At 46.6% G+C, this 272072-nt stretch overlaps 9 protein-coding genes across 17 annotated transcripts; 4 read left to right on the top strand and 5 right to left on the bottom strand.

Annotated features, from left to right (window-relative positions):
- Positions 1-13131: 13131 nt before the first annotated feature.
- ITCH (itchy E3 ubiquitin protein ligase) lies at positions 13132-68411 on the top strand. 4 transcript variants are annotated; one of them, XM_032704967.1, is made up of 25 exons: positions 13132-13214; positions 35862-35952; positions 38195-38333; positions 40307-40431; positions 41499-41636; positions 43743-43785; positions 45923-46092; positions 47241-47475; positions 48705-48800; positions 50076-50250; positions 51177-51243; positions 52713-52797; positions 54259-54387; positions 55072-55144; positions 56062-56133; positions 56742-56830; positions 57465-57624; positions 57897-58030; positions 60608-60748; positions 62488-62608; positions 63537-63641; positions 63854-63950; positions 64291-64363; positions 64999-65137; positions 65985-68411. In XM_032704967.1, the coding sequence occupies exons 2-24, from the start codon at positions 35883-35885 to the stop codon at positions 65096-65098; spliced, it is 2637 nt and encodes an 878-aa protein (XP_032560858.1). In that variant the 5' UTR covers positions 13132-13214; positions 35862-35882; the 3' UTR covers positions 65099-65137; positions 65985-68411. The 4 variants fall into 4 exon arrangements, with proteins under 4 accessions (XP_032560858.1, XP_032560857.1, XP_032560855.1 ...); XM_032704966.1 differs by having other exon boundaries at positions 65443-68411; XM_032704965.1 differs by adding an exon at positions 22807-22897 and having other exon boundaries at positions 13148-13214; positions 64999-68411.
- A 2035-nt stretch (positions 68412-70446) lies between these two features.
- Positions 70447-75995, top strand: DYNLRB1 (dynein light chain roadblock-type 1). 2 transcript variants are annotated; one of them, XM_032704790.1, is made up of 4 exons: positions 70447-70512; positions 72994-73069; positions 74342-74509; positions 75491-75995. In XM_032704790.1, exons 1-4 carry the CDS (start codon positions 70510-70512, stop codon positions 75532-75534), a joined length of 291 nt encoding a protein of 96 aa, XP_032560681.1. In that variant the 5' UTR covers positions 70447-70509; the 3' UTR covers positions 75535-75995. The 2 variants fall into 2 exon arrangements, with proteins under 2 accessions (XP_032560681.1, XP_032560682.1); XM_032704791.1 differs by lacking the exon at positions 70447-70512 and adding an exon at positions 71538-71558.
- A 5188-nt stretch (positions 75996-81183) lies between these two features.
- MAP1LC3A (microtubule associated protein 1 light chain 3 alpha) lies at positions 81184-99175 on the top strand. The gene is made up of 4 exons (XM_032704789.1): positions 81184-81285; positions 91476-91531; positions 97528-97634; positions 98177-99175. Exons 1-4 carry the CDS (start codon positions 81246-81248, stop codon positions 98337-98339), a joined length of 366 nt encoding a protein of 121 aa, XP_032560680.1. The 5' UTR covers positions 81184-81245; the 3' UTR covers positions 98340-99175.
- Positions 99176-116133: 16958 nt separating this feature from the next.
- On the bottom strand, positions 116134-118893 carry LOC116795351. The gene is made up of 3 exons (XM_032705012.1): positions 118678-118893; positions 117697-117858; positions 116134-117310 (listed from the first exon to the last, which is right to left on the bottom strand). The coding sequence occupies exons 1-3, from the start codon at positions 118771-118773 to the stop codon at positions 116231-116233; spliced, it is 1338 nt and encodes a 445-aa protein (XP_032560903.1). The 5' UTR covers positions 118774-118893; the 3' UTR covers positions 116134-116230.
- Positions 118894-121466: 2573 nt separating this feature from the next.
- Positions 121467-124659, bottom strand: LOC116795343. Of its 3 annotated transcripts, XM_032704993.1 has the most exons (4): positions 124105-124657; positions 123674-123835; positions 123214-123303; positions 121467-122885 (listed from the first exon to the last, which is right to left on the bottom strand). In XM_032704993.1, exons 1-4 carry the CDS (start codon positions 124198-124200, stop codon positions 121554-121556), a joined length of 1680 nt encoding a protein of 559 aa, XP_032560884.1. In that variant the 5' UTR covers positions 124201-124657; the 3' UTR covers positions 121467-121553. The 3 variants fall into 3 exon arrangements, with proteins under 3 accessions (XP_032560884.1, XP_032560885.1, XP_032560886.1); XM_032704994.1 differs by lacking the exon at positions 123214-123303 and having other exon boundaries at positions 124105-124659; XM_032704995.1 differs by having other exon boundaries at positions 123730-124212.
- A 1585-nt stretch (positions 124660-126244) lies between these two features.
- Positions 126245-173737, top strand: MMP24 (matrix metallopeptidase 24). Of its 2 annotated transcripts, none has more exons than XM_032704991.1 (9): positions 126245-126893; positions 130105-130253; positions 136288-136404; positions 138398-138702; positions 153797-153958; positions 165832-166046; positions 167583-167721; positions 168646-168912; positions 171177-173737. In XM_032704991.1, the coding sequence occupies exons 1-9, from the start codon at positions 126837-126839 to the stop codon at positions 171512-171514; spliced, it is 1749 nt and encodes a 582-aa protein (XP_032560882.1). In that variant the 5' UTR covers positions 126245-126836; the 3' UTR covers positions 171515-173737. The 2 variants fall into 2 exon arrangements, with proteins under 2 accessions (XP_032560882.1, XP_032560881.1); XM_032704990.1 differs by lacking the exon at positions 126245-126893 and adding an exon at positions 127794-127883.
- A 1173-nt stretch (positions 173738-174910) lies between these two features.
- Positions 174911-181174, bottom strand: EIF6 (eukaryotic translation initiation factor 6). The gene is made up of 6 exons (XM_032705018.1): positions 180831-181174; positions 180666-180751; positions 180021-180196; positions 178643-178819; positions 177902-178083; positions 174911-176802 (listed from the first exon to the last, which is right to left on the bottom strand). The coding sequence occupies exons 1-6, from the start codon at positions 180935-180937 to the stop codon at positions 176793-176795; spliced, it is 738 nt and encodes a 245-aa protein (XP_032560909.1). The 5' UTR covers positions 180938-181174; the 3' UTR covers positions 174911-176792.
- Positions 181175-181953: 779 nt separating this feature from the next.
- On the bottom strand, positions 181954-207421 carry FAM83C (family with sequence similarity 83 member C). The gene is made up of 4 exons (XM_032704992.1): positions 206739-207421; positions 199669-199836; positions 195092-195216; positions 181954-183284 (listed from the first exon to the last, which is right to left on the bottom strand). Exons 1-4 carry the CDS (start codon positions 207291-207293, stop codon positions 182357-182359), a joined length of 1776 nt encoding a protein of 591 aa, XP_032560883.1. The 5' UTR covers positions 207294-207421; the 3' UTR covers positions 181954-182356.
- A 7808-nt stretch (positions 207422-215229) lies between these two features.
- On the bottom strand, positions 215230-264240 carry LOC116795353 (ubiquinol-cytochrome-c reductase complex assembly factor 1). Of its 2 annotated transcripts, none has more exons than XM_032705016.1 (10): positions 264177-264240; positions 260376-260480; positions 258661-258765; positions 253739-253846; positions 250791-250863; positions 245774-245831; positions 239357-239465; positions 221181-221258; positions 219679-219792; positions 215230-216404 (listed from the first exon to the last, which is right to left on the bottom strand). In XM_032705016.1, the coding sequence occupies exons 1-10, from the start codon at positions 264198-264200 to the stop codon at positions 216270-216272; spliced, it is 909 nt and encodes a 302-aa protein (XP_032560907.1). In that variant the 5' UTR covers positions 264201-264240; the 3' UTR covers positions 215230-216269. The 2 variants fall into 2 exon arrangements, with proteins under 2 accessions (XP_032560907.1, XP_032560908.1); XM_032705017.1 differs by having other exon boundaries at positions 250791-250860; positions 264177-264231.
- Between the last annotated feature and the right edge of the window lie 7832 nt (positions 264241-272072).

Below are 272072 nucleotides of genomic sequence, written 5' to 3'. Positions count from 1 at the left end.
GATAATTTGTAGGGTCTGTCCCAATCCAAACCATTCAAGGATTCCATCATTCCATGATCCCCATCCCCACTGCAGAGTGGCCCCACAACTCCTGTGACATCCCAGCTGCCAGAGCTGTGCCCATGTTCCATGTGGAACTGCCAGGGCCCGGCGACGAGCACAACGCAGCCATTCCCCTGCTGCCAGTGAGCCCGGAGCAGCTCCCAGCGAACCCTTATCAGGGGATCCCTGAGAGACTTGTCAGTCCTGGACTCAACCTACTGTCTGGAGTTCTGCAGCCATCCCAGCAGGATGGGCAACCTCCTCCCAGTTAAGGCACGGTGGCAATCCATGCAGGTGGGAAACCCCTGACTTCCAAGGAAGGCTGGAGCTCAGTGGGGCTGGTGTGGGACAGGGACCCCTCTCTGAGGTTGTGCTCCCTTACACAGAGTGCTGGAGATACCGAGGAAGAGATGGATGTGGATGTTGTGGTGGACACAGAGGAGATGATGGAGGTGGACATCCAAGAGTGGGAAGAAGAGATGGAAGTTGATGTGGTGGAGGAGATCGAGGACATGGATGTCGACCAGCAAGATGAGGAGGAGGACATGGTGCTGGGATGAGGACAGTCCCCCAGCAGCACGACAGGCACGTCCTGGCCATGCCCTGCCCCAGGGTCACCTGCTGTGTGTGCCAGGCTGGGGGCACAGGGAACGCCCAGCAGGGCCCAACTGCACTGACCGTGCCCTTGCTTTTCTTGCAGGACTGACGGACACGCCGGCCATGGAATCGGCCACTTGTACATATGTTTTTCCCTTTTTTCTGTAAATATGTTTTACATTGTTCACTTTTTAAGAAGTTTGTAGTTTGGATAGAGAAAGTAGTTTAAGAAGATAGATTTTTAATAAAAAGATAGTTTTTTCATAAGACAATAGCTTAGAAGATAAGTTTACTTTTAAAAAACATAGATTTTTATTTAAGAAGATAGTTTTTGATGAAGATGATAGTTTTTTAAGAAGATAAGATTTCTTTTTAAGAAGATAGTTTTTTATTAAGAAGATATTTTTATTTAGAAGATAGCTGTTTTTATTAAGAAGATATTTTTATTAAGAAGATAGTTGTTTTATTAAGAAGATAGTAGTTTTTATTAAGAAGATGGTTGTTGATATTAAGACTGTTGTCATCAAGAAGACTGTTGCTTCTCTAAAGAAGAATGCTGGATTTTTAAAAAAATTCGGAAAAAGTCAATAAATTCTGTAGATGTGTCTTATATGTTTTTGTTTTATTGTCCGTCTGTAAATACATTTCAAAGATTATTGTTGTTCCACGGGCCCTTAGAATGTGCCCTCTCAGCCCAGACCCCCCCGTGTCCTGGGCTCATCCCCAGCCCTGGGGGCAGCAGGGCAGGGGGGGTTCTGCCGCTCTGCTGCGCTCTCAGGAGACCCCACCTGCAGTGCGGCCTCCAGCTCTGGGGTCCCCCACACAACAAGGCCAGGGAACTGCTGCAGCAAGGCCACAGGAGGCCACCAAGGGGCTCAGGGCACTCGAGCCCCTCCCCTCTGCAGACAGGCTGCCAAAGTTGGGGCTCTTCAGCCTGGAGAAGAGAAGGTTGTGTGGAGACCTGGGAGAAACCTTCCCGTGTGGGAAGGGGCCTCCAAGGAAGCCGGAGGGTGACTCTTGGTCAACAACTGTAGTGACAGGAGAAGGGGGAATGGGCACAAACTGACAGAGAGGAGGGTCAGATTTGATGTTAGGAAAATATTGTTTCCTGTGAGGGTGGTGAGGCCCTGGCAGGGGCTGTGCAGAGAGGCTGTGGATGCCCCATCCCTGGGAACATTCAAGGACCACTTGGACAGGATGCTGAGCAATCTGATCAGGTTGAAACAAGATAATTTGTAGGGTCTGTCCCAATCCAAACCATTCAAGGATTCCATCATTCCATGATCCCCATCCCCACTGCAGAGTGGCCCCACAACTCCTGTGACATCCCAGCTGCCAGAGCTGTGCCCGTGTTCCATGTGGAACTGCCAGGGCCCGGCGACAAGCACAACGCAGCCATTCCCCTGCTGCCAGCGAGCCCGGAGCAGCTCCCAGCGCACCCTCGTCAGGTGATCCCTAAAAGACTTCTCAGTCCTGGACTCAACCTGTTGTCTGGAGCTTCAACAGCCATCCCAGCAGGATGTGCAGCCTCCTCCCAGTGAAGGTACAGTGCCAATCCATGGAGGTGGGCACCCCCCAGCTGCCCAGGTTGTCTGGAGCTCAGTGGGGCTGGTGTGGGACAGGGACCCCTCTCTGAGGTTGTGCTCCCCTACACAGACTGCTGGAGATACTGAGCAAGAGATGGAAGTTGACATGGAGATGGATATTGAGGAGAGTATGGAGGTGGATGTGGAAGATGATGATGAGATGGAGGTGGATATGAAGGAAGATGAAGTAGAAGACATGGAAGTGGATGAAGAGGACAATGTGGAGGACATGGTGCTGGGATGAGGACAGTCCCCCAGCAGCAGGACAGCATGCCAGCCATGGAATTGGCCACTTGTACATATGTTTTACACATTGATTTCTATTGTTCTGTAGATACATTTTATATTTTTGATTTTATAAGGAACTAGTTGTTTTTACACAGAAGATTTTTTTTTTCATTAGGAAGATAGTTTTTTTATTAAGAGGATAATTTTTGTATTAAGAAGATTTTTTTATTAAGATGATAATATTTTATTAAGAAAATAGTTTTTCTATTAAGAAGATGTTTGTTTTAGGAAGATAGTTGTTTTATTTAGAAGATAGTTTTTTTTTAAAGAAGATTGCTGTTTTTATAAAGAAGATAGTTTAATTAAGAAGATAGTTGTTTTATTTAAGAAGATTGTTGTTTTTATTAAGAAAATTGTTGTTTATATAAAGATTTTATACTGTAAATCCATTCTGTATCGATGTTTAATGTGCTGCTGTTGTGTTGTCCTTGTGTAACTGCGTTGTCTGGGGGTGCTGGCACGGCCCCCCCGGGCTGGGGGTACCCGTGCCCAGAGGGGTCCCCCTTGGGAAGGTGGTGGCCCTGGGCACTGCTGGTGTTGCTGGGCTGGGGCAGAGCGGTGTCCCCAAGAGCAAAGCTGTCCCCAGCACACAGGGGGGTCTGACAGGAGCGGCCCCTGCAGCGCTGCCCCAGAGCAGGCAGGAAAGCTCCTGCTGCCCTTCCTGCTGCAGCCAAAGGGACTGGTGGGGCGAGAGCCGGGATCGGGCCGCAGGGAGGCCAAATGCCAAGGGATGCCCCGAAGGCCATGGCAGCCTTGGGAATGGCTGGAGGCAGGATGTGGGGAGAAGGTTTTGGAGCTGGAGGGGCTGATGTTTAAGGCTTTGAAGCTCCAAGCACTCTGGGTTTTGTTTCCCATCCCCATGGCATTGCCCTGGGCTGTTGAAGAGCCCAAAGGCCAGTGAGGGATCCTTGCCCTGCCCAGATTCCTGCTGCTGGCAGCGGGCACGGGCCCATGTCCCCCACTCAAGGGGACACGTGGAGTGGGCAGTGCAGGCTGTGTTGGGGAGGGAGTGGGGGAGCTTTGGTGTGAGGGTGCTGGTTCTGGGGTGCCATGGGCCCCATGGGAGCAGGCTCCTGGAGGGGGTGCAGGGTGTGGGAGCCGTGGGTGCTGCAGAGAGTGCCGGGGGATGCGATGCTGGGAGGGGCAGGGCTGGGGGATGCAGGGCTGTGGGAGCAGGGAATGGGCAAGGGGGAGTCCCCGGGTGATCCTGCCTTCTTTTTCCTGCAGACAGGGGCCAAGTTTAACTCTCCCCTGCCAGAGCTGCCTTTTGCTTCCCCTGCAGCTCAGGAGGGAGCACCAAAGATTGCCTGGGTTGGATCCAGCTTTTCTCATCTGGGGATGTTCATTCTGCCACAGTGACTTGGTTTAAGGAACTCCCTCACATTGGGCTTCTGACAGAAACCCCAGGAGGAAAACTAAGCCAGCAGACTGCCAGCCTTCACAGGGTGTCACTGCCAGCCCAGGGCACTGGCACAACACCCACCTGTGCCCTTCCAGTCTGCAGGGTCCCCGCTCATCCAGCTGGGCTGCAGCCCCTTCCCCAGGGGTGGCACGTGTGCCTGCTGTCCTGGCACACACAGGGAAGGTGACAGAGCAATTGCTCCTGTCCTCCGGGCAGTCCCAGCTTGCCAGGGGCTGCAGGTGGTGCCCAGCCCCAGCTCCAGCCCATGTGGGACAGGACAGCAGAGCTGAGGTACAGGGGGGGGCAGGGCAGGCCTGGGGGCTGCAGGTGACTGAAGAACTGTAACAGAAGAATAAGAATGCTTGACCTCTTCTCTTGCACACATCTGGATTCCTGAGTAACTCCTGTGTTATGTGTCAATCCCTTTTCTAAGGACTTTCAGGGGGAGAGGGAGTGTCAAGTAACGAGGACAAAAGGGATCTATAGCAACTCTACTGCTTTAAAGCTTTCCCCAAGGTACCTGTAAGCAGCTCTGAGGGTGGCACTGTGCAGTTCCAGAGTTTTGAAGTTTGTTGTAGAGCCCACAGCATGGCATAAGTTCTTTCTCCTGCTCCTGCTCGACAGCACAGTCTCCTCTTATCTCCTTTGTGGTTCACTGTTAGTTTGGCAGCTTCAGTCCAAGCCTGGAAGGATTTGCAACAGAGAAAGAGGTGTTTGCAGGTGACTTCTGTGCAGGCGAGAAAAACAGACCAATATTCTTGGGCAGTGCAAGGCAGTCTGTGTTTTACAGATGCTGCTGGAGCTCTGTGCCCTCCTGGCTGCACGGGGCCCTGGGAGGTGTGAGTAGTGGGGGATGTGCTCTGCAGGGTGAGCAGGGGATCCAGGGCCCTGCCAGCCCCACAGGTCACACTGGATGCATTCCAGGCAGGAGGCAAACATCTACAGCAAAGGCCCTTTTTGCCAGGAGAGCTGAGGGGTGGTGCTACTCTCCTTTGGCATTCACCTGTTCTTCCTCTTCCCTTCACCATCACTCACCATGTTCAATGAGGACACATCAGCTCCACCTGCTGTGAAGGTGCTCCAGCCTTGACCAGTTGTCTCTGAGGCCGTGAGCAGTGCTGAAAGAGAAGCCACACAAGCAGCATGATTTGCCCTGAGCCTCTGATTTCAGGGATTGACACCTCACAGCACACAGTGTTATACTCCATTTTCATGGGAGTATTCTGTGCTCTGATGACTCCTATACACCCTGGTCCTTTCGTTGCTGCTGCCACTGGTGGATTTGGGACACCAGATGGCGCGAGACAGGAACAAAAGGGAGGGAACGGGATGGAGCGAAGAAGGAGGAACGGGAAAAAGGAGAGTACAAAACCTGACGGAGTCCATGAAACAGTTACAGGATTTTATTCACGTTATACACCCTGTGACTGTTTCATTTACTGTAGGAGTTCAAACAGGGAAGTTCTGGGTTGTAAATTTATGTATCTCACTGGCACTGAAAAGCTGAAACTCAGGGGAAAGAAACCCACTGTTTTAAAAATAAGAATATGACATTTCTTCAGAACTGTATTTCAAAAAAGACTGGGCTTTCTGGCATGGCTGTGAAGTGCTGCAGATGTCAAGACCAGGAGAAAACATCAGCCTAAGCCTCTGTGTAACACAGGTGAGATATTCACACAGGTGCATCACCGACCTTAGAAAATGCAGCACTATGCCCAATACTCTGACAAAGTACCCCGTGCACATCTTAAAGTGGTACTCACAGAGAAAGAAATCATTCATTGTTGTATTCTGTACCTCAGGTAGCCCTTGCCTGTAAACTGCAATGATTTCATTTTCCCACAAACTTACATATTGCACATATAAATTCAGTTCTGCCCGTGAAGCACAGTGATATTGTGGTGGTGGCCTTCAGGAGACCCTGGTTAGGAAACCAATGTTGTTTTACCCTGCTTGGTTAGGAGTGAAGGAGAATCCCCATGGTGAAGGATGCAGATGAAAGAGGAGGTGTGTGATGCCGTGCCAGCCAGCACAAGCCATTCAGTGCAGAGGGACACATACAGCATTTGATGATCCAGTTAGATCATACCGGGGGAAATGTCACAAGGTGCCTAATGAAGACACTGGTGGTGCATCACTGGTGTCTTCTAAGTGAAGTGTTTTGCTCTGTAGCCTCACCTTGTGAGGGCCCCAGCCAGCAGACAAAGGTTGCAGGATCCCTTTTCCATGCTCATGGAACTCAGCCTAGCATGGGTCCTGTGTGGGATAGAGCCCCTGTTGTTCGTGCCTTGAGTTGGCTTGAATTGAGTGCTGTTACAGGCAGCAAACATACACTCAGAGGACTCAGAAACATGGTCCAGCTCATGCCACAAGTGAACTCCCTGCCTTCAGCGTCGACTCTGAGCCATGCACAGTTTCGTGGTGGCAGTGCTGGGTAAATGGTTTGGCTCAATGGTCTTAGAGGGCTTTTCCAGCCTTAATGATTGCATGTATTGTTTCATGTTTGCACAAAGTCCTTCCCAACGTGATTTCCCACTATCTCCTTGCGCAGAATGACACCACTGGGGATCCAGTTCAGTGTCTCAGTCCACAGCAACATTTATATTGCTGTAGGAAGCATTTGCATTCTGATGATTAGACCATTTGCCCCAGTGATATTAAATCTGACACATTCCAGATTTATGCAGGTGACTTTCTCCTCCCCTGCCCTCCAAAAAGTCTCCTGCACTCTGCCAGGTCCTGATGCTGGTGATGCCATCCCTTCCCACAGCGAACTGCCCGACAGAGGGCAGAGGAAGCCTTCCTTTGGCTTCCCTGGGAATGAGGATGAGCAACATTCAAATAAGAGGTTGGTATGATCCAGCTGGTGCCTTTTGGGAGGAGGACAGTTAGTCCAAGGGTTAAAAGGAGATTGTTGCAAGCACACTAGAAATTATTTACTTGTGATCATGCACTGTGCACACCCAGTGCAGGCAGGAACTGAAGCAAGAGCCAGAAGATAACAAATGAACTACTGTGAAGGGAAAATAGGACTAATTTTATTACCTCTTGCCTCTTATTTCCCTTGTACCCTCAACAGGAGGAGTAACACCAGGTTTTGTTCCTTGTAGGAACCCTGGGGCCAGCCTGTTACACAAGAGGCTCGTTCAGTCTGTGAGAGCCCAAGGCTTGGAGTTGGTGGTAAGTGAAGTGGATCATCTTCTCCTCCCTCTCCAGTTGCAGCAAACATGTGCATAACATGAGCTGAGGACCAAGCCCTGGGCCTCACAGAGCGAGTTTAACCAAGTAAATTCTCCCTTAATCCGTTCTGGGAAATCATGAGCACTGCACCTGGTATGTTAATGGCATGTGATGGGACTGGTACAGCCACCTTCCAGCACCTTGCTCTTACTCACCCTAAGGTTGCAATTCAGTGCACACAGAGCATAAGAAAGGCTGGATAAAAGAAATCAAATGAATGAGCAAGATCACTACTCAGCTGGGGATGTTCAAAGCCTGGACTGTTAGTCCAAGACCAGAGGCTTTGTTCAGAGTTCACAAGTGCAAAGCTACAGCTCCAAGGGACCAGCTTAGTGAAACCTGACCTCTCACTCGACAGGACTGATAGCTTGGGTGGAGTTTTCTTTGCAGTGGAGGACATCGAGGTATCCTAGTACAAGGTGCTACATAAGGTAAAGAAGGTACAGACCCCTGAAGCTGATAATGGCTTTTAAAGAATTATTAATGGAAACCAGCTTTATTTGGCTTTGGATCAAGCTCAGGCACTTAAATCATTCCTCCTCCTTTTGTATTAGTTTTGACACCACGTGGCTTTTTATCAGCACATGTTCTGCTCTGAAACACCAGCTGATTTATACCAGAGCAATTTGCAAGGAGGCAAACCACTCAGGAGGTGAGTCAGCCTCTGGATGGAGGTAGTTCACAACTGTTTAAACGAGGGAGGTGATCAGGATGGGACGAGAACAAAGCTGGGTCTAAACAAGAGCTGTCTCTGCTAACCTCTCCATGTCAAAACCTCTTCTTCAACAGCCTGGCAAAAGCAGGCATCCAACTGACACTGAGCATGTGTTCCCATCCTTTGTGAGTCCTTGGTGCACCATCCAGAGGGTAAAGCTGTAACTGGGATCTAAGTGGTGCCCGTGGCACCCTGCACATCTGCCTCACCAAGGTCTCTGTGGAGGCAAGAGCTGGACAGAGCCATCAGTTAAGAACTACACGGTTGTTTCACCTCTCCCAGCACCAGCACGTCGTGTCTTCTGCTGAAAACTCCCCAGCACATTTCTGGTATCATGTTTTTCACTCCCAGCGAAAAATAATCTTCAGCCTTTTGCGTGGGGAAGAGAGGAACAATTTTCTCAGTAGCTTCTCCTTCCTTTAAAATATCTACATATCTTGGTTGTGTCATTTCCGTTCCCAAGACACCTAATCACTCCCTCCCACTTCTCTGATTATGCACTGCAGAGCAATTGAGTAATCAAATACTTAATTAAATAGCCACACGTCTTTGTTATACCCTTTAATTAGATTACTTGGAAATAATAATAGCTTCTCACCAACCTGAAGGGTTCGTTAATTCCTTCTGCAGATAACAGGAAGTAATTTATCTTTTCCTACTGATATTTTTCTAAATCCCAAGTCAAATGAATCAATTCTGATTTAAAGTCAATTAGGAAGAGATGCACTCTGACACTACACTGTTATCTTCATGAGTGGAGTAATGAATTCAGACTCTAATAACAAGGCAGCGTGACAAAATTTCTCCTTTCAGAGATGACAATTTCAGGACAAGAAGTCTGATTATAAAATATAAAGCACTTCCTGCAATAATTACTCAGATAACAAAACACTCCAGAAGACTTCTTTATAAGAATAAGACTATATAGTATTTATAAAATGCTTTGACATCCAGTAGAGAGAAGTGATGTGAAACCAAAATACTCCTGCGTTTCTAAATCACCAACTTTACACAGCCTTAAGTCAGACAGAAGCATTAAGCCACTGTTAAAGACTGAAAATCGCTCAGGAGCTAATGGGTGCTGATGACACCTGATGACTGTTGCACAGTCATTGTGTGATCCTTGCTCGGGGCTGTGTCTGTCCCAAAGCAGGTAAACAAACATCCACACTCCCAAAATTGCCTCCGTGGAGGGATGGTCACTGTGGTCTCCTCAGTACCAGGACCAGCTTTATGTTGTCAAGTTATACAGTGACAGGGACTGAGGTCCAACGTGAAGGTGGAGAAACCTCTCAGGAAACCAAGCAAAGACAAATACAAGTGGTGAAATTCCAAACAGACACATGCGGAAAAAAATCAATATATGGGACATCAAACACTTGACCAGGGCATGAAGAGGCTGTGGGATCTCCATCCTTGAAGGTATTTGTCTCTCAGCTGTGCAACCTTATCTAAGCTGGTTCTGGTCGAAGACAGAGAGGCCTCCCCGGGTTCCTTCCTACCTGAATTGTTTTGTATTTGTGTGATGCTGACAGGATTTTTATGTGCTTCACTAAAATAAATAAAATAGAAAACATCAAACACTTTTCAAGGAGAAAGAAATGCAGTTCTGTTTCCAATTCTAACAGCAACTTGCTGGGCAACCTTTAGGAAATCATTTAATGTTGGAAAGAAGAGCTTTGTCATGTGTGAGGTCAGTGGGGTTGGCTGAGAGTGGAAAAAGGGAGAGAATTGTGAGAAACAGAGCCTTGGAGTAACAGAATTTTTCAAATTAGAATTTATTATATAGTAGAAGCAAGCAGTGCTGGGTGGCAGTGGGGTCTTGCTCCTAGACTTGCCACTCTGATGCAGTTTGTGTGCCTGATATTTATTTCAAACATCCCATACATATTCATTACATCACATACATACACATTTGACATCACTATTCCAGGTATCCAACATATGTTTATTTTTACAGCTAGGACTAATTTGTTATCTCTATGACAAGTTATAAATTCATGTGTTCTTTGACAAAAGGTGCCAGCAGGCTGCTGACCCGACCTGGTTTGGACATAATTCCTGGCTAGGAGGGCAGGGGAGGTGATGGTCTGTTCTATGTCTTTATGGGGGTGCAATTAAGTTTTACAATCCGTTTGTTTTTCTTCTTTCCTGAGGTTACATTAACCCATTTGTTTCCCATTTGTTTCCTTTGCTGACAGGAATTAGGGCTTGTGTTTATTACAGAATGAAGGCAGGGCCTAATTCAGGAGAGAGGATCCCATACTCTGGGAATAGCAGAATAATAAGTGTGTTCAGTGCTTCTCTTGTCTCAGCCCTCTAGGTGAGGGAGCCCAGAGCTTTGAGGTATCAGAGAGCAATCTCCATTTGCAGACTTCTGCTCAAAAAATCTATCAGAATCACAACATTTTAATGATCTTGCAGGAGGTTTTTTATTACCATAGGAAAGATTCAAACATGGAAGCGATTTATACAACTCTGCCACACAAATCCTTATCCTCAGTGGTTTCCCAGTCAGGTCCCAACAGCACTCACTGATGTGCCAGTTCTGGCTGCAACAACTGGATAAGATTTCATTAGGGATTTGAATATTATTGTTATTTACCACAGTCCAAGTGAGAAAAAATGCTACACATATTTTGCCACGAGAAACAATCCCTGTCCCACTGAGCAGTCTGGATTGGACTGAGAAAGGCGGGTAAAATACTATGAAAATTATAACATATTATCTTTAAAAAATTAACTCCCAGAAGCACAGATTCATCCTATCAAACCTGGCAAATCTGAAAGCCTATAAAGCATTCACAGTTTTCCTAAATAGTCTTTGTACAAGATTATCCTAAACAATTGTGGCAAACTGCACCAATTTCTTGGGGTTCTTACTAATCAAAAGAAAGTTATGACAGGGGATAGCAAGAAAATTCCATCCTGCCTGGGCACCTTGCAGTTATAAAAAGTACAGGGGAAAAAGAAAATAATCAAGCATTCTCCTCCTTTCCCCAAAGTAAAATTTTGGACACATAGCTCTTCTGCCACTCAACTATATTCATCTTTGTTTGCAGTGTATTCTATGTTAATTATTTATTTGTTGTTCCAGTTCACTGACAGGCCATGATTTTTCCAGGAAAAATGATCTCTGAAACAGTGTGAATGTGAGGATTGTTCCACGTTCCTTTCCTCCTGGCAAACACAAACTCATCAGTAGTCTGTGCACCTGGAATACATTCTTTTTCTCATGAATTTTGGAGAGCAGATGGCGCCAGTGGTACTTGACTGGAGGCATCAGAAGCTGAAAAACAAAGAGATTAGGGCTGCTGGGGTTGAACAGCAACCACTTTTCTGAAGTGCTGGTTGGGAAGAGGAGGGGGAAAATGATTACAGAGAGGCCAACTGATGTGTCCTTGAAAAGAGACACTGAGTGTTATTCACCTCTGCTGGGAGACAACAAATCCAGCAGAAAGGAAGCCCAGCTGTGCATATGTGGAACTCCAGCTGCAGTCAGAGCCTCATTGTCCAGGACAGGAATTAGTATCACAACACTGCACGAGAGACAACTGTTTATTTAGGTGATGCATGAGACAGAAATCTCTGTTAATTTTTATCATCATTAATTTGAATAGACCATTAACTATTGGAACTGTATGTGGTCAAATATTTCTAAAGGAACTGTATGTGATCAAATATTTCTAAAGGAACATAAAGACTTAAAGGTAAATAGAAAAGCCCTAGAGAAAAAAAAAAAAAAAAGAAGAAGAAAAAACCACCTCAAGAACTTATTTCAGCTCTTCAAGTTGTTTGTTCTCATATAGGGCTGTAACCTTGGCTCCAAACTTGCTTCCCAGGGACTTGCACCTCTCTGACAAAGCCACACACCTGACTTTTCCATACTCCCAGGCTCTGGCTGAGCAGCACCTGTTGTTCTGTACTGAAATTCAAGTGATTTCTGTGCTTGAAGTGATGTGCACATGTGCCTTGGTCAGTTGTAACCACGAATGGTTGATTGGCATCAAGACATGTTGGTCTGTTGGGGGAAACAATTGGAGCTGTTTTCTTGAATCAGCAGAAACACTTAATTGTAGCCGTGAGATCTTATTGGAGTTTATGTGTGGAAGGCATGATGGATTTTCACATCCCTACCAGTTGTAAGAAAATGCTAAACTTTGCTCTTGCAAATTACGTAATTTTTCCTGAAGAATTATCAAGGATATTCTCCCACTCTCCGAAAGTTAAGGAGCCTTTTATCTGTTTTCAGCACATAGAAACTGGACTCTCTCATTCCTCACTGTCAAAAGAGGAGATGTATTTTAATTTCTATGCATTCACTTATGCAAAAATGCATTTGGATCAAGAAAAAATACGATGAAAACAAGAAAGGTGTTACATAAAAGCTTAATAGTATCAATAGCTGAAGTATCTGAAGTGGATACGTTAAGAAGCAAAACCTTCACTGTGTGTCCCAAAGCCCTCACTGCCACAGGGGATGCTCCAGCTGCTTGGCAGTCAGAAACTCCTGTTACCCAGGACATCCCTTTGTGCTCTGGGACAATTCCAGTCATTACTGTCACTGCAGTACCTGGTGCCAGGGATGGCCATGGGTTCCTCAAGGTGTTCCTGTGCCAGCCCAGCCCACAGGGGTGCTTTGATGAGCAATGATTTTTACTGTTGTGTGTGTGTGTGCATATACATATATATGTATATGTACATATACTCAGTGTGTGCATACAGAGTCACAAATCACACAGTGGTTTGGGCTGGAAGGGACCTTAAAGCTCATCCAGTTCCATTGTCCCAGGTTGCTCCAAGCCCCTTCCAACCTGGCCTTGGACACTTCCAGGGATGGGGCAGCCACAGCTCCTCTGGGCAACCTGTGCCAGGGCCTCACCATCCTCACAACCAAGAATTCCTTCCCAAAATCCCATCTAACCCTGCCCTCTGGCACTGGGAAGCCATTCCCCCTTGTCCTGTCCCTCCAACTCTTGTCCCTCTCCAGCTCTCTTGGAGCGCCTTCAGGGACTGGAAGGGGCCCTAAGGTCTCCCCGGAGCTTTCTCTTGTCCAGACTGGCCTCCCCACCTCTCCCCGCCCGCCTCCACAGGCCATGGATGCCGAGGACACGCTGGATACCACTGGATACCAGGGGATATCCCGGCCCCTCCCGGTCCGCACCGAGCATGCGCAGTGCCTGTCGCGGGGCACGCCGGGAGCTGTAGTCCCTGCGGGCCGGCGGGGGGGGGCGGAACTCCGCGCCTGCGCAGGTGGCGGCCGACTTTGCCAAGTGCCTGTGGGAGGCCGGGCGGGCCGCGCTGCCATCTTGGAGCGAGGGACGGCGGAGCCGCGGCCGCGCCGGTGAGCGGAGCGGGCCGGGGGGCACGGGGGGCCGGGAGGGGGGTACACGGACCGCTGCGGGCGGCGAGGGGACACACGGGGAGCGCGGGGACGCTGCAGGTGGGCCCGGGCGCGGAGGGGCCGCTCGCCCCGGGAGGGGCTCGCTGAGGGCGGTCCCGCCGCCCGGGGCAGCAGCGGGGGCAGCAGCGGGCCCTCCCCGCGGGTCCCGGGACCCCCGCACTGCCCGGCCCCGCCGCCTCCTCCCCGCTCGGTGCCGGTGGCACCTCCGGTCCCGTCCCCGGCGGTGCCGCGTCCCTGCCCGGCCGGACCCGCCGGCCTGTCCCGCCCGTGTCGCCGGGAGCTGCCCCTGAACCTTCGGCCTGCCGGGGACTCGCTGCCCACAGGGCCGTGCCCTCCGCAGCCCTGCCGGCACAGCCGCCTTCCCCCGCCTGGGTGTCCCCCCTGTCCCGGGGCTCCCTCCCGGGGTACGGGGGCTCGGTGCCTTTGTGCCGGCCGGGCACAGCCGTGCCGTGCAGGAATGTTTCCCGGCGGTAAAGCCCGGCTGCAGCCAGAGGTTTGTCCCGAGCCGTGTTCCCTCTGGTAAACACGGCAGAATGGCAGCGCTGGTGCCACCGCTCTGTTTTGGAAACAGGGACAAGTTGTGGCTGTTAACCCTCCCGCTCCCGACCAGGCTGTCTGTGACCTTGTGTGCCGGTAGCGTACAGATAAAGCAGACGATGATGTTTGAGGATACGTTCGTCCAATTTGCTCAGATATCCAAGAATTTAGCTTGTTTTAATAGCTGTCATTTGTGGTGTTAAACAGGCAGAGGAACTCCCGATCTGTGTGTGGTGCAGAGAGAGGCAGGTGTAGCATTTGGGGGGGGTGTTGTGTGCCATCCTTTACCCTTGATGCTTCAGGAGACATCCCCTGCACAACTTATCTCTTTGGCTTAGAGTTGAACAGCTCAGAAACCAGGACGTTTTAGGCTATCTTTTCCCAGTATATTACTGCTTATTTTAGTAAGTTTGTCATTGTTAGTTCTCTGCTACCCTGCCACTCAGTCTTTTCAAAGAGAAAAGGAGAGAGGTCTGGGCTGCTGTTTGTAAAAAGACACTCCGTGTGGAGAGACTGTACATCCAGCTATTGCTTGTATTTACCTGAGAAAAGGTGCAGGCATTTAAGAGCAAAACATGACCTGCAAGCTGTGTTTGCTTCTGAGGATTTTAATGCTTAAAAAAATCTTGTTTGAAAAAAAATAAATTCTTTTCTATCTTCTTGAAGCGGAGGCCCAAAACAGTTCTAATTTAAATACAGTTAGATTGCTATTCACTACAGCTGTTTAAATCTGAGCTGGCTCTAGTGTGCATTCTGAGTTATGATTTAGGGGACATTTAATCATTACACTGAATGCTTTCATCTCCAAGTGATCATTGGAATAATATGTAGCATTCTGATCCAAATTGGGTTTTCTTGTCCTTAAAACAAGAGCTGATACAGTACATGTGAAAGATGATGTTGCAGTGGAAAATAACTGAGACTTCTGAGAGCTAACTTTGAAAGCTTCTTACAGATTAAAGTTATTTTGAGGCTTAAGAGAGATTGAGAGAAGGTTATTTATATGAATTTATTAGTTAAGGAGCATCACCTCTTTTTCTTCGCTCAATTTACTCTCCCTTCCTGAAGTTCTGTTTCTTCTATGGTGGAACAGACCTGAAGCATGAAGTTTCTTTGTTTCTACATTTCAAATGGTTTGGAGAAGTTAACTACAGAATAAATAAGCTCATATGAAGACAGGTAGTAAAGTAGCATGATTCTCTTGTAGAGTTTGAATTAATCGTTGTTTCTAGGAGAGCGTGCCTTAGACTGCTTGAAAAATGGGTTTCATTTTCTCCTATTTTACAGTATATGCAATAGATATTGTTTTTCAACAGCATTATTAGTCAGTGATAGCCTCAGCATCTTTTTTGAGTTTAAGCTGTTTAAACAAATTGGTAAATGTATTCAACCATACTGAAGTACTTTTCATGTAGCAAAACCAATTTGATTTCTGCTTAAAAGCAAGGAAAGGAATCTGCAGGGTTAGAGAGAAGAAACAATGAAACCATGCACATGGTAATGGTGAGGCTTCTGGGAGTGCTGTTACTGGTGGAGTTTATTTGCAAGCCCTTCTGCTTGGGTGTCCAGTTATGCTCGTGTCATGTTCCAGTTTTTATCACTGTGCTGTACTTAGGTGTAACTGTGGGAACTGCTTTGTGCCCTCACACCCGAGGAAGGTGACCCCGTGTGCAGAACCCAGAGCAGGGCTGGCCTCAGTTCCTCACTGTAACTGCACTTTGCCCAGCTGCAGGAGCCCTTTGAAGGGTGTGCTCGCCTCAGAAGAGGAAGCAGACAAGCCATCATTATGGTTTAACTTGGGAGGATTCTGTTTTTCTAGTTATTTGCTTTTTACTGTCTCGTAAATTGAGTATTTTTAAAGGTTTTAGGTAGTCCTTTTTGGGTTTGGTTGGACTGTTACCTGAGCTAATTCTCTGTGCACGTTTTGGAGAGGGAAAGGCAGTTGTTGTTCTTGGTCCCTCTCCTCTGAGGAATAAAGCAAGAGAGATTTGGGCATTTTCTGTAAGTGACTGTGTTCGGGTTTTACTGTAGTGCAGAGTTGCCGGAGCTGAAGGACTGATCTTTTTCTTCATAAGTATTGCAAATTACACTTAATAGAAATTAAAGTATTGCAACAAAGTGGGAAAAAGCAGTTTAAGGAAGCCAAGGCCCTGTTTCATATGAGCAGCTCTCGAGTTATGCCTGGAATTTCTCCTTTTACTCTACCAAAGCATAGCAGGTTTGTTCCCCGCTCTGAGGAAACACGAGACCAGATCTTGTTGCACCGGTAATTCAAATAATTTTTTCATACTTGGCAGTATGTTGCTGTTCTTTTTTTTTTTTTTTTAAAGTTTCATTACAGTCCTTCCATTTAGGAACTGATAATTCCTGCCTTCCACCCACCTGCCTGAGCTGTTCTCAACTCTGCTGCTGGGAGAGGCACAGAACTACTGCCATGTTTGCATCTGCATCATTGATTCTGAACTTGGAGCTCACACTCAAATGCTGAGCAAGAAAAGGCCCATTCTCTTCTGGGGGATTGTTAAAGTTTTATTGGGTGGAACCTTGTTTCTAATCCAAAAGTGAAAGTTGAGTGACTTTCCTTTACTGAAACGTGCAGATCTCAGGTTCTGGGTTTGGTAGGTGGTGATGAGGGAGCTGGAGTTTCAAGAGGAATGTGTCAATATGAGCCTCTATAAAGTCTTCTGTTCTTTATAGATCTAACTTCTTGTCAAGAGTACCCTTCAGACATACTAAGTGTTAGCTGGATACCTGGTAATCTTTTTGAAGTTTATTACTAAGGAAAAGGAAGATCAGGTAAAGTTTAAAGTGGTCTTGAAATAGAAAAAGACATGCCTGTAATCTGGTTCTGATTTACTCATTAATTTGTCAAGTGGATAGCCATTTGCAGGGAAATATCCATCAAGAATGTAATTTTTGTGACTGGGAACATGTTCATTTACTGAAAAACAAAACAGGCTCTTTGATTCTCTGAGTTTCATGTGATTGGGGTGGAACTTTTGCCCGGGCAAGTCATTGATAACTTACTGCCCTAGTTAGCTTTGCTTGTCCTGTACGATGGGAAAAGCAAAGGAAGGCTTGTTGCTGAGCAAGCTGAAAAGATGGACTGAGACACAGAAGAGTGGATTTGTGTTAATTTTTAACATGCTTTTGGTCAGTATCCATCCTTCGTGCCTGTTCCAGTCCCCAGTGCTAGCTGTCTTTTAATTATGTATTAATAATCATTGCTCTTGCTTAACTCTTAGAATGCTCAAATATCCAAATTGTTATTTCTTTCCTGCTGGTTTCATAAATACTTGAATGGATTAAGACTTGTTGCTCTGAATACTCCATTTGTTCTTTTCTGACACCTTGATTTTTTTGCTCTTCCAGTGCTGCTGCTTTTTTGATGGAGTGAGTTTTTTCTGTATAAGGATTCCTCATCTTTAAAGTTTATTTGCTTTGGCTTGTCAGAGCCTGAATTAACTGATTATTGGATCATTTGGATTAATTTTTCTTGGTAGGACTTGCCTCTATAAGTGTGTATACCTTGCGTGTTTATGTGTGTGTTTATCTCCTACTGCTGGAAGTATGTAACTTCAGGGACTAGATAACAGATGTGCTGGTCAATATATCAACATGTTCACAAGGTGATAATGTGTTTGGCCTAATCTTTAACCAGGCTTGCTATCCTCTGGTAAGTGTTGCATATTTTCACCAGTTTTTACCTGAACAGCCTTTCCTCTCTATTCGAGACCTCCTGGGCAACCCTGCATGTGAAGGTTTATAAACTGAGAGAAAAGAAAATACCTGAGCTTAGAAAATGAAAAAGTATCAGAGTGACACTGACTTGCTTTTTGTATCAGGATCCCAGAATGGTTTGGGTTGGAAAGGACATTAAAGATACCAGTTCAAAGATCACAAAGCTGCTTTAGTTCTTAAATGTCTGTGATTGACCCCGTGCGTGTGTTGTCATCAATAATGAAGTCTTGAAAGCAGCTTCTTATTCCAGCTGTTTGAAGGGGAATAATGTGTATGATGCTTACAGGAAAGAGGAGGGAAGTGCTGAAGGTTTAGAAAAGCACTCTGACCACCTCACTCTATGTTGAAAAAGTTTCCAAACTAAACCCATCTATCCAGACTAAATAGCTGTCACCTGCCTTTTCAGGTGAATACTGGCCATGTGTAACATTTCTAGTTCCATTCAAGTGTTCATCAGCTAAGGACACAGAGGAAAAGTTAGAATCCAGGGGCAGTACTTCTGCAGGTAATTGGCATGTTCCCTTTTGTGCACGTCACATTGAGTTTGTCACTAAGATAACAGAATCCTTTTTGCCTTTTGCAAGCATGGCATTTGCTGTATATTAAAATGACCAATTTCTAGAGCAATGCTGCATTTATTAAACATTTGCCTGAACCAGATCTAGTTCAGGTCAATGAATAAGCTGTGGCAAGGCAGCAGTGTTCTCACTGTTCTTCTGTGCACCCATTGGATCGGGGTATTTAACCCCTGTTCTGAAATCTCGTTTGGCCAGGTGGATTTGCTCTGTGTGGGGACCTGTTGACATTGCTGGTGGTTTATTTATTTTATGTTCTCCATGGTTTAAAGGTTTTAAACATAGCCCTGTGAGGTGTGGCGTATCATGAGTTTGTTCCTTTCCTTTCCACTCTCAGAATTACAAGACTTATGGTAGTAAGTACTCTTAGTGAGGTTTGAGTTATTAAAGCAAAAAATAACATTTAAGCAAAGTCTTGCTTTCATCTGGGATGTGAACAAAATAATACTGTCCTGAGGGGGATATTAGAGGTGAAAATGCTGTCAGACTAATGCCTGTTCACTTTGAAGCTGGGAAGCTGCCCAGTGAACTCTACCTTTGAGTGGAGGAAACACCAGCAAAATGGAATTCCCAGTTAAGGGTGGGTGATATGGGAGGTGAGAGGAGGGACTTCAAAGACATTAATGATAGGGATGGGATCTATTCTGAGAGAAAGCCTATGTCACAGCTGGGATTCCTTTGCTTTCTGCAATTTCACTTCCTGTTTTTTAAAATAGTAAACTTTCTACTTTGTATTTTGCATTTCTGCCTTCATGACTTCTAATCAAGCACAGTAAGGTTCTAATGTATCACAAACTAGATAAAGTGTCGGAGCAAAATTTAGAAGAACAATTGTCAGAACTCCTCACCTGGTTTAGACTCAAGGATATTTTGCTGTTTAAGAAGGTCACTGCACAGCATTATAACCCTGTGGACCTGTACCTTTACTCCAGTGTGTGTGGGTTCCTTTCTGGTTTGCCTGGTGGTGCCTGCACAGGGAAGCTGTGCCAGGGGGCTGTACCGTGTTCACACTGAATTACTCCCCCTGCATAGTGTGCTTTGCCAGGACATGCAAAATATGCCTATTTTATGTAAAAAAAAAAAAATTGTTTTGCAGTTCTCAAGGCTTTTTTCCTGAAGATTTACTGGGTTTAGGCAGGTCAGTGACTGTCAGTTCAGCACTGGAACTGGCACAAAGACAGGGAAGGACTGTGAGACCGTGTGAAGGGCAAGGTGGGCTGTCCCTGTGGCACTGTGGAGCTGCTGGAGGGGAACTCCCGGGCTGCACTGCTGACACTTGTGCAGTTGCCTCTGGCTCACTTTTTTGGTTTAGTTTTAGTTTAGGAGCCAGTTCTAAACTTCTTCACAGTCCTGTGGTCTTCCAGTTGGCAGTATGGAGAGCCCCTTGGAACTGAAGGGTGTAATTCATGTTTGTTGTTAGCAGATGGTCCTGTTCTTTTTTTTTTAATGTGCAACTGTCAGTTCTTCATACAGAAGGTCTAGGATGTAAAGACTGTCATTCAAGGATTTCATTTATTACTATAATTGGAAACCTTGGGTAACCCAGAATTTCCCAAGTCTACTTTACCTGCTGATAAAGGGCAAAGAAATTTTAGGGCAGCCCCACAAAAACCAAGATTAGGAGAAATGTTGAGAATATTGAAATAGTGGTACAGTTCTAAGCCACCTTTTCCCTGTTGTTTCTCTTTTATTTTTCAGAGAGGCATGAGCTGGAACATAGCAGGCAGGCAGATTGTGCAGGGTTGGGATGGTTGTGTTGTCCACTCCTGACCATCTGGTCACTTGCAAAAGATTCTTGGGGAGCAAGTAATGGACTTCCATTGCAATGAGAAAACATGAAGATGATTCCTCTGGAACTCAAGATTTTGCTTGCAGCAGTTTGCAGTTTTGGAAAAGACAGTGACCTGTAGCAGAGTTTCAGATACCTCAGGGTTGACTTAAATAGCCTCAATACTTTTTTCCCCCCAGAAATTTTAATTTCCATTACATCTTTTGGATTTGTGTATTCTGCTGTAGTAATAAATAATTTAGGTTGGAAAGATGCAACCTTTATTTTTGGCTAACATTGGTTTTCACACATAGGAATATTACTTTTATTTTATTGCAAATACTAGATTTCCAGTTCTACTTTATTTGATTGTGATGCTTAAGAATATTCCAAGAAGCAGCTTATTTTTCTCATGGGGCAATATATGTGTAGTTATACCTTGGTACCAAGTTTTCTGTGAGAATTTCAGTGCTTGCTCTTACAGCTGTGTCAGAGTTAATCAGCAGAAACTGCCTCACACCATCGACTTTGCTAAAGCACAAACAAGCAGCAGGTGACCAAGAGCTTTCTTTTTCCAGAGATTTCAGATCATCAGCAGTTACAGCTGTCCCTGGTAGCAGGGAATGATTCATCACTTCTGTGATGAACCCCCCAGGTTGGATTGCAGAGCTGTGCACTTCGTTTTGATTTCATTTATTGCTCAGGTACCTACAGTGACAATCTGTTCAGCAAGTTTTTGTGGGCAGTGTGTTTCTCCTGAAAGCTCCATGGGCATTTTTATCTGTGCTCTTGGGAGCAGTGGGGGTGTGTTTGAGGCTCTCTTCATTGCTACACCCACAGAGGGAGGTACCTTGTGCTCCTCGAACCTTCCTCAGTGCTCCTGGACACTTAAAACCAGGTGCACTGTGTTCTGGACAGTCCTGCACAGCACATCCTGAAGGAGCATGTTTAGGTTCATGCAGACACCAGAATTATGCTTGTGGAAATTGTGTCTGCTGCATTTGAGGCTTCCAGGTGATGGGAGTAGGGTTTCCAGTCTTTTAGTAGGCAACAGATCTTACCAAAGGCTGCTTGTAAAAACCTTATTTAAAACACCTGTAAGGGCAGGTGAAGTTGAAATGACCCCAGGTAATGCTGCAATTTAATGGTGAAGCTTCCTGGGTTTTTTCATTCCCCAGAGTTAAAGCCTTTCTACAGGTTTGTTTAAGTGTGTGTGCAAACCATTGATAATGAAATGTAGCTCTGAGAACGGAATGGGGAAATATGTGGAAGCAGGCACTGAGCTGTAAACAAGGAGGAAAACTGTAAACAAGGATGAAATCCTGTGTGGATGCTGTCTTCTGTTAATAACTGAATGTGTAACTGCTGTTGAAGAGACTTGTTCCAAAGCTGCAAGGTGGGTGGTGAAACAGAAGGTGGTGGCCTTGTATTTTGTTTTACTGAGCGATTTTGTAGCAGAGAAATTGTTTCTTATTGACACTTTGAAAATAACGCCTTTGAAATGCCTTTAAAAATAGCTGTAATACAAAACCCATTGGTTTCCTTCTGATTCCAAGTCACAAAATAACCAGCCAAATTAAAGCTCAAGTGGTTCTCCAACGTATCTACTGATGTCACTCTTTTATCTCTCTTCCCGTGAGCATCAAATTAAATTCTGCAGTTTCTGAAATTTGCTCACGAAGGTTAATGATTTCCGCCTTTTAATTGGGAAATATCATAAAGCATAATCTGAACTGTGGTGCTGTGTGGGTATGTCTGCACTAGTGAGAAGGGGAGGGAAATGTGGGAACTGGAAACGAGGGAAAGTTAGTGGATATGTGAAAATCATAAGGTTGATGTGGTAACATTGATGGGAAATGATCCACTTGGAATGCAGCTGTCTTATGCCTCCAAAATTAAGTTACCTGTATGTACATCCCTGGGATTTTTGGCAGCATTGTTTTTGTTTGGTTTTAGTATCAGAAGTGAAACTCCACTGCCATTCTTTCCCACTGAAGTTTGGATTCATTTATATGGACACCTAGGAGAAACTTTTAGAAACTGTTAGAGAATCAACATCCTTTAAGTGACACTCCAGCCTAAATTTGTCACACATGGGATATTTTTAATGTAAAATAGAGTAATTAGTTTGATTGAAAGTACTGCAGAGATTGGGACAGGAGCTTTAAAGAATCATGGGAGAGATGCAGAGCAACATATGGATAAATGTTGTAACAGATTTGCTTGGGTGAGTTTTTACCAAATGAGTTAAAATGAAGGAAATATGTAAAAGTATCAACAGGTTAAGATGTCTTTTCAAATAAACAGACTATTAACCATGATATTCAATGACTTCCCCATCTCTGATGTTGTGTAAATAATGACAGGATACCACAGGTTCCAAGACAGTGATATGTAAATGTTTTATGAGGTTTCTTATCAGGGCAAAAGAAAATGAAAATCAGCCAAGAAAGCAGTGTGCATGTGAAGTGTCCAGTAGCATCTTTCTGTTGGGACCTGGCCTTGATTTCTGCATGTTCTTCAGTCTCATGTTACCTGTTTGTCAGTAATTGGAGCAGGTAACACTCGAGTCTGTAAACTCCTGGACACGGTGTCGAAGATTTACTCAAACTGTGTTGCTTTGTTCTTTCTAATAGAGAGCAGCAATGAGGGAAATGGAAGTAGTTTTTAAAACTGGGAAAAAATACCTAGTGTAGGCTTGTGCATTGAATTTTAGTGTAGGACTTGGGAAAAGCTGTAGAAATTAGAGGGACACTGAAGGTGAAGATTGCTGAACCTGAAGAAGGTGTAGTGCTGACTTATGCAGTCTGTACTATTCAAACTAGTAAAACATAAACTGTATCAATAACTGGGCACTGAAGGAGAACCTCAGTTTGAAAAAAAAGAATAACCTCTCTAACTCTCTTGATAGGTGTCTCTTTAGAGGAGGAGGAATCTGCAGCGAGGCAGACATAAAGAGAACAAGCAGGAAGAACAGGACAGGAACAACTGGAATTATTGAGGTAGTTTTAGGGGACTCAAAGAAGCACAGAATACTTGAGGTTAGAGGAGACTTCTGGACATGGTCTGGTCCAAACCCATGTGCTTAAAGCAAGGCCAGTCAGAGTGGTCAGTAACGTGTCTGAGGATGGCAACTTAACCTCTCTTGGCAATTTCCCCACTGTTCAGTCACCTCAGTAAAATAAATAACTCCATCCCCTGTTTTTACATTGAATTTCCTGTGTTTTAATTTGTGCCCACTGCCTGTTGTCCCATCCCTGAGCACTGCTGGGGACAGCCAGCTTTCTAACCCTTCAGGTATTTATACACGCTGATAAGATCCTCCTGAGCATTTCTCTTTTCCAGGTTTCCAATCCTGGCTCTCTCAGCCTGTGCCCACATGTCGTGTTGCAATCCCTTTATCATCTCTGTGTCCCCTGGCTGGTGTCACCCCAGTACATCTGTCCACTCTTGATGTGGGGAGCCCAGAATTAGAGCTGAAAGGCAGGATGACCTTTCCTATCCTGCCAGCGATGCTTTTCCTCATGCAGCCCCGGCTGCTGGTGACCCCTTTTTTTGCTGTGAGGAAGCATTGCTGGTTGGTGTTCAACAGCACCAGTGTTTTCTGCAGAGTTGTTTTTCTGTCCAGCTGCCCCCAGCCTTTACTGGTGTGTGGGTTTATTCCTCCCCAGGTGCAGAACTTCATGGAATTTTTGTTCCATCAGCATATTTGCTGAGAGTGAGCTTGGTCCCATTGTCCAGGTCATAAATGGAGAAGTTAAACTGCAATACCAGGAGTGTGGAAAGTCATTTACAGGAGTTGAGGGACCTTTTTGCTTTATTGTGGCACAGTGTGGGCTTCACTGAGCTCAAACGTGACTTCAGAGATTCATTAGAAAGATTACTTTTGATGAATGATTTTCTCCAGAGCATAGAATGAAAAGCAAGTTTGTTTTCAGTTGTTCAGCACCTCTGTGGATGCTGAATACTGCTGGAAATTTATCCTCCTTGTTAAAAGAAATATTTATGCTTACATACAGTACTCAGTTACTGCATTTCCTCCCACGTGAAACAGGTAGTTCTGTGGTCCAGCTCACACTTAGGCCTCAGAAACACAGTCCATTACCCTGGCTGATGACACAAATACTTTGTGCTTTGACAGACTTTTTTTTTTTGCCTACAGCACTCATCATTCAAGTTAAATATATGCTTTAAATGCAATCTTGATCTATTTGACTAAAAAGACTGTGATTTTTCCCTTAGTTTTAACTGCTGTGGTCATGTCTTTCTAGTAGTTTTGTACAAACAATTTTCTAGCCTCAATTTTGTGCAGAAGAAGGGACAAAGCAGATCTGTCCCAGTGATGGAGAGTGGGAAATTTTGGGGTTTCCTTTTTACAATTTTAGAAAGGAAAATATGCTGAGAAAGAATCTCCTCTGGAACTGTGAAATGAAGTGAAATGTGGAAGTCTTGAAATGAAGTGACTGAGTCACGTGGTCACATGTGAAAACACTCCTGTCCACGCTGGGGGAACGAAAGGAAGAGAGCAGGAATGCTCAAGAGAGAGCTCGAATCAGTGGATGGAACTGGGACCTGTGGAGGTTTCCCCAGGGCCAGAGTGCAGAGGGGACTAGGGCAAGGGAAACAGGGAATGCATCTTCATTAGTGTTTTAATTGTCGTCACTCATACAAGGAGTGCGAATCCACCGACTGTTCTCACAGACTGCACTTGGGTTTGACCTGTGAAATGAGCTTGGATCAAGGAAGCTGAGCTGCTTTTGGATGAAACTAAACTGGAAGCTGTGGTCCTGCTGGTGTGGGACTGAGGACTCGGGGTAGAGCTGTTCCAAACCAGAGCTCCAGAAATGTATTCCCTGTGGGTATTGGGTCTGCCTGGCCCCACTCCTGGTGCTTCCCTGCTCATGGATGTGGGCACAGCTCCAGCAAATCCAACTGGGGAGGTACAGGGAGAGTTCAGAGACCCTCACCACTGGGAAAAGGCTGTTACCACTGTAAGAGAAGCTGTAACAAAAAACAGGTCGGCTGCAGTGTTTCTGAAAGGTGTGGGCAAGGAGTTTTTAGGATGATTACAATACAAGAGGTGAAAATGGGTCTGTAAGAAAACAGGGATCTGTTTTGGCAAGTAATTCCCTCAGTAAGCTTAGGAGCTGTAAGACAGTGCAATGAGCTGATACAAGCTGAAGGGTAATAGTCTTATTTTGAAATGCAACTTTTGAAAGGAATTATTTTAATTTTCTGTGAATGTGTACAATATGCACAATTGTTGAAAATGAAGAAGCACTGAAGGTCTTCAAGAAGAAATGAAACAAAACAGAAAGAAACCCAAATTGATAAAAAGGGAAGCATTTATATAGATTGTTATTAATAAAAGGCACAGAGGGATATACATCTTAAGGTGTTAAAGGAATAGCTGTTGCATTTACTAAATCCAGAATTATTTTTGGAAAACAACTGGAGAATGCTTCCAAAGGAGTTGGCTTGGGAACTCTTCTCAGTCTTTCAACTGAAATGAATGAACAAACGTGTAGTGGAAAAATTACTGCACTTCTGTGAATTAAATCATGTAACACAATAGATCTTGTTTGGTTTGTTTGTTTTAACTTTTAGATTTGTGCTGTGGTTTTAGCAAAGTAGTTTGATATATGGTTTTGTGAAGTAAACAATCTCTTATCAAATGGAAGCTGCTGGTGATTGAACTTGATTGGAAGGCGTCCCTTAGGTTGGAAAAAGTTGTCTTTGGAGTTCACCTCTTTGCTCACTCTTTTTCCACGTTATTGCAAATACCAAGAGGAATGACATTTCTAAGGAATGCATCTTTAGGTAACTCTGTATTTTAGCTTTCCTATTCAATATGTTTTGTTTCTTTTGCTGGGTTTCAGCAGCAGTGTGGCCCGGAGGTGTGTACAGGCAGACATGCTAAGGATGGAAGGCACTGTGCACCTTTTTGCCCTAGGAGAATAGGATATGTGTTTGTGCAAAGCCTCAGAGCCACTCCCTTTGTTGGCATTGTATCTGGAAACATGAACATCTAGTAAGATGCCTTTATTATAACTTGTACTTTGCTCCCAGTTGAGTGTACTGAAAGTTAGAGACACTGACATTGATGTTAGCCCTGTTTTGGGGGGGTGTTGGACAGGATGACCTCCAGAGGCCCTTTCCAACCCAAATGTGTGATTCTATTAAAAAAAAGGGGGGGGAGAGGAAATTGGAAACCAATTCCTAGAAGTGTGTTCTTGTTTTAAGATACCCTTGTCTCCTCCTGTGCTCTTTCAGTAACACATTTTCATTTACATTATTTTCAGATCGTTTTTAGGCAGTGTTTTGCTTAAATGCACAGCATAAGGAGAACAGAAATACATGGGAAGGGTCTGAGAGATGAAAGGATAAATGCTGCCTGGCAGTTGTTTAGACTGTGCAGAAATGCCTGAGAGTTAAACCAAACACACTTTTCTCATCCTGGGTGAATTTTCTCACAAGGCTTTGTACCACCACTTCAAAGTCAGTGCCTGCTCAGTGTATTTTGTCTCCTTAATTTCCTGGGCATTTCATAACAGGCAAAATTTTGGGGTTTTTTTTGGTGTATTTTTATCTTTTCAAGTTTTCATCATGTGTTTTATGTGAAATAACTTTTGATCCTTGAATATCTTTGTTTTAAATATGGAAATGTTAATTTCCTGACTATTTCTCCTAACTCGTTGCATTGCAAGAAAATTGTTAAAACTGCAAAAAGAGAAGTAAAAGGAGGGTAATATAAATTATCTCTTCCCAGCAATGATGAGTTAATAGATTACAAGTACAAAAATTGCTTAAGGGGGGGAAATAACTTAAACTTTTGACGTGATATTTTTGATCTGGGTGATCACATTAAGATTATATTGTTGCCCTAATTAAAAATTAATTGAATAACATGAATAAGTAGCTTTATAGCTTGTGGATTTATGTGACTGTCTCCCTCACTACTGTGTCACACAACTGAAGCAGTGATAAGCAGAGGCCTCCAGAAAAATTCCTTCCTTCCCTTTCCCATAGCAACAGGCAGGAAGGGACTTTGGGTAAAGTTCTCAAGATTCCTTTGCATGCTGTCATGGTAAGGTCTAAAATAACCTGTTGCCAACACCACCATGAATATTTGACTGAGGTGCTCAAGGCTGGGATTTGTGCTTTGTAGGAGCATTAAATGCTTCTGGATACCTGCTCAGCTCCCTGTCAGCTCACAGTTTAACAGTGACTGCTCACAACTGTCTGGCCACACTGTCTGCTTTTCCCTGGAGAAAACTATCTTCCAAGGTTTCCCCTTAAAAAAATATTGTTTATACTTTCTAGGTGCTTTCTTTATAGAAACCTGGAAATAAAACAATTGGGGTTTTTTAAAAGTGAAATGTAACAGGGTTTGTTGCTTGTCAGGGCTCTCTCACTACAGGCCTGCCCATTGCATTGCTTCAAGCTGTCTTTTTTCCTCTCTGAGGAAGGATGTCCCTGAAGTTATAGCACAGATTATTTTTTTTAACCTGTATTTCCAGAAGGTCCATCTGGGACATGGGTCACAGTGCAAGGAAGTGGGAGAATTAGGAGGGAAAGCTGACATTAATTTCTACAGGTCACAAGAGTTCTAGTTGCTAGAACTTGATGCCTTTTTTTGTTAGAGGTCTGTAATAACAGTCTAATGACAGGAATGTGTAAGGTCAGAGGAACTTTGGTGTTTGGAGATGCTAAAAGGGTATTTCCCCATGGTGTTCACACCTTAGGGGAACAGGAAAAGGCAACCAACAGTGAGTTAGAACTCTTGACCTGCAAGGTCAGCTCCCAGAAGAGGGGGACTAGAAAAGAGTTCTGTCCATCATGAACTAGATAAAAGAGCACAGACCTGTGGAACTGAGCTTTTACCTTGTGAGTGTGTTGCCAGCCCGGGATGACACCTGGAAACTTTCAGCCATATCTGGTTTCTTGAATGAAAAGCAAAGTCTTACCTTGCTACCTGCAAAGCAACTGCTTCCCTTCTGGTCCACATATTGTAACTTTGTTCTGGTCGTGAACTCCCACTGGAAATTTTCCTGAAATCTCATCACAAAAGATGAAACATAGTTCTGAGTCAGTGCAGGATTGTGTTGAAGCTGTATGATTGCAAAAGATTTTTTTAAAGGAATTTTAAAGGCCAAAATGAATTTCTAAAAGCAGTGGTTTGTAAAATGCAGGAGTTAATCCAGTTAATGTCCAGTTAATACCAGTAAATCCAGCAATTTAAAGATCTCTTTAAGGTTGTGGTAGTTAAATTATTCCAATTTCACTGTCTTCTCCTTTGTCTTCTCAACATTGATTTAATTCTCTGTCCTGGGGGTTACCAGGCATGTTGAGTTTAATTGATCTTGTTTTCCAATGGTGGTATTTAAGAACCAGCCATTTCAAGGATTGCTCTGTTTCAAAGATTACAGCAGTGAACCAGTTTTAGCTTAGTGGTTTGCATATATGAATTGTTGTCCTCTTTGAAATGGATTGTACCATGAGAAGGAAATGGCTGAAACAAAAATAGACCATCTCTTTGTTTTCACAAATGGTTTTAATTATCCTGTGCAGCTCTCTGCAGTGGCTGCTCTTGCCAGGCTTTTTGGAATCAAGGCATATGATGTTCGTGTACACTGTTGTCTTTTTTCCCCTCTTAAAAGATAGTAGAAGTTAACATCCTCTTAGTTAGAGAGGAAATTCATTGGAAAGGCACCTAAGTTGGTGGCAATGCCTGTTTGGTCCCTTTTGTCCTGCCTGCCACAGTTTTAGCTGAAGAACAGCCTCTGGTTGGGAATTACTGATGTACTACTGAAAGAGGGAAAACCTGTCAAATTACGTGGTTTTTTTCTTTGAATTTTGCGTGTTGCAGTTCTGTTTCTTTACATGTCTTTTCCCCAATCCTTTTATTCAGTGTCAAATGCTACCTGTGTGTACCAAAAAGTCAGATGAACTCTTTCTGCTGAGGTGCAGGTTTTACAAGGAGGCTTCTCGCTACAGAGAAATGCTAATGACTGAATTCTCTATAATTTTGATATAAGTCTTCAGATTGAGAGGCCTGAAGACAGTTTAATTTGGATTGCAGGCAGTGTTGGAAGCATTTTGCTCTCCTCTGAAGCTGATGGACCAGTTTTTCTAACCAAGGAATGCTGGTGATCCCAGGTATTGAGGGAAGAGTTACAGTGTGAATATCACTCACTGTCTGGCCACAACATTTCCAGCCTTACTCTGCCTTTCCTTGGGCAATGTCTTTGTTTTGACAGGCAGGTTAAATGTTTTTCAGCATTGCCAGCTTAGAAACTTTGGATTCTAAGTGTTCAGTTTGGATTCTAATGTTCAATTATCTTTTGAAGTGGTAGATATTTAGGAAAAACAAGGAATCAGCACTCAGGATTACTGTTGCATAAATAATTGTTTCTAAAAAAGGTGTCTGAGGCTGTCAGTGTTTAGTTCCTTAGTCTTTGCTGCTGTAATTTAAAATCTGTTGGTGACACAGTCCTTTTTTGATGCTTTTGTAGGGTATCCATGTGCTGTCACACATTACCATTCATGTAGCACTGAGGTCACAGGGAACTGGTAAAAACAAAACCCAGTGTGAGACTTTACAGGAAGGGACTCTTCAGATCTCACATTGATTGTACTCACTCACTGACTCACTCTCATTCTCCACACATTTCATTTACTCCTCTCTCACACCCGTGTGCTCTCAGGCACCAGGACATTTCCATGTGTTCAGCTGGGACAGCCAGTGCCACTTGTGTGCTCCATGGAGGATGGAACTAATGGGATCTGTCACTGTTTATCTTGCTCTGGCTTCCTGTTGGTGACAACAAACTCCTTCATAGACAGATATTTTATATCCTTTGGGAGTCAAGAGCTGTTTTTTGCTAGTCCTTTGCTCTAGGATCTGGCTTAGTTCAGCCCCCATAAATCTTCAGTGAAGGCTAATGCTGGTTGTGTTTTCCTTATTTGGAATATCCGTATCTCTAAAGCTACAGTATGTTTTCCTGTTGGGCTGACAGGAAAAGGAATGACATATGTGATGTGACATAACCCTGTTGGCAGTTTGCTCTTTGAAGCACAGGCTGTTTTGCTGGCCAGGCATCTGCTGGAGTCTTATCAGAGCAAAGGCATCCTGGCCTTGACACAAGCACTCCTCAGTTTTATTCCTGCAAGGAGTGTCTTTTGTTATCAGTCGAAGCCATTTTAACCTTTGTTTTGCTGATTTTAGACCCGCATTTCCATTTCTTTGTTCATCTCAATGGAACATCCCCATTACATTCTCTACAAGGTGTGTTTGCTCATAGCAGAAAAAGATTCAATAAATTCAGTTCTAGAGAACAGATTCAGATAATTTCACTTGTAGAATTAGACCTGTTGATTTAGAGGCACTGTGACTTCTGACTCTGATACATCACTGTGCTTTGAAAGGGTGCAGAAATGATCCTCTGTAAAGAGATGTAAAAAAATAAGTGATTCCTGCGTTGAGCCAGAAGTACAGTGGATTGTATACACGGTATACATGGATCAGATATGGAAAAAAATCAAAGGACACAATTTGAAGACACATAATGGATGAAGTTTCTACTGCAGTGTCAAGAACTTCTCATTAGCAAGTCCAGTGTAGAAACGGGACAAGAGTTGGGCACCTCCTTTCCTTTGTTTTGTGGTTTATATATCTTGCTTTTCCCTCCTTGGAGCCTCTGAAAGTCATGTCACTTGGTTTGCTTCCCAAACTGATTAAATTGTATTCCCCACAAATACATTTTTAGCCAGTGTATTGAACTGGCTCCAGTGTTCTCTCTGGGCTGGGATCTCCCTGGCTGTTCCCAGTGCAGCTGTACCTGGATAACCTGAGTGTGGGGCTGCAGGGAGCTGTGCTTGTGCTGCCTCTGCCAGGGGAGACAGGACCACACGGCTCAAACTCCAGGGTCTGTGTCCAGCACAGATTTCACATTTGTTCAAAAATGGGCATTTTCAGTGTCAGCAGTTGTGATACAGCACAGGCTGCTTGGATTTTCCAGCCTCCCCAGTAAATGGGGGTAGTGCTGCTCTCACAGCAACACCAAAGGAGCCAGGCTGCCCTTTGTGTTAAACCCTCTCCGTTCCATCCCTTATATAAATATCCCTTGATGCAAACCTCAGGATTGCCTCCCTTTCCAACCTGTACTCAACACTCATAATCTGGGTCTATTCTTTTCTCCCTGGTTGATTACTCAGCACTCTCTGCCTTCCTGTCTGTCTTTTGATTTGTTTGGGCAAACCTGACCATGGCCTAAAAACTTATTTTAAGGAGAAAAAAAGTGTAAACCACTAAAACCAGCTTTGTCAAACCATGTTTTACTTTAAAGATGAAAGTTGAACAGTTAAAGTAACTGCAAATTTGCTAAGCAAGTAAGTTGCCAAACTTGCTGTCTCTGCCTGGGCTCTGTGAATTACAGCTAACATTAAAGAGAAAAACCCTTTTCCACAATATGCATGTCTTCAGTTAAAAAGAGGCTTCAGTGTTTTGGGGGAAGGAGACAAAGCATTTTTCTAATTTCTCACGCATAAAGTGCACGTATTTATCACATACCTGTTGGTGTTATGTGCAGTTTTGTAAACAAAACTTTGTATATTTTATGCTCTTTCCAGAAGTCTCTACTCCTATTACGTAGAGAGGTTTTCAAAACCATTGATAAAACTACCAGGTGTGTGAAAGAAATTTTTTCATTATGCAATTTTTTGTCTCTGTTATTGAAGCAGCAAATGCACTTTGAATTAGAACACCTGTAAAGAGCAGTTGAGCCTGTTCTTAAAAGTAATTACTAAACATAAGGCTCACAGCAGCCAACAATGTGCAATTATTTCAGTATTTTTTGAATTATAAAGAGCATGTGCCAACATATTTTCAAAGCTGAGGGTGCAATACACAGTCACAGGGTTTCATTCTCACCTACATGTCTTCGATTCTTTTAAAAAAATATGAAACAAAAATCCTGTGACACTAAGTCAGTTCTTTACCAGATGAATTCCATCACTGAATATTCTTTACCAGATGAATTCCATCACTGAATAAAGTCAGATAAATTGGTGTGACACTGAAGATCTCTCAAGCCTTTGATAGCATTTTTCTTCTGTTTATACTCCCTGATTTTTGGGGGTAAGAAGCTCCTTCCAAGCTTCTGGGATTAAAATGCCCCAGCAGCTGGAGCAGGTTGGCCCAGCAGCATCTCCCCTGCCGAGGGGAGGCTGCTGGGAACGCTCCAGGTGGGATCAGACAATGCCAAAAGGATGCTTGGGCTGCGTTCCCTACTGTGAGGCAGATTTATTTAAAGCAACGTTTGTTCCAACCTGCCTGAGTACCAGCAATGGCAGAGGCAATTATGAAGCTGAGCATAATTTATCTAACAATTTACATGTTAGAGTAGGATGTTATAAAGCTAAACCTCCTGGGGAGTAGGTATGGAGCCACATTGAGTGGTTTATTTTTAACAACAAGATATTCCTTCTGAACTGTGTCTCCTTATATGCCATATATTTGTCTGGTTCATTTCTGAGAAAATTATACTTGTGTGATCGTGCTCTGAATATCCATTGCACTGCCCTGCTCTGTCACAACTGTAAAACCTTTCAGCTTTAATGTTCCTAAATTTCAGATTCTGGTGGGTTTCTTGGAAGTGGGTAGCAGCATCTGGGAGAAAAATGACAGTAGGAGTTTACTATAATTTAAAACAAAACCAGAACAACAGAAGAACCCCAAAGCAAGCCCAAACCACACCAAATCCCTAAATATCCATGAAGATGTGTGTAATTTTCTACTGCAGAAAAAAAACTTAAATGTGCATTCTCAGTTGTTTGAAATTATAGTTTCAACCTGTGAAAGTACTTGTTGCATTACACTGAATTTATAAAGACATTTGCTTTTCACAGAATCCTAAATATTGTTTGTATTGTAATAAAACTAAATGGAAATACTTTAATAATGATTGAGGAGTATATGTTTTCTTATTTTGTGCTTAAGTTTACAAGTAGCCCTAGGCTGGTTTTGGGTTGAAATCATCTGCAGCGTTACCATTAAAAATAAACTGTTAATACAGTAGTTTCTTGCACACAAATCTGTTTGGTGTATTTGTTATATAAACAAAGAGAAGTAAAATGCTAAACTTTAAGTTTAATTAAATACAGCAATCAGCTGCATGTGTGTGACTGGTGAGGTTATTGCCTTTTGCACTCTTTGTACTTCTTTCGAAGTCTAGTTCATTAATCACCATGGATTCTTATTTGGCTTAATCAATTGTAGCTTTGGTTCCTAAGAAAATGAGGTGTATGTAATTCCACCTGCCAGTCCTGCTCTCTTCTTCCTCTTTTCCTGTGTGTCCCACTGCAGACTTCCTTAATTATGGATCCATTCCAGCTAGAAGTTGGTGGAGGTGTCAACATTGATTGGATTTCTGTGAGTTGTGAAAACTCTGGGTAGAGTATGTCCAGGCATGGGAGGGAAGGGGCTGGAATTAGTGCCCAGCTGAGAGAAAAACTGCAGTGGGTGTTCAGTGATTATTCCTGGCTGGAAGCCTGGCATGGAACCAGCTATTCCACTTGTGGAGCCTTTTCAGCTGGCACTTGAGGGGAGTAGAAGAGGCATTGGAGTCAAGGTATTGGAAAATATGGAAAGAGAAACAGGGCTGTTGAAGTGCAGGGTACTTTGTAAATTGCTGCTTGCTGCTTCTTCCTCTGGAACTCTCCTTTTTCCTGGCTGATTAATGGATCTTGCTTTAACTGGATTTTTAGCAAGCGTGCCAAAAAACTAAGGCTCTTCAGTTTTATTGTTCAAAAATAATTAGAAACTTTCTGGCAACTGAGAGAACTTAAACAATGTGTGGTGTAGTTTCATGGGTTTAGAAATACTGGGAGGCAGTAGATTCCTGGGATTTTCCTTAAGCCAGTCATTGGTGAAGGCTGTGTCTCCTGACACACACTTGTACATCCACATGTGTTAACTTAGGAGGTAGCTGCAGGACACTCATTTCAGATGGGATTAAGCTGCTGGATTTTTTTGCACATTCTCAATGAAAATGCTCAAGTGTTCCTAGAATCATTTTAATAAGTGTATTTGCAGGTTAGAAATGAAAGTTACCCTTCCCATGTGCTTCTGAATGACTGTTGTGAGGTGTAAATGCTTATTGTATGAGTTCAGTGATCACAGGTGTGTTCTGGACAGTGTTATTGCTCCAGGTGGGAAATAGCAGCTCTTCTGAACATCTGAACTCCTCCAGACTATTTCAGTGTTGGTCTAGATGTGATCTGATTGTTCTCCTGAAATGTAAAGGATACCCAGGGTGTTTGATAGAACTAGTCACAGGATCAGAGTTAAGAATTGTCTCCTAAACCTTTTAAATTTAGGCTACTTTTTAAATACTTCTATTAAGAGCCTTTTCACTCTAGCACAATTTAGATTTGTGTAATTCACATCTGAAATTTAGTAATTGAACTATTAACACCAAATGCTACTCAAGTGAGTGGTTAGCACTGGTTCTGGTGGTGTCACATTCTGCACTGGGGAACACCGGCATCAGCAAGTTGTAGGATGCAAGAGCTTCCCATTTCCCCACTTCAAATACCCATGGAATTACCAATTTCACAGCAACTGTCACAGTATACAGACTTCTGCTTCAAATTGCAGCCTCTAAAAAGAAAGTTGCCATATTCAGATCTGGTCTCCTGGTACAAATTCTTGTTTGCTTGGCCCAGAGAGGCTGGGCGTGCCCGAGGTGAGACAAACTGCTTGTGGTGTTTGTTATCAGCTGCTCAGGTCACACACACACACACACAGAGCCTTCTGACTCCAGGCAGAGAGAGCAGCAGCTGAAGCCAACACGTTCCTGTCCTTGTTGGGGTCATGCTGTGTGCAGGGAATGCCCTGAGAGCCAGCACGTGCTGCACAGAGGGGCAGGGATGCTTTGTGGTGGGTTATGAGCACTGTGGAAGTGTCCCAAAGGAGGGAACACGACAGGACAGAGATGGAGTTGTATCCAGCAGGCAAGGTGGAGTCTTCAATACTCCATTTGTTATCCATTGGTTTATGTGCTGTAGAGTCTTACATCTACTTCAGTTGGGAGGGGATGTTAAGCTGAAAATGTGTCATAAAAATGAATTGGAGACAGGAATATCTGGATATTCCAAAGGGATGCCTGGTCTTAGTATAACAGCACACCACTTCATTTCTGTTGGTTGATATGGAAGCTCTGTAATGTATATTGTCCACTTTCTCCCCCTGCCCCCAAAAGCAAATACTGAGTTGAGTTCAAAGGGTAGGAGGGACATGTGCTGCCTGGGTGGGAGGATCAGGCCAGCCCAGGTGGGAGGGTTGGGGTGTGTTAGCTGGAGGAACTGAAGGTTGTCTTGCCCTCTTTCTAAAGTGATGTATTTCCTTCTCTAGTTGACTGCTTTGTAGAGTTACAGCCCATCTGTAGACTTGATCTGACCAGGGGAAAACAAAAAACATACAAAAGCAGGTAGCTCTAAATTTGAAATTCACTTTTTAATTTAATAATTTATTTTCAGTCTTTTTGCTGTACTTGTGGATTGTGGGTTGGTTTGTTTGTTTTGTTGTTTTGGTTTTTTTTAAAAACCAAGTAATACTTGTCATGGGAAGATAAACTTACCCAGGAGTTACGACATCAAAACAGACAGGTGTTCCAGACATGAGAGGTACAGCAAACTTAGCAATTAGAACATCACTGACTCAGTTAATTGGCAAATTGAAGTGACAGAATCAAAAGACCTCTTTTGCCTTGGACCTGAGCAGTTACAGGTTGTGTAAGAGATTGAGCCCTTTGCAAAGCATATTCTGTACTTTGGGGGAGTGGAAAGGAGCTGGACAGACAAGTGTGGAGGTCTTGTTTGCAGAGTAATGTATCTACAGGTGAAAAACCAGATTAACCTTTGATTTTCTGAGGTTTGAAATGTTTATGTTCTCTCTCCATCCAGATTCAAGATCCAGCCCATATTATGGCTGGCAGTGGGTCCAGATCAGGACCAGCCAGTGGGTTGTCCATGAAATCACAGCTCCAGATCACTGGTAAGCCTTTTGAAATTACACATCTTTTCTGGTTAGAAATGTGGAAGTGTTTTTCCCACAATTAACCAGAGGTTATGATGATGTATTTTGGGAAGTTTTGAGTTGTACAAAGCCCAAGAGAAGTCACACAATGCAATTGATGGTGTTATGCCATCATTACTTGGTAGAAATAGAGCTCTTTTATTTAGGATTTTATCTTAAATGCATTTTGAAATGATACATTTTTGTGTAAAAGAGAAAAAGGAAGGAATAATTCTTTTTTAATGCTGTTTAGTAAATGGTTCAGAGCACTCCTCTTGGAAATGGAATAATGCATTATGATACTGCTTACACTTACTGAAACCTGGCAGAATATCAAATCTAACACTTTCTCCTGACACTCTTCTCACATCTCTAGCTAAGTGAACCTGCACTGCTGTTCATTAAATTTGACTTATTGCTTCTCCCTTGTTACATGTTTTTATGGCCACCATTGCCAAGGAGCTTTAGTAAAGGTGTTGGTGAGAGTATCACTGTAATTGAGCCCCTGTGGATTGTTTGGGAATGGATTTACATGACATGCTTTGCTTTTTGTAGTGCCTCACCAACAGAGCAGCTGTTGAAATGGAAGTAGCAAGGTTCCTCACTTTTGCTCTCTGGCAGATTTAGCTGGAGCATTAAAGCTGAATGGGAGATCTGGGGGATGTGCAGGTCTGTGTTGAGAAGCATCAAGAGTAAACTTGGCACCCTCAGCGTGGAAGACCTGTGGAAATCAGAGAAATCCTGTCCCTGCAGGTTGATGTTGGAGAGAAATTGCAGAAGGTTTGGAAGGAGGTCCATCCTCCACATAGGGGGGGAGAGCAGAGCCAAGGATTGAAGTGGTGGTTGATGCCTCAGGCTTTCTCCAGTACAGGCCTGGGACTCCAGTAAAGACAGGGAAGTTGAATAATGCCTCAGTGTTTAGAATTGAGACTACTGAGATATTTGAGCAGTTCTGAATTTCTGTAGAAGTTCAGCCACAGTCTGCAGCCAACTACTGCCTGTGCAAGCAGGTGTTCCCTGCCCTCTGCCCTGCCCTCAGCTCCCCCTCCTGCTGTCCCCCTTTTTGAATGAACTTTCAGAGTGTCTGGGGAAGAACAAACCTTCAAAGTAGGGACAAATCTGCTGATTTCTGCTGCCTCAAGGAAGGTCTTGAGATAATTAGTGGTGTTGAGGCAGAGGTGCTGGAAATGGGAGGGGAAGGGATGGGGAGCTGTTTGTGAAAATGAAGGAGTTAATGTCTGTGAGGTGTGTGTAATACACAAAGAGTTTCCCTTGGGAGCAGCTCGGAGCAGTTTACACTAAGCTACTTCTGTAAATCTCTAAAGGAGCATAGACTATAAAGGGAATCTGGGCAGATTAGCCAGATGGGCTGAATTAGTCATCCTTGTTAAGGAGGTAGTGAGTGACAAACACATAGGAGAGCCAGTTGTTCTTTGTTAGAACAGTGAATTCACTGGCTGATGGAAATGATAGTATCTTAAATGCTCTTTTGTGAGTTTAGTGTTGCCCAGGAACCCAAGAACACTCCTGGGAGTCAGATGTCAGGTGTAGACCCATGTCTTAAACAGAGGCAACATAACCACTGTGTTTGAAAAGACAGGAGCATTGCACTCAATGTTTAATGCTTAGAAAAACATTTGAACCCCCAAACCCACCAAACAAAAAACCAAAACCACCCACCACCCCCCCAAATTAAAGCTCTGGGGCTGCAAGGCCTGTCCAGGTTTGTTGTTTCTGTAACAGGAGGTAGTTACTGAAATTTGCCTTCAGCTTTTCTGTAAGTTTGGTTTAATGCAGAAAACTTCACACAAAACTCTTTTTCTTAATGATTTTCTTTTCACCAGAAGTAGTGGCAGTTTTCCACCTTCATAAGAGGCAGATCATGTTTTGAGCTTTTTAGCAAGCAAGTGTAATAAACTCTAGGAATTCTCTTGGCTGGTGATAGACAGGAGAAGATTGTAGAGGATATTTTCTGCTTGCAACACCTGAGCACTTTTGTGGATCTTGTACTGATTATTATTAATTAGCATCTGATGTTACATATTTTAGACATTTGTGTCAGCTTTAGCATTGTCTAAAATGATCTGAAATGCAGGAACGTTTTTATCCATCTAATGTGGTTTTTTCCTTGAATGTTACTGTCAGGCATCAATGACCTGACACTTGAATACTGAAGCACACCATTGAAAAATAAATTATTGGTTTTTCTCTTTCTTAACAGTGATTTCAGCAAAACTAAAAGAAAAGAATAAATGGTTTGGACCTAGCCCTTATGTGGAAGTCTCAGTAGATGGACAGTCAAAGAAGACAGAAAAGTGCAACAATACAAACAGTCCAAAGTGGAAACAGCATCTTACAGTGTAGGTTTGGTATAATTTTCCAATTTGTTTGAGCTAAATTAATGCACCTGACAGTTGACTTGAAGGTTGTATTTTTATTTTAATCAAGGCATGGAATGTTACATGCCATGGAGATATTTTGGAGCAAATATAATAGAGTCTGGAATGGATATTTACAAACTATTGCATTGTGCTCAGTGTTCATGAGGGAATAAATTCTGTATTAATGTATGTGGCATATCAAAGGAGCTCTAATTCTGTCAGTAGTAAGGGCAGTAAGGTAATTTAATATTTCAACTGACTTTCCCGTGCACATTTTTGTTGTCATACTTAAGGTTACAGTTTTTCAGAAATGCTGTGGCTAAAAAGTGTAGCTGTTCTTTGTGTACCATCTTGTGTGTACCAGGCCATAGCACAGGTAGTTGGCTCTGTCTCGTGCACCTCTAAACTCCAGCACAAATACAAAATTCCCAGTTAATTTGTGCTTCCAGAGTACAAAACCAACATTAGATTCAATGTTGGTTTGAATCCTCAACGCGACTGTTGAGGTTTGCTTGGCTCAGTATTTGTGTTGTAGATGATAGGAACTGTAAAGCATGGGAAGAAAAGATACACGAGTTCTACAAAATTTAATTTGATCTTTAGAATGTCACATGGAACTCTGGGATAAAGGTCAGTCTTGTGCTTGCACATTGGAGAGGGACTTTTCACAAGGGCAGGTAGTGACAGGGCAAGGGGGAATGACCTTGAGCTGAAAGAGGGAAGGTTTAGATGGGATATTGGGAAGGAATCCTTCCCTGGGAGGGTGGGGAGGCCCTGGCACAGTTGCCCAGAGGAGCTGTGGCTGCCCCATCCCTGGGAGTGTCCAAGGCCAGGTTGGACAGGGCTTGGAGCAACCTGGGCTGGTGGAAGGTGTCCCTGCCCATGGCAGGGGTGGAACTGGATGGGCTTTAAGGTCCCTCCAACCCAAACCATTCTGTGATTCTGTGACTTGCTTATGCTTAAATTCTAGATTATTCTTCTTGAAGCACTTGGACATTGCTACCTGATTATTGAAAACCTTTTTTCTGCCTATTTATTCTAATTCAGATTACTCTAAAGTTTTAGTCACTACTATTGCATTGAAAACAAATGTATTAAGAAAAGCTTGTACTTTTACATGCATGTCAGTGTAGCTGAGCAGAACTTTCTTATAGCTTTTAAAGCTTTTTTTCTTTCCTTTCTAATGGAAATGTTTGTGGCTTTGCTGTGCAAGTCCATACAGTAATACATGAGTCTGTTTTGCTCTCATTGAGCAGGAGCTGAGCAGAGACACCCCAGGCATATCAAGTTCATTGAAGATTACACTAATGCTGCTTGGAGCTTAGTGAAGGAAGTTGTGTTTAGGAAATACTTTGACACAGCTGCTTACTTTCAGATTCGGGATAAAAAGGAAAAGTGTAATGGCTTCTTCAAATGGGGATGGACCGTGGGTTCCTCTTCTGGGAGGCAGTTTGTTGGGTGGATCTTCTGAAGGGATGGTCTGACTGGGAAAGTCTGGGCTTATCAACCATATACAGATGAAATTACCCAATGAGAAAATAAACCTGTATCTGGAATACCCGTTTCTCACAATTAAAATAATTGAAAAGTACATCAATGTTAGAATGTTCCTTATAGAAAAAGAATATAGTACTAAAAATTGCTTTGAAGTTGCTGTTATGGAATTTACTATGTATTACTAGAGAGTTGCTGGAAGGTTTTCTGTAGATATTTCCCCCAAAATAGTAGTAATATAAAATGTACTCAGTCTATGAACAGCCTTGCAACAGTCTTGATTTACGTGACATATACACGACTGCACATGAGAATGTGATAAATAGAAATGGTTTGATGTTACCCCCGTTTTTGCTTTGTTTTCCAAATAACTTTAAATGACAGCCGAAGTAAATGGCTCAGTTCACCCACTTCCCCTCCAACAAATGCCCTTACAGTGCTCAACTTTTTCTTTTCAGAATTGTCACTCCTGTAAGTAAATTAAACTTTCGAGTCTGGAGCCATCAAACATTAAAATCTGATGTCCTTCTGGGAAGTGCTGCTCTGGATATTCATGAGACACTGAAATCCAACAGTATGAAACGTAAGTACTGGATTAACAATACCCTGTCATGCTGCAGAATTTGTGAGGAATTGTCTGTAAATGAACAGGAATGCTGTGTGCAGCCCTGTAGATGGCCCTTAAGGATCCCTTTGGGTGCTATAAGTTGATTTCATGAGCTTCCTCCTACTTTTTCAGTCATTTTTTTTGGTTAGATGCAGTCTGGCGTGGTGTCACTGAAAACAGGATGTTTTTCACTTTGCTGGTGTGTGCAAGAGTGAGTGAAAGGCTAATTAAAGACAAGTCTTTCCTTTTCTGTAGCTTGAAAACGAGACCTCTGATATGTTCCTGGTACTAGACAGGAAATGTGTAAAGGTATTTTTGTTCTAAATAATGCCATGGGGATATACTGTATTATTTCATACATCTTAGAACTTTGGGCAGTACGTGCATCCTGGGAAGCTTGAAGGAGAAATACAGGATTCTACACACCCTGGCTGCTCTCCTGGCATCTCCTGTCCTGCTGGACCTGGGTGAAAATCTCCTTGGATGTCTGACACCAGGCACCTGCTGGAGTTCACTGGGGTTTGTTTTAAACCCTTTCAGCAGGAATGTTTATTTACAGTTCTGTTTCACTGAAAAACAGTTGTTTACCCTGAATATACCATTGATCTGAAGATATGACGGAAAATCTTCACATTCTAAATGTGAATGTCATTAGATAAAGATGAAGCATTTAAGTCAGAAGATAGAATTGATATCTGTTCTGTATCAAGAATAAAGTGAATTACACTTCCTAACTCTGTATTGAGGATGGGTGCATTAATTGCTGCAGAAATGTGAGGCTCAATCTCTTCTTTAATGACAGTCCTTTCTTTAGGCAGCAACAAGCTTATGGTCCAGTTTTCCCCTTTTTATGGAAATAATGACTTTCTACTGACACATGAAGATGATCAGTTTTACCACACAAAAAAGAATGGAGAGGCAGACCTGTAGCTGTGGGGGTTGTTTTGGGTTATTTTGCCCCTTGACCACTGTGGTCTGTGGATAAAAAGCCCTTTTTCATGCTGTAGTAAGATGAAGTGCCCCTGTTCTCTGCTGTGTTCCAGTTGAGCAGGTGGTGGTGACGTTGCATCTCGTTGGTGACAGAGAACCAGCGGAGGTGGTGGGGGATCTGTCGGTCTGTCTCGATGGGATGCAGGTGGATCCCGAGCTCCTCACCAATGGGGAAGCCTCAACTTCCAGAAGTAAGTACCTTTCAATTCAAACATGCCCCTACACATCTGCTGTCCAAAGCTTTTTGTTGGGAAGCTTTAACCCAGTGTTGTAATAATAATGACAGCAGCAGCTGCTGTAACTTCCTGTTTGTAGAGCCCAGAAATCTCACACGTTTTATTTGAGGTGGAGTCGTAGTTCACAGGGAAGAACTTCAGCCTTACTGTAACAAAAACAAGATCAACATCTTTATTTTGTGGACTTTGCAGACTTTTATCTAGCAATCCCAAACTTTAATGAAAGTCCCTAGCTTCCCTGGATTTTAATAACATCATAAACAGAAAAACATTAAGTAAGTCGGTTTGATCTCGCCATCATAGTAATAAGTATTCTGCTCACTAGGAGACATGGGCTTATATTAATTTTTTCTTAAAATAGCCCATTTAAATAAAGGTATTCATAGATTTAGTTCCCTGTGGAGAGCTGCAGAGAGGGATCCACTTCCTGTTTAGTTGGTGTCTTCACTTTTTTTAACTGAAAAACTTGAATACATGTGAAATGTCTAATTACACGAAAATAAAAAGGTAAAGAATTTTAGTTCCACTGGTGCAGGACAGGGAGTGGAGCATTTCTGAGATAATTGTACATTGTGAGGTAGAACTAGACAAGAGGTTATTTCTCCAGAAGGCAACATGGGAGACTGACTGCTGGAGCAACCAACTGGACACTTAATTGGCAAGTTTTAGGCTTCTGGGTTGTAGGGGGGTTTTTTTTCAAGTACTAGAGAAAGTTACTGTGAGATTTCATCTAAGTATCATAGGAAACTTGAATTAACACACTAGCTTTGTAATCATTATTTCTTAAAGCTTTTAGTCCATTTTCTTTGCATCTCGTTAAAAGGATCAACCACACGATCTGATTGTGTGGGATTTTTCTGTAAATAAAAACCGAGTGCTGAGGTTGTGTGGGGCTGGTAGAGCAGGGCTGAGGTGCAGTGACAGAAATACCCAGTGGAAGTAACAAATTGGCCTCTTATGCAAGACTTGATTTTCATCTGTACTTTCTTCCATTTCACAAAGTTTACCTACTGAGAAAAAGGTGGGAAGAGTCCTGCAGGTAGTGGAATTGAGTCCTCTGTGCAGGTTTGGGCTCAACAGACCAAGGCAGAAGCTCAGCAGAAGGTTCCCAGATGATCAGGGGACTGGAGCCCACGAGGAGAAGGTTCCATGTTGGAGCAGTCTAACACGTTGTACAGGCTGAAGGGGCGTCAGGCAAATACCTTGGTTTTGGAGTTGCTTGTGATTTAAGGTTTCTCTTTCTGGGATTAAATCCCTTCCATGCACAGGCCACTGACAGCACGTTATCCTAAGCCTTTCCATGCCTACATCCTTGTCTTTGGCCTAGATCTGCCCGTAGTTCCCATCAGAGCTGAGAACTGATTTCTTTGTTAATGACGTGTTTAATTCTATGGAAATAAACTATTGGTGCCATCTACATGAATGAGCAGTTCTGTGCTGCATATTCAAGGTTTGCAAATGCTGGCACAAAAGGCAAATATTTCCAAGCTGGCTGAATAAGCAGTTGCAAAGCATTTGCAAATCTAGGCTGAGCTGCTGTAATTCTTGTGGAGTGCAGCCATATTTTGTACCTGCTTCAATGCCTTTATGTTAAATAATTCACTGAGAAGGGGAAGGGTTTGGGCTAGAGAGCCCCAGAAAGCAAAGCCCTCAGCCAACCAGAGAGAAGATTTTTGAGAAGTTTTTGTCCTTTCTGCTTTGTCATCACTGAAAGGGGGAGAATATGAAAAGCCAGCTCCACTTAAAGAATGAGCATTGTTTTATACTGCTGCAAAGACAGCGTTAATTAACTGTGTGTGTGCTGGGGAATGTTCATACAGTCCAGTGACATCCTGTATATCCTCCATAAGATGGAAGTGTTACCCACAGGGGCATTGGTTTAAAAAATGGTACTCACAGCAACATGCAAAACATACTGGCTTGAAACACAGTGGATAAGCAGCACATAGTGTCTGACCTCCACACTGGAAAGAAGTGTGAGCATTAAAGGTGCTGCTTTCCTTGGAAATCATTCCAAGTGTTGCTTATACTTCTGTTGTCTTTCTCTTCCCGGTATTTAAGGTCCTACACAGAGTGAAGGCTCCAGAGTAAGGACTGATACACGGTAAGACTTTAGTCCTCTTTTTCTATTCAGCCTTTTAGTGTTCACAGTTTTGAAAGAGGAACTGTGTGTTTTATAAAGGAGACAGTGAAAAATTTCTGAATATGCCCTGCAGCAGTATCTGCTAAGATCTGAGCGTGTCCTGAACAAAAATACTATATTGTTGTTTATTCACATATATTAAAGTGTTTGCCATGTGAACCCCATCATCTGGCCTCAGTTTGCCTTCGTACTTGACTGATTTTTGGTTTTTTTCCCTTTATGTTCATCTTTCTCTCAAAAAAGATAAAAAGTTTTATATATATATATATACATAAAAATATATATTGTATATATATAATATATATATATATTTTATATATATATTATATATTAAAAAAAAGCCAAACCCAAACAAATAAAACCCACTGGTAAGTTGGTGGCACTGGTTATTTTTACACAGGTTTGCTTTATAGCATGGAGGTATCAGAATTATATTTAGCTTTGTTAAGAAGATCCCAAAAGCTGTCTGGCACTTACAGTGTTTTAAGGTCGATAGCGGATTATGAGCCCTGCTACTTGGTGGGATAAGTGTGTGACCAATACCATGTTACTTGAATTAGTTCCCAATACTACAAGTATTTTAAGGATCTGTACAGGACACACAACATTACTGGATGACACCTGGAGTAGCCAAGTTAAATTTCAGTGTTTTTTTTAGTAGACTGTACCCTTGGCTATGTTGTCTGAAGTCTTCCCATGAAAGTTTATTTTTGTTCTGTTTGCTTTTCATGCTCCAAAGAATGTTTCTGTGCTTGGGTTTTCAGAATACTTGAGTGTGTAATAGGATAATAATAATAATAGTGATGTGGTTTTAGTACCAGCTGGGGGGTTGGTCATTAAAGGTCCCTTGTGAGGATCATGGAAATGATCGGGAGAGGGACTTTCTACAGGGGAATATAGTGAAAAAAAAGGGGGAAGGGCTGAAACCTGGTGAAAACCTGGGCTAAAGCCCTTACAGACTGGAGACCACTAATGATTTGTACCCACTTTCATAGTCATTTACTTGGGGGTTGGTGTGGTAGGAATTATGTGCACCACAGCTGGTACAGAGCAAAAGTATGTTTGACAATGATCCTGAGATCAAATGTACATGGTTCTACTTGGTCCTGTTAGACTTGTAATTACTTAGTCTTACCTACTGGTTTTTATTTTGTGTACATTTGAAGGAATGTCATTTTAGAAGTACTGGGCTGAAACTGTAACCTCTGGTTTTATTACTGATGGCTTATGTGCTTGACCTGTAAATCCAGTACAATTTTAGTTGATTTTGCTCAGCATATTCTGAAAATAAAACGCTTTAGAATAGATATGTAGATACCTGTAACTCTGCTTAAAGAGCTACAAATATATCAGAATAATGCTCTGCTAGGTATAACTGAACAGCACAGAATGTATTGCTGTGTAGTTTCTTAATTCCTGTAAAGTTGAGCAGCTTATATTTGTAGCTGTTGGTCAAACATTAATGCTTAGTCCTAAATTCTCCAGCCTGTTCAAGAATTGAGTTCAGGGGTAAAATTGGTATATGTGTAAGTAAGTTTTCTAAAAATTTGAAACACTCTCTCTCTGTGTTCTGGGTGTCTGCCAGCCCTGTGGAGTGCAGGCACACAGGCTGTTCTCAGGTCTGAGCCAGCCTCTCATCTCATTAGAGACAAGTGGACTTTATGGGCAGAAATAGCTGGGCAGCAAAAGCCAAAGCCTGGACCCAAAGGCAGGTGTATTGAGGTTTTGGTGACAGATGTTCTATACCTCTGTTTCACAACCTTTCCATTAGTTGAGGTTTCACGTGCCTCAGGAGATCAGATGTTTTTACAGATGCAGAGGTCTTCAAAATTATTGTGGATGTAAGAACCTCCCTTAGTTGTGACTGTTGCATTCTAGTGTCTTGCACACGTCTTTCCAAGCCCCCTGGAAGTGTCCAAGGCCAGGCTGGATGAGGCTTGGAGCAACCTGGTCAAGTGGAAGGTGTCCCTGCCCATGGCAGGGGGTGGGACTGGATGGGCTTTAAGGTCCCTTCCACCCCAAACCGGTCTATGATTTATAAAGCTTGATGTCATCCGTGCACTGTTAGAACACTTCTTTGTGTCTTTTCTTGCAAAAGGACTAACTCAAATGGCCTTGAAAGCTCTGAAGAAGCTGCTTCCAGTGAAAACACGACTGTTAACGGCAGTGACTCTCCGTTACTCACAAATGGAAGCTGCAAACCTGCCAGACCTCCCAGGCCCGCCAGACCCCCGCCCCCCACCCCCCGCAGACCCCCGTCGGTGGCCGGTACGTACCTGGGGCTGCACCCCTGGGCTGAGCACAGCTCCTTGTGCTCCTCGTGTTTAACTGCATTTGGATGGGAAATTCTTTGGCAGGTAACTTCTGAAGGAGTATTTTTTAGCTTGCGTATATGGTACATGTTTAGTTGTTGTTACCAATAGTAAAAATTTCTTGCTTCCGCATCTGCTCAGTGGTGGTTGCAGTGATCTCCACACAGGGTGGAGCTGGGGCCAGGAGAACACAGGGGAATTCTACTACTGCACCAAAGCACCCACTGAGGCTGAGAGGGAATGTACTGCAGGACTCACAGAACTGTCTCAAGTTGTTAATATTGTGTTTTGAAATAGTAGTTATTTGTTTCTACGATTCTAGTTAAATTCTGTGAATTAGCAGCACTTAAAATATTCATTACTCTTCCACACTGAAATGGGTAGATTTTTTTCTTTAAACTGATTATTTAAAAACTACAAAACTGGAAGATCAGTAGTTCTGAAAAGTTAGTTGTTGTTTTTGGGGTAACTCCTTTACCCCTATACACTGCAATCTGTTTCAGTAGTCTAATTATTACAGTTGATATATGCTGGGTGTGGATAGGATCTGAAATACAGTAAATACCTTCTAAAGATTATCCAGTGTAGTTAGTTAATAAGACCTGACTTGTATTAAACTTCTAACCTCACCCACCAAATGGCATACAGATAAAACTGAAAACATTTAAAGAATGTATGTGTTTTCCTCCCATTGCAATAGTTTCTTTCGTGTAGTATGAAATCTCTTCCTGAAAATTTTATGCTTATCATCCCTTAAATTACTATTTCAAATAATAAGTTCCTTGCATTAACTCATCAATGCAAGGAAGTGCATTTTTGTTTATCATCATTTAATGTTTACAGAATGCAAACAACAAGGTAAATATGATTTATTCTACCAGAAATATGAAAATTGTGCCATTCGTGGCAGTTCTTGCCATTTTTACAGTGAGACAGAACTGCTCTTTAGATTTTGAGTGAGCTCCAAGCAGTGGCTTTGTGTGCACTTTGAAACAGCAGTTCTTGCAGGTGTGCTTTTGTGATGTACAACTTCTGCAGTAGATTGGTGATAAATGTCAGTCAGAAGGTTTTTCCTTTCTTTCTCTGGTGTCTCTGACATCCCAGCGAGTGCAAATGGCCCTTCATCCACATCCACGGAGAGCGATGGGGCCAGTGCAGGATCAGTGGCAGGAACAGCCTCCAACACTCCTTCAGAGCAGAGCCCCGAGGGGGCAACAGCTGCCACCACAGCTCCTGCCACTCCTGCCCTCACCACTCCTCCGGTGTCCAGACAAGTCCAGCCAGTAAATCCTCCACCTCAGGCACTTTCCACAGTCAGCCAAGGTCCTCTTCCACCTGGGTATGGCTTTCATGACTTTTTTCTCTGTGTGTGTGTGTGTGAGTGCTGACATTTCTGGTTTTGCTATATTTTACTTACAGTAGGTGTAACAAAACATTGATAACATCTGCCTTTTGCTGCATGACAAAATCTCCCCTGAAAATCATTCGGTGGTTTTCATAACTGTTTTGTCTGGTTGGTCTTCAAGCATTCAAGAAAATAATTACTCTGTCAGATATTTTTGATACTTATCATATGTTCCCATGTCAGTGAAACACAGGTTTTAAATGGTGTGATACCTTGTTGTCTTCAAATTAGAATGAAGTCAGGCAGGAAAATATTGGTACAGATAAGTAGAAAAAAAGCTGCTGTTCCAGTACTACTCTGTAATGTCTCCTGAAGATTTGGATTTCATACTGCAGCTCCTCATGGTTATGTTTCAGGCACATGGGGAATTGACCAGATGGTTGGTTCGTTACCTCAAATCTCTCATTTAGATTATAAATTTAAAAAAAAAAAAAAAGTAAAAGTTTCTGGAGTCTGAGTGATGGAAAGCAAAAGCTTCCTGATGTGAATTGGTGAAATACCTGCCTTAATTTAGAGACAGCTGAACCAAAAGGTAGAAGAAGTCTAAATTACCTCACAGAAAAACTGAAATATAAAAGCAGTCTTGAAAACGTCGGTTGTTGCTTTATCATTTTGATTTCAACAGAAATGGCAAATGAGCATGTTCTTTTTTTCCCTGTGATGTTACATGTGATACAAATACAGGGGTAAGTCATTATCCCAAATGCTGCATAGGCAGAAAATGTGAGCAGTGCCCTTATAGTGAACTCTGCATATATGTGATCACTGCAAAATGTGCATATTTTTTAGGATTTATTGAATTAATGCTACTCTAAAAGGGGATTATGATCTAAAAGTGGTTCTGTTCAACAGGTTATTAATATACTTGATACTGAATACAAAACTTTGCTAAAATTATGCACATAGACGTAAATTTTAGCTTCAGTTTCCCAAAAAGTCATGTAGAATGTTTGGGGTTTTTTTTATTTTAGTTGCCACAGAATCACTGTTAATATGAACACTGTACCACTTCTGGTGCACCTCGTGAGCCAGGTGTTAGTTACAAGCATCTTATTTAGAGAGAAGCATTTTATGAAAACAGATGTTTCTCATCTCTGTGCTGTAGAGGAATGGTTGGAGCAGTTTGACCTGGAGGCATATTAAAATATTTGATCTGTTTTCAGTTGGGAGCAAAGAGTAGACCAGCACGGTCGAGTCTACTATGTAGATCATGTGGAAAAAAGAACAACGTGGGATCGGCCAGAGCCTCTTCCTCCAAGGTGAGCCAGGATCAGCCATATGATCATCTGGAATATCTCTGGGCTTTTCAGGAACAAATTGCCTGACAGTTTACTAAAGCTAGAAAGCGTGTTGGTAAATAGAAATGTGAACTCAGTTCAAATGATGGCTCCAGGTTGTCTCTGAGGAGTACATGCTGTGGAGAAGGGTTGAATGTCTGAATTCCTGTCAAAGATTAAGCAAGTGCATCTCTCCTGACTGAAAAGTGGATTTCAGTTAAAGACAGTAGACACCCCCAAGTGTAAAAGAGAACCAAACCCACAGAAAAGTATTTTGGGATTGAGGTAACTATCAGCTTGAGCAGGAATGCTCTTGGTTGCCTCTTACCCTGAGGTTACTGTTCACAGGCCTTTGATCTTGTCTCAGGGTTCCCAGCTGCTCATTTACTATGCACATAAAAACCAGCTTTGGTTATTAGGCCTTTCCAGTTCCTGGCAGCAGAACAGCCCACTGACTGTTTTAGTTCACAGTTGTTCTATGTTTCTTAAAAAATATAAGAAAAACACAAGAACTATTCTGTTGTACTTCATTCATCCTCAGGTGGTTCACACACTAGACAGACAGTATTACAAAGTAAAAATGTGGAATGGGAAAGAGCTTGTTATTAAAGAACAAAAACTGGCAGACAGTCTCACAAAGGGAGCCCACCTGTCATATTTCAAGATATTTTGAACTCTTTGAGAGGATCAACTACTGTATTACCTAAACTTACTCACAATGTTATGTTTTCTTTCAAGTTTTGTAAATAGTACCGATTTCACATGAACTGAAAATTAGAAAGAAACTCAACACTAAATCAAACCAATACACCAAACCCAATGCCAAAACCTTCCTTTTCTGCCAAATCAGAGTGTGAGGGAGTCTTGCACTGAACAGCCCAAACTGCCAGGGGTTTTGCTGTGTCTTTAGGAGAAACCATAGACTTGTGTTATGGGCTGGGTGGGATAACTGACTGCAGTGATACCAACACAGTATGGCTGGGGTTTGGGCAGCTCTTAAAAGCTATTTCCAGCAACCCTAAAAGTAGAGAAAACGGAATGAGTCTGACTTTTTATAGTAAGCAACAAATAAAAGCGACTCTGCTAAAACAACTTCAGCTCTTAGGTCATTTTAGCGGAGGGTACAAGGGGGCAAAGCTGCTGCTGAGCCCGTGCTTTTTATTCCCTCCCCACCCTGCCTGTTGCCCTCCGAGTGCCCCTGAGCCCTTAAACTGCTGCCATTCACAACTGGGGCTTGTGATTTGTTTTTTGCCCAAGCTGGGAGCGCCGGGTTGACAACATGGGCAGGATTTATTACGTCGACCACTTCACCAGGACGACGACGTGGCAGCGGCCGACGCTGGAGTCCGTCCGCAATTACGAGCAGTGGCAGCTGCAGCGCAGCCAACTCCAGGGAGCCATGCAGCAGTTCAACCAGAGGTTCATCTATGGGGTAAGGACTACAGGCACCACCAGCAAGGTTAAGGTGGTTTTGGGGTTTGGGCGTGTTTGTGGGTGACCTTCCCCCACAAAGACACCAGACTTTGCTATGGTTTGTTCTCTATCCCAGTGCGGTGTCTGTGTGTGTGCTGTGGGGGAGGGCTCACTGTAACCCTGGTTCATGTCCGTGTGGTGACATGAACTAAGTGACATTACACATGCAGTGGAGTGGGGTTTAGCTGTCAGCTGAATACAGGTGGTGTTCTGTGATAAAAATGTGTGTGTGGTATTGATAAAGCCTTTGGTTCAAATCAAACTGCAGCTGAGTAGGAAGCTGGTTTATTTGTATGGTATCTTGTATTGCCTTGGGCAAACACCTGAGAGGTGAACAAGCTCACAGGCCATACATTTCTGCTCTGGGTAAAATGAGCCATGCACAATGAATGTTGTTAGGAAAGCAGGGAAATTGAAAACAATCTTTCCAGAATTTTAAATCCATTATTTACCTCTGATGAATAGCAGACATTAGATCACTGCAACTCATGCTGCCCATTTATCAAGAGTGGTGAAGGTTGTGAATTTGTTGTAAGTGTGAGAATAAAGTGGAGCCCCTAAATGGTGGTAGGGAGATCTGTACTGACTGCAGGAGTGAAGTGATTTGCTTTCTGATTGTTTTGGGTGCTACTGTACTAATTTCCTCCTGCGTAGGCAGGGCCACCAATCAAAGAATAATTATTTCTTGGCACTGTAGTCAATTAAGCATGCCAAGGGTCGGTAAAATAGATCTTCTCTGGGGAGAAAAAGACATTATTGGCATCTTTGCTTATGTGTAACGTTAACAAAAATGCATTTAATTCAATAGTTCAGGATGGCTATGGCAGAACATCTGGAAAGCAAATGACTAGTCATTAATGCCTCATTTGTTTGTGTGACTTGCAGAACCAGGACTTTTCATCCACACAGAACAAAGAGTTTGATCCTCTTGGCCCTCTGCCACATGGATGGGGTAAGACTGACTTGAAAGTGTTTTGTAATGCAATGTAATTAAACATTAAAGCATACTTCTGCCAAATTATTTGTCAGCTGTTCTAGGCTAGTTTTTAAAAATTAAAATCTGGATTAAAAATATTTTAAAATTAGATTTAGTCAAATGTGCTGTTAAAACAGAGTCCTGACAAGGATATGCCATTTCAAAGTAGATTAGAAACTATAAAGTATTTTAGTTTACTCCCTGTAATGAGCATAATAGTTTCTTTCACACTGTCACCCTTTTATGCCTTTTTTGGGCAGGATCCCCCCCACTATCCTGTTCCTGCTAAAAAAGGCTCCAAATCCTCTCTAAATCAAACTGCCAAATTCCCTCTCCAAGCCAATTCTTGGAGAGTTTTGTTGGTCTGAAAATGTTTTTTATAATGACAACTAACAACTTCTTGACTTGCCTCTCTCCCTGGAATGAATTTGTTCTTGTACTTTACAGGGTTGAGAATTTACAATTAATATAAATTTGGGTGGGGTATAGTCCAAAAATGAAAATGTAAAACTAATTTCTGGTGTGACTGTCAAGTAGATGTAAGAATTCAAGTTTTATGATACACAAGGAAAGCTCTCAATTGTGGAATTTTAAAGCAAGTAATTACTTGGCAGAGTTGGAACTGCGTTTTTGGCTCATCTGCTTTTCAGACAGAACTATCTGGATTTTTAGTCCTGGTATTGATGCAATTTCATGCCATAAAACTGTTGTTCCCCACACTTATGCTGAGGTACATTACATATAATAGCATTTCAAAGGAAGGTCTTTGGGCTGACATTGTCCAGGCAATGGCAAAACTGAGTTTCCACATCCTGTGAAATTCTGTTATAGCATAATTCCATGGACAAGTATCTACTTCCAGACTTCTCTTGGAAATTGAAGCTTTTGACCTGTGGTAGTCAGATTTTTCTCATTTTTATAATTTGTTTCTCGTGCAACACTAAATAAAAATGGCACAAACTGCAGAATGGTACAGAAGAGCAAACTGGAGCATTTCTCCTAAGCTTTGATGAACTATGGGCATACTTGAATCTATATGAGAGAAAATATAAATGGGGTTTCTTGGAAACTGCATTGACCATTTTTCATTCCCTGCTCTAATTTGGACACGAGGCCCTTGTACTGTCTCAGTACTCGTGTCTGCATCTGTTCCCTGTTCTGTTTGCTGTCTGTGTTGCTTGTCAGGAACATCACAATATTCGATGCAGCTGGAATTTCCTGTGGACAAAACAGCTCACACTTGTCCTTTTTTCCAGTTAACTTTTCCTGCAACTGAAAAATACATAACATAATAAGGAATAAGGTCAATGACAGTGAAAAGAGATTGGATCAGAGGAGGTGCAGAGAAACCTATGGCAGGGCCTGGTGATTGTTATTATTTGTTTGATGTAGTCTCAGCAATACATGAAGTGGTACTGACATTTTTTTCCTCTACATCTTTTCAGAGAAGAGAACTGACAGCAATGGCCGAGTGTATTTTGTCAATCACAACACACGGATCACTCAGTGGGAAGATCCCAGGAGTCAGGGGTAAGAAATCAGTTGGATCTTCGTATAAGTCTGGAATGAAAATGGGAGCTGGGAAATGCTGCCCACAGGTGAGGCATGGACTGTGCCACACAAATGTCAGACAGCTCATGAGGAAGGTGAAAGGTCTTAACCAAAATGGAAACTGTCACAGTATTACTTAGTAATACTACAATTACCAGGGAAGTCTTGGTCAACAGCAGTAAGCTCATTCCCCAGAAGGACCTTTTGCTCTTTCTATAAGTAATCCCATATGTCTCAGCATTTTTGTTGTTGGAGGAGGGAGAGATTTCTGTTGTATGGTGATGGGATAGTGCAGAGAGTCCTGAGTAAGACTTTGCTTGTTTCCTAGACAGTTATAGAATCATAGAACCAACTGGGGGTGGAAGGGACCTTAAAGCTCATCTCATTCCACCCCCTGTCATGGGCAGGGACACCTTCCCCTAGACCAGGTTGCTCCAAGCCCCATCTAAGCTGGGTAAGAGACAGAATGAAGACAAACCTAAGAAACTGCAGCACTCCTTGTCACACCTTTTTAAAAAAGGAGGGGGAAAAAAAAAAGACACAGAGAAAAAGCACTGGAATTCTGTTTATTTTGGGCTCTGCCATTCAGAGTCTTTGAGGTAAGGAATGGAGGCAGGAAGCTGAGGGTGAACTGTTCAATCCTAACTCCTGAAAAAATTCCATTTGGTGAAGCAACTCCATCTGTCCTTCAAGGAAAAGAAGAGGAAGGGGAATAGCTTAGTATGTGTGAGGGATAATAGCTGTATCCAGGGATAACTTTTCCTGCCCAGTTACCTCTGCAGCAGCTGACTCTGGAGAACACTGTTGCTCTTAAAGCAACCCAACAACCCAATGTTTAGGATGCACAGTCAGGACCATGGACCTACACGGTTCCCTGCTTGTGGAGGGAAGTCACTGTGGAGCACTTTGCAGGGACCCTACTCAGATCTTCCAAATACATTAAGATCTACTTTTGCTTATACCAAAATTGAGTTGGAAGTTGTCAAAAAATTATGCATAATCAGTATTTACATTTTCTTTTAATTTTGTCATTCTGAAACACATTTTTGGCTGCTGTCATTATACACAAGGTACCAAAAGCTGCTTATTAGAACAGTGTCACTTTTGGAGTAAAAACGTAATAGTTAGAAGATAAAATTCTGTTGTTTGTGTGTTTGTGGAGGAAACAATGACACCTGGCTTACATTTTCCCCTTAAGTTTCTTTTTGCCTTTATTTCAACAACCAAATGAGCTAATGTTTACTTCAGCAGTCACTTTGGTCTAATTGAGAGCTGACTGCAAATTGAAGAGGGTAAAAAAAGGCAGCATAAATATTGAATGGGAAGTTTCTCAGTCTGTAGGTTTTCTAGACCTGCCAGAATTTTTACTGTCTCAGGTATTGTTCAACTGACTTAATGTTTTAAGTTGATGTCATACCATGTTTTTTCTTGTGTCCATAGTCAGTTAAATGAGAAACCCTTACCAGAGGGCTGGGAAATGCGATTTACTGTGGATGGAATTCCCTATTTTGTGGATCACAACCGAAGAACCACCACGTACATAGATCCCCGCACGGGCAAGTCTGCTCTGTGAGTGTTTGTAACTTTATACCAACTTTTCAAAAGTGAAGTTTGGCACACGTCATTTTTGAAAGGTTTATTTTTTCCTCTTACTACGTTTCTAGGCAGAAAGTTTTACATGTAGCAATGCTTCTTAATTATCTGGGCTTTTCCATGCACTGATGATAACTCCCTGGAGAAGGCAGAATTCTCAATGCTTAGAATCCTTCTTGACAAGTAGTGTGTGAGATCTGAGGGTAATGCAGGAGCTGCATCTCTCCTGTTGATGACCAAATCCTTTCCTTACACCTACTAGTCTTTCTCTTTAAAAACACACTCCACCCTTTCTTTCTTTGATTTTTTTTTTTTTTTTTTTTTTTTTAGGAGTAAAGTTAAAACTGATATTTAACTCCCAACTTAAATTAACTGAATGTCATCACATCCTTATTGTTACAGACTTTTTTACGGGTAAAATTTAGATATTGTTTAAAACATACAGTGTGTGCATTTCACAACTGACAAAGGAAGATTTATTTTTTTTTTTTTTAATTTAAAACCAAGAAAATTACACCCCAAAATCAAAAATTGTGACTAAGAATGTCCCAGCTAGATAGCCAACTAGGGCATACAGCTGTATAATTAATACATTTGCAGGCTTTTACTTTGCTTACAAAAACACTTCTGAAATGCTTTTCCCCCCTCCTTTGGTTCCAGAGACAACGGGCCCCAGATAGCCTATGTGCGTGACTTCAAGGCCAAGGTCCATTATTTCAGGTTCTGGTGTCAGGTATGGATCCATTTTTGGGGATTTCTTGCATTTTTGGGTTTTGCTTACATGCTTTAAATGCTTCAATGCCTTGCAAATACACATAATCAAACTCCTTTAAGCTTAAGGATGAGTTAAATTAGGAGGGAGTAAATACAGGACTTGTGTAAACTCGTGGAAGCTTTAAAGCGAGGTAAGCTATGGCTTTAAAATGTTTTAGAATAAAGGAAAAGCTCAATTTCACTACTTCTTTTGAAGTGGTGGGTTTCTGAATAGTGTTTTCTTTCTGTTGTAAATACAGGAATATATGGAGGCACAGTAATTTATGGTTAATACAAGATCTTCTTTCTGTAGAAATACTTCTAGTAGAAAATGCAGGGCATTTGACACACAACAGACATGTCTAAGCATTGAAGAATATACTGTGGGGCATGTTAGTGTGCTCCAACATAATTCCAAATTCCAGTGTGTCAATCCTGGTTTAAATATTCCAGTCAGTTGAAATATTCCAGCTTTCAAGAGTTGGTGAATTATCCTTTGAAAATAGTGGAGAGACCAGCCTAATTTCTCACTTTGGATTCTGTGCACTATAACCTAAACTTTCTAATTTTGTGTTAATAGAATTCCAGAATGGTTTGGGTTGAAAGGGACCTTAAAACACACCTCACTGAACCCCCTGCCATGGGCAGGGACACCTTCCACCAGCCCATGGTTGCTCCAAGACCCATCCAACCTGGCCTTGGACACTTCCAGGGATGGGACACTACAGCTTCTCTGGGCAACCTGTGTGGTAGCAATTTGTTCTTGGAGTAAATTACAGTTCAGATATCTTGATTACTGGGTTTATTTTATGTGGATTGATGAAATTCAACTGTCCAAACTCAGTATTAGAAACTTTAAGTTACTGTACATTTCACCTCTAAAAAATTTTCTTTCAGCAACTGGCAATGCCACAGCACATAAAGATCACAGTGAGCAGGAAAACATTATTTGAGGACTCCTTTCAGCAGGTATTGTGTTAAAACATGGTATAGTGGGCATGAAAAATGGAGTTATTTAAATTTGTCACATATTCTTGATCTTTAATGTCTTGCTAATGTTATTTTAAATGAGACTAACTGAAAAATACTAATTTAATAGTTAGACTTATTTAAAAGACCATGCTAAATCATGAAGTTCTGGCACTAGATTGATTCACCTAACAGAGAAGGTGTTTTGTTTTTTTAAGTTTTTCTTCAGAATGCTTTCAAACAGAGTTAATTTTGAGGGGAGCACTGGGGGCAGAGCTGCTCCCCATTCTCAGGAAGGTTTCATGTTGTGCTCATGTTTGGCACACTTTTCCTCACAATATGTTACATTAGCATGGGCTATGTGCCAAAGTACATTAAGTGAATCTTAGTCTGGGTGTTATGGGTCTTGAAGTGAGTAATGAAATAGTTAAAGCAAAAATTGTTAATTCTATGTAGATTATTAGTAGCAAAATTCTTGTTAATGTCTCTAGACCTAAGGCCCAGTTAAAATTTTTCCAAATTATTAAATTGTTAGCCAATAGTAATAATTCTAGCCAGCACTTGTAGTTGTTTTCTTAAAAAGAACTGATTGTTTTTCTTTTACTAAGATAATGAGCTTCAGCCCTCAGGATCTCCGGAGACGTTTGTGGGTTATTTTCCCTGGTGAAGAAGGTTTAGATTATGGAGGTGTTGCAAGGTAACTACACTGAAATGGCAAATAACAGCTTGTTCTGCAAGTGGGGGTGTGAAGGCATCCCCAAAGTAGATACTTCAAACTGCAGTGCTTTCACAACAGTACTGAAGTTTACTCCTTATCTTTCCTCGGAACATCTGAGGAAGGCGGTTCTGGACGATGTGTTTGCATGTCTGTATTAAATGATTTTCAGTTTGCATTAGGAATGACTTTAATCATCTCAGTGATTAAAGAGATGCAGTTCACTGAACTACAATGAGCCTTTGGCATAACTGTTAATCTCAAAGTAGAGTCGATTGAAAAAGTGAACAGAAACCTACGTTTGAGTCCAGAGTCTTCAGTGGAACGGAACCGAGAAGTTCATATGTTAATGAACATTTCCCAAAACCTGAATGTTTAGATCAGTAATGTGCTCATTTAGACAAGGATGTGTTTTATCCAAACCACTGCCAGTTGTGTATCATTGTAGCTTTGCATTTTAATTTGTAGTTTGCTGTAGTTTCCCTGGGTGTCAGTGGGCTGGCTGCTCCCTGGGGAAGGACTGTGCCAACAGGTCCTGAGTCAACACCAGTTACCTACAGTAATTTCTGCTGTATCATTATGTTGAAATGTGTTTTTATTGTTTGTGTGATTTCAGGGAATGGTTCTTTCTATTGTCACACGAGGTTTTGAACCCCATGTATTGCCTGTTTGAATATGCAGGGAAGGATAATTACTGCTTACAGATAAACCCAGCCTCCTACATCAACCCAGACCACCTCAAGTACTTCCGATTCATCGGCAGGTTCATTGCCATGGTAAGTTCTGAAGCAGAAAGGGACTCTCTCCTGTAGTATTCCTATAAACAAATATAAACAAATAAATGGACAATTAAACAGTTCATTTTTGAGCTGAAATTCTTATCAGGTGCTTGTATGTAACTAAGCTAATTCAGCATATTAGCAGTCGTGATATCCATGTGGGTTTAATTCTTTGGCTGTCAGATTTCATGGGTACAGAGTACAGAATGTTGTCATATTAGGTATTCAGCCATCCTTTGCATTATTTTGTCTGGTTTTGTGTTTTGCAGGCTTTGTTCCACGGGAAGTTCATTGACACTGGTTTCTCTCTGCCGTTCTATAAACGGATCCTAAACAAGGCAGTAGGACTCAAGGATTTAGAATCTGTTGACCCAGAGTTTTACAACTCTCTCATCTGGGTAAAGTGAGTTTGACTTGATTTTGTTCTTGAAATAGCACTACAATGTTTTTGATTTTCACTTATATCAAGAAGTAGATGTAAATTTATTACTAAAAACCCCACTGAGAAGTATAATCTCTCATTGCAGAGCAGAATGGAATTTCTACTGGAACTTTAGATACACAAAGAATAATTTGTTAATGCAAAAGCCTTTCTGATTCATTGACTACTCTGTGCAGCATCTTGGGGTCCATTTTTGCTGGTTTTTAGTAATTCTAGTTGGACATAGAGATGTGGAGTCATGAACTTTATTGTTACAAATAAAGTGGCTTCAGTAAATTTCTGTGAGACTTTTCAGATAACTGATTAAAAGAAATCAGCAAAAATCCATTTAATGTTTCTCTAGTACCTGATTTAGTTAGAAAACAAAAAGTTTAGTGCTACAGTAACATGAAGTTAACAAATGTAGTTTATTATTTACTACCATGTAATTCTTTTGACTTTAAGGTTAGTACTGAAGATTTAATGCTTTAAGGAAGTTAATGCTCATGTATTTTTCTTGCTCTCCTGGGTTTTGCTCCATGTTTAGTGATTCCATAGCATTCCTACATGCAGCCTTTCATGTCTTCATGGTCAGCCACCTGTCTGTCCATACTCTTTTGGAGTCCTCCTTCTCTGCTCCTTTGCAGATTCCTCTCCAGAGAGCAGCAAGTAAAAAGGATGTGGAATTTCTAGGCCATTATTATTTTGAAATTATATATTATAAATATTTTAAGAAATAATTTTTAAAACCCCTTAGATCCAAAGCATTGTAATTCTGTACTGATTTTGTAATAGGAGGATGCCAGGATGACAGTCCATGGCTGATGTTCACCATTTGTTTCTGTAACAGAAGTGTTTTTCCTTTCCCAGCAGTTAAAAAATAAATTAGAAGGGAAAAAGACAAATTCAGTTAATTTTTCTTTTTTTGCTTCTGATCCAGTAAAAGCAATTTAGCAGAAAAAATGGTCTTTCTTGTGACTAGAGACATAAAACATTTTACTTAAGAATCATACAAAGCCAGAGTAGTGTTAAACACGCTTTGAGAAATTCATAAAAGGTGAGGATAGATTGGTTTTTGAAATGCAGAACTAAATATAAAACCCAGGATTTTCATCTCCTGTAGTACTGAATCTTGGAAGCATTACCTTGACTAATGAGAAGGGGAGAAAGCAGCTGTATGATCTGTTTAAGAATTGAGATAGGGATTTTGATTTGATTTTCAGAGCAGTATGTTCTGTACTCCGTGTATGTGCTGTTCAGGTGCCTTCACTTTAATTCAAAGCAATTTCTGTAGTGATAAAAATCTTCTAGACTAGAGTCCAGGAAGGGCTTTGCCCTTTCAAAAAAAAACACTTAAGGATGTGAAAATTGGAGGAAAGCCTTCAGAGCTCTGAGAGGGGACACACTGAGCCCTCAGTACAGACCCAGCTGCAGTGCAGCTGACCCTGCTGCTCTGAGGAAGGGGCTGCACATTTATAGGGGAAAAGAATCACGTCTGTCAGGGCAGACATCATTTTTTTCCTCACCAGAAAGCAAACTTTATAACTCTGGAGGAAGCTTTCAGTAGCTTTGAATTCCTTGACACAGTTTGGAAGACTCACAGAATCACTGAGTTTGGTAGGGGACCTTTAGAAGTCATCTGTCAAACCTCTGTGCACAAAGTGAGCTACAGCAGGTTTCTCTTCTTTTCAAAGGAAGGGGTGATTTTGTCATCATCCATCTGTCTGAAGCCTTCCCTCCTCTCCCCAGGTTTCCTGCAGTGTTTTGGAAAGATGAAGTTCAGACACTCAGTTGCATCATGGGGCTCAATAAACCACAGCCATGTTTTCAAGACTGACATTTCTGTGTTACAGTTCAGGACAAATATCTTGAATTTGCACTTTATTTCAGAGAAAAATGGTCATCAAAACCTCTGCATATGCAGGCAGTTCTTCACGGAAACACGTATCAGCATAGAAATTAGTGTTGTACCTGTTACCCTTCTGGCTATTGATGCCTATGAAGAGGAGAGAGTTAGTTTTGGCTTCAGATTGTTCCTGTGTTGAAATTTCTTAGAGAATTCCTCTTTAACACTGTTTGTACTTAATTAACGTAAGAGTTTGGGACACTGTAGTATATGCTTACAAAACAGTGCCATAAAAAGGCTGGAGTTAAGAGATTATTCACTGACCATGAAAAGTGGTTTCTTACCTGCTGTTAGCTGTCAGTGACAGCTATCTTTGAACACAGTCCTTGCATTAGCTGAGAGAAGGGGCAGTCATGCCATGGAATCTGCAAAAATGGCATTGCTTGGAAAGCTTCTATTCCATAGACATTCCTCAGATCAGGAGGTAGCTGGTCAACCTTGTGGTTGCGAAATTTGAGAGTTGTGCTGATCAGAAGTTTCCAATCAGGAGTACAATTCATGTGTGCACATTGGTAAAATGAGTCAGGACTTCTTGCAAAGCCATAATTATCATGAGCTCCAAACCTTTTATCTTTAGGTTCTTCATGCTCATCTCCTTTATTGCATACAAGGTCTCAACACAGTTATTTAAAATTATACTTTTTTCCTTACAGAGAGAATGACATTGAAGAGTGTGGCTTGGAAATGTTTTTCTCTGTTGATAAAGAAATATTAGGTGAAATCAAAAGCCATGATTTGAAGCCAAATGGTAGCAACATTCTGGTCACAGAAGAAAACAAAGAAGACTACATCAGGTAAGAATAAGTGAACACTTTAAAACACTCTTTCTGTCATTTTCTTTCTTAAGTTTCAAAAGACCATCTGTGTCATTTGAAGCATTACTGAAATTCTGTCTCTGAGTAATTGCTGATGTTGGCAAAAAGTGACACTCGTTTGGATCTCATGTTTGAAAGAGAAATATTGATAGAAGTAAGTTTCTAAAATCATCTTTTCCCAAACATCGTGGTTAGAAGAAAGTCCACTTTTTCTAGAGATATTTAAGTTTAGCAGAACACTGTCACAACAAATATGAATGTCAGGTATTTCCTGAAAGCTCTGCACGTGTTAATTACTGTAATTATATTGCTTCACAGCCTGCTGATACTCTACCCAGCCAGTGGTTTGGTTTGGGGTTTTTTAAAGAACATTTCTGGATGCTTTTGTGATGATTCATATTTTTAAAAAATAGTTGCAATTCCATGTAGTTTTATCTGAACTGATCTTACAGTCTAATTGTAACAGGACAGTGTTATGAATGATCTCATAAATTGTATTCTCATAAATGAAGGATTATATTTGCAGTACCAGAATGTTTTAAAGCAATAGATTAGGAGAGAAGGAGCCTAAGAGCAATTAAGGAATACAACTGTGAACAGTGACCTGCTTTGTCCCCAGACATCCCCTCCTTCCTCAGTGTGCAGCAGTAGAGCAGCCCTGATTTAAGGTGTGAACTTCAACACACAGGCTTGGAGGATGTGCCTGCAAAAAAAAATCACACATTGCAGGCACAGACTAAACTGAGTCACAGGAGGGTTTTCCTGTTTGTTATGATGTGTTCTGTGAAGGCTTTTTCCACAGGGAGGGAGGAGGGAGTGGATTCTGTTTTCACCACATGAGGAATCTGTGTCACTTCAGGGATTCACAGGAAAGGTGGTGTTTGCAGAGGAGACACTGGCATTTGGCAGGAGGGAGGATCTGCAGAAAACCATTCCCTTCTAGTTTGTAGGAACTACAAAGTTTGTAGAAACTCCCTTCTAGTTTGTAGGGAGTGCTCAGATTCCAGTTTCTCTCACTTTCTTTTGTCTTGCTCTTTATCTGCTTTAAATCCCCCAAGTTTCTAGGACTGAAATAAGAAATAGCCACCTCTCCTTTAGGCTCCAGTGCTCCTGACAGGTTAGACTTGGGTTTAGTATAATATCTGCTTCTCCTTGGGTTCAGGTTCTTTGAGTCTCCTGTCTGCTTTTCACCCTTTTATTAATGGAGAGTGGAGTTTCTGCCACAGAGCAAAGTTTTATCCTTAACAGAAACAAATGCAGAACTTCCAAATGGACATAGTCATTCTGGTAAACCAGCAGTCCTGCTTTGCTCTTTCCAGTACAGCTTGACTTGGTTTTTACCTTGTCATGGATCATGACTGAGATTTCTGGGGAGAATATCTGACAAAATCAGCTCTGCATTTTGAACTGTCTTCAAATACCTCAGGGCTGCTGTGCTCTCACGAATGTAATCAGTGAAGAGATGCTGCCTCCTCTTTGAGTGTAAAATACTTCTGTAGCAGAATAGTTGGACACTTCAGGTTTAACTGAAAGAGCAAATGAAATCCTCTGCACAGAGTAAAGGTTACTGATGAAATCATACAATGCTCTATCCCCAGAACTTTCCAGATTTTCCGTATTTTTTTAACTTAGCTTACATTTCATCTCAAAACAGGCAAAGATGAGGACTTGGGTTAGCACTGGCCATTTAAATTACCCTTCTGTGTCTTCTTTTCCAGGCTAGTAGCAGAGTGGAGACTTTCCCGAGGTGTTGAGGAGCAGACACAGGCTTTCTTTGAAGGCTTCAATGAAATTCTGCCACAACAGTATTTGCAGTACTTTGATGCAAAGGAACTGGAGGTAAAGGATTGTTTGGCTATTGCTGGATCCAGCTCATTACACATGAAATGCTTAAACTGCAGTCAGTACATGTGAAGAGCAGAGCTCACTAAAGCTGACACCTCTGTTTTATGGAGGAAACTTTATGGAGTAGTATTAGATTGGTGTGTTTTCCTGAACTTGCCTCTTAGCAACCTACTTAAATGTTTCTAAAGGCCAAGATTCTGTCAGTAGAAATTTCTTACTGAGTTGCTTTTGTAATCCTGAGCAATTTGATTTGGCTGTGTTCAAAGAATGAGTAACCTGACAGAAGGGGAGATAAAGCCAGATATGCAATGAACGCTTGCATATAGATTGGACCTGGCTCTGGATGGGTTTGATCTCTCAAAATCACAATTTCTGAAGCATTTAAAAGACAAAAACATCAAAACAAAACATCCTGTCCCTAGTGGAGAATTTTATGGCTGGTTGTTCTGGCTCGAATGTCCGTGTAGAATCACAGAATGGTTTGGGTTGGAAGGGACCTTAAAGCCCATCCAGTCCCACCCCCTGCCATGGGCAGGGACACCTTCCACTAGCCCAGGTTGCTCCAAGCCCCATCCAACCTGGCCTTGGACACTTCCAGGGATGGGGCAGCCACAGCTTCTCTGGGCAACCTGTGCCAGGGCCTCCCCACCCTCCCAGGGAAGGATTTCTTCCTGAAGCTGCAATCAGTTACTTACGACAGAGATGCTTTTTATTTTGTAGCCTCTCCAAATAAACTTCATGAACAGTCAATTTTTTTGTGTAGAAGTTTCAGGTAAAGTTTAAAATTAAAAACAAGTGTACTGTTATTGCAGGTGCTGCTCAGGGTGGGTCTAGCTCGTGTGCTGCTTTGCTATGTGGGACATCACAAAAGGAAAGTGATAACTTGTACTCATGCATTTATTTCCTTTTTTTCCCCCCAAAGGTGCTTCTCTGTGGAATGCAAGAAATAGATTTGAATGACTGGCAGAGACACACCATCTACAGGCACTACACCAGGACCAGCAGGCAGATCGTGTGGTTCTGGCAGGTTTGCAGACTTTGGTTTCTTGTCAGACCAGCAGAAGTTACAGAGCACAGCTACAGCTCAGGGCACAGAACCCTGAACACATCTGGAGAGTGCAAATATAAACTGTTACTGCTGATCCAGCCGTGGCACTTGTTCCTCTGGGGGTGATTATGATGTGAATATCTGAGTGTCAAACCTATCCCTAACTGTTTGTTTCAATTACTGTTTTTCAGTTTGTGAAAGAAATAGATAATGAGAAAAGAATGAGACTCTTGCAGTTTGTGACTGGAACATGCAGATTGCCAGTGGGAGGATTTGCTGACCTCATGGGTATGTATTAATAACCCCTCTAATGCAGTAGATACTTTTAAAAAGAACCAAATTATATATTTGTGGACATTTTAAGTGAATGCTGTTTTGTAAGCCGTGCACATACTTGAGCTATAATGGCAAAAGAGATGAATTAAGCTTCAAAATCACTTCAGTTCATGCATTTTACCACATGCATAATTTTAATCCAGGCAGAGCTGTATAATGAGACATTTTTCTGTGCAAGTAAGGGCGATCTTTTCTTTGTTTAAGCCTTGCCTATTCCAGGTGTATTATATAGTATCATATAGTAATACAAAGGTAGCCAGACCTATGCCTTTTCTATTGGAATTTGTTACAGGGAGCAATGGACCCCAAAAATTTTGTATTGAAAAAGTTGGAAAGGAAAACTGGTTACCTAGAAGTCATACCTGGTGAGTACATAAAAACCCAGAATATCACTATTGCTCTGGTTTTTATTGACCACAACCTACTTGGAGATTTTAGTAAATGGGTAATATACTGAAATGGCTGGGACTCTGTAAAAGCAAACACAACTTACACCAATAAACTGTGCTGTTGAATAATAGCTGATCTTCTGGAAAACTCTTATAGCATAGAGTAGATTCCATTGCAAATTCCATGGATTTGTGTGTTACTGAACACTTAGAGTAATTAACAGTACTGTCTAAAGAGGTTGGGATTATCCTTTGTTGTTACTGCACTCCACATCTTGTTAGTGAAGGAGCCACATTCACACAGTCTTCCCTAGGGAAAAGGTCACTTCTACTCATTTCCTCAGGTTTTACTAGTTAGTAAAACCACACAAATTTAAAATTTCAAATCTGAATGATGACTGTAGTTAACCAGGTAGGAAAGGTTAGTGAAAACTATCACTGTTCAAGCACTCTGCTCTCAGAAATACATAAATTTATGTCAGTAGTCAGCTTTTCACAGGGTATAAATCCCAGTATCCATCTGCACAGCAAAAATTAACCTGTTTTCATAACGGATTTTTTGTGCCTGTTGAATTCTTTGTCAGTACGTAAGTTTTTTTCTTTATTTTCAGTTTCAATCGCTTAGACCTTCCACCATATAAGAATTATGAGCAGCTGAAGGAAAAGCTGTTGTTTGCAATTGAAGAAACAGAAGGATTTGGGCAAGAGTAGCAAAAATTTGCACCTTGAAGAATGAGAACTCCACACGATGTATGTTCTTCACTTCTTCTGCTTGTTGCACACTTCATTGTAAAGTAGACTTGACTTGGATTTATTTAACAATACTAATGTGTAAATAAATGGATGTTATCCTGAGGTTATCCACATTAACTCTGGATTTCTACTGAGCACCTTCAGAAATCAAATGAGCAATCAGATAATGGCTACAAGTGACTAATGACTGAAGTAGAGGTTTAATACAGCTTTGGGCTCTGCTTTGTTTTACCATTCATTAATTAGAATGTGTCCTTAATGACTGACAGATTTTTAACAATAGTTTTGTCTTTCCTTTTTAGTAGCATTTTTTGCTACTGGTGCACTGGGAAGTTCCTTGGTAGCTGCAATGCTGCAGCAGCATCCTGAGCCCTCTCCACAGCAGTGTCAGAGCCAGCCAGCCTGGATCCACCTCTGTGCTGTGAGCAGCTCCCGTTCCTTAAGCTCCTTTTTCTAACTCAAGTGTGGCCAGACTGTTTTTCCCCACCTGGAGTCTGCTCACGTGCCAGCTGGACTCAAGCTGCTGTTAAGGGGATGTCAAACTGTGGCACAAATCCAGGGCATAGCTTGGCTTTGGTTTATCCCAACCCTGCTCCTGTCAGCAAAACAGACACCTGCCCAGAGTTGCTGGAACTGCTCTGTGCCCTCCGAAGGATTCTGATCTCTTGCTGTGTAACACATTTTAACTCTGAAATCAATATTAACACTGTGGTACTTCACTTGTTTTGCAAAAGACAAGCCCATCTGGGATTGCACTGATTGCCTTGAGGTCCCTGTTTGCAGGCTGATGTTTGTCAGCAGTGTTAATGGACATTGTCCTCGGTGTTTTTCCTACATGTTGCAGTCAGTTTGCTCCGAAGAGTTCCGTGGGTTCTCAGGAAGAGGTACAAAACAACTGGATTCAGAAAAGGATCCCACTCATCATCTCTGCGGATGAACTGATGTGTGAGACTGGCTGAGGCCAAGAGGATTAGGAAGTTCAGACATGCATTACAGGTTTCTGAAATGCTGGAGCATCAGTAAATAGCTCGATAAAGTTTGAAACTAAGGTTTTTGGGAAGGTGTCTAAGCTAATTCACCCTCAACTTCTTACAGCTAGTAACTTTTGTAGTGAGTTCCTGTTGGATTAACAGCATCCTTTTAGAATCTCTTAATATTCAGTTCTTTTCTGGTTTAAAGAACATGATGCATTTTACTGCTCCTTTAGACTGAATGCACTTTTTGGGTCTGGTCTGGTCAGCCCTTTCCCTGCCCAAAGGCAGACACCAGTGAGATGAGCTGTAGCCACAGTGAGATGTGACACTTGAAATAACATGTAGCACATATTAAAGCACGCCTGCAGTTCAGAGCAGTGTGGCAGGAGCTGCTTTGAAGACTGTTCTAGATAACAGAGCTGAAACAGGACAGTGGGAAAGTGTAAAACTGAACTTTCAGTCTGGAAAAGAATATTTCTTTCCTGCTGTCCCATCCGTCTAAACTGCAAGAGGGAAAAACTGCTTGGGGTCTGAGAAGAACCAAGGCACTACAGGTTTTAACTGACTTGAGGAGCGTGTCAGGGGTAATGGTAAATGCTCTGGGAAGGCAGGAGGGTGGGGTTGGAGCGAATTGCTCTTGTCAGGGATATTCAGAGAAAGGCCCAGGGAGGGTTGCTGGTGATACAGAAATGCCCCTCATTTAAAGTTTCATGATGGTGAGAACTCACCTTCATGGTCTGACTGGGAGGAAAATTGCCAACTTCAACATTTGGTTGTATTACATTATACAGCTCATGAGGAGAAAAAAAGCCTTATATATATTTTCTGTTTATATTAATTCTTATGATGAAATGTAGTTATCTAACATATTTACAAGAGAGAGTAAACTAAGCAAGATAATGCAAGATTAAGCTATGAAAAATAGTCTATGTTCTGCATATTGCTTTACGATTCATGTAGGGAACTTAGAACTATTGTTCATGTATAAATATCACCCAAAAGGCTGTCAGCCCTATATTTTTAAAATAAAGAATAGTTATAATTGAAATAGCCTTAGCCCTAGTTCTATAGGGTTTGGCTGTTGAATATTTTTATGGTTGAAATGTTTAGTTCAGGAAAAACATACCTGCTTGTATATATTTTTGATGTCCAGGATTCCACTTATTCCATTGTTTCTTTTAATTTAAATGGCATGTTTATATGTCTTTTCTGCTGTACCAGGATGGGGAGGAAGGGGGCTGGATATCCCAAGCACCAGATATGATTTAAAAATATTGCAAAGAAAGAATTCATTGAGAGGGGAAAAATAAAACATGAATAAAACATTAGATTTGGCCAAAATATAGAAAGCTTAAAGCAACTTCACAGTGTTAAATTGGCAATATTTCTGAAGGCACAAGTTCAGATTCCTCAGGCATTTGACTTGTGAATACTAACAAATCTGTAAATTCTTATAGCATGTTGTGTTGAAAAAAAAGGAATTGATATGAGCCAGTGGTGCACTTTTCAGTTCTTTCTGGGGATCTGGTGAAGCGATACAGGGATGAGCCCAGAGCAGCCAGTGTCCCAGATAACACGTTAGTGTGGATTGGATTTACAAGTGAGATTTTCAGCAGAGATTAATGAATTTGTACCCACTACTTCAACTGATTTAACAACCTGAGCTGCATAAAGTCATAGTATGTTACATTACAAATGTATGTTTATATGCAATTGTCAACTGATCCTAATTATCAAGTACTAAAAGAACTTTTATTTAGAATTTTCCCTCATGAGAGTGATGTGAGAAAATGAAATGCTGAGAATTAACAAAGCCTTATTGTTTTGGGTAGCTCAGGAACTGTTCATATACTAATGACATGCACAGTAAATACATCATGTCTTCATCTGACCTAGTATGGAAGTTTGGGGTTTTTTAATCCAGTTGCGTGTGTTTAAAAATAAAAAGCTTTTTTTAATTATTCTGAGAAAAATAAAACAAAAAAATGCTTGTTTAATTTTTGTTTTGTTTTGCATTTTATTACATGCTGCACTGGATTTGTATTTTCAACTCTGTTATATTGGTATCTCCAGCCCCCTTTTTGTGGTGTCTTTTAATTTTCTCCAAGATTCACTGTTTGTGTATATGTGCTCTAGTGAACTCGTGAAGAAACTGGGATCAGCAGCACTGGATTGTAAAATAGTGTACTGAAATTCATTGTCAATATTTCCTTGCATTGTAATTTCAAATACTCAGGTAACTGTAACAGTATCTCCATAAGTCAAATACTTTTATAAAACTACTTAAAGAACTGGTAGTTCTGGTCATTTTTCCTGGTGTGTGATGGAACATCCATATGCAGATGAATTGTCTGGGGTCGGGCTGCCTGGGTTTGTCCTTCTAGCAGACTTCTTTGGGAATGTTTCTTTCCTGAGACCTCTTCCACTGTTGTTAATTGCACTGGAAATTTATTAGGAGCTTTTGGACACAGTTCCTGGATTTTTAGTGCTTGTGGATGCTGCCCTGCGGAGCCAGTGAGGGACATGGGCTGGAGGAAGGTTCTGCACAAGCCACAGTTGTAACATTTCCTTGTGGCACTCTTGTAGGGATAACAAAAATGAGGAATGACACACTGCAAGTGGTCAGGATTGACAGCGTGCCAAAGGAGGGGGGGAAAGCTTCAGTGAGCCCAACTAGGTCTGTGTGTCCCTGATCCTCCCTGAAGGGAGAAGTGGCCTTCACGTTCTCCCTGTCATCAGGAGCCTCTCCTGCTGGCCATGACCTTTCCCAGATAACTGAAATGGGCTTTGCAGTGACATTCCAGCTCCTCTGTGCTCACAGGGACATCCCGTCAGGAACCTGGTTATGTCCAGTTTGGTCAAATGGTCCCTAAACAGGTCATCCTGCCTGATATTCCTTGCTGCAGGCCTTCCCCCAGGGTTCTCCCTTGGCTGACTTTCCCAGGTGTTCCCACAGGCTGGGTTAACACAGTTTTGGTAGTGGCAGCAAATCCCAAGGATGACTTTCTGTGCCAGGTAAATACAACAGCAATTGCCTTTTTCTGCAGCAGGGATGGATGTTGGAGTTGCTTCCTCCAAGCCTGGGATGGGAACCACTTAACAGCATCCTATAGTGTAAGTTGAGGAAACTGGATGATCATCAGGGTCCCCTTCCAACTCAAACCATTCTGGGATTCTATGATAAGGGAGATGGGGAGTTCCCCCCCTTCCCTGGCTGCATCCCCTCAGCTGCTGCCAGAGCCCCCTGGGACAGGGGCAGGGTGGGGAGGGCCAGTCCAAGGCATGGTACACCCCAAATCTCTGGGATCTGCACCCCAAAACCCTGGGACGTCCCTGCCACGGCCCTGGGGATCTGTGTCCTGAGGGCAACCGCACCTCCTGCCCCTGCCAGGGAGAAAGGATGAGTGCTCTGCTCCCCCGGGAAGGATCGGGGATGGCCCACTCGGGCCACAGTCTGGTGGCAAAACAAAATAATGCCCTAAAGAACTGCATCCCACGTAACCCCAGCTGGGCTCTACACACACAGCAGCAGCACTGGGCACTTTTCCTCGGGCTCTGCTTGAAGGGAGTCGTAGAATGGTTTGGGTTGGAAGGGACCTTAAACACCATCTCATTCCACCCCCTGCCCTGGGCAGGGACACCTTCCACCAGCCCAGGTTGCTCCAAGCCCCATCCAACCTGGCCTTGGGCACTTCCAGGGATGGGGCAGCCACAGCTTCTCTGGGCAACCTGTGCCAGGGCCTCCCCACCCTCCCAGGGAAGGATTCCTTCCTAACATCTGATCTAACCCTACTCTCTGCCGGTGTAAAGCCATTCCGCCTTGTCCAGTCACTCCGGGCTCTTGTAAACAGTCTCTCCCCATCTTTGTTCCCTTCACGTACAGGAAGGCTGGAGGTTATTTGCGGGATCAAGGACCCGCTGAGCCGCCGGGAGTGGCAGCCCCGGGGGCTTTGGGTGTATTTGCGGACGTTTGTGGTGTTTTGTGGGGGCTTTGGGTGTATTTGCGGCCATTTGCGGTGTTTTGTGGGGGCTTTGGGTGTATTTGCGGACGTTTGTGGTGTTTTGTGGGGGATTTGGGTGTATTTGCGGCCGTTTGCGGTGTTTTGTGGGGATTTGGGTGTGTTTTGTGGTGTTTTGTGGGGCTTTGGCTGTGTTTGCGGCCGTGTGCGGTGTTTTGTGGGGATTTGGCTGTGTTTGCGGCCGTGTGCGGTGTTTTGTGGGGCTTTGGCTGTGTTTGCGGCCGTGTGCGGTGTTTTGTGGGGCTTTGACTGTGTTTGCGGCCGTGTGCGGTGCTCCGTGGCTGTCACAGGATGTTTCCCCGGCGCGGTCCCGCCCCGCGCTCGAAGCGCTTCCGGGGCAGCGGCGGGGCCGAGTCGGGGCGGCGGCGGCTCGACAATGGTGGGTGAGGCCGGGCCGGGGCCGTGCGGGGCCCCAGAGCCGCCCTCGGGGGTCCCTGAGCACCCTCGGGGCTCCCGCGGCCGGCGCGGGGCGGGCGGTGCCGGTGCCCCCTCGGCACGGGCGGGTCCGGGCACGGCGGGACCCCCCTGCGGGCGGCGGGAGCTCTGAGGGGGCTCCGAGCCCCCGGCCCGGTTCGGGGCCGCGTTTGTGCGGGGGGTGCCCCAGCCCGGGGTCTGTCCCGTCCCGGGAGCTCAGGGGGTGCCCCCGCCTTCCCTGTCCCCGAGTCACTGCGGGAAAGGCGGATCCTTCCCCGAGCCTGGAGCTGGTCCCGGTGTGGGCAGGCGGGGGGACCCCACAGCAAATCCTGCCTGTCCTGCGGCTGCCAGGGCACAACCCTAAGGCTGGGGGCAGTCAGGAAAAAGGGACTGTTTGGGGCTGTTTAATGTCCCGTGAGACCCGGGACGTATTGTGATTTTATTGGAATATTCCACAAAACCCGGGATGAATTGATTCTATTGTGATCGTATTGGAATTTTCTGTGAAACCCGGGATATATTCCTTCTACTGTGATTGCATTGGAAGGTTTATCCCTGCCCCAGCTGTGGTGTTGTTCAGGGCGTATTCATGAAAATCGGGAATCAAAATACGTGTCAAAAATTTGTAAAGAAATAAGTGGTAGAGAATTGAAATTATCTGATGAGATGTGGTTTTTAGGTGAACCCAGGAGTTCAGGCTTTCCAGATGAGAACAGGAAGATAAAGGCTGCTGTTTGGACGTGTAGCAAAGGGTATTTGACAGCAAATTGGCAATAGGGGAGTGTTTATCCTCCTTTTCCAGAGTGCATCTCTCCTTCCTCATGTCTCTTCTAGTCATCCAGCACTTTGTTAAGATAGTTTTTATTTGTTTGACGAGTTAAATACATAATTTTTTTTTCTCAGCAATAATTTTGCTGCTCTGGTGAGCTGTACTGGCTGGTGAAGGTGTTGGACAAGCCCCAGGGTGGGAATAGGAGAAGCAGGACCTTCCCACGTCAGCAGCAGTGAACTGTAAGCCCATCCCTCACCTGGGAGTTAGATCAGTTCTTGGTGGTAGAGGAAATTAAAAGCTAGTATCCTTCTGTATGGCTGCTGCTTTGCATCCAAATGTTTTTAAAGGTCCTGTGAAGGAAAGTATTTAATGAATCAGGACTTAAATACTGATAGTAAGAAGTCAAGAGATTACTTCTTAATTTCTTAAGAGATTTGCCACCATATTTCTCTCAGCATTTGTGCACCCCATAGCTTGTTCTTCATTTCACTCCCCTTGCCTTCCATTTGAAAATAATCCAGCATTCAGAAATAATCCAGAGTTTTGTTTTTTCTGTGCTGTATCAGACAGAAAAACCTCTGCTCCACAAAGACCAGCCCAGGGGGTCCCATCCCTGGTCAGGCACAGGTCGTGTTCCCAACAGCCTCCGAGGAAAGTGGGTTAACAGTGCTGGGGCTGAGCTCGTGGTGTGTTGTATTGTGAGGACAAGGGCTCTTCCAGGGAACAGGGCTTGGAGAACATGGCTGGGCTTGTTTGCTGAGGGAGGAAGTGCAGAGGGTTGTTCCCAGTGCCCAGGGAACGCAGCCTTGGCCAAATGCCGCACGTAGGTCTCACCTGTCCTGGTTCAGGGGATTCCTGTCTCCCTTCCTTGACCATTTCTGTGGGACTCTGCCTTGCAGGATCTGAAAGATACTGCCTGTCTCTTGGAATATTGGAATAGAAAATGCCATGTATTTCCTCAGCTGTGGTGCTGAGGGTTTCCCACCCTGTTACAGAACCCAGAGTTACATTTTGATCTGTGTATTGTAGCAGTGGAAGTTGTGCAGAAGGTACTGAAACCTCCTCTGACTTTGATGGTCTTTGCAGAGAAGGCAAAGGGACTATAAGGGCCTGTGGCCTTGGCCTTGTTTGCATTTTCCCTTTTTTAAGCTGTAAATTATTGGTAATGTTATAATCTTGCAGCCATCCCAGCATGAATCAGAATTATAAGCAAATAGTGTTTATTAATTGCTTTCCCCTCACTTCTCTTATGAGTAATTCATTTGATAAAAGGGAAGGTGATCTTGCACCCAGAATGTGTCTTTTTCCTGCTTTTTTCATAAATTCCATGTCTATTTTCAAACACTACTTTTGTCTCACACGCAGATTGTAGTGGCCTGACTGCAACTTCCAGCTGCAAGAATTCACTGGGAGGGCTGGGGAGGAGGAGGGAGGGAAAGATGAGAGGGGAGTTCCACGTTTCCACAAGGTGATAATCACAAATGAGCGATGAGCAAAGACAGATGGAAAACAACAGCAAAGGTCCTGCAGAAAAGGTGGTACCAAAGCACAGCCACTTTGCTGTTGTGTGTGTGTTTGAATCACCCCTGTGCAGCTTTGTTCTCAGACAGAGCCCTGGTGGGAGGCAAACAGCAGCTGTAACCCCCTGTTGACCTGTGCTTTCTCTGTTTGCAGGCTGAGGTGGAGGAAACACTGAAGCGAATCCAGAGCCAAAAAGGAGTGCAGGGAATCATCGTGGTTAATTCCGAAGGTGCTGTGTCAGCCTCGCTTCTCTGAGCTGGGACTTATTCTAACCCTGTGCTTTGGGGCTGCTCACTGTACCACTTAGCTTAGAGTCTGCCTTTAGCAGGGGTTTCTCTGGAGCCAAAGCACAGAGACAGTTGTCAGGCTACAAGGGAAAACTGGGTTCCAATTTCTGCAAGCTCTCAGTAGCACTGAGACTCTCATGAGATGTGGAATCTTGCTGCTGTGCATGTCCAGAGTGCTGCTGGCCTGGCAGACTCAAGTTCCTCAGCACTGTTTGGTGCTCGTGGCCTTGCAGGACTCATCAGGAAATTGTCTCTTTTTGGAGTCATTGAAGGGTCCAACAGAGCAGCTGCTTCAGAGCACTCTGAATACACTGTGAGCAGCCCTTAAAATTGTGTGATTATCAATTAAAATTGAATATGTCCTAGAAGTGATCCTTAGAAAAGATGACAGTGGGTGTATATGAATATACTGAGGATCAGATCACTGGGTACATGAGCTTGTGTTCCTGCTCGCTGCTTTTCCTTGGTGGTGAGTAATGGGCTGTGCTCTCCAGGCTGAAGCTGCAGCTGTTGGAACCTGCAGCAGTGGTTCTGCCCTGCCAGGATTTAGCCCTTGGCTGCTGCATTGTTCTGACACCTGAGCTGGGTTTGACTGGCTTTTTGTGGGAAAACACAGCTAAAGGCTGGCTGAAGTGTAGGGAAGGGAAAACTCTGGCCAAGCAGTGTGTCTGCCCTCCTGGCTGGTGACCACTGAGGCAGGGACCTCACAGGACTGCATCACCTGCTGTGGCTGAACGGTGGAGCCTCAGCCTTGAACTGTGGGCTGCAGCAGCTGATGTCCTGTATAATCCCAGGCCCAGCGTGGCCTACGTGAGTCTCATTTAACTGTGGTGGTCTGGAGCCTTTCGGAAAGAAAAAGGTGTCCCCAGGCAGGAGAACCAAACCGAAACATTGGTATTTCCTCTCTTCTCTGCAGGTGTTTATTCTTGTTGTTATTTATTTCTAACTCATAAATAAATAAATAGAAATGCAAAAGTAGAGCACTGATGCTACTGCAGGTAAACACTGTAGTTCTCACCTACACTCGTGGTCCCAGATCTCAGGTTTTCCACATCTTATTGCTGTTCATGTTCTCCTTTTGCCTTTAAAAAGAACACTCCTGACCCCCGGTGCACAGCAGCATCTCCTGAGGTGGAACAGCCACCCCAGCTGGACCTGGTGGTGCCCGAGGTTCTGGAGTGTTGTCCCTGAGCCCTGCTGTGCCTTTCCTGCAGGTATTCCTATCAAAAGCACCATGGACAACTCCACAACCATCCAGTATGCCGGGCTCATGCACAGCTTCATCATGAAGGCGCGGAGCACCGTGCGGGACATCGACCCCCAGAACGACCTCACCTTCCTGCGCATCCGCTCCAAGAAAAACGAAATCATGGTTGCTCCAGGTAAAAGGGAGCGGGAATCGGGGCATCCAGCAGGATTGTTTTCTCACTGCCAGCCTGGGAGAAGCGTTTTGCCTGCTGCTGTGCTCACATTGGATAATCCCAGGGAGCTGTTCTGCTCTCTGCAGAGTTGAAAGCTTTTGTCACGGACCGAAGTTTGCTTTGTTGTGTTTGAGTGTGGGAAATCACTTCCCTCATTTCTCACTGATCAAAGGAGAAAGCATGAAACAGTGTTTGAGAGCACGTTGCAGCCTCTCGTGCTTTGTGTTTTTCAGTATAAAACCCCAGGATTTGGAAAGGAATATGTTTTGAGAGCAGTTTCCATTCAGAACTGTGGACTGAGTGAAAAAACAAAACAGTCCTGATTTTCCAGTTCTGAGGAAAGTATTAGAGCTACATTGTAGCTGTAATGATGAGTCCTGGAATACAGCAACAGCAGCCTGCTTTTCAGGAAACATTCTCAGTATTCCATCAAATTCAGTGAGTGCAGTTCCCTGGTGTGACAGGAATTCAGCTTCTCCCTGTGTACTCCATGTGGATGGTGCTGATGGAGAGGCCAAGGAGGGAATGGCACAGGTCAGGGCACATCTTAATGCAGGCTCTGGTTTATGCTGGGGCAGCCTCTGATTTCCATGGGAAGGATGGAAAGATTGCTCCAGGAAAAACACGACTGCAGCCCACAGTAAGAGGAGGGAAACCACTGCCTTGCACTGCTGGCTTTGATTCCATCATTGCATGTGCCCTGGCACAAACAGGTTTAACTTCAGCTGCCTTGGGAACATGAAGTTTCTAAAACTTTTTATCAGTAAAACCCATAAAATAAGTGATCTGACACACAGAGCCTGTTTTGCTTGTTGAGAATCAATATTGGGGCTCTGGAGTTCACACAGTGTATAAGGGAGATGTGAAAAATGTTGGAATTTACTGTTTCTGTGAACAAATATCAGCAATGAAAGAATAATTTTCTTTTTTTTCTCTCTCCAGATAAAGACTATTTCCTGATTGTCATCCAGAATCCAACTGAATGATTGCACTGACTTGGTCTTTTTTTTTTTCCACTTTGCCCAACTGTTTTTTTTTAATTTAATGGTAAAGAATAGAGCATTAGTGTTAACTGTGCTGTGCCACTCCAGTAAGGTTTGGAAAAACAAAAGCAGGTGGTTTGCTGTCTACAAACAGCAAAAATGGCACTTTTTTTTGGTATCACAAGTTGTTTCGAGGGAGAGCTGGTGAGTTAGAATTGGGCAGTAAAAAATGCAACAGATCCTTTTAATAGCTAAAAAGGTAATATAATAAAATTCTAATAATAACCTAAAAAAGGCTATTCTTTGTATGCCTCCATGCCTCTGTCACCACTGAGCTCTGCTTTGACACTACTAGTTTTGAGTGGCTGTAAATATGACTCTGCCTGTCCTCTAGTTCTGTCTTACTCTGTTGGTTTTACTTCCAAAAGGTCTGACCATATCATATTAAAATATGTCACTGGTGACTGGTTTTGTCTTATGTGTTTTTCTTCTGGAGATTTTAAGTATTCTGATGATTGACTGAGTTTTTATTCAAAAAGTAGAACCTTCCTAGGACTGTTTTTACCTGTCTGTTGCTTTCTCTGAACAAGGATTTGCTCTAAGGGCACATGCAGTGCAGTCACAATTGCCTCGTGTTGGAGCATTTTCCCAGCTCTTTCTTTCAGTTCCAGACAGAATTTTCTTGGCCAAGTAAGGCCATCGAGGCTGCCCCTGGAGCTCCCAGACTGCCACTTCAGTAGCCAGTTTGACCTGGTATCTTCCTTTAGTATTTTTTGTTTGATGGCCATTAAGGACAAAAAAAAGGCATGTGGTCCCTCCAAGTTACTAAAGGGGCTGTTTTGATTGAGTTTTTCTTTAAAAAACAAAAAAGAAGCAGGGTTGGGGGTGCTGCAGGCAGTGCAGCTTTGGAGAGTTCAGTAAAAATGTTGGTGTTGACTTGGGCACCTGTGGCTTTCAGAGCTCAGTGGTGGGTGGGTGTGGGCACTCAAACAGCCCAGGTAACCTCCGTGTTCAGCTTTTCTTCTGTGCATTTTAACACCTGGACATTAATTTACAGACTGTCTCTGTCTTTTAGGTGGTGTTCATGACCCTGAAGGCCAGAAATGCTTTTTGAGATTTGTAGTCAGCCGTGCAGCATCTGGGTCAGGGTGATTTACAGCATTTGGGGTATCTCGGCTGCCATCATGACTCAGTGTTGGCTGCTCCTGTTCATGAACTGCTTCTCCCACCTCCTTGGGTCTGGTTTAAACCATTCCACCAAAGCAGGAAATAGGGTCTGGAATCCTGTTTGGCCTTTGGAGCAGTTCCTGGTACACAGCATGTTGTACAATGCCTGTGATCTGCAATAGTTGAATGCTGTCTCCCAAGAAATGACCTCCAGCAAGCTGAAGTCTGGATAATAACAGAGTAGTGAGGCAAGGCAGGAGAAAAATGTGACTTTAGTGATCTCTCTCTGTTGTTGTTCATAGTCCAGAGAAATGTTTCCTTGGAGGTGGTGAGCTGCTTATGGATTTTGGCTTTCCTGAGTAGGTGGTGGTGTTGCTCCCCTGAACAGTGAACCATCTGTAGTGCCTTGCATTCTTTTGGACACTTCCTTAAGGACAACTGTCCTGCCAGTGCCTTTGTGTCATAGGAGCTTGGGAGAGAGAGTGTTGAGGTGGGTTTTGTTTAAAACAAGCTGTAACAAATAACCTATTGCAAAACAAAGATCAGGGCCTTTTTCTGGGTTGAAATCATAAAATTGCAGTGAAATGACTGAGCTCCTGCTGTGTGCTGGTTGGTTTGGGTTGTTGGGGTTTCTTTCCCAAGGGCTGACGTGAAATATACTCAGGAATTTGAATAAAAGGGTCTTAAGAAGCTGGGTTTGGAGTTTGAAGGAGCTTGTCAAATCTATCTGGGCAGGGTCTTGCTAGTGCCAGCTTTACACTTTGCATCCAAATTAATTCTGATTTATTTCTAAAAAAGGAGAAGGGGTGGAGGAAGCTGAAGAACGACAACTTCTATTTAGTTACTTGCTATGGAGAAGAAGTGTCTTGGATCAGGAGCATCAGAGGGTCACAGAGCTCTGACCTGCAGCAATTTTCCTGTATGTAAGTTTAGGGGAGGATTTCACTTTCTTTAAGTTACCTTAAATAGGGCCAAAAAAGAGATGGATGGAGTTGAGCTTCTTGTCCTGTGCTTGCTGAGTCTGGACCTGGTCATTGGTATGGTAAAATCATTGTCAAATCCTAACCACTAGACCACCAGAGGGCCCCCGCCGCGGCCCGGGTTCGATTCCCGGTCAGAGAAAAAGTCCCCCGGGCAGATGGAGCTCATCAGCCCTGTAAGGCCATCCATCTAAGAGAAGGTCACTCTAAACAAACCTACGTCCTGAGGACCTCGCTGCCACCGTCCAAGCTTGCTCGGCCCCGGCAGATGAACCTCAGGATTAAAGGGTGGGCTCAGCTCAGCGCACACTGTGTCTCACCTAAAAAATCCACTGCACAGGCTCGAAGGGCAAAGACCCTTCCCAAATCTTCGTTCGCGAAGACTGGCCATACATCATTGTCAAATGGAGGAAGAGTAGAAAAATGAGCATGATGGTTCCAGTCCTCTTTCCTGGGCAGAAAGCACATGGATCACAGGAGGGCCTGAATAGCCTGTGCCCCTGTGCCTGGGAGCTGCTCTGTGGAGGAGCTGGGGACTGACCTGGTTTGCTCTCTTGGAGAGGTCAGTTTTGGTGCATCCCTCACTGAAGGCAGAGGAAGCATCTGATGCTGGGATGTGGAAAACAAACCCTGACACATTACCAAGGTAGTGAAAGGGAGTTTGGGGAATGGCTCTGGGCTGTGAACAGCAGCCCTGAGGCCCAAGGACGTGCTCTCCTGTGCTGACCCTGCTCCGAGAGAAGGCTCTGGCAGAGGAATGGAGGTGACTCTGCAAAAGCTTGGCTTGTAGACACTCATCTTCTGAGGAGCTTGTGTTGGCTCCAGTGCCCTCCCAAGCAACTCTTCATCTGCCCAAGGTGGCTGATGACAGTGCTCCTCCTCACTCAGGAGCTGTGGCTGCCCCAGCCCTGGGAGTGTCCAAGGCCACATTGGACGGGCTTGGAGCAACCTGGGCTAGTGGAAGGTGTCTCTGCTCATGGCAGGGGGTGCAGTGAGATGAGCTTTAAGATCCCTCCCAACCCAAACCATTCTGTGGTTTATGTTTGATCTCAACACTTACATGTAACTACATCTCTAGGGCATGAAGGCAGAGCTCCTCTCACCACTGGGCTGTGCTCCTGTGGGCAGAGCTGCAGCAGCTCCTCAGAGCCCTGTCAGGGCTGTGCAGGGGCCAGAGCTCAGGCACTGCCCTGCCAGCACAGGCTTGAGCATCAACACAATTCTGTTGAAGAAAACACACTCTACCAGCATTAAGGATTTCTCTGGGGACATTTCCCTCGCTGGTGTGGCTCCACAAGCACCCAGGAGTGCTCGTGGTCAGCACAGGTTACCCTGTTGGAACGCTTGCAGGTGGGAAGCTCCTTGCTGGTTCCCGGTCGTGTCAAGACAGCTCACTGGTGCCTTTACCTTTGAGTGCTCCAGGGGGGTTGGGGTCTGAAATGCACCTCCTTAAGTAAGGAGTTTTGCCAATGGCATCAGTAAGACCAGGCAGGAGGGGCACTAATGTGTGCAGGGTTGATCAGGACGCTGAGGGCTGAAGGAAGGGGTGTATAAATCATGTTGTGCTGTATTAGAAGTAAAACTTCCTTGATCAGTGTCCCTTTTCTGTAAGTACCTTAACATGCTAAGAAGCTCCAGAGCTTCAATGAAATGGGGTCTTTTCTCCTTCTCCAAGTGTATGAATAATCTTCTGTGGAATTATGGCCCCAGTCCTGCAACAAGGTCTGCATGGACAAAACCATCACTACATTGGAAAGAGTTCCACATTTCTCTCATCGAAAAGGGGTTCACACTTTATAGCAATAAATAGTAAACTCCTTTGCCTGAGGACACAGTGTGTAAGGTTCACCTCTCCATGTCTGATTCATCATTCCTGCTTTCCCTTAGGTATTCTCTGATTAACAGGACCTATATCAGAGATTAATGTCTCTCCCTGTATCTTAATTATGAAAATGAGTCTGAAGAGACTACACTTCCTTACCAGTATGGGCTTATTTAACTACTGCTTGGTCAAGGAAAATCCATGGCATTGGCCATGAAAGTGTTTCCTTTCTTGGGTAAACTTGACAAGGAGAAAAGAATTTGTTCAATTCTCATTAAACATATTTTTCTTTTAATTGGTGACACAAGAATCAGAGCAGTTCTTTACCAGGTGCATCATTCATGTCCTTTTTTTACCAAGGCTGTACTTAATCCTTTAACATTTTGCATTCACTCGTGTTTGGTGCCAGTTCACTGTAGCAATGAGACCTTGCTCCAACATGATACAGCTCCTGTTGCAGTGTACAGCAAGAAGGGATGTTAAACCTGGTTCTTGGTGAAGCACTGAAGCTGTGTTTGCAGTTGTTTTTGATTCATTTACCACCTCCAGAAATAGCTGCCCTATTTGTAGTTGTGCTGCGGGCTTTGAAATATTCAGCACAGCCATGGCTCTGGATGCAGCAGGGAAAACAAGGGGCTCATTAGCTGGCAGATGATCGGGGGAGACATGGGAATTGCAAATGTCTGAGAGTCTGTGTGAGGGTGGTTCGTGTCCAGATTTGCTGTCTGGAATCTCCCAGGCACAGCCCCGGTCGGAGCTGTCTCAGCTGCATCCCTGCACAGTCCTTCCCCTCCACCCACCTCACTCCAGCAGCGTTTCCTCCCAGAGCCGGCAGTGACACCTGGAAGGTGTTTGATCCAAGATGTCCAGAAGAAGCCCCTGCAGGCCAGAGTCATGGACACCTGTGTCCTGTGAGCACCTCTGGAGATCCCAGCCCAGGAGTCCTCCTGCTGCCTTCTCCGGTGTGCTGCTCTGGTGGGACCGGGAACAGGGCTGGTGTTTGGGGTCACCTGTGATGGACCATTGTGTCCCCTCAGGGGATGGTGATGCTCTGCCATGGGGTTCCTGCTGACTGGGCACGGCTGGCCCTGTGTCACCAGCAGCCCTGTCTCGTGTTGGGGGCTCATAAAAAAGAGGGAGAATGACTTATTACACGGGCAGAGAGTGATGACAGGACAAGGGGGGACCGATTTGGACTAAAAGATGAGAGTTTTAGATTAGATATTGGGAATAAATCCTTCCCAGTGAGGGTGGTGAGGCCCTGGCACAGGTTGCCCAGAGAAGCTGTGGCTGCCCCTGGATCCCTGGGAGTGTCCAAGGCCAGGATGGAGGGGGCTTGGAGCAACATGGTCCAGTTGAAGACGTTCCAGGGATGAGCTTTAAAGCCCCTTCCAACCCAACCGAACCCGCGATTCCATGATTTTCACAGCATTCCCAGGTGACTGTCACCCCTTCCAACCCAACCCAACCCAACCCGCGATTCCATGCTTTCCATGGCACCCCAGGTCAGTGTCGCCCCTTCCAACCCAAGCCAGCCCCGCGATCCCACGGCATTCCCACAGCATTCCCACGGCATTCCCACATCATTCCCACAGCATTCCCCCCCCCGGGTCCCTGAAGGGGCAGCCCCGCGGGGCGGGAGGTGGGCGGGGCCGCGGGCGGATGAGGCCCCGCCCCCCGGGCGTGCGGCGGTGACGTCAGCGGCGCAGCGCAGGCAGCGGAGCGGCGGTGCCGGTGCCGCCGCGATGCCCTCGGACCGGCCCTTCAAACAGCGCCGCGCCTTCGGTGAGGGGGCCGCGCCCGAGGGGAGGGGGGAGGGATGGCGGATGGATGGAAGGATGGACGGTCGGACGGATGGACGGACGGGGGGATCAGCGGGTCTGCCCCGCGCCCCCCGCGCTGCCCCCCGGCCGCGGGCGGTGCCCGGAGGGGCGGCGGGGCCGCAGCAGCCGCCGCTCGGTGATGTCACTTCATCCCCGCTCCGGGGGGGCCGCGCCCGCCCGGCAGAGCCCGGCGGTGTCGGGGGTCCCCCCGCCGCCCCCGTGTCCCCTCCTGTCCCGGGAGGTCACCGCGAGCGGCCGCGGAGCCCGCAGGGCGGGATCCCCCCGGTGGCGGTCGGGAGGGGGTGTCGGGGTGTCGCTCCCGGTGGTTTGGGAGGGGGGTGTCGGGGTGTCGCTCCCGGTGGTTTGGGAGGGAGGTGTCGGGGTGTCGCTCCCGGTGGTTTGGGAGGGGGGTGTCGGGGTGTCGCTCCCGGTGGTTTGGGAGGGGGGTGTCGGGGTGTCGCTCCCGGTGGTTTGGGAGGGGGGTGTCGGGGTGTCGCTCCCGGTGGTTTGGGAGGGAGGTGTCGGGGTGTCGCTCCCGGTGGTTTGGGAGGGGGGTGTCGGGGTGTCGCTCCCGGTGGTTTGGGAGGGGGGTGTCGGGGTGTCGCTCCCGGTGGTTTGGGAGGGAGGTGTCGGGGTGTCGCTCCCGGTGGTTTGGGAGGGGGGTGTCGGGGTGTCGCTCTCGGCTGTCAGAGCAACAGCGACCCCCCCCAAAATCGCCGTCCCCGCTCCCCGTCCCGCCCCGGGTGGGGTGGGTGGTGGTTCCCGAGCGCCGCACACCCTCTCCGGCGGCCCTTGGGACCCGGAGGGGTCAGTGATCGCCCCGCACCCAGCCCTTTGTCAGAGGGGCGCGGTGGGCTCAGGAGGTGGGGAGGTGACCGTGGAAAGTCCCAAATTTTATCGCCAGACCGCACAGTGGGGTCAGACGGAACATCAGCCGCTGTTGCTGTTGCCCTTTGCCAGCTGGCGCGGGGAGGGCTCCGTGTTCCTGGCAGGTCACAGCCCTGGGGGGCATCAGTTGAGCTTTGCTGTCTGTGTAACCCCGAAATCGGTGTTTTCGTGCCGAACAAAGCCTCGTGTTGTGCCAGTTACTGTCCAAACGCAGGTGAGGGCGTGTTCCCTACGTGAGTTTTAAAATTGGAGCTTTTTTCCTGCTGAAAACTGCTGATCCAGACCCTCGCTGCTCTCTTGGAAACTGTAAATATTTGGTATTTTCTTGGCACAACCGTTCTGGCCTTGAATGCTTACCCAGCCCTCCCCTGCCAAGGGAACACGCACAAACAAGAACCAGCCAAAGCCTGGGTGCCCCGGGGTGCTCACTGGGACCCTGCTGTGTTCTCCTAAACCACCTATTAAAAGCAGTGAAATCCTAAATCAGCCCCTTCGTAACTACCTGCTGCTAGACTGGTGAGAATCAGCTTATTATGGTCAGGAGGAGTCTGGTTTGCCTTTGTGGATCACTCAGACTCTGTGAGCCAGAAAGAAAACAAAATCCAAGGCTCAGAGTAGTTGAAAGAAAGCAGGATTAAAATAGCCCCGGAGGGACGGAGGGGGGTGAGGGAGTTTGGTGCCTGCAACTGCAAGTGCTCCTTGTTTCTCTGTACTTTCCTCTGCCCTTTTGCTCTCTCAGCTGACTGGGCTGCAGAGCTGAGCCAGGAGGAGGAGGAGGAGGAGGAGGCCTGGCAGCCCCCGCAGTTGCTTTGGGTCAGGCTGTAATTGCTCTGTTGGAGAAAGTAAATACGGCTTGTTTTTGTCTTTGAATCATTACACAACAGGAGCAGGAAGCGATTGTTTACAATGCAGTTGGAGGGGCTGGTGGAAAACATCACCAGCGACTCTGTGCCCTCGGAATGGCTTAATTTTTAAGGCTTCGAAACTTTACAGAAGTGGAACAGTTCCAGAAAGCCAGCAAAAAGGCAGAGTCAGGAATATGGCTGTTTACAAAAGGCACCCAGGCTCCGGTTTCATGGCAAGTGGCTGCCTTAGCTCTTGGTCTGCCACCCCTCACTGAAGAATCTGCTTTCTTCAATGCTGGTTTTCCCCATTCTTGTATTTTTGCGATTTATTTTTCTGTTAATTTCTCCTGCTTGTTCATCTGCTTTGCCCTTGAGTCTCTCCTGAGAGAAATTTCCTGTTTTCTATTCATCATCGTTATGGACTGGAAAGGGGGACTGGCTGGGGTTTGATCCAAGGAGTGTGGAGGGCATGGAGCACTGACCCCTCCTGTGAGCTGAGGTGCTGCCAGTGGTGGGGGGAGAGCTCTGAGAGCTGGTCCTTGTAAGGTCTGCAGCACAGTGTCCTTGGGGGTAAAATCTGACAGTACCCTCTGCATCCATGTGCTGCAGATGCTGAGGCATATTCAGATCCTCTGGAGGAGTCCAAAACAATTCCCAGAACAGAGCCGTGGCCTGTGTCAGAGGAACAGGGTGTCCTGGCAGCAGCAAGAGCGTGCGGCTGCCTGACACCGCTGCACTTCCTGAAGAGAGTCCTTGGGAGCGTTGTCCCACTGCTCCTGCAGTGGGGGTTTGGACCAGGCTGCCAGCTGTGTGTTCAGTGCACACATGACCAGCGTGGTCACGGCCATGGGCCTGGATGCAGGACTGTCAGGAGAACCAGGAGCAGCTCGGCCCCGTGCCCCAGTGTCCCGCTGGCACAGAGGCAGGAGCACACGGACACGTGGGGGGGTCAGCTGGAGCCCCTGGCCTGTGACAAACGCAGGGGTTTGACCTCAGCCTCTCTGCACTGCATATTCCTCATCCCAGGTCCCATCCTCTGGGAGATCTGCCTTTAGTTCTGGGAAACCACTCCTCTTCAGAGGAAAGGCAACCGTGGGTGTGGAGCTGAATTCCCCGTGGCTCTGGGGAACAGTGAAATGTTGAAGTCCCTGGGGATTCACCCCGTGTGAGCCAGCCGTGCCTGTTCCCGTGTAGGGACCAGCAGTGGATGAATTGTCTGCCTCTCACACCATCCACAACAGTTCATCTTGGTGTTGGCTTGGAAAAGCATGTGGAACTTGTGAGGTTGCTCAGTGAGCCCTCCCTGATCCTGAGCTGGCCCTCAGAGTGTCCATGCGCTGGCAGTTGTGCTTTGAGAGCTGGGATTCCTTGAGAGGAGGCTGCTGGTGGGAATAGCTGCTCAGCTGCCTGTGCCTTGGATTAATTACCGAGGACATTCTGTGACATGACTGGATGTGGGGTTAATTATCAGCGCTGAAGAAAATACTGCTGCAAGAGGAACTGAACAAGCTTCCAGAACAAATGCCAGCCAGACATGTAGGCCACAAATTTTGATTTTTTTATTTATTATTATTATTCTTTTACGTAACACAAGGTCCTGACTGGCAGCCAGGAACAATAAAACCTGTGTGTGTTTTGTTCGTTACTCAATACTTTCTTCACTACAAAAACTTCAGCTCTCCCCCTGAGCCAGCAGGGTGGAGACTGGTGAATCCAGGAGCTGTCAGGCTGGGAGGCTCTGCCATCGAGGAGCCATGAGCCATGGATAAGTCATGTCCCTTGGCTTTGGTGTTCCTTCTGTGGTCAGCCCCAGTGGGCATCACGGTCAGGAGAGTCACTTGGGAGGTCTCTCGGTGTGTCACCCTGCTCCTGTGGCATTCTGAGGTCAGCCTGCAGCTCTAAACACCTCCAGCTCTGTGGTCATGCAGTTGTTTGCTGCCTTTTGTACTCAGAAGGTGGTTTGGAAATAGGCTGTGAGAGGAAATGAAGGGATAAATTCCAGACTCTCGTGTCCGGCGCAGCTGCCCAGAGAGGCCCCGGAGCCCGTGCGTGTCCAGGCTTGTTTGTGCACAAATAGCAGCGACCCGGGCAGGGCAAAGACCCTTGGTGCTTGGACGTGCGTGGTGGGCTGCACCAAAATACAGCCCTGGCAGGAGTGCCTGGCCTTTGTCTGAGCAATTTGAAGCATCTTGAGTAGTTCTGAGAAATCCGAGTGCATTCCTGCTGTCTTGGAGGCTTATGGTTGTGAAGGTTGTGCAGGTGGAAGGTCACACTGGAGCTGGAGAGAACTCTTGCAGAGCAGCCTCCTGAGGGCTTGTGCAGAAGGAACTTGCTGCTCTTTTTCCAAGAACAGTGAAACTGTAATTAAATGTTGAGCAAAAAGCCAGTTGCTTCTCTGGAACTCTGATGTAAATACTCTGTTTGGCATCCTGAGGTGGCACAGAAGGTGTTTGCCCCCCATGCTCAGGGGATGCAGTGAGTTTTAAGCTTTTGGGATGATGGAGGTCCACTGCTCATCCTGCACATGGAATCCCAGAATGGTTTGGGCTGGAAGGGACCTTAAAGCTCATCTCATTCCACCCCCTGCCATGGGCAGGGACACCTTCCACTAGCCCAGGTTGCTCCAAGCCCCATCCAGCCTGGCCTTGGACACTTCCAGGGATGGGGCAGCCACAGCTTCTCTGGGCAACCTGTGCCAGGGCCTCCCCACCCTCCCAGGGAAGAATTTCTTCCTAATATCCCATCCAACCCTGCCCTCTGGCAGTTTAATGCCATTCCCTCTTGTCTTGTCAGTGCAGTGGTGCTGTGCAACCAGAGGACAAGTGTCTTGACAGGAATTTGGAGTTCACAGTTGTTGTGTGGCTCTGCTTGGTCATGAAATGAGTCCTTATCGTGGATTTGCCAGATGCAAATTCCTGGGGCCAGGCTCGAAATCATATCCATTACATTTTGAAACTGCTAAAAAATATGAAGGTGTTTCTTCTTTGTATTTTAAAATCCATTTTCAAGCTCTACTGTGGAGTCAGGAATATTGGGAACTTATGAAAATGAAGAAAGCTGCTGAGATCCTTCTGCAGTCACAGGGCCCCAGGAGCCTGGTGTTCAGAAATCCTCCCAGACACGGCATGTCTGGCAGTGCAGCTGGAGAGATGGGATGGATAGTCATGGAGACAGAGCGTCCACTTCCATGCTGGCAATACCTTCTGGGGGCAGTGGAGCATCAGGCTCCACCTGTGCCGTGATGAGACACGTTTGCTGTCCATTCAAAGCCTTTAGATTCAGTGCAGTGTGGGTTTGGTCCCGAGTCATTCATCCTGGCCGGAGCCCCCAGCTTTGCAGACAGGAAAATTAAATAAACTCAACAATCAGAATCACTGTCAGGTCTCTGCAGTGCTGCTGTTCCACATAGCCTAGGACAGACACCCTTTTTTGGTGGGGAGGACAGATGTCCAGGACATGGTCAGCCTTGCACGTTCTGCCCTCCCTTCCCGGATGTGGGAATCTCCTCTTGCTCCTCCTGCAGCACCACTGGCTTGAGGAGGAGCACTGGGCTGGGTCAGGTCAGGTGCTGGGTGAGCCATGACACAGGCACGGGGGTGTTTCCTGGTGGTTAGAGGTGTCTGGCCTTAGGGTGATGTGATACTACAGAAACAGTGACTGATGTTCATCTGGAATGACCTGCATGACTGGCCTGTGTCTTCAGTGCTTGCCAGCTCATCCCACACATATCCTGATTTCAAACCATCCAATTCCACCTCTCCTTGCAGAAAATCTCTTGGGGAAAGATCTGTGTTCTAGCAGCCCTCTGCCCTGGGACTGACCACAGCAGCTTTTTGAAGAAACGTGTTCATTTTTGGCTCTGCTTCAAACATGATGCAGATCCACCCCCAGGCAGAGTGTTTGTGTGGATGGCAGAGAGAAGGCCACAGCCTGCTGCAGGTACCAAGGGTATCTGCACGCTCCCTCCATGCCACTAGCACCTGCACCTGGAGCCCTGGGACACAGGGAGAGGCTCATGGCTGCATTTCTGGTCTCTGCTTTGCTCTCCACACACAGCCCTTGCTCAGCTCAGGAGCTGTTGACCTGGTAGCACGTTGACGACGTTTCCAGGTGGTGTCTTTTCTTAATGGTGTTTTCCTAACAGCATTCCTGCTGCTCCTGCAGTCCCTCTGCTGCCCTGGGGCAGCACCAGTGCCTGTCCAGTGTTGGTCTGGTGTCTCCTGAAGAACGGTGCCCCTTACTCAAGGGCGCTGCTGGAGAGCTCGCCGCGTGTTTTCCTTCTGTCCCACCATCTGGATCTTCTGCCTGCTGAGGCTCTTTTGCATCCAGGACTGTCCTTTCATCCCGTGTCTGCACAGTGCCCAGCACAGCGGGGACCTGGCTCCCGTGGCCAGGGTTCCTGGGCACTGCTGATAAAAAAGGTTAATGTTTGCAAAGTGAGGCTTGAAATTTTCCACTGTTCTCCTCAGCTGCTGTAATGATCTCATCCTGCATTGCCATGGGATACGCACGCGGCGTGCCTGCATCTTTGGGAGAACAGCTTGGGAAGGACCTCAGTCAAGAAAACAGCCAAGATTCTGGTGTTTTGGGCAATTTACAGGCTTTGCTGTTGGTACTTAACAGTTGAAACAGCAGTTGGAGGAGAAATAGGCAATTTCCTGGTGTATGCAATGCTACAAAAATACTCCCGTCTTTCCATAGGCTGTAGCAGAGATGTTTCCCTGGGAATAACCAATGAAAGTGTGTGGGTTTATCTTGCTGCCATCCTGAGCTCTGACATCCCAGCACTGGGGAGAAGTCTGGCTTCCCTCGTGGCAGATGTGCAGTGCCCACCCCTGGAGCAGGGATGGGGCTCTTCCCTCTGCGTGCAGGTCATGGCTCTGTGCTCAGCTCCTTGGAACAGCAGCTGCCTGGAGCCCCTGCAGTGGAGCCCCTGAGCTGCTGCACTCAGGTGTGATGCTCTCCTTCCCCTCAGGGAGGAGGGACCACGGGAGAAGAATGTGGGTAGGGACAGGGTTGTGTGAACAGTTCTGATTAGCTTTGCACATCAGCTGAGGATTGACTGCACCAGGTGCTGCAGAAAAGGGGAAAGTCTCAACCTTGTGTTGAGAAAGTCACAGCTTTGGTTTGGGGGAGCTGCAGGAGGAGAACAAGGCTTGTAAAATCAGGCCTGTTGTGTGTGAAATATGAGTGTGCAAACACTGTGAGTGCCAGGGTGGGGGACCTGTCCACAGCGCCGTGCAAGAAGGAGCTCAGGGGCTGGGCTGGCACCTCCAGACGTGTCTCCCTCAAGTGCCCTTTAAGTGTTTTCCCTTTATTCCTCTGACTTAGATTTACTGTAAATACACTAAAATAAGGGTGGTATTTATAGCTGTTCCTGCTGTGTGATGTTGATGCTTTGATGAGTCACAGGATCAACCTCTCGCTCCCAGCCCAGGCTGAGGAGGGTGTGGGGGACCATCACCTATTTCTTGCTGGAGATCTCTTCTGCCTGAATTCTTGTGCACACAGAAATTACCCTCGTGCAGGGTTTGATGCAGCTTCTGCTGACTCCCAAGCCTGTTTCCTTGGCTATCCAAGGCAAGGATGGGACTGAATGTGCTCCTTAGCAGAGCTCCAGGTGTCCCAGAAACTTCAGCTGGTGTGTTCAGGCACCTGAACACCTTGGCTGGGGTTGCTCCCAACTGCCTTCCTGAATGAAGTTTCTGAAATGGGCATTTCCAGGGCAGAGGAAGTGCAGTGCTTGAGGTGCTTGTAGTTGCAATCACATGGACCTGCTGGAGGGATCCAGCAGCCCCTGGAGTAAAGCTGCACCTGCTGTCATTGCACTGTTGGTAACCTGCAGATCAGTCCCCTGGGCTCAGGAAGGCTCCAAATGCCCTGGGCCCTGCTGGCCAAAGGGACCAGGTCCTCGGCACATGGCAGGTTTTAAAGGGTGCCAGAGGGAGCTGCCACTGTGGTCCAGCAGACCTGAGGGTAGCTGAGAGCTCTGTCAGTGGTGGCTCATGCCCTTGATTCCTGCTGAGTGTGGAGTCAGCGAGATCTGGAAGGAGCATCCTGCAGCAGCAGCCTCTGCCCAAGGCACCTGGTCTGCTCTCCTCGGGGGACAAAGGGCTGTGGTCCCTGGGGTGGGATCCTGAGGCACTGATGTGCAGCTGGATTGAGGATGGACCATTTTACTCTCTGTGTGGCATCTTTATCAGTGTGATGGGCAGGGGGCACCTCTGTCTCCTCTGTGGAAGTGAAGGTGGTGATGCCTTGTGCCGTCTCCTTGTGCTGGAGTTGGTGGTGCTTCCAGAGAGCAGGAAGGGCTGTCTGGTGTGTGGCTGCCCTTTGGCAGGTGCAGCCTGAGCTAGCTGGATGCTCTGAGATTATCTACATTTACTAGCCATGATAACAAACTCCTTCTCAGACCGTTCTCACAATTATCTGCATCACTGGAGCTTCTTGTGCAAACAGTTCTGTGACCCTACAGGCCAATGCACTTTAGGGATTTCATGCACATGGCCATCTGACAGGATGCAGAGAGAAGCAGGATAGGGTGGATACTAAAGCTGGGAAAACTGGCCAGCCAGGAGGACACAGCTGTGCAGGCTCTGTTAACACCCAGAAGTCTGAGCTGGCTGCAGTCGAAGTGCCTGGAGTTCCTATGCCGGTAGGTTTTGTCTAGTCATGCTCTGGATCTCCAGCCTTTGGGATGCTCCATCCTGCTGCAGCCTGTCCACAGTGGACATGTGGGAGGGGGCACTGCAGAGGGGGGCAGGTGCTTCTGCTCCATCTGGGTGCTGGGTTGGGTGCTGGGTGCTGCTGTCCTTCAGCATTCCCAAAGAGGTGTCCCTGTACCAGCGTGACATGTGGTGCTGATGTCTGTGACTCCCTGCTGACTGGGACCTCGGGGGAAAACTGTCTATGTCACAAGGATAACTCTGGATCCCTGGTACATTGGATTGGGTGAAAAGGAACCATGAGGAGCTGCATCTTCAGTCATAAACTCCAGAACAAATATGCCTGAATATTTCATGAAATCCAAATAATCTTGCTCTCTGTGTTGCTTGACTTGGAGTCCTGCAGAATAAAAGATCTAGCCATTCCTAGCAGAGGGATATTTTCTCCACAGAGGAGGCAGAAATGGTGCTCAAAAGCATTTGTGGTTTGGTGATTTTGTGGCCTCGTGGCCTCTAAAGAAACTCCACTCTCTTCCTAAAGTTGTTTCTAGCCAAATTCAATGTATAAACAATAAGGATTTATTGAGTGCTCAGAGGGGAAATGTGGGGAGAAAACACTCAAACACATGTGCTTATCCTGCCCTCCATGATCCTGGTGTGTAAGCTGGGAAGAGGAATTGGGCTGGAGCTGGTGTGTGTGACAGGGTGATCCGATGGTGGATCCTCTGATACCCAGATCTCACTTTTCCAGTCAGTGCTTGGTCACTGACCTTCACTCCTGGCTCACCCACCGTGATCCACAAAACTGCTTCCCCTGGGTACTTCAGGTGGGCTGCTACAGGCTGTGAAGCACTTCCCAGAGGAGGTAATGCCAGGAGGAGTGTAGGTGTGTGGTGTCCCAGGAGGAGCACACACAGAGCTATACCTGGCTCTGGCACTGCTTCTTTGTGCTGCTTTGGGTTGTGGAAAGCAGAGAACCCTCTGCTAAAGCAGTGAGGGGTATGAGAATTCTCCTGTAAGCTGGAAGAGTGTGCAAGCTTTGTGTGCTGCCTGTTGTGCGTGTCAGTAAACATGAACTCTGGGAGCAAATGGGTTAGAAAGTGTGAGAACAACTGCAGGAAGTCTTTTAGTACGTGGGTCATCTCCTTGCTTAAGGTTTTCTTCCTGTATCCAGGTCTAGAAATACCTTCTGTCAGACCAACAGCTGTTGTAGCTGCTCTGTAGATCTGTGCTAGTGAAGGAGTTCTTGGCAAGGTGTATCTCTTGTGGAACCAGGCTCTGTGCCAGACAGTGCTTGGAAGTGCACAACAGGCAGAAGGAAATGGCTAAACCCCAGCCCCAGTTGGAGAATCATCTCCTTGGGGAGAGCATCCAGGAGACACAAAGAGCCTGGACTTGCCAAGCTCAGACCCTTGCTCAAGCTCGAGCCCAGCTGCTGGTGGATTTAGGTTAGTTTTGTTATCCTTATGGTCTCCTTTCATTTTGCTGGTTTCCAGGTGTGCTACCCAGGTTTACCAGGCAGGGTGGTGTGTCCCATCCTGGGGGGGTTGGTTGGGGCAGTAGGAAGCAGTAAAGGGTTGGTCACTGGAGCTGACATCAGGCTGACCATGCCCAGAAAAGGCCTGGTGAGCAGACCTTGCATTCCTTGGGCAGTGTCCCTGTGTGTCAGTGTGTGGTTTGCAGGGTGGGTGCCTCAGCTCTGCCTGAGCTCCCACACAGGTGTCTCTAACCCCGTTTCTCTGCTCTCCCTCCAGCGGATCGTTGTAAAGAAGTTCAGCAGATCCGAGAGCAGCATCCAAACAAAATCCCGGTAAGTGATTGTTCTCACTGGGCTGTGTTAGACTTTGTTCTCAGGACTCCTCTGTGCTGCTGAGTGGCCTCCATGGGGCTCACAAAACTTTGCTCCCTGGAATCAACAGAGGGTGGTCTCCATGAGCCTCCAGTGCCTTGTGTGTGCCAGCTGCTCCATAGCAGACACGTTCTGTGCAGTGCAAAGTGCAGGCTGCCCCTAAAGCCTCTCCACTGCCCTAGAGGCAGGGGACTGATTTGCTCTCAAATCTATTTCCAAGCTAGTGCAGCAGGAGAAAACTCTGAAATGTCCTTTTTTTGGGTTGTAGTAGCTACTTGACTTCTGGATGACCTGATAAAGATTTCTCTCTGCCCAGAGAAAGGTGTGTAAGATGATCTTTGCTGTATTGAAAACACAGAGGCTCTGTCAGGATCATTCATACCCCTTCTCTGCTTTCCCAGCACCTGTTGTTGACATGCCCAGGTGAGACCCCATGACCTTCCTGCCCATGTCACACCTAATGCACCATGTTGCTCTCTGGCTGTGAGTGTGCTTTTGAGATTCTACCTGAGTATTTACTTCTCTTCCTGAGAAGGTGGAAAACTTAGAGGAATGCCCCATTCCTTGGGAGTTTTCAAGGCCAGGCTGGATGGGGCTTGGAGCAACCTGACCTAGGGTGTCCCTGCCCCAAGAGGGGGGGCTGGAACTAGATAGTCTTTAAGGTCCCTTCCAACACAAACGATTCCATGATTCCATGAAATTATGTACTTGGGGCTTGCTGAAGTTACTATTTGCGATACCATAGCATGTATGACCAAAAAATCAGGATGCATTCCTAGTTCAGCTCCCTCCCAAGTGTTGGATGAACATCAACCTTACCTTAAAATTGCAGACTGTCAGTATTTGGCCTTCAAGGCTGAATGTCTCAAACTGCTCCTGACTCATCCTAGTCCACTCCTGCCTCACTCTCACTTTGATTTTAGCACAGTGTCTTTCAGCCAAAAGAATTCTTTCTTTTCCTTCTCCCCCACCATCACTCTGGTGTCCATCTGTTGCCAGCTCAGCAGGGCAGGGCCTGCCCGTGGCAGCACACTGAATACCAATACACCAGCTCATCAACACATTGATTGACCTCTGCTTTTAACACACTTTCAATGCTACTAGACTGGCTCTGTGTATCTCCAGGGCTGTGCCAGAGCTAAATGCAGTGCCTTCAGGCTCTGGCAGTAAGGCCAGGCTAGAAATAAGTTGTTCAAAAAATGCAGTCACTTGCATATATCAAGTGACTGCACACCAATGTGTGTTGCCTGAGGAATGGACCGAAGGAGCCAGAGCTTCCACAGGCACAGTTTGGTGGCTTTATTGGGACGTGGTGAAAGAGCTCCCATGGCTGGAGTGTTCTTTGTGCTGGGGTCAGCACCACGTGCCCCAGGAGGAGGTTTCTGTGTCGTCAGGACCCAGCACTGGTGTTTGTGAGGGGAGCTCTGTGTGGGGAGGTTTGACCGTGGCAGAGACCTGAGCTCTCCACTCTGCCCCTTGTTCAGTGCCCTGAGTGCCAGCACTGGGAGAGGACGAGGGGCTCGGCTCATCCCTCAGCTGCTCTGCTCTCCTGGGCTGAGGGACACGGCAGGAGAGCACAAGACACGTTTAGCCGGAGCACTAAAAAGAATCAGGGGGTGAGAAGGCTGTTGAAGGCCTTGGGAGGTCCAGCCGTGTTCGTGTCACTGGTGTCTCTAAAGGCCTGGTCACAGTTAGACCCCAACAGCAGTTTGGTGCTGTCTCTCCTGTTTCCCGAGGCAGAATTCCTGCAGGTGACTGTGCACAGGTGACTGTGCACAGGTGTCAGTGCTGGGCAGTGATCAGAGCCTTGTGTGGGATGGAGCGTGGTGTGGGCACTGCTGTAGGTCTGAGCAGCACAGGGCAGGCAAACTGGCTGTGGGAAGGTCATGGTCGTCTCTGAAAGGCAGGAGCTGTGTTTGCCAAGTGACTGGCTTCCCTGGAGAGGCCCTTGGAATTAGCAGGGGGGTTTGAGCCCACAGCCTGGGGGAGTTGGGGAGATAGATGATGGGCCAGGTCACACACAGCCTTAGTGCTGGCAGAAATCACAGCAAGGCACCTGCTGCCCTCCTGCATCTCCAGTTTCCACTCAGGGCCCTTGGGTGAGTCCCTTTTTCTTTGACAGGGGGCCAGGAGGATTTGCAGAGTGTATGGCCTGGCTGTGTGCCCAAGGAAGGGCATGTCTCTCCTGTTTCCATGAGTGTACTTCCAGAGGAGACTGAGGAAGGGGCTGTGCCACATGTACATGGAGGTCTGTGTGGGGAGAGGGCTGTGGTGTGTCTGTCTGAGCCCACCAGAGACAACCTGGACCCTACCTGAGGCGTGGAGTTGTCTGCTTGTGTTTGAAGAGAAATCACATGCCAGGACACCTCACTGGCACAGGTGATTTGGAGACAGGCAGGAGCCGGGGGCTCCCCAGTGGTTCCCTGTCCACCTCGTGTCAGGGGCTCCTTTGTTGTCCCTACATTTCCCAGAGCTGGCTGCGCTTCCATGGTGCAAAGTCCTGACCACAGGCACACGCAGCTCTTGCTGAGAAGGTGAGATGGTTGTGTTGGCTTGAGGTGCTGCTCGAGCCCAGCTCTGCTGGGAAGGAATCTCCGGCTGCCCCTCACAGGGTGGTTCCTGCTCGAGCAGTCAGAGCAGGCAGAGAACTTCCAAGCTTCTCGCTGGGACCCCCATCCACAGCCTCAGCAGATGTTTTGGAAACCATCTGCTGCCCTGTTAGAGGGCATGGGGCCTGTGCCCAGCCATTGCCCCTGCCTGCTGTCAGCCCCAGGGTTCTTTCTGGAGCCCACTGAACCCTCAGAGAGTCTGAAATCCCTGGGGAACAGCTTGTGCTGGGCAGTAACTGGAGCAAACCATTTCCCAAAGCCCTGCAATGGTTAATTCAGCCAGGCTGGTTGGTCATGGGCTGTACAGCTGCAGAGGGGACAGGGCCATCCCTCGTGCTGGTAGGGAGGGCTGAGGGGGCGTTTGGGCTCTGTTGGGTTCATCTGAGCACCCACAGAGGAGCACAGAAAGGCAGTGGCAGGTGGGGGATCCCAGATATTGCCCTGTCCTGGCACAGTGGTGGTTGGAAACCTGAATTACAGACTCAGAGCAAGGGACAACTTTCTCTGGGTTCCTGGAGGGCTGTTCTGGGGAGCTGCAGACTCAGCATCCAAATTCCTGATGGGTCAACACCAGAGCACTTCTTGGACTGAGGGGGGTTACTGTGTCTGTTCTCACTAGAGGACCTGCACCCTGTGCACCCTGCTCCCACAGCTGGAGTGGCACAGGGTGAGGCTGGTGCTGCCTGTGCTCGGGGGAGTGCTCTGTGTGTCTGTGTCAGCCTCTCCCTGGCCACGGATATCAGGGAGTGTGTTCATACACACATTTGTGCCTGTGCCTGCTGGGAACACATTCTCAGCCTCGCTGCTGGTTGGACTTTGCCTCTGTCAGGCTGCCACATCTGGCCCCATTCCCTACCAAAATCCCTTTCCACCTCTCCAGACCAGCCCCAGAACAAGGATTGAGTCTATAAATGCTGCCCAAGTCCCTCCTGTGGTGGGACCAGGACCCAGGCTCTGCCCTAAGCTTTTCCACTTCCCACCTGTGCCCACTTGTGTGATTTCTGCAGAGAGATCTGTGATGGGTTCCCTGTGGAAGAGCAGGTGTCCCATGCTGAGGAAACCCCTATCCTGGAAGAGGATCTGGGATGGGAGGTGGCTGTGCACACACGCCCTGTGGCCAGAGGGATGTAACATTAGCATCTGATCATGTTTTTCCCTCCAGAGCAAGACAAGAACGTTTTGTCCGTTGGCCACCTGTTCCCATAGCTGGGTTACCCAAATAGCTCATGTTCTGGGAACAGAAACTCTTGGAGCTGTTCTCCATGAGAGGCTCTATGTGTGCTCAGGGCACGAGGCAGCTGCTGCTCTAACAGCCAGGACATCCTTCCCAGCCCATTTTTGGATTAGTCAAGAGGCTTTTTTTGGGGGGATGGAACTGGCTGGTAATGAGACATCTGCTCCTGCTCATATGAGAATTGAGGCATCACACAGGTGTATAGGGCCCCCTCTGCAGGTAGAGGTGGATGCACAGACAGCTGCTCTATAGCTGTTCTTTTGTGCAAACTGAAAGACTGAAGATCCCAGAGCTGCCTCTGTGTTTCTCAGTGGCCACAGCAGCATCCCTGTCTGTGGCTGGTGTGAGTGTCCAGCCCCTCGAGACTACTCCTCTTCCCACAGCCAGAGCACTCCCCTGTCCATGTAAGGCTCAAGTTCTTTAGTCACGGCCCTGTCCTGCAAGGGGCCAAAGGAGGTGTCCCTGCTGTTCCCTGGGGACCTTCACGTGCTGCTTTTCTGGTCCTCGGCTCCCTGGGTTCCCCTGGGCTGAGCTTCCTCAGGGTGGGCTCTGCAGAGGGTTTTTGGTGCAGAGCTCTCAGCAAGGCCCTGGCACCCCTCCCTCACCCAGGCACTGCCTGCAGAGGGGCTTGGCCCATCCCGGTGGGCCCTGAGATCAGCCCTGAGGGGCTCCTCAGACATTCCCAGCTCACTGGTGACCCCGCAGCGTCCCAGCTGGAGTGTCAGCTCTGGCTTTGGGATAGGCTGGCAGGAGTTCCATTGCTGCTGCTGCTGCCAGAGGGTGGGGTGGCAACAAAGGCTCAAGGAAAAGGGAAGTCGGTGTTCCCAGAGGTTCCCTGGTCCTTCTGGCTCCGCAGAGCCATCTCCTGGGGATCCTCCTCTCTGCATGCTGCTCCATCCCTCTGCTGCCCACAGCCATTGGCAGTTTGAAGTACAAATTTCACTTGCAGTTTTGGAAAAGACCTGGGAAAATAAATTATGGGAATTCCTTGCCTTATAGAGAAAAATAATGTTCAGTCTCAAGTGGGAGAGGGTGGTGGGCTGATGAGTATCCAAGTGTCTCTCTGTGCAGAAAATAGCTGTGTACTTGAGAGATGTGAAAATCAGAGCATTTCTGCAGCAGGAATGGATTAAGCCGTGTAAGTTCTTTATTTTTTTTAATTTTACCTACTAAGTTAATTTACCTGTTTTAACTGCCTTCCACCTTATTCTCAGACTACAAATGGTACATTTCCAGGCTGGTTTAGAACAGCAGTTGTAGCTGTTAAGCAGCAAAAGGCTTAACAGAAGAAAATCATTATTTATAATAGCAGGAAAATGGAAGAGCAATCACCGTTCAGCCGTTTCAGAATGTAAGGTGGTAAGAGCTTTCCTGGGCAAGAGCTCTGGCAGGGGAAGACAGGCTGGGCTGTCCCTGGGGTGATTCTGTGCAGGAGTGCCTGGGAAGCTCCTGCACAGTTGGGGTGGCACATGGGAGGAGTGGCCCTCTTTCTGATCCTTCTTGGAGTCAGTGTGTCTGAGTGTTAACATAAGGAGTGGGACTGATGAAATCCAAACTCCCCCTTGCTGAAGGAATGCCCTGGGTGGCTTCAATGGGATTTCTAAAAACTGCTTGTTTAGGAATATCTGCAGCTGCTCCTGAGCAGGCAGAGTGATGCTGAATGGCAGCAGGAAGGAAAGGGGAAGAAAACTGTGCACCATGAGCTCAGTTCTGCAGCTCAAGCCAGCAAAACCTGTGGGTTTGGTCAGTCTGAAAGGGGTGTTAAAATATGTCACTCCTTTTCTAGATCTCCTGTGTGCCAGGACAGGTACTGACATCAATCCAGTGGTGCCCACTGTTCCTCAGCCAAGCAGAGCAGTGGGTGCTTCAGTTCATTATTTAGGATGCTCTGCACTGCCTGGCTGGGCACAGGTGACTGACAAAGAGCCATCTGCAGCCAACCTCGTGGTCACTGCTCATGTCCTTTTCTTGGTTTGTTTCCTGTGAGGGTGAAGCAAAGTGGGGCTTTAGCTCAGCTTTTCCACTCATGCTGGTTGGATTTGTGTTTGGCCTCGAGGCCAGTGGGTGGGGGGCACTGTAAACATGACTAATTCTACCCCTGCCTTTCTCCCCAGGTCATCATTGAACGTTACAAAGGGGAGAAACAGCTGCCAGTGCTGGACAAGACCAAGTTCCTTGTCCCAGACCATGTCAACATGAGTGAATTGGTCAAAATAATCCGGTGAGTGGGGTGGCCTCAGCTGGTGTGTTGTGAACCTCTCCTCACCCACAGGTCACCCAGCACAGGGTGCTGGGGTGAGGGTGGGGCAGAGGCAGCTGCTGAGGACAGGGATGGGGATTTGGCAGCCACAGCATCCTTGTGTGTGGTACAGACTGTTGGGGGACTGAGGGGGGCAGGTTCTTAGCACCTGCTGGAGGTCTGTGACCACTCCCTCATAGGGACACTCAAGAGCTGATGAGGGGGGCTTTAGCCCCTCCTTTTATCTTTCAGCTCAGGGGGAAGAGGCCCCTCTGTTTTGCCCTTGCCAGCAGCACTTGCAGAAGGGGGCTTTGTGAGTTCCTGAGTCAGGAGGCCTTGGAGCCCCGAGCTGCTTAGATGGAGTCACAGATACCATGTCCTGAGTGGTGAGAGGAGGTCCTGAGGAGGTCCTGGCTGTGCAGGCCTGGCCCCAAGTGAACAGCGTTGCTGGGGAGGTGGAACTGGCTGTCAGGGCACCTGCCCTGGGTGGGCTGACCCTGCCCCTCCTGCCCTATCCCCCACAGGCGCCGCTTGCAGCTGAATCCCACCCAGGCGTTCTTCCTGCTGGTGAACCAGCACAGCATGGTCAGCGTGTCCACCCCCATCTCGGAGATCTATGAGCAGGAGAAGGACGAGGATGGCTTCCTCTACATGGTCTACGCTTCCCAGGAGACCTTTGGCTTCTGAGGGCTGCTGAGGGGTGGCATGTGGAGGCAGATGAACTGTGGCGCAGAGGCCCCCGGCCTGGGAAGACAACGCAGCCAGAGGCTCACCAGAGGGGGGCTGTGCTGACCCCCTTCCTCCCCCTCCCTCCCCTCCCCATCGCCCTGTCACCAAAGAGGCTCGTGGCGCGTGTTGGACTCGCACAACCCTCCCCTTCCCCTCCGTGTAGGTCAGTCCCGCTCCCTCCACACCCGCCTGCGCAGACCCCACGTGGGGCCTCGGCTTCCCGTGTCCCCCCCGTGTCCCCCTGTGTCCCCCCCGTGTCCCCCTGTCCCCCACACTGCTCTCACTGTGCTGTGTGTGCGTGTGGCGCGTTGGGAGCTGCTGCCAGAGCGGGTGTGGGCACTGCCACCCTCACCCAGCACAGGGAGAGCCTCCCCCCCAGACACCGACAGCGGGCAGGAGGGCTGCACAAGCAGCAGGCAGATGTTACCATTGCTCCCGAGTTTTAATTGGTTTTAATTACACCCATATCAGATTCTTGGTGCTACTGAGTAGATTGTAGGCGTCTCTGTAGGACTGTGTTTTATTTTATTGGTTTGTTTGGTTGGTTGGATGGTTGTTTTTTGTTTGGTTTTTTTTTTAGGAATAGATTGGAATGGGGAAAGGGGGGGAATCTTTCCTGTATTTCTGTAGGTAAATAAATCAGGCTTCATTGCACTTTAAAGCATAGTAGATGTCAGAGTGGAATTTACTTATAATTTATACAGGTTTGCCATCTATAGTGCTACTCCTTCGTTGACAGTTGTACTTGGATTGTCTTGTTTCTTTTTTTTTTCTAATAAAATTGATTTCCCTTCTCTCTGTCTCCCCATTGCATGCAATTTTTCAGTCTCCATGTGGCAAGGAGTTCACTCAAGGAATGTACTGATTTATATTTGCTATGTTCCTGTCCCTGTTTCTCATGTATTAGACCAAAAAAATGTATATGATAAAATCCCCCCAGTTTAATCTATACAAAGGTATATATATATAAATATATATATAAAATAAACATAAATTCAAGTGGTGTCTTGTAGGAATGTTCTGTTCCCATCTCATTTGTCCGTGTTCATGTTCCTGATATAAATGTGATGTGTGTTCCTCACATTCCCTGGTGTGTGTTTGTGCCTGCCCAGGCTTGGGAGCTGGTTAGTCCAAGCTGTGGAAAAGCAGCTGGTTGGAATTGAGGGACTGAGGCAAAGGGGGAAGGTTGGCTTAGAGACCAGAGCACTGGGCAGTGATACAGGAAACATGGTTGGCCTTGCCCTGCCTGTGCTGAGTCTCTTGTACTTTGACCAAGGTTCTTCATCTGGGGAACAAAAAATTTGCAAAGCCTCTGCGTTTAAGGGAACCTTTGAGCAGTGCAGGTAATCATGGATCATCCTGAGCACTCCATCAGACCTGTTCTCCAGCCAGAGGTGGGGGCTGGTGGTCATTTGGCAGGTCAGTGTTTGGCTGATCACCCTCCCTGTAAAAAATTGCTTCCTAATATCCAACCTAAACCTCCCCTGGCAGAGGCTGTGCCCTCTTGTCCCACTGCTGGTTCCTGGCAGAAGAGCCCGACCCCCACCTGGCTCCCCCCTCCTGTCAGGGAGTTGCAGAGAGTCAGGAGGTCTCCCCTGAGCCTCCTCCTCTCCAGGCTGAGCCCCCCCAGCTCCCTCAGCCTCTCCTCACAGCACTTGTGCTCCACTCCCTTCCCCACCCTCGCTGCTCTTCTCTGCACCTGCTCCAGCCCCTCCATGTCCTTCCTGAGCTGAGGGCCCAGAACTGGACACAGCACTCCAGGGGTGGCCTCCCCAGCACTGAGTCCAGGGGCAGAATCCCTGCCCTGCTCCTGCTGCCACACTGTTCCTGAGCCAGGCCAGGATCCATTTGCCCTCTTGGCCACCTGGGCACACTGGTCCTGGCAGCTGGAGCAGCTGTGAGGGTTGCCCCTTGTTAAGCACCAGCCTCGTGGTATTTAAACTCCAATCCCTGTGGAAAGGTCCTCTCCCATTCTCCTCCAGGTGGGATGGGCTATTGCAGGTGAGCCAGAGCCCAGGTGAGGCCTCCCCCTGTGGGAGGTGCTAAAGGAGTAGCAGATGTGCTTCAACAGCTCCATGTCTTTCTTGTGCTGGGGATTCCAGAGCTGGAGGCAGCTCTGCAGAGGAGGTCTCACCTGAGTGGGACAGAGGGGTAGAATCCCCCCCTCACCTGCTGCCCACGCTGGGGGATCAGCCCAGCACACAAACGGGTTCTGGGTGCCAACACACGCACGGCTGGGACATGTCCAGCCTCTCACACACCAGCAACCCCAAGACCTTCTCAGCTGGGCTGCACTTTTTGCTTCCCATGTGATATTGTCTTCAAGGTTCAACCACTTCCAGGATCTCTCCTATTACTCTTTTTCAGGCTGTTCTTTGCTGCTCTTTCCTCCACTCTGCCCTTAGTTCCCAGTGAGTTGTAAATAAAGGTGAATAACAACTGGAGTCTGTCCCCAGGGACACCCTACAGCCCTGCTCATTCCTACCCAGTTGTGTCACTGGGGTCTGCATGGGCCTGGCCTCTAATACCTGCAGGTTCTCAAAGGTCTCTGAAGGGAAATGCTGCTGTCTTGCCCCCTCCTCCCCGTGTGTGAGATGAAAGTGGGCCCTTGCCTTGTCCCCCCTCTCTGCTGCCTTTTCACCTACAACCTTCAGGAAGTGCTGCAAGAAACTGCTTGGGCACAAGGGCCTGCCTGGGCTTTTCGTGGGCTGATGCCTCTGGGCATCACTTTGGGCATTGCCTGACCAGTGGATGATGTTACCTGTGCCAGACCGGCTGAAAGGATGGACCAGCCAGCCAGGCTGACCCAGAGCTGAGCCATGCAGGTTGTGTGGCACAGCTGACGACTGAGGCCAAATGGTGGAACCATCAGGGTAGGAGGAAGCTGAGGTTTCTATGGGGGCAGTGGAACACAAATGAGCCTGGGACAAGGGTAGGTAGGGCAGAGTGCCAACAAGCAAAGATAGAAATGCATTAGGTCATTTCTCTCCTGATAGAGGAGGGGGAGAAGGCCTGGAGATGAACATGACAGCTTCAGAGGGCACTTTCAGTCCCCTTTGGTGCCATCTGCTCAGCACAGAGCTGTATGTGTGTCCTGATCCTCATCTGTTCATCTTCAGGCCACACAGTGATGCTGTGGATCAGCCTTGGGTGAATCTGCACTGGGGCTGTGGTGATGCTGTGAGGTAACTCTGACAGACTCCAGTGTTACCTTTATTTACAACTCACCAGGAACTAAGGGCAGAGTGGAGGAAAGAACAGCAAAAAACGGCCTGAAGAGGAGTAAGAGGAGAGATCCTGGAAGTGGTTGAACCTTGAAGACAATATCACATGGGAAGCAAAAAGTGCAGCCCTGTGAAGGACATGGAGGTGCTGGTGGGTGAGAGGCTGGACATGGCCCACCATGTGTGCTGGCACCCAGAAACCCTCTGTGTGCTGGGCTCGGGAGTAACTCTGAGAGGCTGAAAGTCTCTGCATGTCACACTGCACCCATCAGTGACCAGAGCCATGAGGGTGTCACGTGTCACCTGGTGACTGTGACCGATGCTGCCCTGCTGTTGTCCCCTCTTGACAACCGCCCCGCAGGCCCCACCCTGTGCTGCTGCCAGGGCCACCTGAGCCCCTTGGACTCCAGGCTAAGCAAACCAAGCTCCCCCAGCTCCGTCTTACAAGCTGTGTGCACCACCCTGGGGGTCCCCAGGACTCGCTTCAGCACAGAGAAGGAGCCGAGCGGGAACCAACGCTGCCCTCCAGCCACTGGCCACTCTGTGTGGTCACTGCCACCACCCTCACTGCCGGGGTACGTGGCTCCTGTGACCCCGAGGGAGGTGTCTGGGATGGCTGTGACTGTTAGTAGGAAGTTCCAGGATGAGGAACCACCAAAGACTGAGACTGTGGCACAGCAGGGAAGGAAATTCCTGTTGGAGAGCGGGGTGCTCCCACTGCTCCCCTTTGGGTGAGCCCCGGCATGAGCCGCTCAAACCAACTCACATGCACAAGTCTGGGCCTCCACCAGTGTGGTTTAACCCCAGCTGGCAACTAAATACCACACAGCTGCTTGTTCATCCCCCACCCCTTCCTCCCCTCTCCCCTGGTGGGCAGGAGATTTGGAAAATGTAAGTAAACCTCACAGGTTGAGAAAAGAACAGTTTAATAAGTAAAACACAATAAAATATGAAGACATCTCTCAAGTCCTTGAACCTCCAGGTGGGGGAGAGAAGAGCATGTTCGAGATCATCTGATGGAACTGATGGGGCACAAGTCTGTGGGGCCTGATGAGATGCCTGCCAGGATCCTGAAGGAATGGGCTGATGGGGTTGCCAAGCCCCTCTCTACCCCACTTGAAAACTCAAGCAAAGTCCCCGGGGACTGGAACTGAGGAAATACTGCTCCTCTTTTTAAAGAGGGGAGAAAGGAAAACTGGGGGACTACAGACTGGAGAGCCTCACCCTCTGTGCCTGGGAAGATCATGGAGCAGATCCTCATGGAAGCAATGTTAAGGCAGAAGCCAGACAAGGAGGTGACCTGAGACAGCCAGCATAGCCCCACCACAATATTGTGCCTGACAACTGGTGACAGAGCAACTGCAACAGTCAACAAGGGGAGACCGACCCATGTCACCTGCCTGGACTGTTGCAAGGACACAGACCCACACAGCGTCATCTCCAAACCAGGGGAGTTGGGGAAGGAGCTGTAGGAACAGATAGAGGCTGGGGAAGGGGCTATAGGAACCCATAAAATCTGAGGAAGGGGCTGTTGGAACTGTAGAGCCTGTGGAAACTGGAGAAGGGGCTACAGGAACAAATCAGGGGTGGAGGGGAGAGAGGCTATAGGAACCCATAAAGTCCAGGGAAGGGCTATAGAAACTGTGAGAAATAAAAACCCAGTCGGGCAATTTCCAATCAGAATTTATTATATGATAAAAGCAAATTCAGCGCCGGGTGATCAGGGAAGGGGTTCAACAACTCCCAACGCCTGTCACACCCAAAGAAGACAGTTGTTCTACATTTATTTCCAGCTACTACATGAATATTCATTATACATAAGTATAAACATTACACATTGTTAGGTACATGAGTATAAACATTATTTCTTAACAAGAATGTTATCTATAAGCATAATATATTGTTAAATCAGACATTCAGCAGATGTTTGCTTGTTATCTATAAATTTTAAGAAAGGTGCTATTATCTAGCTAACTAAACAAAATTCTCTCACTATAAATCCTACACAAGGTAAAAGGGAGGTAACTTGTTTTATCTCTTTATAGGGGCCCAATTAAGTTTTACGATTTGTTTTTCTTTTCTCTCTCCAGGTCATATTGACCTTACACTGTTTTCTCTTAATTAGCCCGAATCATTTTCTCAGTTTATCACAGAAACCACATGGGCTGGGAGAAGGGTTATAGAAATCCATAGAGACTGGGAGAGCAGGGGGAGGGGGCTACAGGAACACAGGGGGCTGGGGAAGGGACTACAGGGAACCATAGGGGCTGGGGGAGGGGAAGAAGGGCCTACAGGAATCCATAAGGGCTGGGGGAGAGGCTATAGGACATGTGGGGTGGGGAGGAGCTATAGGAACCCATAGGGGCTGTGGGAGATGGGGAGGGGCTATAGGAACCCAGAGAATCACAGAATGGTTTGAGTTTGAAAGGACCTTAATGATCATCTCCCTGCAACCCCCCGTATGATGGCAGCCACCACAAAAACTATCACTATATGATGGTAGCCACCACAAAAACTATCACTATATGATGGCAGCCTGTCAGGACCTGTTTCCAGCAACGCTGCCATGGCAACCAGCAGTGAGGCCTGTTTCTAGGGGCAACCTTTACACCTTTACACTTAAAGCCCACTGGGGCCCTGGTCCCACACAGGTGGCCTCCCACAGGCCTCTGAGGACCCTGGGCAGATGTCAGCACGTACCGACCCCAGAGGTCCACCTGGGGTCTACCTGGCTGCCAAAACACACCGGTTCTAAAGCTGCTGTTTCGGGGCTTTGTAATCTGCTCTCTCGTTTTGCTGTTCCAGATTATACACAAAGCAATAACAGATCACACATCACCAGTGTCCTGGTACAGGATTGGACCAGGAAGGAGGGTATTGAGTGGGTTTTCCACACACCCTACTATCCCCAGGGAAATGGGATGGTGGAGCATGTGAATGGTCTGTTAAAACATTCTCTGAAAGCACACAAATCTGGAAGGGATGAAAGGTTACCCTCTGAATCAGCTAAACAACAATAGGGGCCGATGGGCAGGCCTGTATTGAGGGCTTTCTTGAGCTCCATGTCTCTCAAATCAGGTCCAAATAATAAAATTGATGACTTTTAGGACAATCTGAAGATGGGCCAGCCAGTCATGGTCAGTAATACATAGGACAAGGATGTGAGTGTTTCAAATCCCCTCTGGTAACAGTAGAGAACACATCCAGCTTTCCAACCCCTCCAAACTCACAAAACTATGGATTTGTGACTTTACTAACATAGCAGGATGTGATTTTAACTATTGCCTAGGAGAAACTGTGTTACAGAACATACACAGCAACTTTATGTTACACAAGTTTGTCTCCAACACCGATTGAAAGGGACATTATCCTGGTCAGAAACCTGCTGGAACATCCTGACCTGCACAAACTGCTACAACAGCTGAAGAAGAAAAGTCAGAAGACATTGATCAGTGTCCATCACAATATGGAAAAGACACATCATGTTGTACCAGTCCTTTAGGACACGTGCCCAGAATAAAAACAAGTACAACAGACATTCAAACACCACAAAAAAATCTTTTATTGCAGTGAGAATAAAAAAAAACTAACAAAGAGAATCAAAAGCTAAAAAGAATATAAAATAACTACTTTATCGGTTGGCATTAAAACAATACTATGAACAGCATTTAATACAGTAGTAACTAGGAAAAAAAAGAGAGTTAAAGGGATACCAAAAAAAGGATATTAAAATAATACTACAGAACAGCTTTTAATACAATATTAATTGGTAAAAAGGAACTAAAGGGATACCAAAAAAGGATCTTAATGCAATATTACCGGTGTACAAATAGGAATGTTTGTCTCTTCCTGTATCTTCCCTACTTGTATGGCTCAAATGTGCCACTGCATGGACCCAAAAGACCAAAGGGTGTTGTCAATCCATAAGTCCATTCCTCTAATAACATCAATCCCTATTATATATTCTAATATTTTTGCTACCATTACTCTGTAAGGTTTTGGTGGATGGTCTGCTATTCGTAGTGTTATTTCCAGCATACACCCCTGAACTACCTGTTCCCCAAGGCCCCATACAGGTGCTGGGTCCCCCTTATGTTTGTCAGGATTGCCATGAGTAATAGTGACCTCTGTCTCAGTATCAACCAATGCTTGTTGATCAACAGTTTGCTTGTTCTTTGTGGACCAATGTATTGTACAAGTGGTAAAAGGTCGTTGATCCTCATGAACACGGCAAACAGCGGGGACTGCACTGGGGCTTGGCCACACCCCTATTCAAGTTTATGATGCTCCTCGTATGGAGGAGTGTTGGCCTTTGCTGGCTCAAACCCTGAAAATACTGGATCTGTGTTACAGAACCGATCGACTGTGTCCTGCATCTCAACCCGGGGATACGTCTGTTCTTGTTTTGTAGCTCTTCTAATTTGGTGCTGTCTGGCTAACCTCCATAAGGCTTCTGTTGGCTGCCCATCAATATCTCTTTTGGGAACTCCTTTTTTAAGTACATCTTGAAATAACTTAGTTCCTTCCCCTTTTCCTCCTTCCCCTCCTCTCCGGTTTTCACTATTATCTCCTTTATTTCCACAGTCAGCTGTTTTGTCTGTGTGTGGGAGATCTGGAAGGTCGCCGAGTTGCTGCAACCTCTCTACAATCCCTTCTATGGGTACCCCCGGGTTAGACAATAACAGTGGAATGATGTATGGTTTCCAGGGTAAAGGACACCTTCTAACAATTTGTTTCTCATTACTGGAATTAAAGGCTGTCGTATGTAAAGTTCGGGGCTCTGCAATTCAGTAGCTGTTTTCATCACTTCCCCTTTCAATATCCTGATTGCTTGATGAAGAGTTACCCAGGATGAACTTCCATCCTGCCATGATCCATCATTGGTAAAACAGTCACTAAAACATTCAGCAATAACTGAAACTAAGGTTTTACTAACTCTCTGTTAGCTGTGACATCATAGGGAAGCATGTGATGTCACAGGGATGATATAATATCACAGGAGAGATGTGATGTCATATGGTGGTGGTGACGTCACAGGAAGGATGTGACATCACGTGGACGATATGATATCACAAGGGAGATGTGATGCAACATAATGGATGTGATGTCACAGGGGAGATGTGATGTCATAGTGGAGATGTGATGTCACAGGAAGGATGTGACATCACAGGGATGATATGATATCACAGGAGAGATGTGATGTTATAAGATGGTTGTGACGTCACAGGGGACCTGTGATGTCATATGATGGATATGACATCATAGGGAAGATTGCGACGTCACAGGAAGTATGTGATGTCACAGGAGAGCATGTGATGTCACGGGGATGATATAATATCACAGTAGAGATGTGATGTCACAGGAAGGATGTGATGTCACAGGGAGGATGTGATATCACAGGAGATATGTGATGTTTTATGACGGTTGTGACGTCACGGGGTACCTGTGAGGTCATATGATGGATGTGACGTCATACGGAAGATGTGACGACACAGGAAGAATGTCAGAGGGGAGCATGTGATGTCACAGGGATGATATGATATCACACGAGAGATGTGATGTCATATGATGGATGAGAGGTCACAAGGGAGCTGTGATGTCACAGGGGAGGATGTGATGTCATAGGGAGGATGTCATCTCACAGGGCAGGTGTGATGTCACAGGGGAGCTCTGATGTCACGGTGACAAAGCGATGTCACAGGAAGGACGTGATGTCACAGGGACGATATGATATCTAAGGATATATGTGATGTTATATGATGGTTGTGACATCACAGGGGAGCTCTGATGTCATAAGATGGGTGTGACATCACAGGAAGGATGTGCCAATTTGTATTAATTGTGTTATTCCACAGACTGTTGGAGGGAGTCCTTTTGTTGATGCCGGCGTAACTGGTGGAAATATCCACTGAGGGGTTTCCCTTTTGCTGTGATGTGTCAGTCCCCGAAAAAGGGCACTGGAATTGCCCCACCTGGTGGATCTGTTTGGTGGAGGGTTCCTGGGCGGAAAATGGGACAGACTAGATCGGACTGACAGGGGTTTGTTTTTCACAGGAGAAATATGATGTCATAGGGGAGCTGTGATGTCACAGGGGAGCTGTCATGTCATGGGGAGGGTGTGATGTCACAGGCACAATGTGACATCACAAGGATGATATGATATCAAAGGAGAGATGTGATGTCACAACAAGGATCACACCGGGCAGGTATGATGTCACGGGGAGGATGTGATGTCATAGGGATGATATCACAGGAGAGGTGTGATGTCATATGATAACTGTCATATGATGGATGTGCCATCATAGGGGAGATGTGACGACACAGGAAGGATGTGATATCAGAAGGGAGATGGGCTGTCATATGATGGATGTGACGTCACAGGAAGGATGTGACACCACAGGAAGGATGTGATGTCACAGGGGAGATGTGATGCCATGGGGGACATGTGATGTCACCGGGATGATGTGATGTCACAGGGGAGCACATGATGTCACAGGCATTATATGATATCACAAGGGAGGTGTGATGTCATATGACAGCTCCCCTGTGACATCACATCCTCCTCGTGACATCACACCTGCCCTGTGAGATCAAATCATTCCTGTGACATCACATCTCCCCTATGACATCACGGCTCCCCTGTGACATCACATCTCCCCTGTGACATCATATCCTTTCCTTGACATCACAGTTACCCTATGACATCAGAGCCCCCCGCTGACATCACATCCTTCCTATGACATCACAGCTCCCCTATGATGCCACATCCATCATATGACATCACATCTCCCTTGTGATATCACATTTTCCCCTGTGACATCACATCCTCCCTGAGACATCACATCGTCCCTGTGACATCACAGCTCTCTGTGACTTCACATCTCTCCTATGACATCACATCCTCTCCATGACATCACATCTCCCATATGATGTCACATCCAGCATATGACATCACAGCTCCCATATGACATCACATCCTCCTTGTGACGTCGCAGCCTTCCTGTGACATCACATCCATCATATGACATCACATCTCTCCTTTGATATCATATCATCCTTGTGACATCACATTGTTCCCATCCTCCCTGTGACATCACAGTTCCCCTGTGACATCATATGCTTCCTGTGACATCACATCTCCCCTATGATGTCACATGCATCTTATGACATCACACCTCCCCTGTGATATCACATAATCCCTGTGACATCATGTCCTCCTCCTGACATCACATCGTCCCTGTGACATCACAGCTCCCCTGTGACATCACATCCTCCCTGTGACATCACAGCTCCCCTGTGACATCACATCCTTCCTGTGACATCACATCTCTCCTGTGAAAAACAAACCCCTGTCAGTCCGATCTAGTCTGTCCCATTTTCCGCCCAGGAACCCTCCACCAAACAGATCCACCAGGTGGGGCAATTCCAGTGCCCTTTTTCAGGGACTGACACATCACAGCAAAAGGGAAACCCCTCAGTGGATATTTCCACCAGTTACTCCGGCATCAACAAAAGGACTCCCTCCAACAGTCTGTGGAATAGCACAATTAATACAAATTGGCACAGGTTAAAGGTTCGTGGTGGTCAGGGACAGGGCCTGGCTGCAAAAACACACTTCAATGTCAAAATTGTTGTTAAAGCAAAGCACAAACTCTAAACCAAATCAATCCACAAATACATTAGGAAGCAAAACCCAGCTCTAGTCCTTCCAAGCAGTGACTAACACGCAGAGCTGACACTTCCCACCCAGCACAGGTGACCCTGAGGGGGAGGAAGGCAGGTTCAACCCCTCCGTTAATCCCAGCAGTTTCAATGGAATTCTCCCTCCAATTCTTTCCCCATTTCCAACTATCTTTTATGCTATTTCAGAGTTTGAGGAATTCTAATGAGAAGTGCTACAATTGTTTCTGGGTGCCTGGGGAGCTTTGTGGGGCATCCTGACCTTATCCCAGTCAGGAAGCGGCAGCTGGAGTCTCTTTGCTGTCCAGGAAGCAGCAGCTGGTTTTCCTCTCTAATTCTTATTCTACGTTACCTTTTATCCTTATCTCTCTCTCCACACTCTGGGAGCATTTCTCTGGCTTGTCCAGGTCCCTCTGGATGCCATCCCATCCCTCAGGTGTGTCACCTGCCCCGCTCAGCTCAGTGTCACGGGCTCAGGGTGCCCTCCATCCATTGGCCTCCATCATTAAGGAAGATGTCGGATACTGGGGCCAGGAGTGAGGAATTGGAGGGTGTGGAGTCCAGCTGGGGATTCCTTGCTGGGGATAAGGGCACGGACAGCGGGATTGGGGAGGGGGCAGCAGTCCTCAGCCTCTGGAGGTGGCTCCTGCTGAGTGGGAAGGACAGGAATGGCTTTGAGAAAGATCTTGCAAATTCCCAGTGGAGGAGGTGCCCAGGATGTGAGGGAATTCCCCTTGGGGTGGAGGCAATCACAATCCCCCTGAGCAGCTTCACCTCCCCTGGGCCCCTCCTCAGTCAATGTTCCTCAATTATCCAACAAACGAGGCACGAAGCAGAAACGGGCAAAAGGAAAATCTTCCGACTCCTGGGGAAAATCCAAGGCAAATAGTCAAGTCATTGACCTGAGATGTTTTCCCAGCTGCCCCACAATGATCTCTTGTGTCTGGTCAGGGGCCCGTAAGGATGGAAGGTGTCCTGGAAATGTGGCCAAAGGTGAGTGGAGAATTGAGGCTGTGTCAGGTGCCGGGAGCCCCCGCTCAGTGCCTGTCCTTGATCTCTGCCCACGGGGGTCCCAGCACAGAGGGGCCTCTGAGGCGGGTGGGGAGGGAGGTAGAGTGGGGCAGGAAGGTGCCATCCTGCTGAGGGCCAGTGCTGGGCCCAGGGCAGGGCAGGGCCATCCCTGGGGACAGGGGCAGTGGGGCAGCTTTGTTTTAAATGCCAAAGAGCATTTTGTATGTATACATCATTAGTTAACCCTAAAAAACTTTGTGGCATCAACATCATCTACTATCTCTAAGTCAGTCCCTTGCTCCATTAATTGAACCATCCACATCTGTGCTCGCTCCACAGGTTGCTGAGAATATTTAGATAAAAGATTTTTAATGTATTCTGGGGAGAAATCAACAATCTCATCCTGTCTTACTTGGTTACCCTGATTATCCACCACAGCCTTCCATCGTACAACAGGGGCTGCCCTTGCTTCATGTGTCAACTCATCTGTTGTTGATGGCTTCCCTGAATTTTCTATAGAATCATCCTCATCAGAATCATCACTACTACTCCATACGTTACCATCCCACTTCTCTGGGTCCCAATCAGGGGCAGTGACTACAGCTCACACCCGTGGCCCCCGATCACCTCGGTCTATTTTCCTTTACCTGCACCGAATAGTTCTCTCAGCATATTTCTCAGCTAAAGTAACACATTTATCTTCTACCCTGTTCTTTTCAGTTTGAAGGTCAAGCAAAGCCTGGCATTGTACCAACTGAGTGGCTCTTACAGCATTCAGCTGCTCCTGCAGTTTGTTGTTCTTTTCTAATTCCTTTTGCAATTTTTCCAAGTTAACTTACATGCAGCGAGCAGCACACCCCCTGTATGTCTGGCATGTTCCAGACAAATGCTTGATTTAGTAGTAGGGGTTTGTGTAAACTGCTTCCAGTATTGCAATACCTCCATCAGGGCCTGCTGTCCCCAGCATTCAGGGGAAATCTTTGTACATGTGTCCCATTTATTCCATAAGGTATTCCATGGCTCCTGCCCCCATTCTACTAATTCTCGGGGAGGAGCAGTGGTTTTCTTGGGTGCATTTCCACCTGTGGCCGACCCTCCTAACCACTTCTTCATCTTAATCTACTAAATGTTCTCACTAACAAATACAATAACAACAACAGGTTCTCAGTTTCAAACTAAACACAACATCTATACACAAATCCACAAATACGATTTCAAGCTAAATACAAGACACTCCAATCCACAAACTGTGGCCCTTACACCACAAAGAAATCTAACCACATATACACATCAAATCTGAAGTCTGTGTTTGTACCAACCACAGAATACACACTCTATAATAGCTCCGAATGGATCCTCAAAAAGACATATCTATGAATAAAACAACAATAAAACCTAACCCACTGAGTATCTTCTAGGCTTTGATCAGCTCCACATCAAATACAATAGAAATTTAGAGTCCAGTCTAGCCTTACCTCCTGGATGCCTCTAGGTCCCAAGATATATTTATTGCAGTTATTACAAAGAAGTCGTACATATAATGAACAGTTGCAAAAGGGACAAATCTTAATTCTAGTGTGGTATATTCATAATTAATTGCTCAGAACTACCTCCCATATACGAAAAACAAACAAAGCATATAAAACACAGGCACTGTCACCCATATAGTAACTTTATCAACAAAAACCGGTTCAAAATAGGCAAAAAACAAACAAAACATATAAAACACAGACATCAGCACCCCCGGCACCCACACACCCCGAGGGTTAATTGAACTCTATGTTTCACCACCCACACAGGGACGGGGCTCCACAGGCTGTGCTCTCCACCTGAGAATCTCCCTTCTCACACATCTCACACGGGGATGTGGCTCTACAAGCTGTGCACTTCACCTGAAGATCCCCCCACCACTCATGCAGGGACACAGCTTCGTTGGCTGAGCACTCCACCAACGAATTTCCCTACACAACACTGTTTATTCCACCATGCATCCTGCTGACTACGCCAATTTATGTACTAGTCCGTTAGGATACATGCCTGGAATAAAAACAAGTACAACAGACATTCAAACACCACAAAAAATCTTTTATTGCAGTGAGAATAAAAAAAAACTAGCAAAGAGAATCAAAAGCTAAAAAGAATACAAAATAACTACTTTATCGGTTGGCATTAAAACAATACTATGAACAGCATTTAATACAGTAGTAACTAGGAAAAAAAAGAGAGTTAAAGGGATACCAAAAAAAGGATATTAAAACAATACTACAGAACAGCTTTTAATACAATATTAATTAGTAAAAAGGAACTAAAGGGATACCAAAAAAGGATCTTAACGCAATATTACAGACAACTTCTAACAAAATATTAGTTAGTAAAAAGGGGAATTAAAGGGAAATAGTATGGACAACTTTTATTACAGTATTAACTAACAAAGGGGAATTAAAGGGACACTAAAAAGATATAAAACATTTGCTTTCTTGGTTGCTTCCTGTCAATAAACTGTGCTTACCCACACAGATGGGCCAGGGCTGCCAGGATCTGCAGCAGCTGGTCGCTGCCCGTGCTTAGCGGGCGTCCCTGCGGAGCAACACAGTCTCCATGGCAGGATGAGGATCGCTCACCCCAGCAGTCCTGACACCCCATTTTATCAGCTCTACATTACACCACGTAGGGCCAGGACGCAGTATAAGGTGATGCCTGAGTGGCAGCCAAACCCCACCTGTTCATCACCTGAGAGCAACAGTCTGTGCATGCCCTGCTGTAGGGCAAGGGGCGAGCGACCCCTGCCCACATCATCTTCCTCTCACCATCATCTTTCTCACCCCTATGTATGACCTCTACCATTGTGTTTCCATTTCCATCTTGCAGTATGGAGCCAAGCCAAGGAGGAACTCAGCTCTGATAATGGGGGACATCAAGTTGACTTGCTAAAGACACAATGGACCTTACAGTTAACTTGTGCAATGAAGTTACATTGTACAATACTCTGGCTGGTTTCACATTCTAATATAATTTCTTTCTCACCCGTCTATGCTCCACTGATCATCTAATTCAAAAGTACCCCCCTTACACATGTCCCAGAATGAGTGAGGAGAGATGGAGAACATCACTGGTGAGTAAAGTTTCTAGAGTGGTCCCCAACTGCCACAGGCTTTTTCAACCTAATGCTACATCCTGTTGTTGGGATATTGATCCCAACTGGGATTTGGTTTGTGTTAGTAACTGCAGTGTGTGTAAGAGTGCAGTACCTAACCCAGCAATTGAGAAAACTGACTTGTCCAGAAATACAAAGGTTGAAGTGAAAGATACGTGTTCGTTTTGCCAGAACCAGATGCTATGTTTTATTTAGTAGATATTGCTAAGTTTTAACATCTTAATATAAGAACTAACACCTTTTAAGTCATGTGAGTTAAGGTAAATAACAAAACATTGGAGACCAATGTTTCTCAACATATTTGCCAAAATACTATACATATACACTGTGGACACCTCTGATAAGATAACTCTGATATAATTTATTTAATAAGAAGTGTGCAATACTGGTAATTGTGTAGTAAGTAATTCCAGTTAAAGCTTTTTGTCCTTTTGACCTTTTGTCCTTTTCCCTGTAAATGTGTTGAGCAAAGGGGAAGCAGTAGCAGTCCTTGCACGAGCAAAAGGTGCCAACCTCCAACTGACACAGGTGGTCTGTGCACTACAGAACCTCTGACTGCCACCCCACTTGGATTGCATTGATCCAAGAGGGACAACACTTAAACAGGGAAGCAGCCTTGGAAAATAGAGTAGCTGGACATTGCTTGTTACTCCAGGCGTGAAGATTTGGAAGGACTTTGTTGTTCCAGTCTCACAGATAACAATAAACCAATAGAAGCCAAATTTTAAAACTTTAAAGCTTTAGTACAAACCACAAGACAGGACCCGAACGGGATAAACAGGTGGAATGGCTGGTCAAATATATTTCCTTCTGTTACCTCAATATTGAAACAATTTATCAGTTTGGTATTAAAGAGATTCAGAGTTTTACTTGTTGTAGAGATCACGATCTGCTGTTTTACTTAAGTATGGCCAACAGGTCTTGCTCAAATTCATGGATACAAATATGATTCTGCTCCAATTTAAAGTGTGCAGCGAATGTTTTATACGAAATAGCTCCAATATAAAGGTGGCTTTGAAGACATGAGCAAGAGAACGTGACCAACAGCAACCTGCCCATACGACTGAGGCTGTTCTTAGAACAAAACACATCAAACTCCCTGAAAGAAGTAGGGTTGCAACAAAACTGTACAAACTCAGTGAATGAGTATTTACTGTGCCTGACTCCACTTGCTTGGTGACATCTTCCCTGTAATGCCTTCAGGGCAGGACTGGGGTCACACACCAGGGCTGGGATGAGGGGCTGGGCATGGCCAAGCTCCTGCTCCCACAGAATCACAGAACGGGTCACGTTGGAAGGGACCACAGTGGGGCATCTGGTCCCACCTCCCTGAGCCAGCAGGGTTGTCCCAGAGCACGTGGCCAGTCCAGACAGTTCTGGAATATCTCCAGTGAGAAGACTCCACACCCTCTCTGGTCTCTGTCCCAGTGCTCGGTCACTGCACAGCAAAGTTCTTCTTCGTGTTCAGGTGGAACTTCCTGGGCATCAGTTTCTGCCCCGTTGCCTCATGTCCTAGTGGTTGGCATCACTGAGAAAAGCCTGGCTCCATCTTCTTGGCACCCCCCTTTAGATATTTATCCACATTGATTCAGTAAAAGTGAGACCAGAGTGTCTCGACGCTGCAGCCAGAGACAGGGCGAGGCAGCCCCGGCCGGGAGCGGCTCCGTGCGAGCCCCTGCCCAGTGCCCGCGGGGAGAGCAGCGCCCGAAGAGCCGCCCCGGCCCCTCCGCTGCCTTCCCGAACCCTCCGCCGCTCCTTAGCTCATCACACAGGGAAAGGACACGCCCTCGACGGGGTCCTGCTCTGCCATGCCGGCTTCCAGCCAGTTTAATCCCCCTTGCTCACAGACCACACCGCTGAGCAGTTGCAATATTCTGCCCCAAATGGACTGTGGGTTTGCCGTTCCAATCCCGGGCAGGGCATGAAAAAAAGAGAAAAACCCAGAACAGAATCCAGAGTGATCTTGCAGGGCCAGAGCAGCAGAGGGAGGATGTTCTGCCTCCTGCTATTTTCCAGTGCTGACCTGACTGAGAAGGGGGTCTGAGAGGCCAAGCTGCCCAGGAGCAGAGCTGGCTGCTTGCAGGGAGCATTTCCCTCCCTAGTGCTGGCTGTCTGGGCAGGGAACAGGAGGGAACTCTTCTGGTTTGGCCAGGCAGGAGGGAAGGACTCTTGAAGCCTGGGAGAGAGGGGGGCTGCTGTGCAGGGGTGGGGGTGAGTCCTGCTGATCCTGAAGGGCTGAAAATACCTGACTCTGGGCCTCCCCCGTTTCCCTGCCTCCCTCCTCTGGACAAGCAAGAGCCAAAGGACACCTGGCAGAGCAGTCCCCACGTGGAGACACCACTGTCCATGCCCTGCCCAGCGACAGCAGGTATTTGAGCAGAGCTTCTGAGGGAGCTCACTCTGAGAAAGGACCCTGGAAAAAGGATCACAGGGTAAAGACCAGCACTGTCCTTCACACAAGGTGAAAGGCAGGCTGCCTCAAACAGGACCCATCCCTCCACTCGCCTGACAGCAAAGCTTGTTATATGAGACAAAAATGCTGGTCATTCCTCACCTCCCTCCCTCAGATGCCCTGTTAACTTGTGTCTCAGTGAGACTGAGGCTGCAGAAGGCGATGGGACAGGTTTCAGCATGGAAAACCCCCATACACAGTTTGGCCTGGCTGGAAGGAAGCACAAGCAAGCCCTTGGCAGTAAACTCTTTATTGACAAAACAAGGGCATGGGTCTGTGAGTGCTGTCCGGGGGCTCTTCACCTCTCCTGCCACACACCTCGCTCTCCTCAGACGGGCTGTGGGCGCACAGCTCTGTGCCGTGCTCCGGCCTGGGCAGGGGGCTTCGGCCCCGCCGGAGGGACGGGCTGGTGGGGACACTCTGGGTCCCCAGAGGGGAGGGTGTCCTCAGCAGCATCACTCTCATTTCCACCTTGGGGTGTGGGTGGGTTTGCAGCAGGCCCTTGGAAGTTTCCTTTGGGGTTTGGTGCAGTCTCAAGTTGACCAAGTCGCTCCAATAAAGACTGAACAATCCGCTTTGCCATGGTCTTTATATCCAAAGTGCTGGCTAAGGCTGTTGGATTAATTTCTCTCTCCAAGTTCTCCTCCACTGTTGCAAGAATGTCAGCCTCCAAGGTTTTGTCATAGCCAGTTCCTTCTGCACGCTGCTGTGGTTCTAAGGCAGGCAACTTTGCTCCTGTGCTTGCTTCCAGCCTCTGCTGTTCAGATGCTCTGGGGACTCCTGACTGCAGCTTTTTCTTGGACACCTTTTTGCTGTGAAGCCCCAGGATTTCAGTGTACTCAGAGGTAGAGCGTTTTTCTAACCAAAGAGCTAGGTAGGATTTCAAGAAGAAGCGAGCACTATTAACAGCTTCTTGGGTGAGTTTGTCAAGCCAAGTGTGTAAACGTGCTCTGTCTGAAGCTTCCTTGGATTTGTCTGCTCGGGTGGTTCCTCTATCAACAGGTCTGGCTGCTGCCTCTGCCTTAGCAGTTCTGGATTCCAGATGGTCCCCCAAGTCCTCCAACACCATCGCTACAAGCTCTTGGGCCACCACTTCTATTTTCTGCTGGCGTCTTAGAGGTTTCTCAAAAGGCCCGGGTTTCCTGCAGATGTGAGAAGACTGCCCTCTGATCCCTCGGGCAGCCCTCCTTAAAAAGGTGACATGCTGATCCTGAGGAACCCTCAGATTCCCAAACACTTTGTGTGCAACCGTATTGACCAGACATTGGAGCTTCTGGGCTTCTGCTGCAGTTAGTTGTTCCTCTGCCCATGAAAACACATCTGGCCGTCCCAATATCTCCTCTGCCTGTAGCTTGAGCCTGGTCAGATAGTCCCTGTACTGATTGAACTCCTTCACAGTGCAAACCACCTATGGAGGGACGAGGGCAGAACCCCCCAGGCACTGTCAAACCATGCAGAACTGCCCTCCCCAGTGGGAGGGGAGCTGCTCCTCTGCTCACCATTGCCCCCACTGCCCCTGGTGTCAGAGCCCCTGATTCCCCCCGGCCAGGGCTGAGCGATGCTCCTCGCCCCGGCTCCAGGCCTCGCCCCGGCTGCCTCCTCGGCACACGGGCAGCACGGGGCTGCCTGAGAGGAGCAGGGCTGGGACTTCCCAGGGGGATGTTGGCACCATTTCTGCTCCCAGGGAAACCAGCCCACAGCCCTGCCCTCTGCCCACAGCAGGCGGCTGCAGCAAGTGCTCTGGGAACCCGCTTGGAGAGGGCTGTTCTTGATCAGCCCGACACCCAAACCTACGTTATTGTCACGGGTGACAAAGCCCTGTCTCCTCAGCAACTTCAGGACATCCTTGCGATGGTGGTAGTCCCGCAGGTGGGGGTCATGCAGGCAGTTGTACTCTATGCTGAGGTGGTGGCTGTAGGGATCATCCAGGGAGTAATAAAGACATGGACCTTGAAGCTGTAAGAGAGAATTTCCAGAGTATGAAGGAGTCAGGAGAGAGCAGGAAAGAGGTGCCACACGGTACTTGTGAAAAGGTAAAGGTACTTTGAAGACCAACACTTTTCTCCATTCTTCTGAAGGCACAGAGACCCACAGAGCCAAACTGTGGGGCCAGGCTGGGCTGTGATGGGCTGGGGGAAAGAAGACAAACCCCACCAGCAAACTGGCATCTTGCACCACCAGGAAGAAATGCAGACCCATCCACAAATGAACCTTCCAAGTGAAAAGGTCAAGTCCAGCATTCAAATGCAGCCAATGGAGAATGCAGGAAAGAGCCTCCTTGGCTTAGGCAGGCCCAAGGGCTGTGCCGACTGACGCTGCCACTGGGAAGTCTCTGTCCTGGGAATGAGCAGCACAGGCTGCAGGAAGAGGAGGAGGACAGTGTGTGCATTCCCCAAGAAGGGAAGGCAAAGCTGCTCCAAAGACACCAACAAGGCAAGCAGGAGAAGGCTGGAGTCCCCTCAGAGGTGCCCCAGAGCCCGGCTCGACATTGCTGGGTGAGCGGGAGGGCGCATTGCCCCAGCACCCCAACACAAAGTCACCTGCTGCAGGTGTGGGCCCTACCACACACGTGCACCGAGCCAGAAACCAGTGCAGAGAACTGATAAGTCCTTTTTCTCTGCGTTCCAGGGAGCTTGAGCTTCCCTCCACTGCCCAGCCCTGTCCGACTGAAGGGCTGCAGCTCCTGCTGCAGAGTAGGTGGCCACAGGAACTCCTCTACCTGATGGGGACCCCACCAAAGAGGAGAGCTGATCTACTCCTTTCTACTTGCTTTACCTTTTCCCCCAGCTTTCCCCTGCAGAAGACAGGCTTGGATCTGGGTTTCACATGGATCCTGAACCCGACTGGGAAGTCCAGCAGGTCAAAATCCATCACCTCAGTAGCTCAGCCTCACAGGTGCAGTGCTCTGGGGCCGAGGTGGGAACACACGGACACCCAGGTGTCACCCAGGTGTCAGCTCCTGCACAGCAGTGCTCTACAGCCCCTTCCAAGAGCACAGCAGTGCTCTACAGCCCCTTCCAAGAGCTCTCCTGGTGCTGTGAGCCTGAGCAGTGCTCCACAGCCCCTTCCAAGAGCTCTCCTGGTGCTGCAATCCCGCACTGTCTCCTCGAGCTCCAGAGGCATAATAGCTGGTGTGTCCCAGTGAGTGGCTGAATACACCCATGGGACATTGTGACATCATGGTGATGCCACATCACTGCATTGTCACACCATTGCGTTGACATCCTGTCATTCACTGTCTGACCTTTGCAATGCCAGACCAGAAATCCCCTCTCCAGGATCAAAGGAGCTGATTTCAGTCCTTTTAGGTCTGGGAGACCCCTGACTGCCCTCTTGTGTCTCTGCAGTAACTACACTCGCAGCTTTCTTGGGTGACCCCCTTCTTACCAGCTCTCTTCCCTCTCAATTCACGTACCCAGGCTTCCAGCTTAGAGGTGGGTTCACCATCCCACTCCTTCATGTCTTCCTCCAGTCAAGCAGAAAGAACCAGAGTTCACCACGTGGCCTGAGCTTGGGATTTCCTTTCCCTCTGGCTGGGGCAGGAGGGGACAGATCTCTTGGGCTGCCCCTTAGGGCTGAGGTGGGGATGTGGAAGTGTGTGTAGGGACAAGGAAGTGCCCAGAGTTTCTTCTACATTTCAGAGTCAGGAGGACATCACCTCTACAGGTGGTGGATCCATTTTCAGGTAATACAATGCTTCCAGGCTGTCGGAATATGATGCAGGGTCACTTTGAACCACCTTCCTCCACATGGCCATCGTGCAAGGAACTTTAGGGCTGGATCTTTAGGGCTGTTATCCCTTCATAGATTACTATAAATGATTTCCAGCACTGCTAATTCTCTCAAGTACTGGATACCTTCATCTGCAGTGCTCCACTTTCCCAAGGAGTTCATAAGATCTTCCTTGAATGGATGCCTTGCCCTCACGCTTGAGAGAAGCCATCTCCAGAGCCTGCAAATTGCTCTGTCTTTTCCAATTCCTCTTTCAATTTCCCAGTCTCTAGCAAGGGATCCCAGCTGTTGGGCTTCATGACCTTCCTGACTATCAGCCCCATTATCCCAGCATCGAAGCAGCCAGGTAGGAATCCACTCACTGGGCTGGCAGCTGGAATCTTTCCGCAAGTCCCAATGTTCTGATGAGGTCAGGGACTGGGTAACTTCAGTTTCCTGCTGGATTGGTCTCACGCCTTTTGATTTCTTTGTTGGACTGGCCCCCTCCCCTCTTGATTCTCCCTTTTCTTCCCATACTAATTGATTTCATGGACCTGCAGCTTGCCTTATCCATTTCTTCCTGTTCACTGACTGTAGTTGTTGTGGTTTGAGTACCTGTCTCAGCCATAGTGTCCTCCAGGGCAGTTTGGGTCCTTGCCTTCACTACAGTCCTCTGAGAGTACTGAACTGTGGCTTGATGGGCACAGGCCAGGCCCCAGTACAGGGCAAGAAGCTGCTGGTTTTCACTGGGATAGGCAAGGCACCTTCCATCAGGTGACATGCCAGTCTGCCAGGGTCAAATACCTGTTCAGGTATGAAGTCCCAGGTAATGGGAGGAGTCAAATGCCCTGGGAACCTGCCCAAATCCTTCCACACGTCCTGCCACCTCAGGGCACATCCCAATATATCATCAGCTAAAGTTTGTTCTCTCCTACACCAGGACACACCAGATTCCACGAACTCCACAGTGTGCTGACAGTATTAGTAACAACAACAGTATCAGACAGCTCCCATAAGGATTAGCAAGGACCATGGGAGACTTCATTATAAAGCCATTCATATCAATGCCAGGGAGGGGGGAAAGGAGTATTCCTCCATTGTCCCCAGAAGATGCTCTCCCAGCATGACAAGGCAGTCAGTGTGAGGGCAAAGGATGGAGCCCTTGTTTATTATGGTATGTTCCCAAAACTCAGCAAAATAAAGTGATGAGCAAACAGCCAGCAAACTCCGTGTCCCATCCAAGAGCTTTGCTATTCCATAGCTACTGTCTCGCCTTTGTTTTGCCTCATGTTGGGCACCAAAAAGGACTGTGGTGGGTTGACCTTGGCCGGACACCAGGTGCCCACCCAGACAGTCTATCACTGCCCTTCCCAGAAGGACAGGGGAGAGAGAATAAGATGGAAAACAACCCGTAGGTTAAGTCACTTTACTAAAGCAAAAGCAAAAGTTTGTGTGCACAAGCGAAGCAGAAAATAACAAAGTTTATTCTCTACCTCCCATCAGTGAGTGATGTCCGGCCACTTCCCAGAAAGCAGGGTTTCAGTACATGGAGCGGTTGCTCAGCAGGCAAACATTGTAAACAATGACCTCCCCTTCCTCCTCCTTTCCTCAGCTTTTATATCTGAGCTGACGCCACATGGTCTGGAATATCCCCTTGGTCAGTTTGGGTCAGCTGGCCTGGCTGTGTCCCCTCCCAGAAGGAATGTTGCAGTGCTGGTTCTGTGCCAGCCCTGCTCAGCAGTGGCCAAAATACCGGTGTGTTATCAACACCTTTCTAGCTACCAGTGAAAAGCACAGCTCTGTGAGGGCTGCTATGGGGAAATGGTCCAGCTCAGCCAGATCCAATACAGGAATAAACTCTTTATTGACAAAACAAGGGTGTGGGTCTGTGTTTGCTGTCCGGGGGCTCTTCACCTCTCCTGCCACACACCTCGCTCTCCTCAGACGGGCTTTGGGCGCACAGCTCTGTGCCGTGCTCCAGCCCGGGCAGGGGGCTTCGGCCCCGCCGGAGGGACGGGCTGGTGGGAAATCCGTCGGCCCACAGAGGGGAGGGTGTCCTCAGCAGCACCGCTCTCCTTTCCACCTTGGGATGCCGTGGTCCCTTTGGAATCCTCTTCGGGGGTCGGTGCAGGCCCACATTGACAAATCCGCTGTATTGCAGACTGAATGATCTGTTTTGCCATGGTCCTTATATCCAAAGTGTTGCCTGAAGTTGTTGCATCCTCTTCATTCTCCAAGCTCTCCTTCACCGTTGCAAGAACCTCAGGCTCCAAGGTTTTGGCATAGCCAGTCCTTTCTGCACGGCGCTTTGGTTGTAAGGGGGGCAACTTTGTTCCCTTGCTTGCTTCCAGCCTCTGCCGTTCAGATGCTCTGGGGAATCCTCGTCTTGCTTCCATGCCCTGCTTTGAGGAAAGTGTCTGGGATGGCTCCGGCTGAATGTTGGAGGCCTGTCCTTTGGGAAGCTCCAGGATTTCAGTGTGTTCACCGCCAGAGTCTCGTCCAAACTGAGAAGCTACCATGGATTTCAAGAGGTTGCGAACATTTTTAACAACAAGTCCGGTGAGTTTGTCAAGGCAAGCCTCTAAACATGCTCTGTGTGAAGTGGCTGTTTCAGCTTCCTCGGATTTGTCTGCTTGGGTGGCTCCTCCATCAACAGGCTGCTCCTCCAGACTGGCTGCTGCTCCTTGGTCAGAAGCTTGGGATTCCAGATGGTCCCCCAACATCTCCAACACAGTCGCTACAAGCTCTTGGGCCACCGTTTCCATTTCCTGACAGTGATCTTGAGGTGTCTCCAAAGGCTGTGCTCTCATGCCGGAAGATGTTCCTCTGATCCCCTGGGCAGCGTTCTTTAAAAAGTCGACACGCTTATCCTGAGGAACCTTCAGCTTCCCAAAAACTCTGAGCACAACAGTCTCAACCAGTTCTTTGAGCTTCTGAGCTTCTGCTGCAGTTAGTTGTTCAGACACAGCTTTGACCTGTCCGTCAGCAGCAATGTCTGGCTTCCCCTGGGAGTCAGCACCAGTGCTGACACTCCCACGCAGCGGGGTGTCTTCCTGGCCCAGATCAGCTGTGGAGTAGGTTTGGTCCTCGTCCAAAGCTGCTTTCACTGTTTTGGATTGTTGCAATTTCCCTGTGGTTTCTCTTCTCTTGGGTGGAGGTGGGCAATAAGGTTTGTGAGTCTGCATCCACCGCTTTCCCGGGCGGGAAGCGTTGGTGGCTCCCGGCAGCTGGGTGCCGTGCTTTAATTTGGCCGGGGGTGGCTGAATACATTCCTGAAAGGTGACACCAGGTTGTGGCCGCTGTTGCCTGGACAAGTGCTGAGGCTTCCCACAGGTCCAGGACAGCACTCTGCTTCAGCCAGGCAACAAGGGCAGGAGAGAAGGGCTTCCCTCAGGACTCCATGTGCTTGCACATGGCCCTCGTGCCCGTGCCCACCCCAGCACCCCACGCTGCCTCAGCCCTGAGCCGCAGAGTCCATTCCTCGCCACAAGCCCAGCCCTCAGCACAGCTCTCACCTCTTGTGCACTGAGCACCTCCCCTGCAAGGAAAGCCCCAGCCCTCAGCACCACCCTGTGCCCATGAACACACTGCTTTGCCCACCTCTTTCCGCATCGACATCTGCTCTGAATACAGCTTGTGCCTGGTCAGATAGTCCCTGTACTGATTGAACTCCTTCAGAGTGCAAACCACCTATGGAGGGACGAGGGCAGAACCCCCCAGGCACTGTCAAACCATGCAGAACTGCCCTCCCCAGTGGGAGGGGAGCTGCTCCTCTGCTCACCATTGCCCCCACTGCCCCTGGTGTCAGAGCCCCTGATTCCCCCCGGCCAGGGCTGAGCGATGCTCCTCGCCCCGGCTCCAGGCCTCGCCCCGGCTGCCTCCTCGGCACACGGGCAGCACGGGGCTGCCTGAGAGGAGCAGGGCTGGGACTTCCCAGGGGGATGTTGGCACCATTTCTGCTCCCAGGGAAACCAGCCCACAGCCCTGCCCTCTGCCCACAGCAGGCGGCTGCAGCAAGTGCTCTGGGAACCCGTTTGATCACCCTGGTGTCCAAATCTACCTTATTATCACTGGTGACAAAGCCCCGTCTCCTCAGCAACTTCAGAACATCCTTACGTTTATGGTAGTCCCGCAGGTGGGGGTCATGCAGGCAGTTGTACTCTATAGTGAGGTGGTGGCTGTAGGGGTCGTCCAGGGTGAAATAAGGAAATGGCTGGTGAAGCTGTAAGAGAGATTTTCCAGAGTACAAAGGAGGCAGAAGAGAGCAGCAAAGAGATGCCACTTGGTACTTGTGAAAAGGTGCCAGAAACCAGTGCAGAGAACTGACAAGTCCTTTTTCTCTGCATTCCAGGGAGCTTGGAGCTTCCCTCCACTGCCCAGCCCTGTCCGACTGAAGGGCTGCAGCTCCTGCTGCAGAGCAGATGGTCACAAGAACTTGATGGGGACTCCACCAAAGTGGAGAGCTGATCTACCTCTTTCTACTTGCTTTACCTTTTCCCCCACCTTTCCCCTGCAGAAGACAGGCTTGGTTCTGGGCTTCACAGGGATCTTGACCCCAATTGGGAGGTTCAGCAGGTCAGAATCCATTTCAGTGGTATCCCCTTTTCACAGGGGATATTCTGAGGCTGAGCTGGGAACACACAGACACCCAGGCAGACCTGCCAGAGGGACGGGCTGTTGGGAAAACCGTGAGTCCCCAGAGGGGAGGGCCCCCACAGCAACACAGCTCTTCTTTCCACCTCAGGATGTGGGTGGATTTGCGACAGGCCTTTTGAAATCCTGTTCGAGGATGGTGCTGCCCTCCCTGCTATGTCCCCTTATTACACCCTTTTTCCCACTATATCCCAATACACTCAGCAGTGCCTCTGCCTTTCAGCAGGACACCAGCAATGAAATGGTGCTCCACGGGTCCTTCCAAGAGCTCTTGTGGTGCTGTGATCCTGCACTAACTCCTTGTGCTCCAGAGGCACAATAGCTGGTGTCCCAGTGAGTGGCTTAATTGGCCCACGGGACATTGTGAGATCATAGTTATGTCACATCACTGCATTGTCACACCACTGTGATGACATCCTGTCACACAGAAAGTGTCCACCAAACCCATGGGTGGGGACCCCCTGGAGGCCCCTGTGGGCCTTCCATTATGTGTGACCCAGCTGAGAGAGCTCATGTCCCCAGGCCCCTTCCCCTGCTCTGTTCTGTCAGTCTGGGAGGCAAAGCAGGTGTCCTCGCCAAAGGAAGAAATGCGAGGAACTGCCACGCCAAAGATGCCTGATTTGGGCTTCACTTTGCCTTTTCTCCCTTTTTAGACCTTCTTCCCTGTCACGGTCAAGCAGCTGCAACTCAGGCAATTGCTTCATGGCTGGGCTTCGCGAGCGAAGATTTGGGAAGGCTCTATCCACATTTGCTACAGGCACGCTGGTGACTTATGAGGCCAATACGAGACAGACATATCCGATTGCAAAAGGCACAGCAGAAAGACTCCTTAGATGGTATATTCTGCAAAACACGGTTCTTTCTGCGTTGCCTTTTCTCCTCGAGAGTGATCCTGCACTAGAGAGGAGACAGCAGCGTTATAGATGGTGTGTCTCCAGGCCTCCCGATTGGAGGCCAGAGTAGACCAGTTATGGTGATCAATATGGCCAAGGCTGAGATGTTGTTTCAGGGAGTCCTTGTATCTCCTCTTTGGGGCTCCTCTCTTGCGGCAGCCGGTGGCAAGTTCACCGTAAAGCAAGATCTTAGGGAGGGGGTGGTTGGTCCTTCATCCTGGAGACGTGCCCTGCCCAGCACAGCTGTGTTCTCATCAACATGGCCTCTATACTTGTGACTGCTGCTTGCTCTAGAACAGAGGTATTGGTCACATAATCTGACCAGTGGATGTTTAGGATTGTACGGAGGCAGCGTTGATGGAAGCATTCTATGAGTCGCAGGTGGTGGCGGTAGATGACCCATGATTCGGAACCATACAAGAGAGCAGACAGCACAATGGCTCTGTAAACACTGATCTTTGTACTTTTCTTCAAGTGTTTATTACACCATACTCTTTTGTGGAGTTTTCCAAAAGCACTGTATGCCTTTGCTAACCTGTTGTCTATCTCTGTCAATCTTACCGTCCGAGGAGATGAAGCTACCAAGGTAATTAAACTGCTGGACTGATTTGAGCTCTGCTTGGCCAATGGTGATGTGGGGATGATGAGGGACTTCCTGAGGTGCAGGTTGATGGAGAACCTCTGTCTTCTTTAAGCTGACTTCCAGCCCAAAGAGCTCAGCAGCATCTGCAAAGCAGGATGTTAGACGCTGCAGAGCTGCTTCTGTGTGGGCAACAAGGGCGGCGTCATCAGGCAATTGCACCAAACTGGATATTTGGCCCATCCCTGTCAACATCTAATTCCTGATTCACATCTTGAGAAACAGAAGAGAAACACAGGCCAAAGGAAATCCCTGCCTTCCCCTTTACTCAGGCTCCCCCTCAGCCCAGACACCTCTCTGCCGCCTTCCCAGTCTCCCCTGCCATTGTTTCTGCTGCTCTCACTTCCTACCCCTTTTTGGCTGGATTTGGTGAGGTCTCTGGTGCTCGTTTCTCCAGCCCCTCTGGTTCATCAGGGCAGCTTTCCCCCTGCAGAGCTCCTGCTCGTCAAACAAAGGCAAGAGACAGGCACAGCAATCTGTTTGGCTGTGCAAGGATCACCACAGGTGTCTTGGGAAACAGCGAGAGGCACAGCCCAGGGATGGTGTTCCTCTCCTTCCAAAGCAGTTTCTGGCACATGCTCCAGCTGCAGCTCTTCTCCTGTTCAGCAAGTGGAGGAGCAGCACCAGCTGCGCCCCAAATTCCCTCTCCTGTGCTGAGCGCTCAGCCACAAGGGCACGTGTTCACACACATCTGCACCCTGGGGCAGTGCTAAGGGAGCTCCATCAGCTCAAGTATGCGCTCCCAGGAGGGCAAGTGTGTGCAGTTGCAGCTGGAAAGCACAGATGTTGAGGAATACATTTGGTGAAGGAGCTCGGGGTACAGCTGCAGTGGGAGCTGCAGGTTGAGCCTTGGGTGGCAGGACCTCGAGGCACGGGGAGGGGATCGGACACTCAGAGACGGGGCAGGAACTGGGGACTCGGGAGGGAGAGCTAAGACTCTGTGTGCTTAGACTGCGAAAGTACAAAAGCCCCGGGGGTTCAAGGTCCGTGCTCAGAGACACCAGCTCAAGCTGTTTCTGTTCCTGCGCTGTGAATAAATGGCTTTGTGGAACGAGAATCTGAGTCTCTGCTATGGGAAACCTGGGGTTGAACTGGTATGGAAACGTGGTCTGACTGTGTGAGTTGGGGGGCGTGGGGAGTCAAGCAGGGACCCTTGGGCTCGCTGAAGCCTCTGTGACAAGGCTTTGGTTCCAGCAGTGACAGTCTCCGGTGGTGGAAGTGTGACTGCCAGAGGGCCTCCTGCATGCAGGGAAGTTTCCTTACCAAGAGGGATGGCTGGGAGCTGGAGCAGCCCCCAGGCCGTGCATTCCCTCCCTGCGTGCTGACCGTGTGGGCAGGGAACAGGAGGGAACTCTGGTTTGGCCAGGCAGGAGGGAAGGACTCCTGAAGCCTCGGAAAGAGGGGGGCTGGCTGTGCAAGGGTGGGGGTGAGTCCTGCCGATCCTGAAGGGCTGGAAATGTCCTGGGAAACAGGTCTGGAGAGAGAGAGTGGGGGAGACCGAGGCTTAGCTTGATCTGCCGCCCACTGCCTCTGATCCACAGCAGCTCAGACGGAAAGGCCTTCCCGAGGTTGGAGCCAATAAATTCCTGCACATGTCCCTCATTCCCCGTGTCGCAGGGCTCAGTGCCCCTCCAGCCGCCCTGCTGCAGGCGCTCAGCAGCCGGCATTCCTTCCTCTCCGCTCACGAAGATCAAACACCAAAGAACAGCTTTCCTTAAGAAAATTTTTATGTCTTCCCCGTTTTCCCACACGCCAGCCGGGCACGGCGACCCGCGGGGATACTCCGGTCCGGGGAAGAAATCAGCACTTCCCACCGCCCGCCTTCCCTTTCCCCTTCCCCTTCCCCTTCCGGGCAGCCGCGCAGCCGCAGCCGCGGCGCCGGGGGCCGGAGCGCTGCCGAGCCCGGCCGAGCGCCGCCGGTGCCGCCCCGGGTTCCAGCCCCGCCGGGGTCGCCCCGGGCCCCGCCGGGGTGGCTGTGGGGCCGCCGCGGGGCCATGGCGCGCTGGGCGCGGCGGGCGCTGGGCTCACTGCTCCCGCTGCTGTGCGCGCTGCTCCGCGCCGCCGCCGACACCAGCACCGGCCGGGTACGTGCGGGAGCGGGGCCGGGCCGGGCCGGGCGGGGGGTGCCCCGGGGGTGCGCAGGGAAGCCGGGCGGGCAGCGGCTCCGTGCCCGGGCGCTGGTGCCCGCCGGGAGCCTTCCAGCATCTCCCGCCGGGCCGGGCTGCGCTCGGGGGTGCGGGCGCTGCTCCTCCGGCCGCGCTCGGCGGGTCGGGGAGCGGCCGGACAAGCAGCCGTGCCCTCCTGGGTGAGCCTGAGCCTCGCTGTCCGCCGGGAGCTTCCCGCGGTGTCTGAGCCGGTGTCTGGGGTGGGTGCCCCGTTCCCGCTGCCGCCTCCGAGTGCGGCGGGCAGGACGGGGGATGTCAGAGGGGAGCCCCCGCGGAGCTGTTCTGGTCGCTGGGCTCTGCCCTCGCTGCCCAAGGGCCGCTAATTTTGGTCAGACTGAAGTGTTGCGGCGTGTTGTGTTTGTCAGAGGCCGAGGCAGAGGTAGCAAATGTCCGGTCTAGGAGCAGTTTTGCCCCTTGGCTTTGTCTTGAGCCCTTGGCAGTGTCCGTGTTGAATAGCACTGTGTGTCCATTTGCTCGGTGAACTTTGCCATGCCCAGCCCAGGGGCTGTGGCCCCGCTTCCCTTCCCCACCTGGAGCACTGCACCCAGCTCTGGGGCCCCAGCACGAGAAAGGTGGGCACCTGCTGGAGCGAGTCCAGAGGAGGCCACGGAGACGCTCCAAGGGCTGGAACTCCTCTGCTCTGGAGACAGACTGGGAGAGCTGGAGGTGGTCACTTGGAGAAGAGAAGGCTCCAGGAGAGCTGGAAGGTTTTCCCTGTGAGGATGGTGAGGCTCTGGGACAGGTTGCCCAGAGAAGCTGTGGCTGCCAGGTTGGATGGGGCTTCCACTAGCCTGGGCTAGTGGAAGGTGTCCCTGCCTATGGCCGGGGGTGGCACTGGATGGGCTTTAAGGTCCCTGCCAACCCATTCTGTGATTTTCTCCTGTTTTGGAAGCAAGGCCGTTTTGTTCTCCCACTTGTGCTCTTCCTGACCTGAGCCCCCTTCCCACTGCTGTGTAACACTGAGGGAAGACAAGGCCCTCCTGTCACCCCTGCTCTGAGTGATCAGGCTGCCAGTGGGAGAGCAGTGCATGCAGGTGATTCATCAGCACTCGTGAGGTGAGGACTGTCCTGTGGGTCAGATGGATTGTCCTCGTGGCTGGAAAAAAGCTTAGGGGATGTATGTTGGTCTCATAATAATCCCGGTCCAAGTACTGAATTGAAGGGCTGGAAGACAAAAGCACTGGGGGGGGTGCTTTTGTTATGGTGAAAAGTTTCTGAGAACAAGTTTTTGTTTGAGTTTGACTGGCATTTGCAAGTAATGGCGAACTAATATTCTGTTTTCTGTTACTATCCAAGTGAGGGAGCGGAAGAAAGGGGAGGGAAGAAAAATCCTGAAGCATGTTTTTGAAAATGCTGTGCTTAGCATTTTGACAAGTTTGACACAGGGTTTTATCTAAGGCTGCATTTTAGTGGGGAGGCAGGGAAAAGGGACAAAACTCCTTGAGGAGAGGTGGCTGTTTTCCAATTCTGACAATTTGCTGGTATCACCTGTTGGTAGAGGAAACATCCATCAAACCAGAGTCTCTGCAAACTTTGTGAGTGTCATTTTTTTGTTGCTGAGTTTTCTCTGTGTGGGTTTTTTTTTTTTTTTGCTGTTGTTTTATTTTGGTTTTGGAGTTTGTTGTTGTTTGTTGGCTTTTTTTAAGAATAATTCCTGTTCTCATTGCAAGTTGAACTTTTGTTTCCAGGGATTGCCCAGGCTGTTAAACTATTTTCTTGGAATGATGGTCCACAGATAGGAGGGGTCGTGGGCAGTGGGTTCTTGGGATCTTGCTTCTGTGGGGACTGAGAAATCTCATGCTGGCAAGGGGTCGGGCTGCACAGGAAGTCCCTGGAACCAGAACAGAACTTCTTGGGCATTTCTGGTGCTCCAAAGTCTTAAGTCTGCCCCAGTTACTCAGTAGGGATGATGACCATTTTTGACTGGCAGGTCTGCCTTGCCCTACCAGGACAGGTGATATTAAATTGGGTCTTCAGCCCTTCATAGGGATCAGATGATATCACCAAACCTAACCAAAAAAAGAGAGATAGCTAAATTTTTTGGGCTAGTTTGTCACTTTTTTTCTTTTGAGGAAATGTTCTGAACTGTTAAGTTGAAAACTTACTGTGGCATCTTACCATCTGTTTCTTTCTTTTTCAGGGTTGGTTAAAAACGTATGGTTACTTACTTCCATCTGACAGCCAAATGTCTGCCTTGCAGTCGGGAAAAGCTGTGCAGTCTGCAGTTGCCACTATGCAACAGTTTTATGGGATCCCAGTGACAGGAGTTTTGGACGAGACAACTATTGAGTAAGATTAACACAGGCTACTTTTGTCTTTCCCTTTCTTAATGCGTTGTCATATTACCTGCGTGATTATTCCAGGAGCGAGAAGTCCTCCAAAGGGATAGATTTGACTGACTGAGCCAGAGAAGTCTTGACTGTGAAAAGGTGTCTCTAACAAAAACACGTGGGCAATTCCACTTTTTGCCAACAGTACTGTTTGTGAATGTGAGGAGAAGCTCTAATTAATTAATGTTGTTCTTTGAACACAGATCCGCTGGTGCGCAAGCAAAGCATGAATCCTGTGAGCTTCTCAAAGTGGAGAACATCAAGGCTTTCATTTATTTCCATCTCTGTCTGGATTTAGGTTAAAATTCTGGCTCCAGAAATGGCTTCTAATGTGTTTCTTAATTAATTGGATTTGTGTATGTCCACAGATGCTGTTTATGGAGATCCATAGTCTGAGTTGAAGTGAGTTGTTGTAGTCTGATGATGATGGTCAGAGCTACTTAGCTGTCCACAGTTGCCATTTGTTGGACTTTCGATGTTCCCTGCTGTATGTTGACCATGTGGTGGTGGTTTGATAGCTCAGAAGTGTGAGTGTAAATCACCCAGGCTGCAGGGACTGTGTTCTTTAGTCTGCTCTTCAGTCTGTGCTGCAAAGGGTGGTGTGGAAGTGGCTCATTGTCTGATTGCCTTGTCTGTAGTGCCTGGATCTGTCTGCTGTTGGTCTGGATTAGGGCAGCATCTGTTGACTAAAGCAGATTGCAGAGAAGGTCTTACTGATGCTTTCTGGGGAAAAAAGCATCCAATGCTGAGCGAAAGGAGAAAGCCCAAATAATGGAACTTGCTTAGGCCCTGCTACTGTCCCCTTGACCTTATTGCATTAGCAGACCCTTTTAGAGCAGGCTCTACCTGGTTCGTCATCTCTCCTATTAGGGCACTGTGCTGGCAAAAGGGAGGTGGTGGCACAAAAGAAGGGGTCACAAAGTAACCAACTGGTGTGAAGTACAAAGGGGTTTGGTTGTATGCCTTCCAAGCTGCAAGAAGAGGGAGAAACAGAAGAAATTAGTGGATTGGGCAGGAGAGGATCATCCTGGGCTGGGAGTGCCTCTCCAGTGAACATAATGTTCTCTCTTTTAGCTCACAGGAAAAGCCCCTTGTTCTCCATTGAGGGATAGAGAAAATCCTGTTTGCTTTTCAAATGAGCTGGAAATTAAATGCTTTTTGAAGGTGGGGATTTTCCATCTGAGATCTCTTTGCCATTAATAAGTTTGTAGGCGAATGCTGAAGCCATTGAGCAAGGCTGTGTGTGTGCCTTGTGTGTGTAGAGGTTTGCAGCTGGGATGCTCATGAGTTGGAAGGGGATGGGAGAAGAAGGGGCTATAACATTGGGGGTTCTAGTTTGGAAAGGTAGGGAGCTGCTTCTGCTTCCTTATGGGTGATGAGGAAGGGAGCAAATTGCACGAGAGTCCCTGCTTTAGTTAATGAAAGTTTTTCTGGAGGAAAGGAAGGTGTTGCCCACATTTTAGAGTGGGCAGGGGTTGAGTGGTGCATGAACACCCAAAGGCTGATGGGTGAAAAACCCAGATGGTTCTCTCTTCTGAAACTTGAGTCTCCAAAGGCTTGAGACCTCAGCTGCAGCCAAACCCTGGTGTGCTTTGCAGGCGTGTTGGGTTGCTCTGCCTCCATCTGCCCTGAGTCAGTAGGTCCATCTGTTGCATGGCAGGTGGAGCAGCAGTACCTGCCTAGAAACTGCATGAACAGAAAAAGAGGTCCTGATTGCTGTTAGCAGTGAGCCTGTATTTTGAACTGGGGGGCATCTGGCTGGGCTGTGTTGGACTGTCACTTCGTCAGACCTGGTTGTGGAAGCTGGGCAGAAGGAAAAGAGCTGACAAGGCAGGCTGCCCCCAGGGCTCGGAATTACTCAGGCGTTTGCTAAGCTGTTATTTCAGTCTGTGTTATGAGTTTTAAGATGGCAGCTGTGAATTTTTCTGTCACTTCCATCGGTGTCATAAGTTCTGTCCCTTTAAAGTGACTTTAAGAATCAGAGTGCAGAGTTATTATTTTCTGTGGTTTCTTTGTTAGGCAACAAATTCTGCATATTCTGTTTACACTTACTATAGAAACCTAAAGTTTTTCATCTCCACATGTCCCCAAATCCTGAGCTTGTTTTTTCCTCCAAGATTGGTACCCAAGTGTGTGAAAACCACCTTGCAGGTGCTGCCAGTGGGAGATGGGAAGGAATACCACCATTGGTGATGCTTTTTGGTACCCAAAAGGAAGTCAGGGTCCATTCAGCAGAGGATCTGTCTTGAGGTAGCATGTTGATGATATGTAGCTTCCTGTAAGGAAAGGAGAGAATACATAAACCAGCCTCCTCAGACCCTCAGCAAACATTGTGTCTGCCTGCAGCTGGTGAGGTGAACTGTAGTTTTGCAGAGCAGCTGGGCAAGGATAAAGTGCTGGGAACATGTGGAGAGAAGGCACATAGTGCCAAACAAAAGTGGTGTCTACTGTGTTTGTCATGATCAATCCCATGGCTCTGAAGGGAACCAAGGAATAGTGTTACATGTGCTGGGAGTGTCTTGTGCTTTGTCCTGAGCCTGTTGTGTAGGTCCCTCACCTCGAGGTGCACCACAGCTGTTTAAGGATGGCACTTCCACCAGCTCAAGAGCAGGTGATTGAGAGTGACAGCTTCCTCTGTTTAGGAGAGTCTTGTGGAGGGCTTGGAGCCTGAACTGGGGCAAGCAGCTGTATCAGGACAAGAACTGGATGTCAGTGCTTTTGGAAATTGCCTGTTTACTGATGCCAAGCAGCTGGAGGAATGCAGTAGTCTATGCCTAAACAAATGCCAAGTATGAATTTTGATAATCCAGTGTTACTGGTGTTCCCATTTCAAAAAACAAGGAGGGGGAAGCAGCCATAAGTATCTGAATCTTGCTTCAAGTAATTGCCTTTTGTTGTTGTTTGCAATGTGATGATTTCCCCTGGAACACAGAAAGGGTTTTCCAAACTGCTCAGTAGAGAATGACTGTCATAAAGCTCAGCTACAGATGATCAACAGCAGCAAGCTTCAGTTTTGTGATTATTTTGCCATAGGCCTGCCCTGCTGAGAAGAGCAGAGATGACTGCATTTGTACCCTGGCCCATGTGATTAGACCAGGGCCCATATGTTTGGGAAGTAAGCTGAGTCAGGGAACTGATCCAGATAAACATTCTCAGCTTGACGTTAGCTCAGGCAGTTGACAGCTTGGGTACTGCTGAGCTCTGACCAGGTTACCTGGGCTTTGTTACTTGGTTTCATCAAGGCTGTATCTGAGCTCTGGAACAAACTGTGGTAGAATATGGGGGTTCAGAGAGGCCTAAGTAAAACGGGGTTGAAAGAGGAGTTAGGCAGCCGTGGGCATCATGAGCAGCTCTGCTTTGGAAGCTTTGGCTCAAGAGGCCTTTAAAGCCCTGGGTGATGTTGTTGCAGCTTCCTCTGGAACAGCCCCGTGCCCTGTGTCTGTACCTGGAGCTGGCACAGGGGCAGGGAATTTGCTGTTATGGAAAGAATTAACTTTCTTTCAGGTGTTGGGAAGGGGCAGCCGATGATGCTCCAGGAAACAGATGCTGAGGTGTGAGGTACTGCTGGTGTGTCAGCGTAGCCAGCACTGCCCTTGTGATTTCTCTACACATCCATGTTGGTTTGGTAGCTCTCCTCTGTTAATTTTTTGTCTTCTAGATGATACCAGTGAAGATGAAACAGAAGGTAATTTTCTGACTGTAGTCAGGGCCTGCTGATGCCTGATGTTCAGAGTACTGGAGTTCTCATGAAGCTCAAGAGGTGAAAACTGAGTTCACACTATGGCTTGTGTAAGGTTATGCTAAAAACATGGTGCCATATCGTATGACTGGAGTTTTAAAAAAACCCAACAAAATTCAGGAAATATCTAGGAGAATACAGGTGACAGGTAAGCCTGAGATCTCTCCAGCAAAGTGCTTGAAGCAATGCAAAACAACACAAATAAAGGGCACTTGGAAAAATACAGCATGTTGAGGTTGAATTGATATGGCTTTTCTAAAAGCAGATCTTAGATGTAGTGCTTTTCTTTGAAGGTGGCAGCAGTTGTGTGGGCAAGACAGATCTGATTTCTACAGGTTGCTGGGATTTCTGAAAGACGTACAGTGCTGATAAATGTAAGGTGATGTAAGTGGGGAAGATCTGTGCCAGCTTTATATGCACAGCTTGGGTTCTTGTCAGGTACAGTGCAATATGTATAACAACTCTCATTTGCTCTGTTTTTGGTGGGGAGAAGATGACAGATGACTGCACTGAAATTTATAAGCCCCCAGAGTTGTTACATATAGGAAGTGGAATCAGGAAAGGGCAGCTGTGTGGCTGCCTGGGCTGGGCTCTGTGTGTGTGTGTGGTGTGGAAGAATGTTCTGGTGGGGCTGTACGAGTGTCTGTCTGCTTGGTTTTAATTTAAAGAGTGTCCTGGAAAGAAGTCTTGTAAACCTTCTGCTGGTGATAGGAGATGCTCCCTTCCTGAAGGTGTGGGGCTAATGTTTTTTGATGCATAAGCTGTTCTTTGTTTGGGCACAAGCATGTGGGCACACATGGACTACTTGTCGTGTGCTGGCTGTAGTTGATGGAGGAGTGTGTGCATTTGGGGGCCAAAAGTTGTCCCCCAGGTGGCCGGGGGTGTGGGGGAAGCCTTACTGAGGAGGAGGGAGAGAATGTGGTGTCTTGTTTGAGAAATGGGCCAGAGTTGGCTATGATGTTCTCATGGGTGACGAGGCAGTGGCACATCCTGTACTGTGTTCTTAAGGGCTTTGTGTCACAGGGGACACTTGTCTTTGCCATCAAAGTGGATCAAATGCCTGAAGATTTCCAGTGGCTGAGGGCAGTGCCAGTCTGCCTGGGAGGCTGTGGCCATGTTATTCCTGGACTCTGCTCTGCTGTCCTGGGCTGTACTGTGAAATCCTGAAGCAGGTGCCTGGGGACCTTTGGAGACCAGTACCTGTAGGTCCTCTCTTTCTGTCCTTGTCTCCTTTTTCCCCAGCAGCCACATGCAGTGATGGGCAGATCTGTTCCTCTGTGAGCCACTTCTGACTTCTCTGGAGCGTGCCCACAACAGCAAGTGGGTCACTGTTTTGAGGAACAGTCTGTTTCTCCTTGTCTGAGAATCATTTATGTTGGAAGGAACTTCTTGAGACCATCTACTCCAAGCCCTTGCTCAAACAGGGACAGCTAGAACAGGTTGCCCAGGACCATGTCCAGTTGGGTTTTGAATATCTCCAAGGATGGAGACTCTGCCACTTCTCTGGGCAACCTGTGCCCATGTTTGACCACCCTCAAGCTGGTGCAAGAAATAAGCAAAAGATCTGTCAAGGCTGGACATAAAGGAATTAGAGAAGGAGACTGGGCTTCTCTATCACAGTGCCTGGATCCCTGTGCAAGGGACAACATCCTCTGCTCTTCTAGCTCACCTGACCATAGAGGCAAGAGTTTCCTACATCATGAGTGACATCAGGGGTCAGGGGTTATGGGAAGGACCTCATGGAATTTGGTGTGTGTGACCCAGACACTGCAGTGATCTGTTCTGGTCGTTAGAGCCTCAGTCACTGTCTGTGAGGGTAGTGTTTGCACTTGCTCAGTTTTATCTAGTGAGTTAGGAACTGGATTTATTTTCCCTTGCGTGGGAGCACTTCAACAAATGGAGAGTGGATCAAGTAGGTGGTGGGTGAGTTTGATTCCAGTGCACACACACCTGTGATTTTGGCTCTTGTGGCATTATCATCATTAAGCTCTTGTCAAGCACAGACGTTACATGATCTGGTATTTGTGATTCCAAAAGGAAAAATGAAGTCTTTTTGGTTTGCTGAGATGTGGTTTGCCAGCAGAGATGGGGTGCACAGCTCTGTGCAAAGAGGGTAAACCCGAGAGAGGGAGGACTGAGCCCTTCTTGGGGTCTGCATTGGCCAACCCTCAGAGGTCTTCCAGTCACCCCCTGAGTTCTTCAGAATCTGTTTTCTGGATTCTTTGCTAGCTTGCCATTTTCCCTTCCCTTCCAGGTGGATGAAGAAGCCTCGATGTGGAGTTCCAGACCATCCCCAGCTACGCCACAGCCGGAGGAAAAAGCGCTATGCACTCACCGGCCAGAAGTGGAGACAGAAGCACATAACCTACAGGTACAGCCCCCTCCCTGCCCCTTTTCTGATGGGGAACAAATGGTCTGTACTTGTTTGGGATGCAAATTTTGTAAGTACTTTTAAATTAAAACAGGATCCTGCCTGTGATGCCTGGTTAAGGCTTTCATTCTCAGAACATGGTGCAGGGGAATACTGTCAGGGCACTGGAGTAACTGAAGAGTCTCTTATCAATTAGAAAATAACTAATCAGTCAAGGCACTTAAATCCCAGCCACCAATTGTGTAATTTTGGCAGGAAAATCTTAGTCAGCCCCTTTCTGTTCCATTTGAAATCTAAGGCTCTAGCCTTTAGATAATGTGTGATCTCTAACAAACCATTAAAGCAGAAAGAACATCGTCTGAAGTCGAGGTGCTTCCTTCTTCTACTGATTTGAAACTTTTTACTGAATATGTATTTTTGCAGAGGTTTTACTTCTGCTGCTGAAATAGAGCTCTTGCTTTTGTCCAGGCTTAGGCCTGCCTAGGAGATACACTGGGGTGAGCTTTTGAAAGACAGTTGCTGAATGATGCAAATGGAAGTTTCTGACAATAAGAATGTCACTTAAAATTAAAATTAACCCCCTCCGTTCTAGTTGAAATTACAACCTTTTAAATTTTTTGGATGGGGAAAGGAGTTTGCAAAGGAGTGAAAATTAGGAACGTAGTCATTAAGGAGAAGATGTGATGATCCTTGTGGGTCCCTTCCAACTCAGAATATTCTGTGATATAGGTGAGCAAGACTAAGACAGAAAGAAAGTCTGTGATGGAGAGATAGAAATGTGAGTGACCAGCATGGGGAAGGTGCCAGAATGTGTAGGAAGAGATATGATGGTGTAAAGGGAAGGAATCAGGGACTGGTGCTCTCTGTTGCTTCTGCCAAGAATTCTGAGAAAGGAGGAGGAGGAGGATTCTCCAAGTAAGAGTGAAGAACTGCAGAGACCAGGAGGAGGGACTTGTTCCACCAATAATTATTCCTTTAACTCAAACTGTAAGGGGGCACCCTCTGTTTGTGAAGGTGTGAGAATCAGATCCTGCTTCTAACCTTTTCTGGACCTTAGGGGAAACTGGTATAGAATCATATAAATAAAACATGCCTTAAACATATGCATAACCACGGGAAGCGGATTGGCAGATGCCTCCACTGCTGCCTCCGTCAAGTGGTTGTTTAGCTTTCCAGTTTCAGTATTTGTAGTGTGCTTTTAAGTGAGGGGTGTCTTGATTCACCACCAAATGTGTTACAGTGTCTTTCATCTGTCAATCATTGTATTAAATTGAGCCAGCTCCATCAAAGACTGAAAATTGTTTTCATGACACAGATATTTCATATTCCCCAAGCCAAATTTAATAGATCATTAGTCTATTACACACACACACACACACACAAACCCCCCCATGAACAGCGTTTTTTAAACTAAAGTTTATAATTATGGGAAATTTACGTGCACTTAAATGCCCCTTACCCTCCCCAGACTCTGTATCATCACCTGTCATGGACTGAGCTGCACAAAACTGGCAGGTCCATCACTCCTGTGAGCTCTAAAATATTTTGAGTAGTCCTGAGAATGAAGCAGCTCATGTAAGCATAATTTACTGAAAGGTTTGTTTCTCAAAAAGAATTTTAGTGGTCAGTTTTTTTCAGGTACTGGATTCCTTTTTTTATGCACGATAACTTCAGACAAAATCTGAAGTAATTTACATTTTTAAACTAGGTTACTCAGCTGCCTACACCCAGATTGGAAAGGTTGTCAGGTTTTTAGGAAGTAATACAAAATCAACCAAGGCATTAGGAAGATTTTTATTAATAAATGTAGACCTCAGATCAGGGCCATAGTTTTGTTGGTAACTTTCTTTGTAACAGCAAAACTTTGCGTGCACAAAGTACTGTCTGGAAAAAATAAAGACCCTTTGGAAAGGGAAACTCCATGGCTGTATATTGGTAATAAGTCTCTGATGTATTCTGCAAATGTAAATGTCCCTTCTTTCTCATTTTACAGCGTACACAACTACACCCCCAAGGTTGGTGAGATTGATACAAGGAGAGCCATCCGTCAGGCCTTTGATGTTTGGCAGAGAGTGACACCGCTTACCTTTGAAGAGGTTCCTTACCATGAAATTAAAAATGACAGAAAGGAGGCAGATATTATGATATTTTTTGCTTCTGGTTTCCATGGAGACAGTTCTCCATTTGATGGAGAAGGTGGATTCCTGGCTCACGCTTACTTTCCCGGACCAGGGATTGGAGGAGACACTCACTTCGACTCAGATGAGCCATGGACCCTGGGAAATTCTAATCACGATGGTAAGAGTGCAGGTCATCTTTCACAGCAAGGATAAGTTGGATGCAGACACACTGACAAGCTTTCAACTAGAAAGTATTTGCTTAGTGGAACTTTTGCCTCCTATGCAATGGTTCAGATGTTTTCTATAACGTTTTCTATCTTAAATGGGAAAATAATGTTATTGGTTTGTATTAGTTTGGCTGTGCGTGGGTCTGAATTTGAGGAGTGTGTCTGCTTTTACATCTCTCAAGATTTTTGGGCCTTAGTTGCTGCAAAAGCAGCTCTGGGAGGGAGAAGGTGAACGGAAGAGTGTTGAAATGGTATCTCATGGAATACCTACCAAGGGCAATCAGAGTTATTCGTAATGGTGAATAGAAAATTGGGAGTGAAGACATTCGAATGTCGAGTTGTTTTGATCCATACTTGTTTTCTCCGTCTGGGATTCCTTCTCCTGTCAGAGGTTGGGGCTGGCTGATTAGTTAAGGAAGACTGATGATTGGGACAGCAGTTTTTATCTCATTAAGCATGAAGAGTTCCTGCTTCTTTCTAACATTATCTTACTCTCTAATGGCAATGAGCACTTTCTGTTCTATTTTCAAACCTTTGATTGAGGATAGTGATGACTTGTAGGAAGTTTTAAGTTCAAAACCAGAATTTCACAGTGGCCTCATAAAATTTCTCTCCAATTTCCACAGTCACAGTGATTTGGAGAGAACAACGTGTCTTTCAGCCTGTAGGGATTCAAAGTCATGTTTAAGGATATGATAAGGACTGGAAGTTTACTTGGACTGTAAATATGACTTTATTTTTAAACTGTATAAAAACATAGTAGTGTTATTGTGCCCATGATGTCTAAGGACATGTGCAGAGGTGATGTCTTGCATTAGGCCAAACAGTGTAGTTTGAAAAGAAGAAAAGCTTTCAGGCACACAGGCACCTTCAGGCCTGCCCTAAAAGTGGCAGCTTGCTTTAAGAGTGGATTGCATATTGAGAAAATCCCTGAGATCATCTTTGACAGGAAGTGGAGCTGTCAGGTTCAGTGTGGGAATGCTAATTGGTAGGAAAGCAGAAATTAGAGAGAAGTAATGTCTCCTGGCATGTTTAAATGACTGGATGAGATGTAGGCTGAGAAAGAGAGAGTTATAACCTGTGGGATGGGGAGGGGGGAGAGTGTGGAGAGCGTGGGAGGTTATAGTGTGACAGAGAAGCAGTCTTGCTGTCCTGAAACATTAGGAATTTTTATTCCTAGGTTTGGGGCTGGAGGGAAGTTCATAGGTTTCCCTCCAGGATCAGGAGTGGCAGAGACCTTGTGAGAGCTGCTTTTGCAGCAACAAGGTGTGTTTGTGCTGTGTCAGTGGTCTGTGCCAGTTCAGTCTGTGTTTAGTAGTTATTTGAGGTCAGCTGTGGGGTGTGGGGTGAGACCCTTGTGCTGGATATGACTTCCCAGGTAAGCCCAAGTGTGAGACCTGGCAGTGCTGGTGTCTGGGAGAGAAGGTCCTTACAGGAGGGTGGAAGGGAAGGTTTTGACAAGTTGTAGTTGTTTTTTCTATTCTCATTTGCTGCACAAAAGGCTTCCATCTGGGATAAACTTAGCAAGGTTGAGAGGCAGCTTAAAGACTGGGAGGGATGGTCCTGGGGAAGTTTTTAATGACTGGGTAGGATGTGCTAACATCACTAGATTACATAATCACTTTTTTGAGGATTTCTTTGAGTATAGTTTTTAGGATGGCATTTGAGAGCAATGCATACAATGAGTAGAGAGTCTGTCTTTTTATGAAAACTGTTTCTTTTACTATTCTTATCCATGTGGCTCTTTCAAAAACATGATTTATTTCTCTGATGTGCTGAGTGACTGTCATGAGTGGTGTCCTCAAAATGCATGAATTGGTATTTGAGGGGGCTGGTGTGCACTCCTGAGTGTGAGATTTCCGTTCCAGAGGATGTCACTTGTGTATTTGTTTTCTGATAACTGTGCTGTATAGACTGCAGGGACTCTTAGAAAGTCACCAGCAAGGCTTTTGAGAATGGTGGGGTCATATTTGTCCCCTCCACCTGGGGGACGTGCTGATTGTAGAAGGGGAATTTGGTGTGTTGAGGATGACAGGGGCAAGGCTGTAGTTGGAGCATTATAGATGTGTTGTGTGAGGAATTGGTGAGGAAATTGCCTGCATTCTTAGCCTTTGTGTGCAAATGTGAAGCTGTCCTGCCTCCTCACTGGGTGACCCAGGCCTCTCTAGGGAGGAGTTTCCTTCTGTTACACTATTCCTTGTCACTGGAAGTGTAGGTAGCTTCAATTTCCCACCTCTGATGTTTTTATTTGAAATGCTGTTAGGAGGGCTTAAAAAGTTTCTTCTTGGTCAGAGGTTTCCTGCTCAGTTCACTGCTTTTATTCATTGAAAATAAGGTATTAGTGGGGACAATATTGTCTGTTTAATAGAAAGTATTTCTTCAAACACGGTCTTACTTGTCCTTATGATATGTATTTTGGGGCAGTGGGGTTGATCTGTCTGGAACTGAAGAAGTCTCTTGGTGAAATAATGAAAAACCCCTACCAGTAGGTCACTAGTAGATCTCATTTATTCACATGCTAAAGAGGAACTGTTTTGGCCATTCAGTATCTGTTCAACAGTTATGGAAATCTTAAAATAAGATTGAAGTAACAATAGTATCTTTACACCAACCCACAAAATATCACGTTTAAAAGATTCCATTCCTGACAGGAATTAGCTGAAAGGGTAATTTGAGCAACCTGCCTTGTAGGTCTCTTGGCCTCACAATTGTGAGGGTAAATCTCCTGTTTGCAGAGCAGGATGCTGAAACTGGTGCTGTAGGTCCTTCACAATATTTAGCTGATCTCTTTATCCATATAGTTTTGTTACAAACCACTTCAAACAGAAGCTTTGCTTTTGTTGGTCTGCATTTGTTACACCATGTTGTGGCACCTGCAGAGTTTGTCCATCCATGTTTGGATGAAGCTGTCTCTCCACAGAAGAGCTGCTTTGGAGTCTTCACTGACAGTGAAAATTATATAGATAAAAGTGAAACATTTCAGATGAAATTTCATCCAGTCAGGAAAAATAAGAATGATTTGAACAGATCTTTCTGTGCAAGCAAAGCAGAGGATTTGTATGTGGAGAATGTGGTGTATCCTGTTGATGAAAGCTTCTGTCTTGTAAACATGCCTCTTGGTAATCCACTGGGGTTCACTGGCAATTTTGTCAACCCACTTAGTGGATTATTGTTGGGATTTATATACATATTATCATTTTGCATGGTCATTATTATACTGATTTTGCCCTTGTGGACAGCATGACCATTACCATGTCCCTTAGAATTATTATTATAATTATACTAGCTCTGATGCTGTGGCTTGTCTTTTGCCTCCTCTGGCATTCTCATAAGCAAGCTGTGGAAGATTAATTTAGATAATCTTATGATGAGGATGGGCAAAACCAGGTGGGAAGTTGAACTCCTGGAGCAGCCCTTATTAACTGGGCTCATGGGATACAGAATTCATTTGTTTTCAGATGATAATGTCAGTGGGAGCAGCTAGAACCAGGAAGCAGGAAACTGGAATTTGAAGGGATAAAGGCAAATCAGAGAAGTGATATGGCAAACAAGATGCAACTGAAAAAGAGGAGAAGGGTGGTTTTACATTTAGAGATAAATCATCTACACAACCACACAGTGGATCACACAGGGGATCTCTCTCCCTTGGCACCTCGGTGTCTCATCTAACCTGGCTAAAGCATAGAGGTGATGCATGAAATTCATTAACTGGCCAAATCAAGTATTTCCTAGCCTTTATATGAAAATAATAATTAGATATGTATGTGTCTCAAGCTGAAACAAGCTGAAAAGAAATCCAGAATGACAGAAAGTTTAACTATCCACGTTATACATGACAGCTCTTACACACCTCTGACAACTCGAACATTAGTTTAATCCAGGTTAATTACAGGAAGTAAATTTTAATCTCCAGTTTAATATTATAAATAGTATAGTAATAATCCCAGGCAAATCTTCTTCATGGTATTTTAAAAGTAAGAAACCATTGCTGTTACACGTGTAGTCAACACCATGCCACTAAATCTGTGGTGTTTGCAACCCCCTATGGGTATATTAAAGAAATTTTTTAATATCAAAGCAAGGTAAGAACTGAGATATGAGGATGACCAGATTTTATTTCTTTCAGCATGCCCAGAGTCCCTAATACCCTTTCTATCATCTGCTTGTGTAGCATTGTAGGTGGGAGTGTGCCCAAGGGCAGCTTCTTCTTGGAATAACCCCAGCTGACAAGTTATTTCTGTAGCAATTGTAGTGTAACTCAGCTTCGCATCGTGGGATCATTTTGCAGATCACAGGGCTCATCTTTCAGTACCTCTCTTCCACTGCACAGCTTCACACCTGTACCAGGTTCTCTCTGTGAGTGTAGGATGACCACTGCGACGGTTTTCTAGATGTTGGCAAGAAATGCTGAGCTTTGCTTGCAGCAAGTGAACAAATCTTACAGTCATAAAACAAATGTGTCCCCCATAGATCCCAGTGTGTTCCTGCAGAAGCTTCTTTGGAAAGCTTCCTATTCAGGATTTCTGAAGGAAAGCAGCCAAAAAATGTGCCCTGTGTACAAGACACTGCCAGCACCGGTGCGGGAGGTGGGACCTCATGGGTCACATTCAGTGCTAAATCATGCAGAAGTTCTGGAGGAAAAGGGCCTGAACCACCTTCTGGGAAGGTTCTGTCAGTCACCGAGGAGAGGAACTGGAAGCTTTTTCTCTGTGGTTCCTTCACTAGCATTGTTCCAGTGGACATCTACCTGAGCAACAGAGCAAGCTCCTGAATCCACCATCTGGACATGGCATATGTTCAGGAACCTGAGCAGGCTTTCAGAACAACCAAATACTATCTGAACTTACTAATGGGAATGTTCAGCAAGGATCTCAATGAGAAAACTTTGATTAGGGTGGCTAATTTTGGAGTTTACTGACAGCCTGTAGTACCTGTTGGGAGGAGGGGCATGTATAGCTTAGAGCTGATGTTTAATCTGCTGATTAGTGATCGAAGCAGCGTCTTCACTGGAGATCTATCTACTGTTTTCTGTCCTGGCACTATTAATATCACAAACTTTCTTGATTCTTGGGACATTTGTATCCCTGTTCCTAAAGATGGGATCCTGTCTCTCACCTCTGCATTTGCAGTGGAGTTCAGTTGCACAAGCACAGGCATTTAGCCAAGCTTTGAGAGAGCCGCTCTCCTGTAACAGCTTGGGCTGTTCTTGTTACAAATCTGATGCACCAAATTAATTTGAGCTTGAACCTGGATGTCCTGGTACTCTTTTTGTTCTTGCCATGAATACGAAGTTCTTAAAATTGCCCAGGCACCTACAGATTTTCTGCCACAGCAGCTCCTGTGCTTGTGGTCTGTACCATTAGACCTCTGACCTGTGGCTTTGTCTCTTTGGTCCATCTTGGGTGCCTTAGGGAGGATGTCCTGTGCTTCTGATACTTGTTGCCTTTACTGTCACTTCTGAGTATGTGCCTCTCCTCACCCATCTTGAATACCTCAGAAGACATTAGAGACACAATATGGAAGGTTTCTTCTGTACAAATGCAGTTACTGAGCAATATCCTTATATTTTATGGACCGTATCTAGCTAGAACAGGCTGTTCTCCTACAGACTGTCCCAAGGAATAGGTGTATGGCTTTCCCTGTTCAGATTCCTGGATCATGGAGGGATGAGTGTCTTTCAGAGCCCTAAATAATTTGACCTTGGATGAGAAACAGAATTCAAGTACCATGCTTTTCATTCTCAGCTGCTGGAACTGCAGACTCGTGCTCTGGGTCTCCACGGAGATGCTTTAGGTCTCCACTCGGTTTGAATTCCACACAGGGCATTTTGCACGTGCTTCCTCCCATCACTGTCATGGTGTTCCCAGCACCTCTTACTGTTCCTTCCCTTTTGAACCAAAGGAGGGTTGAAGTGGCCTCAGTGTGAACCAGGTAGGGAATGTATGTAGCCCAATGGTGTTTGTCTTTTTCTGTCTTTCTCCTGGTCTGTTTTGCCTTAGAGCTGCCTCACCTCTTGAGCCCAAATGAAAGAGTAGGTAGAGATGGGTGGCTGGGGCAGGAAAAAGGGCTGCTGTCCTTTTGGCTTGAGGATGCACATCTTGATCATAAAACCACAGCAGAACTATTGTATGTCTGCATTCTGGGTAGAGTTTTATTTCTTCAAACCTCTGCCTGCCTTTCTCCTTGCCTTCCCCCCCACCTTTGTCACTGTTTTAATCCAGAAAGCTTTTCTTGTTCCATAGCTGAATCTTTTTGCAAAGCCTTCTTCACATTTGCCATTAGTGCAAGTTGAAACAAGAGATGTTTCGAGAATGGAGTGTGGTGTTTGGGGTCCCCAGTGCATGAAGGGTGTCAGCAAACTGGGAAGAGTCCAGTGAAGGAACACTGAGGTGATAAAGGATCGGAGCAAGAGGAAACCAGGGACAGTGGGCTTGTTCAGCCTAGTGAGGAGGAAGAGGAGGAGGATGGAGAAGAAGCATCTATAGCAGTGTCCCACATGAGGAGATCTTATGGAGAGGACAGAGCCCACACTCTTTTTGGAGGTGAACAGAGAAGGGAACAAAAGGCAACGGGCACAAGCTGCAACAAGGAAAACCCCACCTGGGCATAAGGTAAAACCTTCTTCACCAGCACAGTGGTGCAACCCAGAGGCTGCACCTGCAGAGGATGTGGGCACTCCATCCTTTTGGAGTGTCCTGAGCAACCTGATGTAGTTTTGAGATTAGCCCTGCTTGAAGCAGAGAGGTAAATTTGGTGGCTTCCAGCCATGCCTTTCAATCTGTGTTTTTCCATAATTCTTTAGCGTTGCCAAACAGACAGAATTTTAGTTCCTAGAACTTAGGACCAAATTGCAGTTACTTCTTGTGGCAACTCTGAGCCATAACAAGGTATTCAGCTCATAAAATTCTCTTCTTCTGTCACCAAATTCCCTTCTAAAAACCGAAATCTTTTAATATTGAGATCTTTCATGAGGGAGGACTAGTGATGCTTATAGGTACATAAAAAGATAGCTGGCAGTATTTTTTGCCAGATGTTCAATCCTTTTGAAGAATCCCCTCTGCTTCTTATGTATTTTTTTTAAGTCCCGAATGTACAAGGTTTCTGTGAGCACTCACTAGATTAATCCTATAAACATGGAACATATGTTAGGATATCTAACAGATTCCCTAATATTAAGGGGGATGTGTAAGTAAGTTGGTTTTTTTTTTTCACCTGGTCAAATAGTTCTTTGTTATCAAAGAATTCCAGGTGTTTCCCATCACTTTGGAAACATTGCTGGCTGAACATTCTTTATCCTGTTTGATTTGTTTAATTACAATTGTGTTGTTTTATGTGGAGGGAGAGAGCTAAGAGGAATGCAAAGTATCCAGCTGTTGCTTCCTTTTTGTCTTTGAGATTAGTGTTGATATGCACTTTTCCAGGTTGATTCTCTATTATCTGCTTGCACTCCCCTTCCCTGACTTGTCCAGGTGCAGTGCCTGCTTGCTGGGAGGAAATGCAGCTTCCCTTAACCCCTGTACCTTCACCCAGCATGTTGCCAGAACTTGGTAACCTTTTCTCCTTGATTAATTCTTTTTCTTCTGCATTTTACCTTGCTTTCTGCCTCATTTCTTTCTTATTTAACTGCTTTTTCTCATATTCATTTTCTATGGAAATACTGAGGCCAGCAAAGACAACCTTTAAAATAATACCAATATCAATAATATGAGTATAATGAGTAACTCACGACACAGAACCCATATAATCTTTGTGTTGTTTGGCTGTTAAATACATTTTTAATTTTCTTTCTCTGATTTCTCAGGTACAGAACATCTCCACATCTAAAGAGTTTTGTTCTAACAAATGACATTTTGAATCCATCATTGTTTTTCAGGCTTCTGACACTGTTGTTGAAAACGAGCATCAGCATTTTTCAGAGTGAAAAACAGAACTGCCTTGAAGTTACTCGTGTGTCCTTTAATGCAGAAGACATGTTATCTGAAAGACTTTCATAGGGATGTTGGAAGTCAAGTGGGGCGTAAATTGTATTAAAATTTCAATTTATTCTCTCAAGCCTTTTTTATGATACATCACCAGGTCATACTGTTGCTCAGTACTTTGTTCAGTGAAGACCAGTTCAGTGTTTAGTCTCCAGGTCATACCTGCTTATCACTGGTTGCATCCTGTGACTGCTTAGAGAGACTTGACCCCATGAGCCAGAGTCCTCTCAAATCATTTGCTAATGCTGACCCCAGTCTGAGCAAACACACAGACACGTGGTTTCAAGAGAGGCAGCCACAGCAAAAAGAAATCAAATCAGGCAGCTTAAATCAGCAAGTTTGAGATTATAGCCCTGTCATGTCAACCCAAAGGTGAGGAGAGGAAGCCCATCAGCACACGGCGAAGATTTCTGACTTCATGTTCCTCCTCTTCACCCTTGGACAGCATCTCTGTAAGTAGTGCTTTCTTTTGGTGTGTTTGCTGTCATTTTACAAACACAGAAATGGCTTTACAGTAGTGCTGTGCTAGTGCAGGCTAGATTTTAAAGTTTGGCAGTTTGACAGTGCTAGTTATTGATTATAGCTGAAAGAGTCATCTGCAAATTCCACTTTCAAAGCAGTGTACTTGTAAATACACCTGATATTCACAATGTTCTATAAAAAAAATATTACCCGTTTCATGTCAGTAGTTGTTCAATACACAAAGTATGAATATATTTTTATAAGTATTTGGAATCCTATTGATTTTTGTATAATCAAAGTATTTTCCTTCTTTCCACACAGAACGAGATACTCTGGGATTCATAGGAAGGAGTCAGAAAGAATCAAAATGATGTGTCATTCCCTTAAAAAGGAAGAAAAAAAACCCCTAACTGTGAAAAAAACAGGTCATGAGAATCAAGGTGAGCCAAAAAGTCACTTTTTGCCACTTTTCTTTATAAGGCAGAAACACATGATGTGAAACAAACCAAAATGCAGCAGTGTCTTTAGTAAACTTGCTGCCTTCCACTTGCTGAAGGGAGGAGGAGTAAAATAACAGGCCTTCAGGAAGGAGAAAAAAAAGAAAACGAGATGAATCATTGAAAAAAGTTTGCTGGTCATTGCAGGCAGAGGTGGATTGTAGCATCAGCAGGGAAGTGACACCCAGTACTCTGGATTTTGACACACACAAGCAGCAAAAGTTGTTTAAATTATCTTTTCTTTTCTCTCCTGATTCTGAAGAAGAGCTCAGGATTTGAAGACAGTTTGACTTCTCTGCCCAGATCCACCCAGAATACCACTTTGAGGGGGAGGTCTCTTACAGCCCAGCTCTCTCGTGTCTCAGTCCTGCTCAGTCTTTACAGCCCCATCAGGAACCTTCCATGTCAGGGGAGGACAAAGACAGAAAATCTCCTGTCCTAGGTAGAGAACACCCTCTTTGTGGCACAGAGCTGCTCTCACAGCTTCCAGAGCAGTACTTTCTCTGTTGCCAGTACCAGGAGTTAAATATCATTTCAGACTGATTGGTAGGAAAGAATCCCAAATAGCACAAACTGGTTTGTATTCACACTGCCTGTACCAGGACCTGAGGTTTTTTAGTTTCCTTCCAGTTGTTCCACAGCTGGGTTAAAACTGAATTCTGTCTGTAGACCCTGCTGTATTTAAATAGTTTTAAAATATAAACAATAGCTTCTTTTCAAGACTGATGGAATGAAAGTCATATGTACATTTTTCATGTTTTTATGAGTTTTTCTCATGTCTTTGCTGCTTTAACATCTGTTTTACCAAATTCTATACTAGTATAGGCAAATAGAAATTTTCATTTTGGGATTAGTAGTTCTTTGATATGGAATCATTTAGGGAATTGCAACCTACACTTGTGAAAGATAAGGGTAAATTTTTCATCAGAACACTCATGTTCCACTGACTGTCAGGCTGCTGAGCCAGCTGAAGTGTCACGACTGCCCCTCTCTCTGGCTGCCCACTCTGCCAGTTTTGGCCTCACCATTCCAGACAGTTAGTTTATATTTTTACTCTGAATTTCTACAGGAGATTGTCCTCATGGTGCCATCTGTGCACATCAGAGAAAGCACAGCTTGCACCATTAGTGAGGTGTATAGCCCAGCTACCACCCTGGTTTGCACGTGGCCTTTTGAGGACAATAAGGCAAATTATCTTTCGTGATGGTTGGTAACATAATGCAGTTCTTTGACCTTCTGCAGTCACTTGGTCTTGTGGAGATGGTTTAATGTGGCTGTGGTACAATTGCTGTTAAGACTGCAGGTTATCACTCCTTCTTTCTCCAGTGAAGCTGTTCAGTCACTCTTCAGAGTTTTCATTAATTCCTTAGGATGCATCATGTTCATTGCTACGCTTAAAACAATAATTGCTTCTGAACAAAATGACACCTGTATTTCTTTTTAAACACGTATTTTCTTCCTTTCTAGGTAAAGAAGCTGCTTTCCGCTGAACTCCAGAATTCCACAGAACAGCATGATCCCTTCTTCAGGGCCTTCAGAGCATCCAGAAGCTTTCCTTGAGCAGAGCATGTTTTGGAGGTGAATGGAGGAGCAGACACAAATCACATGTTCTTCTGTTGGACAGGTCAGACCCACCAGGTCTGAAGATGCCAAAACCAAGGCATAGCTTAGAGTAGCCCTAAAGCTTCTTTAAGTTGTGCTTGGAAAACAGTTGTCTCTACATGGCTGTTGGAGTGGAAGGAGTCATTTTAGTGTGTTTAAAGCATGTTTAGTTCACACCATCTTTTCTGTAATTACCAAGGCATGCTATTGTCACACACAACCATCTGATTTCTTCAGTATCACTCTTACTTCAATAAAATTTCAAAATACAACCTTTATATGTCTTCTTAATTATGTTTGAGTAAACTGCAATAAGTAGATGTGTTGGCACAGTGATACAGTTCATAAAGTATAAAATTTACATGACAAAGAGCAGAGATTCACAGGTGCTTTTCTCTTATTAATCAGATATCCAAGATTATTTTGTACTTCTTTTGTCTTAGAAGCTGTGTCCTGGATTCACACTCCCCTGTGCCAGGTGCTCTCCAGAGCACACACTCCTTACAGCTCCATGTACAGCTCAGGGATAAATGCCGATGGTAATAAGTGATATCACAGCACTGCCATAATAGCTGTGACCTGTTCCTGTGAGCTGGCAGGCAGTTCTGTGAGTGGCTTAGCCAAATATATAAAACATTTTGATATGGATTTTCACAGTACAATGAATGAAACTATACAAAAAGGCTTCACAAAGAATAACCTGTGTCAAAATGTCTGTTACCCGACTGAACAGCCATTTGTTCTGGATGAAGATCCAGTAGTCATGAGGGATGGAGTATGTGAGTAGAAGGAAGATCATACATAACTCAGTTTATCTGTGACTCTGGCATTCTCTGTGTTGTTGCAATAAAGCCATGTGTTTCTTAACTCTGCAGGGAAAGGTAGAATATTACAAACAATTTGAGAGTTCTTTACCAAAGAGCTGGATTTGATGTGGGATGGGCTTGGGAGGAGGCTTCTTCCTTCTGAGAACAGAAGAGTGAGGGGATGAAACAGTGGTGAGAAATTTTTGACCAGGGCAGGGAGCAGAAGAAGCGGGAGCTGTATCTGCCACTGCCATTCTACTGCCTTTCAGCAAAGGCAGATGAGAAGCAACCACTGCATTGAGAACCAAGGCATTTGTAGAGAGCCAAGAGGAGCTTCTTGTCCTGCTTCTTGTGGAGGTCAGTTCATTTCCTAGAAATTCTCTTGAGCTCTACTTCATCTGCTGCAGCCACTGCCCCCAGCACATCACTGCTGCAGTTTGGGTGGCCTCCTGGCCATGGAGGAGGATAGCTTTTCCACTCCAGTGTTGACCTGCCCTCTGTGGCTGTGCTGGAACTGGGAAGGTTCATTTCCTAGTAAGGTCTTACCTCTAGATGCAAGGAAGTTCCCCAGCCAACATTTTCCGTGCTCTATGGCATCTTCACACACCTCTGCCAGTCAAAATGGTGATTTAAAACTGGACAGAAGCAGCTGTTTTTCACATCTGTCTGTATTTCCAGGTACAGGTGTTTGATAAGGATAGCTGGGAAAAGGGGTGTTTCTGTGGAAGAGCTGGTTGGAATGACCAGCAGGGATGTTGAGGTACTTCCTCAGGAATGAGCCTTCATCTTTCTGGGCTTGCTGATCATCTCAGAACTCTTCCTGGTGTCTCACTGATGATCAAGGAGCCAACAAAGACAGATGATGTGCTAGACCTGATGCTTGAAGAACTAATGGGTATTGTGAAGATCAGTAGCATCCTTGGCTGCAGTAACCATGAGATGGAGGAGTTCGGGCTGTGTGTCAGGGGGGTTGATATGAGGTCAATACTGTTTAATATCTTCATGAAATTGTATCAGTGATGCAGCAGAGTGCACATTTAGCAGGTTTGAAGATGATAGGAAACGTGGAGGAGTGGTTGATAGACTGCCCAGTGATGCTGTTGTTGGGAGGCTGGAGGAATGGGCCTTCCCCGGGTTGAAGGCAAGCAAAGAGAAGTGCACAACCCTGCACCTGGGCTTTGCTCATGGCCCACAGACTGGGAAGAGCTTTGCAGAGAAGGACCTGGGGGGTCCTGGTTGACACCAAATTTAACATGAGTCAGCAATGTGTCCGTGCAGCACAGAAGGCCAACAGCACCCAGGGCTGCCTTGGGAAGAGCATTGCCAGCAGGTCAAGCAAAATGATCCTTCCTTTTTACTCAGCACGTCTGGAGTACGAGGCTTCCCAGTACAAGAAACTTGATATTTAAAACCTGACAGGACAATCTGCTTTACCTGACCTTGCTTGAGCTGGGGGGTTGGACTGGACAATCTCCAGAGGTGCCTTCCAGCCTAAACCATCCTGTGAGCCTGTGGGATTCATTTTCCAGCTGTAAAGTGGAACTGATGTTTGTTTTGGGCTGAAACAAGTGATTGAAAGCTATTTGAAACTAATTGAACTTAAGATAGTGTCTGATCTCATGCTCCTGATAAAGGTTTAGCACATGGAGGCAAATGACTTACACAGATTTATATGTAGGTTTACATAGAGATGAGTTCCAGACATTTGCACTGCAAATACTGCAGATACTTCAGCAAGGAGGAAAATACCACCAAATTGGTGAGGGAAAATGTGGCACAGGCACAGCCCATGAGTCCATGGTAAACGATGAGGAGAGTCTCATGAAAGTCAGCTCTGTACTGAGTGACCTTTACCATGGACTTCCACGTGTGAGTAGTTGTGGGCACAGTGATTTCATGAGTATTTAAGTGATACAGGAGAGTAAGTCCGTTCAATTTGTAACAGGACTTCGAGTCTCTGAATCCCATTTGGAAACTGGGGGCATCTTCTAAGCTTGAGTGTTTTTGAAAACCCGTGAAGAGTGATCAGTCCTCCAAACTTTACCATAAAACCACTTAATGCATTTTATACTACACTGTTGGACATTTTATTGACTTGTTCTGCACACATCAGATTTTTCAGCAACAGGTGAGAAAAATTACTAAGTCTCCATTTGGATTTCCTGAATACATAAATTCTGGAATTTTACATCCGTATATGGCTAAATTTTAGCCTGCACATGGTTTTGGATACTTTCATTTGAACAAATTTATTTGAAGTGCATTTGTATATTTTAACGTGTCTTGCGCGTTCAGATTCTTTCACCCTCCAACTCAAATGTTTGGTGTGGTATGTGTGGCCAGGGGAGCACTGCTTGGTGCTGACTTCAGGTATCTTGAGATGCTGCCAAAGCTCCCTGCTGTGAAGACTCGCAGACCCCTCAACTTGTGTTGTCACATTTTTATGGATAAAAGTGGAGAAATAACTATTTAAAAAGTGGAGATGGTTCTCCATGAGTCTCTGTTGCAACTCCTGTCCCAGGGACAGCTCAATTCTGTGCACAGAACTGAGCTTTGGTACCTCAGGTTCAGTTTGGGGATGTGGGGAATGGAGAAATGTTGTTTAGAGATTCTGCAGAGGAGCCACTGAGCTGCCACTGACAACTGTCTTCCCCTGTGTCTGATTGCAAGTGCTCTTGGTTTGTGCCTTGCCAAAGGAAACAAAACCAGAGGAGCCTGAATTCAGGCTGAATTGTGGGCTCAGACTTTTTATTGGCATCAGGAGGCTCTTAGCCTTGTTGGCTGTGTCTTCATCCCTCACACGGCATTGCCTGTGTCACCTCCCATGTCAAGGTGCCCTCACGGAGTAGGACATCCAGGGACCACACTAGATCAAGGAGATGGGGGTCCCAGATCCATGGACTGAAGAGGAATGTATACCTGTAGAGTTGAAGGTACCCCTACTTCCCTGCTCTCCTTCCAGCTTCTGCACCAGAGAGGGCTCCTCTTCCTGTCAGAACTGTGTCCCTTCTTTCCTCCTTCCTCCTGTCCCCACCACTGGGATCCAACCCAACCTTTCCCTGTGTGGCTCTGCCTCCTGCAGGATGGGGTACCTGTGCTCAGCTCTCCCTGCAGACACGGCAGTGCCAGGGGTCCAGCTGAGTACAAGCGTGTTGAGGGGCCTGTGCTGGGACAGTGGGACAGTGAGTGTTATCCCTATCTTCTCTGCCCTCCCTCCTGCCTTGCCAGGTGCCTTACAGATCTCCCCCAGGATTTATTGGTCCAGGTCAGATCAGAGCACAGCACCAGAGGACCCAGAAGGGGCACAAAGCACCCATTGATTATCAACCCCTGTTGATTATCAGACTGGCCATGCTCTCACCTCTCCTGGCAGCACCCAGGTGAGGAACCAGTGGTATCAGTGATGATTTTGTTGGCCGTTTTCTGTAAACTCTATACCGAAGAGTCTACAGTCAGTATCCTTTCACTCCAGGCCTGCCTGTTTTATCTGATCATGGGTGCTCAAGGGCACATTCTGTGACAATGACTGATCCGGGCAGACTTTTGGGACTGAAACCATCTCCAGGAGCTGACCCTGGCACTGTGACCTGCTTGTGCAGTCAGAGAGCAAAGCATTTGCTTATTGCTTTAGGAGTAAGAGGGCCTGGGCTTGGCTCAGGCTGTGGCTGTGCACTAACCTGGCTGTCCTTCCTCCCGCAGGGAACGATCTCTTCCTGGTCGCGGTCCACGAGCTGGGGCACGCGCTGGGGCTGGAGCACTCCAACGATCCCAGTGCTATCATGGCTCCTTTCTACCAGTACATGGAGACACACAACTTCAAACTGCCCCAGGATGACCTCCAAGGAATTCAGAAAATCTATGGTGAGCAACCCTGTCCGCTCCTCTATTTGCACCAACCTGGAGTCTTGGGAGTATTTTACAATTAGTCCCCAGAATTCCTGCAGCTGGTGGGCTGGATTTCCTGCCATAGCTGAGGGGGGAGCTGTTTAAAGCTCTTGATCCAGGACTAAGTACCAGATGACTGTCCCAGTGGTGGTATCCTTGCACAAGTCAGGATAACCAAATCTCTGTGATCCCACTGCTGCTCTGTACCTCACGGAGTCCCCACATCAAGGAGCACCAAAAAGGGAAAAACAGACTATTATTGAACCCAAGGTTTGTCCATTAGGAACAACCAGTGCAAAAAAAGGGAAAGAATGCAAAGAGCATGGAACATCAAGGAAAGGTAAAAAGTATTTATGCACTCTTTTTTTTCTCATTATATAGAAAGTAGGGATAAAAGGTTTGGATCTGCTTAGGGAACACTTTGCTTCTTTTAATCTCCAGCTGAACATGTACAGCATGTGCCACAAAGATCAAGGAAAAGAAAGCAAAGGAGACAAAGAGATTATGGGAGGCAACCAAAGGGCTGGAGATGATGTAGTGCCATCTGGTGCGATACCAGGGTGTGAGGACAGGGACTTGCAGAGAATTATTGGTGGAAGGAGACTCTGGGAGCAGAGGGAAATCCAGCTTTTAGGAGCCACAGTCAAGGGCAGACTGAAACTAATGGCTACAGTCTGTGACAGCCTGTGAAAAACAGGTTTTGTCAAACATCCCTGATTTCATTCTTTGGGAAAGTACCAGTTTGACAGAGAGGTTACTTAATAAATGTAGGATAGAGCAGCTGTGCAGCATTTGCAGTTGCTGGACAGCTGGAGTCAAATAGTAGCTCCCAGAAGCACTGGAGCAGATATTATATGAATTAGACATGAAAAAATACTTCTAAGGTGGTTGTCAGTGGGAAGGCTAGTGTTTCTAAGGGATTGATGTTGGGGTCAGTGGCAGGCCTGACACAAGTCAACATTTGCATCAGTGATCTGTGAGTGAATGTGAAATTACTTCTAATAGAATTTATACCAAGACTTGTAAGACTAAAGCAGTGCAGCAAGACTTTAGAGATCTAAACTGTATCTCAGCTGTTTGAGTTGGATTTGGTGTTTATTTTTTGTGACTGGAGAGAAACTCAAGCTTCATTTGTTCAAGTGTAGATGTCTAGAGAAGAGAAGTCTCTTCCTGGGCTGGTTTCTGTGGCTCTTGTCTGGGCAATGGGGAAAAACAGGCGCTTGTTGAGGGCAGTGGAACCTTGTTGTGAGGCAGATACCCAAAGTCCAACATGTAAAATAACACGGTTTGAAACACACCCAGGGGACAAAGCTCTTCCCATGGATGCAGCTGAAGATTTCTCCTCGTTGCTCATTCCCAGGATGAAGTTGCTTGGCAGTTGTCCTATGGTGTCATTTAATTATGAATACTTTAACATGGTATATATTCAGATACCTAGGATAACAGAGAGTCTGGAGGGTTATGAAATAAAGTGCTGGGGTAAATGTTAAACTTTCATTAAATAATACACATAAGTGTTAAATTTTGAAAGCTGCTAAAATGTCATTGTGCTGTTTCTGTTTTGAAATGTTCATTTAGTTCCTGTGAACTTGGACTAATCAGAAAGAAAACCCCGTAATTTTTCGCTGGCAGTGAAAGTGCAATCAAGAAAAAATTACTAGTTTCTGTGGTTTCAGATACATTTTTTGAAAGGGAGCAGATAAAGAACTGACAGCCAGGCTGCTTCACTTTTGAGGTTCAAGCCAAGATCAGCTAAGCTGGGACCAGCAGTCCCCAAAATGGGGCTCCTGGGACCAGGGGTAGGGGTGGAGGTGCCAGATAAGGCTGGTCAGGGCCATTAAAACCTGGAGGGGGCTGGGGATGGTGTTGGGGGTTGTAGAGATAACTTGTCCTGTGGGCAGAAGGAGCAGCTTCTGCAGCCAGAACTTTGCTTCCTGTGGTAGAGATTTTGGTCCTTAGTACAGAGTTACACTCCAAAAAATAAAGCTGAGTTTAAAATTAGGTTTTGCTCTTATGGATCACAAAGAAATTGTGGAAAATGCAGGTGATGTTTCACCCTGGAACTGGAGATGGGAGAACATAACCCTTCATCTGATCTTCTTCCAGCTGAGAAGGGTCTGCTGAGATATCCTTCTTCTAGCTTTAGCAGGAACATTCAACTAATATATTTTATTTCCACAGTGCCTTGCTCTTTGACATTCTCTACCATACAGCAGCATGTGCTCGGTACATATTATTTAGTAATCTACTATGCAATATCAGTCATAGAACCACTGACTTACCTGTAGCATCCTTTTTAAAAAGTAAATTCAATTAAAACTTCAAATTTTTCATTCCACTGAAGTTGCTAGAACAAAGAACAGAGGGTCTGCTAAAGCTAAAGTCCATTTTGTCTCCTTCTTTTGAAAATGATGCATTTAAAATGTATTTTATGTTGTATCTGTAATTATCCATTAGAAAAGAAATATGTCTAGATCTGTCTTATAATGATTTGTTGAGTTTTTAAGTTATTTTCTGCTGGATTTATTTGAAAAATCACCTAAAGAGACAGTAGGGGATGTGAACTCTTGTTTGTGCTTCAAGCTGATTAGTATAAGGTCAGTGTTTAAAATGTTATTTCCACTTTTGAGCTACTGAGGACGAGGCCATAAGCTCTCTCTGTGAGAGAACAGGTTGTAAGACAAGTCAGCAATATTCCCATCTCCTGAGAGGTGCTTCCTGTAGCATGTTCCTTGACAAAATAAGGAAATATCAGGACTGTTCTTTACATGTGTTTTTCAGAAGGGTATCTCCCTCTGTACTTACGTGCCCGTGTCCTAAGCGACATGTCCAGGAAGGAATGAAACTGGAAATAATGCCAGTATGTAGGTCCCCTGGATGTCTGTTGAGTTGCCTCTTACCTCTGGTCGTGCTGAAGTCAGAGCTGCAGGGGCTGGACTGCAGGTGGAGAGAGGACGCTCAGCCCTGGCTGTCACACAGCCTGACCTGCTCATCCTGCAGCAGGCTCTCCTGCCCTGACAGGAGGGTGCAGCCAGCTGGGGGTCAGTCTCCTCTCCCGGGTAACAAGTGACAGGATGAGAGGAAACGGCCTCATGTTGTGCCAGGGGAGGTTTACATTGGATATTAGGGGAAATTTCTTCACGGCAGAGGTGGTCAGCCACTGGAACTGGTGGAGTCACCGGCCCTGGAAATGTTAAAAAAACATGTGGATGTGGCACTTGAGGACATGGTTTAGTGGTGAACATGGTGTTGGGATAATGGTTGAACTCGATGGTCTTAAAGGTCTTTTCCAACAATAATGATTGTGTGATTCCATGATTCTTCACGTCCTGCTCTAAGTACTGGTTTGCAGTGGGGTGGTGAAGCAGCCTCTCATCTGGGAGTGACTCTCCTGACACTGTTCCTGGGGGGCAGATGTGCAGGGGAAACTCATGTCCACATGTCTGGTTAACCAGGCCATTACCTTCAGGCCCTTTCAAAGCCTAAGGGAAGGTCTCCTAATCACTCCTAATCACCAGATGATTTAGCCTGGAAACAATCTCAAGGATCTGGGTCATCCCAAATCTCACTGAGGATGTGCCAGCCTCACACATCTTTTGTGCAGCTCAAGAGGAGAGCTCCCAGTCAGTGGACATGGTGCATCCCATGTGGGCTGAGGTCCAGGGCAGTCATGAAACCACACCAGCCCCTGGCCAAGGAGCTGGGCAACACCAGCTCTGACAGCCTGGGACTAGCAGGGCACAGGGTGTGTGAGCAAACAGCACCTTCATAACCTCCCTCCCCTTTTCCCAATGGCAACCCACAGGGATCCTTGTGACCTACAGAGCCCTGTAACCTCCATGTGTGTGTGAGATGGCTTGTGAGGGAACAGCAGAAAGACTGGTGGAGCATCTCTGTGTGGTGACACTGCTTTGTGAGTGGGACCACCAGAGCAAGCTTTGCTGTTGTGGAAGGACCTGGAAACATGAAGTGTAGGACTGATCTCTGACAATGTCCTCTTGGACATGGAGAGGGAATAGAGTAACATCCAAGACCTCATCTACAGAAGTTGCAAGATCTGGGACTTCTGGATCCGTGCCCCATGTCGCTGTGCTCCAGGAGGAGAGGGGGGAGGAAAATGCTTGGCACTGGAGCTGGAGGGATGTGCCCTGGTACCACATCTCTGGCACGCTGCAGAGATACAAGGCCTCCTCTCTGTGTTGCATCACTCCATTTGCACCTTTCCTGCTGTCTGGAGGCTCTGTTGGACCCAGCAGGAAACACCAGACTCCACGTCTGGTGCACCCACAGAGCCTCACCTGCCCTGTGCCAGGTCTTCATTCCCATTCCTCTGAAAAACAGGGAGGGAGTAACTGCATGGGTCCCTGTGCTACCCTTGGGCTCCATGTGACACCTGGAGGACTCTGCCAAAGGAGAGGCTGAGAGGGAGCCCATCTCTCTTGGGAGGTTTCTCAGCTGGTGGAGAAGACTGCTGTGTGTTATGGCTGGGCAGGAAATACTTGTCCCATCCCACAGATCTTTCTGAGTATAGAAAAATGTTCTGGTTTGCAGTGGAGCAGATGTCAGGCTTCTGGAAGTTTTTCCGGAGGGGAACTGGGCTGCAAGCACGACAGCTGACTCATCTTGCAGAGCCCCAACCTCTCATCATTTGGCTGCCTAAGTCTGGGAATTTTGGGCCCAGTTTTCTGGTACCCAAAGCAGAGGACCCAAGGTGAATCACCTCATTCCAGAACATTCCCTTTGGCTTAGAGCAAGGATTTCAGCTATGGCTGCTTGTCTCCAGGTGAATGCTCTATCAGAGGAGAATGTCTCTGTGAGAAGGGCTCGAGAAACCCTTCCTGGCACCTGGTGATGGTCATGGGGGCCTCAACTGCCCACTTGCTGGATGTGCTGTGGGTGCTGGGCTTGTTCTGCAGCTGCACTGTGTGTGCAGGGACCCAGAGTAACTGAGACAGCTCACTCACTCCACTGCTGAAGGCTAAGCCCAGGAGTGCAAAGTGCTGATGAGTTTGTTAAGTGAGCGAGGGAAATGAGTCCTTCCTGAGCTTGGAGTACCATGGACAGTCTGTTATCCCTGAGGTAGCTTGTTGGCAGCTCTCTCATATAATATGAACAGGGACCTCTCTGCACTGCCCTGGTGTCTGTAGAGCAGCTAGGTGGGTTTCTCTCACTCTCCCTGGCTCATTTGGATCATCTCTTATGATCTGAGACTGAGGAGCTTTGCCTGTGCACCTGGACAGCAGGTTCAGTCCCCCAGAAACACACAGGCAACTCAGCTTTTTACAGCCAGAAACCTCCTGTGTGTTTTTTGAGGCATAACTGTAGGCTGGATGATAGTTTTGTTCTTGGAGTGAATATTAAGAAGATAAAGGCTGGCCTTGTGTTCACAAGCGGTTGGTTCTCTCCCCTGAGCTGACCCAAGGCTCCTGTGTGCTGGCAGGCTCGGGGAGCTGCTGGCTGTGACACACCGAGCCTCACAAGGTGCTGAGCCTCCAGGCAGGTGCTGTGCAGTTGAGGGAACACTCTGTCAATAGCCAGGAGGACAGTACAATTATCTTTTGTCCTCAACTATCGACACAGTGGCTCCTAAATGCCTCCTCTCTCTGTGTTATCTTCACAGGTCACCTTGGTATTCAGATGGTCTGCGACAGAGGAAGCATGAAGGGAGGAGGCAAAGTGCCAGTGGCGGGAGTCACACTCTGAAGGTGATCTGCTGTGACCCAAAAGCTTTCTGACATTCTTTGCCTTGGTTCTGATAGAGAGGAAGAAAGTCTTCTTCTCCACGCAGTGTCTGTAAAGTCCCAGAAAGTTGCTTCCCTCTGGAATGATAAAGTTTCCAGCTCCAGGAGGTTTCTTACCTGCTTCCTGTGTGGAAGTGGCTGCAATATCCAGTCCCAGGGGTGGGTTTGTCTCCAGTGCTGGGGTCACACATGGTAATTAGGTGACTGGGTTCAGGCCTAATCGCAGACTCGTGCAATAACCTCTCTCACTTAGTTTTTTTTCTCAATGAGATTTTTTTCCTCTGACTGCTTCTCTGGAGTTACTTGGAAGTGAAATGGCAGAGGCTGTGATTTGTGTGCGATGCTGCCCAGTCAGTTATGTCAGAGGGGGGTGTGACCAGGCCCTGTAATAATTACCACGGTGCCAGCATCTTTGTTCCCATGTTCATCTCTGCTGTTAATAATAAAACTGTTACATCCTGCCTTGAGCTGCTTTGAAGGCAGGTTACTGTGATGAGATTCTGGAAACAGGAATGACTGGTGAACTAATGGACCCTAATGGATAGGGTCTGTTTGTTCTGCTTTCATGCCAGGCTGTGCTCTGCACTGCCTTAGGTCCTAGGAGGGAACATCTTTCTCCACCAAGGGACAGGCTGTGCTTCTGCTTTCCACTGCCCTAACTGTACACCACATTCTGCCTGCACAGGGCTTGGCCCCGAGGATTCCCATGTTGTCTGTGTGCTCCTCTGCTGTTTGCATGTGCACAGCTGTAGGATGATCTCCTGCCTTTATCCACACTCAGTGACAAAGTGAAGGGAGCAATTAAAAATGTGTAAGCATTAAATCCTCTCATGTGTAAGCACGAGAGGAAATAAGCCTTTAATCAGAATACATTAGAGGCCCAGAACATATAAAAACAAGAAAAGAAGCAAAATATAGCAAGGAAGCATCTATGTCTGGCAGGGACATATAGTAAGAGGAATATTTCACAGAATCACAGAATATGCTGAGTTGGAAGGGACCCACAAGGACTATCAAGTTCAGCTCCTGGCTCTGCACAGGCCCATCCCCAGGAGTCACACCCAGTGTGACTGGATCCCAGAGGATCATCCAAACACTTCTTGAGCTCTGGCAGCCTTGGGGCTGTGCCCACTGCCCTGGGGAGCCTGGTCAGTGCCCAACCAGCCTCTGGGGGAAGAACCTTTCCCTGAGATCCAACCTGACCCTGCCCTGACACAGCTCCAGCCATTCCCTGGCTGCTGTCCCTGGTCCCCCCAGAGCAGAGCTCAGTCCCTGCCCCTCCTCTACCCCTGCCCAGAAAGCTGAAACTGCAGTGAGGTCTCCCCTCAGTCTCCTCTTCTCCAGCTGAACACACCAAGTGCCCTCAGTGTCCTCACACACCTTTCTCTCAAGGCCCTTCCCCGTCTTCGTTTCCTTTGGATGGTCTCTGATGGCTTCAGATCCTCCTTATGCTGTTGTGGTGCCCCAAACTGCCCCAGTATTGCAGGTGAGGCCGCACCAGGACAGAGCAGAGCAGGAAGTGAAATATTTGAAGTGAAATGACAAAGTCTGCATTCAGGCAAGTTGCAGACCAGCTGCAGTGTGTGTGGAAGCCGTGCCAGGGCCAGGCCCCTCCTCCAGAGCAGTTTGCAGTGCTGGTTTGGCCATGGCCAGCAGTGAGTATGTACAGGGCCCGGCCTTCCTTGTTGGGCCTGACTGCTCTATCAGATGTTTCCACCAATGCACATCCCTGGTTCATGTGAATCCTTGCTGCTGGTCACCATCCTGACCACGGTGTACAAGTGCTTCTGCTTGGCAGCTCTCTGTGTGCTGTTTCAGTGGCATCTTAGAGCTAATTAAAACTTTACATTGGTCCCCTGCATAGCAGGTGCCCTTAGAGCCTTCCTCTTTTCTACAGGAGACTCTGACAAGCCTTGGGGACTGAAGATGAATGTGAGAGCTGTACAGGACAGGGCAGGCTGTAACTGGGTACACGAGTGGGCCTCACTTGTGCAGAGACAGTGAATCTTTAGTAACTCCACTCATGCAGGAGAGGTTACATTTCCAGCATATGAACATAATACTGCAGTCTCTATTCTGCACCTTACTGTCAGATTCTCTCTTTGTGACCTAGCAGATGTATTCATCAATTTTCTTTAGATACTACTCCTGTCTCACCCTTTTTTTTTTTAAATAGAGGGAGAAAGGATTAATGTCGTGTCTCCATCTTACTGCTCATGGTCCTCTCTGTAAAACTCTATTCTTGCTTTCTTCTCCTCTCAAATTGGGGAGGTTTTGGCTTGTTATTTTTGGAAGTCCAGAACTGCCATTGATTTGAGTATCTCCATCTGTTTGCTGTGCCTGAGAAACAGAACCACCCCAGCTTCATTCCCCTTAGAACTCTGTGCTCTCCAGCGAGCAGTTTGAGTACAGTGACTTCTTGGATCCCTCCCAGACAGTTCCTTGGACAGAGGGGTGCCTCTCAGCACTGCAGAGTGCACAGCTTTCCCTGCTCAAGGGCAACAGGGCCCTTGGAGTCCTCCTTACAAACCCTGCTGTGAACCTGCTGCCTCTCACCACACAGGGATCAGCGCTGGAGCTGGTGGCACTGTTCTGCAAACTAACAAATAGCTGCCGGATGAAATTATTCCTCTGTATCAGTTAAACTGACCACCACAGAGGCTTTTCTGAGCCATCTGTGGCAGCAGAAATGCATCTCTGGTTTGGTCAGTGCACAGCAGTGTTGGCCTTTTGCAAAGGGGAGGGAACGAAGAACTACAGCTCCCTTCTGTTTCTGTAGCAATGTGCTATAGCTGATGCTTGTGTCAGCCTGTTGGCAGGGGAATCCGATCCTGTAGGACAGGCATTCGAGATTTTCCAGTGTTATTTACCAAACACATCCCCTCAAAGCCATGGGGAAAGCAGCACAAGAGTGAAGGGGTCACGCTGTTGTTTAAGGAGAGACTGCAGTGTTCAGTAAATCGCTGATTCTTGTCCTCTTGCTTAGGTCCCAACTTGCTTATCTTTCCCTAATGTAAGAATTTCCTATCTTCACCAAGCCTGTAAATTGTTGGCTTTCAGACTTCATTTACTCAGTTACTGTCACTGGCACCAAGTGCCATATTTGGCAGCCAAAACAGGTTGCTAACTTCCTGCTCCTTTAGTTCCCCAAAGCAGGAGCTGAATGCTGCTCCCACCTCCCATCTGAACAACCCAGAACCCGGGCTTTCCCAATTGCCAGCCTTTCCTCTGCAGCTTGTCCCACCTGTCAGTCCTGCATCCATGAGCTTTCCAGATGCACCAGATGTCCAGCTGTAAGGTCCTGTGGCTGTGTGAGCAAACAACAATAACAAGAATAATACTAGCACATCTGCAGATAAATGTATACAAGTGTCTCTGGAGATACATTTTGAGGTAAAAATGAGTCAAACATCAGTGAACATGCTGGGAAAACATTGGAGCTAAAATCTGAGATGACCTCTAGGGGAGAGAATGAACATTTTAAGGTAAGCTGAGGCAACCAGTAGTGGACAGGTGGGGAAAGTTTTGGAGTTAAATCTGTAGCAGAGAGAATGAAAATATCAAGGTGAACTTAGGTAATCAGTAGTGGACAGTTTGGGAAAATATTGGGGGTAAAATCTGAGGTAATGTGTAGAGGAGAGAAAGAATGTATTGAGGTAAACTGAGGTAACTAGTAGTGGACAGTTAGGGAAAATTTAGGGATAAACTTGAGGTTTTACCTCAAGGTTAAGGTTTTACATTACATTATATTCCATACAATGGAATATCTAGGGATGCTGTTAAGTAAATAGGATGCTGAGGACTTGACATCCACTTGGTATAGATTTTGGGGAAGGAGGTGGTTTTGTGGATGGATCAGCTCTTACTCTGCCCTGTGGTGCCTGTTTGCAGCTACAGCATCCTGGATGTGCTCCATAAATGCATCTTTGGATTTAGTTTGGTCCAAAAAGGATGCATTTCATGAACTCATGTGTGACTCAAAGCACAGCAATTGCAAAGGACAGGGCATTTCTCCAAAAGCACCTCCTTTGGTGCACCCCAGATCATTTGCAGTAGCAATATCAGAGTTTGGGAATTTTATGGTCTGCTAAGTTACTGAATGGGCACTGACCAGCTAAGAATGGAAAGGATGAGCAATACACAGTATCAGTATAGCATTTTTATTCATTTCATGTAGACAGCTTTCCAAGGGTAATTATCAACTGAGAATCCTCATCTAAAGCAATATTTGATGTCTTTTATTAAAGCTCTGGAATAAAGTAAATGAAAATAGTTGCTAATAAAAATTGCACATGGCACAAAATATCACACTGTGAGGACAAGTTACCTTGAAGAAATATAAAGATCCATTAGAAAAGCTTTAGAAAAGTGGTCTGTCTAAAGATCTTAAAACCAAAAGCCGTTGCAGCACCAGACCAAAGGAACTGCTCTATAAATAGCAATTCTCATTAAGGAGAATGTTAAAAGCATCTCCATGAAGATCTATAAATGATTAAATGTTGAGACACTAGAGATAAGAAAAAGAACGATGAAGCTAAAGCTGCACAAACTGAGGCAAGGGGTAGGACACAGACTTTAGCAGTGACAGGGGTTAATCATTGACACAGTTTGCTGTGCATTATAGAGGATTTTCTACACTTGAAATTTGGAAAATGTGCTGTATCTGCCCCAGAAACTCTGGGCTCATTGCAGGAATCACAGGTGAAGGTTTCTGGCCTGGCACTACAGGAAGTGGGACTGTATCATCCAAGTGGTACTTTCTGAACATAAAATCCATGAAACCCGCACACAAGATTCTCACTGTTACATCCTTATTAACAATTAATAGAATGGGTTTCTCCGATGACTTCTTTGTCACTGGCTGTGAGAATTTTCACTAACCCAGTCACCCTTCCAGGATGTGTTAAGCACTCATTCGTTCTAGGAACCCTTTGAAAATGGAATGTTTAAGAGCTAACTTACCATGAGGACTTGGGCACCTAACCATCATTTGAGGCACATAGTTAAAAATGTTTATGTACAAAAGTCCTCTTCTAACCCCACAGGTGTGTGGCCTCCGTGGGTATCTCAGTCCTTCCTTATACATCCCTTCCCTGGCTATGAGCAATCACACACCTTGGGGTAACCCTTGCTGTGAGGATGAGCTTTGTCCAGGGCAGGTGTGCAGCAACCCCAGCTGGGCTGTGTTAAACTCCCAGACTCTGAAACAGCACCTGTGACAGCCAGACCCAGTTCTGCCCACACCTGGGGGTTTGTCCTGCAGGGTCGGAGTGAGGTTGAAACCCTGATCCCTGCAAATAAACAATCCTCAGATATAAAACTCACCAAAATCCCTGGCTTCTGTTTATTGCCTTCTCTGAGAAGCAACAAGAAATTGGTGACTCTCTGAATGAGATTTGGTCCAGACTTTATCACTGTTAATGAAATTGTCCTCTGGCAGAGGCAGTTTAAGAGCAGACCTCTGCTCCAGTCTCACTCACTTGTAATTTTATAGCCCTGTCCATTCCTGCAGCCTTTAAAATCCAGAGCTGAGCTGGGGAAGAATTGAAAGGGAGATCTGTGCTGGGAGGGCATCACTTTAATGAGAGCAAGGTCCCTTGTCACAGCTGTGTGTCAGGGAACTCTGAAAGCACTGACTGGTGACTGAACTGTAATAAAGTAATTGCTTTCTAATTTCTAAACTCCCTGCAGTTCCCCTTCAGTGTAGCATTGATTTTCTGGTTTTGCATTGGGTTTGGGGGGGGGGGGAGTGTGTTGCCTTTTTTATGGTTTACTAAACATTTCTTTTCAAGGCTTATCACCTTTCATTTCAGTTGGGAACATGACTGGTGTGGTTCCTCCTTCCATTTAGCTCCAGCCTCCTTGGGAAGACCTACAAAAACATTGTGTCTCTTCTTCAGTTCTTATCACTCATCTGTTTTGGGACATCTTTCACGTGTGGATGCATCTCGTTCTGCTCCCCATTTCTAGGGAATGAGCTCTGCCTCAGGAGTGTGTAAATCCCTGGCAATGCTGTCCAGTCACCCTGGTGCCTTTTAAAGCTTACAAGGGAAGCACAGAAAAGCCAAACTTGTCCACTTTGCTGAATATTTTCCTTTTCACTTCTAGGTCCTCCCATTGAGCCCCTGGAGCCAACCAGGCCTTTACCAACTCTTCCTGTTCGCAGAATTCACTCGACTTCGGAAAGGAAACACGAGAGACAGCCACGACCCCCCAGCCCTCCTCTGGGTGACAGGCCAGCTCTCCCTGGCTCCAAACCGAACATCTGTGATGGCAACTTCAACACTGTGGCTCTCTTTAGAGGAGAAATGTTTGTTTTCAAGGTACTTGAAAACTTACCCGTGAGTCTCCCTTTAATTTTATCGCTGGAAAAGGTGAATAGAAGTATTTGGTAGTGAGATCTGAAATGTCTGTGAAAATAGCTCTGTTCCTCTGAGGCTGATGAGTGAGCAATATTAGAAGGAAATGTAAGCAGTTTGGCTCTGTAATATTTGGAATCTGTGCCTGATGGGATTCACAAAATGCCTGGGCAGCCTTGTTCAGAAGTCAAGTGACACAGAGGGGGCACTGTGGAATTGTGGAGATTGCCCAGGGAAAGCCTCCAGCACCTCCTGTGCCCACCCTCAATCCACCTGCAGACCACCTCCAAAACAGCTCAATCCATCCACAGACCACCTCAAAAATCTGCCTCAGACCAGCTCAATCCACCTAAAAAACCAGCTCAATCCACCTCAAAACCATCTCAGTCCACTCACAGACCACTTTAAAAATCCACCCAGTTCAAAATGTGAACTGGGTGCACTGGCAGAGAATTCAGGCACCATCCAGCCTGAGAGAAGCCACCTGTAAAGCCATAAAGTAATGCCAGTACCTACCCACAATTAATCACAGAATCCTGGAGTGGTTTGGGCTGGGAGGGACCTTACAGACCATCTCATTCCACCCCCTGCCATGGGCAGGGACACCTTCAACTGGATCAGGTCGCTCCAAGCCCCATCCCAGCTGTCCTGGAACACTTCTAAGGATGGGGCAGCCACAGCTTCTCTGGGCAGCAAGCCTCGTTGTCTTGAAGGTGACCTGCATGGAACCAGGGCTTCAGGAGTGCTCAGCCTGCCTGAAGCCCCTGGGTTGTTTGAGTCAACCTTCCTTGTAAACTACAGCTGGGGAGGAAGGAGAGGCATTGCTCATTAACCTGTTAGAATGCCTTGAATATGGACATCCATGGTCCCATTCCCAAAATACCAGTAGCTTTCACTGTGTCCAGTGGGTATGAATGTGGAGAGGGATATATTGAAGGTCATTAAATGGACAAACCACATCAGTTGCAGAAAATTCTTGAACTGAAACTAGTTGAAGGCTGGGACAGTGTCTGGGAGAAGACTCACAGGTTCTGTCCTGCTTGTTAAAGCATCCACTGCAGCTTTAACTAATGATCTCATATCTGAAGGGATATTTAATAACTCTTTGGTGCCTTTAGACCTTATGTGTTTCACACAGTCACCAGGTACTGGTCAGGCTGTCCTGGGCTCAGAGAGCTGAGCACCACCTGCACCAGGACAAGTGTGACACCTCAGTGACAGGACATGCAGGGATCACAGTGCTTATAACTTTGGAGTCACTTCCCCCTGCTCCTTTCCCCTCTTTTTTCTGCCCTTTTTCACAGCACCAGCAATTAACTTCTCACTTTTTGGGCTGCCATCTCCCCCACGTGGCACTTTGCTCTCTGGAGACAGTGCTGGGTTGGAGCTGTCACCTGAAGCAGAACATCTGTCTGCAGTGGGGCCTAGGCAGGGATTAGGGATGCTGGATGCCCAGCAAGATAAAAATACTCATTCTGAAGAGGCTTCTGGTTTTCCCAGGATCGCTGGTTCTGGCGGCTGCGCAACAACCGCGTGCAGGAGGGATATCCCATGCAGATTGAGCAGTTCTGGAAAGGCCTCCCCGCCAAGATCGACGCGGCCTATGAGCGCTCTGATGGCAAATTTGTTTTCTTCAAAGGTACAGTACAGTTCAGTACAGGCCAACCCCTCCTGCCTCACCTCACACGCTGCTTTTATGGCTTGAAGATGGTGAGAGCAGGTACGCTGCACCCTTGGCCTTTTCCCAGGGGGCACTTCGAGCAGCCACTAATCCTTAAAATATAGTTTAGTGTGGGCTGGCCTTGCCAGGACAATCTCTGTATAGAGCTAATATCAATTAAGGGAAGTTGGCTTTCGTGTGATGGCAAGAAACAAATCCTGTTTCCCAGGAAGTGTCAGTCTCCTGCCTATCCCCTTGAACACATTTCAGCAGAGCACTGGGGCCTCTCCAAGCACAGGGTGCTCCCAAATCACATTTCTGGACAGTTGTCTCCTAAAGAGACAAAATGACCACCTTGTGCTGGGGCCCCACTTTAGCCCTGGCACCATGACAGTGTCTGAACAGGATCCTGTAACTTGAGAGCAAGTTGTGAGCAAGGAAGAGTGGCTGGAAAACATCAGCACTGCTGGTAGGAAATCACAGTACCTGGGCTTCTGAATTTGTGTCTGCAGCTTCAGCACCTCAGCTCACTAAACTGTACTAAAACTTGAGAAGGCTCAGGGAAAGGCAACATAAATGACTGAAAAGTTTGAGCTGACCTGGAAGGAACTCCTCAGCCTGAGTGAGGGATTGCAGACAGGGGATGAGAGATGTTTTTGAAATCATGACTGGCATGAGAAGGTAAATGGAAAAGGGTTGTTCAACATTTCTTCTGAAACAAGAGTTGAGGAGCAGCAAATGAAATCAGGTTTCAGGTTCACGATGAAGTGGAGGAGCAGCTTTTTCACAGTTCAGGCTGGAAGTCCTCAACGTGCTGTGGTTCTGGGGCTATTCAATGTTTGTAGCGATTCGACTCCTAACTGGGCAAACCTGTTTGTTGTTTGTGTCCCCCCTGATCTCTAGGAGATAAGTACTGGGTTTTTAAGGAAGTGACAGCAGAGCCAGGCTACCCCCACAGCCTGGTGGAGCTGGGGAACTGCCTGCCCCGGGAGGGCATCGACACGGCCCTGCGCTGGGAGCCCGTGGGCAAAACCTACTTCTTCAAAGGGGACAGGTACTGGAGGTACAACGAGGACAAGAGAGCCACAGACCCAGGATACCCAAAGCCCATCACCGTGTGGAGAGGAGTCCCTCAGGCTCCTCAGGGAGCTTTCATCAGCAAGGAAGGCTGTATGTATCTGCATCATTGCTTGTAATGATGACAAGTATTACATTACAAGTAACAGCTTGTGCTGGGAGTTGGGGGCTGGGTGTGGGGTGTTTCTGGTATTTCCTGATACAGTAATCCAGTTGCAGAAGCCCTGGGGTTACCTGGGCCCTGTGAGCAGCAGCACTCTGAGATCTTTCCTGACCCTCATCCCAGCCCATGCACATCCTCGGCTGTAAAACCACATTATCACATTGCCAGCTCTGGGGGACGAGACTTTTTCTGCTACAACGGCCCCTGGTTTTCCTGGGCTCTGATTGTGAGGGTGCTGTAACCTACATTTCCTCATGATTTCTTACCTGTAGCTGGCTCGGGCTCTCTGTGACAGGCTCCAGCCTGTCTGATGTTGGCAGTTAGAATCATGGAATCAGCCAGGTTGGAAAGGACCTCTGAGATCATCAAGTCCAACCCTTGATCCAACCCCACCGTGGTTCCCAGACCATGGCACTGATCCCACATCCAGTCTCATCTTAAAAACCTCCAGGGACAGTGAATCCACCCCCTCCCTGGGCAGCCCATTCCAGTGGCTGAGCACTCTCTCTGTAAAGAATTTCTTCCCAATATCCAACCTAAACCTCCCCTGGCACAGCTTAAGACCCAGCCCTCTTGTCTTACTGATCACTACCTGGGAGAACAGATCAACCCCCCCCTGGCTCCCCCCTCCTGTCAGGGAGTTGCAGAGAGTCAGGAGGTCTCCCCTGAGCCTCCTCCTCTCCAGGCTGAGCCCCCCCAGCTCCCTCAGCCTCTCCTCACAGCACTTGTGCTCCACTCCCTTCCCCACCCTCGCTGCTCTTCCCTGGACCTGCTCCAGCCCCTCCATGTCCTTCCTGAGCTGAGGGCCCAGAGCTGGACACAGCACTCCAGGGGTGGCCTCACCAGCACTGAGTCCAGGGGCAGAATCCCTGCCCTGCTCCTGCTGCCACACTGTTCCTGAGCCAGGCCAGGATCCATTGGCCCTCTTGTCCCCCTGGGCACACTCTGGCTCCTGTTCAGCTTCCTGTCCATCCCCACTCCCAGCTCCCTTCCTGCCTGGCTGCTCTCCAGCCACTCTGTCCCAGCCTGTAGAACTGCAGGGGGTTGTTGTGGCCAAAGTGCAGGACCCGGCACTTGGCCTGGTTGAACCTCATCCCATTGGAATCAGCCCATGGATCCAGCCTGTCCAGGTCCCTCTGCAGAGCCCTCCTGCCTTCCAGCAGATCAACACTCCCCCCCAACTTGGTGTCATCTGCAAATTTGCTGATGGTGGACTCAATCCCCTCATCTAAATCATCAGTAAAGATATTAAATAGAACTGGGCCCAGCACTGATTCCTGAGGGACACCACTGGTGACCAGTAGCCTTGAAGTTATGCTCCCAGTAGGGGCTTGGACCTCCAGAGGCTCCTTCCAACACATTTGTTTCTCTGATTTGAAGATTTCTTCCTCTTCTTCCAGTTAGGGAAAGAGCTAACAGAGGGAGCTTGTGCCATTGAGGTTGTTTAAATTTGGGGCTGTGGTGTGAGAGCAGGGCTGTAGGGCTGGGCCAGGCTGAAGGATGGCAGTGAGAGCCAGCCAACCTGGGGGACAGTCCAAGAGCCCCAACACTTTCACCACAGCTCCCTTCTCCTATTTTCTTTAATGTTTTTCTAATCATTTGAGAGTCACTAGAAAAGGAGTCTGGGGAGAGGGGGGTAATTCAGACAACACATAGCATAAAGCATCACCCTTTTACTAGCAGCAGGACAAGACTGGTCCTCAACACAGGCCAAATATTCTGGATTTTGTGGCCAAAAGGACTTGTCTTACCCAGCATCTGCTCTCTGAGGCTGGGTGAATAGAAACTGAAATGTTCTTCCAAACTGACCCAGGCACACACTGGCACTCTGCAGATGTTGTAATTTACTTGGTAATGACAAGCACACATTTACAGATGCTTTAGTAAAAAATAACTCAGTGTAGCACACTTCTTTAAAGTTAGTAGGGTTTTCTTTTAATTCCCTGCTTGTCTTGGTCGGGGGAATGGTGTTCCATGAGCGGTGTTGAACACACAAGCCAGGGTTATGGCTTCCCCTTTAAAGCTCAGCTCCAAAACCACCTTCACTTTCCAATGGTTCGGGAATGCCCTGGATAAATGCATTTTATTGACCCAGGCAGTGCCCACCTCCCACTGTTCAGGCTCCCTGAACACCCTCACACAAGCGCAACTCAACTTGGAAATGGTGAAAAATACCCTCTGTTTTGTCTCCTAGTTTACACCTACTTTTACAAAGGGAAGGAGTACTGGAAGTTCGATAACCAGAGGCTGAGCGTGGAGCCAGGCTACCCCAGGTCAATCCTGAAGGACTGGATGGGCTGTAACCAGAAGGATGTTGAGCAGAGCAAAGACCGGCGGCTCCCGCACGACGACGTGGACATCATGGTGACCATCAACGACGTGCCCAGCACCGTCAACGCCATCGCAGTGGTGATCCCCTGCATCCTGTCCCTGTGCATCCTCGTCCTGGTGTACACAATCTTCCAGTTCAAAAACAAAGAGGTGCAGCAAAACGTTGTGTACTACAAAAGACCTGTCCAGGAGTGGGTATGACACAGCCTGCTGCACATTGCACCTCGTCGAGCTGCTGAGGACTATGGACGTGCAAAAAAAAGAGAAAAATGCATTGAAAAGCCTACCAAACAAAACTGCTTCAGTGACCTACAAGTTTTAGACAGCCTGGGACTGAAATAAGCAGGAAAACTGGAAAAAATACAGGCAGGCAGCCTTGCAGTGTGGAGCCTCTTTCCTTCGTGCTGCCTCGGTCGCCTGTCGGTCGCGGTGCATCCACAGGCTCGCTCTGCCAGCACCAGAGTCTTCAAGACAGGTTTCAACTGATCTGGGAAACTTCATTCAGTTCCCTGCACCAGTGCCCCCTGTTAAACCCAGCATTCTCCAGTGTAGCTAAACCACCTCTGAACAGAACCATTTTTTTAATAGCTGTCTCATAAACGAATTAAGATCATGAAATCTATGAACGGGAACAATTCAGTGTCATAAGCAGAAGACATTCTGATGCTGAACCATTCTAAAAGATCTTCTTAGTTTATTACAAAATCCAGGGATCTACCTGGATAACAATTTCCAATACCTGCTGGTCAGATGTTTTGTACATTCATAACTAATCAACGCTGCCACTCAGCACAGTGCACAAGGAACCACCGAGCACTCAAAGAGGTACCGGAGTGCGGAGCAGAAGCTCAAGAAGCACCAAACCAGACACTTGGCAACATCAAGCCCTAGACTAGGACAATCTGAAGACAAAGTAATTGGGTCTAAAAAAAAACCAACCAACCAATCATAGGAATACATGTTTTTGTTTTGGGAGCCACTTATGAAAGAAATATTTAAATGTCATATAAGTTGGTTTAAGCTCCCAGCAGCAAGAACCAATGAACCAATGGGTACTGAAATACCAGGAATATGTGTAGACTTAGACTGCACTCTGCCCCTGTTAAGACACCGGGAAAAGATGAGTTGTTGTTCTGTGGCACGTGTAACTAGATTGTGGAATTTGTACGTTGGGTTTCAGGAGAATGGAAATGTTTGTTTGGAGTGAGGTCGTCATTATATTTTGCTGAAATAGTCAAGGTACAGTAAGAATTAGGCCTGTTTATAAAACTAAATCCAAGCCCTGTAGATGTTACAAACATTGTATGCCTTCGAAATTTGGGGTTTTTTTTGTTTTGCTCACTTCTTCACAGGCAAATATTTGGCAAGGACCAAAGGGAGCATGCCACACAGTAGAATGAGTTCATCACTAGCCACGTTTGACAGAGCCATAAAAATCAGGTAAAGGCTAGAAAAATACCTTAACTTCCAGCTAGTGAGTTTTCACGAGTCTCTTCCTACAACAGTAGCTTCTGCTTGTCCCTCTTCCAGTCGTGAGTGGTTCAGGATGTTCTGTCCTAACCATAAACTTTTGATTTTCCTGTTGATGCTGATATTTCTACCATGTTGAATAAGAGTAGAAGAGCCTCTTGCAGTACAGTGTCATGGCAAAGTCCAGCCCTGTACAGAAGTGCCATCCATGTCAGCACAGGAACTGCTTTGCACGCTCACCGTGATTACGATTCCATGATAATCACGGGTGATTAGCCTAAGCCCTCTGCCTATAACTGAACTTTATTCAGTGCAAATGAAGTGCAATGCACAGAATGTCCAGTTAGTATAGAAAAAGTACAGCTTTATAATGTCAGCTCTGAAACAAACCCCACGGACAACAAACATGCTAAAACTATTCCTAACTACAGTGAGGAACGAAGCAGCAGAGAGATTGTTAGCATTCTGGATTGCTAATTAGTGCTCAAATATTGCTCTGGTGAAGCAGGATAGACACATAGATACGTCTGGTGAAGCCCACTAGGACTGCATAACGTGTGGTCTCAAACTGTATTTTGTCCTTCATAACTGATTTCCATAGCCAAGCTGTTTATTGTGTTTAAACATAAAATATTACCAACATATTACAAAATAAGTGAGAAGCAAGTAGATGAGAAACTTCGAGTTGTAGTGAAACCTGTGCTAACGTCTCATGATGGGTGAAGGAGTGCAAAGGACCAAACGAAATCGGAGCTACTAATCAGACACCCCCACGCTACTCCGTGTTGCTCTGTGTACTAGAGGTGTGGTAGGACGCACACCAGGACTCCACAGCCACCTCGGTCTCATCTGTATGCTGCCATCTCTCTGGGGCTGGCACAGCCCAAACCTTTGAGCAACTTCCAACAGCCATCATTTAAAAAAAAAAAAAAAAAAAAAAAAAGAATTTACAACCGAGAGCGTTGTCTGGGTTCGTTTATATCATTTATATTCTTCTCCTGCCCGAAGGCAGATTTTTGGCCTGTCCAAGGAACAGGCTGTTCAGGCAGCAAAGTGCCCGACTGGGCACAGGCTGAGCCGTGTCCTCGGACAGCTGCGTGTGCCTCAGGGTGCCAGGCCCCGCTCAGCAAGGCTGAGCTGTGCTGCCAAAACCCAGCCTGCCTGGAGCTGCTGCTGCACAGCCACAGAAACACCATGGGGCCTGTCCTGCCTGCTCTGTACCTGCCTCCTGGGGCACAGCTCTGATTTTCCAGGGCATGAGGTACTCGTGGAGGTGTGTGGGGAGTGAGAACAGTCCCCTGCAGGTACAGGTGGTGGCACTGGGGGGCTGGGGCAGGGGGTGAGCAGCTGACCCTCTTCCCACAGTACAACCCCATTCACACCATTATCATCTCTCTTTTGCCAAGATTGGCCCCTGGGCAGTCCTAGGGTGACCTGGACCCGGGCACAAACATCAGTATTCGTGTAAGGAGCAGTTCCTTAGTATTCCCACTCTTGCTGGGATCCTGTGTTCTGCTGCAGCAGCTGATCAGTGGAAGGTGGACTCGCTGCTGCCCATCAGCTTGGCCAGAGCTCTCCGTGATCCAGCTCCTGTCCCAAATGCAGCACCAGGACACACTGTCCCCACAGGGGACCAGGGAACAGCAGAGCTAATTCAAGCCTCATGAGCAAGAGGCTGTTGTAGGTGTGTTCCTGTGATCCCATCCTGTATTTGTCAAGCCCAGGAACCCTGGCACAGGGGGACCTTAGAGCAGCCAACTACACACACTCACTGCACTGCACTCAATATCCTATTTGGTTTTCCTCCAGTTTTTGACTACTTCGAATAATTTCATCACCATTAAGGCTCATTTTCCCAGGTAAGTTAGAAATTTGCTGGTATATGGGATAACTACAATCAGAAAAGTTGGTCCTCCACTAAGACAGATTAGTTATTCCTAATTTGTAATTAGTCATCTCATTCCATGGCTCACTCACCCACGGTCCTAAAAGCCTTTGGCACAAAAACCTGCCAATGCAGTACAAAAGACCTTCTTCATATCCCTGTGGACTCCTTTAAAGAATTGCACAGATCTTTTGAGACATGACTTGCCATTAAAACACCACATTTATGCTCTCTCATGATCTGTGTTTCTAAATCCAATCTTTATTATAGTTCATTTTTCTTGTATACAGGTCCATCTCACCAGTTCAGAATTCCCACAAACCCATGTTTAGAACAGGTACCATGTTTGCCACCTTCCAGTTCCCAAGCTCCCAGAGGTCTCACCCCAGTTGGCAATGCCCTGTCCTGCCCTGACTCCTGGGCATATCACAACCCCCAACACTGCACCATCTTTCCCAATTAAGGATTTGGATTACACAGAGTGGATTATTCTTCTCATTTACCTCTAAACTGTCTATAAGACCTAACACAGATCAAGGTCACCAGTGCAAGCCAGGATTCCTGCCTGGAGACAGGAATGAGAAAAAAACAGTGACAGGAGTTGCAGGGGAAAATTTCAGCCTCCCTCGCTTCCCATAGGATGAACACAGGCCAACAAGGATGGGAATAGTCAGAATCCTGCCATGTCCACCCAGGAGCTGAGCACTGTGAGGTGACCAAAAGGAAGCAGCTTCTCGCTCTGAATACTGAGACAGGCTGAGAGAAGGAGACCTGGAGTCATGCCAAGAAAGGTGGTGCTCAGTATCAAATGGCAGGGCTGCTCTGATCAGAGACCATGGCAATCTTTATTTAACAGTTTAAGGAGCAGCCTTTAATCAACTAAAACTTACAAACCCTTCCCTAAACATCCAGACAGTAGAACAAAAATAGAAGTTTCCTTAATTTTTCACAAAGCCCAAAGCACCAGGGCTGAAAAGAGCTCTGCCCACACAGCCCTCAGGCCAGCACTCCTCTAGAGAACCCTCTTGCTGAGAGCAATCCAGCCATGAGGGAATGGCTTCCTCTTACCCTCAGGAGGCACTTCTGTGCCTTCAGTGCACCCTTAGTGGGCAAGCAGAAAAGCAATGAAACGAGAGATCGGTGAGAAAAAGCTGTTTGGAAGGCAACCACTACTTCTACCCAAAAGTAGCATCCACAGCTCCTTCCCATCCTCACTCCCGGGCATGGGCAGAGCTCTTCAGGAGGAAGCTCCCAAATCTGTACCCTCTGACTCAAATTACTGCTCAGAACCGTATTACAGAACCTTTGTCCCCAAGGTAACTCCAGATGAGGTGGTTCAAATTCAAAATTGGAGTTTGCTGACTTCCAAGGGTTTCCCAGTGCAGGAGGTGAACTCCTGCAGGACAAATAAGACCCACTGGCCATAGTGTGCCTTTAGGGCTCTCTCCTGCAGGTGCCCCAGGAGCAGCACAGGTGACACCAAATCAAACTCTGCTCCAGGCACTCCCACACTGTTGCTGTTAAAAGCCCTTGGATTAACTCTAACAAACTCCAGATTTTATCCACATGGTCACTTCAGAATCACCATTCCCATGGGAACAGCTCAGGGAAAAGAGAAGGTGATGGCTTTTAGATTATTTTGTGGCAAGTAAACTCCTCTATTGTTGGTACTGGACATCCAAGGGGTTCTTCTGTCTACCTACAGCAGGAACACCATCAAGCAGCTGTGTGGAGAGAGGGCAGTGCATGTAGTGCCAAAACAAACTGCTGTGCTGCAGGACACTGGTGCAAGACTTAAGGCAAAGCAATCTCTAGTGATCAACATCCAAGAGCCACAAGAGTAAATATTGTGGGTAATCTGAGGGGCTCAGTCAGCACCACAACACCAGAAAGCGGAGCTGAAGAACTCGAGAACATCAGCAAAGGGACAGAGAGCATTCCTTATTTGCATCTTAGACATGTTATTTGTCAATACTTAAGTTTACAAAACACTACAAAAATTTGATTTTGCAGCCTCTTCCTTGGGTCAGAAATATCATCAGAAGGTCTGGATGCCTGTGATCCACAGTGCAGCTCAACACTTCACTCCTTAGGAGCTTTCTGGGAAGTCAGAACCAGCGCTGCTCATGTCAGGCTGAAACACAAAACAGAAGGGAGGTTTGGCAGTGCCAGGGAGTGCAGAAGGCATTTCAAAACACCAGTACAGTCAGTTCTCACCCTCCAGTTACAAAGGCCCAGTAGAAATTCCCCTTCCTAGAAGAGAAGGGCCTATGAAAAGAGGGAAGCAGATGTTGTGGCTGCTAACAGGCAGCCACAGGAACAAACCTGTCAAGCTGGCAAAGGTAAAATGCACACTCAGCCTGGCCCAGGGAGTGATTAACAGCTCAGAGCAAGTTTAATTACGGCTCTGATATGCTCAGAGACATCCAGGCTTTGTACCAGAACTGTAAAGGGGCAAAGAACTCTTTCAAAGGGTTCCAAAGTCTAGGAAGTTGTTATGCATAAACTATTCCCATAAATTCTTATGATACCCGAGAACTCAGTCACTAAGTTACAATGCTCTGGTAGCTCAGGAACACACTTTTAGCCCCACAGCAATGGTCCTCAGAGCTGTAACCAGACGAAAGCCCAAATGCAGTTTGCAGAGGACACTGATCTATGTGCATCCTAAACCTTGTGAAAACATTTTCATACATAATGAAAGGGGAAGGTCCTGTATCATTACTGCTCCAGGCAGAAAACTAAGCCTGCCTTGCATTAAAAGACAAGATGGACAAAGCCTTTGACAAAAAGGTTTTCAAAAAATTCCAGTAGGCAGTTTTAAATTAAAAAGATTTAAGGCAGCAGCAGCAGCTGACAAGACATAGTCTTTTTGGCTCCAGAAATGGTTGTAGCAAGCATTTGAAATAACTTTACGTGGGTTACAACAATCAAAAGCCAAGATGTCAAGCAAAGTCACTGGCATTTTAACTTTTAAAAAAAAGTTTGTTTAAAAAAAAACCCTGAACAGGTAGGGAAGCAAACCTGACAGCTGAAATGGATGTTGCTTCCCACAAAAATGATTCTCATTTCTCGCACATTCCATCACCTAACTGCTGCCAGTAACCAACAAAAGGAAGGAGGCAATAAGAAAAGGGAAATTAAAAAAAGATAAATCAACTGCGAAACCATCAACTTCATGATAAAATAATAGTTTATAACAAAATCTGTGCCCAGAGCTGGCTCCCCCTCACCTGTCAATCAGGGAGTCCCTCATGTTGGTGGCGATGGTGCTGGGCTGGGCCTCGTTGAGCTTGAAGATGCTCTCGATGACAGAGAGCTCTGTGCTGGTGGTGTCCAGCCCACAGAAGGCACACCAGTCGTTCACCACCATCCCTGCCGCGATCACCTCGCTGCCGCGGTTCACCGTCCCCGCCTGCGGGCAGGGCACAGCGTCAGCCACAGCAGCACAGCTCCTCACACACCCCTGCCAACACCTTTAGTGGGGGCTCAGCTCATGCCCCTGAAGAGCTGAAAGCTCCTGCCCATCAGCAAAGCCCAGGTGAAATGGTTAATCTGTGTGGTGAGAAGGTGGTGTGGCATCCGGGGAAACAGAGTCCGGCCAGGAGGAAGGAGGATGGCACAGCAACAGTGGCTGAGCACATCCAACTGAGCAGGCACAGGGGTTTGTTACTTAATTTTTGTAAACACTGGCTTCAGCCAAACCAGATAACGTCACATTCTGTGTCTGCACCACACACAATCCCAGCAGAAGCAACATTCCAGGAGCAAAGTAAAAGCACTGAGCAGTTTATCCAGACTCAGGGAAGACAGGGAACTGTCTCAGGAGACTTGGCCTGTTCAAGTTTTCCCTCATCTCCCACTTGGAATTGCTCTGCAGAGAAACAGCATCCAGGAGCCCAAGAGATGGAGCCACACTAGAACTGGGCTGGGAGGGAGTGGGAAAGGTAAACATAAACCCACAAAAGCCTTACCACGAGTGGGACCTGGAGCAGTGAGGACAGTTCATCCTGGTCATCTATTGAAGTTTTGGGGTGCACGAGTCCTCCCTGGTTACTAAAAACACAGTAACTTCCCACCAGCACCTGATCTGCAACCGTTTGCCTGAAAACCTCCACCTTCAGCACATCTGCCAAGATCTCCTCTGTCTCCTGCCAACAGGAAGAGAACAAAGCCTTCAGTAAAATGGCACCAGGGAACTGGAAGTCAAGCTGTTCCTGCACACAGCCCTCTGACAGCCTCCCACTCTGCACAACCCATTGCAACCCAGCCAAGGTAAAACACAACCCCAACCTCCATATTCTACATGTTCCCAGTGTCACCACAAACACAATCCTGTGCCTGTGCCTGTAAATGCCCAAATCCCCCCTCTTTCTGCTGGCAGTACATCAGCTGTGTCAATGTCTGTTCTCTGGGCATTCCCAGTGAACCAGTCCTCCCAAACCACCATGACAAAGTCATCTTATCCTCTGCAGAACTCTTAAGAACTTCCTTCCCCTCCAGGTTTCACTGTGAACTATTTTGGTTTCTCTCTGTCCGTCTTACCTTACTTTTTGCGCTTATTTAAAACATATTATGCTGCAAAGCCCATTACCCTTATTTTTCTTTTCCATTTGCACTCCTAACACCAAGTCCCATCTCTCTTCAGCTTTAGCACCAGCTGAAAGCAAACACTGTCATGACCTGTAGCCCCACACACCTCTCTCAATGCTATTAAGGTATCAGTTCTGAGACACAAAGTAGCAGCAACTTTGTCTCCTTTGCTCTTATTTTAAACTTTCATTACAAAACTTCTTGCTTTTCTTTCAGCCCTCTGTAATCACTCACAACCATGGCCTCTTTCAACTGTTACAGATTTTGGGTAGCTCAGCTGCAGCTTCCAAGTCCTGCTGTAATCCTCAGTGCCCTCCTCTGGGTGCTCTTTATTACCCTCTAATTCACTCAGTTTTACCACCCAAAGCAAACTGCACCCAACGATCATGGAATCACAGGATGTTTTGGGTTGGAGGGGTCTTAAAGTTCATTGCATCCCACTCCCTGGCATGGGCAGGGACACCTTCCACTAGCCCAGGTTGCTCCAACCTGGCCTTGGACACTTCCAGGGATCCAGGGGCAGCCACAGCTTCTCTGGGCAACCTGTGCCAGGGCCTCCCCACCCTCACAGGGAAGAATTTCTTCCAATATCCCATCTAACCCTGCTCTCCGGCAGTGGGAAGCCATTCCCCCCCATCCTCACACTCACCCCTCTGATCCCCCTTCCCTCCTCCAGGGCTGACCCAGAGGCCACAAGCTCAGCCTGGGCAGTGCTTCCCAGCCCCCCTGTGCCCACAGCAGTGCCCCAGGGCCCTGTACCCTGTCCAGGTCCGGGTGCACCAGGGCCACGTAGTCGTTGCAGGTGGTGACGTTGCCCAGGGCCGAGAGCCGCTCCTCCACCCGCTGGATCCGCACCGAGTCCGGGAGGCTGTTCCGGATGTGCTGCAGCTCCTGGTCTGTCGTGCTGCTCGGGACCAGTAGCCCGTGTCTGTTCCCTAAAATGGCAAAAAAAAATTCAGAATGGAATAAGGAGAATGTTCCTCGGGGTTTCCCAGGACCTCCCTGCCCTTCACGCCCTGCCCTGACTCAGTGTGCTCCTCCCAGGACCCAGCCCAGGAGATTTGTTACCATTTAAAAATAACCAAGACCACGGGAAACAAAAAACCAGCGGGAGGCACTGGCTGTGGGGGAGTGGCACTGCCACAAATCCCTTCTCTTTCGTAACAGGACTCAAGGAAGCTCGAGGCTCTCAGTGAGTCCCTCTGACAAGGAACTCCCCGTGAAGATGCCAAGTGCTCCACAAAAGGTCCGGGTGCTGCTGTTCGTGTGACCGTGGCAGCACCATAGGATGGTTAAAGGAACAAAAAACCACTCGGGCATTAGAACAGCCCCCGGGGTCGAGGGACGCGGCCCTGGCCAGGCACAGAACCCTTCCCGTCTCCCCAAGGCTTTCCCCTCACGTACCCACACACATCCTGCCGATGATGCGGCAGCCGGCGATGGACGCGTGCACCACCGGGATGGTCCCGAACAGCTCCCCCTCGAAGACGCTGCAAGGACAAAGCGCCGTCAGGGCCCCGCGGAGCCGGGCAGGGCAGCGCCGGGGCGGGCAGGGCAGGGCCATCTCACCTGTAGAAGTTCTCTGAGCCGCCGATGGCCACGAGGCAGTAGGCGTTGGTGAGCTTGGCGAAACAGCCCAGCTCGTTGTTGTTCTCGAAGCTGGCGCGGACCGCCATGGCGGGAACGGGTGTGGGAATAGGGCTGGGAACGGGGCCGGGAATGGCGCCGGGAACGGGGCCGGGAATGGCGCCGGGAACGGGGCCGGCAGTGAGAACGGGGCGGGTGCCGGGCCGGGAACGGAAATGGGGCTAGGCCCTGCTCTGGGGCTGGGAAGGAGCAAAGACCGCAGTCACTCCTGGCGCCGCCGCTTCAGCCGGAACCACGGGGTGCGCCCGTTTCCGCTTCCGGCGGATGAGGGGGCAGAGCGGCGCCGGTCACGCCCGGCGGTCACAGCGCCCCCCACCGGCCGGGAGGTGCGACTGCCACAGGCAGGGGAGGGACCGACTCGGGACATCCCCGGAGGGACAGACACCCACCCGGGAGGGACAAACAGCGACTCTCGGAGGGACAAACACCCAAACATCCACCCAGGAGGGACAAATACCCACCCTGGAGAGACCGTCCCGTGGCGGCAGCACCGCCCCAGGCACCCCCCGCCAGCCCTGTGGGACACGACCCGTCCCCGTGTGCCCCGATCCTACTTCGGGCCGAGCCCGCCCGTGTGTCCCCACGGGCGCGGGCCCGGGTACGGCATCGCTGTCCCTGTGCCAGCTGTGCCATGGCTGTCCCTGTCCCCACTTCCCTGGCCACCCCCCATGTGCAGCCCCAGCCCACGCCCGGGTGCTCCCCAGGTGCTGGCACAGTGTTCCTGTCCCAGCAGGAGCCGTGCCCAGGCACCACCCCCGTGCTGACACGGTGGGTGTGTGACAGCAGACGTGTCACCTGAGTGCGCACAAGGCCACCCGTGACCCGGTGCCTCGCTCGTGTACAGAGGCACTCTGTGTCAGCTGCCACTGGTGTTCAGGTTGACCCAGGAGCAGAGCCCACCTATGTGCTGACACCTTTTCCATGCCAGTGTCAGCCACGGGCAGATGCCAACCATGTGCCAAGACGTGTCCCTGTCCCCTCCCTGCACAGCTCAGTGCTCACCCCCCAACCACGACCCAACATGGCTCTTTCCAACAGAACAGCTCCTTTATTTTATCATCCCCCTCACTTTGGGCATCTGATTTGCACCAGGCAGGGAGAAGAGCTGCTCAGCACAGAGAGAACCCCGGCTCACCCCACAGACCTCAGCGGCCAAAGAGTTTCCAGCTGTACAACAGTTTTGCTCCAAGTTTGTAGGGAAACGATTCTTCCCCAAATGGGTTAAGAGAGAGTGGATTCTGTTTATGTGCTTTTCCCTCTCCTGCCACGATTATGCCATCGGAAATTTGAACAGTAGTTGCTAATCTCACCTGAATCAGTCATCTGCACAGATTAAACAGGCACCTTTTCACAGCAACAACACTAATTTGCCACCCATATTTGGATTCCAAGCCCCAAGGAAAAGCAAGCACTGGAAAACCAGAGCCGAGGCCCCCTGGAGGCCCAGGTCAGAGTTCGAAGCGGCTGTGTATGTGTTTGGATTTTAGCTTGTTGTACTTGGTGATCAGGTCCAGCTTGCTGTGCCCCAGAGTCATTCTCTTCTCCGCCCCGTACGCGCTGTTCTTTTCCATCAGCACGTCCTCCGGGAACTTGTCATAGCAAGGCACTGTAGGCTTTTTATCCCGTCGGAGCTGGTTGTATGGGGAGAACAGGTCAAATTTCCCATGTCCGGGGCTCTGTCTCTTTTCCACCCCATAAAACACGTCGTTCTCAGCTGGCAGCTCCCTGGGGGTGCCCGCAGGCCCCCTCTGCTTCAGGCTGGTCCCGTTGCTCCCAGCACCCTCCGACAGGGACTGCAGCGGCTGCTCTGGCCTCGGAGGGGAGCAGTGGCTGCTGTTGGCCTTGGAGTCCCCTTGATAACCAGGTTTATTGGAGCTCAGGGCAGGGGAGGGCTCTGGCTGCAGGAATGTCCTTGCTGTCATGGGGTTTGGTTTGGGAAACAAGGTGGGTTTATTTGGAGGACTGGTCGCTGAGTCTGGTGGTTCTTCTTGCTGCCTAGTGGGCTTCAGGGATGTGTCTTCCTTCCCCTTTTTGTTGCCAGAATCAGAGCTGGAGTCTTGCTTTTCCTGCTGTGCACTGCAGCTGGAGTTTTTCATAAAGGGAGACACTTTTATGCTCCTGATGCTCACGTTGGAAAGGCTGCTGGAGGGGCTCAGGGTCTCAGCATCATTCCCCTGAGGGGGTTTTAAAAGGCAGTTGTCAACTTTTGAGGTATTCCAAGAAGAGAGGCACGTCCCAGGATCCGGCACACAGAAGCTGGTCACTGCTCTGGACTCTGCATACAAGTACCGGAATTCCTTGTCAAACTCGGCAACAATTTGGCCACGGAAGTGGGTCACCAGGCCAGTGTGGACCTGGCTGCAAAGCCAGGTGAAACTGTGGGAAAAGAAACAAAACACATGGAACTTCAGTTCACAGAGTGCCAAGACACCCAGCGTGGATTTTAACATTCCAGGGACGGATTGCTCCCCAATTTGCGTCTTCAGAACTTCCTCTAAGTCTGCAGGTCTGAGATAGCTCGTGGAGATGAATGTGCCCATCTCATGATTACAGAAGAGCAACCTCAAAATTGTCATTTCATTTCAGCTTGGGGGTCACCTCCTTGCCTTGGAAGGAGCTACATTCTCATGTCCTGACACCTGCAACACATGATGGGCTTGAAGGAGCTGCTTAGGCAGACAGGAGGTAAGGAATGGAGACCCTGGGCACTGCCTGGAGGAGCAGAGGTCTCCAGAGCCCACAGGAATAGCTCAGGGCAGGAAGGCTGATGATGTTTTCCATAAATTTGTGAGATTCCCAGATGCATGGTCTTAGAAGTTTGCTCAGCAAGGGCAGTCCCTGCCCTCACAGTACACTGTTTTGGAATCTTTTTGGGAGCTTGTCCTATTCCACCTTAAAACCAATCAGGTTTTGCCCCAGCTGGGGAAAACTCCATTAATTGCCACTCTTCATATTTTCCTTATCTGTTAAATCCTACCTGTTGTTTGTGCCAAAACTGTAACCTAAATAGTTCTTCCTCCATATAGCTACAGATCATAACCACAGTTCTCCCCCTAATCTTCATTTTCCTGGATTAAACAGGGAAGCTCCTCTTACAGAGCAGGCTCCTCAGGCTCCTGATCATCCCAGTCACCAGCTGCTTCTTTTTTATTTTTGTTCTTGCTATAGTCAAACCAGATCAGCATGTTTAATGTGTCAAATAAACCAGAACCTTCAGAGATAGCAATACAAGCTTAGGGCTGTGTTATCAGCTGCTGAAGTGAGACACTGACTCTAAAGAGGAGGATGAAATGAGAGAAACTCCAGAAGAGCAGTTGTAATGGGAGATTATAATTATTCTCAAGTAAATGTCATTTCAGGACAAGATACTGGCACTGTGTTTTGGGACCTCATCAATGTTTACCTCACAAGACAGATACTTGGGAACTTCTAGTAAAATGTAGCTGTGGCCTGTCCCTGAGCACTGAGCAGTTGTTATGGATCATACTGGTGTTTGGTGTGTTTACAGTCAGCAGACACACCCCAAAGAGCAACACAGAATGAAAAAAATCAATACTCTGCTGCATAATAGCAAACCAGGTAAATTAGTTAAGAATGAAGAATCAATGAAAGAGACTACTCAGAAATACCATACTGGAGGCTCAAAGCAAATGCTTCAAACCTTCACAAAGATATGAGAGAAAAAACCCAAAGCACAAACTGGGATGACTAAATGACAGAGGAGAAGCTCTTAAGTCCAGAAAACCCAACTTTAAAAAAGGTTGGATCACACATTGCAAAGGGTGAAAGAAATAATATTCAGCTCTCTGTGGGGCACCAGGAGTGCTCAGAAAATTCCTCTGCATGCCTGTTTATTGTGCAGAAGCTTGGGGTGATCCCTGCCCTGAGCCCCCCTTTATACAGGGCATAAGGGAAGGTCAGTCCCCTGTGGAGATCTCTGCAGAAGAGATGAGAAAACATCAACAGGGCAGAGAGCAGCAAATGGGCAGGACCAGGGAATATCAGCCCTGGGAGTGCCACAGGATGAGACAGCTCAGGTACCAACCAGGATGTGCCATCTCCCACTTGAAGGGGCCCTGGTTATCAGGAGAGTGGGAGGCTGTTAATGTGATAAAATGTTTCTAATATTCCAGACCATTACGTCTCAAACTGCACAGCACAAATTAGATAGATAGAAGTTGTGTAGGTACACAAATTAGTAGAGACTCTTCTAAAGAATACAATTAACGGCCAGATAGGAAACACGAGATGGTAGGAAAGGCAGCTTTGGCAGAGGAATGTTATCTCTCACAAAGCCTTGAGAGTTCTTTGAAGAAATCCAGGAGTCCAGACAGGGGAGATTTCATGGACTGACACTGTCAAAGGCGTCTGTCCCAGGGCACTGCCTGGCTCCCAGGGGTGCTGGTGGCCACATTGCTCACAGCTCTTCCCCTACCTTGCACCCCTCACCCTGTGAGCATTGGCTCCCGAACTGGGAGAGGACCCTGGTTATCCAGGGGGAGGATCCTGCCTGCCACCCCTGTGTGCCCAGTCTGGCACCACTGCTGCCAGCACACCTGGAAACAGCTGGGCAAGTGGTCCTGTTTGCCCCCCTCGTTCTGGCCAGGAGGTCTCAGACTCATGTTCTAGCAGGTACATCCCATGAGCTCCCTGCCCATGGCCTCTGGCCTCACCTCAGCAGAGGCAAACAACAGCTCTTGCTTAGGTTCTCCTTGCCTCCCTGGACAAAGAGATTTCTACCTCCTGTCCTCTCCCAGCCCCTCTGACCTAAGCCCTGCCCCCCAGTCCCAACACACCCATCCATCTCCCCTCATCCATGGGAGCTGTCCTTCCTGCTGTGAGGGGAGAGCATTCCCCTGGCCTTATGACTGTCCCTGCCACTGATGCCTCTTATGGCTCCTTGCCCAGTCCGAGCATTCCTTGCCCCAGATTCCCATGCTGATCCCACTTTGTGTCAGGATAGGACCTGGAAGGAATCATCCAAGTTCCCTGGTGGCACAGCCCTGCCCCTTGCCATGGTTTCCAGGTTTCCATGGTCAGACATGTGCCTTGCCCATCACAGCTATTCCCATCGCTACAAACTGATAAAGGTCTTTTTTTCCATGGATGGCATGGAGGAAATACACAAGGAATGAGCATCCTTGGTTTCTTCTGGTATAAAAACGAGGCATTGGATGAAGCGAATGGGTTACAAATTCAATGCAGACAAGAAGAGGTTCTTCCAAGGCCAGACTGGATGGGGCCCTGAGCAACCTGGTCTAGTGGAGGGTGTCCCTGCCCATGGCAGGGGAGTTGTAAGGTCCCTTCCAACCCAAACCATTCTGGGATTCTACGACTCCATAATTCCTTGCACAACACAACACACAGGTGGGCTGTGGAGCTCCTCCCTGTGTGTCAGCGTGGATGCTGGAAGTTCATGTGACCTTCTAACAGCGTTAGGATTTTCCTGACATTATTTTTTCCCACAACAAACTGCTGCACACAGAGCCCATATCCAGTTCTGGATCACCCTGGATCACGAAGGAGTCTGGGAGAGCATGGCTGTAGGATAGGATCCCTTCCCTGCCCTGCTTCCAGACAGTCCAGGAGCCGGTGCAGCTCAGCCCTTGGCCAGGAGATGGAGGTGCAGCATCACCTCCGGGAGGGGGGGCACCTGCCTGTCCTCGCAGCACCCCCTGCCCGGGGCTGTGGCAGGGGCCAGGCAGGAGTGGCAGGAGCAGCCGCGGGATCCTCCATCTCAGCAGCATTTTCAACCCCCGGAGTAGCTCCCTGTGTGCCCTCCCTGCTCTGCTCTGGGGTCACGGGGGCCTTTCCCCAGCTCTGTGCAGGTGACTCCACATCTCCACACTCAGCCTCTCTGCCTCAGCTCTTCCCAACATACAAGATACCAATTTTCAGCAGAAGGTTTTTCGCTTCTTTCAGCAGCTTCTCAAACCCATTTTTATCACTCTTCTGTCACTTGGGCTGTCAAAGCCACTCTTTTCTTTCCATATGTCAATGCAAACTTCTGTGTTTTGGTTTTGCCCGTGGCTAAAAGTAGGTACCACATAGCACTCATTACTAGGCCTTTCATTTCAAGTGACATTTTCTTTGATAAGGTCACAACAACCTGCCTTTATTGCAGCAAGGCCTTTCAGCTGCTTCCAACACACTTGAAATCATTTCCACTCCTTGCTTTTCATCTTCGTTTTGATCCAAACCACTGCAATGTATTCAGCTAACATGGACACCCATTTCAGCTATCTCTTAGTTGTTATTTCCCCTTCCAGCAGCAAGACTTGTCCCTTTCTGCTGGATCCACTTTTTATTTATACACCTGAGGACTTGCTCCTCCCTGCTTTGGTGTGCCCAGCAAGACTGTGTGTACCTTATCTCCTGGCAGTGTTCACTGCACTGGGTTCCCCTGCTGACACACTGTGCTTCCCATTCCTTACACGCTCACTTCCTGCTTAATTATCATTTCTTTCTTGAGGGGACTGCTCAAGTTAAATCTGGAATTCGCTCTTCAAAGCTCTTTCCTCCTGCCTGGGCCTTGAATACCTGGGAGTATGAGCACCTTGCTTTGAAAGAAATTCCAAGCCTCCTCCAGCTTCAAACCCATGTAGCTGTGCCTGTCTATTGCCAAACACTTCTGTACTTCAATTTTGTTTTGTCTGAAGTCACCTGCAGAGCTTTTGTAATCCTGTAAACTTTTGCCTCTCATTTTTCAGTCTCAGCTGCTGTGTCGGCTTCAACCTCAAACTTTGAGTCTTTCACTGAGCTCCTTCCTCTCTGTGCCCATGGCAGGACACGCCGAAACCGTGACCATCTGTCATTGTGAGCTGAGAAATTAAATCTCCTCCAAGGCAACTCAAACAGCCCTTTCAGGCTGACAATACCAGCTCTTTTTTCTAGTCTTACTCTGGCAAATGTTTGTTCTACTTTTCCTGTTCAAGATCCTGTTTAGCTCTAGCCCCTTTTTGCCCTTGGACTCCTCTCACCTGCTGCACCAGCAAATGTCTCCATATCCTTCACTCTGTTACTCAATCAGTGCTCAAAGGAACACACTATTGCTTCTGGTGCCCAGAATAACCCTAAATAGCTAGATATTTAGGGTTAGATATAGATATTGCCCAAATACCTCAGTCTAAGTTTTTTCCTTCATTTAGAGGAAATATAACATTAAAGATGGAAAACACAGGGAAACATTTAATCAATAAACACGTAAGAGTTGAGAGGGCTAAACTAATTTGCCTACAGCTGTTTAATAAGAGCCATGAGCTTGGTTCCCATATTTAGAAAACCCTGCAAAAATATGCTTCATCCCTACCAACAGGCAGCAATATATCAGAATGAATTAAAGAATGAGAATCACAGACTATCCTGATCTGGAAGGGACCCACAAGGATCATCCAGTCCAAGCCCTGGCCCTGCACAGACACCCCAACAATCCCACCCTGTCCCTCAGAGCATTGTCCAAACCCTTCTGGAGCTCTGGCAGCCTTGGGGCCGTGCCCACTGCCCTGGGGAGCCTGGTCAGTGCCAGCCACCCTCTGGGGGAAGAACCTTTCCCTGAGATCCACCCTGACCCTGCCCTGACACAGCTCCAGCTGTTCCCTCAGGTCCTATTGCTGGTCACTGGAGAGAAGAGATCAGCATCTGCCCTTCATTCAGCTTGCCAAGGGTATTTTGGAAAATAAGAAGGGCTTTTACAAAACTGTCAAGGAAAATGTCAGCATAGAGAACAACAGTTCACAATGGGAATGACAATACATCTCCCACTCTTGTTGCATGTGTAATACTGCATATAGGGCTTGCAGAAGAGAGACTCTGATGGCTACAGATGTAATTAGAGACTAAAACTGGATTTCAGGTGTGATTTGAGCATGTATTTGAGGAGAAAAGGGTCTCTTCTTACAGCTGATGAATTAACAGACAACTACTGAATACATAAATAGTCAAGGATAGAGTAGGAAAATACCCCTCTGCAAGAGAGGATGCAGAGAGTCTGGATGTGTGGATTCACTGTCAGTGTAGAAGGACACATGGGGGGTCTAGAGGGATCTTCCAATTTGGCTCTGGTGCTTCATGAGCAGCCTAAATAATGGGAGAGTGTACACTCAATAAATTCACAAATCATGTCCAGTGGAGAGGGAGTGCACAGAGAGGAGTCTGAAAAGGGTTCTGAAGAAATGGATGCAGTTCAGTGGGAAAATATTAAAGGAAAATACATTCCAGGCAGTCACAATCAGGTTGGAGAACGAGTAGGCAGCAGCTCTGGGGGTTGGAGTGTGTCTTAAGGAAAAAACACATCTGTAGTGTCGCAGAGTGAGAGCAAACCCAAATATCCTGGGAGTGCTTGAGCCACACCGTGGCCCACAGGACACTCACTGGACTGGAATCCTCTGGGATACAGGAGATGTTGAGTCTGTGGAAGAGACAGCTGAGGGGCAGGTGGTGTCTGTGCCCAGCCTGTACAATCCAAGCTACATGGAAGGCATTACATGTGGGTGTCCTTGTGAATGGACGTGTCCCCTGGGAGTGAGTGCTCAGCAAGGAACGAGGAGTGAGCGGTTCTCTGGGATGGAGGATATTAGAGACATTTGGATCTAAGTTATGGAACTCTGCAGAGAGGCCACTGGTCAATGTCTGTCCCATTAAAATAAAAAGATATGATGAGTCTCAGGGGTAAAATAAAAAGTAGGAAGCTCAAAAAAATCAGTATTTTATTGGCAGCCTTATAAAATGCTCCCTCTTCCATGCTTAGAATGGGACAGAGAAGTAAAAGAACATTTCAGGATATGGGTATGGAAATTATGTTAGGGAAAGGGTGGTAGAATCATAAGGAAATGGAAAACTGTAGGAACATAGTGACTCTATGAAGAAAGCTGGATTCCATCTTAACCTAACTGCAACCTGGCTGTTGCACAATAGAGGGCAAAAATTAGGGCTTGAATTAGAACCTGAAGCAAAGCTGGGTTGTGTAGAAGGCCACACAGTTTGGGATCACCCACTTCACCTCAGGAATAAAAGCAAGAAAACTGTATTTGACACAAGGACAGGATGGAAATCGGTGCCACTTGGGTAAGACATTAGTACCTATAAGAACATCTGAACAATTAAATCTGTGTTTAGGAAAGTGCCTGGTGGTGAAAAACCAGAGCAGATTCAAACATTGACACACACATGAATTTTATGAGATAAAGGAAGAGAGAGATGATGTGAAATACCTGAGCTGAAATGATGACTCTGACATAGGAGGCATCTCAGGAACTTACTGGGCCAAAGAAAATCAAGGAACAGTGGAACTGCAAAGGTAGAAATTATACAGAAGGGACAAGTCGAGGTTATGTTGCTGGGCAGTGGCCCAATACATTAAAAAAAAAAAAGTCAAATAAGGTAAATGATATATCAACAAATGAAATATATTCCTGTTGGATTAAAATTCCACTCCCAAATAGGAAAAACATAATATCAGGGCTATACTGGGAACTTTCCAAGCACAGTGCTGATGGTAAATATGCCACGTTGAGGAGGTGCTGGGAGACTGAGAAGGCAGAAAGCAGAGGAATAAAGGGAGATTCTGCCAGGTTGAATGGGGGCCACTACGAGGAGAGTTACCAAAACTGCATTTTAGACACTGTAAATGACCACTTTTTTGAGAAACTAACCAGAAAAGCAACAAAAGAAGAAACAGCATAACCAGTTCAGAGGGTTTCTTTGGTAAGGCCACTCAGCAAAAAATAACCATGACCTAACCATATCAAATACTCTTGCAGGACCAAAATAATCCACAACAGTAATACTTCACTTCAAAGAGAAAGTGAGGAATGCTATTTAAAAGAAATTTTAAAGAGTAATCAAAAAGGTTAAATGCTTGAGGCAGCATGAAGATTGTTTAAAGATGCTATATTAGAGTCTCAGGGAAAATGTACCTATCAAAATAAAGACATTTTAAACCATCCAAAAACTCACCATACTTAAAAGGTGCATTAACCAAAAATATTACAGCAAACAGCCTTCAAAAACTGAAAGTCAGTGATTTTCCAATGATTAACCAGGGAATAACCTATCATTTAAAATTGAACTTAGCAGCAGAGGAATGGAAAGCAATAAATGTGAACCTTTTAAAGAGCTCCTGGAAAACTACAAACCAGCCAGTCCTATTTCCATACTGAACAAACTGGTAGAAGCAAATAGAGAGTAAAATGATTAGATGCATAAATAACTATAATCATACTGCTGAAGACTCAGCATGTTTTTGTGGAAGGCAGCCATGCCTCAAAAGCCTCTTGCAGATCTTTAAAGGAGGCAGCAAGCACAGGGATGTGTCTGCTCTGCTTGATGTGTCAAACTTGAACTTTCAAAGAGATTTTGACGTGGTCATTCAGCAAAGATCGTTTTTGGTTTTGGAAAAATTAAGTGACCAGGGAGTACACAGGACAGTCTTCTTGAGAAGTAAAAGTTGATTAAAGATGCAAATGCTATCAATAGTTTTAATTTACCCACTGGAAACCCTCAAGTTTTGTGCTGAGACTGCTGCTGTCCAACATAATCAGAAAAGTCCTGAAAAAAACTGTCCCTGTCAGAGCTCATGACAAAATTATTGTGGGTGGTCAAAGGAAAACTGCATAATCAGAAGCTGCAAGAGGATCTTATAGTAATGGGAGAACATGTGACAAAATGATGGACAATTAAATGCCAAAAAATTCAAATTCTGGACACACAAAATGACTGAACAACCAAGCATATCAAGGACAGCACCTAGAGAAGGGATGGTTCACTTGAGGCATTATAATGGAGGAAGAAAAAATCATGGATGCAGCCAAGAAAGTAAACAGAAAACAGTGATTTCCTGTGCACAGGCTGTAGGAATCAAAGAAAATTATCTAGCAGCAGGTCTAATTTAAACACCACAGATCCCTTCTCCACAAAACATAAATTAAACTGCATAACCCGTGGCCAGAGGGGATTGTGGAGGCCAGACATGGTGAGAAAGTCTCCAATGGCAAACTGAACACACAGAAGCACATACAGCATAAAACCCTGGAGCTTCTGAAACCTCTGATCCTTGCACACAGCACTGTGGAACTGTAAAACCTCCTCTTGGGTAAGAACACTCTTACCTTCTCTTCTGTGCCATCCTGAGACACACCCCTGGGTCCATCCTGGATCTTTGGCTTTACTCAGTAACTATTCTCATCCTTTGAAATTAGCTTTCCCATCTGCAGGAGCAGTAATCTAAATATCTCCTATACAGGTTGCAGTATTCCCAGGAACAGAGGTCCTGATTTTCTCCTGTGGAAGTGTTTCTGACCACTGTTGAACAAATTCCTCAAGAAGAGACTGTTTATTTTAGTCCAAAACATCCTGTGCTTACTGGGACAGCAGAGAATCAGATACAAGACCGTATTCAACTGAAATATTGTCTTCCAGAATTCCAGAACTTTCAGCTCTGCAAAGATCTGCAGAAAGAGAGCTCATGGCAGCCCCCAGTCCCTGCCCCAGAACAGCACAGGAAGGGACAAACCCAGGGAATTGAACTGGTGTTTTAAGCAATGCCCTGACTCTGGGCCCCAGGGAAATGAGATGTTCCTCCAGCTGAGCAGTTCAACCCAGCTGACACAGCTACTCCAAAGGAGTGGGCTCAGTTACCTCATCCCTGCCCCTGCAGCCAGTGGAGATAGATAGAGGGATTTAAAAGCTGTGTGGATGTGGCACTTGGGGACATGGTTTAGTGCTGGACTCGGCAGTGCTGGGGGAACAGTTGGGCTCGAGGATCTTAGAGGGCTTTTCCAACTGAAATAATTCCATGATTCTAGGATCCTGTCTTTCCAGGCAGCGATTCAACTCCATTGCTCTCGGACATCTTGAGATGGTCAAAATGCCACCAGACACTGTTCTCCATGTTGTTTATGTACAGAATCAACGAAACCAGCTTCAACCAGGTACTTACTTCCATTTTTCAATCATTTCGCCAGAGTCTGATGAGGTGAGAGCTCCACTCTTGGAGGTGATGCATCAGCATCAGAGGAGAAGCTGCAGCTTGGAGCTACAGCACTGGGGAGGACACTGGTGGCCTGAGGGTCCAGCATGTGCTCACAGGGAGATGGAAAGAGAGAGGAAGGGAGAGGGACAACAGTGTTCAAGCAGAGCTGGTGGAAAGGGAATAAAGTACTGCCAGGGCATCCAATTCACAGAAATATCACAGCAATCTGTCCTGGGGAGCTGTACTGTTAGTGATGGATAATATGATGTGAAACAGTGTGAAAATACTGTGGGAAAGATCTGTAGGTGGAAAACTCAGAGCCTAGCAATAATAATAAAGTACAAGAACAGTAGTCCTGATCCTCTGATCAGAACTGTGATGGTGAAGAGTGTTAACTGAGATCACAGAGGCTGCAAAATTAGGACACAGTAATAGTGGAGATTCATCCACTCATACACATACAGGTTAATGCTTCACTGGGATGAACCATGGAGAAAAACTTCTTGGAAGCAATAAAGGGTTACATATCAAAATTAACTAGTCTAAATTGTTTGACCCACAAGAAAAGATGCACTTCAGGATGCGGTCTGGAATGATGCACAGGACACAGTTCCAGGGGTAGAAGTGGAAGAGCCCGTTTGTAAGAATGATCACAACACAGTTTTAACTCTCTAGTGGCAGAGAGCAATCTAAATAACTGCAGCACGTGGGGATTCCATTTCAAAAATGTAAAAATGCAGCAATCGGCCAAAGGGAGCTGAAAAGGAGCAGACCAGAATTCCCCAGGGTGACGATGGCTCGTAGGTTGTTCACAAATGCTGTACTGGCAGACAAGGAATTGGGGGTCCCATGTGAGACCTGTGGGTCAAAAGGGGAATTCCTTGATGTCCAGGCCATAGCTGAGAACCTCAATGGACTTCCTGCATCCATTGCTGGTGCTGGTGACACCGAGACGTGTTTCACTCCCGTGTAACAGCACCACTGGAAAGGCTCTTAGCTGAGGGTTGGGAGGTTTCCAGTAAGATCCCACCTGCAGAGAAGGGTCTGGATATAATCTTGAGACCCTTGGAGCTGCCCTCCACCCCGAGGCATGACGGAGTGTGCTGTGAAGAACGGGACTGCTGATGGTGCTGATGGCATGGAGAAGCACAGCCTCTTGGAAAAGACAACAGGGATACTGCAAAGTCAAGCTCTGCCTCACCCACCTGCTGGAGTTTGGGGAGGGAGCCAGTGAGCTCATGGATAAAGGGACCAGTCAACTACATGTTTTTGGGTTTTCAAACAGCCTTTGGCAAGGTTCTACACCAAAGTCTATTAGGAAATGAAGTTGCCCTGGGCATGTAGGAAAGGTCTTGTCTGGACCAAGCGCTGGTGAAAGCACAGGATGAAAAGGGCAGAGTGTGCTGTTGCTTTCCAGCCTGGATAAGAGTCAGCAGCAAGACCTGGGACTGGTGCTGGGACTGGTTTGCATCCTGTGTGTGCCCTCAGGCATCGAGGGGTGCAGTGAAATTCCCAGGTTTGCAGAGGATCCTTGGTTCCTTCAGGTGGTTGGATACCTCACTGAATGTGAGGAAATCCAGAAGGACCTCACAGAATTGAACAAGTGGACAAAAGCCAAAAGTGTGGCTGATGAACTTCAGTGTAGGAAAATGCAGTGTATCCATAGAGAAAAATGATCTGTATCAGGCCTGTATGATGCTGAACCTGGAACAGCTCAAGAAGGAGCTCAGAGTCATCATCAGTTCCCTTGACATCATCAGCTCGGTGTGCAAGAGCAGCTAAAACATGCAGGGAGTGTTGGACCCTGCCAGCAAAGGCCACCATAACAAACCAGAGTCTGGGCATCTTTTGCCCCTCTCCAACACCTTGGTGCAGCGTGTCAGGGGGGCCACAGGCAGTTCTGGTCTCTGCGTCTCAGGAAGGATGTGGTGAGGTCAGAGGGGGTACCGAGAAACAGAATTAAAAAGGCTGAGGGATGCAGCAGCCACTGTATAAGGAGAGACTGAAAACTCCCAGGTCTTCACTTCAGATAAGAAAAAGGCAGGGAGGGTGGGTGAGATGAAGGCTTGGAAAGCTATGGAAGCACTGACTGGGGTGAATGCAGGGCAGCTGTTGGACCAACGCACAGCACTACCTTACAATATTCAGTATTTTGGTAGCAAATATTTCCTCAGTGTCACCAGTCTTTGCCACAGCTGTTGCTATATTTTCTTACCTGTATGTACCAGCAAGAACTTGGTCACAATCAACCAGGACAAACTTCTCCAGAACCTGGCCTGCAAATTTCTTGCCTGCTTTGCTGTAGTAGGTGTCTCCACTCAGGCATCTTATGCGCATGTTCTGAAAGCAAAGCAAGCAGAGCTGGTAAAGGACTGAGCTAAAGGCAGGTGTTCCTCAGGCATCAGTGTTGGACTCCCACAAGCCTGTGCTCTGCTCTCAGAGGTAGAGCCCAGCAAGGCATCAAGTATTTCTTGGCTTCTGCATACCGAATATTTTGTCACACTGTCTGCTTCTCTAAGATAAAAATTCCAGCAGGTATTAATAAGTTGCACTCAGGTGCAAATTCTAGCTTGAAAAAAACTTGGAGAATCCTGTGAGCCTACAGACCCCTTCTGAAGTATGTAAAACTATCCAATTTCTTCCAGATTATTAATAATATTCAACTTGCCAGAGCTGATGGCTCTGCATTAGAACTAAATTTTGCTACCCATAACAACCAGCCAGTTTCTAATCAATCAAATGTTCTGATTTTATGCAGTGACAGGCTTCTTAAAACCAAAACATCACTCAGTAAAAAAAGATTTACAGAGAGAAATGTCTACATTGTAAGAATTACCTTTTATCAATATATTTTAAAATTATATTAACATTTTCAGCTGCTGTACTCTAGTGAAACAGACCTGATCCTCCTCTGCTTTAAAACTGCAACAAATTGTCTGATACAACTTTGGCCTGTAAAACCAAATAGAAATAACAGAAATCATTTGCACCTCAACTAGGGAAGGCAGAAGAGCAGAACAGTGGCTGGAAACAGTTACCGGCCTGGTCTGTGTGATATAGTGCCAAACAAAACATCTTGCATGAAAATAAACATCCCTAAGGCTGCACCTAAGCAGGGCTGCCAGGTCATCCCTTCCTGCCCTTGGGGCCATCTCTTCCTGCCCTCCAGGTCATCCCTTCATGCTGCCCAAGTCATTTCTTCCTGCCCTCCAGGCTATCCCTTCCTGCCCCCCAGGCCAGCTCCCCTGCCAGCTGCAGCACCTCTGGCACAGCAGGAGCTGTCACAAGCTGTCACCAGCTGTGCCTGGCAGATCCCTCTGTGGGCAGCTCACCCCAGCCCCGCTCAGGACGAAGCCCCACAGCAGCTGGTTTGGGCCACACACGATGCCAGGGACAATCTGCCCCTGGCAGAGGTGGGCACTGCCGAGGTGGGTGCTCAGGGGGAGGTGGCAGCCTCCCCTCTGCCACCCAGCAGATCCCTGACCAGGCACAGCCTTCCTTCTGACAGTGCTGCAGGAAGACACGAGCACCACCAGCTGGGATTTGCCTGCAGACGTTCTCCACAGGGTGCAGCCCCATGGCCCTGCCACCTCTCCAGAGCTGCCCCTGAGCATCCCTGTGCCCCCTTCACCCCCTCTTCCTCCTGGCAGGCTGAGCCTGTGTGGGCTTCCCAGGACTCCTGTAGAGCCAGGACCAGCTCACCCAGTCCAGGACCTCACGGCGCGGAAGTCGTGCCTCGGGGGTGAGGAGCAGGAGGCAGGTGACTCCATTCCTGATGGCTTCCCTGTTCCATCAGAGCCCCTGCAGGCAGGAAGGGGGATTCCTCCCTGGAAACACCTGCGGGGAGCCCATGGCAGCAGGGTGGGAAAGGCTTGGTTCTCACCAAGCAGGGAGAGTCTCCCAACCCACCCAGGAGAGTCTCCCAGCTCACCCAGGAGCACCATTTCCTCCAGAGCTACACAACAGCAGCAAATCTGCTCCCACCAGGGTCCATCCAACCCTACAGGCTCTCTCTGGTGGTGGGCAATGGCAACTGGGAAGAGCAGGAAGAGGGCAATCATTTATGATGTTGCCCCTAATATTGCTGCTGACCCTCTTTTCTGCTCAGGGGATTTCCTGATCCTCTTGTGGTTTGTCTCAGTGGGAGCCCCACCAAGTAGTGGTCCAGCCTTCTCTTGAGTTCATGGAAACTTTTAGCAGGGACAGAGCTGAAGCTTCACAATCTTTGCACAGTGGCTCTCACTTGTTGCCTTCTTGTGTCCCAGAGGGTGTCTTCCTCTGTCCCCTATGAGAAGGGAGAAACCTTCTCCCTGTAAGGACAGTTGGGCATTGGAACAAGTTACCAACAGAGGCCATGCAGTCCCCACGCTTGGAGATTTGCAAGACTGGGTCAGGTAAGGCCCTGACCTCACAGGTGATGCTGCTCTGAGCGGCAGGTTGGACATGATGACACCCCAGGGTTCCTCCCAGCTTGCATTAGCCTGTAATCCTCTGAAATGACACCACAAGTTGTTGATATAGACCAAGATACTCTGGGGAGGTGGCCAGTCAACACAGGGATTTTTTTTTCCCAATGCCACGGTTTTAGTAACACTAGTTCTCACTGGGAGGAACTTCCTCTTCCCGTCTCTGGGGAAATTCAGATAAGGGATATCCCATAAATTTGTCACCACAGTATTTCTTCACTCCCTTTGTCCTTTCCAAGGTTGGGTGAGTTGCTGATATCTGGTTAATTTTTTCCGTCCTCTCCTTCCTCTTGGCAATCCAGGCCCTGAATCATCCCAACAAGATGAGAATCCTGCAGTCTTGCAGGAAAGCCAGACTGCCAGGTACCACTCTTGCTCCATTTAGACAGCAGATCCAGGATCAGCAGATGGACATTTGAAAACTCCAGACTGAGTCTTCTGCTGCCACCGCTGCCAACACTCCTCAGCACCAGGATTTGCCACCAGCAGGCTCACATATTGTTCTCAGAAGTAAGATGCTGGAGGGGCAATTACCCCAAATTCCCCATCAAACCCCAAATTGTCACCAATTATTCCAAATGGAGATTTACCACCACATCCTGTCGCAACTCAGAGGCAGGAATAAAATATGTACCCTCATTCCACTCAAATGTGAGTATCTAGCCTGTATGGTTGGTAATGGGCTGCTTGAGGTGCATCAGTGTAAGAAGCACTTCAGCTGGAGAGCTGCTGATGAGTCACAGAATGAAGGAGGTGAGTTAATTACCCACTGAAGCATAAGACGTGACATCAGGCCTAACAAAGAGATGTAGGCATCTCCATGGATATAAACTCATTCTAATTTTAATTAAAAACAACGGCCACATCTTGGATAAGAAGCAATAAAATAAATCTTGGAGAGGTGGAATTCATCTGGATCCACCAGGTGACTTCAGTGAGAAGGCTATTTTTGACAGCAAACATGCTCCAGCATGAAGCAGTTTTCCCTAACAGCTGCCATCTCAAGAGGCATGAAATGAGTCTGGCTTGTGAGAAGTAAGAAAGGACAGAGCTTCTCCAGCACAGGGGAAGGATCACAGGATCACAGATTCACAGAATCATTGAGGCTGGAAGAGACATTCAGTGTCATCGAGTCCAACCTTTGACCAATCCAGCCTTGTCAACTAGACCAGAGCACAAAGTGTTTCTCTAAAGAAGCCTCTCTAAATTAACCTTTAAAATTAACCCTTGTGTAGGCAGGTTAAAAATGAAGGAAAATTAAGACATTTGTTACTGCATCTATTTCGAATGCTGTAAAACACTATTTTTGCATTTTCCCTGGCCTGTTCATAGGGAAAACCTATGAAACTGATGGCTGGAGGAGAATCAGTGCTCCAGGGAATCCTGTGCACCCAGGGAGGGAGAACAGCCAGCACTGCTGGCCTTGCAGGACTAACAAATGACAACAAAAAATTGTTTTCCGTTGATTTTCCATTTGATGTGGAAATTGAATATGGAATTCCAACTGAATTTCCATTGCTAGGTGGTAGCCAGAAATGGGGAGCAGTAGGATACTGGGGTGCATCTCTGAGGCTGCAAGTTCCCAAGAGAGCTTGTGGCACTGACACATTAATTTGTACTGTTTTATCACCCAAACCTTTGGTGATGGGCCTCCACTGAGCAGGAACTGGGCATTTCACAAATCCCTCATGGACCCACAACTGAATCCCAAAGCCTAAAAGCAGATGTTAACATGAGATTTTTAACCTGTGGGTGCAGCAGAAGGAAGTGATGGGGTTTGCAGCAGGACATTTGAGGGGACTCATTGTTCCCCTTCCCCTCCCAGCTACTGCCCTGCAGCAGCTCTGCCTGGAATCTAAGCTGAGCTCAGGGATAAATTATGAGAAATTTAAGTCTTGCAATTCTGTGTCCTACAGCAGGGGCTGTATCACCTTCCCCCTTGTCCAGGTGATACAAGTGCACATGAACTAAGTTTCCTGGTCTCCCTCTGCCTCTGCACCAGCCCAGCAAAGTGTTCAGTAACTCACTGCATCTCCCTGGCCTCACGTTCACACTCCCTGCGTATCAGACTGAAATGAGGAACACAGAACATCAAGATATGGGACTCTGAGGCTCCTCCACATCTTCCCCTGTGCATCCAGACAGATCTTGATCTTCAAGACCAAACAGCTGTGGCCCCTTAGCCTGGGACAGTGAGAGAAGGGAGAGGTCCCAGAGAGAAGGGAGAAGTGCCAGGGACCAGGCAGAGGGACCAGAACAGAGGGTACGTGGTTTTTATCAATTCCAAGACCTGTTTATCATATCCTGTGTGTGACTGAAAACTTACTGGGAAGCTGTCCTGAGTAAGAGCCATTTTATTGCACATCTCCACAAAATGCTTCAAGTACTCTTCATCCAGGATCAGGTAAACGGGGACGTGCCGTCTGCTCGAGGCCTCCAGAAGGTCACACAGAATTTCCATGTCTGTAAACAGATCCATCACAATTGCTATCACCTGGCCAGGAGAAAAGAGGTGGGGGGGGGGGGTGGGGAGAAACACAAGAGACTGTTGAAATCTCATGCCCAAGTGAACTGTGCTTAAACTACGAGCTAAGCATTCAAACCTCCTGAGTTACTGAGCATCTGTGGCCACCTGGGCAGAGATGCTTCTGGACTCTTGTCTTTAACAGCCCTCACCCCACCATGGCAGCTAAAATAAAATTTTAATAACTATGAAGACAATGCCCACCCAGGTACCTCCCACCTCATCTGTCATTCACAGAAAGGAATGGCTGAAAGGGTAACACGTGCTATAAACTCTCACTGTCAGTGGTGCAATAAGTATGTGTTGTCCTAAGCAAATGTGCTAGGAAAAAAGCATATAAACAAGAGCAGAGACTGAGCCAAATTATCATTCAATCAGCAAGAGTGACTCCATGTGAAAGGCAGATTAACATGAAAAAGTACCATTTTTTTCAGGAAGGACACACTGCCAGGTAAGGGAGAAGGTATCCTGAGTATGTACATGTTACATCCCAGGAGTGCCAAGACAAAATCAGAGAAAAATGTGTGTGGAAAGGATCCCTTCCCATTCCTGGCTGGCAGAACTCCTGCACACACAGCCCAGGATGCAAGTGATGGGTATGAAACCTGCCAGGAGGAAGAAGGAATAACACTAAGATTATAAAAAAATAAAAATAAAAATAAACCAAAGACTTGCAAGGTAAAGTCTCCAAGGAGGTGTTTTAAAAAGGAAAAGAATTTTAAAGAGAACTTCCAGTTCTTTAGAGAATGAGGTAGAAGAGGCACCTATCCCACTGTGGAGATGGAAAGGGACCACCATGGCCACATGAATTCTTCAAAAACTGGAAGGAAAATACAGAAAATAGAAGGTAGGTCATGACAAGAAGCTACTACAAGTGAGTTGACCCAGAACTAGAAAATTCAAAGTACAGTATGACCTGCAACAAGAACAATGGTTGGTTCCCAATGGTTGGGAAATCAACCATACAGGAATAGCCTGAAGAGGCTGTTCCTCTGTTCCTCACAGAGTGAAGCTGCCAGCAGACAACATGGGGGGCCATTATTTGGATAAGGAAGTGACTGTTGGGATCCACCTGTTGGCTGTCACTGCCAGTGATGGGAATCAGGAGGGCACTTCGGAGAAGGAAGGAACAGGCAGGAGAGCTCTTGCTGAGCAGGATGATTTGTCACTGCACCTCAGGGTGCAGAGTAACCCAGTGACTCAGACCTTGAACCATCAGCAGTTAACACTTAGAACGCATGGAAGATGGAAACACACTGTGGGATGGAGGAAGACAGTGAAGGATTTACCAGCAGGGCAGCTTTGTTTCAAAGCTGAAAAAGCAATAGAACTACTGCCCAAATACTTTAGTTCCAGTCTCTATCATATCATAATAGTGAATAAGGTCACTGGTACTTGTAAGGTGGGTGCATAACCCTGATGGGAGTGTCTGCACCCAGCAGAGGATGCCCAAATAAAGATGGCCCAACAAGCAGTGATCTGGGAGTGAAGCTCCACCAGCCTGCTCTGCTACTCAGTGTTCATACCCTGCACCACAACTGACACACGAGATGCATGAGAGTCTGTCCTGCTGCTCCCCACCCTCCCCTGCATGGCTGCAAATGCAACTCTCCATAGCCCAAATCCTCCTCTGCCACTGCTGCTCTGCTGCTTCTCCTCAAACCAAGAGCTAAATGCAGAGGGTGGCAGTGAGGTCAGTTTTTACATGTGCAGTGGTTCAAGATTTAAATAGGAACAGGGGAAATCGCTTTCATGGCAGGGGTCTGATCTGGAATTGCTTCAGGGAAGAGCAGATGAGCTCCAAGTATTGCTGTCTTTGGATTTGTGCTCCAGACTCCCATGCTGGCCCTGGAGCCCACTGCCCAGTAGCTCTTCTGCTCCATTTTCATTAATAAACTCTTTCCAGGCTCACACTCATGGCCTCAGTGATGAGTGCAGGCAGCTGCCATGGGCAGAGTGGGGATCCATGGGCTTCCCTCTGCTCTCTATCCCAGATTTCTGCTTGGAAAGCTGGCTCCTCTCAGCCTGCACACACCCTCTGCACCAGAGCCACGGCAGAGAGGGCAGCAGTGCCAGAAGGTTGCTTCCTGCTCCCTTGGGGATTTAGCCCTTTTGCACATGGACAAGATTTCATAGCTCTGTCTGTTTTGTCCCCAAAACCCACCCCTGTGGTGATGCTCGACTATGATTGCTCCTCAACATCTCGCAGAACACCCCAGGCCCAGCCCACCCCAGCAGGGATTGGGGAAGAACCTTCCCAGAGGTGGTGCAATGCCAGGCACCCATGGGGGACACAAGGCAGCTGTCAAGAGCTAAAAATCATTCCTGCTGTCCAAGCCCAAACCACATCTCCACCCTCTCACCCTGGCCCTGCGAGACACAGCCTGACTCTGAAGGGCACCTCTTTTGTTGCCCTTGTCAGTCTGTGTTCTCAGAAACCTTACAAGGCTCTGGCAAACTCTTCTCCCCTCCTGAAACGTGCCCACCTGGCATGGACAGGAGGGTCAGCCCTGCAAGAGCTCTGCAAGCAGCGAGCAGCATCTTCAACTTCTCAAATTAATGTTGCTGCTGGGCCCCCAGCACTAGGTACTGCTGAGACCCACACCAAACAGGACCTCACCACATCTCTCCACACTGTCCTGCAGCCAAAGGCCAAGACCAATTTAGCCAAATGACTTTGATGGGTCACACATCCTTGGATGATGAAGCACCAAGAAAAAACTATAGCCCAAACCTTGTGCAAGGCCTCAGGCAAGTCCCTCTCGGCCGTGCTTTGCCTCACGATACTCCAGCTCATCTCAAGCTTAGGTTTGAGGCAGGCTTGGCCCTGGGGACAGTCTAAACTCTGCCTGGGAAATCAATATGATCGAGTCAAGGGAGACCAGTGCTCCTTTGTCCCCAGATCCCCCATGCCCAGAGGCACTGCCTGCACTGGGGATGCACAGAAGGTCCACACCGTCTTGCTTTTCCCTACCAGTGTTCGCAGGCTTTGGCAGGGCTGGCTGGCACAGTGCAGGGCTGGTGCTTGCCCAAAACTGGCCCTGCCAGGCTGCAGTGAGAGGGATGGGGCTGAGCAGGCAGCACACGTGGCACAGGGTCAGCCGTGCCCCAGTGCCCGGGCTGGGTGCAGCCCTGCACCTCCTGCAGCCTCGGCTGGGCTGCGGCGTCAGCGAGAGCCCCGGGCCGGCTTGTGCAAGCTGGGTGGAGCCCTGACACTCATGCCTCCCAAAGCGGGTCTGCCCTTGGCATCAGGAGGTGGCACAGGCTGTAGCTCTGCTCACACCCCCCTCCCCAGCAGGGACTCGGGCAGAGGTGCTCCTGGTGTGCACCACGGCCAGTGCCAGGCAGGAGGGTCAGAGCCCTGTGTCACTGCACAGGGGGACAGAGGGGGGCTGTGCCCTCCCTGCAGGGGGGAGTTGCAGGTGCCTGTGTGGGGCTGCTCATTCTAACTGTGAGTATCCATAAGGACACTCAGATCAGCATGTCCTCTTGGCAGCAGGCAGCTCTTACAGTAACATCAGCTCAACCTCAAAGCCAAGAGGTTTTGGGGGGGAAGAAGACCCTGGAAGTTTTTCCCTTGAAGCCTCCTAAGAACATGTGGTCACAAAAGTGAGGTCTAAATCCTCAGAGATAATTCCCAAGAGTTGGATATCCAAGTATCATCTGCAATTCAGGCTCCGGACAACACAACTCATGTTTTGAGCATTCAAGTCAATCGGGCCTTACAAATTTAAACAACACGTCAATGCCTCCTGCTCCTCAGTTTCAGTGGTGGGAGCTGCAAGGCTGGGCTGGCTCAGAGCATCCCTGCTCCTCACCATGCTGATCACGGCCTCCAAGCCCATGGCAGGACATTGCAGAGACACAGCTGCCCCACAGGCTCTAGAAAATTCACACCTTGCCATTGTAGGGCTAAACCATGACATTTCCAACCCCACTTCTGGAAACTCACAATTCAGCAATTACTAGAGTCATCACTTTGGGAATTACAGCACTTACCAGCACCCCACTGGGGTTTGCCATCTGTCTGGTTTCTAACCAGCACAGCTGGTTTTACAGGTATTTGCCAATAGCCCTGTGGTTTGGGTCATTACTGCAGTGGTGCCACTTGAAGCGACACGATGCTTCCCTGGGCACCATCAGGGACCCTTCTGCCATCCCACAGAGACCTGGGTGCACAGCCAGAGTCAGAGTTGTCCAAGAGGGTTGAAAGAAGCAGCATGGACAGTTCACACCAGATTGGAGCTCATCCAACAAGAGTAAAATTGAAATAGGATTATCAAATGAAGCAAAGGTGTGGCTGCACTGCATCTTCTTAAGTCTGCAAAGAGAAAAGCTCAGATCTGAACATCTGTCTTCAAAGAGAGCTGGTTAAATACAGCCAAGTCGAAAGACCAACTGCTGCACCAGCAAAAGGTACCAAGGAAACCAGCTCTTTTTGCTGATTTGTCTGTACAAATGTGCTGTTGCAAAAGATGTCAGCTGATGTTGTTCTGTGTGACTGTACTGGGGAAGCACCAAACAGCATTTCCAGACACACACCCTTCTGTCTGCAGGACCCGGAAAAGCCATTGGGGATCGCCACAGCTTTCCCACTTCCCAGCAGCACTGTATCCTCAGGGGAGGAGAAACACTCTGAAAAAGGGATCTATGACAAGAGCTAGAAGTCTAGTGGAAAAAATACTGGAAATGGAGAAACAGCAGCTGAAAAGTAAACAGCAGGTGATCCTCCACATGGTTCCTGCTGGCATTTCAAGCAAAGGATGTTTTTACCTTTGGTTGCTCTTTTGTCATGAAAACACACATAAGTAACATCCTTTTGCATGGTTTGATGAGCAAAATGACTCAGTAAGCACTTAAATATGTGTAACTGGGGTTGTGAATGAGCTGGAACCGCCATCAATCACAGAGTTAATCATAGGAAGCACTGGCCAGAGCTGCTAACCCAGAAGCCAGTAGAACACCAGTAATAAACCAATAAGATGGTTAAAAACTCATTCTCCCGTTTCACACAACAGTCAAAAACATCATGTGAAATCCCCAGCTTGGACACAAAGGGCTGAAGATTGTTGGGGCTTTGTCAAGTGAAGCAAAGAAAGCAAAAAGCTCAAAATGTACCGAGAGTACAATAAAGCACCCGCTGCCTGGGCAACCTGCCCGCAGCAACAGGCGAGTTCCTGTGAACTGAGAAAGCAGCAAGATGTTTTTCCTGTGGCTCAAAGGATCATAATACCATGGAAGATGCAGGACACGTGCTGAGTGACAGGAGGACGTTTCTTGGTAGTCATTTACTCTGTGCACTCTGCCATGACTGTGCCTTAATCCCCACTGCTGACAAGGTCGGGGGCAGTGTCACAGAACTTTTCAGATCATTTAAGCTACCATAAATCAGCTACCTGCAAGGACAAACAAAGCTTTTTGTCACTTACTTCCTGGACCAAAACTTCCTGTATTTTCCTGTAAGGTGCAACAGAAATTCAGGCATTAAGCAAGGGCTGCTCACAACTGAGCAGCAGCTCACATGGCACAACAGTCTTTTGGGCAAAAGAGAAAAAGATCCTCATTCACCTCATCTCATGCCCAAACGTCTTCAATATGTGGTTCTTTGAGGATGTTCTGATGCTGCAGCAATCTGAGCTGCTGGGAACACATGAATTCCTTTGCTCAGCTCTGCTGATGGTGACAGATCACACCTGAGCTGCAAACAGCTCACGGTCTCAGCACAGCCAAGGTCCAGGCAGGACAATTCCTTATCTCCTGATTTTGCACTATGAATATAAGGAGTGACTGAGAAATTAAATAGGAAACTACTGGAGTGATAAGAGAAATAGCCTAGAAGATGACTGGTTAAAGTGAACTTTGCTCTAAATATTTCCTCAATATCTCAACACAAATACTACAGAATAAAGCTAATGTGGAACAGCTGGAAAGAGCCATAAAGAGGACAAAGACAATAAAAGCTGCAAATGTCTCTGTGGTACAGTTTTCTGAGTTGCTGCTTTCATACAGAGTAGAGTAGCACAGCAAAATAAGCAAGAAGTAGCATAGTGAGTAAATTCATGCCAGGATTGTGCTTGGTAGGCATACTGTAGTCATCCAGGTTTTATGACATCTGAGGGTTGGAATAACACAACAGAAACTGTGAAATGGGGCAAAATGGGCTGATTTTATCCTCAGAGAGGCACAGACATCAAGCCTAGAAGATAGGATTCTAATCTACTTCAAACCACAGGCAGGGATTTTCAGTCCCACAAATTTACTCAGGTCACATATGGGGAGACCCTGGCACAGGTTGCCCAGAGAAGCTGTAGCTGCCCCATCCCTGGAAGTGTCCAAGGCCAGGTTGGATGGGGCTTGGAGCAACCTGGGCTAGTGGAAGGTGTCCCTGCCCATGGCAGAGGGTAGAATGGAATGGTCTGAAAGGTTCCTTTGAACCCAAACCATTCTGTGATTCTCCTACAGAAACTCACTGGTGGTGAGTCCTCTTGTCCCGCTTAACATGATGTCCAGGGCTGGAGAAGAGCCCTGGCTGCGCAAACTCCCTGGCTGAGGGAGCAGGACTGGCTGGGACAGCCAAATGTGAGCTCTGCAGGCCCTGCACTCGCTCCAGGCTCTGCATCCCCACAGCCATGGACACACAGTGCCTCCAAGGGCACTGCCTGGATGACATGAAATCCCAGGCAGAAAGAAATTACAGGAAAGGAAAGGAGTAAGAACAGTTACAGATCTGCTGCAGACAAAGCAATCACACCACGCCAGACACGCAGAGAGCACCACAGCACGGAGCATGTGGTGCACAGGTGTGGGAGCAGCCCCCACAGTCGGGTGCTGTGGCACAGGACCCCACTCAAGGGACACAGCTCTGTACATACCGTCCGTGCCCGGCTGATCAGAGACCGGACCAAATCCTTAATGCTGTTAGTTTTGTTTCTTTGGAAAACCACAGTGGCTTGAGTCTGGCCAGACACCGTGAGCAGTGGTGTCCCTGGCCACCCCAGCTCCAGCTCTGGGGGGTGCACGTCAGACATGAGCGGGAAGTAGGTGCCCGACGTCAGTTCGGAGTTGAGGGAGAACCCGTCTCCAGTGTCCGCATCGCCAGGGTCAGCATCCTTGTCTTTCACTGCACTGGGATCTGGAAGGCTTTGGTTCCTCTGCTGGCTGATGTACTCCATGTCCAGGGCGGAGAGGAAGGGCAGCTCCCGCTCCTCGGCGATGGCGCTCAGGTATCCGCGCTCCCCCTGCTCCAGGAAGGCGTCGATGGCCAGCCTGGCTGTCTCGCTGTGCTGGAGCACCAGCGGGCTGGGCTCCCTCCACCACGGCTTCTTCAGCTGCTCCAGGCGGCTCTTCAGTGGTCCAGACACCCCTTGCTGGCCCCCATAGCTGCGGTGGAGCTGGGGCCTCACCTCTATTGCCAGGTAGTTGAACATGACTGGAGCTGCTGATGCTAAAAGTGTCTCTCCAGCTGTGCCCGTCTTCAGGTCTTTTCTGCCCCTCCTGCACTCCTGAGCTCCTCCCAGCAGGTTCCTTCAGGACTCAGCATGAGCTCCACTCCTCTGCTCGGGAGTTAATCACCAGGTACAGCCTCCCACTCCGGGGGAGGAGCCGCCTTTCCCCGGCTCCCTCACCCAGTTCCCTCAGACACACACCTGACACTTGGTGCCCGGTGTCCCTTTTGCTCAGGGAGGAAGATCAGCTCTTCAAGCTGCTCCTTCCTTTTCCTTGTAACTGATTAATGTACTGCCCTCCCCTTCCCTTCCCTAGAGAGGTCCCCACCCTTGGCCAAGCAGGCTCTAACCTGTTTTGTCCCTCACTGTGCTCACAGTGGAAATGCAGATGCTGGAACTTGTTCCTGCTTGAAATTTGTTCCAAATCAAACATACTGCTCAGTGTCAGTTATAATGAAATACAAATATCCCAAGTGGGTAATCAGACTTGGCAAAGGAACTTACTCATCCCTGAGCCACAGCTAACGCTCCTCCTTAGCATTTCTTGGGAGCCTGGCTCTGCTACACCAGCATTGGGCAGAGAAGCCAGAACATCATATTTTTTGGTACCACAGTGTCACAGTGTTTGTATAAAGCACAGCAGGAATCTTGGTCATCAGATACCACAGGGGACAAGAGCAATAGCTCACATGCTCTTTTAGCATCTCCCTGGAAATCCTTCAAGGAAAGGACATTCAACCCTAGGAACCTGGAGCTGTGCAGAGGACGATACTGCCCACGTGCTGCCTATGCTGGGATTAGTTAATTCCAGCTTCCCAAAAGCACCATGGAGCTATTTTTGGAGGAACAATACAGGCAGACATGGCTGTGTGAATTAAAGCACTGTGCAGGAACACACCACGAGAACACAACGCAGTGTGTGACGAACAGAGGAGCACACGGGACCTCCCTCCCCGCTCAGCTCACTCTGGAGCTACTGAGCTCCTCAGGGTCAACCAGGGAGTGAAGAACTGGCTGGAGAGTTGATCTAATCAGTTGGCCTTTTATCTATAAAATCCCTGGAGATTAAATTCATTCAGGTTAAACCAGGTCATGTAAAAGCTAAATATGTGCTCTGGAATAATCACGGGGCGATTGTCAGTGGAGAGGGGTGACCACGCCTGAGTGTGAACCAGCACATTCACACACCAGGCTCTAAGTCAGCTGGGATGAATCATGTCCCCCAGGGACTATCACTCTCCAGGGACTAGAGCTGAGTGGATGATTAGTTCAGATTAGCTGTCTAGTCTTTAGATGCCTGAAGTCAGGATGTAGCCTCAGCAGGACTGTGCAAATGGCAAGAACAGAAGCAAAAGTGGATGGAATCAGAAAACAGAAGTTGGATGTCATGGCTTTGCTGTGGTGCAGCAAACAAGGGCAAAAATAGCAGCAGAGATGGGACAAAATTATAACAAAGCTGCTGGCACAAAAGTGTTACAGGTGAAAATAAAGAATACTAATTTAAAATGTGAGGTGACCAGCCAACCCAAGGTAAGGAAGTTCGGGGAAATAACACAGGGAAGGGGCAGTAACATAATGGGTGTTTTTCTGGAGCTGCTTTGCCAGTGATAACATAAAAGAAGGGTAACACCACCCTACTTTTTGCCTTCCTAAAGAGCTGAAGAGAGCATGAATGTTAAAAAAGTCATCAAATGCATATCTTCTGCCACATAAACAACTGCTGCAGACTCTCTAAAGGGATTTACACTGTCTCCAGCTGGTGTTCGGTAATGACCTACTCTCCCTCCAGTAATTTCTCATGGACCTCAGCACATGAAAGCACACACGATGTAAACATCTCCAGCCCAGCTTGTCAGGCTGGGCTCCTTCGGGGTTGGTGGGGAGAGGCAGAGACTTCTAGGAGTCAGTTAGCTCACCCTGCAGCAGACACCTGAGACAGGTCCCATGAAATGTGCCTGGGAAGTGCTTTATCTCTCCCCACCAAGCAGCAGGAGCTCAGGCTGCCAGTCAGGGACAGAGGTTTACCATGCAGACATCTAAAATTAGATGAGAGGTGTCCTGTCCCTTCTGTCTGGCAAAGAGATAAATGTCTATAATTGGCACTCCACAGGCTCATTGGCCAACACAGGATGTGGGAATCGCATCAGCCCATTTTTGCCAGCTAAAAGCAGGGATCTTATCTGGAAGTGTTGTCTGCACACCTTCTGCAATCAACATAGAAAGACAAGGGGAAAATTCCCTCTGGCTGAACACACCCCCCAGGTGCCACTTCCAAGCCAATGTCCCTGGGCAGCTCTGCTCTGGTTGATACCTGAGCCCAGCCAGGATCCAAGCATTAGGCAATACTTAATCCTTGCATCCCACTGCAGATGTTCTTGGAGCTCAGCAAACACAAGTGCCTTGCCTGGGTTTTCCACAGAATGTACCTGCTGCTTCCTCTTCACGCACACATGGAAGGCAGCCTGCCAACCTGTTTCCTGATAGTTCTGGGAGAGCACTCACCTGGGAACATGGGAAGCCAGATTTGCTTCCCCCCTCCCGCCTTATTTCAGACTGAAACCCACATCTTCCATCACAAAACATCACAGTGCTCCAAGACACTTCTCTACAGACATTTCTGGAAGGCACTGCATAGCAGCGTTCCACTGTGTGGAATTCACTGGCCAGATACACACAGCCAGCACAGCTGGATGAAAAGTCCCAGTTGTAGTTCTGAACTGAGCTCTGCCAGCACTGAACCCACAGAGCAGTGCAGAGTCAAATCTCCCCATATTTTGTTCGAGGTTCCCAACCATGGCGTTACCGAATCTTCCAAACACAGAGGCAGCACACAAATTTCCTTGTTTCATCTTTTCCATTTGTTTAGGGCTCTCTCAAATTAGGGGACAGGCAGCCTCACACAGGGCACTGGGCACCAGTTGCCAGCCCCAGGTCAAATTATCCATCCACAAGTGATGGCAGGGGAGGCAGGGAACCCCTGTGCCCAGCAGTGTTCCCACCATATTCCCAGGTTCTCTCCTGTTGCAGCTCTGAGGTCCCAACTACCCCCTGTGCCATGCAGGGAAACCAGTGTGTGGCCATGGATCTACTGTGGGGGCCCTCCAAGGTCCAGCCCCGAGCTGCTCAGGGCACAGCTGTCAGGAGAGAGACCACCCTGTGCCACTCCCTTGGCTGCTGCCCTGGGCTGAACATGGGAAAAAGCACTTTCAGACAGCCCTTCCTTCCAAAGGGAATACACAGGAATGGAAGTGGGCTTTGTGACATCAGTGGGCCTGGCTACCAGCAGGAAGAGGGTACGCAGGGAAGGATGTGGGACAGTGAGTAAATCTGCATGAGATGCCTGGTTTTTGACAGGATGTGGAGCAGCCCAGGAGCGGGCAGGTGGGATGAGGAATGCAGGAGCCTGGCTCACTCTTTCAGTCAGTGACAGAGTCATTAATGAATGTGCAGGGCTCCTCGCTCCCGAAATAAGCACGAAGGAGCTCTCACCCCCTGGGAGAGCTGCAGCAGCTTCCCAACAGGATCCAGGCTTGGCAGCACGTGCAGGGCCCTCCTGCATGAACACACCTGCACGAGACAGCAAGAGCAGGACAGCAGAAGTTGATAGTTCCTGCATTTGTGTGCAGGGAAGTGTTCCCAGTAACCTGCCGCAGGTCCCTCCAGCAGATCCTTTGCCATTGGTCCTAAACTCCCTGGCTCCTCTCAGCACATCACATCTGGAGCAGCCACTGAAATGTAACAGCAGAAGGTGGAATCACACTCCTGTGAGCTCCTGCTCTGCATTCCCAGTGGAAGGATGAGGCCCAACCATCTCTTCTGTCCCACAAATGAGCAGAACAAGCTGCTTAGCAGGTTGAATGACTGTAAGCAAAACAAGTACTCCCTCAACATGTTCAGCAACTTCAGGAAGAACACACGTAGGATGCACAGGACAGCCCTGAACGCCTGAAGAAGGGGCAGTGGCAAAAAAAAACCTGGGAAGGATCATGGGACTGTTAATGTGTAACTGCCCCACTACAGCGCAGGAGGCCGGGCAGCCAACAGCAACCCCGGGGACAGTCCCTTGGCAGACAGGGGAGAGGTGGGCACTGCACAAGCAGCAGAGCCCACTGCTCACTCATGCTGAGCCTCAGAGTCTGTCCTGTGTCCTCGCCAAGTTTCCTGGACTCCCTTGTAAGCTCCTGCCCTCTCTTTGACTTCTCAGGAGAACACGGAGAGCGCTCAGGGCCAGGCCATGCAGACAATGTGCCCGAGAGATGGAGACACTGCTCCCTATGGCACAGCACAGGGGAACCAGCACCCAGAGGGCTGCAAGGGGGGTTCATCCAGCCTTGGGTAACTAAAGGCCCAGGCAAGCTGGACACAGCCCAGGTCAGTGGCAAAGACAGGGCACAGGCTCATCACAGCCTCTTGTAGGAAAAAGAGCAAAGAAGCCTTGATTAGGGTTTATTAATCAGAGACAACAAAGATCAGACAAAGCACAGCAGATGTGAAGAGGCAGATGGGGAGGACAGGAGCCTCTACAGGGGGGTCTCTACTAGGAAATGTGGACAATGCTCTCAGGTACAGGGTGGGATTCTTGGGGTGTGCTGCACAGGGACAGGAGTTGGACTTGATGATCCTTGTGGGTCCCTTCCAGCTCAAGATATTCTGTGATTCTAAATTAGCTGCCACCAGCATCATCCAAGGAAAAACCCCATGTACTCACAACCAAACCCCTGCACTGGGGCCTGAGATGACCACTGCATTTGTGGCACAACTCTCTTGGCAGAAAAGTAAGAAAGACACAGAAGTTTCTAGGTGTTAACTTAAACCCTTCCAATTCCCTCCATGACTTTCATCTTCCTGGAAGAAAGTACACATGGTCTGGCTGTGGAGCTCCAGGAATTGTTCAGCACACCTGTAGAGGGGATCAGCAAACCTCTCCAAATGCTCAAGAGGCACTTCAGCACATCCCTGGGATGCAGACAACCCTTGCTGTGTGCTCAGGATTAAACCAGTCCCACAGAAACGCTGCAAGTGTGAGAATGTGGAAAAATATGAGTGGGGCACAGGGTCAGGCACAGCTCCCACTGCTCCTCAAAGTGGTGCCATGAAGTGGCAGTGGCACATCACAGGACTGGGCCTGCAGAACCAGTCCCCTCCCAGCTGATGCTCACCTTCCTATGGCTTTGCTACTCTTCATCTACTCATACTGTTCATCTGATATAAAGCTCTAGTGGAAAAATTTGCTCTTACTCAATCCTTCAAGCGAGGGGCAGGATAAGGGAGACAGGACAGTGGTTTGTCCAGCTGCCAGGTCAGGAGCAGCAGTTCTGACCCAAGGGCTTGGTGGGGCAGAGGTACAGCTGAAAATGTGGAAGGTGCAGATGGGAGTCACAAATCTGGGAAGTGGTAGTTGCATTTCAGCAGGGCTTAAGCACTGCTTAAGCACTGGACAGCACAGGATGCCCATGCTCTCACCACTTCAGTGTTTTAGAGATGCAGGGAAAACAGTTCAATACTCAAATGCGGTGTGAGCACAGCAGCTGAGATGGCACAGAAAAACATTTAAACACCTAAAATAGAGAGTGGGCATTGAAGGGTATCAGATGACTCTGCCCTACTCCAAAATGTCTTAAGAAAATCAGCCTGAAGCAAGAGTCTTCCCAAGTTTGACCCTGTGAGGCAAAACATGCTCCTGTTCTCCCACTAGTGCAAAACAGGAGAGAAGGAAAGGAGGACACTGAGCAGTGGCCCTTCTGCTCACAGAGAGCAAGCCAAGATCCAGCTGAAATACTGAGTGCTTCCTAGGGGCTCATGGCTCTTCATTTCAAGATACCTGGGAAATCTGGAGGAATAAGTCCTTCAGAATAACCAGTGATGTCCAAATTCTGTATATGAGACAGGAGATCAGGATGGATGATAAAGTGCTTTACAAGGTTCCTTCCAGAAGAAATGCACGTGCATATGTTCACTTGAAATACAGTAAGTGCTCCCAAGATGCTCTGAGACCACTTTCCAAAAACCCAGCAGCATAAACAAAGAACTGTCCATAAGCAAAACACCTTCAATCATTCCCTTTGGAAAACCTTGGAAATGGGAAAAGGTGGGCTTTACAATAAGTTTGGTTCAGACCCCTCTGTTCTGCTGCCCTTGGAGCAGTGCTGTGCATAAGAATCACTCACCTGCCAGTCACTGCTGCTGGAACACTTGCAGGGAGCAGGTTTTGCTACTGGAAATGTATTTTCTTTCAAGGACTCTAAAATTCTGGCTGTAAAGGAAGATGTCTTATATAAGATACTGGCAATGGCACCTTTCCAGCTCACCTTTCTTCACCTCTTGAGAGTAAGAGAAGTCATATCAGAATCATGGAATGGTTTGTATGGGAAGGGACCTTAAAGCCCATCCAGTTCCACCCCCTGCCATGGGCAGGGACACCTCCCACTAGCCCAGGTTGCTCCAAGCCCCGTCCAACCTGGCCTTGGACACTTCCAGGGATCCAGGGGCAGCCACAGCTTCTCTGGGCAACCTGTGCCAGGGCCTCACCACCCTCCCAGGGAAGGATTTCATCCTAATATCCAGTCTAATATTGTACATCCAGATCCTGTCTCCAGGTAACTAATGACTGGGAAGCAAACTCTTCCCTGGTCCTGTGTAGCTTCCAGTGGATGTTTCCTTTCTAAAAATTACCTTTTTATAACTCAGAGACAGTTTCTGCCTTACTTTCTCACCAGGCCCCACACCCCCAAACACACCCCAGTGCTGGCTCAGCCCAGCCAGCGGGTGGGTGCAGCATTTCATGGCCCAGGCAGGGCTGTGATTACAGGTCTTTATTCTCACCCTAATAAAAGGAGCAAAGGCAGATGCTAATGAGTGCATCTGGCACCATCATTTCTGGAGCCTCCTGCCCATAAACACAGGGAAGGGTTCCATTTTGACCACATTCAGAGTACAGAGGGCATTGTCACCTCCAGACCAGCTGCCCCAGGAATTCCAGCACCTCCTGGTTTCACATGGGCACCACAGACGTACACGGTCTCTCAGGCTGGACGGTGGTGGAATCCCAGTCCTGTGTTCCCATGGCATGGATAACATGAGTCCAGGTTTAAATTACATAGCAGGAAAGGGGTTAAAGTTTAAATAACTGTTTTGTATATGAATTAATGTACATAGCTTTGAGCCAAAATATCTACCATTAATTTTTCCACCTATTTCAGGAGCAGTAAGATACACAAAGTAAAGTTTATTTTGGTACTTGGTATACTTCACTCTCATTAAAAATAAATTAATCAGCAAATTCCTACACAGCTCAGCCTTCTTTTATGTAAATACAAGCCAGCTGTAATGAATTACAAGGTGTTATTATCTCACACACACTGTATAATACTTCACACATAAGAGGTTTCTCTGCTTAGCTCAGCTTTCAACAAAAGCATCTTAAATAAACTGCAAGCAAGTTGTTTGGGCTGTAATGTTTTCACAGAGAAGGGATACACCTCACACAGAGAGGGGCTCTTTACGTGACTCATTTTATAACAAGTTAAACTGAGGAAGTTCGCCTTGGAAAGAAAATAACAAAACGCCTGTTTTATACACAGAAGGCTCCCTAAGAGAAGATTTAAAAAAAAAAAAAAATACAAGGCAGTGTTTGGGAGCCTCTATCCTGCATCCCACTGCTCTTTGCATGGAGGAGGGATGGCAAATATTCCCCAACACACACACTACGAAGAAAGCAACTTGAGAAGGAAGAACAGTCACAGCCAGGCACAGTCACACTTTCACCAGATTAAGGAGTCACAAATTGAGGATTAAATTCATAAATTAAGGACTATCACCTTCGACTTTTGTTTAATATTTTTATTAGGAATAAGCCCTGATTTTATAGGGCTTATTCTTATCAAAAGCACACAGGGCACAAAAAACAAACACACACCAATTTTACCCAGACTGACATTTATTATTGACTTGGATTTTGGACAGGAGAGAAATGAAAACTGGTTTTGCCACTGACCTGGAAACAGCCTGGTGAACCCTCCACCCACACAGAGCACCTCAGCCTCTGCTGATCTCACCAGTGCAGCTCCTGCTCCCCTAATTACTGTGTTGGCATTATTTGCCTGCACAGCCATAGAAAGTTTTCTCTGGCACTGATGGGTCTTGTTAAAAAGCCCTGGACCATGTTATGGGGTAAGGAGGATGGCAGAGTCCTGTCCCAGCGACACAAACAGGGATGTTCTTTTCAGGAAGAAATTCCTAGAGCACAACTCTACAGAGAACGTGGAAGTATCAGCAAGGCAGACTGGAACATCAAGTACTGAGGCAGCTTTTAGTGCCAGCCCAGCCATGATTTGGGCTTTAATCTCCCTAAGATGGCCAGAGACACAGAGGATTGCTGGGGACCGTGCATTATTCTTTGCATTCTCTCATTCTTGTGCAACAGAGCAGAGTTTCTAAAAAAGGATTTTCACAGAAAACCCTTCAGAATCTTTTAAAGCAATTCTTAACTCCACTAAAGCAAAGATGGACCATTCCATCTCAATATTAGGCTTTTAAAATATATATTTAACATCTAATATTCAAAGCTCAGATTTGCATTGACAACCATTCAGGGAGCAGAGGACACCAATGTGTCTCTGGGTAGCAGCTCTTTAAACGAGGCAAAGGACAGAAATGTCTTCTTGAGAGAACTCTATGTCATGGTGAATACCTGGTTTCCTAAAGACAGAAGGCAGCTCTGTCCATTTGACAGCCAGGGCCACTCAGGGCCATAAAAAGGACAGAGGTTCTCAAACCAACGAGGATTTACTTGCGGGTGAAGGTTCAGAGGAGTATGGCTGTCCAGGTTGCTACTGAGGCACCACGGATGGGATAGCTAATGAAACATTTTTCTTCCAACAGCAGATTTTCCTTCCTGAGCCCACGGCCTCAGCCCAGTCCCACTTCAGGCACGCCTCCCAAGCTGTTCCAACAGGGATCTCAGAGTCCTTCGTCGTTGTACACGGGGGAGAGGGGCTTGAGGATGCTGCGGGCGTCGCTCTCCACCAGCGGCCGCCAGCTCACCTCGCCCGTGAGCAGCAGGTCCTCCCCGCTCAGCGCGTCCAGGTGCTGCACCTGCAAGCACAGCAAGTCACTGCCACTGTCCCATCACACAGTCAAGGCTCTCAAGAGCTGCACAAACACGTGCAGAAGGCAAGCACAACAGGGAGATTTTTGCCTACTTTGCCATTTGCACGAGGCAGACCTAAAAAGGTCGCTTCCCACTGTGACAAGACCCGAGGGAATGGCCTGAAGTTGTGTCAGGAAGGTTTGGGTTGGATATTAGAAAAAGTTCCTTCCCCCAGAGGGTGGTTGGGCACTGCCCAGGCTCCCCAGGGCAGTGGGCACAGCCCCAAGGCTGCCAGAGCTCCAGGAGAGTTTGGATGATCCTCTGGGGCACAGGGGGTGACTCTTGGGATGGGCCTGTGCAGGACCAGGACTTGGACTGGATGATCCTTGTGAGTCCCTTCCAACTCAGCATATTCTGTGATTCTGTGACTGCAAAGCACCATGGCAAGGCTTGGGAGATAAGGATCTGCAGATCCTCAGGAGTCACCTGCATCAGGCTCTCCACTAACACTTCAGCTAATGCCTCCTCTGAGAGTTTGGCATCAGGGCAAAGAGGAGCCACACAGAGCTACCGTGAGTCATTTTATCTTCCTGGCGTTCCTGCAGGTGACACTGCCCATATCATCACCCTGTGGAGGGCTCTCATTAGAAGGGCTTCACACAGACTGAGGCTTTTCACTACACAAAAAAAGGCCTGACCAGTAGGGAGCACCTGGGATTTATCACATAAAAGCACAGGAGCTGGAGGAGATGAACATGGAATGAACATTCATCCTCACAGTACAAGAAATCCCAGAACGGTTTGGGTTGGAAGGGACCTTAAAGTCCCGTTCCACCCCCTCCATGGGCAGGGACACCTCCCCCTATCCCAGGTTGCTCCAAGTCCCATCCAACCTGGCCTCGGACGCTCCCAAGGATGGGGCAGCCACAGCTTCTCTGGGCAAAATACTTGGGGATTTAATGAAATTTAAGCAAAATAAAAAAACCTCTTGCCGTATAGCATAGAATTAACTTGCTGCCACAGGACACTGTGAATACAGGGAGGGGAAAGAAAAAGAAAATAGTCCCTCAAGGGTCAGTGGAAGCCAAGCTGACCACTGCTGGCTCAGGAAGGCTGGGAGAGCTGAGCAGGGGCACAGTGCACATGTTGCCCTGTTAGTATATTCTTCTCTGGCATCCACTAATAGCCAATGTTAGAGAAGGATCCACAGGAAATTGTGGGGAAGACCTGGGACACAATGTTACTGGAAACAAAGGATAATTGGACAAGGAGTTTCTCAACAGAGGAAAGAATGCACCAATGGCCACATCAAAAAGCCACCTAAGCACAATGCCCTGCTCCTGACAGCCACCACCTGCAGATTCCCCAGGAGGAGTTAAATGCACACAGCGCTATTTTCCGGATTTCTTTTCCTGCCCTCTCAAAATCTTTTCTTTCAGGGAATGAGTCTGAAGTGGTTGTAATGGCCCTGGACAGTGGCTTTGGAATCCATGTGCAGTGGCAACATTCTGTCCCCCCGTTCCTGTGTCACTGAACACCTTTCCTTGCTCACCTTTCACATGCCTTCAGGATTTCCCAGAGCTATTTCCTGTTCTTTCTCAGCTGGTTTTTTTTGGACAGGGGATCCTACTCTTTGCTAATAAAGGAGCTGTTTCACTGTCACCCTTACTGCTCCTCTCTGAGCCTTCTCCAGTGCAGGTTTTGTCTGTCTCGATGGTCAGCACCCAAACCAGACACATTATTCAAGTTCATACAGGTCCCATGGATGTAAAAAGTGGCAGGACAGCACTATTTTATTCTCTATTCTTTAATAGCTCTGAGCATTTGTTTTACATTTTTTTTAAACACTACAGAGTGCTGAGCTGAAGTTTTGATAATACAGTTGTAATCTCAAGGCCTCGTTCTTGTGTGGCAAAAGTTCAGAGCTCACTGACATATCTGTAAAGCTGGGAATGTTCTCCTCAAGTGCACCACCTGTCTGCAGGAATGACCTGCCTGCACAGAACCTGTGCTGATTCCTCCCCAATGTGCCACATTTTTCTACCTGATCACTCTTTCCTATTGAAATGCTGATTGCTTCTGACCTTTGCTTGAATATACAGAAGTGCAACAAATTCCCTATCTGGCAGGAGATTGTCCCAAGTGACTTCTTATATGTGTTTGCTCCCTGCAAACTTTCCTACAGCCCCACTGATTTTAAGCATCAGCAACCCTCAGCATTAAATTAAGCCAGTCCCTCCTGAGAGCCTTCCGGCATTCACAAAGTGTCCTCAGTCCCTTGGGAAGCCTAGCCCTTGATTTCCCATGCCATTTTCTCAGACACAAACTGAAATACTTTCTCTCTAAACCTCTATCTGATCCTGAATACAGTATTGGAAACATTACAGGGAATCATGCTGTGGAAATTCTGGTCCTCAATTCCCTGTCCAACACCCTACACTCTTCCTCCAGAACCTCTCTCACCCTTTTCTTTGATGCCCACCTGGGCTGTATCCCACGAACATTTCCTAGAAACCTTAATCACAAACCTCCTCAAGGTTAAGAGGACAAACACTACTCAGTATTGTCTCCTCCAGGTAATAACTAAAAGAAACAGAAATTAGTCTTGAAAACAAAACCTTTTCCTTCTTTCCCCCAAAGATCATCAGAGACTTTCAAGCTATTTCACTATGAGGATCCCAGCTCCAAAACAACAATTATAACCTACAACAAGCTGCAGCCCATTTCTGACAGATTTTTCAAGCCCCTCCATAGCAGATGTCCAGAAAGAGATGAGCAGGATTGTTTTCAATATTCTGTGAGCTTCTCTTTTCACCAAACTGCAATAATGATCTCTTCTCTCTGATGACCAGTGACAGGACCCAGGGAACAGCTGGAGCTGTGTCAGGGCAGGGTCAGGTTGGATCTCAGGGAAAGCTTCTTCCCCCAGAGGGTGGTTGGCACTGAACAGGCTCCCAGGGCAGTGGGCACAGCACCAAGGCCGCCAGAGCTCCAGGAGGGTTTGGACAACGCTCTGAGGGACAGGGTGGGATTGCTGGGGTGTCTGTGCTGGGCCAGGGGTTGGACTGGATGGTCCTTGTGGGTCCCTTCCAACCCAAGATAGTCTCCGATTCTATAATAAATATAATCCAGATTTTATATTTTTACCTTTTTCTCTTTAAACATGATCACTGAATATTAAAATCAGATTTATTTATGAGAACTGAGCTACATATGCAAGCAATAAAAACAAGTATTCAATACTGTAAAGAGAGGCTGGGGAGGAGCCTCCCTCCGTACCTGTTTGCGCACGTACTCCACGAGTAACTCCAGATGCCGAGGGTCGTCACAGTTCCTGTTAAAAAGGTTCCTCCAAAGAGCTGCTGCCAGAACATGATCATCAGACAAGATTCCCTAAAGGAAGTACGGAGGGGGATTAAAAACTGCACGTGAAGAGGGTCTGAACACGAGACACCCACATCAGTGCACTTGGCCCCTGGCCATGGCACCTGTCTCAGCCACAGCTGCCACGGGCCCTGCACATGGAAAGGCAGCAACATCACTCTTTCCCAGAATGGAAAAACAACCCTGGCCTTAAATTAATTTACAGAGCAGCCTGTAACCAATATTCTGGCAAGTTAATTTGGAAAAAACCTGGGTCAGGGTATTCCTAATACAGGAGTTGATAACTGCATTTCTGTGTTATGAAATCTTTACCATAAAAGTGGTGACCTTGCAGAGAAGGCAGCACCATCTCATGGGAACGTGTGAAGCCCATAAGACTTGGAAAAGAAAAATTAGAGGATATTTAATCCAACGTTGCAGAAATGTAGTCTGGATTTTGCTATTTTGCTTTGCTTTTTTACTTTTCATTCTAAATGAGAGAGAACTCCTCCTCATCAAGAATCATGTAGATTTTTCCAGTTAAATCTAATACTGGCTTTGGTTTATACAGGAACCACATCCATGAAGCTTTTCGCCCAAATCCTCTCCCACTTTTATTGTCTTCTTAGATTATGTGGTATTATCACTATAGTCTCTTAACTCCTGTTTTCTGCTAGTACATTTGCCAAAGGCAAAACAGGACTGTAAAATATTCAGTTAAAAATAAAAAAGTCAACGTTTGTCTTTAATTGAAGCAGACATTTTGTTTCCAAAAAGACTGTCAACAAACCACAGGCAGACACATCTAGTTATAACTAGATTATAAATTTGTATGTGTAACACTGTCCACAACTCTATGAGTTTACAAGATATTAATAATGCAAATCACTGTGCAAAGAAATAGTACCATTATGTGAATAAGAACATCTGAAGAGCAACACTCACTAGAGCAAAAAAATAACTACAAAAACATATGATGTCATTGTATTTTCCTCTTGGAAGTCCTGCAGACACTTGTGCACAGTGGTGCTTTTGCCCCCACGTATTATTAGGTACTGCCTATAAATATTCTCACATAGACTCCCTATAAATACTCCATAAATACTCTTTGTTTTCAAAGTACAGCTTAGTACAATGGGATTCAGAGGGAGGAAATGATTTAGTGATGGCCAAGCAGGGATGGAGAAGTAGCATCAAGAACACCCTAACCCCTTCCACATCCCATGGTTTAAATCCATGTGCTCTGTGCTGTTTTCTTAAAAGTCCTTTCATTCAGGTACATAACTAAGAAGTCTCTTCCCTAACGTAACATTTCTCCAAAGATATGGACACTGAATTCTACCTAATATCTGGAATATTCTGTGTTCATGAATTAGATGGCCCAGTTGTGGCACATTCACTGAAAACATCCTTCTTACCTCATCGTATCCAAACAGAGCTGCATAGAAATTTTCTACCATACTTTTCAAATCTTCCTTTAGAGCAACAGAATTAATCTGAAAAATAAACCAGAAAACCATCAGTGTAGGTTCTAAAGAGGGGGTGAGGAGAAAATATTACCAGTTTCACTGTGAGCAGGCAAAGGAGAACCAGTGCCCCAGCCCAGCTTGCTGAGGAAGTAGCTGTAAGCAAAACCCTGGTGCAGTCAGTCCCTGTAGAACCCCCCTGAGACACAGCTCTGTTCATTCTGACACAAATGCAGTTGGTGTTACTCAATATACAACTGGCAGAACCACCCTGAGCCAACAGCTCTGCCACCACTGCACGAGCGGAGAGAAAACGTTGCTGAAGCAGCAGGAAGCAAAGCTGTCCTGGCAGTGCCAGCACAGCACAAGAGAATGGAGACTCCTCTGTAGTTTAACTATTGAGCAGCTTTTCCAGACCTTGATTCATTCTTAGAAACTCAAAGGTTTTTCAACTTTTTTCTCTCAAAGCATGGACTGCAGAACTGGACGTGCCACTGCAGTGAAAGTACAGGAATGCTAAAGACAGAGACACCATCCCTGCCACTGCTCCCTCCTTACCTGTCAGCACTGGCTCTCAGTCAGCAAGCACATGAATTCTGCCTCTACAGCATCTCTGGGAGCTCAGACTCACTAGTTTTTGACTATGACTAAATTTCTTTCAGAGTTTGTGATGATCCAGCGACTTCCCCCTAATGCTGTGTGCCTCAGTCCAAGTTCCACACTGACTTTCAACTAAATTTAACAATTGCTTAAATATTTGCTGGTTTGGCCTAAGCTACCCATTGGCTTGAGAACTGACCCCATGTGAGCTTAAGATGGAACTGGAGCAACTGCTGGATGCAGAGAGACAGCTGAAGTGCCTCCTGTGCATCTCCCTCCTGCACGGTCTGTCCCTTTTGCCTGTACTTCATCACCAAAGTGATTCAGTTCCTCTCCCAAGGGCTCAGCTACACTTTAGCAAAGCTGCTTCTTTGTACTGGCTCTCGTGAGGGATCCAAGCATTTTTTTTCTACTGAACTATAAATGACAAGGATAATCAAGGCCTGCACACCAGCAGGACACTCAGGGGTGAGACTGAGCCTGGAGACAAGTTTTACAAAACAGAGACAGTGAACAGGAGTGCAGGGTCCTTGAGGTACAGCCCATCACACTGGGAACCTCTTATCCTGAATACTCTCTCAGCATCCTTATGAGTATTCACCTCGGTAATTATGCAACAGGTTTTCTGTCAAAACAAGAGTTAGTTTTTGCCAAGTCTCCAGTTCAAATATTCTTCCATTAAACCACTGTCTTTTTTCATCTGTTGATTTTTATAGCAATGCACATAGTGCAAACACAAGGAAAATTCCTTTTATGTCAGTTACTCATATTTTTCCATTAATATAAACTATTAAAATTCATGCAGATATTTTATAGGCTATCAAGATTTGGAGACTGGTTATTATTGAATGTTTAAAAAAAGAACTAAACATAAGAAATCAGAGGGTTAAATGATGACTGCAACTTCTGTAATGACTTAATTAAATTTTTATTGAGTACATAAACTATGATGTCATTTCTACCCAACCATGCTCAAACCTTCTATGCATGTCAGAGATCGTGGTTTTTCTCAATAGAACATACTTCTAAATAAGCTGCACTTCTACAGCTCTAATAAGGGGGAGCAGGTCTCATGTAACACACTCAATAAATTATCCTTCCATTTTAAACAAACAAATTCCATGAGTTATTATATATTTGCCACGCACTTTTTATGACATAATAAAAATGTTACCTCAAGGATTACTTAACACATACTACAAATGTTACAGCAGGCAACTGCAAGGGGCAAAGAAAACAAATAGTCCCATTACAGAGACAAGTCCTGGACTATACATCCCTGGGGAAGCAGCTTTCCCTACTAAAAACAAAGAGCAGCAGCTTTAAGTTAGCAAGAAATAGATGGATGAAGGAGATAACCAAGTTAAACAAACATGGCAATAAATACATCTTAAAAGACAGTTTCGGATATAAAACATGAGTCTGGGGATGGAGCTGTATCTTAGGCAGTAAAATTATATTTACAGGAATATTGCAGTTTCTGAAGAATACAATTGGCATTGGTTAGGTACAAACACTGAAAGAAAAATCCTTCTTTATAAATCAAGAAAAATGAGTAAATCCAAATCAGCATTTGCTGGAAGTGCTTCCTCTTTCAGAGCTTGTGCACGTTCTCACCACTGGCAAGTTTCATGATCTGGTTGGTCATGATTCTGCTGACTCTTCCACAGTCTGTTATTAAGAAGGAAAACTGCTAGAGAATTCCAAGGGAGTAATTGCTAATAACAGGGAAAAAATCAGTAACATCTGGAGCTCTTCTTGGGACTTCGCCCCTTTGCCTTCCTTGGAACAACCCAGTGCAGAGCTGTCACTGGAGAGATTTATGTACTATCGCCTGACTGGCCCAGGACTGTGTTAGTTCAAAACAAGGAACCCATTTTTGGTACAGATCTCACCTCTCCAAGACCTCTACAAAAGGGAATGTACAGCTAACGTATCTTCCTACTACATGTCACAACTCTTCACTGAAAGACTCCTGCCCATGGGACGACTGCAGCAAACAGATGCTGCATTTTCAGTGTCGTACTGAAGGAACCTCATCTTTGGCCTCAAGGAGTTTGTGTGCATCACCCAACAGCCAAGTGCTGAGGGTCACGAGTTACAGAGTCGAGCCTCAGTCAAGATTTTGCATTCTAAGAGTTCTAGGAAAGTAAGAGCACACTGCTTCCCTGTGCTGCTGGACAGGTAAGAAAATACCTTACACATGGGCACAGTATTTAAAGTGAACGCTGCTCTAGGATCAGCCCATATCAGTGTCCTGTGCTGGACTGAGAGCATTGCTGGGTAATGAATCTCCTCCTCCTCCCCGCTTGTTTTGGCTCCCGGTGCAGAGCAGGCTCAGCGTGCACAGACTGGAAGGTAACAAGTGACAGGATGACAGCGAATGGCCTCAAGTTGTGCCAGGGGAGGTTTAAATTGGATATTAGGGAAAAGAAACAGCAGAAAAGAGTTGTAAACCATTAGGACAGGCTGCTCAGGGCAGTGGTGGAGCCACCATCCCTGGAAGTGTTCAAGAAACATGTGGATGTGGCACTTGGGGACGTGGTTTAATGGCGAATACAGAGGTGGTGCTGGGTTGATGGTGACTTGATAAACTTAGTGGTATTTCCCAACCTTAACAATTCCTGATTCTACAGGCTCTGATGTGCTCTGCCTGCTTGGAGCCATCTAGCCCAGGGATCTGGGACAGGAACAGCCCGTCCCCACGGAGCAGGGCCTGCAGATCCCCAGTGGTTTCACTGCACCCCCGTGTCCTGCCAGCACAGCCCCAGCTGTGATGGCCACAGGCTGCACTGTCTGAGAGCACTTGAACAGGAGTCACTGTCTGAGAGCACTTGAACAGGAGTTTCTTTCTGCTTCAGCTTTTGCCAGCATGTGTTGCACCCTTAAGCTACTTTAACACATTAATCCATCCATAGACTATAAAGCCAGAAGGGGCATTTCTAACTGCCTTGTACAAGCACTAGTCATTGAATTTCAGGCAGCAACTCCTCTCTTTGGGCTGTAAGTTATGCTTGAACTAGATTTTTTTATGAAGAGATTTCAGCCAGAAGAAATGATTAGATCATAGAACCTGACCCTCTGCATATCACAGACCATTACATTTCACCGAGTTCCCCCTGTACTAAGCTCACTAAGTTGTGTTTGGCTAAAGCATATCACCCTCACAGTTGAACATGTGTATCTCATTTCATATTTGAATTTTCTGGCTTGGGTTTCCACCCCCTCATTCTCATTATACCATTCCTGCTAGAATAAAAAGACTCTTCTGTACAATGTATTTGCTCCTGTACCTGCACGCAGCAGATGTGTCAGCACAGTCATCTTTTCAAACTCAGATGAGGCTCTTTCAGGTTATGTTCACACTGGGTGCACTGACACACCACAGCAGCAGCACACGGCTGGAGTGGTCAAAGTGGTCAACACTACAGCAAAGTAGTGCTTTTATGCTGATACAGTAAAAATAAATTCATTCTTTGTGCAAAACAAGGTACACAGGTCTGAGTCCACTCATGTTGTCATGAGTCCACTCTGGGGACTTCTGCAGTCCCACTGCCATAAACATCATCCACTCCCACGGACACTTCTGATTGCTGGAGCAGGAATATCAGCAAAAGCTCCTGAAGGAGATACAGGACCAAGCTTTCATGATAAAAAGGTCATCCTGCAAACATTTAGACATTTTTATGCCCATTCTCTCAAGTTGCAATTGGAGAGAATGACTTGAAAGGTAGTTTACATTAGTTATAAATAATATTCAAGCACATATGGTTATATATGGGCTTTTTGGGTGTCTGCTGCCCTCTTAATAAACACACATGACATTAAATGGGCAAAGCTGCATGCAGCCCTTTTATTTTGTCCTATAACATCACTACTGCTTGTAGGACAGTAATTTTGAAATTTTTGAGACTGTAGTTAGGTTCAAAAAGATTAAATTAATAAAAGAGTTTAAAAATATTTCTGCAGCAGTAAATAAAGGCCAGTTCCTTCAGGCAATCTCATGTACTTGTGAGCTGACAAAGACATTGAAGAAATTATTCACTTTTAGAGTCTTTTATTAACTGCTCTGCTACTTTGTCTGCAAAGCAGATCACTGCTTGTAATTAGCCACAGCTGTGAGTCCCTGCATACTTTAAATATTAACTCTTCTGATAGATTTTGTAATTTTTTAATTAGAAGTAGTTTTGTAATACACCTCAGTAATCATTAACTTCAGAGAAGTCTTTAAAGCCTTCTTCAACATTTGGTGACAACTTACCCCAATATTGTATTAACCTAGATAAAAGCTAAATGTTATGTTGTAGCAGAACCAGTTCCTGCCAAAATCTTCAACCCATAAAAACACCATGGTAATGGAAAAACTTGTACACGTTCTGCTACCTTCATACCAATTGTGTAATCATTTATTAATTGATTAATAAATAAGACTCCTTAGAGCAAGTTTATTCCAAGCAGACACAGAAAAGCAAGTTATACAACAAGTTTCAGCAAAACCAGATGCTCATTCCTACCTGTCTGATATCCAGAAAATGAGGTTTGTTCCTATCTTGCAGCTTATTAATTAGGAAACTCTACCATGGCAATAGTTACAGATGCAGAGGAGATTCCAGTACAATCTGAACTGTATCCAGTGTATGGGGGCTTATTCCAAATTCCTGCTTCCCTGCAGAACGTGGCTGGCAGAGCTCACTGACAACCTCTCAAGAGAAGGATCAGGGAAAAGAGGTCAAATTGCTGTGCTCTGTCGAGTTGTGCTGATCCCCTGTAAGGTGAGCAGTTGTTGAGGGGTTTTCCTGTGATGCCTCTTAAAACACTACTTGCTAAAAGCCTAAAACTGATCACAAACGTGTTTCCGAACTCACCAGAATCAGGAATTCAGCTGGATAAACTGAAAGGAAGTTCCAGAACCCAGTTTAGAAGAGGCACTTGTAGGAGACAGTAGTAAAGGTGGATGAATCATTAAGGTAAATATTCACCATGAGCACTCACAGAGATGCTGTGAAACTCCAGTTCTTTACTGAGACGAACCTCAGGAACTGCCAGAAAGTGTCACACCACAAACACTGATCAGCCCAAGGAGTCCAGGGTATCCTGCCTCCAAGAGCAGCCAGGATCCCTGACAGAAGTCAAAGTCCTACAAGCTGATATGTGCTTCCTCCAAGTATTCTCCCAACCGATTTCAGCTCAGGGGAATTCCCAACACTTGCTGTTTGTTTAGACAGTAACCTCCAAAAGGTCTCCATGTCCAGCAACTGCCACTAGACCAGGTTGCTCCAAGCCCTGTCCAAGCTGGCCTTAAACACTTCCAGTCCATCATATTCCAGGTGATAAGATCTGCCCACAGAAAAAGACTTCAGATAACTTAATAAAAGTCAAGAGCAACAAAATTCCAGGGATCATAAGGTACTAAACTAAATGAAACATACTGGATAACATTAACAGGGCTGCAGAGCCAGGAAAGGTGACAGCCATTCTGGAAAGTATTTCAGCAGAAACAGGTAAGTACAAATCAGTAGAAAATACAATAAATGAAAACAAAAATCACAGACAGTTATGAACAGTGATTTTCAGGGCTGATAATGGTACTAGCAGTAGGTGTTAAAAAAACAATCCATAAAATCTATATAATAATGTGCATACTCTTAGCAGCTACAATTCTGGAACTGGATCTTTAAGAGAAAAAAAATAAGTTCTACAATTCAATAGTGCGGAAAAAAGACAAATTTTAGGCATTATTTGAAAGGAATATAAAACAAAAGGAGGAACCCTATTCTACCATAAATCCATGGTGTACCCGCATATAAAATGCTGCACATATTTGTTACCTTTTAATCTCAGAATAGATCCAAAAGTAAAACAAAACACACAGAGAAGACCAAGATGATGAGACATATGAGGAAACACTAGTTATATTCAGGATGAAATGAGGAGGAAGATGATAGAGAGATAAAATCATGAGAGGTATTGAGCAGATGAACAAGGAATTACTGTTCACTGTTTCTCATTAAAAAAGATGTAGAAAAGAATCTGATGAAATGAACAAATAATACCTTAAAAATAAAATGAAAGTGTTTTCTCATGCAACACAATTAAATGGCAGAAGTCATTGCCACGGGGCATTAAAGAGCAAAAAATACCAGAGAGGTAAAAAAAGGGCCTGTGCATTCCTGGAGGATTTCTGTCAGTGATCCCAAACACGACATTCCCCGTGCAGCTCTCAGGTTACTCGTTAGTGAATGCCAGGAGAACAGACCAGAGGGAATAATGATCCACACTCCTGCTGCTTATACTTTATTCCAAATATCTCTGGCCACTGGCAGACACAGCACTCTGAATCTTCATCTGGCAGTAGCAGGAGTTCTGAGCACGTTCAGTTTTGTCCAGTTTTTGCTGACCTTTGCAGATACTGGTGGTATCTCCTCTGTCTGGGTATCTATTCCTTCCTGCCCTGACTTCCAGCAAGCTTCCAGTCACAGCTCATTAGATGAGCCTGGACACCAGACATCAGGTCACTTTGCTGACTTAGCAGGAATTTCACCTGAAAAGTGCTAGTGCAATTAAAAAAACTTGCTACCTTTACCATAGCTTTTAGTACCCTCATGGGAAGAGGCTACATTTTATGTAGAAATATGAGCAAGAATGATCCTGCTCATACCAAATAGGTCATCCTCCCCTAGGGGAAAAATAATAAGAATAAAAAAACTCATTCTTTCTCCAAGAATGTGGGACCAGAACAAGTTTCTGTTGGATAGGAACAGAAAGTCACCCATTATCTCTCCTAAAAAACTCCAAAAAAAAAATGTTTATTTCATTTCAAATGGAGTGACAATTGTTAGAGTCCATACAATTAGTCAGCAATTAACCAGCCTAATATCCAGTGACTGAGGCCAGGGCAAATGCAAATACTCACAATTACTATCACCTTTTCAAATTCATTTCTGCAGTGCCTGGCAGACTGATCTGTGTTTGCCCCATCAGCCTTCCCACTCCCTCCTGGCAGGGCCCTGCTCATACGTGACCTCTTTGACATTCTCCCATCAGTTCCACATTTGGGTAAAATTCTAATTTGAAGTCACATTGCTTTCACCTTCTACCAATATTCTGCACCTTCTGGTTTCAATCATAAGCTGAGAAAAACCTGATTTCCCCAAGCACTCCTCCTCCCCAGGGCTTCAAACACACGCAGGCCACAGAACAGTTAACAGTTAAATATTTTCTTGCCAATATTTTAAGAGTGCAGAAGGTTCCAAATTGCTGGTAAAATAAACAATGCCAGACTGTGAAAACTCCTGCCTGCCATATACTCTGATGTTAACAAGAGTTTCTTTATTACTGTAACCTTTCAGAAGCGAACAAAAATTATTTCTCTACCCTAGTTCTGCCCTCAAGTAAAAGGCAAAGGAAGAAAGTGAACCATGAAAAAGCTGCACGGTAAGACACTGTGAGTTTTCCATCTTACTTCTGTATTTCATTCAGATTTGATGCTGCTGTGAATAAATAAACTTCCAGAAGATCCTAAAAGCATGGGCAAGGATTTTAAGAAGCCAAAAATTTCCTTATACACTGTTTCCTGAATAACATGGATTAAACCTACATATGGGCCATCTTCCCCCCTGCAGGGACATAACAGAACAGGAAATACAAGAGAGCAAATGATGCTCTCAAGGAGACACATTGGTTTTAAGCTCCTTGTACCCAGCTCTGTCCTCTGGAGCTGTAGACCTGGATTTCCATCAATTACAGGGGCTCTGCCACTTCCTCGCTTTTGAAAAATGAAGCCTTCAAACAGCATCTACAAACAGAAGGCACTGCCAGCACTCAGCATCAACGAGACAAATGACCACATACCCCAGGTGACACCCCCTAAAACCACTGGTCATTCACAGGCCTGCCTTCTGTTCCCTACCAAATCCACGTGGATTTAAGGAATCCGTGCCCAAGCCATCTGAAAACCAATTCAGATCAGCATTGCTCATTTCACATATACCAAGACTGTACTGACCCCACCTCCCATCCACACCACCACCTCCCATCCGAAATATCCACACCACCATCATGGCTGGGCTTCACGAGCGAAGATTTGGGAAGGCTCTATCCACATTTGTTACAGGCACGCTGGTGACTTATGAGGCCAATACGTGACAGACATATCCGGTTGCAAAAGGCACAACAGAAAGACTCCTTAGATGGTGTATTCTGCAAGACACGGTTCTTCCTGCGTTGCCTTTTCTCCTCGAGAGTGATCCTGCGTGTGTTCTCAAAGGCTTCCGCAGCGTTATAGATGGTGTGTCTCCAGGCCTCCCGATTGGAGGCCAGAGTAGACCAGTTATGGTGATCAATATGGCCAAGGCTGAGATGTTGTTTCAGGGAGTCCTTGAATCTTTTCTTCTATCCACACCACCACCTCCCATCCAAAATATCCACACCACCACCTCCCATCCAAAATATCCACACCACCATCTCCCATCCAAAATATCCACACCACCACCTCCCATCCAAAATATCCACACCACCACCTCCCATCCAAAATATCCACACCACCATCTCCCATCCAAAATATCCACACCATCACCTCCCATCCACAACACCAGCTGAATGTCCCTTTTTATGTGCAGTTATCCTTGTGGATTCAAGGCCCTCTGACCAGACTGAAAATCCACATGATGCACACTTTGCTAGTGACAAAAAGAGATCTCTAAAATTAGATACACTGGTATTTTGGTCAAATCTTTTAACTTTCGGTATTATTTCCTGACCTCTGAATGAAACAACAATATTCAAGCTCTTACAGAAGTGTAAGGATAATTAACTCCAAGCCCCATCCAGCTTGGCCTTGAACACTTCCAGGGATGGGGCAGCCACAGGTGCTCTGGGCAAATGGTCAGAGACACTACAGAGTGTGGCAGTGGCATCTGGTGAGCTGGGAGAGCCCGCAGCAGCTACACACTGCTTTAATCAAAGTCACAACCCACGGGTGCTGCCCAGGCTGCCAGAGACAGGGAAGTTGTGTGAGGGGAAAGGAATGGGCAGCCTCTCAAAGCCCCACAGCACCCCCTGCACCGCATCAGATTCTTAACTGATGCTTGTTACTGTCTTTCAAGACAGGCAGGCACAAAAACATAAGGAAAAATTAAGTTGCTCATTCCTGAAGAGGAAGCAGAAGGTATCAGTGACTTTCTCCCTGCAGTGAAAAGCACAAGCAACAACATGATTAAAATGTATGGGAACAACAGGGAAACTCTCCATGGTTGGTTTGGTCTGATCTAGAACAGACATTGGTCTTGGTATTTTCTTTTTTTATGAAGGAGCTTAAAAGCACATTCATGTTTTCACTGCAGCAACTCAGAGCTGTTAAAACAGAACCAAACCCCCACTGGAGATACCCTGCTCCAGGAGCCTCAAAAGGCTTAGCCAAGCAGACCAGCTGATCTCAGCTGAGGAATTCTGGGGCAAACTCCAAAAGAACTGGAGGCTGAGGATGTGAATGTCCAAAATAAGTGGCATAATAACATGTCACCAAACCCTGCACCGACAGCAGGTGAATCACAGCCTGGCTGTGAGTGAGGCACAAAGCACTGGCAGGAGCCAGGTCACAGTGACAACACAGCTGTGACCCCCCTGCTGAGCCCAGAGACCATGCAGGTCCTGCAGGGATCATCTTCCTGCTCCCACCAGGACCTCCATAGTGCCAAAATAAAATAATGGTGCAGTTGTGGGGAGCTGCCATTTCATTGCTCAATATTTGAACTGTGGCAACTACACCATGTTCTGGAGAGTCCAAGGAACACGGGGCAGCACCAACACCTACAGGCACCACGGGGCATGTGAGTCCCTCTGGTGAGGATGGGGGGAATCACAGAATATCCTGGGTTAGAAGGGACCCACAGGGTCCATCCAGCCCAACTCCTGGCCCTACACAGACACCCCAACAATCCCACCCTGTCCCTGAGAGCATTGTCCAAACACTCCTGGAGCTCTGGCAGCCTTGGGAGCCTGTTCAGTGCCCAACCACCCTCTGGGGGAAGAACCTTTCCCTATACAATAGATATAGAGTAATATAATACTGAATAATGAGAAAGGTACCTCTAGAAAAGGTGCTACAAGGCATCTTCCAGTGTAATTCCTGCAGGCACCAGAGCAAGGCACAGAACAGACCAAGGACACCACCTCACAGTAACAGGATCCAACACATCTGGGAAATTTAAATTGATTTTTTTATGCCAGACTCTACAGAACACTGGGGCAGGCCAGCTGAAAAGAACCCAAGCATATATTATACATTATACCTTGATTTCCATACCAGGAATCCGCAACATGCCCCAAGCATTTCAGCCAGGTGTGCCAGTTCCACAAGCACTGCTTCTAGAACAACCACCTTAAAGACCACCTGAGAAACAGACCCCTATTTCAAACCTCCTGGTAAAGCTAAACCTGCATCACCACGGGTACTGTTTGCTCCAGACCTCGTCACAGTCAAGATGTTTCAAGGTAACATTCCACACACATGCATTGTCCTGCATATTTAAGTTATTATGGTTTCCAGAATCAAATGTATTGAATTTACTCTGGAACAGTACTTGATATTATTATTTATGAAATGACAAAGTACTGGAAACTTGCTGTGAACTTTCAAGCTCTTTGAGAAAGGATCTAGGGCTCATAAACTATTTTCTGTGATGTTCTTAAAACAATAACTTCAGGTAAAACTAATCATACAATGCTGGTATCCTATTTAAAAAAAAACCAAAAAACGACAAACCAAAAAAAACCACACAGCAATTTTGTATCTCACTACTTTGGCAAGAGTTTAGTTTGTTTTTTAAAAAGGGAACACTAGGAACTGGTGAGATTCTATATATTCTAAGTGGTCATTAAAAATCGTAACATTCTTCTCCTTAAAATGTCCTAGTAAAGCATTTCAAAATATGCACAGACCATTTGAAATTAAAACCTTTTTTTCTTTAGTTTTATAGGTTTTTAAAAACCCCTTTCAACTGTCCTGAACACTATCCTCTATTTCATATCCAATCCATTTCCTTAAACAAAATCAGTACCTTCTCTGAAATACTTTGCTTCAATACATTTCCTTCATCCCAACTCCCCATTCCAGTCCCAATATTCTGCATCCACCTTCCTTCCGCCCCCGTTCTCTTTCAAAAATGTACTTTCTGTTCTGTGCATCCCAAACTGACTCCAAGACTTGCAATCAGATTTGAGAGACAGACCTGGAAAGGACCCCTGAGTACCTCAGTACAGCAACTTCTCACTGCAGGTGAATCAACAGTTCAATTCATACAAAACTCAAGTTCTACTTTAAAATTCTATCAATTTTCCACCTTGTCCCCTCATCCTCTAAAGCCATTCTACAACCTTGCTGGTCTCACTCCAACCATGACTTCTGAGTCTTCAGTTACAAAGGTCAGAACTCAACAGTAAGAATAACTTAAAACAGAATTATATTGAGTTTAGGAAGTTCTGTAGCTACCCTAAAGGTAAAATGGCATTTTTCATCAACTGAAATCTTCTAATTGTGAAAAGAGTACCAAGACAGAAAATGGTGTTCAAGTTCCCAGAGCTAATCTCAGCTCTCAGTTATATGTATTGATTCTGATGGCATTACTTCAGATGTACACGAGTGTAATTGAGAGCAAATTATGGGTCACTGGGTATAAACAGCTCAAGCTAAAAGTGTAACAAAGGCTCCATTGTGCTACGAACAGCAGAGCCAATAAACGAACTCAAAAGACACCTAGATGTGTTCCTGGAAAAATAAGGGGGCAGGGGTCTAAGTGGTCTGGTGGGAAAACAGGAAAGTGAGATTATGATAAATTAAAATAGCTTTGGCACACTGGGCTTGACAGCTCCCCCCATGTCTTATCTCTTTGGCAGCTTTGGGAACACGTGTGGTTATAAAATGAATTGTTATTTTGCACTGAAAACAACTTTGAATTCATTTCAGCAGCACAATGCCACTACAACACACCCAACCAACGTGGTAAAGGGAGCCTACAAGTTATTGGAATAAAGCCTTAAAAGGGTCTCTCTGAAACAGCACGTGATTTGCACCCAGAAATATTAGTGTGGGTGCTTGGGGGAGGGAGGAGGGGTGTTGGGGTTTTTTAGTGTTTGGTTTTTTTGTTGTTTTGAATTTTTTTGGGGGGGGGGGGGGTAGGGTCTTTTATTTTAATTTTTTTCCAACCTCATACTTATTGTCCCTTTATCAGCTGAAATCCCATTCCAGGGAACTCCAGCACCTACAAATCCTTCTGCAGCTTCATCTAAAGGGCCTTAAAACACACTGAAACTTATAACAACTTTTATATCCACACAGTTACTAAAGCACAATACTCAGGTCGGCCAGGTTAATACTCAGGTGGCTCCAGAACTCTGCTGGGAGGACAAATAGCAGCAATGTCCAGTCCTGAGTGAATTCCCTCCCCAAACTGATGAGGCAGCTGCCAGCTTGCACAGTGTAAATCTATTCCCTGCAAGCCACGAGGTGGAGATCTCTGGCAAAGTAGGATCCAAAGGAAGTCTTTTACCCAGCCTAATGTTACTATTAACACTTGGAGCCATTGCATCAAGCCAATTTTTCTGTTTGTTTTTAAAGTTTGATAGAAATGTCACTAGTGGAAAAATTAAGTAAAGAGCACTGGTTAGCCACAGAACTGGACACACCTGGCTGCAAACCCACCGAAAGAGACTGACTTCATTAGTACGAGGGACAGCAGAGTAAAATTTATATCTGAAATATGCCTGCACCAGTAGAATTTGCTGAGGCCACAGGCTCTCCCTGTGTTTTTACAGCTGTGTCAAGTTTGGGTTTCTGACTCTCGCCGACATTCAGGAGTGCTGAAGGAGCTCAGCCTAACAGGTCCCAAAACTTTGTAGCTGAGATTTAGGTCTCAGCAGTTTTTACAACCAGGTTTTGAAATAATACAAACTCCATTTGGAGCTGGAGCTGATGTAAATTAGCAGTTAAAATGCTTTACATTCTATCCCTTTTGGGCTCCAGTGGACCGGTATATTTAAGAGCAGATGGCATATTTCAAAAAACCATGGATATCAATTCAGGAATATAGTGTCCATTTTCTGCATCAAGGGTTGGAATTGTTGCTAGATATGGAAAGGAGCTGAAGAACTGCAGCTTTGTTAAACTGTCAGCAAGTTAAACTAATTGCATCCAACTGGCAATTCCATACAGGTGCTCTGTCATTTGTACCACAGTACAGGAACTGGAATTAAATTTTGATCTTTGATAGATTGCATGAGAGAAAAAGCAGGGAATGGAATTTCCTAACCTTCTAGGATCTATGCAGATGATAATTTAGCACCCTAAAAGTATCCAGTAAAACTTCTTTTTCTTTACATTACTTCTGAGAAAGGCTCAGATTCTGGAGTTTGAAAGCATCGACAGAGAACATTAATGACACCTTCTTTTTATCTACTATTCTTGATATATTTGACTACCTTCTTTTGAAGGTAGAATATATACTGATTGCAGGACTACACTACTTGAAAATAAGTAGTTGTTACATGTCCCTCCATCAGCTCACAAACCCTCTACTTCAGTTTAAAAGAATTATTAGTGATAAACAGATCAAGATTAATAAAGAGAATGCAACACTGGAGTAAGTGCCCTTTATTAGTCATTTAAAACTCCTTGCAATTGCTAAAGGTGAGAGGAGAGAAACCGTTCAGTCAGGTACAGGTATGGGAAGGGGAGGGAAGTGAGTGAAGAAAAGTGAACAAGCATGGAATAAACAGGACCTGCCCATGCAGGGGCATGGGTGAAGTGGGATATGAAGGCAGGATCACTGAGGAAGGAAAACAGAGCAATGATAAGGGTCAAGGGAACTGCTGACATCCTGAAACACCAATGCATAAATTATTTTCACCTAACATACAATAAATACTACAGAAGAGACAAAGAAGTTAATTTGCCTTGACGAAATCACAGAATCACAGAAGGTTTGGGTTGGAGGGACTTTAAAGCCCATCATGTTGAATCCCCTGCCACAGGCAGGGACACCTTCCACCAGCCCAGGTTGCTCCAAGCCCCGTCCAGCCTGGCCTTGGACACTTCCAGGGATCCAGGGGCAGCCACAGCTTCTCTGGGCAACCTGTGCCAGGGCCTCCCCACCCTCACAGGTAAGGATTTCTTCCACATATCTAACCTAAATTTCCTCTCCTTCAGTTTGAAGCCCTTCCCCCTTGTCCTGTCACTACAGTTCCTCATGCACAGTCCCTCTCCAGCTTCCTTGTAGCCCCTTCAGATCCTGGAAGGTGCTGTGAGATCTTCACACAACTTTCTCAGCCTATCTCTGCAGGGGACTGACTTATGAATAATGACTGAAAGATCAGGAATAACTAAAAGATGAAAGAAAAAAAAAATCACTAAAGATTAATGAAAATCCTATGCCTAGATGTACTAAATAAACACAAAGGTGTAACTACTTTGGAGATCAAGCCCTGAAGTGTGCAGGTCCTTCATCTGAGCATCTGCTATGGCCACATAAAAGCTGTGTTAGCACCAGGCTACAGTCAGGAGTGTATTAGAGGAATCACAGTATTGCAAACTAAGCAGGCTCGTGATTCCCACTGCAGGGTCATTCCTACAGACAAAGAATGTGAAATTTCAATTCAAGGATAAACTGAACAGATGCCCAACCTGCCAGGGCAGGGAATGAATGGCACTGCAGTAACTCCAGAGCTCCTTGCAGTTCCATCATACAGCAACCACACCATTGTAATAGTCATGTGTTAACATCCGAGGGGCCAGAGTGGATAAAAACATAGGGACACTGATGGGGTTTTTATACTTTGGGGGGTTTTGGGGAGCCATGGAATAATTTAGTTTGCATAAATGGAAACATTGTACTTCCCTTTACAAAGAACTGACTGTAAGCACTCTCTCTTTTTCCCCTAAATTTTACTGAAGAACTCTCCATACAGATGTAACTTGCACCATGCTTCACTTTGGAGTCCTGCAGTGCCTGTAAGAGCAGCAAACAGCCAGTTCTGCTTCTCTTTGTTCTCTGCTGCATCCAACCCTGCACAGAAAACTACAAGATGGCATTTGAGGTTCACTCATATAAGGCAAAATTAGGGTCAAAAAGAACAGACAAAAGAAGAGCAACCTTAAATTTACACCCAGAACAAAGATCTGAGCTGTGTGTAGTTCTTAGAGAAAGCAGAACCAGTCACTGATATGACATGGAAGGCATTGGATAAGGACAAAAATGCATAAACTACTTCATCCAGTCTTCCCCTGGTGCCATCATCTGATTTGTCTTGGCTCACTCACACTGCCGTATCAGAAAGAGGAGATTCCCATCCTGGAATTTATGTAAGCACGTTAACATAGCAAGAAATTCTCAGATGCATGAATTGATAGGTTTAATCCAAAAGAAGATTAAGAGGATGTCTTGTCTTTAAATGCAACATGTAACAAAGCAAAGCTACAGAATTCCCACCAACTAGGAAAAAACCCTGCTGCTGAGGGATAACTGAAGTTACACCCGAATCAACACTTTTTAAAACAACATACAAAATAAACGACCAGAGAGACACTTCCTGAATTACTAATGTGATTGCATCTCAAATCCTAACTCACCAGTTACCCTGGCAGCCTCTCCAAGAGAGCTGACAACTATGGCTTGACAGCATGTCATTACTGCTACATGGAAACTGTCAGTTCTCTAACAGCCTAATTTATTTTAATCACAGACAAACCTCTATTTAATCACTGAGCAGTTCTTTTCCTTTTCCATAACACAGGAGACCTCTCCCAGCCCTGTCCTCCCACAGAAGTGCCCTCAACGTTGGCAGCCTCACCTGTATCAGGTCTGCTGTCACTGCCACTGCTTCTGCACTGCCTTCTCTCAAGGCAATCACCAACACAGGACTTCAAGGCCAGAAATGACCATTCCAACTAACTATCATAACCTTCCTCACAACAGGCCAGAAAGATTCAACCTTGCTCTTCCTTCAAACTTGCAAATGAACTCTCCTTGCAGCTACTCTCTCCTTAGAATGTTTCTTTTGTGATAAAGACCAGGTATACTGAGAATACAAAACAAAAAATACACTTATGACTAGTTATAGTCATGTACAGGAACTTGACATAAAAATCTTGTTGATTAACTTTCCTTTTACCATTTTAGATACAGAAAAAACTCAAAGCTCTGCTGGAATTACTGAAGTTGTGGTTATCAATTTGGCACCAGTCAAGTTTCTCCCCACTCCAGCTGCTCATTCCTATCCCCAAACGCCCTTTCTGTTACAGCAGAGAATCACAGAATCATGGAATCAACCAGGTTGGAAAAGACCTCTGAGATCATCAGGTCCAACCCTTGATCCAACCCCATCGTGGTTCCCAGACCATGGCACTGATGCCACATCCAGTCTCACCTTAAACACCTCCAGGGAATGGAGGGTGGTGATTCCATCACTTCCCTGGGCAGCCCATTCCAATGGCTGATCACTCTCTCTGGAAAGAATTTCTTCCTAATATCCATCCTAAACCTCCCCTGGCACAGTTCAAGACCCAGCCCTCTTGTCCCACTGCTGGTTCCTGGGAGAAGAGTCCCACCCCCCCCTGGCTCCCCCCTCCTGTCAGGGAGTTGCAGAGAGTCAGGAGGTCTCCCCTGAGCCTCCTCCTCTCCAGGCTGAGCCCCCCCAGCTCCCTCAGCCTCTCCTCACAGCACTTGTGCTCCACTCCCTTCCCCACCCTCGCTGCTCTTCTCTGCACCTGCTCCAGCCCCTCCATGTCCTTCCTGAGCTGAGGGCCCAGAGCTGGACACAGCACTCCAGGGGTGGCCTCACCAGCGCTGAGTCCAGGGGCAGAATCCCTGCCCTGCTCCTGCTGCCACACTGTTCCTGAGCCAGGCCAGGATCCATTGGCCCTCTTGTCCCCCTGGGCACATCCTGCCTCCTGTTCAGCTCCCTGTCCATCCCCACTCCCAGCTCCCTTCCTGCCTGGCTGCTCTCCAGCCACTCTGTCCCAGCCTGGAGCTGCAGGGGGTTGTTGTGGCCAAAGTGCAGGACCCAGCCCTTGGCCTGGTTGAACCTCATCCCCTTGGAATCAGCCCATGGATCCAGCCTGTCCAGGTCCCTCTGCAGAGCCCTCCTGCCTTCCAGCAGATCAACACTCCCCCTCAACTTGGTGTCATCTGCAAGTTTGCTAATGCTGGACTCAATCCCCTAATCCAGGTCAATAACATATCCCATCAACAGCAAAATCCATTTCTGCAGTCACATGGTAAACCACGTGGGAAATTCCTTCATTTAAAACCAAATCAATATCTTCATCCAGGCCATGATCCACTTTCAGAAACAAGTTCAGTGGCTCAATAGAGGGAACCAATGGTCAGGAGTAAGGGCTGCATGCACCAACTTAAGCCAATAAAGAAATAAAGGAGCAGCTGCAGGTTGATTCTCAGGCATTCTTCTAAGAAATGCAAAGTCACAAAAGCACTGAAAGATGGGAATCATCAGGATTACCACCACCAGAGAGAACTTACCCCCATGACCTTACCACGCTGCTCGACATCCTCCCACATGCAGTGGACGATGTAGCGACACATGTACTTGCCCGTGCGGCCCTCCTGCTTCATCCGCACCAGACACATCCTGCAAGGACACACCCCACAGTCAGAGCTCCCACGGCTTCTTTCAGAAGGAAAGAGTAAATGACATATATATTTCAGCTCATTTAAGATTTTCCTCGCAGTATATGTTTGTGGTCAGGAAAAAAAAAACACACGAGGAGATTTTTTTTTTTTTTTAAATAAACTCTTCTATTCTACACTCAGGAGCCGTATCTGCTGGATTTTGGCCAGTGCAGCCATGGAAGAGTGCTAGTGGGCTCTGTTCTTCTTGTCAGTATTGTAATCTGGTTCAACACTACTGTCACCTAAATTCCTCAGCCTTAAGAACATCTCACCCTTCGGAGCAGGAACACAGGGCTTGTCTAATCCCAGGCTCTGAGCCAGCTGCAGCTCAGCTTGATGCACTGAAGTGCTCTAAGAGCCCCAACCAGCCAAGCTGGGAAACCTTAAGCAAGTTACAGGCTTCAACCAAATTCCCATTAGCAATGTCCTAAATTATTTCAACTACAGGGGTCTTTGGATACGTGTCCAACCACCTGGCAAAACCCCCACATGCAGCACATATGAGACCAACTCAGAGGTCTGAAAGTGCATTGTGGGATCTTAATGAGAATATCAGGTTGAGTTGTTTTACTTTTGTTTAAAAGCATTAAAGCCACTCGAACTTCATTGCTGCTGTTCTGCCTACAAAAGAAATCATATGAACAAATGTTTTATTTTGCCTTTTTTACATCATCTGTAAAGAGCACGAACTGAAGCCCAGGCTGATCCCTCACTGAGCTGGGACCAGTCCCATCACCTGTCCCATCCTCTCTGCCTCACAAACCAGCTCTGCTCCTGTGCTGAGGCACAAGTGCCTGCCCAGGACTGACTGAGTGACTGTAGATGAGATGATGCTCAAACACTGGAGCTGAGAGAAGTCATTGCTTTTCACAGACATGCTACAAGTGGGAAGCTGCTCACAGGTGATTCTTCTTACAGCTCATGTAAAACCAGCAGAGCTGGGGGCCCCTGGGAAGCTGGTGCACATTAACAATGGTGAATGTGCCACAAGAGCTGAGAGGTAAAAATGATTTTTTTTTTAATAGATTTGTTTCTTTAGTGTATATAAGATTTACAAGCATTAAAAGAATTTGGTGACCTGTGAATGCCAACTCAACAGGGAGAATCATAAACACTTGAAGTGTGTCCTGTAAAAGGACAGATGAAAATCTTTACGATGGATTTTCTTGTCTACTGACTAGTAAAGACATTAACTTGCAAAAGAAACAAAACTTATTGCAAGTGATAGTCACAGAGACAAATGAAACAGAAGGCAGCAAAAACTTCAGTCCCATGTTCTTCTTTCTGGTCAGAACTAGACTTTGAAGTCCCATGTAAGGGCCATTGAACTGAAACATAACACTGAAGGAAGAAAAGCCCACAGACCAGAATTTGATGTCTAGATGCAGAGCTTCTCAAAATGACACTGGCTGTACAAGAGACAGCTCAAGCTCCAGCACCAGCAGGTGCAATGAGGTCTGAAATTGGAGAGAGGGACTGAAGCAAGGAGACCTCCAAGGTAGAGGGGCCGAGAGATTCCAGGGAGAGGACAGGAGGAGAAGGGCAAGGGCAGTCAGCCAAGGGAACACTGGGAAGAATGTGGCAATTTCTGTCTCAGGAACCAGAGCTGTGTAAGATTCCCAAGGGTTACATTATGGTAGTGACAAGTCAGTGTCTGTCCAACAGCACCACTGTCCCAGCAAACAAATGCAATTAAGATGGTATCAAAACCAAATCCTCACTTGTTCACAGAAAGATGACAAAGCTTTCTGCTCAAACAGTGGTCAGAGAACAACTGTCCAGGTACCAGCCCTTCCACAAAACAAATGCACAAAGAGCGTAAAACTTTTGTTTTACTTCCACCAGTTTCAAAACCTTTGTTCTTTTTGTGCATTTACATAATTGAGTTGTACAAAAAAGTGAACTGGTAAGAGTTACTGAATCCAAAATTTTTACACACTCTTAAGTCAAAAAGACTCAGTTTAAAGGACAAATTGTGGGCTAAAAAAGCATTTTTATACTTCTCTTGCTGAATACATAAACTCAGGGGTGAGAAAAAAAGGAAAAATAAAATAAAAGAGTGGCTTGGCAAGAAAACCTCCTCCCAAGCACAAATAGTGGTTCCTACCCTGTGTGCTTTAAGTGGTAGAGAGGAAGGAGGAAAGAGTGGTGACAAACCAACAGCCAACAACTGGTCAGTGATGAGCAGGGCTGGAGTGGTGTTCAGAGGAAAACCTGCTACTCACAGAGCCTAAAAGGCAGCTCTGTGTTTGGATGCAGTGCTGTCACAGAGCTGTTCTGCAGCACCATGAGTGAGATCATGGAATTTTGCAGTTTATTTGAAAGTTTGGTAGTTTGTTACTTCACCTGCTGTCTGAGGTTTAAAAGACACAGACTCTTTAAAGCCTATAAACCTCCTAACTAGATCACCACGGTGTGAAACATTTTATTGTTTCACTACAGAATCTGTGCTGTAGTTTAGTCAAACACTGGCTCGTCTTCATCAAACCATGAAAGCAAAATTACTCCAGACTATCTTTAGAAAGCTGTCTACCTCATACTGCTTGGGTTGGATAATTTTTGCTTTATTTAAGTTATGCAGAGAGATTATGTTAGAAGAAAATTATATGAAAGGATGACTGAAAAGGAACAGGAGCATCTGTAACCCAACCCATCTCAGCTGAGATTTCTCACAACAGCCTCAGCTACAACTGCTTCTGTACTCCCAGTGTGCCAGATGGCTTGAACACCAGAGGTGAGGGTTGGCACCACCCTGATGACTGCCCCGTGCCATGCACTGAGGTGAGATGATCCATTAAGGGCAAAGCTTCCCGCTGTCCCCAGCACCTGGCCACTCATTCCTGCTTCCTCAGTTGCTCCAGAGCAAATGTTTCTGGAGCTATGTTATTGTTGTTCAGAGAAACTCCTCTGGCTTAACAACAAAAGTATCAACAGCAGTTTTGGAGGGCTTTATTCTGTTTAACCCATTCATGGACAGCCACCAGCTCAGGGGACAGCAGGAAGCTCCTGAACAGACTTTGCCCCAGTTCTGCTGTGACATTGCACTGCAGTGAATTGTGACAACGAGCAGAGTTCTGAAGTCACCCCAAGGAGGTTTTGCATGTTCTCCTGTGCCCCAGCCTGGCCACCCACTGCTGTACCTCCAGCATGGACAGGGCTCTGCTGGAACCAGCTGACAGAACCCAGCCTGGCTGTGCAGCCTCCTCTCCCCTGGGGCCTTTGCTTAGGCCATGGTAGCCCATTCCCTCATGTTAAGGTAGGACCAACTAAATGCCTGAGACATTCCAAATAAACTTATTCCTAAAATCTCTCTCAAGCAAAACTATTCTGATGCAATTAAAGCCCTCTACCATGAAACTGAGTCTGTTCCCTTTCTTCTGAAGCAGCACATTTCAAAAGAGAACAGTGTCCTCAGGCTTCTATATGCAAATCAGAGGAATCTTTTCCGGCAGGAATTGTTTTCTACATATTTAGTGGTTCTTGTTCTCATCTGGACTTCCTCAGGCTGATCAAAACCTTGCCAAGTGCAGATTTCCTTAAGAAAAACAACGCTTAGATGAACTTTTGCAACAGGGTTTTGATCCTTTCAGAACAGGAATTGCAGCACGACTATTTTGATCCTAAATACTTCAGGAATGTCACCATCCCTGGTCTGGTGAAAATATGAAGGCAGCTCCAGGTATCTACATGGTAACTACTGAAGCGAGGCACTTCTTAGCAGCCACCCAAGTAATTTCTTTGGCAGTTTGGTAACAGCTCTGGACTCTGCCAATACTCCACTCACACTGCGTGGGAAAATGCAAACCAGCAGTGGAGATGAACAGCTTGAGATTTTCTAAAGACCTGAACTTCCAAACATAAAGCCAGGAGTCCCCCTGACATCAAAGGTGTGAAGTAACAGAAACAGCCTATAAAAATATTACATCTAGGAAAGCATAATGATAGGTTGGTTTTCTAAATAATATCGATGGGTTGATTTTTTTTTAAAGCATGATTTTAGCACTGCCTTGGAAGGCACCGAAGTGTTTCTAAAGGAACATTATCTTGAAAGAATTTTGCAAAAGCAGAAGCTAAACACGAGAGCCTGAATTCCTCCCTTTCTGACTGGAGGTAAGTCGAAAAATCCTATTCACCAGACAGGAAGAAATAAGAGCCAGAGATTCAAAGAGGACCCACAAGAATCTGTAACATAAGAAGTTACGCCCTGACAAGCACCTTAAGTCCATAAAAAATGGGACACAAAGGGCACAGAAAAGTTGACTAGAACAGGCTGAGAAATGTCAACAGCAAGAAAGGAGGCAAAGTTTACCAAACTAGGAAAAATTCTCACCTTCTCCAGCTCCAGAAGATACTGTAAATCAGTGGAAACCAAAACCCTAAATAAGTGGAAAGAAGTCAGTACATCAGAGAGTGATGCAGATCGCTCTGCAAGGGGGAGCAGATCATGATCATGATCTCTGTGGCGCGTCGCTGGCCACCAGCTCAGGAAGGTTTCAAGCCTCTGAGGCAAACGGTTCAGCAGGAGAGACAGGATGGGAGCCTTCAGACAGGGTGGGATGTCCTTGACCCTGCCAGAGCCAGCAAAAGTGATAATGTTCCACTCCCATCTTACTGAGGTCAAACTGCTTAAAGAAAGAGAATCCCAGAGAGCAGGACAATAAACCTGCCTGGGAAAGCAAACCATGCCATGGCAGGATGCTGGTCACTGAGCTCAGCAGAAGCAAAGCCTGCAGCATTTCCCAATGACCCAGGCAGTGAGCAGGCCTGTCACAGGCTTCTGTGTCCTGGAATATCAAACTGGATCTCCCATCTGAGGTCCAGAATGACAGTGCTCCTTAGGTCAAGCCACCAGGAACACAGAGGAGCCAGACTCACACATCCTGGAAAAATTAACCTTCAGTGCTGCCCCCCACTCGAGTTCTCACTGCTGTCACACGAGGCAGAGGGATTTGGTTCTATCCTGTCTGTGCAGGATACTGCTGTCAACCTGTCCACTGTATCCTACACATAAGAGAACTTCAATTCTCCTCAGTCAATCTCTCCTTAACATCACCAGCTCAAAGCCTGGCAACTCTTGGCTTTCTTCAAAAGAAGCCTAAGTAGCTTTGATCTTAGAAATTTGTGCCTATCCTATACCAAGTTCATCTCTATCATAGTTCCCTTGTTTATTTTTATTATTAATCTTGAATTTCATACTGTGTATCAATCACAGGATATATTTTCCCATCAATGAGAAACAAAGATGATGTGAAAAAAAGTGTGTTCTTAGCAGATTCATCTTACCTCTTTTTGTTTTTCCCCAGACACTTACAGTTTGCTTTTCAATATTTATTGCACTAGTTTTCCAAATATCTATATGAATTATTAGCTTATCAATTAATTTTTAAAGCCTTTTTCCCACAGGGAAGAGTAGGAAATAAATAAACTGCAAATCTCAAGGGTCTTCCTTCCTTGATTCCACTGATTTCATTCACTGATTTCAATGGTTCTGCTAATTTGTTCACTCTTCAGTGCAATGAGCTGCCCCATCTTTCAATATATTGAGGAGACAGGAAATCAAAAGGAGGGAAGGGGAAAAGGAGGAGGCAAGGAAATAAGGGGCCTTAACTGCAGCTATTTCAGTACAAACTTCCTTTCAGCCTTTGGACAGCTGAACCCCAAGTCTATGGACTTCAGTTCCCTCAAAGATCTGGCACTTACAAAAATGACTGTACTCCCTTATGCATCCCCTGACCTTTACAAGTGTGTAATGCCAGATGAAAACCTGATTTTTTTGGCTACTACTTTCACAAACGAAAAAGGGGAAAAAAAATTCATGTTTAAGGTGTCAGATATTTTTACATGCAGCCAAGCTGGCATTCACCCCCCTGCATGTGCCTTTCAGAGGTGCAAGAGTAAATGCCAGTGCTATAATTTGTTAAATGCTTCTCATCACCACAAATTCTCCCAATTTAAAAGACTTTACATAAATTTAAACTTTTCCTAAAACACCCAAGTAAGATTTTTCCACACAGCCTGAGAAAGGCTTTTAGAAAACTCATGGCAAAGATCATTCCACTAGTGAGGAATTTTAAGATGTAAGAGATGTCGGCTTCTCTATGGGACTTTTTGTTCTTCACTAGAAAAGTGCTGTAGTTCAGTCATCAGTAAAATGAATAAATCCTCTATTATCAACGAGCACAGAGCCTACTTTTTCCTCACATTAAGATACATACATATCACTCTATTCCTGAAAATAATTATATTACTAATTTGATTTTCACTTACCAGACATGAAGCTGGGCTACTAGGAACCATGAATTCAAAGTATCAGGCATTTGGCACCCTTGATGAGAGGGGGGAAAACACAAAAACAAAACTAAATATTAATATGAACTCCATCACATTTTGTCCCTAACAGAAATCCACTACACAAAAATATTTATTTATTTTCAGTAATAACAGTACATATACATTGGAGGAAATATCATTTACTGTCCTGTTTGTGCTCAAACTCTAGAACATGCACCCACAGGACACTGCAGATTCTGAAAGGTTTCAGGTGTTTGGGGCTCACCTGGATAACATTTACAGGGGGGAGAAATTAAAAAATGGAGAAGGAGACAAACATGTGGCTTCTAGGTCACAAAGTCCCAAAGTAGGAATGAATAATAGGGAGGAATCAATGGATGCTTTGCTCTGTTCTTACACTCTTCCTTTGTATGTGCTGCTCTCTCCTGCCAGGGACAGAGTTCTGTCTCTCTGATTCCACTGTCAGGGTAAATCTGTAAATCAGTAAATCTGCCCTGATTTACTCCAGCACAGCCCCTAGCACTCTGAGTGTACCTGTCAGGTTACACTTGGATTAAAAACACTGATCAGCCACACAAACAATCTGTTTGCAGGTTTAGCTCTACTCCCATAGCCACTGGTTTTCCCAGAGCTGGTCTGTCTCCCCCCCAGGCACTCACCTCTACCTCTGTTTCCTGGAGAAGTTTTTAAGGGAAGTACCTAACGAGAAGGATCTGACACAGTCGTCTTGGCCTACCCAGCACTTGGTCTTGTCTTCTGGGCTGCTCAAACCAAGCTGGAAGAGGGCCAGAGAGCATTCAGGAACAAGCTCTCCAGTCAGATGTGCCCCAAGGAAGTCAACCCTATCTTCCCTGTGTTTAATATATTCCTTCCCAAATCCTATACTTCCTGGCTCTTAAGTATTACCAAGGAGATTCACCCGGACCATGAAGCAATACTTTCACAGCCTCTTTCTTTATATTTGCCAACCACCAGAAGAACCAAACAAACCATGACTATTCCTCCCTCCCCAGAGAGATGACTCCATCAGGCTTGGAGGTGCCAAGCTTCAGCAGCAGTGCCCATACATCACCTCTAAGACAGTACAAAGACACTAACAGTCTGTGTTTGGAGATTAAACACAAATCTCCCTCACCCTTCTCCCCTTTTGGCTCTCTCATTCCTATTAGAAATAGGGATTAGAAACGACTACTTTGACCAAAAGCCACGCCAAGGCATCTCTAACTAGGGCAGGAGCACACAATGCCTGCATTAACCAAACCATTTCAGTCAACGGAGGTTCCACAGGCAGGAGTCAAACACCCAGTTCAGACAGAGGTTTCTCAAGGAGGAGTTCCCATGGATCAGTCCCCCACCACAGAAATCACTCTGCAGTGGAAAGCAAAGCTCACACCTCTACCCCTGGAAACATGGAAAGTTTGTAAAGACCTATTCAGTACCCAGGAGGGAAGATTTTTTTTCTCTAACTTTCCAAGTGTTGCAATTCTATTTTTATAAATCATTTTTTAGCTTCTATATTAGGACTGTCTGCATCATAAATTTAAAGGAGGGGTGGCTCCTTTAAAGCAACAAGCTTGCCCTCAGCTATCAGCTTTGTAAAAAGAATCAAATTCTAAAATTCAGGGGGTTGGAACACCTTACTCTGGGAAACTAACTGGGGAGAAAGCTCCATCCTATAATGAAACAGAAAATTATCCCCCTCAGAATACAACTAGATCTAGAAAAAATGTCTGCTGGTAAAGCTACCTATGAAATTACTTTGATAACAGCTGGGGAATAAACCTGTTCTGGGCACAGAACACATCCTGGTCACATGGCTGGTGACATGAATGCTCAGGATTATGAGGACATATGTTTTCCTACAGTTATGTCCTGCACTTAAAATTCATCAGGTAAGGGATGCAAAACTGAACCATGGACATTTTCATGACAGATCATCTTTGCCACTCCCACAATTTTAGAAAGGACACCCTGGGGTAATATCCCCACATCCTGCAAGAGAACAGGTGCACTGTGTCAGTCCTGAGTGTGACAGGCAGCTCATGGGCTACGGGAGACACAAGAATCCAGAGTCTTCTAACCTTCAGCCCTTTGGAGCTGCTACGAGTCCCACTAGGAGTCATCAAAAGGCTGTTTTGGTAGGGTCAGCTCCCTGCTGCTGCAGCTGCCTGACTGGAGAGCAGTTAACAGTATTAATAGTTGAAGATGGATTCAAGGTAACTCTACAGTCCATGTTCATCAGCCAAACTCCAGTTCAGCTCTGAGTAACACCTGCCTGATCCTAGAAGCTCTTTTGACCTTTCAAGTCTGAGGTCAGGCATGAAGCTCTCTGCTCACAGGCTGCCTCCTCCAGTTCACTAGAACTCCCCAAGCTCTCTGCCAAGCCTGGCACCAGAACTTTGCTATTCCCTCTATTGCTTCTCTCTTCTCCTTTAAACAAGAAACAGTTGAAGTCCTAAAACAGCTCCACTTTCCACATAAGCAGCACAGTACAGACATTTGGGATACAAGCTCTAAAGCAGACTTCCCACGTTTTCTCCGTGAATGATCCAAAACCAAGAGACAATGGAAAATGGCAGGTATAATAAAATTAAGTGCAGTACGATACTGAGAGTCTCAATTAAAACACCTCCTTTATACTCTAAAGCAGCCTTATGACTTGCATATCTATAGTCTGTATTTTAGGAACTGCTGTTCTAAGGCATATACAGAGACAGGCAGTTCACATGGCTCACACTGTGCCACAGAAAGCTGGAAATTCTAGCGTGCACCAGCAAAAATACAGTGAGATAGAGAGAGAGCCCATAAGACATTGTCCTAGTCCTCACGCTATCCACTCTTCACCCTCTGTCACCTCTGTCTGACAAATTCCACACACCAGTCCACGTTCCATAGGGTCACAGTGCAGCTGCTATTCCTGCCACAACACCAGCACACCACAAAAGCACGTCCAGGAGCACTGAAGAAGGCTCTGTGAAGAACTGGTTCCGCTCCTCAGGGTTAACGAGCCCACCAGTGGTTTCACACATGGATGGCTGGAGGTTTCCAGGGTCAGCTCAGCGGGTTCACAGCACTCACACACAGCAGAGAAGGAGCTAATAAGCTCTCCAGAGAGCAGAGTTGCCTCTGTGCAGTTCACTTGGATATCAACACCCTGCAAGTAGAGCCAGGAGTGCTGGGGGCAGCAGAGCACAAGCACAGCACAGGCCTTGGCTCAGGCAGCACCACCCTGCCCTCGGGGCTGCCCAGCCGTGCTCGGCATCAGGAGGGGGTGCAGCACCCACCCCACAGGCTCGGGCACACCCGGGCTTGCTGCAGCACCAGGGGAGAGAGCTCAGTTAGTAGCTTCTGTTCCTACTCATCCCCCAGGCTGCTCCTTCAGGAGGGAACAATGAGCTTAAGCAATGTCCACCTGTAGCTGAAAAGAGGAAAAAACCAGCTCCTGACTGACCCAGTTTGATGAAGACATGGTGAGCAATTTCTTTGGAACCACAAGCACTGACCCCAGTACCACAGGTGTTCTTACACCACCAGTGCACTCCATCAATCCCAGCAAACTGTCTTGATCCTTAGGTAGCAACTGTCTCAAGTCAATGCAAATATATGTTACCATTTAAAATACATGTTTTCTTTTTAAAACAGTAAGACAAAATCAAAAACACAGCTGAAGTGATTTTACTCAATACTGAGCCTGAAAATCTGTGCCAGTATCTTTTTCACAGACATGCTTTGATAGTCCTTTAAATTTTATCAAGGACAACATTTATGTATCTTTGTACAATCAGAAATGGTGAAACATCAGTTAAAAACAGGAAAGCCCCTGTCTGAGAGATAAATACCACAAACAGAAAAAAACTTATCTGAGCAAGCCGGGGGGGGCACAGAGCTGGGGAGAGGGGTGTGCACAGGGAAAAGGAGGTTCTCAGTTTCTGATCACTAGTGGTGAATCCTACTGCTCACAGAGTCCTCTCACTCCTGCAACCACTGAAACCACATCACAGGTTTGGAAAACCTTCTGGAAGCCACTGGAAAATCTTGCAGTAGCAACACCACGTAACAAACCACCCTCAATAAGCTCTGCACTGGATGAAGATGTCCCTTCAGCTGATGTCTCAAGAGGCAGCAGCCCAACCTGTGCTCTAAGTACCTGGTAGCTCAGGAATCCCAATGACAGGCCAGATCCAAGTAATGGGTTTACTACAGCTAAATCACACTAACTTAGGAAATAATGCACATAAGCAAAAATATTACTGAAGCTTGTCTCAAAAACACATCTTTCCCCTTCACCAGCCAGATCTGATACTACTCAAAGCAGCAACAGACTTCTAGCTAATAGTTGTGTACAGCATGGAAAAGCCAACCCAATCCAAGCCAATATTACACCTATATATCTATAGGGGGGCCTTGTGTCTCTGTTCTAGTCATACTCTCTACTCAGGCAAGAAATGTGTCCTGGTCATGGTCAGTAAAAATATAGGAAGTCTCTACGTTGTAGCCAAACCTGGCCCAGCCACGAGGGAGAGAGACAGGTAGGACCTTATGATCTCATATCATAAAAGAGTTGTGCCTCAGAGGATGGGGATGGTTCTTATACCTGTGTCCCAGTTATGTTGGGGATGGCACTGCGTGGGGCACAGAGACCATCTGACCAGCGCAAAAAGGGAAGAGATATTTGAATTCTTAGTTTATGCCACACCTGGTAATAAAAAAGGCAATATCCTTCAAAGTCCAGGATATTCTGAGTTTTACCCATCCCCACTGCAGCAGGTAAAATTAACAATCCCAGACTCCAGAGGCTGCCCTCCTCACTCCAGAGCTTAAGGGAACGCTGCAGCACTGTGAGCTCCCAGCTGACCACGCGCTGGCAGGCTCTGACAAGTCAGTCTCTTTGCTGTCACGTTTGTTGGTATCAGCACATCTAACGGCACAACTCCATCACGAGCTGTCTCACCAGGGCAGCAGCCCCATCCACAACCACCAGTCCATTACTTACTGCTGAAGAACTCCTCGTAGTCGGTTTTCTCCACGCAGCACGTGTACATGCGCAGCGCCGCCACCTTGATCTTCTACGGCAAAAGGAAAGGCAACACTTGAACTCTTCGCTCCCGAGAGCTCCTGGACCTGCTGCAGTTGGTAAATGCGCTGCCCCTCGCTGAAAACACTTCTTTTGATCATCACAATCACTTGGGATTTTCGGGAGCACATTAAACTATGCCAGTATAATGAATCTTGCCTCCAGGGGAAAAAGTTATTAAATGGCTTCTTGAATATCCTTCCAAATCTAGTTGGATACAATACTTGATATAATAACAGAAAAAGAGTCCAATTCACAATTCCTGGTTTTCTCCAATAACTCTAAGTGATGTACACCACTGAGAGTGTTTTGTATAATTTAAGTTTTAAATATTAAAGAAGTCACATACCAGACATGCCCTAAAAATAGTAAATAATGTCCTAAAATAAAACATCCTAAAAATAATAAACTTTTCCTAGAAAAATGAAACTTGACTGACTAAGCTTGGAGAGTGAGAGAGGAATCCCAAATGATAAATGACATAAGGTATTCCCAGGTGCTTTGGCACTTCTCATTTTGTTTCTGGACTGCCACTGCACCCAAAACACCTCCAGTGCATCCTCCAGAACACAGACACATGTGCTGAAACTTCAAAGGTCACAATAACTAATAGCAAAGATCTTAAGGAGCTGTCAGCCATTCCTGTTTGCTAATATCAGGGGAAGAAAAATTAAGAAAAATTTGAAAACTCCACAACCCACTCCCCTGCCTAAGCCAGGAAGTGGCCTTGGCTTTGGGTTGCTTTGGTTTATGTCTTTTTTGTTTTTAGTGACATATACTGGGGACCCTCTCAGTGCTCACTGTATTACAGGGATGAGCACCCTGCCTGTTAAATGGCAGTTCAAATCACCAAGGGAATTATTTGTGTCTCCTATAGCCAAAAGGAAAATAAAGAAGTTGCACCTGATTGCTGAGGAAACACAGGAGCCCATTATTTTTCTGACTCAGTAATCTTAGGCTTCTGTCAAAAATCAAACCTACAACTAAACTTCTTGAAGTAAAATAATTTACATTGCTTACAGGAGTTCTGAAGGTTTCCCTTTTAAAGGAAACACTGCCTGGCCTGGGAGCAGAGATGTCCCTGGTGAGAGCCACTGCCCCAGAGCAGGCATTACTAGATATTAAAAACATATTGCAAAGAACAGTCCCCACAGTCCAGCCCTCAAATAAGGCAGGTAACAAAAGAGAAACTGATGAAATTTAATCATGGAAGTTTTTGGGTGTAGAAGAGGTGTGGGGGAAGGGAGAAGAAAATGGAAAAAAAGCAGAGAAATATGAAGAAACTTCCCAAAGATCTCCTAGAGAGCACTGGCAAGGCCAAAAATGAACTCAGGTCTCTTGGGGCCTAACCACAAAATAACTCTCTCCCAACCCAGGTTCCCCAGCCAAAAGCAGGCAGTAAAGAGCAGTAATTAAGGAGAACTCTGAATCGACACTTAGAGCTAATAAGAATCTTTATTACAACAATATGTACACAAGCACATGGGAGAGAAACTACACTCTCATGAGGTTTAGCATCACCTGATTAAAGCAACTGATTTAAACCAAAATACCTAAGCCTCTTATGGGTCAGTTATCTTTGCTTTACACTGTCTGAGGAGTGAGATGCAATCAGCAACAGTTTCAGACCAGTCTCGGAGGAGGTGCTCTCTGCCTTGCAGATATTCAAAGCACCTTAACATTTTTATTATTTTTAATTTTTTTCTATTCAAAGAACTGATTTTAATTCCAACACAATTGGGCTCAGCCCTTCCTTCAAGATGCCTTTTCCTCTCACTCTTTTATACTCTCTTCCAGTTCAGAGAAAAGAAATTATGAATTTCATGTTTTCCCTTCTGCCTAAGGAAGTGAAGGTGTTTTTTACTGAACTGCTCTCATTTGGTCAGTGTTAACACCTGCTTTATGAAAGGGCTATTTAAAAAGAAAAGGATAAAGGGAAGGACCTATTTGTGACTTTGACCTGGTCAACTACTACTGAGCAGTGCCTTGAACAGCAAGACACCATATCTCCCTCCTGACTGCTTGGGAGACCCTCCAGCCCCAGAAATACAGAACCCTGGGAGAGGCTCAGAGAAGGGCAACAAAAATCAAACCATGGAAGAGCCTCAGTAAAAGAAGCAAGTTAGACTCAGCCTTCTCACTGCAGAGAAAGGTGTAGATATTATATAATATACAGGTCTATAAAATCATCAGTGGAAGGCAGAATAATCACCTTTCTTTTTTAACTACAAAATTAAAAGGCATCAACTAAAACCACCTGTACTTCTTCCCCCAGTGGTGCCTCAGGCTATGGAAATCCCTGATACTGAATGCTATGGAAGCTACAAACAAGAGTTCCAAGTGCAATTGGACCAATTTACAGAAGAAGAATCAATAAATACTATACCACAAATGTCTGTTTTCATGCAGGAAGTCCTGAAACTGGTGGAAGCTGAAGGAGCACATGAGACAAATATCACAATGTGCTTTACCTGTAATCGAATTCTTCCCAATTTACAGCAATTGGTCATTATCAGGGATAAGATGATGGACTATGTGGGTGTTTGACTTGCACAGTAAGGCTGTTACTGCGGGTTTTGGTGCACAAATGAAATGAAAAAATCAAATATTTGAAGAAATTCAAGAAGGCTTTAGACCACACAAACCAAAAGCAATATCGGTACCTGTGCCAATGATGGCAGTGGACAGATCAAGGGAGGTTCAAGCTATGGATTATTATTCCTTACACCAGAAAACAGGTATTTAAATGAGTAATTAACAATTTTCCACTAAGTACTATTCCTATCACAAGAAAAAGATGTGCAGGTTTTTTGTCTGCTTTTTAGAACAATCAAACAACCAAAAGAATTATTAAATGACTGCTTTACCCATCTGCTGTACTTGAGTGGTCCTGTGAACCCCATTGCTTCTATTATCCTTGTGAAAGCACCCACTTTCTCTTCAGATGGATGCAAGGAATCTTTTGCAGAAAGATGCTGTAAAATTGAAATAGCACATATTTCAGTCTCAGCAATTAAATCTGACAAATCATTTTAGTTAGAAAAGACACAGATTTAATAGGGAATTTTACTTTTTTTGTTTACTGTCTTTTTTCAACAAAACAAACACATATTTAGGTTTTCTCTGAAAATATTATCCTGGTTTTCCTATGTGACATTCTTCTGTTTATGAATGCAAACACTGCAAACCATTGTGATAAAACCATCCCGTTGGCAGCTTACATTCAAATAGTTTGTAGAGAAACCTGCTTTCCAAAATATGGCTCCTATCCTAGACTCCCATATTCTTTCTAGGTCTGTGTCTTTAACTGGGTTTAAGTTTTTTGCACAAAAAACAAGCAAACAAATCACAGAAAGAGAGTAAATAAAGCAAACCTTTTACATTCCCTCTCTTCCTCTCACAGGCTTATCATATCCTAGAGCAATTACACATTATAGAAACCATCAGCTCCATTTTAAAACCAGTGAAGCTACACAAACCCACTGTTCTCACCAAAAAGCTCCCTCAGATTGTTATTCCCCTTCAGCTAAACAATGTGGTACTTGCAGAAAACCTAGATCGGGAAAGCATTTATTCCCCAAGGACTTGCAGTGCCTGCAACCATGAAGATAAATATTCTCTTCCAGACCAACTCTACACCTTAAACACCCCTGGGCTGATGCTGTGGTTTAACCCCAGGGGCAACTGGGGATGGGGGAGAGAACTGTGAGGGTAAAAGTGAGAAAACTCGTGGGTTGAGGTAAATGCAGTTTAATTAGTCAATCAGAAACCACATACACAAGCAAAGCAGCACAAGGAATTCATTCCCCCCTTCCCACGGGAGGCAGGTTCAGCCACCCCCAGGACAGCCAGGCTCCATCACAGCAATGGTGACTTGGGAAGGCAAACACCATCACTCCAAACATCTCCCCTTCCTCCTCCTCCCCACAGCTTTGTGTGTGAGAATGATGCCACATGGTCTGGAGTGTCCCTGGGGTCAGATGGGATCCTTGTGCACCCCCAGCTATTCCCCTGGTGGGGTAAGGAGCAGAAAAGGCCTCAGCTCTGTGCCAGCCCTGCTCAGCAGGAACTAAAACATCCCTGTTACCAGGACTGTTTCCAGCACACGTCCAAACCACAGCCCATACCAGCTACTGGGAAGAAAATTAATGCTACCCCAACCCAAATGAGCACAACTGGTAAGAAAACTTCCTGGCATTCTGCCTCTGAGCACCCTGGCAGCAGCAATCAGCCATCAGGAACTGCCACTGGTACTCCAGCAAATGATTTCCATGAATTAACTCTGCAGTATAGACCTCTAGCTATCAACAAATTACTCTATTTTTAACTCATTTTTTGCACGTGAATCTCCTACATACACTCGAGGAAACACAGCTGAGAGCCATTACAGCCTGAGAAAGTTCCCTGACCAAAGAAATATCAAACTGCTTTAAGCTGCTGGCATTTTACCCTAAACATTTCCTCCTAACACATCAACATACTAAGAAAAGGATTTCCTTAGCAAGGAAGCAATTTAGCATCACCAGGGCTGCCACACATGGTCAGAACAATGAGATCAGGCTGCCAACTCCAACAAGGAGCAGGAGCAGCTCCTTGGAGAAGATACAAAAGCAGAGAAACAGCACACACCCCCAGGCTTCCTGGGGTGCACCTGTCCAGCTTCTGACAGACATTCCTGCACTAGAAAATGTATCCAGTCATTTTTGACAGCTCCAATTGGATGCACCTTCAGTACCCCAGTGTTTGAAACTGTTTAACCTCCATAACACAAGGGTATGGTACGCTGAGGTTTCAGGGTTTAACGGTGTGAAAACTGTGCCTGTTTTAAACCCAATCTTGTCATATGAACTAGTGATCTTTAAAGGTCCCTTCCAACCCAAACTATTCTATGACTGATTTCCCTGGATGCTCCCAATTTTCCTATAAGAACCTGCAAACAACCATTTTCTATTCCACTTTTCAGTCTTTTATGACTTTTATAGGCCAATATCATACATATGCCCATCCCTCTAGTTTAGAAGGGTCCTAAAATAGCCTGTTCTCATATAGAAAGCTTTTCCCATTGCTGATCATTCTCTATAGCCTTCCTAGCACTAGTATAATGATTTTTAAATGGCATGAATGATACATAAACGCATATTAAAATACAGACCCATATCCTGCACAAGGATGCTATACTTAATTAAAAACTAACTGTAAAGGTGACAAAACCGCTGATTATAATCCACAGACAGGCCTGAGCATTTGAGATAAAACACTTTGCCCCTGTGTACTGTCCACTGTTAAAGGCTCAAATCCCACCATGCCCAGTATCCAGGGAAATAGAGAGAAACACACTCAGCACCACTTCAGCATCTGTCAATCACCCTGTCAGACAGTGTCACACTGCCCAGGACCTCCTGGGATACTCAGATCCTTCTCTGATTGTCAAAACTGTTCACTGTGTCCCCTCTCACCATCCAGAACAAAAGTGTCTGCAAGGGCACATCCCACCCCCTGCCACATGTGATGGACCCCCTGAGTCTACTGGCAGTATGTGAACATTTAAACCAATTTTCAGCACCTCCTCTTCACGAATATCCCATGCAATACTCTCCTCTACACTACAAATGACTCCTAACCTTCCATTGTAACTCCATAATCCCCCCCCAGCCAGGCAATGATAGGAATTGCTCAGTGCAGAACCTGTGTCCAATAACCACTGCCACACCAAACTCACTAAATCAACCTTCATCTCCTCCACAGGAATTACAATCACACTGAACCTCTAGAGAATCCAGGCAGAACTTCACCACAGGCCTCTTATGTACACGTGCATTATGAAGCCTCCCTCAGTACAGGTCTTTCATTGCACAGAGGAAGTTAAAAACCAAAATTATCTCAATTCAACTGCTGTTATCTCGTCACTAACACAGCGACTGGCCAGCAAGCAGGTTTTTCCTAAGAAATGCCATGATTCTTTCTTCATTCCTCTGCAAGTCAGCCTGGACTAGCTCAGGAGATGGAGAGGGGATTTAAGCAGGAAGTGCTTGGTTCAGCCAAGTGCAACTAAACAGTCCTATAACATCTATAAAATCAGATCTAGGGATCACCAGGGCAAGGAGGGGGAAGCAAGTGAGTGGCTCTGTGGTGCTTAGTTGCCAGCTGGGCTTAAACCATGACACACAGAGAGAAAAGTTCAAAAATATGTTGTATCACTCACTAAAAACAAGCTCATCAAGACACTGCAAGGGACATAAGCCCACCTCAGGCTGCCTTTCCTGCTCAATGCAGTGCTTAAAGCAAACAATCTTCTTAATTTTGACACCAAACATAAACTGAAACATCTGGGGCTCACCATCAATTCCAAACCACTTTCCCACCAGGAGTGCACAGTCAAGTTCACATTTCAAAGATGAGTAAGTACTTCTCTATTCAAAATAATGAAGTTGCTGTCCAAAAACCCACCTCAAACCTACTCTGCTGTAAACTGCTTCCTCTCTGGTCATAAATCCTGCCCGGCTTCCTACACCAAGGCTATTTTAACCAGTTTCCCAATTCATCTTTCAACCCTTGGACCCCTCCCCTGGTCCTTTCCAATACATCAAAAGCAAGTCTTGAGTCCTGCCTTGAAGATCTTCATGCCACTCCTGGTTTGTTGGATCTGCTCTCCCAAATCTGCTTGTGTGGGTATCAGAGAGTAGTGCAGGCAGGAACAGGGTCTGGGGGATGCACCATGTCTGGGAGCCTGGATTACACCTTTAGCTCTGGCCACGATAACTTGTGCAACCCCTTTTGACATGGCTCAATCTCCCTGTCTGCAAGGTGTTTGGTTTGTCTCACCAGCTGAAAAACACTGAAAAATAGACTAAAGAAAGGAAAACCTCTAGTTAAGAACTAAACGTAAAGAGAAGCCAGGGCTTCTTCCCTTGCACACATTTCCTTGTTTTCCTTCATTTTTTCTACCATGTCAAAATAACTAATTCTAAATCCTTCTTAGTATGTACCTCTAACTCTACACCAGCAAAATACACTACTAGGCAGACAGCAAACTGGGATTGCTGCTTTCATGGAAGTTTTACCCATCAATCCCTAACTTTCTTCTTTCTTCTGTCCTATCATTTCTCAGGCATGCATTCCATTTTGCCATTTTCTTCACACTGGCTTAACAAGAGCCAAATCAGGATAATTATTAGTTGAGGGATGCTGACACCCATAATTTAAGTGGTAAACTAATCTTATGGAGTTGATTCACGCTCCAGACAACTCCTATTCCAAGACAAAATACAACAAATGTACAAGATACATAGACCACAGATTAACAAAATAATACAGGTGAACAGTAAATAAATTATTAGACAATAATTAGCTGTTATTAGTAGATTGCATGACAATTTTCAGTGTTTAGCAGATACCAAAACTGTCATCACACTTTATTGCCAAGCTAAAGAATCAGAAAACATCCTGTCACTTCTAATATGTACAGAAGGAATATCTGCTCTCCACACCAGTAACTATTCCCCTTGACTTAGTTTCTTTCCTCACTGGAAGGAAGCCCTCAGGATTATCACTGCAACCTTCATCCTTATAACCCAGCTGTAACTGCACCTTCCTATGCCAGCCCCTCATTTTCTGGAAAGGAACAGAATTCCTTCTCAAATGACTGGACCCATTGTTCTCACCACACTAAAATATCTTAGAGAAAAGCTGAGTCCTCTCCTACATGTTCTGGGCAGTGTTTTGCCTCCTGTCCCTGTATAATCCCCAGCACATGTGCCCTCCAACAATAAAAACATCCAGCTCTTCTCACCTTATTTGTATTGTAAAAGGATCTGTTTTGCTGCGTGGTGGCTCCATTGGCTTGAATCAACCCTCGACAGAACCTGGACAGTTGGAAGGGGCCAGCCTTGTGTCTCTGGTAAAAATGATACAAGAAAAGAAAAGGGAAAAATTAAGAGATCATTGACTTCGCTTTACACCAATCACCCTTAGTTTGCTAATTAGTTTTGGCTAATCCTGAAAAACTTTATATCAAAAAACCCACAAATTTATGATCATAACTGTTACAAACAAAATAGCTGTCCAGGCTTGATGCTCCACACCATTCATTTTCCAGTGTTCCATAAACGTACTGATGGAATGGGCTGGCAGAACACTCCACTCAAAAACCACAGGCTGTCTGCTTTCACTTGCCTACACTACTTTTAATTATGGTTTTGTCTTTTAATGAAGAATACTTCTTTTTCCTGACCTTGCAGACAAACAGACTTTATGCTATTTTTGTCTACAGCTTTATAGCCTATTTAATTGTCTTTGTGGAAGGACTTGAGAAAACACAATTTACAGGATAAAAGCTACCACTACAACCACTATAACTTCAGAGCACGTGACTTGTATCACACAACTACTGCACAACAGAGAAAACTCTCAAGCAGGAGTGAGCAGGCTCCCCAGGAAAGAAGCTGCACCCTGAACAAAACACCCCTCACAGCCTCCCAGCACCCCCAGCTTAGCAGTGCCTTGTTTATAAATTAACTCAAACTAAATATGCTGTTCAGAGCAGTCACCTCCAGACAGGTATTGAATGTACTGGTCGCTCAGACTGAGCCCAACTTCATCAGTAACTTCACAACTGCTCATTTCCCTCTCTCCTCCAAGCACCATATGTTACTTGCTATGGACTGTGCTTTAATAGTAGGGTTGTGTCACAAAATCACCAGCAATTTTCCTAGAACTGGAAGGTCTTCTCTGAGAAAAGACACTCAAGCCAAAGAGCTTACAGAGAATTTCTAATTCTGAACATTATGGCTCTATGGCACGAGTTGTGATATAAAGGAGGATGAAGAAGAGGCTTAACCCCCTCATGTTTCATTGAATGCAGGAAGGAAACACCAAGAGACAGACTCTGATTCTGTTCTGAGAGCCAGCATCTCTCCATTTTCTACACCTTTTTCACCTCTTTCTCAGGAACTGCTACCACATGATGCTCCAGTTGATTTACTCTGGACAGACACGCCCTGGCACTGTGCCTGCTGTCACACAGCTGGAAGCCAAACTGCAGAGGTTCCACTGGCACAACACTAAATGTTGTGCTCAGCAAGGTCAACATCCATCAGTATTAGGAAGTCCAAGGCCACTGTCCAGTGGAGACATTCTATAAAGTAAAGCGTTCTGGAATAAGGTGCTGGAAATTATGTGCAAATGTGACTGGATTGTAAAAGCTGCTTTGGAAAAATGACACCTACATTTGGACTTCTGCACTTAATCTCCTCAAGACAGATCATTTAGATCTATTAAATAATTAAATAACTTAGATCTATTAAAAGACACAGCCGGAATGAAGACCTGTAACAAAGAGTGGGAGCTCACCCTTTCTGCAGCAGAGAGCTCTAGAGCTGCCTTGACATTTCAGCAATACACGGCGAAGACTTTTGGAAGACTTTATTGAAAAAACATGACTTTTTCTTAGCAATTTAAGCTCATTCCATTTTTGTTTACACAGTTTAACATGCTCTGATATCATACCTGGAAAATGCTGCAGAGTACCCGTCTACACTGGCCCGGGACTGCGGCGGTCTGGAGCAATCCACTGCATCCTGTTATCCACTGAGTTACTCCAGCCTGGCAGCTCTGCAACAGGGACAGGAGCAATGGAGAAAAGGACCCAAATATACAGAAACCGTTTAACTGCCCTTCTGCTTCCACAAGTTTTATTCATTCATACAACAAGAACAACAAGGAGCTGTGCCAGGGCAGGGTCAGGTTGGATCTCAGGGAAAGGTTCTTCCCCCAGAGGGTGGCTGGCACTGCCCAGGCTCCCCAGGGCAGTGGGCACAGCCCCAAGGCTGCCAGAGCTCCAGGAGGGTTTGGACAATGCTCTGAGGGACAGGGTGGGATTGTTGGGGTGTCTGTGCAGGGCCAGAGTTGAACTCAATGATCCTTGTGGGTCCCTTCCAGCTCAGGATACTCTAACAATCCTTAGATTCAACTCCCAACTTGTGCTTGACAGGAGTATAAATTTTGATTATAAAAATATTTTGCCTTCCAGTACAAGTATCCAACCCAAGTCTGATGGCAGAAACAGATGAGTGGAAGGAAATGGTGGGCTGTCTACATCACAAAACCACACCACAATTTTTCAGTCTATACAATAAATTCAAATGCTCAAGAAGCATTCAACTGACAGAGTGAGCTCCAAAAAGCCCCCATCCAACTCACAGCTTTTATGCATCTTTGTCTTACTTTACTCAGGCATGGTTAAGAATTTTAGTATTTCAAAAGCACATATTGTCCCAATAAATTTCAGTGAAGATAATTATTTTCTCTTATGAAAATGCCAGTAATATGGAAAAGAGATGGAGTTTTCTTTGCCTCCACTTTCTTTGTATCTTTTATTTTCTGCAATATTCAAGTTAGTACAATATTTGCCTCCTTCATACATGCACTACACTAATACTGGAAATAATGTATATATTATTAGAAGGGATTGCCTTTATCTAATAAAAACAGCTTCGTTTCCAACTGTAGCAAGATGACTCACTCAATTTCTGCTTTTTCAATGTAACATCACTGCTCAGCAAGTGAGATTTTGAAAACAATATATTTCTATCCAAAAAAAACCATTTCAGTTCAGTACCACAAAGTACTTCTTGAGGTAACCCAGTGCCCTGACATAAACAGTTTAACAAAGACTTCAGTGAGAAAGAAGTCACCATTTTTTATAATCAATTATTACAAGATTCCAAGGATCTGACAGAACTTTTTTGAGATTTTTTTCTCCGTAATAAGAAGGAAAACATGCCCAGGCTGGGATATGGCTTAGAGCTTGAACATACTGTGGTTTATAGCTGTTGAAAAGCACAACTGCAATAAAACTGGACAAAGACATAAGAAAACATAAAATAAGCATATGCACACTGAAAAGCTGAGATGTGATAAAACAATCCAGTAACAAAGAAAACAGACACCAGCAGAAAGCTGGGAACATGAGGAGCTAAAGAATTTTGTCTAAGCCAGTATCACCGTTTGCAGAACACAACCCTCTTTTCAAATTACAAGTGACACTTTTGCTTGGCTGAGAGAAAAAGTAGCAAGCCTAAACTGAACAGGATTACTCAGGAATAGCCTGCAGACAGCTGCCTTGTCAAGATGGCAATGGAAGAATATCACTGTATGGTCTTCTAAATGCTCTTGGCAATCATTAGGAAAGTCTTAGGTAGCAGACAAGCTATTTATCAAGATCCCTTGGGTAAAAACCAGCTTTATCCTAATGGCAGTATTAGTGAGTAGAGCTGAAATGCCTGGACGATCATCTGGACGATATCACACACCAGCAGCTCCAAAGAAGGCTTGAAGACAGACAACAAAAGTAATTTTCCTTATTTCCAGTAGAAAGAAGAGACACGGAAAGTTTGAAGATTTACTTTTATACAAGCAGGCAACCACTAAATTCAAATGCAGCAAAAAGTGCTGGGAGGTGCCAGGGATGAGCAGTGCTTGAGCTGAAGCACAGTGCACTTCAGATCTCAAAATGGCAAATAACTCCATCTCCTCCCCTCCAGTGAGTAATGTCTGCTCAGGCTGAAAAACTGAATCAGCTCACTTTGCCACATGAATGCCAGCAGCAGCTGGGCAAGGAGCTGCCCAGGGACAGGTAAGCCCAGGAGGCAAGTCCTTCCCCTTCAGAAGCAGGTTTTCAGTGCAAACCCTGCCCTGGGGGTGCGGCTCCAGGGGCAACTGAACCCATCTGGTGCCTCACTGCTTTCCCACTGCTCTCCCTGCTCCCCTCCTGCCTGGCTTCCCCCTCCCTGTCTGCTGACCACTGCCTCTTTAATGCTTTAAAACTCCACAAAACTTTTTTTACTGTTCTGCTGCTCCAGAATTTGGATCATAGGGGCCAAGAAAAATGCTGGAGGAGGCAACTGCAGGCAACAGAGCAAGGACAGGAGCATAAAGGGCAGGGATGGGAGGAGGAAGCAGGAACTCAAGCTCGCTCCACTTCAGCTGCACTCAGGAAGGTTTGTGCTTGGCTGCTTTCACCTTGAGAGTGGAAAGGACAGGGCTCACTGTGCCTGTGAAAACCACACCCTGAGCTCTGAGAACTTGGTGGATTCATTTCACAAGTGGAGATTGCCCTCTGGCCAAAGGCCTTTCCTGCTCCTGGGAAATCTCTCCCCACTTAGCAGCGCTGGCCACCCCTATATTTGTGTGGTGGCATAAGATCAGACCTTTTCTAGACTATATTCCCTTTTCTAGACTATATACTAAAAAGAAGAGCTCTGTTGCAGAGGCTTAAAAGGCCAATAGAAAGAAAAGTGCACATGAATGCATGGGAAAAAAGAAAAGAGTGGAGTGACTAGAAATCCACTCATTCACAGGAACCCAAACTCTTCCAATTTGAATCACTAGGGTTGGAAAAGCCCATCGAGTCCAACCCATCACTGCCAGGTCCACCACTAACCCGTGTCACCAAGTGCCACATCTACCTGGCATTTGAACATTTCCAGGGATGGTAACTCCACCACTGCCCTGGGCTACCTGTGCCAGGGCCTGATCAGTAACACAGGAATGGGAATCTTTACATCATCCTTGGTATCAAACACCTGAAATGAGGAGGGAAACTCGAGGAAGAGAACACACTGCACCCAGAGGAGCCCCACACCGACAGACACGTGTCTCCAGCCCCAAGCAGGAGCCCAGACCCTCACACGACAGAATCACAGAGTGAATTAGGTTGGAAGAGACCTCTAGGATGATCAAGTCCAATCGATGACCCAACACCAGACCATGGCACTGAGTGCCATGAACAGTCTTTCCTTAAATGCCTCCAGGGAGAGTGACTCCGCCGCCTCCCTGGACAGCCCATCCCAATGTCTAAATCACTCTTTCTGTGCAGAAATTCCTCCTAGTGTCCAACCTGACCCTCCCCTAGCACAGCTTGAGGCCGTGTCCTCTCGTCCTGTCCCTTGTTCCCTGGGAGCAGAGCCCGACCTCCCCCGGCTCCCCCCTCCAGTCAGGAGGAGGAGAGGGCGAGAAGGTCCCCTCTGAGCTTTTCTCCCTCACAGCTCCCTCAGCAGCTCCTGGTGCTCCAGACCCTTCCCCAGCTCCTCTGCCCTTCCCTGGACACGCTCCGGCCCCTCAGCAACCCTTCTGCAAACACAAACTCTGCAGGGAAAAGCTCGACCCGCTGCTTCGCCAGACACCAACCACTGCGGGGCTGAGGGGAGGGCGGCGGGAGCAGCCCCCGCTGACACCCCTCGGGATGCGGGGGGACAGCCCCGGCCCCACACGCCGCTCCCTCCCTCGCTCCCTCATTCCCTCGCTCACCAGGGCCCGCGCCAGCGCCGCCATCAGTCCCCGGCGCCGCTTCCGCCGCCGCCGCCCTCCCCTTCCGCGGGAAGCGCCGGGGGGCGGAGGGGGACTGGCGGCGATGGGGGACTGGCGGCGATGGGGGACTGGCGGCGATGGGGGACTGGCGGCGATGGGGGACTGGCGGCGATGGGGGACTGGCGGCGATGGGGGACTGGCGGCGATGGGGCAATGGCGGCGATGGGGCAATGGCGGCGATGGGGCAATGGCGGCGATGGGGCAATGGCGGCGATGGGGCAATGGCGGCAGTGGCGGGAGGGGCGCGCAGAGCAGCGCTACCGCACACAGTGGGGTTCGCTCCCCGCTGTGCAACAAGCCGATAATGACACGGTGGATAAATTAATGTAACTGCGCCTCCGTGGGAAGGAGAGCGCCATCCTCCAGTATTTCGGGTGCGGGTTATGGGCTGCCCACGGGAGGTGAGTGTTGAGGGAGATTCCCACTCTGAGGGAGTTCCCGAGCCTCCCTGGCAGTCACGCTCCCAAAGGCCAGGGACTTTCACTGCTGGCACTGCAGCTCCTTCACCGTGACCTGACAGGTCTTGCTTGGCTCCTCACACACACCCCCCACACCCCCAGACCAGGTTTCCCATGGCAGAGTTTCAGATATCTCATTCCATAAAGCAGTTTATTCATGGCGCAGTAACACAGAAACACCTTGAGCTGGTGCCTCTGAGGAGCTCCCCCAGCCAAGGAACCCCTGAGTTTTTATACCCTCACTGTTTACCTGTGTAAGTCTCGCTCTTCCTCCCAAGTCTTTGGCTCCTGCTGCCCTGTCTGTGTCCATCCCCCTCGCTGTCATGACCGGTCTTCATCTCCTTTGTTATCCAAAAGGTCAGCAATTCCCAGCTCCTGCTGTATGTCTCAGTTCGCAGCTTCTTTGCTCCCACCCAGAGTTCAGTCTTCATCCCAGTCTGCAGTTTGCAAGCTGAGCTACCTGGACTAAATGTATTCCTCAACAAACAGTGAAGGCCAGCAACAGCTTTCTGACCTGTCACATTTTGTGCAGGAGCAATCCCTGGACATACTCAGATTTGGAGCTTGGCTCCAAATTGCAGAGGTTGGGTCCAGAAAGTGAATCAAAGTACCTTTCCTTGGGAAGGGAATCACCTGTTCCTCCTGTTGCTGCTGCAGATGATCATCTGCCCCATGGGGGTAAAGGCCAGCAAGACCTTTCTGTCCTGGCACCTTTTGTGTGCGAACAATCCTTGGATGTATTCAGTATTGGAGGTGGTATCATAAATTTTGGTGGTGGGGCCCTGAATAGGAGTGACAGTGCTTTTCCATGGGAAGGACAGCACCAAGCCTCAGTGTTTCCTTTCTCACTTGGAAGCTTTTGTGTTGTGGCAATCCCTGGGCCTATTCAATGTTGGAGCTCGGCTCCTGATGCTGGAACTGGGGGCCTGAACATGACTGACACCACCTTTCCTTGAGAAAGGAAGCACCTAGTCCTATTCTTGGTGCTGCATATGATCGTCTGCCCAGTGGAAGTAAAGGTCAGTAAGTTTATTTATTCCAGAGTTGTGCAAGCCTGGGTGCTCGGTGGTATTCCACAAATCCAGTGCACCCCTCCAGACTTTGTGTGGCATTATTTACACACAGAAATCCAGAGTTAGAAACTTCCCAAGTACAGCCCCTCTATTAGTCATTTCCATATAAGTTACATAACCCAGAGGTCTTTTTGACCTGCAGGCATGATTTTTAGTAGTATAATGAACATGGTTCAGCTATAGGATATATGGACCTTGAGTATTTTCACAGAATCACAGAATATGCTGAGTTGGAAGGGACCCACAAGGACCATCGAGTCCAACTCCTGGCCCTGCACAGGACCATCCCCAAGAGTCACACCTTGTGTCCCAGAGGATCATCCAAACCGTCCCGGAGCTCTGGCAGCCTTGGGGCTGTGCCCACTGCCCTGGGGAGCCTGGGCAGTGCCCAACCACCCTCTGGGGGAAGAACCTCTTTGTGATACCCAGCCTAAACCTCCCTGACACAATTCCCTGGGTGCTGTCCCTGGTCCCCCCAGAGCAGAGCTCAGTCCCTGCCCCTCCTCTGCCCCTGCCCAGGAAGGTGGAACTGCAGTGAGGTCTCCCCTCAGTCCCTTCTCCAGCTGAACACACCAAGTGCCCTCAGTGTCCTCGCACGGCTTCAAATCAAGGCCCTTCCCCATCTTTGTTTCCTCCTTTGGAGACTCTCTGATGGCTGAACATCTTCCTTCCATTGGGTCCCCCCAGACTGCCCCAATATTCAAGGTGAGGCCGCCCCAGGGCAGAGCAGAGCGGGACAATCCCCTCCCTGATGCCCCAGGACAGGGTTGGCCCTCCTGGCTGCCAGGGCACTGCTCACTCACGGCCAAGTGGCCACTGACCAGGACCCCCAGGGCCCTTTCCTGGCACTGCTTTCCAGCCTCTCATTCCCCACTCTGTCCATACATCCAAGGTTGCCCCATCCCAGGGGCAGAATCCGGCACTTCCCCTTGTTGAACTTCCCATGGCTGGTGATTCCCAGCCCTTGGATCTGTCCAGGTCTCTCTGCAGGCCCTCCCTGCCCTCGAGGGACTCAACAGCCCCTCCCAGTTTTGGGTCATCTGCAAACTTGCTCAGTGTCTCTTCCAGTGCTGTGTCCAAGTCATTGATGGAGATGTTGGAGAGCACCGGGCCCAGATGGAGCCCTGGGGAACCCCAGTAGTGACAGGTGCCAGCCTGATGTCACCCCAGTCACTGTCACCCTCTGTGCCCAACCCCTGAGCCAATTGCTCAGCCAGCACAGGGTGTGTTTATCCAGCTCTGGGCTGGACAATTTGTCCAGAAGGATCCTGGGAGAGACAGTAACAAAAGCTTTACTGAAATCCCAAAAGATCACATCAGCTGGCTTCCCTTGATCAACCAGGTGGGTCACCTTGTCATAGAAGTTAGCAATAGACATACATCAACATCTTGACTACCTCCTTAAAGCTTGTTAGCTCCAGGTTGTCCATGACTAGGGGGTGCTCCTGCTGCCTGTTCCACTGATCAGGTCTTCTTTCTTGCTTATTAGCCTTGAAAGTATACAAAGACCTTACACAGAACATCCTGACTTAAAATAATCTTGACATATTCCACATTTTGCAACAGCAGGGGAGGCTCTAGGCCAGTGCTGGGGTTCAGTTCAGAAGGGGTGAAGGTGGCAGGTCTGTGCCTGCCCGCTGCTGTCAGCCCTGTCCTTGGGGCATGGCTCTGTCTGAGCTCAGGAGCAGCAGAGAGAGCAGCGTGGAAGCAGCTGCAGGTTCTCTGGCTGAGGTTGGTCAGGCCACCCTGGCTGCCCCAAGCATCACTGTGAGCCTGCACAGGTACCAGCACTGGGATAGTACCAGGAGAACAGGGCAGAGCCCCTCACCCAGAGCCCCCCAGAGCCAGCAGCTTGCTTCCAGGAGCCATCCCACCTGTTCCTGCCAGGAGCCATCCCACCTGTCCCTGCTGCGTGTTCCCTGCCCCTGGCTGCTGCTGGCCCCGGCTCTCACGAGGCCGCAGAGTGAGCCTGAGCAGTGACCCAATGGGGTGAACTGAGCAGGCTTGTTTTGCCAGGTTAGACTGAATCTGGATCACATCCACATCACCTCACAAACGCCAGTGCTGGTGCAGATGTGAGCAGCAGCAGCTGGGGCAGGGAGTGAGGCTGTGCTCCCGGCAGCAGCGCTGCCTTACAGGGCTTGGGGAACTATAATATTCTCCTCCTCCCTTTCCCAGCACGTTAACTGGGATGTCAGCTTCTCAAGAGGGCAGTAGCAGCTGCTTTAATGGCCCTGAAACTCCACAGTAGTCCTTAGAAATCTTTCATATGTTCTTAAATGTCAGGCCTCAGGGGGCCAATGGAATCACCTGCCTGGACTTCCTTTCCACAGGCATCCCTGCAGCTGGTCTTTCCTGGGATGTTCTGACTTGCCACAGCTATCTGCTGAAAGGGCTCTAACTGTGTCTGACAATTTGTGTTTCATGAACAAGTTGTTCTGACACAGGGCTGGATGTTGAACAACACAGGGAACTGTGGATCTCTGTCAGGGAAATGTTACATTAGATTTCATTCTCGTGCCTGTGGCGAATTCTAGGCAGGAAGGTTAAAACTAGTTCTGCTTCTTTCTAATTGCTAAGCTGTCCTCCATGTATCAGACTCAAAGCAGTATTAAATACCATTGTTAACAGCAAATTTTTTGTGAGAAGGTGGTGGAGGAGAATGATTACACTTTTCTGAACCCTCTGCCATTAATGAGTTACAGTCATTAAAGGTGATGAAGCTTAAGAAGCCCTACAGTGTGTAGTCATGCAGAGAAAAGGCTCCTGCCACCAGCAGAGTCTCTCAGTGGTGTGACATGGTCTGTCCATCACAGCGGGCACTTTATAACTCAGATCTGTGTGATAAATACTGACACTCACCTGGGTTTGTGTTAGTCCTACCTGATGATGCACAGGAAGGTGTCACACATTTCAGTTGGAGAAAGTTGCTGTCCTTCCTAAGATTCCTCAGCCTGTCACAGTTCCATCATTCCCATTTAGCACCAAGCCCTTTCCCTGTCAGCCTGGATGGACACAGCTGCCTCAGGGCACAGGCCAGCACAGCACACTGCCTCCAGTGGGACATGGAGCATGAAGAGCTGCCTATGGACCTGAATTTCAATTTCAGCTCTAAAGGGATTCCCTCAGTCAGAGCACTGGCAATTTATTATCCTTTAGGTACACTTTTGCTGTCCTTAAGTTCCTCCACTCAGCTCTGCTCAGTGGGCAGCTCCACGGCTGCGTGGGTCTCACCTCAGTGACAATGACTCCTCCCTGTGGAGGAGCAACCAGCAGTCCCAGAGCCAGGGCAGCAGAGTTCCCATCTGGCTGCTGGTGTCCTGTCATCCGAGGCCACCAAAGTGGCACACAGACTTGCTGTGACGTGTGTGCTGAAACATGTTGGGGAACATCAACAATGGCCTCAGGTGTGTTGACAACCAGGTGGCTGAACAGGAAAGAAGGCTCAAAAAGGCTATGATGATATTTAATGTATATAATGAATTATAAAATAAGTTTATCATTATTTATAATAATAATAAATTTTTTAATATATTTAATGAGCTCCTGATTTGGCCTCAATCCTGTCTTCTCCCTTACTTGCAGGCCTGGCTTTGAGTTTACCATTCCAAGAGGAGCTGTTATAGGGAGGACATAAGGGGCCACAAATCAAGGACTGAGAGAAAGCAATCTAGAGCAGTTTAAGTGAAGGAGAAATGGAAAACAAAGAGGGACAGAGGGACATCCTTCCCTGAACGTGCTAAGACATGCTGGAGAACAGCAGTGGCAGGGCTGGGTGCATGTGCCTGGGGAGAACGAGAGAGGAGACTCAGCGGGCACCGCTGCATGGAGACAGCAACAAGCACATACTGAGAGTTTGGGGGAGGGCAGAGGCACAGGAGGGAGAGAGTGAGGAATTCCAGAATCCTACTGGTAGCGTAAACATCCAAGCTGGAATCTGCAGGTTAAATCTTTCCTGGATTTTCCACTTTTCAGACTGCAGACACAGGCACCTTTATGACCTCTCCTGGTATTTTTTACTTGCCACAATTCTTCCTCTTCTGCAGGGATGATGTTCTTGCAGACCACTCTGCAGTCAGACCCTCTGTGTCTAACTCACCAGGGAACTGATTTTCTGTGTGTTTTCTTAATTTGTGTATTTCTGTCCACTTTCAAAAGACTTTCCATACACTGCACAGAGATCCTTGGGCTATTGTGGTCCTGAGATTACAGATTTAACCTCTCCCAGGCTGGTTCAGTGGTCATTAACTTCTAAACAAAGGTGTTTAGATATTTGATCTTCCAGCATCAGTACATAATTTTCTTTCAAATGGTATGGTAGCACATGCTTTTCCTGTTTTCACAGGGAAAAGCAGACAGATCATTTCTATGTAGGCCTGTGCTTTTATATTTAAAATATAACTATGTGGCTTAATAAACCATTTTGAAATATTGTAAATATATAAAGTCCCATAAAAGCCTCTTGTATTTTTCTCTTCTCAGTCACATGAAGAATCAAAATCAGCTCGATAAGGCAATTGTTAGCCCAGTATTTGCTGGGGAGAGCTCCCTCCTGCAAAACAAACAGAGCTTTAGACCAGGGCAAAAGTACATATCTTTCAGCTTCGATCTTTCCTCTGCTCAGTCTCAAATGCCTTTTTAACCACCTGCTCCTGCTTCTGCAGAAGGAAAGTTAAAGAAGTCTTATGACCATATGAGGAAAGAGGATCTGTCCATGTTACCTGGGACAAGCAGGGCTGGGACACTCCAGCTAACAAGAGGGAAAACAGTCTGTATGGGTATTCCAGGACATTCTGAAGATCATGATAAAGAGAAACCCAACTGAAAAAAACTCAGTTCAGGTCCAGCAGGTCTTATTAACTCTGGTTCCGTGCCAATAGAGCAGGAGTGCCAGCTGGCCCCCTCAGCTATGTGAGTGTCTTTCCCAGTGCTCCAGGTTCTGAAAGGGCCTTGTATGTACCCCCGGAGCCAGTGCAGGTCTGGCACTGCCTCCTGTCTCATGCACTCCTTTAGGACTCGAAGCATAGATCAGTGATAACATATACCTTGGAGCCCTGGTATATGTGGATTGACTTCTTCCAGAGCTTTCTTGGATGTCTCTGCACTGCTCTTAGCAGAACTCCGAGTTCCAGCAGTGTGGTGAGGGGCCATCTGACCGCATGGGGAAACCCGGGCTCGCTGGATTCCTACCTCTGGCTGTAGCTGAAGGAAAAGGGCATTTCTAAGGTTGAACTGATAGTTCATAAATTCAACACACTTTGCTTTTGCAAAATTTTTCTCCTTTTTATACAGAGTAAATCGGGACACTTTGAGACCGAGTCCACCCTTCAGAAGACATTACAAGCTGAAAAAGGACTTTTAATGGAAGTTAATTATATTTTAGCAGCATAAAGATGCTTAATCCTTCCCATAAGACTCATTTTTGGGCATCAATGTGCATACATTTTTCTACTGCCATTTCCCAGGATCAATGCTATTTAAAAATATGAAATTAAGATATCTTTTTCAATCCTTACAATCCTTAGGATTATGGACCTTAAAAGGTTTGGCAAGGATGAAGATCAATTCCCTGATCTGGAATTCCTTGGCTAGGGGTGCAAAGAGGTCCTTGCTCTGGTCTCCAGCAGGGAGTTATCCCTCTCCTGCACCAGTGCTGCAGGAGGAAAAGCAGACATGAAGCAGAACAGGCAGCTCAGTGCTGCACCTCACTGAGTTTGGTGAAGCCTGGCAAGCACAACCTGAACTCCATGGCTGAACTGTTCAGAGGGTGTAGAAATAGGACCTGGTTGCTTTTTCCAGGCTTCTATATCCTAGTGGCTGCTGCTACTGTTAAATATGATAAACTCCTATTTGTTCACGTCAGTTGGCCATCAATACTCCCTGTTTGCCGGGGCAAGCCCAGGACTTTCCCCTCCCCACCTGTCAAACCTGGAGTGTGCTTTGGCACCCTGCCACCAGAGTCTCAACGACTTGAGCAGACTGCTTCAGAAACAAGACATCCCAGTACTTAAGCCGCCTCTGTTTCATGAGCTTTTCTTCCCATCTGTCTGCTTTCTGAAGAAGAAAGTGTTTGCTGCTCGGAGAGGTTTTCCACTTGCGCCTCCTTCAGCTTTCCATTACCGCTCCGAGGTTATATGGGGTGCAGGGCTATACACTGTACTGTACTATATGCAGAGGTGTTCAGACTTAATTTATTCCCTTCTCCTGGATAAAGATTATTGCAGCTGTGTGTTTTGGAAAACTATCAATGAAGGGAGTTCAGCTCATACAACACACTTTCAATAGAGTACTGTACTCTATATTTC

Source organism: Chiroxiphia lanceolata, chromosome 17, assembly GCF_009829145.1.
Source record: "Chiroxiphia lanceolata isolate bChiLan1 chromosome 17, bChiLan1.pri, whole genome shotgun sequence".
Classification (NCBI taxonomy): Eukaryota; Metazoa; Chordata; class Aves; order Passeriformes; family Pipridae; genus Chiroxiphia; species Chiroxiphia lanceolata.
This window is presented reverse-complemented; position numbering and strand designations above follow the sequence as displayed.

What these genes read in the sequence shown, in the direction of transcription:
- ITCH (XM_032704967.1), top strand. Translation starts at nt 35,883, where the DNA reads ATGGCTGGCAGTGGGTCCAGATCAGGACCAGCCAGTGGGTTGTCCATG. An exon ending in GAAGATCCCAGGAGTCAGGG is followed by an intron (nt 52,798 to 54,258) that starts GTAAGAAATCAG and finishes TTGTGTCCATAG; the next exon opens with TCAGTTAAATGAGAAACCCT. An exon ending in GATTATGGAGGTGTTGCAAG is followed by an intron (nt 56,831 to 57,464) that starts GTAACTACACTG and finishes GTGTGATTTCAG; the next exon opens with GGAATGGTTCTTTCTATTGT.
- DYNLRB1 (XM_032704790.1), top strand. An exon ending in CATCGTGGTTAATTCCGAAG is followed by an intron (nt 73,070 to 74,341) that starts GTGCTGTGTCAG and finishes CCTTTCCTGCAG; the next exon opens with GTATTCCTATCAAAAGCACC. An exon ending in CGAAATCATGGTTGCTCCAG is followed by an intron (nt 74,510 to 75,490) that starts GTAAAAGGGAGC and finishes TTCTCTCTCCAG; the next exon opens with ATAAAGACTATTTCCTGATT.
- MAP1LC3A (XM_032704789.1), top strand. Translation starts at nt 81,246, where the DNA reads ATGCCCTCGGACCGGCCCTTCAAACAGCGCCGCGCCTTCG. An exon ending in CAAACAGCGCCGCGCCTTCG is followed by an intron (nt 81,286 to 91,475) that starts GTGAGGGGGCCG and finishes CTCTCCCTCCAG; the next exon opens with CGGATCGTTGTAAAGAAGTT. An exon ending in AGCATCCAAACAAAATCCCG is followed by an intron (nt 91,532 to 97,527) that starts GTAAGTGATTGT and finishes CTTTCTCCCCAG; the next exon opens with GTCATCATTGAACGTTACAA.
- LOC116795351 (XM_032705012.1), bottom strand. Translation starts at nt 118,773, where the DNA reads ATGGATTTTGACCTGCTGGACTTCCCAGTCGGGTTCAGGATCCATGTG. An exon ending in GGGGAAAGCTGGGGGAAAAG is followed by an intron (nt 117,859 to 118,677) that starts GTAAAGCAAGTA and finishes TCTCTCTTACAG; the next exon opens with CTTCAAGGTCCATGTCTTTA. An exon ending in TTGTCACCCGTGACAATAAC is followed by an intron (nt 117,311 to 117,696) that starts GTAGGTTTGGGT and finishes GTCCCTCCATAG; the next exon opens with GTGGTTTGCACTGTGAAGGA.
- LOC116795343 (XM_032704993.1), bottom strand. Translation starts at nt 124,200, where the DNA reads ATGGATTCTGACCTGCTGAACCTCCCAATTGGGGTCAAGATCCCTGTG. An exon ending in TTGTCACCAGTGATAATAAG is followed by an intron (nt 123,304 to 123,673) that starts GTAGATTTGGAC and finishes GTCCCTCCATAG; the next exon opens with GTGGTTTGCACTCTGAAGGA. An exon ending in AGATGTCGATGCGGAAAGAG is followed by an intron (nt 122,886 to 123,213) that starts GTGGGCAAAGCA and finishes GTCACCTTTCAG; the next exon opens with GAATGTATTCAGCCACCCCC.
- MMP24 (XM_032704990.1), top strand. Translation starts at nt 127,794, where the DNA reads ATGGCGCGCTGGGCGCGGCGGGCGCTGGGCTCACTGCTCCCGCTGCTG. An exon ending in CAGAAGCACATAACCTACAG is followed by an intron (nt 136,405 to 138,397) that starts GTACAGCCCCCT and finishes CTCATTTTACAG; the next exon opens with CGTACACAACTACACCCCCA. An exon ending in TTTCATCAGCAAGGAAGGCT is followed by an intron (nt 168,913 to 171,176) that starts GTATGTATCTGC and finishes TTTGTCTCCTAG; the next exon opens with TTTACACCTACTTTTACAAA.
- EIF6 (XM_032705018.1), bottom strand. Translation starts at nt 180,937, where the DNA reads ATGGCGGTCCGCGCCAGCTTCGAGAACAACAACGAGCTGGGCTGTTTC. An exon ending in GGCTCAGAGAACTTCTACAG is followed by an intron (nt 180,752 to 180,830) that starts GTGAGATGGCCC and finishes TTGTCCTTGCAG; the next exon opens with CGTCTTCGAGGGGGAGCTGT. An exon ending in CATCGGCAGGATGTGTGTGG is followed by an intron (nt 180,197 to 180,665) that starts GTACGTGAGGGG and finishes TTGCCATTTTAG; the next exon opens with GGAACAGACACGGGCTACTG.
- FAM83C (XM_032704992.1), bottom strand. Translation starts at nt 207,293, where the DNA reads ATGTTCAACTACCTGGCAATAGAGGTGAGGCCCCAGCTCCACCGCAGC. An exon ending in TTACTCAGGACAGCTTCCCA is followed by an intron (nt 195,217 to 199,668) that starts GTAAGTTTTCAG and finishes CTTTGCTTTCAG; the next exon opens with AACATGCGCATAAGATGCCT. An exon ending in GTTCTTGCTGGTACATACAG is followed by an intron (nt 183,285 to 195,091) that starts GTAAGAAAATAT and finishes CTTTTCCCACAG; the next exon opens with TTTCACCTGGCTTTGCAGCC.
- LOC116795353 (XM_032705016.1), bottom strand. Translation starts at nt 264,200, where the DNA reads ATGGCGGCGCTGGCGCGGGCCCTG. An exon ending in CGGCGCTGGCGCGGGCCCTG is followed by an intron (nt 260,481 to 264,176) that starts GTGAGCGAGGGA and finishes TCCCTGTTGCAG; the next exon opens with AGCTGCCAGGCTGGAGTAAC. An exon ending in CTACGAGGAGTTCTTCAGCA is followed by an intron (nt 245,832 to 250,790) that starts GTAAGTAATGGA and finishes CCTCTCATCAAG; the next exon opens with GGTGCCAAATGCCTGATACT.